Below are 288,358 nucleotides of genomic sequence, written 5' to 3' on the forward strand. Positions count from 1 at the left end.
AACAAACAAAAAAACCCATTAGGAGCTGGAATTCTTAAACAAAACAGAAGGATTTTGTAATAGTAATAACCTCGTGTAAATGCAGACTTGTGTGCAAGAAAGCCCATTTAGAGGCTGAGTGCTTAGAAGATTTGTGATCAACTCCATTTACTCTTGAAGGATAGATGATCCTCCACAGAATACATTGACCCCTTCTAGGCTCCAGAAGCTCATTCAGTGGTCTTATGTCTGTTTGGAAGTTCCTTCCCACCAATATAACTTAGGGGTTGAGAGGGAAAAGGCAAGGCATCTTTTTCTAAGGCTTCGATGCTCTTAGACTTACCACAATTATTTTCCCATTTAGTTTGTTCAGTTGTTGGATAGCTCAGTATGTAAAGCCAAGGATTAAAAAACAAGAAAGAAAATAAGAGGTGGTCTGAGATAGGCTGAGCTGTAATCTAAACAAGGAGAGAATGACTGCGCATTATCTTCATGTGAATGGGGATTCCTGGGATAATGCTTTTGGCTCTTAACTGCAAGAAACAGACTCTACCAATAGCCACCTATTGTCCTGCTTTTGTCAAGACTGAAATAAGAGAAGACAGGCTTTTCAGGTCCAGTCTGTGAGGATGGCAGGGTGGAATGCAGTTGGATTCCAGCTGAGTGTTTGATGTCTTCATTTTTGAGGCCTCTTCTGAAAAAGAGCTGGCAGGAAAGTGTGGCCTTACATAGAAAAAGGGCAAGTCCTGGAGCAAGTCGCTTCCCTAGTAATGAGTAGACATCCAATTCTATTATAATAATGTTCTTTCGTTGCCACAGTGGAGCTAATAGAGTTGTGGTGACTTCACACCTGCTGCAGCCTGGAAAAAAAAAGTCACCATGAAAACTCCCAGAAGGCTACTGCTATCTACAGGCAAGAGTGCAAGTGACAGATAAAGTGTCTGACAATGACATATTGCTTTAGGACTGCCATGAAATTACTAGAATGCTGTAGTATAATCTCCAAATTCCCTGCCTCTGAATAATATGAGAAAGGCAAAGAAATTATACGCACAATTGAACGCTACCATTTCTTTTCCTAAATGTCTGTGGAAGCACTAGTACTCCATCTGAGAAGTTTGAGATTTAAACTCCTCAAGACCATGTATGCCTATTCAATTCCATACTGCTTTTATTACTGTTAGAAAAGAACAGTTACCATCTTACTGTTTACATTCACTTTCAAATGACATTTTGTTTTAAAAAATGTCAAGATCAATGGAAATGTTTCCAATGGCACAAGACTGTGTTATTGCTTTTCTCCAGATTCCACTGATAAACACAACTTGGTTTTCTTAAACAGCAAGATGCCATCTTTTTGACAGATACAGTATGTAGTTATGTCACAGCATTATGATAAACCTTATAGGGAAGACACAGCAGGGTCAGAGAGTTTCTACATTCCCAGCACAGTTTCCATGAAAGGAATGTTTACATGACCTACAGCACAAGGTTTAAATATATGCAGCAGTTTTGCTGTTAACTCCCTGAACTCACTTGCTGAGCAGCCTGTGGCCAAAAAAATTCTACCGGACTTGTTACAGTCTTAGTGTTAACATTTTCTTGTCTTGTCAGCTGTTTTGGACATCTGTTGTGCTCTATAAAATGACTGCAGAAGGGTGGTTGGGAGGTTTTGTTTGGTCTGTTTGATCGTCTGAGGAACGTAAATATTAGTCTGTCCTTTTGTTTATATTGGTTGAGAGCAGATGAGAGAAGGAAATCTTGGATATCAAGCCAATGAAAATGAGTAAGAATCTTTCTTGACAAGTGCTGTATTTGCTTTATTTGCTTTTTGTGACTGCTTTTCTAAGCTGCAACATGTACGTAGAGAAAGCACAGGCTACATATGACGTCATGTCTTGTTAACATGTTTTTATAGGACCGATTCAGAGCTCATTGTAGTCATATAGGGTTTTCATAATCTTTGTTAATGTCTTTTGGTTGACATGGGATTGCTTTATACATCGGACACATTCTGTACACCAGAGAAATGAAACTGTCTCAAATGCCTTGAATACTTAGAGAGCATTATATGTTATTTTCAACAAGGCCTAATTAAAGCCAGAAGGCAGATCAGATAGGGTGCTAACCAGTGACTGGTTGAAATTGATGCACAGAACAAAGTCAAGACCCAGTTGTGTTTGTTCCTTGTGCTACAAAATCTTATACCCATAACATTTAAAGCAATTTTACAGTGGCTACTATTGGTTCTAGACTAGAAAAGCATGGAGATTCATGGAAAAAAACAGTTATTTCCCAAATCCTAGTGGTAGACCAAAGAGAGTAATTCAAGACAGTATCTGAAGTGTTAGCCGCAGTAAGATCAAGTCCATATTCACTTACTAATTTAAAACTGGTTAAAGCATTAGATGAGAGTGAGCTTCAAAACTGCCCACAAATCATGACTCTTAGCTCATGATAAGTTCTTTAATGCCATGGTTAAACTGTTAGAGATGCCTGTCCTACCCTGTTAAAAGCTAACTTGATTATGCTTATAACATAATACCCTTGCTTTTTGTGACTGACATTCCAATTACTATCCACAAAAGAATGATGCTTGCTCAGGAACTCTAATTAGTTTGCAAGTTTTGAAGGACTTTCTGAACAAAACTCAAAACTCTGGGGAACTGCTCATCACAGCTCTAATTTTGTGTCATTGTTCAAAACTTCCAAAAGTTCTTTAAAAGAAAGACTGATTAAGACTGCAAATAACTAGCAGTGCATACTTGAAGATTAAAACATTATGGCTTTGATTTATTAGAAGTTACTCAGTTGAAGCATTTGAGCTTGCTTAAAGTTTTTTTCTCTTTTTTTTTTTAACTTATTGGCCTGAAGTTAAGTCCAAATATGCTTCTTGCCTTTACAAAGAATATTGTTGGGGTTGTATTCATAATGGGATATCTAGTGTTTTAGATGTATTAAAGAAGTGTTACCTCTTTAAAATGTTTTGTTTTCAAATGTGAAGTAAATTCTGATTTATTTTTCCTTTGCATTAGCACATGGGACAACTATCTCAAAGAAGACAGGCTACATGTATTTTTTACATTTGCAATGAATGTAATTGAAATGTCTTCAGTAGTTGCAAAGAAACTTCAACTCAGCTATACAAGCAAATCTTGTGTTGATCTTTCCAAATTCAAGTTTAACTAGCATTGTATCTTTAGTTATTGGAATCTCTCTCTGTAGTATTATTGCTTCTTTGCAGACTTGAGATGATCAACAACTTAAAAAAAAGTTCTCTATGACTCACTTTTTAAAGCTTTCTGAAATAAATCAACCATATCTGAAGACAGGAAAATTAAACATTTTTCCATCTGAATGCAAATTCTTAATGAATGTCAATGTACACTTTCTTCCGCACAGTAAAAATTCTGAGATAGTGACTCAGTCAAGCTGAGATATTGACAAGAGGGGCTGAAAGCTCAGGAGTCAGATACGAGGGAAAGGAGGCAAAGGATGAGTCTTAGTCTTGATTGTCCTGTATGAATTTGCTTAGCAGTAGCAGGGAGGGACTGGGTATGCTTTATGACAAAAATGTCAGAGATGGTCAAAGGAGGGCTGCCAAGGAGCATTCCTACGGACGGACGGCACAACAGCACAACAGCAGTGACACCCAGACAACTGCCTGGCCAGTAGCTAAAGGTGAATGGAAAGCACAATTGGAAAATGAACATATTTGACACTCACTTTTGAGAGAAAAGCATAAATGTTCCTCTTGCCCTGAAATATTTCCTGCCATATGCCTATCTCAGACCTGCCAAATTACCTGGATTCACCCTGTGCTCACTTAGATTTGTTCATTTAGATCTCTGGTGCTTCAGGGACTGTTAATCCCAGAAACTCAGAGGGAATCTCAGGTTTTGATCTCTCCACCCTTTCAGCATGTCCCACAGATGGATATGACAGCTGTTTGCATCTGACAGATTAAATCTAGTAAGTGAACTTGCTGTGTGTGCACTCAGCCAGTCCTTGAACCAGAACCCTGGGGATGTATAGAGAGCAGGTTTACCAAGTGAATCAAAAGGGAGCCTGCCACTAATAGCTGTGCTAAGCTTCTCAGTTTGAAGTCAGTTATTTTCAAGTCTTGCAGCAGTTCTTTAGCAGGGGAGATTTCTTTCCTGTGATGAAACAAGAAAAAGAGCTGATGTTAATAAGAAGAGAGATGCTATACATTGCCACACTGAATGTGTGTCTGGTTTACTGCAGTAGGCTCGTGGCTGTGAATTATGTCATTAGTGCCTCACCATAGATTTGTAACAGGACTTGAGAGGGAGAGAAGAGCTTGAAGAGTTGCTTTTTTCCTTCAATTTAATGAAATAGATTCAGTCCTTATATAATTTTAAAACACGACAAAGAGCTTCTATTTTTGTCACCTGATAAAATTTGGTCAAGGCTGTGTGAAGCCCAAACTATTGGTGATAGAGGTGTCACATCTATGTACCTTGATAGTAGAAATGCTGAGATTTAATAATTTTTAAAAATAGATCCTAATGTTAATTTCTTGAAATTGTCCCTTCAGCAAGTTTCAGCATCTCTGTCAGAGCTTCAAAGGGAAATGTTTCCTCTGACCTCAAAATAAATGTCAGTGTTTTGTTTTAAGACCCTCAGTCATGAAATCTGTTGGGTTATCCATCCTATTCCCATATTTTAGGTATGCTGAAAAGCATCTAAATGTATGAATGTGTTGCTTAAATTATTCAAAAAAATATGTATACCCAATTCCCATCAAAGCCAAGTTCACTTTTTTTTTTTAATCTTTGTACTCACCTCTCTGACTAAGAAGCTACATTTTTGAGTAAAGCAGAGAACCCAAAAGATTTCTCTCTTTTTATTCTTCCGGCAGCTGATGGAAACTCAGAGCAGGCGTATCTGAACCAGGCAGTGGTGGCAGCCATGGAGTCATGAGCCTTGTCTCTCCTTAAAGGACTTGCTCTGCCTCACAAAATCTGCAGGAACTATACCATGCTTCTAAACACATTTCTGGCAAATAATAAGGTGGACTTTCATTGCTATTTTGATGTTTTTTACTTATTTGCTTAGGGGTTTTCTACTTATTTCATAGGGGTTTGAGTTTTGTGCCGTATAATGCCAAAACACTGAACTGCTGAATGGACTAACATTTTGTTTGCAGATGTTTTTTTACTGATATGAAAAAATTTAAATAGAAAATGTACCTCCCTAAGGATCAATAGTCAAATACAACTTTGGTAAACTGATATTAGAAAAATGTGTAAAGTTTTAGTATTCACAACCTTGAAAGGAGGTTAAGAGTTGGAGATGAGGTAGCTAAATCCATAGAAAATATTTGCAGGCTAGAAAAAAATTCTTAAAGTGAGAGATGTAAAGGTTTTCATGTGTTGACTTTTTTTTTTTTTTTCTGTAAATGGCTTTAAACTTATCATTGTCATCGTAGATGGAAGATAAAGGGTATTGAGGATTTTAAAATCTAGTAAAGAAAGCCATAACAAGATGTTGTGGTTTGTGTTTGGTTTGTTCCGTTCCCCCCTCTCCTAGCTTGGCAAGTTGGTCTGGCTCAAACCCCCAGTTATGTCAATCACGGTTTTCCCCTCCTCATTTTCCCTCATTATCCCTTATTTGTCCTTGTACCCCCTCCCCAGGCCTTCTGCCAATCACCGGCACCCCGCCCCAAGTTCCAGAATCTTCCAGCTAGGGTGTCGAGTGATTGGCTGGTAGGCCTGGGCTCCTCCCCTGACCTATCCCCATTGATCCACACCACCCATCAGTCTTCAATGTATGCAAATTTTCGTTCTGTGATTGGTTTCTTGTGTACCCACCCCTTCCCTGTAAAACCCGGTCCCCGGAGGGGCCCGGGGCTCCTCCTCCGCTCGCCACCTTTGGGTGGCCACCCTGCACTTCCCCTACCCTGGATTAAACCAAGTTAATTCACCCAGCAGAGGAGGGCCGTCTCTTTTCTTCACTCCTGCGGCGTGGTTGCTTCAATATCGGTGACTGTTTCCTCTCACCCCACCCACGGTCGGCACATGCTTCTGGCTTCGTGCCAGGGGAGTGCCGGTGTAGCTGAAGGTGGCTGGATTCTCTAAATCCCTTCAGCCGGGCCCCCCTTAAAAACAGCCACAGCTTCAGTTGCTGGCGCCCAACGTGGGGCCCCTCTGCATCGATTGCCTGCTCCTGGTCGGCCGGATTCGGGACCAGTAGAGCCTGGACTTACAATCTTCGCAAGGACCCTACGGATTTTGGACTCCGTCCTTTGGACGCAGCAGCACCCCGAGGTGAGCAGGCCCTCTGAGGCAGCGCTCCCCGGGGACCGGACGGGACCTCGAGCACCCCGAGCCGTCCGGCCGCAGGACCCGCTTCGCCGCGCTTTCCTTTGATAGCCCACCGGACACGTGAGTGTTTCGCCGCTCTCCCTGTCGTCCTCCCCAGTCCCCAGGGTGTTCTGCCGCCCTCCCTTGATTTTACAGGCAGGGGCCGGTGGGTGGTCACCTTTTAGTTTTCGTTTTCCCTTTTGCGTGGCAGATTGGGCTCGAAGTTCTTAGTAGTGGACATTTGACTTCGTGGGAAGTCTCTACTAGCTATGGGTGCTAAGCTGTCCACTGCCCAAAAGAGACTTATTATCCAAGTTGAGGGAATCCTTGTTGGGGGGGGAATTGTTTATGAAAAACCTGTTGTTGAAAAATTAATAAAATGGGTCTCTTCTGAGTTCCCGGAGGTTTCGCCTGACCTGATCAAAAATCCGGCCTTTTGGCGGAGGGTTAAAACTCGACTCTCGGAGTTGTTCAGGCCAGGCGACGCTTCCCTCATACAATTGGCCAGGCTTGTTGCCCAAATTAGAAAAATATTAAAAGAAGAAGGGAGCTCAGAACAGGCCACAGTTCGAGTTAAACGTTGCCCCAGTTCGGTTTCGCACCCCAGTTCGGTTTCCTCACCCTCTGTCCCGAATACCCCTTCCCGTACGCCCAAACTTAAAACCGGGATTCTGAAGGGGGCACCCCCCCAGACCAGCCAGGCGCAGGGAGTTCCATCATCCCCTGGCCCTCTCCAGAATACCCGGTCCCCCCGCCCCGAGAGTTCTGGCCAAACTCTCGGGGGCTCCTCGACTTGTCCTGCCTCCCCTGCTCCTGTCCCCAAACCCCAGAGTTATGTACCCCAGTTCGTTGAATCCCCAGTTTGCCCCGGGTCGCCTCTGGTTTCACAAGATGGCCGCGGCGTGGCCCAAAATGGAGGCGACCGCATGGTCGAGATGGCGGGAAAACCCCCATCCTCATCCCAGAATCCTTTTCTTCCAAGTTCCAACCCCTTCCTGCCTCTCGGCCACTCCCCTTTCCCCGCCCCTTCCCTCCCGACCTCCCCCCAGCTCCACCCTCTATCTGACCCCTCCCATCTCGTTTCCCCCCCTCCCTTTCCCATGATAGCTCCTCCCATCGTTCCTCCCACAATCCCGCCCCTTTCCCCGCCCACCGCTTGCCACTGTGCCCCGCCTCCTGCTCCCGCCTCCGGGGACGGCCCCTCGTCATCGGGCCGCCCAGTCTCCCGCCACGCCCCCTCCTCCCCTTCTTCCGGTTCCCACGCCCCTCCCTCCGGTTCCCACGGTTCGGGGCCCGGGGTGGGGGGGGCCAAAGGCCGGGAACCGGAGCCGGCCACTGTACCATCGGCGGCTCCGGTTGTTTACCAGCCAGAAGCGGGTGGGGGAGTGCGTCGCCAATGGGTCCCATTAAGTCATTCACAAATTAAGGAGCTGGTCAAAGCCCAAAAGGAGTACGGCCGGGAGAGTGAATACTTCCGGGGAGTTTTGGAAGCAACACTCTCCGAAGCAGAGATCACCCCCTTCGATGTCCGGCGGCTTTTCACTTGCCTGCTGAATCCATCCGAGCGGGTAATGTGGGAAGCCGCCTGGAGGAGGGGGGTGACTGAAGCCCTCCCGAGCCTGTGGAGTCGACCCCAATCGGGAGTTGATTTCACAGGTCGCCCTTTGGCCATCGACCAGCTCCTGGGGACCGGGGACTGGGAAGATGGGCACTCCCAGGCGAGTACCCTTCCCCGGGAGGCTCTTAAAGCGTCGGCAGCTGCCGCAGAAAAAGCCTTTTTGTTGCTGCCGGGGGGCGCGCCCCCAACTGCCTTTTCTAGAATCTTTCAGGGTCCAGACGAGGCCTTCCTTGACTTCGTGGAGAAGTTGAGGAAGGCCATTGAACATCAGGTGTCGGACGAAGGAGCTAGAAGCACCATCTTGCGGGAGGTGGCGTCCTCAAATGCCAACCAGGCATGCAGGGATGCCATCCTCAGCCTGCCCCTCCACCCGGCACCGCAGATGGCTGATATGTTGGAAGTGTGCGCGCGTAAGGTCCCGCTACTGACCACCAGGGACAGCGAAAAGAGGAGGATTCAACCTCCCCGGGTCGCCGCGGCAGAAGAGCCCTCCACCGAGCAGGGTGTTGCAGCAGCTGTTTCGTCGAAGTCCTCCGCACCCTGCCATTTGTGTGGGAGGACTGGACATTGGATGCCGGACTGCCCCCTACGGGCAGAATTTTACAAATTTAAAAGGGAGCAGGGACAGTTGGGGGCTAACCCCCCAAAAAACTAAAATCGGAGCGCAGTGCCCCCCTGCGCGCTGACAAAAATCAGGCGGGCCATTTATCATCATCGCGTAGGGGGAAGGGAGATCAGGGACCGCCGCCAACTAAATGTGACCAATACTTACCGGACTTGACTTCTGTTTTACCAATTCAAACAAGACCTGTGCTAACGACCGCTTCTGCTTTTGCACCCTATAGGTTGCGGCTCTCGGAGGCTCTCCACCTAAGGACCTCCGACTTTCAACTCGTTGCTGTCGACCCGGAGTGCCCAGGTAACTGGGGACGGATTCGCTGCAAGTATGTTGTGGTCGGTGATACTAAGCACACACCACCGACGGTGAACATTATCCCGGGCCTCTTACCATCGGACCCGGGGGTGTTCGCCGTCGGCCTGCACTGTGTCCAGCCCCCCATCTTTTTGCCTAAAGGGCAGATTGTAGCTCAGGCAATCCCAGTGCCTGAAATAACCTGGGATTTATATCAAACATCAGAAAACACCACGCTGACCATCGCATGGGCCCAGGTTTTGGGGCACGAAAGACCTTGCCTCGATTGTTATATTACAAAAGGGGGGGAAGGCAAACAGCTAAAAGGCCTTTTGGACACTGGGGCGGATGTCACGGTCATTCCTTCTCGGGAGTGGCCGTCGCATTGGGAGTTGCAAACCGCGCCTGGACACGTCCGTGGTGTTGGGGGTTTACAATTGGCCAGACAATCTAAGAGCATCGTGCAAATTACGGGGCCTGATGGGCAATTGGCTTCTATACGCCCATTCGTTTTAGATTATACGGAGCCCCTGTGGGGGAGAGACCTCCTAGCCCAGTGGGGAGCCCGAATTGACCTTCCAGCGGCTCCCCAGGTTTTTCGGGCGGCGGTCACTGATGAGCGCCCTACCTGGAAGCTCAATTGGAAATCAGATAAGCCAGTCCAGGTAGTGCAGTGGCCGCTTAATAAACAGAAATTGGCGGCGCTCAAGGAGCTCGTTGAGGAGCAACTACTTAAGGGCAATATCGTGGAGACCACGTCACCGTGGAATTCTCCCGTGTTTGTCATCAAAAAGCCCAATAAGGACAAGTGGCGGCTTCTCCACGACCTCCGCCAAATCAACAACATTATAGAAGATATGGGGCCTCTCCAACCAGGGATGCCCTCCCCAACGATGCTCCCACAAAATTGGGAATTGGCTGTGATTGATATAAAGGATTGCTTTTTTCAAATTCCCCTCCACCCGGACGATGCCCCGCGTTTTGCGTTCACGGTTCCTTCCATCAACCGTGAGTCCCCAAGCAAGCGCTACCATTGGCGGGTCCTTCCACAAGGCCTAAAGTGCAGCCCAGTGATCTGCCAATGGTACGTCGCTTCCTTGCTGTCCCCAATACGTGCAGTGGTAAATGATGCCATCATTTACCATTACATGGATGACATCCTGGTGTGTGCCCCGACCGCTGACATACTTGGCCACGCCCTTGACCTGACAGTCAATGCGCTGGTTGCTGCAGGGTTCGAGCTCCAACAGGAAAAAATTCAAAGGGTGCCACCTTGGAAGTATCTGGGCCTGGAAATTACTAAGAGGACCATTGTTCCTCAGAAATTGGCTATTGTAACAACTATCAAAACCTTGGCGGATGTTCACCAGCTGTGTGGATCTTTGAATTGGGTAAGACCTTGGCTGGGCATACCAACAGAAGACCTGGCCCCCCTTTTCAATTTATTGAAAGGGGGAGAGGAGCTAAGTTCTCCCAGGACCCTTACCCCAGAGGCGAGGATTGCACTAGAGAAAATCCAGAGACTCATTTCGGCTAGGCAGGCCCACCGCTGTCATCCGGGCCTGCCATTTAAATTCATTATTTGCGGCAAACTGCCACACCTCCACGGGGTGATTTTTCAGTGGGACAACGCCACCAAAGGCAGGGACCAGGGCTCGAGTGACCCCCTCTTAATCATTGAGTGGGTGTTCCTCAGCCACCATCGGTCCAAGAGAATGACACAGCCCGCTGAACTGGTGGCAGAGTTGATCCGGAAAGCTAGGCTGAGGATCAGAGAGCTGGCAGGCGTTGATCTTGCGTGCATATACATTCCTCTTTCAATTGGTCTCCCACCGAGAGCAACCCTTTTATGTCATGCACGTGAGATCACACACCGATTTGCCGGGGTTCATAGCGGAGGGCAACCGGCGTGCCGATGCCCTTGCCGCCCCTGTTCAAGTGGCCCCGCTCCCTGATCTCTTCAGTCAAGCCAAGATCAGCCACCAGTTGTTCCATCAGAATGCGCCTGGCCTGGTTCGGCAGTTCCATCTGACGCGCGAACAGGCCAAGGCCATTGTGGCTACATGTCCTCACTGCCAGTCCCACCAGCTCCCTTCTGTCCCTCTCGGAGCTAACCCCCGTGGTTTGTCCAGCTGCGAGGTGTGGCAGATGGACGTAACCCATTATCCATCATTCGGCCGCTTTAAGTTTGTACATGTCTCTGTGGACACTTTCTCTGGTGCTGTCTTTGCCTCTGCCCACACAGGTGAGAGGGCTGCAGATTGCAGGAAGCATATGCTTCAGGCATTCGCGGTCCTGGGCATCCCTAAGGTAATCAAAACAGATAACGGCCCAGCTTACAAATCCAAGGAACTGCGGAGCTTCCTACAGCAATGGGGAATAGAACACAAGACCGGCATCCCCTATTCCCCGACAGGCCAAGCCGTGGTGGAGAGGACCCACCAGAGCCTTAAAAGGGTTTTGGAGCAACAGCATTCGGCAGTGAAGGTGGAGTCCCCTCACATCCGTCTCGCACGGGCGTTGTATACTATCAACTTTCTAAATTGCTCCTTTGAAAATCTCAACCCGCCCATAGTGCGACACTTCGGGAAGCACGAGGAGCTGCGACCTAGGGCCAGGCCCCCGGTCCTCATTAAGGATCCGGAGACCTGGAAAACGGAAGGGCCATTTGATCTCGTGACCTGGGGTAGGGGTTACGCTTGCGTGTCCACTCCCTCAGGTCCGAGATGGATTCCATCAAAGTGGGTCAAGCCCTACCGCCCTAAGCGGGGTGCAAAACCGGAACCGGTCCCACAGGTAGCAGAGGCGTGCTGGCGGCGGAAACGGAGGAACTGGTGGGTGAGCCACCATTGACCACGGTCCTGACCCCCCCCCCCTCAAGCCAGACCTTCTTAATTTATATTTCTGTTTCTTTTTAGTTGATCTCCCGCCTACATGGACCCGATGACCATCATTACCCTCCTGACAGTCCTCCTTATCGAGACTCTACCACCACCTGCGAACCCCTGGATAGTTCCCCAGCCAAAGGCGAACGTGTGGAGGACCCTCGCTCAAGCCATGGGGCAGGAGCACATCTGCCTGGACCTTGGCTCTGCTGAAGACCCGATGTCGTCCTGCCTAGTGGGGATCCCTCTCCCTCCTTTTGAGTTTCCTTACCCCTTTAATGTTACTTACAATCCGCCCCTCATGGTAGACGCCCAGAACGCCTGGAGGGACGGGCTCAGGAAATTGACCCCCCTGCAGTCCGACCCCCCAGAGCTCCATCTAGTCGGCTCCGCTAGAGCATCGGCTTGTATCTGGTTTCAGTATTCCCCCCTTTTCGGTTCCTCGAGGTACTCCTTCATCGGGCCGCCTAGCCCGGAGTACCAAGCAGCGCAATGGTGCAATTTCACCATCCGGTTGCCCTTTGCATCTACCTCAGACACCAAACCGCTGGCGCTGCCCCGAGGAACATTTTTCATTTGCGGAGACCGGGCATGGGCTGGCATCCCCCCTCGTCTGGCCGGAGGCGTCTGTACATTTGGCAAGCTGACGCTGCTTAACCCCAATGTCACTCAAATTAGGGATTGGAAATATAAGAGATCGCAGTCTAAATTGGCAATATCCAAAAGAGATCTTCGTGATTTCGACCCGGACTGCGACTCCAAAATTGAACATTGGGCCAAACCAAAATCGGTCGCGCTCACTCTCTTTTTGCCGTGGGTGTCGATCGCGAAGTCTCTGGGTGAATTGGGCCGCCTGGAGTGTTGGGTGGCAAAGCAAGCAAATTTTACCTCGGCTGCCTTGACTGACCTCCTCGCAGACGAGGAAACAACTAGGAAGGCGACCTTGCAAAATCGGGCGGCCATCGACTTCCTCCTGCTACTCCACCACCACAGCTGTGAGGAATTCGAGGGCCTGTGCTGTTTAAATCTGTCATCCAAGGCAGAAGATGCGAGGGTCTCCATACGCAAGATGAAAGAGCTCGTCCACGAGGTTAAGAGTGAGACATCGGACTGGCTGGGGAACCTGTTCAAGGGCTGGGGACTGTCAGGATGGGCCGGGTCCATAGTTCGGTCTGTCTTATATTTTGTTTTAGTTATATTCGCAATTGTCATCGCCTGCTCCCTAATGTGGGGATTGGTTAAGAGACTTCTGCTGAATGCCTCAGCGGCCAACATAAACCATCTGGAGCTTTCAGATGTCGAGGAGGACCCTGCCTCGACTTCAGACTCTGAAAGCGTGAGCGGTGGAAGCCTGGACTTTAAAACAGCACAAGAGACAACTGCCGCCTGATTATAAGGGACTGTTTGTTTTCTCCCTTCCTTTTCTTTTTAAAACAAAAAAGGGGGAGATGTTGTGGTTTGTGTTTGGTTTGTTCCGTTCCCCCCTCTCCTAGCTTGGCAAGTTGGTCTGGCTCAAACCCCCAGTTATGTCAATCACGGTTTTCCCCTCCTCATTTTCCCTCATTATCCCTTATTTGTCCTTGTACCCCCTCCCCAGGCCTTCTGCCAATCACCGGCACCCCGCCCCAAGTTCCAGAATCTTCCAGCTAGGGTGTCGAGTGATTGGCTGGTAGGCCTGGGCTCCTCCCCTGACCTATCCCCATTGATCCACACCACCCATCAGTCTTCAATGTATGCAAATTTTCGTTCTGTGATTGGTTTCTTGTGTACCCACCCCTTCCCTGTAAAACCCGGTCCCCGGAGGGGCCCGGGGCTCCTCCTCCGCTCGCCACCTTTGGGTGGCCACCCTGCACTTCCCCTACCCTGGATTAAACCAAGTTAATTCACCCAGCAGAGGAGGGCCGTCTCTTTTCTTCACTCCTGCGGCGTGGTTGCTTCAATATCGGTGACTGTTTCCTCTCACCCCACCCACGGTCGGCACATGCTTCTGGCTTCGTGCCAGGGGAGTGCCGGTGTAGCTGAAGGTGGCTGGATTCTCTAAATCCCTTCAGCCGGGCCCCCCTTAAAAACAGCCACAGCTTCAACAAGATTTAGGGCTGCAAGAAGAAGCCAGATTTCAGATTAGCAATAGAGCACTTTTTTAAAACAAATGAGCCTGATTAATGGAAAAGCCCAGCAAAGAAATGAATTCTCTGTCTCTCAACATCTTCAAATCAAGACAGGATGCTTTTCTGAAAGCTCTGCTTTCCCTAAATACAAGGCCAGTTTTAGTTAAACAAGGACTGTTGGCTTTAGTACTCAGTGAAATTTTATGTCCTATAAGTAAGGCTAGGTAATCCGGTGTTCCCTCTGGCCTACTTTTTATTAACCTCTTATTAATTTAAATATGTGTTCAACAAGAAGAAAATAAAAAGACTGAGGTCTTCATATAGAAATCATTCAATATTTTCTTTATTGTGAGTATCATCTTGAACTAGATGAACACATTTTTCTTGGGTCTTTTTGAAAATACGCATGTGCACTTTATTTCAGTAGATGGAACAGAATAAAACTCAGTTTTTATTTCTTCAAACCAAAACCAAAATCAGAAAATCCTGCAACTCTTTGCTGACATATAGTGTCTTTTATCTAAAATTCATGGACAATTACTGTCTGCAACAATAAAGGCAAAAAAATACAAGCAAGGTTGGGGGGGATTTCTATATTTTGTGAAATGCTAGGTGCTTGCTCTCCTTATTATTGCACTAGTCTTCCAGTGCAGATGTGCATTCAATATCAGATTATATTTTGAGCTACAGCTGATTTTCCTGTACTTGTTTGAAGGTAAACTAGCAGAGGGAAATTACAAATCAATAGGAAAATTGCAATGAAGGCAATAGTACAGAAACATTGTCTTAAACTGACAAAGTCAGAGTACGACCTGGCCCCTGTTGGTCAGGGATGGTGGTCACAGTCCAATTAAGCAGTGGTTGCGGGGGGTGTTGAAGTGGTGGTTCTGGCCTTGTGGAAAGTTGTGGTCCCAAGAAAAACTGGGTTCCCCTCCGGTTGTCCAGTGGTGGTGGTTGTCCAAGTCCCCAAACCCTCAGGTTACATAGCTCCAAAGTCCAGGTAAGAATGTTCAGTCCCCCAGGACAGGGAGTTTCACAATGAAATGATGCAATCCTTTGAGTCATAGGATATTCTGGGGAGTCCTTGATGGCCCATTGACAGAAATCACCCCCCTTATTCTGGGTGTAGTTGCCAGGTGAAGACCAGAAGAACACTACACTGAGCTCACAGCTGTTACACGTGACCCACCATTAACAGCTCATCAGGAATAATATAGATGGGTGTGTAATACATGGTTTGGCTACACTCATACTGGTAGTCTTTCTCCGGTAACCACAACACTTGACACGTCATTACATTTGCAGAATCATGCAGAGGATTCAAAAAGATGAAGACAAGGTATGATGGCTCGGTTTTTAGGAAGCACATTTTGGCATTGGCCTAACCGTGGTTTGTTGGAAATCAGTTAAAATTGTGCTCTTTATTTCACAGGCAGTGTCTTCAGGCTGATGTTGAATGCTTGTAATAATCTTAAACTACAGCTCTGCAGTATTGTTCTTATTTTTGAACTCTAGAGTATTAAATGACAACAATGTATTAGAGGGAAACTATGAGTAATTGTAAATGAGAACATTTATTGGAAGGAACTAGAGACTATTGATATGTTGGCAAGCACATACGTAAACCTATAACTCCTCACTGAAACCTTATTTCAGAAGAGTGTAAAACAATGTTTCTCTTTCAGCTGAGTTTTAAATGGAGGGAGACTGAGAAATTTACACCATTAATTCAAAAACTCCTTACTTTTTTCTTTCCTCTCTGTTGTTTTAATATACAGTGAACAGGGGAGATAATAACATGGAAACTGATCATCATGACAAGAAATCCAAATTATTTTGAAGACAGTTAATATCTGATGATACAAGTCAAGAGATGGGCATTGCCTCATTCCTCTCAACTTGGTTATAGGTAACTATTATTAGAAATTTACCATACTGCACAGCTCTAACTTTCACCTTTTTTCTAGGTCAGACATTTTTTCCTGTGCTCCTCTATTAATTGTATTATGTCCCAGTAAAATTCAGTTGATTCATCACTCTTGCCAAATTAAATAAGAAGCAATTATTAGCAATGAGTAAAGTTTGTTTTGTGTTGGTGAACATGTTTTTTGCTGCCCTCATCTTGCTAAATGAGACTTTGCCTTTTATGCCAGTTCGGATCCCAGGAAATACCAATAAGAACAGTAATATAAAGGTGAGAAATTTAAGAAGAAAATATATACAAATTCTGAATCAACAATGACAAAAATGCAACAGCAAGAAGCAAAAAAAAAAAAAAAAAAAAAAAAACAAAAAACCTACTCAGATCTGCTTTTAAAGTGTAACGAAGGGTGAAATTTTTTAATGTTTTACAGTCCACTTACACAGCTGAAGATATTCTGATCAACTATGGTTCAATAGGGCATAGAAGCATAAAAAGAAATTAGTTTGTGGAAAAAAAGATAATGTGCAATCTATTTAGGAAGAGAAATTAGTTGGGTAAGGTGTTGATCATTGATTTTGATTCAGCTAAAATCTAATTCAAGTATTTCATTTGAAGGCCAAAATTTTTCTCTCATGATTTTCTGTGAAATTAAATATTTGGAAGTGCCAAAATCTGCTATGAACCTAAATCTCTTTGTGATATTACTAAACAACCTCCAGGACTCTGAAAGTTATCCAGGGATATCCAGAGACTTTTCTGTATTTCTTATGCATTTAAATTCAGCTTCTTTTTCTCTACTATGTCCATATTGACAGCCAAGTGCGGAATTCTATAAGCCTTCTGTGATTGTCAGGACAAATATAAGAGACATCTAATAGTACTTGAAAATCAATTTTTATATATCTGTGGCAGTATAAGAGAACATTTTTTTCAGAAAATGCATATTTAAAATAAAATGAAAATAATAAGAATATACTAGAATAAAATATCTGGAGGGAAAGAGGCTTTCTTTTGAGCAGTGTTTAGATAAGGCTAAGCTCTGAATCACAAATAAAAATATCTGAATTGTTATTCTGTGTTCCTTTTTCACTGAAATCATTGGAAAATTTAAATATTTCAATCTCTTGTCAGCACTTCAGCTCAACACTTCTCTTGCATCTGCAAACAGAAAGGATAATAATCATTTGCTTACATGCCCTATCAAGAGAAAAAAAAAAAACCAAGCATTTCCCTGCATCTGGGGTAAGGCACACAAGGGAGCTATGTATGCTACTTTCTGTTGATGATGTTGAGCTGGGATTAATGATAAATGATTAATGAACAGATTAGGTGAGCATCCATTGGGAATGGGGTAAATACATTTGGAGCAGAAAGGTAGTGTAGGTGACTCCTCAAGGATCTTTCCAGATCTATTTTCTATTGTTCTCTGATAACACATAGGTCCATCCTCTCTTGTTGTTTCAGGCTTTTCTCTGAGGAAATGTCTCCATTCAAGGTCACTTCTCTAGAATGATATGCAGCATAATTAATTGCCCTTAAATAGTGCTGAGGTGGCAAAATGAAAATATGAAGGCAAAAATTTCAACTGCTAAGGAAAGTGTTTCTGCTCACTACCCCAGAGCTGCTACAGCTCACCAGAGATGAGTATAAGGCTCCCTTTCTTCAACTTTCATGTCCAAAATGTAGTGAGCTCATTCTCAATATTTAAAGTACCACTGTGGATGAATTCCAGCACTGGAAGCACATTTGAACTGGCAAACAGTAAATGGCTGCCATCAGGCATAAGCACTTGTTATATCAAAGCTTTGGCACATTATTTATGGAAGACTTATTCTAACAAATTCCATCCACACCTACCAGATGTGCAATCCAGGATTATGCCAGCTGTTTACCAGAATGCTTGATGTCCAATAATATCATGAGTATATCATGACATTCAATTTTAATGTTGTTGAATAAGGAAACTTTGTCTTGATATCTTTATTGAAAATGAATAAGCAATGTTCTCACATATGCTGATTCAAAATGTTGGCAGTCCAGCTCCTCTGGAAACACGGGCACTTCTGTGAAAGTGGACAACCCCAACTGAATCTGCAAAGGCTCTCCAGTGTTCTTAACAAATTAACCTCATACATAAAATCTGTGGAACAATAAAATACCAAATGAACGATAAAGGAATCTAAATAGGCATTTACTATTGTCTGTTTTTTCAGAGGTATGTGCAGTAACAAAGGCATTCTTTCTAATAATACTCTCCTTCAGAAATCTCAGTAAAATTAGTGGTATCTTTGACAAATTCAGGTTTTACCAAACATATATGAGGACAGAAGAAATTAGTTCTGTTTTTTTATTGTGTTAGACTTACAGAAATATGATTGAAATGGTATTCCATCATGGAGCATTGAAATAATTTAATATTAATCATTCCGCTTCTTCGGTAGGAGCATTTAATCTTCAGATTTATATTTTTACAAGATTTATAACTTGTAATACATTGGCTTCATGGTAATTGTATTTAAAAATACAATAATTTACCAGTGTTAAGAATAACTCATACTTTTAAGCAAGGAAGGCAACAAAGACTTCTTCACAGCATTAGGTTTTACAGGATGATAAATGTCTGTGATAACCTGCTTGGTTTTATAACCCATACTTCCCACCACAGGTTCACAACCTCCTCTCAGGCATCTACCCGCTCCAGCATGAGTCTCTTCCACAAGCTGCAGGTGAACCTCTGCAACCCTGTGGATCTGCATGGCCTGCAGGGGCACAGCTGCCTCACCATGGTCTTCATCATGGCCTGCAGGGGAATCGCAGCTCCAGAACCTGTCACACCTCCTCCCCTTCCTCCACTGACCTTGGTGTCTGCATGATTGTTCCTCTCAAATGTTCTCACTCTTCTGTGGTTGCAGTTAGATCTGCATAACAATTTTTTTTTTAAACTTCTTCTGAAATATGGTATCAGAGAAGCATTACCACAATTTCTAAATGGCCCAGCCTTGGCCAGCAGTGGGTCCATCCTGGAGCCTCTGGCATTAGCTCTGCTGGACTTGGGGAAGCTTCTGGCAGCTTCTCACAGAAGCCACCCCTGTAGCTGCCCATGCCACCAAAACCTGTCCATGGAAACCCAGTACACTACATAAGCCACTGACATATCAAGTTAGGAAGAAATACAATGTGTTGATAGCAACCCAAATAAGTTAAAAAATCACAACCTTTTTTTAAAAAAACGTTGTTTATAGATCTTTATTTGGATAATGAAAGCTACAAACAATTCACACAATAACTGTTTCCACAGGGAAAAAAATATGGTGCTAGTTTACTGTACCTCTTTTATAAAAGAGATTTTATTTTTAAACAACTACGAGGTCGACCTTATAAAACATTCTTTTCCTCCAAATTGCTCATAAAATTAGGACTTACTAGGTCTTGATCTCAGAAAATTGTCACACAATTCTTTTTGGGTTTTTTTTTGTTCAAATACTGCTGTATGTGCAAACATTTCCCACACAGGTCTTTGATTTGTTAAATTACCTACTCCTCTGTACACATTTTTCTAATCAGAAAGAGTAACTCTGCTGCTGATGTGACTGCATTAAAAATTCTAGTTTCTGACATCCCAGCTTGCTATTCCTACAAGTAAAGCACCACAAAATGATGTAACAACATAGCCACATGCTGGGGATATGTGTACTGTGGTTGTTCAAAACAGGGCATGAAGACAGTTATAAAATATTACTTTGTTTATCTTTTCCTGTAGAATGGTAGTAATACTTGTAATCTATTTTTCAAGTCTTCTTTATTTCCCCTGTGGGCTAGATTCTATGTCAAACCCATAGGTTGCTATATTGAAAACAACTTCAGATTAACATTTCCATGTTGTAATACACCATTCCTAGGCTTTTATCTCTAAAAGCATTGTTAGAATTCCTGCATTTCAATGGTGTTTGATAGATGGACAATACTTGGGAATGTGTATAATCATCTTTTATTCTGCTTCTGCTTGCAAATATATATGTGGGAAAAAAGTGAGAGATCTTGGCATGAAAAATATCTTTCACTGTTAGAATTTCCTCACCTAATTCTGAATGTGCTTTATTCACTGGTCTTCTCTGATTGTTTCATTGACATCTCTGGCCTAAAACTTACTAAGGTCAGTAGGTTTTGAAATGATTCTTCATGTTCCAAAGTCATGGATGTATTTTCTGGTTTTGAATCTCACTAGAAAATGTATATTGCATATTAAAAACACCTTAAACAAAACAAAAAGTTTGGAGGTAAATGTCAATCCACTCATCAGAAAATTTAGTTAAATCAATACTTCATTCTTCTGTGTTATCAACCTAGAACAAGTAGTCACTTCTATCCCATAAGTGTACCTGCTTGTCAGACAAGATTAAATCATAAAATCACAGAATGTTTGGGGTTGGAAGGGACCTCTGGAGATAATCTAGTCCTATGCCCATGCTCAAGCAGGTTCACCCAGATTATGTTGCATCAGATTGTATCCAGGAGTATTTTGAATATCTCCTGAGAAGGGCAGCCTTTTCCAGTCCTCAATGACTCTTACACTAAAGTTGTTCTTCCTCATGATCAGCCTGAACTTGCTCTGTTCCCATTTCTGCCTGCTGCCTCTTGTCCTGTTGCTTGGCACTAACAAAAAAAGAGCCTGGCTCCATCCTCTTGGTGCCCTCACTTCAGATATTGGTAGACAGTGACAAAGTCCCCACTCAGTAATTTCTTCTTGAGACTGAGCAGGCCCAGCTCCCTCACCTTCTTCTCATAAGAGAGATGCTCTAGTCCCTTAATCACCTTTGCAGCCCTTTGCTGGACTCACTCTTGGAGATCCATGTCTCTTCTGTACTGGGGAGGCCAGAACTGGACACAGCACTCCATACATGGCCTCACCAGGTCTGAGTGGAGGGGTAGGATCCTTTCCCTTGATCTGCTGGCAGTGCTCTTCCTGATGCATCTTTGGGCACCATTGGCCTTCTTGGCCACAAGGACACACTGCTGGCTCATGGACAACTTGTTGTCCACCAGGACTTCCAGGTCCTACTCTGCAGAGGTCCTTTCCAGCAGGTCAGCCCCCAGCCTGATCTGGTACTTGGGATTATTCTTCTCCAGGTGTAGAACACTACATTTTTCTTTGCTGAACTACAGCAGCAAGTTGTTCAACTCTCCAGTCTGTTCAGGTCTCAATAAATGGCAGCACAGCCTTCATGGCAGCCACTCCTGCCCATTTTTTATCCTCAGCAAACCTGTTGAGGATACATTCTGTCTCTTCACCTAGGTCATTGATTAAACAAGACTTGATCCAGACCTGACCCATGGGGAACACTACTATCCAAAAGTCACCAACTAGACTCTGTACCACTGATCACAATCCACCTCACTGTTTCCTCATCTAACCCACAATTCCTGACCTTACCTATGAGGACATTATGGTAGACAGTGTCAAAAGCATCACAGATTTCAAGGTAGACAACATCCACCGCTCTTGTGTCATCTAACCACCAGTTATTTCATTGCAGAAGGCGATTGTACTGGTAAAATATGATTTCCCGTTGTTTAAATCAGTGTTGACTACTCCTGGTAACCTTTTACATGCTCGGTGATGACCTCCAGAATGATCTTACCAGGGATGAAGTTGGAGCTGACTGCCCTGTAGTTTCTTGGGCCCTACTTCTTGCCCTTTTTGAAGACTGGAATGACAGTCTTCTCCCAGTCCTAGGCATTTCTCCTGTTATACATGACCATTTTAGATATGGCATCAAAGCTTTCAGGCTATTGGAGAATGTGTTTTAATTGCTTGTTTTTTTGGTTAACATAACTGGCCTTTTAAGAACAAGATGAGGCCCAGGATAATTAAAAACTGAATAAAATCATGGGGGCAGGTTGCACATCATCTTCTGCAGATTTGGAGAATAGAAAATGAATGAATGAATGAATGAATGAATGAATGAATGAATGAATGAATGAATGAATGAATGAATGAATTCACAAAATTGATAGCAGGGTTGGAGCAACTCTCCTGTGAAGATGGGCTAAAAGAGTTGGGATTGCTCAGCCAGGAGAAAAGAAGACTCCAGGGAGACCATATAGCAACATTTCATTGCTGAAAGGGGGCCTAAAAGCAAGCCAGAGGAGGCATGTAGTGATAGCACATGGTGGAATGGCTTTAAACTGGAAGAAGGTAGACTTACATTAGATATTAGGAAGAAATTCTTTACTGGGAGGACAGTGAGGCATTGGAACAGGTTGTTCAGAGAATTTGTGGAAGCCCCATCCTTGAAGTGTTCAAGGCCTGGCAGGAACAACCAGAACATTGAAGGAAGATTAAAACTAAATGATCTTAAAGGTCCCCTCCTGCCCAAACTATTCTGTGATTCTGTGATTCTAATGATGATTAGGGGGAATGGGCAGAAGGGAGAGAATCTGGTTTGCAAAATATTTCCTATTACTATTACTAGTGTACTCCTCTAATGAGTTCCTGGTTGTTTCTATTCATTTCAGCATTTTGCCTGGAGAAAACTTAACCCACCCTAAAAACCTGTATATGATCTGTGTCCAAACACAAAAGCCTCAAACTCACTTCAAACTCTCCAGGAATGCTGGCAGACAGTCTTTTTTCACTAATCATACCATATGTAGGTAAAAAGGTGCCAAGAGTCAGACCAAACCTGAATAGTCTCCCACTCAATTATTTGTTTGCACATAACTTTTAGAAGCCAAATTTTAATAAACAAATTATTTTGCTATTAGTTCCCATCATCTTTGCTCAGTCTTTACAATGCAAAAGCTATCCCTTTCCTAAAACCTCTCTTTGGACACATGTCCAAACCTATGATATTTAATGGCAACTCATTACTCATTCTTGCTTCATTGGCAAGTACACCTGCTGACAATGGCCAGACAAAACTGGAGCTTCCTGTACTCATAAACTTTCCAAGAGTCTCCTAGAAAGACAACATACTCTCTCTTTTTGAGATATTACAAATCATATCCAAGAACATAATAAAAAATATTTAGCGTAACAACAACAAAAGAAAGAAAATGTTGAACCTTATGGGGCCATACTTAAAAATTATTTTGCTTTCTTTTTTAAGGTGAAAGCAATTTCATAGACTTGGAAATATTTTTTTTTGTCACTTCATGGTGAAGACAAAGTTGACTTAATCAGGGAGGTGTATCATGGTGCATTCAACCTGACACAAAGTTGTTGTGATCAATAGAAAAACATCTACCCTTTTGACAGTAAGATACATAGTGTAGACTTAAATTTAATGCCCTTGAAACCTGAAAGCAGGCTCACAGTTTTATGGCACATCTATATGGATACAAGCAGTGCTTCTTGGAATTGTTACCAGTACCCTGTTTACACATGCTTGTATCTTGCTTTTATCTCATGTTTATAAGATATTTATCTTTGTATATACATGTATGTGTGTGGTATGTGTATGGAAAGGAAGAGAGAGAGGAAGAACATGCTGTAAGCTTACACAGTTATGGTGAAGTCTCATAATCTTTTATTAATGTCATTTGCATCTTTTGCAAATGTAGTTGTATGCCAGATAAAACAGCATCAAAAAAAGGAAGCAAGCAGACACATGGTGACAATTTTAGAAAAAATAAGAGGAGAATTTTTCTTCTGTGAAAATGAAACAATAATTTTATAGAAAATGTGTGTCTGTTGACACTTAACATTCCCAGGGAAGTATTTATTGTACAGTTGCTGGGAAACAAACCCTTCATTGGTATATTCATTTGCTCTGTCATGAGACTGAGCTGCAGTTTACTATAGAAAAGAAACATTGTCTGGCCATTTATATAGATTGTAGTATGCCTCCTTTGTATGAAATGTTGTCACATAAATATCATAATGCTACAGTTAAAGTATTGCCAATAATTATGGATTGCATCACTTCTAATGAAGAAGGTTCATTTTTTTTTAGAAGAAGGAATGTACTCAGCCCTCCATGAAATCAATTTTAAACACAATAAGCAAAGTAATATACCTGAAAGTAGTCTCCCAAGCATGGGGATGGATCAGGGCTAAGTTGGGGCTCCTTCTAGAGTTAACCAACACCTACTCACAAGTGGGATATATGTGATTAAAAATTGATATTAACTATTTTCTTTACTATTTTTTTCCTTTTTTACTCACATGGGGAAAAGAGTTGTACACAATTTGTTCTGGTTTTTAAGTTCACAGGTGAGGAGAATTGCATATTTTTTACTACCATCTGAACCCTTTACTACCATCAACTTTTACTACCATCAACTCTTTCATTAAATGTGCAGCTGATTAGAGAAATGTGCAACTGATTTAGAAATGCATCAGTAAGAAAGTATTTATTTATTTTTAATTTTTGCTGTTACCAGAGACAAAGTTTTGAACAGAGAATCCTGAAAGTGATTCAAAAGGAAAAGTATTTCTCTTGTGTCATGAAATTTTTAGCTGTAAAAAATGTCCTTTATCATGCAGGTTGACACTCAGACTGCCTAATTCTCTGTAACCTGATACTCAGATAGAATTTAAATCATTTATGTCTCAGACTGATCCTTTTCACCTGAGACAGTAGCATGAAAATCTGGACACCTTTGGTGTGGCAGATAAAGTTCGTAATATGCTTAAATCTAAGCTGTAACATATGTTTGAAAGCAGCACCTGGTTCCCACCTAAACCATTTTATGATTCACAGATGGGCTGGGAAGCAACAACACATTTGGAATTCCCAATATGTAAAATATGATCTTAGAAAGACAATACACTCAGACAGTCTAGAATTTTAATTAAAATCTACAGCCAGATAAAGGATCTTACTGCAGTTAATTCTGACAATTCAAACGCTTATAATGAGGGATATGGATGCAGATACTAGAGCTTCAGCCCTGTAAGGGGTGTCAGAGCTAGGCATTCTGCCACCAGGAAGGGAATTTAAGCACCAAATAACAAACTGGACAGTAGCAGCTTGAGCTCCTCTGGGTTGAATTGGTGATTCAGAGAGCAAGAAAAAGTGTGGCTGAACTGTATAGAAACCTTAAGGCAATTTCTCCAGGTTAGGGATACCTGGACTACAATCCATTCTAAAAAAATTTTATTTATTTTGAAGAGTGAGCCATAATGCAAGAAAATAATGATTCTTTAAATAATTAATTCCTTAAATTCCTTAAATTTTAAGTCCTAACTTTCCTTTCATATCCCACTAATGTGGTCTCTTCAATGTTTTCACAGTCATGTCCAGATTTATACCTTGACTAGAGTGCAGATAAAGTTATTGTAAAAGGGTAACCTCCTTGGTTTTCTCCTCCTGTGGTTGTGTTTTAAAAGGAAATGACAGCCACTTCTGTGGTCTCTGTAGTGCTGGTTGCCTAACATAGGTGTAAAAGTGACTAAATTGGAGTAAAAATTGCTTCCCAGATTTTGATTGTGAGATTGAAAGTTGTGCTGGCACATAAAAATACAACCTGTACTGGGAATGCAGAGGCACCAGAGGAATGTTCATTTCAAGTGCCAACAAGTCTGTATGCTTTGGTACTCCTACAATCAGGTATCAGTTAAATATGTATTTTCAGGATCATAAATTTGAACCTAGACACATCATTTCCACTTTATAGCCCTTTGTATATCTCACCTTGTGAAAATGTTGCCCACAGCTGTAAGGAAAGAATATGTAACTTCCTTTACATTTATATCATTGTATTATTAGGAATGTTAATTAAAGTGATTTTTTATTCTGTATTTTAAACCATTTTTTAAATTAATTTAACACATTTACCTTTTTTATTTCAAATCATATAATTTTTTTATCCTAGCTAAATAGCATGCGATCTTACATATTTATTTACAAAAAGATATTGCTGACTATCTCTGGATTTGTTATTGATTTTACTATTGTAAACTATTTTACTAATAATTTTTACATTGTTATGTAGTAAAATCTCCAAATAGTTGAATTACTTCAAACCAATAGTCCAATTTTGTGTTTAATATCACATTGTGTTTAATTTCAATACTGTGAAAATGTCTTTGATGAAAAGCATTTTGTTTTCTGAAAGAAAAAATGCATAATCCCAAACCTTCAATCACTGAAAAGTAGTACAATTCCATTTAATGCACTTAGTTTCAAAGCTGAAAAAATTAAAGAGATTCCTTTTGGCACATTCTGTTAGAAGTTAAAAGACATTCCAATTTAGAAAGCATGAGCATACCTTCAGAAGGAAAAAAAGAATTCAGAGAAAAAGCCCAACATATGCCAGGCACCACTCTCTTAATACCATCGAAATAACATCAGAAGCCACTTGAGGATTCTCTGCACAGGCTTGTTCACCAATCACTAAACATTCAAATGGGAGTAAGAAATCCCCTGTAAGACCAGCTAAAAGGCTGTGAATTATTCCTCCTTTCATCTGACAGACTTGTCTTGACCACAGAATGCAGAAATTGATCTGCAAAATAACAGAAAGCTGCACCCTAACTTTGAAAGATACATGTGTACATATATATTATGTGTGTATAGTGTATATGGTTATATATATGGAACCTGGGTCAGGTATCACATTGAACTGCCCCTCTGCCTGCTGAGCTAGAACACATTTTGGTGAACTGCAGTAGTGCTACAGGCTTGCTTAGAGATCTTGTTTGTGCAAATAAAGAGAGAAAAGGATTTATCAAAAACATGATCTGAAAGCACACTGGCACTTCCAGTGCAGATAAAACCTGGTCTCTGCTGCCAACCAGGTGAGAAGATTTGAAGCCAATATTTCAAGCAAATCAGTCAGCTCACAGTGCCTCTCTCATCAGCTCACATGCCATCATCCTGCCCTTGGCTTTGTTTACCAGAGGCTGGGGGTTAGGGAAGCTGGAGATCTACAGCTTCTGCTTTCCAGCCTGGAAGCAGTCAGATGTGGGTAAGGCTGTGGGGAAAAGTGCTATGGTTTCTTATTTCTCTGCAAGACATGGTACAGCTATGCATTTTGGACTTTAGATGATAAGTGTGTCACAGGCATTTGTAAGGATGCCTTCACAACTCTCTTGACAAGTTAAAAGCTGCTTGATGCCTGTAGGTGGGATACCCTTTGTTCATTATTTGTGCCATTGGCCTTAATCCAGTTCCCTGCTGCTGACTTTCTTTTCCCTTCCTGCCTGTTAGACAGATATTTTCAGATAATGTCTTCTGATAACATACCATTCCAGCTCTTGCAGTTCATTCAAAGGCTGAGCTCATGAATCCCTGACCATACAAGCAGTAAAAACTGTGATAAGGGCAGAGAGTGGATACAGAACATGGAAATACTTATGCTTACAATGCCACCTGATTGGTTTTGTGTTATGAAATTGCTTTTTTACATTTTTTGCCCCAATAATTCTCTGTTGAACTTTTAAAGGAATAATATTCTGAAGTCACTTCAGACTTGCAAATATTTGTCAGCTGTAAGTTGTTTTAATGAAATTTACCCAGTCTAAAAGTCTATGTTATTAGTTGGGATTTTTTTTCCCACGATCACATTTTTATGGGAGCTAAGACTTAGGAGCAATGATAGAGAAAGCTTTTATTTTTTATGAGAAAGGGAAGAAATGAATAAATTGAATGAATTAGCTTTGCAAACAGATCTCTGATTACAGTTGTTGCTCTGGGACTATCACTAGTGTTACAACCAATAAACAATTTGCTAATACTAAGCCAAGTTCTAACTCTCCAGCTGCTAATTTAAGGTAGAAAAATTGTTTTCATTCTTAATATGCTTTTCTTTCACTTATGTATTTTTCATATCCTTTGCTAAATGAAAAGGTAGAACTGTGCTCCATTTAAGTCTAAATAGGTAGTTTTATTGTATTTTTTTCATACTTTGCTAAGTATTTAGCACCTAATTTTCACCTTAATTATCTTTTACTCATATTTGAATAAGAGAAGAAGTGAGAAAAAAATCTCACATTAAGACTTGAGTTACCTTATATGATCCTAAATTAAAAAGCTTTTTTTATATCTCTTTTTTTTTTTTACTATATGTCCATCTGCTTTTTAACTGGAGCTCAATAATTTTTTTTAATATATTTTCAGTTGGGTGGATTTGTACTTTGGGGAAAAAAGAGAAAAAGAAACACATTAACAACAGTCTTCCAATTTTGCTTCTTCAATTTTTCAATGCCTCTCATGAAATCTAAGTTATTTTCCAACATGCTGAACTTCCCAGTAACAAAGAAACAAATTTATAAAACTTTGTTGTCTTTCACCTTTAAAAATAGGAATAATGATATAAAAACTAAAAATAACAAAAAAAAATTAACTTGCAGTAACTAGAAGGTGTTGTTTATATTTAGAATAAGTAATACCCTTGTACCTAGGTTGTAAACTTTTCAATTATATCTCCACAGGGGTGTCAGGGAGATTGGTTAGAAGATAGTTGTGAAACTCAATGCAGTTGTAAGTTACTTAACTATTCCTGGTCATATAGATGAATTACTGGTTTTAAAAAAGTGCAGAGGATTTATTAATGAGTCAGCTTTCTATTCTAGCAGAGAGACTGGAAGGTAGACCTAGAGAACAAGGTAGACCTAGAGACTAGAAGGTAGACCTAGAGAACATCTTCTGATGTATTTTATGTGGACTGGGACGAACAACATACCTCTAAAAGAAAATGTGTAACCAGGGAAGGGTGTTGTAGTGGAAAAAGAAAAGACAAAATCACAGAACTGTTCTGCATTGCATTGCCTCCACCAGCCTGCGCTGCTGCCCCTATTTGTGGGAACATCATTATGCATGGTGACAGCTGCAAAATTGGAAAATGCAACAAGAGTCCAGGATATTTTCCTGCAGATAAGCATCCAGAACCGTTAGAAAATCCATATTTTTGCTTCTACCTGGCTTCCATTCATTGCTGCAGGAATGCACATCTTCCATAGAGCCTGTGTCAGACCTGTCAGTTTGTGCAAACTTCTCTGTTTTCAGAGAGTAACAATGTACTACATGCATAATGCATTTGCATGTGCTGACAATTGTGACATGAGACCTATGGATAACCATCTACCAGGATGGATACAAGGCATTCCAGTGCTCCTAAAGTGCCCCTGGACACCTGTGTTTGAACAACACCTATAAATTTCATCTAAACTTAGCAGAACTATCCATTTCCACCTGGTGTACTGACAAGATGTGCAATGAGTATCCTACTAGTGATAGAGAGACCTTAAGACAGACACCCAGACTTAGATGCCTTGGTCTCAAACTGAATCTCACCCACAGAGGATTTTCCTTGACTAAATGGTGGCATTGCATACCCAGCACACAATACTCACACAGATACAGATTATTTGTGTCATCCTCATTGCTGAATTGTGATGAAAGGTGTTATTAATAGAGCTTTCCCTGCTGGCTGCTGGCAGAGCTGTCCTGCACAGCATTTTCTGTTTAGCTGACCACCTAAGGTTTCTGTGCACTCTCCAAATTTGCTGGGTAATAGAGTTCTTGGCTGCCCTGTGTGAATCTTTTCTTGGTTGAACACCAGGACATGCATGAACTCAAAGGATCTCACAATGGGTTCCTGGGCACCAGCCATGCTAGCTTAATGGCTCAACATACTATTATGATTTTTTTAAATACTGTGTGAAAAATTATCAACTGTGGCAACCTTTAGTAAGAGTCAAATTGCTCTCAAAAATACTGTTCATATTCTTACAGTATTTTTTTACAATTATTAAAAGTATTTCCACAGGCTTAATTTTTCTCCTGTTATTTCATAATCTCTTCTGAGCTTTATCTTGTGTATTGGGACTGCTTTCAAGCTACCTTTATGCTTCTACTATTGAGATAATATTTTAAAGAAGTCTGGCTTCTACTTATTCTCAAGACATGCCAGAGCATGATGGCAATCTGGCTAATTCTAAAACTCTATATCTAAAACTGCTTGGGAGAATGCAGCTGACAGAAGGATGAAGTCCTATATTAATTATTCATGTCATATATTATAAGGGACTTTTCTGGCCATGCTTAATGTAAAAATAAAATGTAATATGGGCATAAAAATTTGTAAGCCAAGGAACTACATAAAAAAATTAGGCTAGAGTGAGATATAAAATGTGAGACAGGAGAGTGTGGATGTTTGAAAGAAGTTGAGTAGTTAGGAATACATCTTCACATATCTTAGAACAAATCAATTCATTCTGAGGTGCCCATGCCCCTACTCCAGTATATAAAGTCTTTAAAAAAAAAAAAAAAAACAAAGAAAAAACCTCAAAAAACATGTGTGCCATAAAAGATACCATCCAAAGAAAACTTAAACATTTTAAACAATAATCCTACCCATCCTACTTTTCTTTGCACAAATATAAAGTCTTCTCATATTTTTGCTGCCTGTAAATAAGAAGGAAAAAATCTCCTTTATTTTTGAATTTATATAAAAAGAAATTATCTTTTGTGTGCAGTAGAAGATATACAGGTGAGGAAGGTGAATCTACCAGAAACAGAAATACAGCTAAAGAATTATGTGTAGAAGAATTTAGAAATATTGGGAAAGTGAAAGAGCAGTGGAATTTTTTTTCTTCTCTTTTGCTAAGTAAAAAAAGCCCCAAACACCTCTAATTAACTGGAAGAGGGATACAGCACCTAATAGCCAAAATACCCCAAACTTCAAACCAGAAAACAACTTTGCTGTAGCAGTGAGCAATTCACTTTGCCAGAGTTTTCCCATATGTAATTTGTAGAAAAGCCTTTATTCACCTCATAGGAGTTGTATAAGGAAAATAAACAAATGTATGTGTGTAGCTTGCTTTTGAATAATATTTTGATTTTTAAACAGGATTTTTTAATTATGTTTTATGTATTTTGAAGGCTTTTACTGCCATTGGTGTACACCATTGGTTGTGGTGTCAGACATTCTGATCCAAAACCCTCCCACAAGAATATTTAAATGGATTTATAATAACCAAAGGGGATCAAATATTGTCCTCTGAATGTAATAATCTCTGCCTAGTAAAATTATGTAAAAGTAATTAAAAAGCTGAATAAAGGGATCCCACATCATGTTTCCCAGTTCATTCTTGCATGTAACATTTCATGCAAATCAGCTTATGTTGTTTAACTTAAAAATTGCCGGGCCAGATTCTCAGCTGAACTGGAATCAATGGAGTGGAGCTGATTCACACAAGCTGTGGGTCTGATCTATGACATTTGTTTAACTTATTAAAGTTGTTAAAAAAAAAAAAAAAACAACAACAGAACAACAAAAACCAGGAAAAAAAAGGATTTCTTTCTGTATTTTTTTTTCTTTTTGCCTTTAAGTGTAAAATATAGTTCTGCTTCATGGTAAGCAACACTAAACTTATGAGATCCATACAAAGGAACAGAGTCTGAATTTAGGCATGACTATGTAAGGGTGAAGATTGTGCCTACTCCCACCACAACCATTTGAGACAATACATGTTCACAGACTCAATTTCTTCTCTGTTTCCCTTTACATCCAAGGAGTTAAAACTTATTACTGGTGAGGCTCAACACTGCATACCTATGCTCCCACTGTGAGATGGCTCAGTTGTTTTGGCCAGGGAAAAGGAGAAGTGAATCACTGCTGTGATTGTTCTTCCATTTCACATAAAGCAACCTGGGCCCACACAAGACCTAGCCAGGTTCAGCAGGAGAAGAGCAATATAGATAACAATATATCATTATTCCTAACAATAACAATTCCGAAGCGGTCTATGTGCCTTGGAAGTGCAGCAGCAGTAAATGAATGAGGCATAGTAACCTCCTCAACTTCAACCTGCTCATGATACATTCATCATGTATCACTAACTAAGAACCAGAAACAGAAATCAGCTGGGAAAAGATAATTTGATCTTAACTTTTCTTCAGGTTTTGTGGGCTTTCTTGTTTCCAGATTCTGCTGAAATTGAAGGGTAAATTTCATAAATATTTTGGAGGGAAATAGCAAAACACAGTAAGTTCCTTTCCTGTTCCTAGAATTTTGATTCTATTTCCAATTTTGCTTTCATTGTTAATGTGTGTTTAATCATCATAATTCAATGGCAAAACCAGGGAAATATTAGGTGGGTTACAGAGATAGTGGAAAATCACACTTTGCTTTCTGGAAAATGAATACATTAATCATTGGATAGATGTATTTTTACCTCATTTGACTAACTCATCTCTGTGATATCATAAATATAAAAAATCACTTTTAATAAATACTTGCATCCTTGCATCCACTCATCCATTACTTTTTCTTCTGTTTTTTTTTCCTGTAATGAAAAGGAATGGCTTTTTCTACATTAGTCTACTTTGCAGTAGCTAATAGTTCCACACAAGCCCAAAAGTTGGTGTGAGCAAATTTTATTATGTGAAACATCATGTAAGTATTGTTTTTGCTTTGCTTCTGCCTAAAGGTTACATGACAATAACATCTTTATTAAATTGAGGTGAGAAGCTTGTACATTTGTTCATCAAATGGCAGTGAAATGCAGGGATGACTTAAAGTTCATTAACTGAAGAACTGAATGTATGAAATTTACTCACAAACTACTGACTGTTTTTGGATCCAATTAAAAGGAATTATTACAGAAGCAGATCCTTCTTGTTCTGGAACCAAAGCCAAATAAATATACATAAGATGCAGGGATTAATAAGGAATTAATAAAATGCAGGAATTAATAAATTCTAATCCATGTTTCCTTGAGACAAATTGAAGAAGATTAAATAGGTATCTGTCCAGACCTCATTTGAAAAATATATCTTTGAAGATTCTAGGGCTTCTTGTGTTCCACCTACTCATATTGAAATTAAGACAAACAGAAATCTGTTGTTTCAAATTAGTCAACATCTCCACATGATTGCACCACAAAATCTTAGCATTTCTTCAATTTACTATAGTGGTAAAACTTTGCTGGAAAGGGAACTTCACCAGACAAAGAATCAATACATATGGGTATGAGTTTTCACATATACCTGTTGGAATAGAGAACAATTTGCATGTAGAGAGCACATTGAGTGCCGTGGAGTTTACAGAGATAAATGAAATGCCTCTGTAATGCATTTGTAAACAAACCTACTTTTTATGACCTGTATGTCAAGTAGTGGTTTTAATGTAATTAAACTGATTGCAGCCTCATCTCCCTCAAATATAATTTTTATTGTGGTAGAGCATGAATAGGACAGATGTAGAACCCATAACCAATCACTTCTGGACTGTGTCTGGACTGGGAGATCCACAAGTTTGTCTGAGTTCATGGTGTAGGTTCTGGCCATGTCCACACCAACTTTCTGTAATCTGTCTTTTGCAGGAAAGAAACCTGGATATACAACACCTTGGTATGCTCTAAGCAGGTCCTCAGAGACAAACAGTCTGATCCATCAGGAATGTTTTCATGATTGTTCCTGTAATGTGGAGATCAATGAAAATCTCAAATCCACCAGATGGGCATAGTTCAAATTGTTCAGATTTCCTAGGGAACACCACTTAAGTAACAGTAACATCTTCATGTCTCTAAGTTCAATTCAGAAATACAGATAACAGTAAAAGCTTTCTCTCAGTTTCTTGTTTTCTCTGTATTTAAACTGTTAATATAAGGTTTTTGTATAGAGAAGAGTGTGTATGTGTTTGTGGGTGTACATCTGTTCTCTATAGGGATGCAGAAAAAAATGCTGCAATATACATTTTTAGAAACAAAAATAGAGACAAATATTTACTAGTGAAAGAAACAAATAATTTTTATCCAGTTGTAAAAAGTGCTTATGTACGGGCTGTTGCTACTCTGGCTACATTAGCTAGATCCATGTTAACAAGCTGAACAGGGCAGAGACTAGTGCAGTGGTGCTCAATCATGCATACAAATTTCTAAAAGGCCTTGTAAAGATTCATCTTTATGTGCCTGTGGAACCATGTACTCTTCTAATGGTGCTCATCTTTGCTTTAGACAAAAACAGTAGAAAAAATATATTTTGAAGATTCTTTATTGTCTTGTTTGTTTTCTAAAACATCTTTCCATACAGCCATCACACTTAAAAAATAGTAAATTCCTGTATTCATACCACCTTCTAGAGGTGTCAGATATAAACATTACAGATATTTTTGCACCCCAGGTCAAACCGAGAATGAGAATTTTGGATCATCTTGGCTAATATTTGCATACCTGGCAAGCTCTACTGTCAGCGAAAAGAAAAACACTCAAAACCTAAATTCCACAAACAGCAAACAGCTTACGTTGGGACTCTAAATTAAATACAACACTTGTTCTTTCCATTGACTCCAAAGTCAGTAGGTAAGCCAAGCTGAAAGATTTTTTTTCCTGGAAATCTCTCATCATGATGCTTAACTGGAGTACCTCTGGAAGACTAAATGCCTCCTATGACACTTTTTTCTTCCTGCATAAGGTCTTTTTTGAGTTTTGTTTGAACTTATCCTCACAAACAAAGCACCAATATGCACAAGAAATAACAGTACATTTATGTTTTTATTTTTAGTAAAGCAAGAATTTTATTCAGTACAGAATAATTTGCATTTAACTAGACATGTTTATAAATATGTAAATGCCACCAACATCTCTCTTCTTATTTTTGATCTAAGATCTTATTTTTAGGGGAATCATATTGTTCCGATGCCTTAATTTTTTAGAGTACACAATAGTGTTTGCTACTAAAAAATTGGCAACCTAAAAAGAGGTTGAATGGTTGATACAGCTGTTAAATCATGTCTACAATGCACATTAAAAAGCCAAAAGATATAAAGCAAGAATTTAATTGACCAGTTCTTGGGTAGTGTGTGACATTATGTAGCTGTTTTAGCTGGCTTTGTAACATCACACAAATCTATAACTTCATACTTCATGAGTCAGAATCAATAAACCTGCCATTACAGACTCCAAAATCAATCTTGCCTTACATGCTTCCCCGCCTTTACTTCTTCCTATTTTCCTTCTACTTCCCAGCAAAACAAAACAAACTGCTCTGAGAATTTATAATCTTTTGAGCTAAGTAAAACAGATGAATTAGGAACATGGATTCTATGGGAAAAATCACTTACCATACTCTTCAGGGTTGAGTGCATTCAAGCTGGTATTCCAATGTGGCCATAGCCCCTCGCTCCTCTCCCATTATTTTAGATTATTGTGACTTAAGTTTAACATAATCAGCCTCCATTAGGCAAATGAAGATCTTCAGTTAAATTCAGAAGCAAAGCCCTAATTTATCCTTCAATGCCTGCAGTTCCTCAATTCTTTCTGAGAATTCGTTTTACAATCCTGATCTCCAATATTGCGATTTATATCTTTTCCACCCTACTGTATTTTTTACCTCCCCAGTTGAGGACACCAACACTGTAGGTGCTAAACTTCATCTACTTATGTACTTAATCCCGCATTCAGATGTCTTAAAGCCTCTACCATGCAAATGTCATGGATGTCCCAGAAATTTCATAAGCTTAGTCATTGAAAAAGCAATGTAGCACACTCTTGTAATTCTAAAAATTTGACTACAGCAGTTGTGACACAAGAATAATTTATATAATGACTCTTTGACCTTTTAATACATGCTTGATCATTTGAAATCCTTATCCTGTCAAGAAGGAGGAACAAGATCCTTCAGATATCCTACAGAGAAAGTGGATGTTCATGGAATAAATATCCCTGTTTTTTGAAAGTATAAGAAATCACTTACTTTCATTTTAAAGTTAGTATTAGTTATCAGAGAACAACTGAAAGATAATGAATGTGAATATTATTAACATTTGAATGACTAAAATAATTGCACAAGCTGCCCCTACATTTCTTCTCTAGGGGGTTTGGTTCAGTAAAAAAAATATTCTGTAAAAATATATTTATTTTGATGACGAAGTCTTGTCTTGATATTTGAATGTCTGGAGGATTAATCTCCAAAGAAGCATATGAATCATATATGAAAAAATTTCAACAGGTTTAAGTTTGATAAAAAAAAAACACCTGCTTGAACAGGCTAGGCCAAATCTCAAAAGCAGAGAAGAAGGGATATGATCTTTGATTTGGTTCATTATTGGTCACCAAGGCAAGTCTGCTAAGAGATCTAAGATTTTATCTTGCAAAATGAATATATAAATACTATGTTTTGTGCATCATATACTCCTGGCAGTAATTGAACTCCAACAATCTGAATACTAATCTCTTCTGAGCACAGATTTCCTGTATTTTCCTCATTATTTATTAATATTTCCAAATAGCCCAGACACTGCTCAGGATGTGGTTTAATAACCCTGGCTCACACTGTTGAGCTATTAGGGCTCTTGTAGGGAGAGGCTTTTGGCACGAATTTTGCTGTGTCAACCCACTGGGGCACTTAACAAAGATTGGTAAATGAGAAGTTTGAGAAGTTAGCAGGTGTCATGCATTTGCTCGCAGAGCTGCACTTGTTACAATGAATGTGGAATCTGGCAAAGATGTTGGCTTGAAATGACAAAGAAGAATGAAAAACAAAGAATGTATAGCACAATTATTTTTCCTGGTATTTGTTTCATAGGTTCTGGCATTCTGGCACAATTTTTGCCATTTATAGGAAAGGCAGTGCAGTTCCTCCACACAAGATGCCATGTCATCCTTAATTAGCTTCTCTGATCTTTTGAAAAGGGGATGTGGATTCTTTCCAAAATTAATAACTGTGCATCTGTTAGTATAACAGTGAGGCAGATTTGTGATCAATAGACCTACACATGTATCTGAAGAGATCAGTGGCACTGAATGAATCTAATCATGTAATTAGGAAAATTAGGCCATTCTACAAGTCATCTGTGTCTCTTTATTTTGACGGTATTTGATTCTGCTATGATATTTCAAATGATCAAAGTATTACCCTTCCCTTCCCTTCCCTTCCCTTCCCTTCCCTTCCCTTCCCTTCCCTTCCCTTCCCTTCCCTTCCCTTCCCTTCCCTTCCCTTCCCTTCCCTTCCCTTCCTTTCTCAACAAGAGGAAGAATGACCCTAGTCAAATGAAATTAAAAATCCCTAATTAATTGCAATAGAACATGGAGGAGAATTTTCACCAACCAGTACTCAGTAGACCAAAACCACATTCTCCTTTAACCTCTTCAGCAGCTGTTCAAATTGTAAAACTTTTTGGTACAGATCAAGTTTATTCTATTTTTGGTTGTGCTATCAAATACTAGTAATACAAGCACCAAAAGGGACGAAAGAGTGAAAAAGTGTTTCTACATTTTAACAGCAGCATATGCACCAATACTAACTTTAAAAACTGACCAGAGGGTTTGTTCTCCTATATTTGTTACTATGGTCTCTATGTGGATAAAATTGTCACTGAAGTGCATGGCCTGAGAAAGAATTGCAGAGAATTTCACAGCCAACCCACATCATTTAGTATGAATCATTCCTTTCCTGCAGAGGAGAGGAAAGTGCTGTCAATAAAATGAAGTTTTGACCTAATTCTATAGGAATTAAATACTTGTTTCATTTGGCAAAGAAAATAAAGAAGCTTGTAGATTTCAGCATTTATTCTTCACACAAATGTGCAAATCACCAGTTATTATCACCAGACTTCAAAAAATTTAGATTTTTTTCCATTCTGTTAGGAATCTGAAAAATACTCTCCAATCTTACATCCATGTAGAGAAAGCAATGAACCAATATGGGCAACCAATAGACATTGAGTTTCTGAGACCTTCAGTTTTTGGGAAAAAATATTATCACAACCTCCTTTTGCACAGAGGTAATTATATTTTTCAGTCAATGAATGCAAGATAAACTGCATATGGATATGAATTCTGATGTTCCTTGTGATTTATTTTGGCCATGGAAAAGGATAAATTTAGTCTTAAATGAATGTGCCATGTCACTAACTGACTTACCTGCTTGCAAAAAACAGTAGTTATTCAAAGGAGGTGAAGAACAGGTCTACCTGGGGATTCTGAAGTTGTTATCACTAATTAAATAATAGTATTAAGCTTGAGATATTTGTCAAATTAGAAAACACCAGACAAACAACCAAAAGGAAAAGGGTCAATGAGATAACTAAAGCTGAATTATAGGGGAGTTATTTGGTTTATTTTGCAGTACTACACAGGAGGCTTCACAGTAAAGTGTAATCTTTATCATCTTTTCACAACATGAGAAACCTTTTGTTTTTATGCCAACCCTACTGATACCTTGTGCCTTGATAAAGCCATAACTACTTTCAGTAACAGCAAGCGTTTGGCCTCTGCACATTGGTTTTTTGACCCTTTGTGGTGGCCTGCTTTTAACTTTTAACCATGGTTCTTCAAAGCAGCATATCAGTTCTCCTGATATGCTTGGGGAAGAATCTTGTTTGGGGAAGAATCTTGATGAGAGTGAAGTTTCATCACTTTTCCCTGAGGATCTGGCTTCTTTTCGAAAATGTAAACTGTAATGCTTCACATGCTGTCCCTGGCAGGACCTTTTCTAGGTAAAATGTGAAGATTTGCAATATGAAAACTATTTCCTACCCATTGAGATTGCAGTGGCAAAGACATGAAAATTATTTCAGTTGTCACAGAAATCATACAGAGAGATTCTCTCTGCCAGCGGTAGATTCAGATTTGTAAGCAGGTGAGCAATTGCTGCTGACTTTTTCCAGTCTGCTCTGGAACTAAAGGTCAGCATGGGTTTATGTGCTACACGATACAGCTGACACCTACTAAGGCAACTATAGTGCCTTGTTTTTTTACTTAATACTTACAACTTGTAATTTCCATCTTTTTTTTTTTTTTTTTTTTTTTTTTTTTTTTTTTTTTTTTACCAAAACAGCATCCCTGAACAACATTATCAATTGAGGAATAATCTCTCTTTCTGATTCTTATCTGAGAGATATTAACTTTTTTGTGCTTCCCCCCACATCATTTTGTCAATGAGTCATTAAAATGACATGCAAGAGCTTGAAGTTAGAAGTGCTCTAAATTATGTATTTTAGTGCAGCGCAGCTGCTTGGGAGATGTGAGCTTGATTTCACATCCAAATCTCATAATCCTGCACATTTAAACAGAAACCCCATGAATAGTAACTGGTAATTAATAACCCTCTCCAAATTGTCATCTCCCTCAATCCCTGAGAGTGACACTGCTTCCCCCATCGGCACAATAGAAAATGCAAGGAAATAGCAATAGAAATGTGGATGCCACTACTTTTTATGCCATGTTCCTTAACAGCAAGTTACTGCTTGAAGTCCAAGAAACAGCTCTGATCATAAAATGAGTTAATATGTCCACTCCCTCACCTTGTTAGGACCCCCACTGGTTCTGAAGAATGATTACAGAACTTTACATATTTTTCCCCAAGGAAGCAGCTTTTACAGACCATAGATAAGAAGAAGAGACCAGGTCTTGATCTCATTGATCTGTGAGTCCTTGTGTTACAGTATTGGCACTAGCTCCAATGGCTGTGGTATTCTGCAGCCATGCAATTAGGCTATCACAGGAGAAACTGTATTCCAGAATTCAAAATAGGCCTGGAATAGACCCAATACTTCCTGCCACTCCAGAATGAAAAAACACGACTGAAAATATGTCAAGGCCTATCCTGCTTTTCTGAAGACAAAAAAATCCAAAGGAAGCTCAAATTGATATTTCTAGTTCACTACCAAACAATTTGTTATATTGAATAATTATTCTTTGTAAATAAATATATTTGCACATTGAAACCTGATTATTTCTCTTGTTTCAAGGAAAAGAAAAACTTTGTTTTCCATAGAGGGGTTGTTACATAGATTAGTTTTAAAAATATAAATATTTATTCTTGTGAATACAGATCACAAGATGCTGGTTTATGTTATTATCAGGCTCATTCTTACTGCATTGTCCCCTAACATCCAAATTTTGAACACATTTCTCTGCTGAACACTTTAAGCCATATACTGCTGGGTTTCCATATGTATACAGCAGTCTGCCATTGAGCAAGGAATTGCAGATTTTGGGATGTAATAAGAGCATAATGAAATTAAAGGAAATACTAAATGAAAAGTTAGTCTGTTCAGAACTGCATCATGCCCACTATATTTTATAGTTTTGGGAGAAAAATGGTGATTTGAGTAAGAAAATACATAATGATATAACATTTTTAAGAATTCTGACTATGAAAAGAGTATGAATAAAATAGATGATACTAAATTTAGCAATAAGACAAAGATTTTTTGGCAAAAACTAGAGAAAAGAAACCCTTTAGGAATATTTATCACTCCTGTTTTATTTTTCATTACAAGGTCTCAAAGAGCTTTATAAACATCAATTAGATCACACTTGTCTCCTCATCTACTTCAAATGAGTAAACTGAAGTTCAGAGAAATTAAAGGGCCTCTCTATTATAAAATAGTAAATCAGTGGAAGACCTGAAAACATAATTTGAGGCTTGGATGAGAAGACCATATAATGCAAAATTTTCATAATGCAATAAAAAATGTCTTAAATATCATGGAGATTGTTTGTTATAGAGATATAATTGGATCTAATCTAGTGAAAATTACATTTATTTTCTAGTGGAAACAAAATTTGGCTTTGTGATGGAAGTATTCAAATCACATTTGGGACTGTTTTCCAGTAATAACATGCCTGTTTGTGGGTGAAAATAGATTCTTGAAAATTGTTTGTACATCAAAGAATGAGTGAGAATTTATGGTTTCATATACCAGTATCTATGTATATGTATATCAATATGTTTATTTTTATATATACACATAGCAAATAAAATCACATTATTAAAGCTACAAATGCAGGAGGAATGGTGGGACTGAATATGTTACCAGACCATGATAATTTTCATGCAAAACTACACAAAATAAAACCAACAAATTTCATCAATTTCTAATCTTAACCATGAACACAGAGTCAGAAACTAATGTTACATTATAAACTGAAAACTTATTTCAGTTTCCAGACACATGAGCAGTTGTTTTGTAATATCAATGATTTTTTTTTTTTAGAATGAGCATAATTTCTGCAAGTAATGGCAAGTAATGGCCAAAGTTAAGGCAATGAGATATATTTAGGATATTTATTGTTTTCTATACTGACAACAGTAAGATCAACTGAAACTTCTGGTGAACTTAAAACAAAGGTTTCAGCACTTCAAATGGTTCATGATGTTTTTGTTCTTGGAGATTTATTTGACTATATTATGTCTGGCACTAGCTGGTGAGCAACTAACAACATAACACAGTGGTGACTGCATGATGCTGTCTCTGCTCTCACTGTGAGCTGGGCAAAGATTCCTATTTCATATATCCTTAACGATTCGTTCTAGTGGTGGAAAAAAATCTGAACTTGTCACATACTGGCAACAACAAAAGCAGTATTCATCCAGGAATGTTTCTGTCTTGTTAGTTTTGGAAAGTTATCTGTGAAGCTGGATGTGTAAAGCGCACGTCTCGGTCACTGTGTGAGTTTATCTCATCGAGGCCTCCCAGAGCCACCTCAGCACCCAAGTGTCACTGGCCTTAGCTGCAGATACCAGTTGAGGATTTTGGTGTGTGATATTGCAATCTCCTTTACACCTTGTCATTTCTATCTTTCACACATTTTGCTTGTTTCATAGCTCAGTAAAATTCCAGCTTCCCAGGCAACTGCCAGCTGCAGCTGCAATGTGGCTGGCACCTTCTCTCTGATCCCACTGCAGGCAGTGAAAAGTTTCTCACTGATTTCATCAAGAACTGGACTAAGAGTTCTGTGCGGAAAAAGCTCCTTCGAGACCGCAGTCTGTAATACTCCAAGTAAATTCCTCTGCCATACTCTTGGCCAGATAACAAGCTTAAAATCAAATTCCTGCTTGCCAAACCCAAACAGCTGAACACAGGCCATTTCTGATCCACCTGCAAAACTCAGCAAAAGTCAGTAAAATTGCATTAGTAGAGGAGAACTAACAGATGTGTTGTTTTTTCATTTTGCTTTTCTTTGGGGTTGGCTGCAAGTCTTTGCCTATTTAATCAATATTACTATAGTTTATTTGATGATATCCAGAGGAAAATGTTGGTTTATTCAGGATTCTCAGGTGAGCCTTTTTCTACACGAGGCAGAAAATACATTTATATAAACACATATACAATACATACAAATGGCAGTTCTTCCATTTGCAAAGAACAGGGAAGTAACATCATAAGAAGGTATTGGAAATTCTCATTCTGAAATTTACTCTTTTTGCTCATGTGGGTATAGTCTCATCTAACTCTAAAGCAGCTGCAAGCTTACGCATGTCACGTGGAGTTTATCTATAGCCAGGAGAAAGAAAAGCAATGAATCTGATTCTAAAACAAGCAAATCAGGTAAAAGGAATGACTCACTTTCTAATGAACCTTGTCTCTCTGCATTAATTATAGTATCTAAATAATTAATTTAGGTTAGACATATATATATTCTCTATCCCACTACTAATTTTTTCTTCAAAAATTAAATAAGGTGTATTTTAAAGACAGATTTTAATCAATCTTTGAATACATAAATTTATGTATATGACTAAAACATACATAACATGAAATACATAATACAAAACCACATATATAGATGTGTAAATTCACATAAATTCACACATGCATAAATTTATGCACATATTACTACCACAACTCTTGCCTTCATATACATGTGATCAGGTTCCTTAGATGTCTTTCCAAAGGCAGTCATTCTGTTCCCTTAAATATCACTACATAACCTAATCACATCTCCCTGTGGTCTCTAAGGTATTTAATTAAGGAAATTACATCAATAATTAAAAAATAGTGTGGCCAATTTGAAGCTGTTTCTTTTTTATTTGATCTCCCTTAAAAAAAAAAAACAAAAACAACCCAAATCACCACATTTAACACATTTGTTTGCCTGTCACTGTGTTGTCTTAAAAAATAAAACCGTAGAAAGATTTCCTTTCAAATATCCATTATTCAGTACAAAAATAATTAGTTGCTTCTTTTAATAGTGATTTTAATAGCTAAAATGTCATTTTGATGGCACCTGTGTTTTAAAACAGCCATAATAAGGTTTTAAAATTCATCTTTTGTTGGAAAAATTCTCATGAGAGTGGAAGAAACAGCTTATTATTAGGAAGATAGAGAGGGACAGTAAATGCACTGTAAGATTGGAGTTGTCTTTATTTTCAAATTGATGTTAATTTTGCACCAGAGAAATATGATTCAATTCAAAATTATTTTATTCAGTTATGTATTTGAGTTAGATTTGAATCTGACGAACCAAAGAGGTGATGAGACACTACAGTTATAATCTCCTATAAATGTATTTAGATTCAAAGTCTTGTATCCTTTTTGGCTTGCATTTCTCCTCCAGATAAATGCTAACCTTTTAAGAGATTGTTATCATTATCAGTAATTGTTAACAATAATGTTGTTAATACTAATTAGCAAAAATGCTGCTACACACAGAGAAAAAATAGGCATAGCTAAAAATACAGAGGAGGTGCTTGTTAGGAAACTGATCAAACAAACTTAATTATGACCCCCAGATAAAGGGACTGCCACTAAACCATTAAATTATCACAGATAAAACAGACGCTCAGGCACTGTCTGATGATAAATCACAGCTAAAAACAGCAAGGAAATCAGAGCTTGAACTGCTAATCCTTCTGAGGTTTGTGATGAGCACCAGTTCCCCTACTGTTTTGCATCTATTTATATTGCACTTCGAACCCCCAAATGGCCTCTGCTTATCTGCAGCTCTAGATAATTTATGTCTATTGGTGTGTCACCTCACAGCAGAGGCTGTTATCAGGAAAGAGGAGTTTAGGAAATCTGATCCCTTGAAATGCTAATCCTCTGGAGATTACTGAACATAAACGAGTTTTCTGCCATGATTTACTTTTGTTTATTAGTAGCAGAGATTAGTACTTGTGGCTTGCCATTTCAGACAACTGCTTAGTTTGGGAATAAAGTTATCACTTAATGTGCAAGATTTTCACATTTGAAGTTGTCCTGAGTATAGCATCCAAAGAAGAGATAGTAATTTTTCTTTATATGTTGTCTCTTAAAAAGATTTGTAAATGTTTTTTAGCACATGAAAGGCTCTTCTTAAATTCCTCGTTCCTTAGACCCTAATCCAGAAAAGCACCTACCTACAATTCTGTGCAATTTTAATCATGTGGGTCATCATATAGTAACTTTGATGGGATATTATTGTCCTTATATTCTAGCTGTACTTAAGCACTTTGCTGGATCACATCCCTGCAATGAGATTCTCTCTGGTTTCATTCAGCTATGAAGGCTACACTCCATGCTGAAATGGTTAATGATGAGAAAGGATATGGGAGTAGGAATTTTATTTAAATGTTTTTTTCCCTATCTTAATGCTGTTGAACTGCTAAGAAATCTTATCTTTCAGCATTTGATGGGGTTATTTGGTTGGTAGCTAAATGCCACGGGTTTTAGTTCTACAGACTATTCCTGTATGAATAACTCCCAAAACCATCAAATCCAAACATGCCTATTAATGTAGTATAATGAAAGCTTGAACTGCAGGCATATAATGCTGCTGAAAATACGTGGGCTAAACACATAGCTGCTAAGAGTTCTCAATTTCCTTTTTTGTTGTTGCACTCAGGTTCCGTAGTCATAGTGGATGAGATCACACCAAGTGACATGACTGATTACCAATTAGCCAAGCACACTGATGGTAGCTGTTGGTGGCAGCTACTGAGATACAGTACTATGTGTCAAAGAGATAAGGAGATGCAGGAAATTAAGTTGACCTTGAGATTTCATTACATTTAACGTCACCTAATGGCACTTGATATTTTTAAATCCTGGTTACATTCACCTCATCAACTCCATTCCATCTGGTAATTATTAAAAAAAAAAAAAAGTTTCAGAACTTGTGCATTGTTTATTTCCAAGGGAATACTTCACTATAAAAGGCATATGAGAGCAGTCTGGAGGGAAGGAAGTGGTGAAACTAGTCCCTGCTATTTTTGAGGGTGACAGAGGGACAATTTCATTACTTTAAAGCACACATTTTATAATTTTGAGGTTATTTCTTAGGTCCCTTGTGGGAATGCTGTTAGTCATTAGTTCTGCTAACCTTCTTCAAAAGCATGGAAGTGAAGAGGTGGAAAATAGTGCCATCACCAAAAATAAAAGCAAAGAATGGACACAAAAAGGCAAGTAAGAATGCAGATTACATCTCTGAGTGTTTGTTTTTGTTGGATTTCACATAATTACATCTTTATACACAGGAAGGTTTCTGCGAAATTTTGATTCAGATATTGTACAAAGGCAAAGGTTTGCCTAAATTATTTTATTCTCAACATATCTCTAGTTTCTGAGAAAAGAAACAAAGATAAGACCTTTTGACAGGCTTCTCTACATCTATTTATGAATGTGTGTTTGAAGATCTGTGTGCACTCATGGGTAGATAGATAATAATTCTGGTAAATTTAGAGACAGAGCTTTTAAGCATTCACCCAAGAATTTTGCCTAGTTATAGAGAATAAATTATGGACAGCTCTGGTGATAATTAAATTGTGATAACAAAAATATACAAATCTTTCATTTTTATTCACCATCAAAATGAATGTACAGTTTTCATGCCTGCACAGATAAAATATAATTCTGAATGGACTAATGTGACAATTTCTACATTTTTATTTGGCTGAGATGAATAATATTAATATGTTCATCTAGCTCTAAACTTAATTTGAATCATGTACAAAAGCCTGCACTTATCTTATTGAGTGAGCCTTGCCTACTTTTTCTATAAGATAGAAGCCAAAGCTATAAGTTGTGTTTTCAACATACATTAGAAAACATTAAAAGATGAAGTTTTCAGAAAGAACATGCTCCATATATTTTTACTAATTAATTGGCAAATTCTCGACAATATAAATAATAAGAAATTTATAATAAGAAAACTGTATATCTTGAACTGCCCAAAGAAATTTCTATTGACTCTAGCAACCAAGACCTACTATAGTAATGTTTGAAATATTCCTGTCCAAATTGGTATTAATTATGGTTGACAACAATGCATTTTCTAAGTTTCCCTTAGCTGAAATATTTAATGATGCATATAACCAACTCCTTGTATTTATTAGAAAAACCTGCCACCAAACTGACCATCTCGATTTGTTTTCCTTGATACTTCAGCTTTGATTAGAATGGCTGTCCACTGGTTAGAAGTTCATTTGTAATATTAAGGTTGAGAGACTTCCCTGGCTATTCATCTACACCAATGCATGCAGCAATGAGCAACAAACAGGAGCTGGAAGACATGGTGCAGCAGGAAAACTATGACATAATTGCTATCACAGAAATCTGGTGGGAAGACTCACACAGCTGGAGTGTTGCAATGGATGGTAAAAAAAACCCAAAACCTTCAGAAGGGGTAGGCAAGTATGGGAACATTTTGATTGCCTAGAATTTAATGATGGTGATATTAGGGTTAAGCCTTTACAAGTGAGGATTGGAAAAAAGGCCAACAAGGAATATGTCATAGGAATCTCTTAGAAACCACCCAGCTAGGATGGAGAGGTGGATGAAATAATTTGCAAGCAGAAGTCTGTAAGAGAAGTCTCACATGGCTGTTGTTCTCATGGGGGACTTCAATTTACCAGATATCTGCTGGAAATATCTGAACGTTACAAGAGAGAAAATGGTCCAGAAGTTCACTGGAATGTGTGGAAGATATTTTCTCGACACAATATCTGAATGACCCAAAAAGGGTCCTGTTGGACCTGTTTTTTGAGAACAGAGAAGGACTTTCGGGTGATATGATGGTCAGAAGGCTTCTTGGGCACAGCCATCATGAAATAATAGAGTTTTCAATCCTTGGAGAAATAAAGAGTGGGATCAGCAGAGCTTGGCCTTCTGGAGGGCAGACTTTGGCCTTCTTAGGAGCCTGGCTGACAAAGTCCCTTGGGATGCAGTCCTGAAGGAGAAAGAAATCCAGGAAAGCTGGATGTGCTTTAAGAGGGAAATCTGCTGCCACCTGCCATAAGTTTTGGAGGTGAGGAAGAAGACCACCCTGGCTTAACAGAGAACGTTGAGTGGGAGTCAGGGAAGAAAGAGAGTTTATAACCTTTAGAAGAAGGGCAGGCCATTCAGGAAGACTACAAGGATGTCATGAGATTATGCAGAAGGAAAACTTGAAGGGCTGAAGCCCAACTAGAACTTAATCTGGCTAATGTCATAAAAGATAATATAAAATGTTTCTATAAATGCATCAGCAACAAAAAGGAGGCTGTAGAGAATTTCTATCCTTTAAAGGATGCAAGGAGAAATATAGTAACAAAGGGTGAGGAAAAGTTAGATGTAGTGCCTCAGTCTTTAATAATAAGAGTAATTTTTAAGGCACTGGGGGGTAACTAGTCCTCTGAACTGAAAGAAAGGGATGGGGAGCAGAACGAAGCCCCCATAATACATGGGGAAATTTTCAGTGTCCTGCTACATCACTTGGTGAACACAAGGGTTACAAGGCCTTCATGGGATTCACCTGAGGGTACAGAGGAGATACTAGAAGAGTTCACTAAGCCATTTTCCATAGTTTTTCAACACTCCTGGCTTGGCAGGTGAGTCCCAAATGACTGCAGATTAACAAATGGGACACCCATCTACAAGAAGGCCTGACCTCAGCACTGGGGAAGGTCTTGGAGCAGATCAATTTGAGTGAGATCACGTGTCACATGCAAGACAACCATGTGTATCAGGCCTAGCCAGCAGGGGTTTAGGAAACACAGGTCTACCATGACCAGCTGATTGCCTTCTGTGACAGGGTGACCAGCTTAGTGGCTGAGGAAAAGGCTGTGGATGGTATCTACTGTGAATTTAGCAAGGCCTTTGACACATTTTTCCACAGGATTCTCTTGGGGCAACTGGTTGCTCCTGGTGTGGAAGGTGTTTGCAGTGTAAAACTTGCCTGGATGGCCGGCCCAGAAAGTGGTGGTGAATGGAGTCAAATTCTATTGGCAGATGGACTAGTGACATTCCCTGGGGCTCAGTGCTGGGGCCAGTTCTGTTTAATCTTTATCAATGATCTCCATGAGGAAATTGAGTGCACCATCAGTCACTTTGAAAATCACGCAAAGTTGGGCAGGACTGTTGATCTGATGGAGAGTAGGAAGGTTCTACAGAGGGATCTGGACAGAGGATCAATTGGGCAAGCCTAGCTGTATGAGGTTCAACAAGGCAAATTTCTTGGTCCTGCATTTCAGTCACCACAAACCCATGCAGCCCTACAGGCTGGGGCAGAGTGTCAGGCAAAGCGCCCAGCAGAAAAGGACAGGAGGGTGTTGGTCAACAGCCAGCTGATCATGAGCCAGACATGTGCCCAGGTGACCAAGAAGGCCAATGGCATCCTGGCTTTTATCAAAAGTAGTATGGCCAGCAGTGATTGTCCCCCTGCCCCTGTCACTTGTGAGGTGACACCTTGAGTACTGTGTCCAGTTCTGGGTGCCTGACCACAAGTACATTGAAGAGCTGAAGTGGACCCAGATAAGGCAACAAAGCTGGTCAAGAGTTGAGAGAACAATTCTAATGAGGAGCAGCTGAGGGAGCTGGGGTTGTTTAGCCTGGGGAAAAGGGGGATCAGGGGGACCTTATTGTTCTCTAAAAATACCTGAAGAAAAGTTGTAGTGACAGGAGGCTGGTCTCTACTCCTGGGTAACAACTGGTAGGACAAGATGAAATGCCTTCTAGTTGTAACAGAGGAGGTATACTTTGGGTATTGGGAAAAATTTCTTCATTAAAAAAGTTCTCAAGCATTTGAAAAAGGAAGTGGTGGAATCATTATCCCTGGAGGCATTAAAAGATGTGTTGATATGATGCTTAAGGACATAATCTAGTATTGGACTCGGTGATACTGGGTTAAGGGTTAGACTCAATCTAACCCTTTTCCAAACTAAATTATTCTTATTCTATGATTCTTTTATGTGAAAGTGCAAACATATGTGTATGCATTTATAAGAAAGAAAGAACTCAAGCATAATATAAATCAAGGTCCTAAAATGTCAAAGAAAATTCACTAACTAAGGCTTTTCCTTTTACTTTTAAAGATGCCTTTTTATATTTCTTTATTTTGTAATAAATTGAGAATTATGGTATTTCAGAGGTTTGGAAATCAGTACTTTCAAAAAAGTTAGAGTCCCATAAATGGCTTCAAATTGAGATCCCAAATGTTTGAAAACCTTAGGGAAAAGTATGTGTAGGAAATGTTTTTCCTTAAGAGAATTAGAAGAGGTTTATTTTTTTTTTTTTTTTCTGAAGAATCAATCTGTCATTTATCACTTCCTAAATCTGGGTTTTGGAATAGAAAAAAAAGATTGAAACAGGTCTTTCAATAATGTTAGTGTAGTTTACAGTCAAAACACAACTAAAAATATTTTTCATGAGTAAACCTGCAACCAACAACCAATGAAGTCTTCAGTCATGAACTACATAGAAAGAAAAGAGCTAGAAAGGGCTGGTGACATGGGCTGTGAACAAGGAAAGGGAAATTTTCTAGGATCTGGTGTGGACATAAAGTATCAGAACTGGCACAAAATCATTACTTAGATGTTTTTGGACAAGTTTAAAAACACAGGCTTCTGCAAGTTCCTTCATGTCTCTAAGTATGTGAGGCCTCGAAAGAGCTTTACTGTTATTTGATGTCAGTGCATAAAAACACACTTCTGTGCCATTTTGGCATTATCTACAAAAAGCATTGTGCCTGCCCAGTACACACCAGGAAGGACAGGCTGAACTGGGATTTGTTATGAATTTTTCCTTAATCCCAACTTTCTGTTCACTGTCTTTTATTGTATTGCTACCTGACATCCTTACTCAATTAATAACTATCAATTAAAAAGTAGAACCCATTAATGTTAATATCAGCAAAACAAAAAAAGCTGAAGCACTGGAGAGACTGTGCCAACAGATAAATCTAACTATCTGAGAAAGAAAATAATTACAAATGTGTGAACTAGCCTGTATTAATATTGATACATAGATATAGATGACAGAACGTTGTATTAATGTAGATGCATAGATATAGATGGCAGAGATAAAGATAGCAGTCATTCAGAGCTTGTTCTTTTTTAAAAAAATCACAGGGCAGATTGATTTGATAGTTTGCAGAGTCTTAATTTTTGGCTTATTAGTTCTCAAAGTTCTACTGTTTCAGACAAGGATTTACAGGCACCTAACATGTACTGGAACAGATGGAAATTCGTCATCCCAAACCTCCTCTGGTAGCTGGTTCACTTTTGTCACTGGCCAGATTAGTATAGCTATATGTTTTGATAGAATTACTTTTATAACTACAGAAAAATAAGCACAGTACCTAACTGTGGTGTTTGGGGTTTTTTGTTTGATTTTTGTTGTTGTTGTTGTTGTTGTTGTTTGGTTTGGGTTTTTTTGTAGTTTTCTTAATATTGGCAAGTGGAGATACTTCTAAAATATTAAATAAATAAATAAATAAATAAATATGCTCTCAGTTCTTTCTCTCAAATATTCAGCATGCAACTCAGCTTGAGAAACACTAAATGTCAGTCATGGTTCCTTTCTCCCACTATCTAAGATTTTTGGTTTGCTATGAATACTTATAATTCATAGGGTCTACTCACCTGTCTACATTTACATACTGTCAGTATTCACATGGTAACATGGGTCATGGCACAACACTTGTGCAGACCAAGCACAGGTTTTGGAGGATTGCAAGAATGCCATTTGAGCGAAGGTTATATATGGGTTATATAAAGCAAGTCCTTTCTCACAAGCAAGTTTAACAGGTCTGCAAAGCTGGGATTCAAATTCTTATCACTGCTTTCACTGGTGTTGTAACTTAGACCCCAGCTTAGACTTGCACTTAAACAGAAGTAGCTAAATACAGCTTTGAGTGCTCATGCTGACAGGGTAGTTCCCTAAAGTCTACTCACTTGTTGCCTAACCTTGAAAGTTCAACATTCACTGTGCTAGAGGAAAAGAAGGATTGTGACCTCAGCATTGTGGTTTGGTTCTAGAGCTCACTGCAGGAAATAGTGCGATCAACACCAGCTGCTGTGGGAGAGATGCTGAAAGTCTTACCTCACAGCACCTTACAGTCCCATGAGCAAGGCAGTATTGAAAAATATACCAATATCAGTACACCACTCTCTGGTTTAATTTAGCCCATCTGGATGTTTCTTCTGTTCACTCAGACTGTTCCCTGCTCAATATTAAAGAGTTGGTGGAGGTTGTTGCTTAACACCCAGGTTTTCTCTTTTAGTGTAGAGGGATATAACAATCTGGGCTTTTGCAAGGAGAAAGGAGATCTAAGAGGCTAAAGGCATTTCTAGATGCAGTTTATGGACCTAGCCCTTAGCAATTTTTTACTCTGAAGGTTGTATAACCACTCTGTCAGAACCAGGAGGCAATAAGAAGGTCTAAAATCTACTTTTAAGGTTTCTAGTTAATAAAACACAAATGACAATAGTTTGAAGTCCTCCCTCCCCCAACCTTAAAAACATAGAATTGAATTATAGCATAGAACATAGAAGTGAATTATAGCAATTGGGTACTTAAGTGTTTGCAAAGATTCCTGGACTGAAGCATGAAATAAAACAAAGGATTTAAGCAAAAGTACTTTTATTAGTAGTAAAGGGAAATGTGATATCTAAGAACTGTCAGATGAGAAAGTTTGATACAAAATGCTTTTTGTAAGTTAAATCAGTAAGGAACTGCCTGGAAAGAACTGCAAAATGATTTCACAATTTTCAATGCCCTTGGCCATGAAGGAGTGATGAAATCTGATAAAACAGAAAGAATTGAACAAGGGGTAAATAAGTCTAACTCTACACACACAGGCAGGAACTACGAATTAACTATTGCTTGAGAAGAAAAAAATAAGGAATTAACATCAGACATCTCTCTGAAAACATCAAGTCAAGCACCCAGTATCAAGTAAAAATGTGAAACAGGATATTTGGATGATTAAGAAAGAAACTGTAAACAAAATAGAAAACATATATATATATATATATCACAGTATAAATACATTGTATAGCTATATCACTGTATAAATACATCATACACTCTTATTTTGAATAATTCATGCAGCCCTGGTCATTCTACTTCAGGAGAAAGAAGGGCACGACAGAGAGAGAAGATTGACAGAAGAAAGAAGTAAATTCACAGAATATAGGACAAATTCAGACTACTCATCATAGTGCACTGCCCTGATTTGGGAAGTATTTGAACTGTACATAATGGATATAGAGCCCTGAAGATGTCTGGAAGTGAACAGCTGAAGGTTTCCCTGATCTGCAGGGATCAGTGGAGGCCTTATAACAAGACTGTACCCCCACCAAGGCACACAGCCAGGTACACAGGGCTGCGTGGGCTCGTGGCTTGAGTCAGTGCAGCTATTCCTACTTTATGCACAACCAAGTGTCTTCTTGAAAGAGCTGACAGACAATATCAGGGAAGGATTGTGAGGAGAAGTATAGGCAAGGTTAGAAATTAATATATAGGCAAAATAACCATGCTGTCCTTCAGTCTCAGGATACATTATAGTAGTTTGTTATTTTTTTTAATCTTTTTCCTGTAACACCTTGTGGCTACTGAGGTAGCTGGTATTAAATCCCTTCCCAAATCATGCATCCAGTTCAGTGTCTGAACCCAGAAGGTAGGTCAAACTGCATCAAACTGCATTCCCCAGAGGTTATGTCACATTTCCCAGTGGAATTCCCTTTTTTTTTTTTTTTTTTTTTTTTTTTTGTATCAGAGGGTGCCACACAGCTGAATCCTCTCTCAGCACCAAAAGTTAGGCAGGTATGGATAACCTCCATATCTGCTATCATGCCAGAAGCAGTGGCAAAATTATGCAAACTCTGGAGCTTGGCTAAATAAAATTAGTACAAATATTACCTGTGTTTTGGTATTGCTTTATGTTGTGCCTCTTATTGCAAAAAGTGGTATGCAACTGAGTAATGGAGTTCTTTCAAATATGTAAAAATGAAATGCAAAAAATCTATATTATGGGGTGATATTATGACACTACTTTGCAATCCCATTTTTTTTAATGATAGGTGGATTGTTATAAAACTTGAGCTACATTTAATTGAAGAATTATTTAGGCAGAGAAGATTTTGGTAAATTGACACCATGACTGTAGGATTTAAATCTGTAGTATTATTTCGATGACAGTGGAGAGAAATTACTGAGATGGGAATCACTCTTCAAGCACTGCTGAGCATTGAGTTTACTCTCTATACCTCATATGTTCTTAAGTAGCCAAAGTTTTTACACTGACAGAGAAGGTCTTGTAAACCTCATTGCTAAAATGGTACCCTGAGATGACAAAAGCTTAATTAACTTAAGCAAAGTCCAAATTGAAGAAAATTAAAAGAAAGTGCTTGGCCATTGTTGGCATTTGGGAACCCAATAAAGCACCATTTACCAAAATCTTCAAGCAAATGATAGACAAATCCAACCAGTTAAGGATTTTTGGTAATATTTCAGCTATGACTTTCAGTTGCCTCCTCCTCACTCAAACAAATTATTTTAATCTTATCCAGAGTCATCATTCTCAAACAAAGCCATTGTCTCCATGAGACAAGTCATTCCACTGCTAGAAGAAACTAAAAATGGGCGTCATATTGATAAGGTGTCACAACAACCAACTTGATATCACTCTGGTGTACATTCAACATGAATGACTCATGAAAAGCTGTGTTACCCTGAAGGAGAAGAAAAATTTACCCAGTTCTGTCCTCTAAAACGTACCGAAAAATATAATGCGCAAGTACTTATAATAGCCTAAACATCAATACTTTGCAGTCAGAAGTACCAAGTGAAAAGTGTCTATATATGCCAAGGTAATAGAATACTTCATTAACAGCAGTAATCTCTCAACTGTCATACCAGTACATCTGCTAAGCTATAACTACGTTCAGAAACAGTTTCACTGAAGACAGAAAGATCTAAGCCTTTCCAGCATGCTTTCTGATAAACCTTTCCAGGCAAAATGGAAGAGCTTTGAGGAGGATTTAAGTGGACACATAGTCTGCAGCAAAAAAGTGACTTCCTGTAAGTAGATCCAGATAAAAATTCTTAAAGTAGTTGGCAAAATGCCTTTTCTCAGGGAGACATAGAAACTGGCTTTGCTCTTTGCAGACTAATCATTAGACATGTCTGATCACAGAAGCAGAGGAGAAGGAAGTGAGGAAGAGATTAGACTGGCCACTTCTCAGCTTTCTTACTCCTGAAGAATTCTTATCTTGGAAATCAGGGTATTTTAAAATGTCTGACAGACCGAACATGGCAATTTTCCTGTTTCCTTCTAAAAATACCAATCTTCTAAAAAAAAAAAAACACAACAGAAAAAGCAGTCCTACATAATTAAAATAATTTCCAATTTTATCAGAAATTTCATGAAAAGATATAATATGTATTTTTTTTCCACAATGAGCAAAATCCCCTTATATTTTTCTGTAATACTGAAATTATTATTTTCAGCATTAAAAAAAAACACTGTTAAAATGTCCTTCTTTCCCGTTTCCATTTCACTGTGAGTGGTATAATTTCTTTCTGTTTTAGAATGAAAGGACACTTTAAAATGTCCAAGATTGGCTGGAGTATTATAATTTTGCTGAATATTTCTCAACAAGGCCTATTTGTAAGCAGAGGCAAAGACTCACATAGATTCATCTGCAGGAGTATGACTAACAGAATGCTCTCTGCTTCTTGCTACCATGAGGAGTATCAGCAGGGGTAAATCTGTATCATCACAGCTTAAACTTCTTCCCCAGCAGGATCTTTGGAAAAGATTATTTAGCTGCTTCTCCTTCTCCTTTGCTCTTCTATATACATATTTTATGTATAAGAGGGGAGCTAGAAAGAAGATGGGGAAGCAGGGTTATGTTAGCGTGAGGAGCTTCCAGGGCAGGATTCCAGGGCAGCTTTGCTGGCTCTTCTCTCCCTAGCAGCATCACCATGTCCTGCTTCGCCATCCTCCTGAAATCATCACGCTCTTCAGATGTGGTCTTTCATCCTTGTCATTAGTCATAATCCTCAGTTTGTCAGATGTGTGTTCTGGCCTCTCCCATACACCTCTGTTTACTCTTCCTCCTGTTGCCAGTCTGTTCCTCCCTTCTTCTCCATTCCTTTCCATGCTTCTTTTCTACATTTCCATTCTCTAATCCCAACTACAGTCCTTATGGGCTTTAAAAAAATGCCTCATAGCGTTCACTGTGCCTCCAAACCAATCTCATGATCTTATGGTTATAACTCTTGTTTTGCTTCCCCTTTCTGCTTCCTTTGTCTCCTGCCATTATGCCATTTCTATTCAGGCTGTCATCTCTTCTGGAAAGGGATTTTTCTTGTTCTCTGTTTTGCAAAGCACCTGGCATGTTTTTGATTCTGTCAAACAAATAATAACAACAGATATGAAATTTGCAGTGCAGCAGAATCCTGATATTAGGAAGTAATAGAGGCAAATTACACTATCATTTTCATTGCCATGTATACACCACTATTTGACAAAAATTCTCATTGACTGGATAAGTAAACATCAAAAATTCTCAAGCAAACACCTCTAACATGAAGGATATGTAGTTGTGTTTCACGTTGGATCTCAATGAGCCACAGGGTTATACTTGACAATTTCAGTATTGGAAACAAAGGAAATAAATGAATGAGGTGCAGGTTTTCAGATGGGTATTAGGGTATAAAATCAAGTACCAGGAGAAGATGTAAATAACTGTTTGAAACAAAGAAGCAGGACAAGGGTGGAATGGGTATGTTCAATTTAACTCTGCATAATTAAAAACATATACAAGGTAGATAGATTCTAGCATGTAAGCTAATAAAAGTAGACTCTCCCTTAGCCCAGTGTTATCAGAAGCTCTTGGTATGGCTGAAGAATCTTATAAAACATTTTAACTGACTCATCTCAGTCATTATATGATACTTGGCACTTGAAGACAATGCTTATGTTACTTGTGCTGCTTAAAAAGCCCCAACAAAAAAAACCCAGAGCTGGAAAAAAAAAAAGGAAATAATAAGATGTGGATTTTACTGAACATTCAGTGACAGACTAGTAATATGAAATCTCTAAACAATATAGCTTTAGCACTAATGGATGCAGGCCAGGACTGAATGTAAATTATTTTACATATGGCTAGAAATCTCTTAACTAAATTATTTGCAAATTCCTGGGAGAAAAGTGATTTGTTATAGACATTGAGACAAGCCAATGTAACACTAATACTAAAGAAAAATAAACTAGCAGAGGAATGTCCCCCTGCTATACCAACCAATATACTTATAGCTGCTTCCAAAGTAGTATCTGTCATTCCAGCACATGGATTATATTATATTACAGTGTGAATCAAAGGAAGAGACTCATTCAAGAGAAGAGTGGTATTAACACATCATTGCATGACATACATCTCTGTCACCAAAGTGGAAAAAGATGGGAGCAAGATGTTTTACGATAAACTGAGAAGAGGATCGGATATTATTAATAGCCATAATATCTGAGGCATAACAAACAAAAAGAAGAGCTAGAAAAAGCAATCTGATGGAGGGACAGAAAGTTTTCCTCTGTCTCTAGTGAAGTGTCCTAGGGACTAATTTTACATGAAGGGAAGGAATTAACTAAGCTAAACCTCATTTCTATTATACTTTTTTGCACCTGCCCTTTGAAGCCCTAGTAATGCATGGAATGCATGAGAAAAGAATTCATCAAAAAGGCACTCTGAGGAGAAATCTTTTCAAAATGGAAGAACTTTATTACTCTGATAGGTCTTTTTAGTATTTTGAAGACAAGTAAGCCTTTGAATTAGTAAAAATGATTGACATGTGAATTGATTCAAAGCTAAACGTAAATAGTAGTCAAAAATGTCACTTTGATGCATAGGTATTTAAAACCTCAAGTTATATTTTTATTGGCTCTCTCTCTCGCCTGATATTTTTTGGGCAGCACCAAAACAAAGGTCTCCAGATCCAGAGATTCATGAAATAGGGTACAGGGCCACCCTGGACTGTGGCACAGCTTTACTCTGGACTGCCAGTAGTTCTCGCTGCCCAAGTACCAGTTTCACCAGAGCAAAGCCGAGGTGCAATAATAGCATGAATGAAACAAGAATGAAACATCAACAAATGGGAGATGTGGATCCCTGTGCAACACATGGCAAATGAATGAAATAATTTCCTTGCATCACTAGGACCCAGCTACTCATTATCATAATGGCTCGTTTCTAGCTGCCATGCTGTCCCATATCATTCCAGATTTGAATTAGACGGTCTATCTCCCTGGAAAGAGATGGAAACCCAAAACAGTATGGAGAAACTAAAGGCCACTCAAAGACGGTAGATAAAGCCTCTAAAGTGAGGATAGGGCTTCAGTTCTTGGTTGCTCCATCTGTATGGCTGAATTCAGCACTTATTTATCCAGTCTCTGGGGCAAGCCAAGGCCACATCCAAAATTAATAATGAGAGAAAACGTGCAAAAGTTACTACCCACACTGTGACTTCCACAAAAAGGAAACCCCATGAGAGCTAACCCTCCGAGTGCCCTGGGTAAGCTATCATGTATCCCAACACTAAATCAGGATGTGTCAGGGATTCACAGCCCCTAACCTCTGAAATTAGATCTCTAAATTCATCCTTTCAACAGCAGATATGTGTAAAGAAGGATCAAAGAGATCACATGCACGTTATCTAATAGTTGAGCAGTCAGAATGATATGACAAAGTGTGGTGCCTGCAGACTGAGATACTAGCTCTTCTAGGAAAAGAAGGCCACTCAATGTCTTCTGAGAAAAATCTCCATTTTACTCAGAAAAACAGTCCACTCATTCCCACAGAAGTGTCATAAACAAGATTTTCTGAGGAAGAAGGAGGGGATTTCTGAAAAGGAAAGGCGCATCAGGAAGGGAAGGGATGGTACAGTACAGCAAGTAACTTCAGAGGCAATTTTTGACTAGGCTTATCCTAACCAACCTTTTCCCAGGCAAGCAGCTGCAGCTCAAAGTGTCTGGTAACATATGAATACTAATATACGAGTCTCTCCTTTCCCACAACAACACTTTTTAGAACTTGAAAATATCATGTTGGCCTTCTTGTAATACCTTCCCACAGCATAGTAGTGTAGAGTCAGTCTTAGTCTTTCTATGCCTTTCTCACCCAAGAGATATGCAACATTTCCATAAGTTCCAGAAAAGTAGGCCATTCATCAAATCACAGGAAAATAAGGTGAGCGTTATCCATAAGGATGCCAGACAGGTATTACATGTCTGTCCATCAACATCCTGAACCATGGATAGCCATGATTCAGCTATCAACAAGCATGGAGGGAGTCAGTCTGTTGTCTTGCTCTGGCATTTATGCTAAAAAAGGATAGAGAGTGAGCCCAGTAACAGCTGGATGTCATCTCTGTGAGATATCTTCCTACTTGCAGCAAACAGCTTCTACCAATTTACATCATATTCATCTGCTTACTAATGCTCACTGACTTTAGCTAAAAAGGACTTCTGTCACCAAAAGGTGCTTTAAATTAAAAATAATAGCAACAACACAATAGAGTTTAGGTTTAAGAACTGTCAAATATATTGTTTTGCAAAAGTATGCTGCAATGGTTCAATGACACATTTGCACATACATAAGTCTTTGCTAAGATATCTGGCTTCTTTGTATATATATATATATATATATGTATATATATATTCTGCATGTGTATGTATATATTATATATATATGCATTCTTAATATAAATTTAATATATTTTTGTAATCTTAAATTCAAACAACTTGACAGCATCTGATATTTAAAAAAAAGATAAATTCAGCTTTGCACAATCCTATTCAAAATATACAAGTGTAAAAATGGTATTAGCTACTTTAAAGGCTTACTTTATACAGATTTTTCTTCCCTTTTCAATAATTATTAAGATACTTTGCTGTACTGAAAGCAGGTAATATTTCTAAGGTATATCTTCTTTTCCAAGGCATATCCTCTTGCTTTTTCAGCAAATAATTCAGAAGCAGATGACACAGGTCAAGCATTAGTTTTCATACGATTTTCAACAATCCAGCTATATTAATGTCATAAAATCCATAAGAAATGTTTATAACAGTACAAATGAATGTGAAGAGACTTTCCCCCCATTCATTGTGAGGAGTGTAAAATCCCAAAAGGTAACTCTTTTCTCCTGTTTCCCTGACATAATCCCTTCATCAGGTTTTTTTTCTTTTTCTGCCATTCAGCTCCCCCTTAGATTGCACTGCCAACAGAAAGATTTTGACATTATCTTAAATAAACTCCATTAGCTTCTAACACTGGTGTTAACTGGGCATTCCACATAAGCCTGACATTCTGCTTTTCTGCATACAACAATTCCCCCCACTGTAAACACCCTTCTTTGTCTTGTGTGTTTTGATTTGTTTTGACCAACACTAATGACTTCTGCACTTAGGAGTGGTCTCCCTGACTCACTGTTGGTTGTAGACAGACATTGCTTTTGTTGGGTGCTGGGTAGTAAATATTCCTTCCTCAGGATCATCTTCTGCTTAGCCTGCAGGGAAGCATGGGTGCTGCTAGGTAAGTGTTAATGACTGATGCCAGCTGGGGAGAAATTGAAGTAGAGCACAGTGCTACAAATAACTTCCTACCTCATAGCTGAGAAAATATCCCTCAAAGGCAGCTCTGCACAAGGTAACAAACATGGACAACTGCAGAGGGAATTTGGTGTTGGGACACTCAAGTAACTACTGCAAAAAAGGTACTGCCTGGGAGTCATCCTGTTGTTAGGAAAGCAGTTTCATGGGATGGCAGGCAGCTTGTGGCTGAGACTTTCAACAAAGAGCACACAGCCTAATTGGGATGGTTTTGCCAGCAAGTAAAAGGCATAAAAAGGATTTGCCTCTTGCACATATTTAGGTAATGTAGGCATTGAGACAATTATTTCTCTTGAAAAGAGCACTACAAAGAAATGCCTGAAAGCTATTTTTTATTCTCTTTCCCTGCCTCCATTCCTGCTATTGGCAGTGGATGAACTGAAGTGTAGGGAACCTCTGTAGTAAAGAGCAGCTTTTCCCTCCACAACAGCAATGAATCATTTCTACACAGCACTAAGTGGTTAAGGCCCAGTAATATTAAAGGAGAATCCTCATTAGGAATACCTCTCAGTGCCTTGCTGGCCCAATTTCTTCAGCTAGGCATATTGGCTTGGATTTTAATCTAACCCTGTCTTTTTCTCCAGCAGCCTATGAGGGTACAAATATTGTCTAGTAGCAAAGGAGATGCTGCTATTTTGTATAGATTAATATAAGGGATGATTTATGGGCTCCTCCAGTAAACAAATCAGGAGAGAGACCTGGAATGAAATGGCCTGAGGGCAAGAGCTCTGCAACTCTTTCACTTTCTGAACAAAATCCTAATCACCCAATCTCTTAAAAATGCCATTTCTGAGTGGTCTTCAGGAGGTATTTGGGTGATTTTACTAAGTTTCTTCCAGGCAAATCAGATTTCTTATGCAATATACTATGCGAAACATCAGGGGAATAGCATATTTAATTTATGACTATGACTGAAAAGAACATGCTGGAGAGAACAAATCAGAGATTCCTGCACCTTCTTTCTGTTAAGCTACACGTGTGTTCTTGGCACAGGCTGTTTGTCCCTGAGAAAAGGAAACGAAAACATTTTACAGCAGACATGTCAAAATGGACGTGCAGCCCTTCAGGAAGCCAGTGGAAGTTGGCATAGTAACACAGGTTGAACAACAGTCAAGAAATTGCCTGAGTAATGTTTCTACAGACATGAAATGAGAGGGCTCAATGTGGATACATTCTATCCATCAATCTATCATCTATCTATCTATCTATCTATCTATCTATCTATCTATCTATCTATCTATCTAATCTATCATCTATCTATCTATCTATCATTAAGTCTAGACTCTTGCAAGCCAGGTTTGAATGTTTCAGTAAAAATAATGGATGATTTTTCTTCTCACTGAGACAGTATCTTTGGATCAGGAAGCTTGTTCCTTCATGTAAATTCATGGTTTTCTTCATAATTCTAAGGAAGTAATCATAGAATCACAGAATGGGTCAGGTTGGAAGGGACTACACTGGGTCATCTGGTGCAACCACACTGCTCAAGCAGAGTCATCCTAGAGCACACAAAACAGGATTGCATCCAGATGATTCTTGAATATCTCCAGTGAGAGAGACTCTACATCTCAGGGCAATATAATACAAGATAATTTCTATGGCACTTGCTACAGACTCTCATAATTCCTTCTGTTTTGTTTTGGTACAAAAGAGGAAGGCTTTAGTTATGGGCTTGGGGCTATAATGTCTCCAGTTTATAAATGACATACTCAGAGTCATGGAACTCTAATACCAGTAGCACACATAAGTCTTTGGGCACAGCTATGGCTCATAGCACTGTGTGTGTTTTTCAGTGGTAGCCATGTTATGATTCATCAGAGGACCTCTAAGTTGTAGTTTTTTATTATTAATTATTATTAGCAGCACAGCTCTACAATTGGTTATTTGGTTCAATTAAATGCAGAAGCTTTGGTCTATGGATGAATAGATTTTCTATTCCTGATTTAGCTCTTCTGGCACCAGGCATTATGTCTTGTTTTGTCCAAGATTCATTTGGCTGGCTACACAAGTTTCGCCTGGCTGTATCACATCTTTTTTCATAGTCTATCAAGACATCAGTTATTTTTTAACTTGTGGTTCTTTTTTGGTCACTTTAATTAGACATTAATTTCACCCAATTTATATGGTATAAGTGCTAAAATCTGCTATCATTATACAAGACTTAAAGATAGTTACTCTAAAATCATGTGAGAGTAAATACCATCACAGTTCATGTCCTATTTTCAGGCTTTTATTGTAAAAATCTCCTTTCATGTCTCGATTTCAAGTCTGCTTGAATGAGTTGTATATTACCAGTTGCTTTCCCATCTGTCTCAATTTAGTCTCTGATAAATTCCAATCTGGCCTGAGGAAAAATCAGAGTCCTGAAACCACTCCACACTACATTATTAGGTATATTATATTAACAGTGTCTCTTTACTTAAAAAATCTTCACACTCATTAACTCCCCTGCCAGGAATGCCTTGTGGAACCCTACAACTTAGACTGAGACACTGTGAATGACTTCACAGTTCTCTTTCCACTCCCTCCCATCTTCTGACTTCTCACCATGTACCAAACTGAGAGTTTTCATCCATAATTTCTAACCTTTCTAACCTTTCATAATCTTGTTGGATGTAACCTACAGGGCGTACACATCAGTCCTTTCACTTTCAAACTGCCTACCCCTTGCCCACCCTGAAAGTGCTCTGAGAATTCCATGGATATTATAGACATGCAAATTTTATCCATTTTGTTTTGTCCCAACAGATTTGGCTCTAAATGCGTGTGTCAATTATTGTAACTTAAAAGTCTCAAAAAAAAAAAATCCAGAGGAAAAACTCTCACAAAATTAGCTTGCATTCTGCCACAACTCTTTCATCAGGATATTGCAGTATGCCTGTGGTTTAATCCTTTATGTTTTTCAAATCCCTGTATCGAATGTGTTACAAAAATGGGGAGCCTGTTATATTTTGGGTTTCACAGTCCATTTGTTAGATGAGGTTTTTCCTTCTTTTTTCCCCTAAACCATTATATTCCCTCCCCAATCCATTTTTGCAGGAACTTTAATTGCAGAACTGCCTATTTCCTAGTAAATAGACAGCTGCACTAATCAAACAGTAAAGATCTCTGTTTAAAAGTAATTGTTGGCTACATTTGAAACCCTTAAGGGATTACAAGAAAAAACATAGGCTGCAGCCCAGGATTTCTTGTTTTACTAGAAACCTGTTTTTGGCTAAGGTTTTTAAGTAGTCTTGGAAATCTCAAATCTACCAAATGTAGGTCCACTACAAGTTAGTGGGGAAAAAATTCACCTGTTTCCATATATCAGTTAATTGATCAGAAGTACAATCCTAACAGGTCCTGAAGATGGAGAAAACCTGTTGTGATAGATGCTCAGCAAATCATAGCACCAACTCTCTGAATACCCCTGCAGCACCTGGTGCCAGAATGGCTCTTGGGCAAGAATTTGTATTACACTTTTCTAAAACAGCACTTGTCATTCTGTACGGGATTTGTTCTCTTCCATGAGAACCTCAAATGTCACTTGTTTAAAATAAAACAAATAAGAGAAACAGCCCAACCAACAAACAAAATCCACCAAAGATCAAATGCATATCATGAGCACATCCGTTTTAAACCACATGCAGGGAAGCAATGAATTAAGGATGTTTTAGCTCTAACATGTGACAAACATAGCTTTAAAAGGTGAAATGACCATTTTTTGGCTGAGTTGCCCTTCAATCCTTTCACACAGCCAGTGAACTGCTTCATGTCATTACTGGGCAAAAGAACGTTGGCTCAACCAGCCCTTGTGATGTTTCTGTACCACCTGGCATTATGGCTGTAGTGACATGACCACCCTTCCAGCGGTAACCCAAAAGTCACGGAATTTAAATCACTCTCAAAATTGCTAAATATGAATTACTTAGAAAGTTAAGGACAAATTATTATTTTTTTATTTCAACTACTAATCAATAAATGTAAAAAAATACCAACAACAAAACAAAAATAAACCCCGTTCATCCCCCACATTAAAGCAATAGATTTGTAACATTCAAAACAGTGGAAACTATTCATCGTATATTACTATTAGTGGAAAAAAGCAAATTTAATTTAAAATCACTTTTTCAAACTCCCTCAGTGGCTGCCAGATAATTCAAGCTTAAACAAATATAAAAAACCTCATTTTAAATTGAAAATAATACAGACAGAGCTCAATTATTGAGATATTAAGGGCAACATTCAATTTGAGATACATTTAAGCATCTTTGCCTCCTGGAGATTTTACATGACAAGGCTTTAGATAAACATGGTTTTGCAAACAGCAACTATCATATCTGATCACATAACCTCTGGACTAAAGCAGTATGTCAGCAAATATTTCTGATTATTTAAAATATTAAATAACTGTAATTTACTAGGCGGGTCTTCCTCAGAACAATCACAAAAATTTTCAAGAATTGATATCCACATACAAAAAGCATTTAGATGGCCTGTTACAAGTCTCTGAATAATAATAATTAGAATAAAAAATCACCTCTCTCTGTAATAAAGCCCAGTTTAAATACATTCTGGGATATACCAGTGGTGGAGGAGCTGCCTTTCTATGACACTCGGCTTACAAGGAAAACTGTAGCAGCCAAGGACAGATAGGGTAGGAATCACTTTACATAACTTTAGCTAGATAGATATTAGACGCCTAATTTAAGCTAATCATCTGGCTTCCCTCTACCTTCCCTCTAATGGAGATAAGCATTCCCAGAGGGAGATTCATCCTGCTTTTTTTTAGGCATCTCTCTTCTAGATGCTTGCAGATGAATAAAGTCAAGAAATATGAGTCTCACTGACAGCCTCATAATCTGTCATTAGCAATGCACAATGTCCAAATTCTTGGAAATAAAGCCGGAACTGAATTTGTCTTTTCTTTCATCATTTAGCCTTTCATTCTCCCCTCAACCCAACTTATTCTTCAGTTCCTTCCATGAGCATCAACTTTCTCTGGCACTTTTTTCCTTACCCTGGACTGTGTTTTCTGAAACCTGGGGAACTGCAACCGATGTCAATATTTTGCTGCTCTGCCAGTTACAAATCCATTTACATGCATGTGCTCTAAATTGCAGTAATGATCTGAACATGTAGGTAAGTTATCTTATTGATTGCAGTTGATCGCGATTGTGCTTTCTGGGTCTACTCTACCACTTTCAAATGTGTAAAAATCTGTGGCAACATTAAGGCAGTCAAGGTATATAGATGAATGCTAAAATATATTTACTATTCAAAGAAGATGGCTTAAATCAAACGAGGAAAATTAAGGAAGAAATACCATTAGGGCCCTCACTTGTACGTGCGTGAGCCCAAATCACCACACATGCTTTGAGGCCTCTGTGCTTCAGAATATTGAACAAGTCCTAAAGGTGAAGCCTGGCCTCAATTCTTTTGCATTTAGGGTTTGTAGATTCTCAGCAATACCAGCATTGCTGCATCACAACTTTGATGACCAAGCCCTTAGAAACAGTAGCCAAGATTTATAAGGAAGCAGGTGTCTGAACTTAAAGACTCCTGAATTCCTAGCTGGGTGCCTAAAGCAGCAACAAGACTGTCAAGCACCCTGCCCAGCTGCCCACAGATGCTCACCACAGTAGTGAGGCACTTAGCATTTGTTAAAACACAAAATGGATGTTTATAATTTGTGTATTTTTTAATTGTGTTCTAATGGCTACTTGAAGTGCCTTGGCCGAGTGCTTGCGTGCACTAATTCCAATGTTGGGCATGCAGTCTACTCTGCGTCTTATTCCTACAGATTTTTTAGAAAATTAATTTTAATAGTTAAAAAAACAGCTTGAGCTGCATACGTGAAAATAACTCCGTTACGACTGAATGACAATCTAATACGAAATAAGAATAGTCACCATTTTTTCTTACTCTGCCCAAATCCAGGCAATAAATTAGGCTTCTCAGCATGACTGTAAAGTGCTGTGAATTGTATAAACAATCATATATGGACACTGAAAAATAACCCTTATGCACATTGCATTATAGTTCCAAAAATATATTTACAGTCTATTACAAAGATTACAAATGGAAGTGTCTATGTATCGGGATTATGCTAGTTAAAAGCTTTTTACAGATTTTCTTCAACAAAGGTGGGTGGGGACAAAAAATTAGTAAAACCAAACTGATTTTTCTAGTGAAACAAATAAATAAAATGACAAATATAACACTGTACAGTGATCTAAAAAGGGGGAGAAAAAAGGAAGGGGGGAGAAAGGATGCATTTAAGTTTTTGATAACTATCTTTGGTCCTAAATGTGGGAAAACACATTATGTAGCACTGAATATACATGTTTGTTTGTGATGCTCTGCAAGTAAAATAGAAAAATATAGTGCATTTTCAATGTATTCAGAGCTCACTACACATAAATGTGTGTACAAAACAAGACAGTATAAATAAAATTTACAAGTTTTACAAAGGAACATTTACAAGGTTTTTCTTTTGTTTTTTATTTTTTGTGTGGATGCCCACATTATCAAACCAGACCAATTTATGACTGATCCCTGGGATCTTTCTCTATCAAAATCAATAGAAGCAGCCCAATTCTCTTTGGAAGTACAGCATTTCATTGCTGGGGTAGTTCACAATTTTCAGATTTTTTTTTCAAAGCATTTCTCTCTGGTTCATGTACATTCTTGCAATATCTGTAAAGACTCTGTTCATTATTGCTTATGGTAATTAAATATTTTAATCAAACAAAATTTATATATAAGTAAATGTAGTAAAAAGATATTCCATTGAGCAACTACCTTTGCATCTCTGTTCCTGATGAATGACCGTTGTGTCTGTGTGACCACGTACACGCATGTTCGTTCAGAGCAGCAAAAGCTTGTGAAAAAATTGAAAATTCTGAACTGCCCCTTGTCTCATGCTCTACAGTTCTCATATAAAAGCTATGTCCTTATTCTGACAGCTGGACTGCATACAGCTTAAACTCATAGAAAATATACACCAGCTATTTCTCTTAGATTTGCTAATGCAGAGTACTGAAAAAAAAATGTGATGTGCTCAGATTAAATGGTTTAGGTAACACTGGAGAACTGCACACATACTCTGAGACACTCCTACAATCACTTGTCCATTCAATGCTGTGTCTCAGCAGGTTTACAGCTGTAGATCTACATCTTAGAATATATCTCAGTTTAACTGTAGTCCATTAAAATCATCTTGCAAACAATTTGCTAAAAGTGCCTAGAACTACTTAGGGGTCATTATTGCTTTTCTTTTTCTTGCTTTTTTTTTTCTCTTTTATTTTCTTTTAAAAGATAGCATATGTATAACCTTAAAAAATTCTTTAAAAAATATCAGAGCTCTTGGCAACTTGCATTTTCCTGACTCCCTGCCAATTAGCTAGCCATGTCAATACGGTGTTGACTTAACAAAAGGAAATGGCACAAAGGGATACCAAAGTTCAGATAGATATACATTGCTTGGTCATGCTTCTTAAATCTCTAGGAACTCAAATTCAGAGGTACCCAGTGTAGTAATGTGTCATTGAATTAGCACTAAAAAGGTCCAAAGATATAAACATCATACTAAAAGAAAGTCTTTATGAAGAATAAACACAAATGATTAAAAAAAGATTCAGAAATCACAGATTTAAGGAAAATATTTTGTTGAATTCAACAATAATATCATGATTTTATCTGACAAATATATTCTTTTTTAAATTTTTATGTACATTTAAAAAGTCTATTAGATAAAAAGGAGGTTAGAGAGCTCAAGGTGTTTGTATGTTTATTCAGGTAGTACTTTGTTTATTGTCACTGCTGTTTTCCTTGCCACCACTGGTGGATCCTAATTCCCTTTTCATAAATTCTGGTGGCACTTAGGAGTTCAAGTCTGTAGGTGCTTCTTGTAGCTCTTCTATTCACTGCAGGAAGGACCCAGGAAATCAAGTGTCTTCTAGCAGCACTTCATATATACTGAAGGCCAGTGCTGTTCTCTCAGTCTGTCACCTCCCTCATAAGGGAGAAATGTCTATCACACTTGGATGCCAGTGCCGTGTAAATGTAGCATTTGTGCTCTCATAGTCTGAATGCTGCTCATGATTTTCTTTTGATGACCAACCAACGTGATCCCTAAACTCATCACATCCCTGGGGAAGATAAATGCGTACATTGTTAATTTTTCAACTTAGACTGCTATTGTATGGCATTCAACTGTGAGTCAAAGCTACGCAGTGGTTTGGACTACGGGGTTCTGAACTACATGGAATCTACGCTGTAACCTCAGCTCAGTACTGGGAATTTCATACAGGCACTGTTCAACCTCTCAGCCACGAGTGCAATTACATGACAGGTGTCGTGCAATTGCACTGTGTGGGTCTCCACATCTGAGAAGGAGGTCAGTATGTTTTGCATAATCTTATCTGATTATCTTATGGTGTGTCTGTTAAGGACACCCAAAGACAAAGACACTTCTCTTGTAAAGTACTTTGGGTAGTTTTCAGGACAAAGTTATGCATAAATACAAGATTTTGGGGATCATAGTCTGTTTCCTAAAGAGATGCCTAGATGCCTTTGCACATTGACACATACCCATCATGCAAATGAGTGAGGAGCAGCAGTTTGAACTCCGCCCCTACTAATGCTAGAAGCCTGTGGACTCTGACAACAGTTCCCAAGCTATAGGCTGAGACCCCTGGTGACACCAGGCAGATAAGAATAGGGTTGAACTCTTGAGAATATTGGATTAGAAACTTTTTTAGAAACCCACCGCTCTCTAAGAGGAATTACATGTGTTTGGCAACCACCAGGACAAGAAAGTTTTTTGCAGGGTGCCAAGAAGACCTGTTTTAAGATGACAGTACTGATACAGGCCGTGTTTGCCTTCAGAAAATTGTTTTGCTTCTACAGACTTATCCTGATGCAAAGTCCTGTCTTGCAGGACACAGACAGCCCCCAGCCAATTAGAAGAAAATTCCACATCTTCCCAGAGCACATTGGGAAAAGGTACCAATTAGGTGGTGGAGGCAAAGTGGTATTTTCCTATACATACATACTTTGGAAGGGGCCACATTCTCCCTCAAATTCTAGTCCCTTTGTGTTATTCAATTGGTCTGAAAGGCAGGGAAAAACGTGATGCCACACAGAGGTAGCAGGGTATTTGCCCTTTCATGAGATGCTCTAATACAACATCATCAGCTGCTAAAATGGCTGATTTGACCCCCAAGTACAACGTTTGTACTCAAGGTAAAGTTTTGGAGTTGAACAATGTGTATTGTTGTACCTAGAAATTCCCTAAATTCAAGTTAAACATGCCCAGTACTAACTTACTCAATAGTCATCCTGGCAACTGATTCAAGAGAGTTGTAGCCTGCTGCTGTGAAATTATCCTTATATCTTTCCATCTTAATAGCTTGTAACCATTCGCCTACGGAGCAGAAAGTGGTAAAATCGGGAGTGTTCTGGTCCAGAAGAGGGCTAATTGGTCTATGGAGAAGGAAAAAGGAAAGTAAGTTGTTTCCAAAGAGAGTAAAACATCAGGGAGTATTTAGCAAGGTGAGAGTCAAATAAGTTTTGGGTATTAAAAATGTCGAGATTAGAAAGTAATAGGCCTTTATACACAGTTTAGATTATTCTGTGAATAGCTCTTGACTGCTCTGTAGCTCACAATATGTACTCCTAAGCTTATTCACATAAAAGATGAAAGGTCAGAGTGAGCAAAATCAGCCTAATGGACTACTGTTACCAACAGAAAATCAACTTTATTACCTAGCATGACAGCAGCTGTCTCTATGTTGCTGAGTAAAATAAAGATGCTATTCTTTTACTCATCTTAGAAAATATAGTAGCAGCTACTCCCATTTTTCAATTGGATGGGACAAAACAAAGACAAAGGAAGAGCAGAGACACAAAGTCTTAAGGTCACACAGCAAATCAGTCATAGAAGAATCAGGAGCAGAACACAGGCCAGCTGATTCCCAGTACAGTGGGATAGCTAGCAGATCAAAGGATTACCATGATTAAATAATTCACCTGAAATTTATGAAGAAGCCATTAAAAACTACATCATGAAATACAATGAGATGCAATCACTGAAAGGAGTTAAAGCCAGAAAATGAAAGATAAAAATCTAGAGGGTAGCATGTCAAGGTACATTGGCCAAGCATGAGTATTGTTAATTACTATTTCTACTGTAGCAGTTCCTTGGGCAAGGGATGCATCATATAAACATACAGTAGGCAATGATCCTTGCCCTCCAGACTTTATAATTTTAAGAAACAAGGAAAACACAGACTAGTGGTGAGAGTACAGATAGATGAGCAGGCAGTAGTTTACTGAGAAATGTGTTAGTTCTGCGATATTTATTTTGGTTTGTTTTTTTCTAAGAAAGTCCTACTTGGCTTTGTTTAGCATGGTAAAAAAGAAGGGCAAATGAGGGAAGAGAACAACAGGGAACAGAAAGAAGGAAGAACTGAAAGACAGATGAAATAAATAAGTGTGAACTGGAACCAGCCACCAAGCAGAACATCCAGAGCCCAGCCATGTGCACTGTCATAAGAACACACACTAAAGCTTTTCTTACCTGCTACAGGTTCCCAGGGGGGTTTTCAAGCTGTTTGGATTTCTAATCATTTTGTCCAGAATGCCAACTATCTGCTCAAACTTTGGCCTTTCACCACGTTCCTTCTGCCAACAATCCAGCATCAGCTGGTGCAGTCCTGCTGGGCAATCCATGGGTGCTGGCAAACGATAGCCTTCTTCGATTGCTTTTATAACCTAGTAGCCAAAATAGTTAATCATTTTTCATCAACAGTAATTTAAAGAATAGGTATTGCTACCCAGTTCAAATATCTAAGAAAAAATAAAATAGAATAAAATAAAATAATCAATAAACAAAAATTTGCCATTGGTGTTGCAAAAATGTGAGTCTGTTGTTTTAACACTAGCCTTCAGTTTTTCAAATAATTTCCCCAGCTTTATCTTTGGGCTTATTTAGCATATTGTTCTATATGTGCAGAACATAGCTATATTACCTAGACAAGTGAGTAGCAGGGAACAACAATTAAATTCACTGAGGGAGCAGCAGATAGATTGATAAATTGAGTTATTTCAGAAAGCATTATTACTAGCCCCAAGGTTTTTATGAAAGAGTGTGTGGTAGAAGCAACTGACTTTTAAATGGATGGATATCTGTGCATGCACATATAAAATACAAAAAGCCTGAAGGTATTATAAAAGGATCCAAGAAAAATGTTTAGCAGATAGAAATTGCTAAGGAAAAAGGTTGTATTCTATGTCTAGCCATGTTATATGAATGATAAAGCAGCAGAACTGTATGAGAGAGAAAGACCTGGGTAAATGCTATTTTAATATATCACAGAAAGTTAGATTTAATAAGAGATGCTGCTAGATGATGATATGATCAAAGGACAGCATAAATGTCTGAACCAAGAATTACACCCACCCGTTGACTTCCTTAGCCGAGTCCATTTGGATTTAAGTAAAAATAAAAATGGATAAAGTAAAATCACAGCAAACTGCTGTAAACCTTGAGGGCAGAATAAAAAAAGCACATCAGGAAGCAAGGCAGATAAGAAAAGCTAGTGAAAAAGGGCTAAAACACTGTTCATGAGGGATTTCAAGTATACTGACATTGACTGACACAGCAGCATTAGAATTGCTAAGGAAGGGTGCTTGTTCCTGAAGGGGACTGTCTTCTCCCTCATTTTGTATAGAAAACAAGATCAGAAGCTGTTCTAGATGTAGTTCTGGGATGTAGATCTGGTATGATAAACAATGTTGGTAAATATCCAGGTTTTAGTAAAAATAATAACCTCAGAAAGAAAATATTTTGTAGGTTGTGTGAGAAAATGCAGAAGTAGTGGACTGCAAAGTAGACAGAACTGCCAACAATACAGAATGACCTTCAAAAAGCTGGCTGAAATCCAGCCAGGTTTTGTATCAAAACCTTTTGCATAAAAGAAATTTTGTGAAAAGAGGAGGTATAGCCTAGTGGTAAGGCACTGACTGCAGTTTTGTGTCACAGAATGTCCTTTTGACCTCAGGGAAGTTGCCTCATCTCCCAGGCCTCAGCTTTCTCTCTGAACATTTAGAATGACAGAACTGTCCTACAGCTCAAAAATGACTGAGAAATATTCAATTCCTGCAGAAACATTCACACCTTGAAGACTGAGTGCAGTGACCTTTTACAAACGTTGAAGTTGTCTGTCAGGGAGGGTGTGGAGAGAGGTTTTCTGCAGAAGAACAGGGAAATTGGAAGAACAGAGCTATAGTGAAGAAAACATTAAAAGTAAAATGTAAGATCCTTTAGAGCTATATTAAGAGGAAAAAGAAAAGAACAGCTCCTTATGCTTAGAAGTAGTAATGGAATGAAAGTGAAAAATAATCTACAGTGTGTATAGGACAATTGCTGTGCTGTGAAAAGTAATGCAGGGATTTCTGACCCTCTAAATGGCAAAAGGTATTAAACACTTTGAGCATGCTATATATGATTTACTACAAATGAAGTAGTTGCTTAAGAAGTCAGAAGACAGAGATCACCAATGAGAAACTAAAAAGTAGGTGCCAGCAACAACAGTTCAACCACTAAAATATCTAATACCCTTAAAACTGGCAAACTATCTACATAAGACTCTATCCAAGAATGTAAGGGAGAGTGAAAACATGAATGAAGTGATCAGAACAGGAGTTTTCCCCATTCACCATGAACTGCAGATAAACCTGAAGAAAACTGGGAATCAAGATGATGATGATGATGATCTTTTTGAAAGGTGTTACTTCAGAATCAGCTTCTCTGATGTGTATACTGAGCAAGAAGGGTGAAACTGGGAAATATGAAATAATGAATCAGCTAGAGATGGATGGAATTGCTGTGAACACCCAAAACACTGAAAAAATATTCTAAAATATTGATAAGTAAAGTACAAGTATCCACTCTGCTAAGAAAGGAGGAGGTGTGATTCAAAACATCAGTACTCAAAGAAATTAAATAGATGCAGGATTTTTTTTAAATAAGCAAACCTACAAAGAGAAAACAGCTGGAGTTCTCACTAATGGAATTGATTTATATTATCTACACTTCCCCCAATTCGTTTTTGAAATTCTGCTTTTGCTGCAAAAAGAGTAAAAGGGGATACTGTAAACACTATGCTTGTACCATAAGCAGGCTGAGTATGCAAAACAGAATAGAAAGGACTGGGTCTGGTTATTTTATATACTAAATGCCAACAAGGAAGTATTAAATAAGGGTAACTGGACAATGTGATGTTGTAACTCTACTATGGTCATAGAATATAATAATACAAATTATTGATTATAATAATGGTAAGAAATCCAGAAGTATAGCCTTGCCCTTTTCTGAAGAACAAATCTGCACTGAGGTTAGAAACAAATTGGGAGCAAGAACATCAGCAATCTAATAGGGGAATGGGGGTTTGAGGGCTCCTGGTACTAGCAAGGATTAAACTGAGGTGAGCCCACTGCTCAGGGAAGTTGGGACCTCTGTCTATCATCTGTGCTCAGCCTGCTGTGCCTCTGCAGGGACTTTGCAGGATGAGTGTTCTTCTCGTGCACTCTAGCCTCAGGTCATTGCAAAATGGAGGGTTTTGCTTGAGAAGAGTTCACAATGCAAATCTGTAGCTTCCATCAGTCTAAATCAATGACTTAAAGGAGGAAGGGCAGGATTAAAGAAATGCTAACTGAAGATCCAAAGTCAGGGAGGCCTATTATTTAGGAGATCTGGTCTGCTCTATGGCTACACCCACATCCACTTTTAGGCAAAATGATACACTTAAAATATAAAAACTGAGTGTAAAATTAGAAGAACACATTTAGAATTTTTCATTACCGTTAAATACTCCAACTGGTGACTTTGAAGGAGAATAAATAACAAATCATTAGGTGATTCTAAATATTTGCATCATAGATTATCTAGGGATTGGTAGGATGTGTATATGGTATGGAAGAACATACCTGAAGATCACAACATACAAGAATATTTGGAATTATTTTACCAAGCAATTGATGCATCTTTTAACTATGTGCTATTCCAGAGTATCATGAAAGATGCTAAAAAGGGATAAAACTGTAAGAAGTGGCAATTAGCTGTTTTTTGAAAGCTGTTTTTTTCATGTGTTTTACATGCAGTTTTCAACAGAGGAATACTTTTCAAAATCTAATAAGAAGCATAAAGATATCAAAATTTCTCCTCGGTTTCAAAGTTTTTCCTTATTGTTCCCTGAAAGATAGGTAAGGTTTGCCTTTGAGGCATCTTATATTCCTGTCAGACTTCTTTTATGTTTGAATCTAGTACAGAAGGAAGGTGTCAAAAGAAATGAAACTCTACTGGGTGTCTGGGGAATGTAAATATTTCTCTTTCTCTGCCCCAAGGACTTGTTTGCCCATATTTTGACAGTCCATGAAATCTTTGACACTGAGACCTGTCAAATATTAACAACTTTGCACTGTGCCAAAATGACTCATCATCTACATTCTTATCTTTTTTTTTTCCAACTTTGATGTTGATCATTCAATCAAAAATTAAAATAACAATTAAAAAAACCACTCAAGCTCCAACCTGAACAACTTTAAATGAGACTCTTTCTGACATTAATCACACCTGTATGGCTTTTTCCTGTGTAATTTCTATATTAATAGATACTCCTGTCAGAAGTCGAAATTAACACCCATCTGTTCTATTACTGCTGACCTGTTGCTCTGGATCATATTTTATGCAAACAAGGGTACTTTTAAATCAGCATAATTAACTTGAAAAAGCCAAAGTAGGTCATTAACTGCCACTCAGACTTTTAACAACTTTTTTCAAATGATTAATCATTGCTCTAAGGTCAAAAACCTCTGAATTATTTTTTATTGGAAAAAAAAAATTCTTTCCACACTTAAGCATAGTAAAGACCCCGTATTAGTATTTTGATGTTCCAGTTTTAATTGATACTTAGGACAGAAACCTACAGTATCCATGTGGTAAAAAAAAAAAAAAAATTTGATTTTGGTAAAAAGTGAAAGTGAAAACTTTCATTTTGTGACAACCACACAGTACTTTGATAAGTCTTATTTCTAAACCAACATTTTATGCATTTATAGTGAAATACATATGTATGTGTTTGCAAGATGTAATTTTGGTTTTATTAACACACACGCATGCTCGTGAACAGACAAACCTACATCTTGGTTTGACATGTCCCAGTAAGGCCGTTCTCCATAAGACATTACTTCCCACATAACTATTCCATAACTCCACACATCACTGGCTGATGTAAATTTGCGGTACTGAATGGCCTCTGGAGCTGTCCATCTCACTGGAATTTTTCCACCCTATGAAAAAAAGAAAAAAAAAAATAGGAGAAATTTTTCTTTGTCACCCACGGAATTTTCAGGTCACCTTCCACAGAATGCATTTACCATTATTTCCATCAACATCAAGAGCAGCACTTACATGATCTGCTATGGTGGACCGATTGCAGAATTTTCAAAGGTGCCTAAGGAAACTTAGTATCTTAAAACACTCAGAACATAGACACTTAGTTACTTGTATAAGCTACCTTGACTGAGTTTCTCTGGAAGTGCTTATCCCTCCACTGATTTTAAAGGGCTGCTTAGATGTCTGATTTACACTAGCCATTTAACTCCTGGCTAGCTGAAGCTGGGTGAGGGGAATCCCAACCTGTGCATATAAATCCCATTGACGTGTCATATGGCTCCTCCAAAATCTTGGTCTGACATTTTTAAACCAGGATCCCACTCAGAGCCCAACGGCAGGAATGACAGCCGTGAGCACCGGTGTGGTTTCCTGGATCCCTGTGCCTGTCGGAGCAGATTCCAGGGGCCCCTCCTTCCCTCAGCATGGGAAAATAGGTACAGGGAGGCCCCATGGGTGGGAAAGTGAAGCTGGCTCAACAAAAGAATAAAGAGCATAGTGTGTCTGATGAATGCATACTTAAGAAAAGTGTCCCATCCAAAAGCAAGGGAAAATACAGAAGTTGAGCTTTGTCACAGGCTAGCCTCCAGCTAGTCTCTCCCTTTGGTGAGATAAAATCTAGCCTGAAAAATAGTAACGGCCTACAAATATTTTAATTGACTCATAGTAAATTAGATGTTTAAAATGTTTGTGGGTAAAACTTCCTTATTTGTTCAATCAGAAAATCATGAGAAATGGAATAAAGAAGATACCATAAAAAATGCTTAGAACTTAGTCAATAAAAATTTTTGTTCTTATGAAAATATTATCCCCTAATTAGAGACAGATGTCTGCAGAGACTCTTCCTTTTGACTGGTTAAAACTCCCCATCAATTAATGTATTTGTCTTATCTATACTCTCCAGAAGATGCACTTCTTCTAAATAACCGTATCTCAAAACTATTAAAACCCATTGATTTATCTTACGGTTGTAGTGTAGACAGCCTCTGGATCATCTTCTATAACTCTGGAAAGGCCAAAGTCTGACACTTTACAAACAAGGTTGCTGTTGACAAGAATATTGCGTGCTGCGAGATCCCTGTGTACATATCCCATATCGGCCAAATATCTCATTCCAGCAGCAATTCCTCGCAACATTCCCACTAGCTGAATGACAGTAAATTGCCCATCATGTTTCTGGAGGGAAGAAAGGAGCAGCAATTCTTGTTAGTATAGCTGAGAAGAGAAATAAGGATTAGTTTTATGACTTCAGCTTTCCACTTATTTACTCCTTCTGTGGCAAAGAAACTCACCTCAAACACACTTTCTTCAGTGATAAAGCAGTGCATCCAGTTAAGAAATGTGTGAGTAATTAATGTACTGGTAGTAACAAAACTTGCTAACCACTGTATATTTCTCACTAACTCATGGCAAGTCACTTCCAGGAGAGATTATCTAATGAAGATTTCTAATGTTCTTATAGCTTGCTCTTCATCTCTCAGAATAATTATTTGTATCAAGAAAATAAGAACTATCTCCTTTTTGTAACCCTAGCTACTGATAATTTTCATTCACAGCTTGGAGTTTATTAAAAAAAATAAGTCTGTTCTCTATAGAGTGTTTACATATCATTTCACCCTGACATGCATACCTGGTAAGGAGTCAGAACTGGCAAGTTCAGAACACACTTAAACAACACTAAATTGTTTTGAATTCGCATTTATTTTTTCCTTGTTCATCTCTTAAATAGAATTGTAATTCACATAGAGATTCTTTTATGCTGATTTCCACCATGCTGACAGAGTAAAATTCTGCTCCCAAATGGGCGAAGATTTGACTTCAGGTATCAGTGGTTTTAACTTCAACTGGTGGCTATAACCATGTCTATGCTACACTAAATCACATAAATTCCAGAATGATTCTGTCTGATCTTCTAATTTCTGATCTGGTTTTGCTGAAACAACATAGAGAATCTGCTAGTATTGGTCAAAACTCCATTTCAACCTGAAAACCATTTTATTTATACGTAATTAAATATAATAAATATAATACAAACATAATTAATATTTTAATTATATTTAATTATATATGCATGTATACATATATATGCACAGGTATAAGAAATATTTTTTGAAGTGTCAATATACAATATATATGACTTTAAATATATTTGTTTAAGTTTTCATTTTGGTACTCACCCTAAGAAATGCATCTAAGGCCCCATTCTCCATGTATTCTATTACAATCATGACTGGTTTCCCTGAAAGAAAAGAGGACAGATATTTGAGAGCAGTAAAACAAATGGAGTGCCTTTTTTTGATAAAACACACACTATTCCTTTGAAGGATTGAATCATTCAGACACTGAACATTTCTGAGCCCTCCAGCACTGTTACAGAGCTCTAATTTCTTAAATATCTGCATGGAAAGTGGTCATGATTCATAAAATCGAACCATACAAATCAAAAAGTCAGTGTGTTCTCCTAACTCCTGCTGTGTGAACAGGACTCTGGAATAATGACACTTCAGATTATATGAAAGGACATGAGAAACCTTATCTCTCTGCATGGTCTTTGAGGCTAAATGAAACTAGAAAAATAATATGTTTCAAAGTACTTCATCTTTTAATCATGTGTGCATCTAAATTTTTTTCCTCAGGTTGTAGCATAAGGTAAGTATTGTTTTAGTTAGTTACGCATCAGGAGAAAATCCATTAGGAGTGTGCGGTCTGTTTATAATTTGAATCTTTGACCATGAATAAGGCAGAGTAAATGTCTGCCATTGTGTTGTTATTTGACTGACAGACCAAGCTGCTGCTTACCTCTGGTAACAACTCCTTCTAGGTGAACCACGTTGGGATGGTCAAACTGTCCCATGATGCTTGCTTCACACAGAAAATCTCTCCTCTGCTTTTCAGTGTAGCCAACTTTCAGAGTTTTTATGGCTACTGCAACGTCTCTCTTGCCAGGAAGCTTTAGACGCCCACTGCACACTTCACCAAACTCTCCTAAAATGAAGCAGATCAATGCTGAATTACTCTGAATACCAGTATTTTTTTTAGGCCTTGATTCAAAGAGCCACCTAAGCGTGTGTTTAAATTTAATGTGTTCATATTTGAAATGGATTACTTCGGCATGCACCTTAAATGAATTGCTGACCCTTATGGAATAAACACTTCAGTTAAGCCAACTGACAGGAGTATTATTTGAAAATTTTAAGAGACTTGTTAACAATTTCTTGCATTTTTCCAAAAACAGAAAATAAAGAATGAAGTGGCTTTCATAAGAAAACCCTATTATTGAAATAGTAATACCATTTGTAAGTAAAAATGTTATTCCGCTCTACATGGTTTCCTTGCTATCTTTGGTTTCAATGGGCTTTTTTCTTTCAGAAGGCAGGTCTTGCAGACCTGCTTTTAATTTAGCATCCTTATGGTGTTAAATGAAGCACTATATTATTACCTTCAAGCAGCATAATTTACTTTACAGATTATGAAATGAAAGGTGTGACTTAAATTCATTACATTAAACAAACACAAGTAAATACTGCAAGTTTGTAAAAGGTTCTAAACTAACAGACAATTGGAACTTGAAGAAGCCTGTGATAAAAAAGACCAAACAGCCAGCAAGAACACAAAAAGAGCCCCGACAACCAAATCTCAAGAGAAGTAATTGGATTCCATCGGACAGAAAAGAGGATGAAAACATGTGAGATGTGGAGCTGAATGGCAATATATCTACCTCACTATTAACGAGATTATCAAAGATTTAAGAATTGTCCCTTGCCTCACAGCTGTGTCAGCAGAGAGCAGAAGTGAGATCTCCAATTCTGCAGACAGGAAGAAAAATCTCCTTGTATACATAGAAGAAGAAGAAGGTAGTAACAGATGTTACTGAATAAAAGATTAACCACAAAGATATTTAATAATCTGGTACTTCACAAACACATCTGGAGTTTGAGAGATATGGTTCCAAGTCCCTCCCCTAAATCAAATCAAGTCAGAAATTTCTCTCCTCCATACCTGTGGGGTGCCTTAACATTAAGCTGTTACATGTACCCAAGTATGCAGACACACCTACATCTAAGACATGTAATTTAGGATGAGTGCTGAAACAAATGACTGAACTAGACAAGACCTACACAGAGAGTTTGATTAGAGAATCCTTTTGTGAGAAACCTTGTGGGATCAGGACTTAAGTGGACATGCAGACTGGCAAGGTGTCTGGCTGTCAGTGGACAGAAGTATGCTCGAAGTTGGGCTGAATGCCTGAAGAGATAGAAGTTGGGGTGTTTTAATGGAAGGGCTGCAAAAAATCTTGTTTATGACATCATCAGTATTTGAACACTTCTGTTCTCCTATGAGCCCCAAATCGAGCTTTGGGAAATAAAAAAGCAGTACCTGGGTCTTGGCTTCACAGTTCATCCACAAGGGTAGAATTTTGATCATGCCTTTGACCATTTTTAACTGACTTGTTTAAGCAAACCTCCACTCAGTATGGCTCTTTTCACGACCCTGATAGGAGATGACTGCACATAGAATAAAATTCCTGTCCCCTACATTCTATGCTAGCTGAATCAAGGCTAGCTCAAATTAATTCCATACACCTTGTGCTGTACCTATGCTAATTGACCACACAAGTGTTCCTGCCTGCATATTATCCTCAACCATCCTTGGGCACTGATCTAAGAATGCCACAAGGTACAGCTGTTACATACACAAAACTAGCTGCTCATGCCCCAAGCTTGGTGCCTTAACCTCCCTCCTGCACTTCATTAGCAACGTGGATGACTATTAATGAATTCACCACTCACCCCACTCACAGCTCCTAGCCGCAAGAACTTCCTAAAGGGTAACAATTTTCTCTAGCAGTACTTTCCAAAATTTTTTCATTCCATGCTGAAAACAAGACGTGAGTATAGGAGTGTGTCTGTGTGTCTGTGGTATTTCAGAGCCAGGTAATTAGGATACTTGGCACAGGAGACACTAAGGCTTAACTCCTTTCCAGCTCTCTGTGATCTGATTTTGATTGATTTCCAAAGGCAGATCACACACACTTGGGCAAACGAGAAATTTCACTTGTATGTTATGCATTTGAGGCCAGGATGCTAGCCAATTAACTACTTTTATTCCCAAGAAAATAGTACATTCAGCTGAAATGATGCCCAAAAATAAACTGGAAAATATGACAACAAGAGAGGGAATATTGCACAGCCGCACAGCCACCAGCTCAGCATGTCAACAAAGCAGAGGCTAAAACAAAGGATGTGTGGTATGAACAACTTAACATAGTGAACACCATATTCTGTATCTGACAGGTGGCCACAGCAGGATGGTAATGAAAATGTTGGCGAGGAAAGCACATATCCCTCATGCAAATTGAGTACAAGCATACTTGCACCCTGTTTGTGTCTGAGAGACGTGGCACTACTCAATAGTTGATGTGGTCAGCATTGCTGATGCATATTGAGATTGCTAAGTGGCTTTTCTGGTGCTGTCACTAGCAGAATTCCATATTCTTCTTTGATGTATGAGTTTCAACTGCTGCTTTGGGTCTGCTTGCTTCTGTTGTTCCTGGACTGCATTTCATTTCACTCCTGTTTGCTATTTACATCAACAGGTTAAAGCCATAGCTAAACATGATGCACAATATGCTTTCACCACTGCACTCCTAATTAATTTTCTTCAGATTGACTACTGACACACATTAGTTGTTTTTGCTATCAATTATACTCATTAAAATCAAAAATAAATTCATCTGCAGTCAAGAAAATTAACACTCTGGAATTTGTCATAACAGTGAAAATGCATTTTAAACAGTATACTCTGCATCTCAGCATTTTTCTCAGAAGGCATTAGCAAAATTCAACTGAGTATATCTTTGTGCTCTAAACTGTTGCTATGCTGGTAGCTTTTTAACTCAAAGCAAAAGATAAACTCAGCAAATTTTCCATGCTAATCTTGCATATTGTGTATCTATTAGAAGAGATGCTGCCATTCTGGCATCACAAAAATTACTAGTTAGCAAGGGCTGGATTCTTATGCTCTTACTCATAGAAGGAATAATTTGCTCAGCAGTCTGGTAAATTTCAATGGTACTACTCCTTGATTAAGACATGATTCAACATGACTGAGGTAACTTTTAAAAGGCGTTGTGAATTCTAAGTGTAAAGATTTTTTGACAGGTAAAACAACTTATTCTAAAGATTTTTCTTCTTCTGTTTTTAAATAATAATGCAACATGTAATTTACAGTACTAAACTACAGGTGATTTTAAAAGAATTCTACTAATACTTACATAAAACAACAGGAAAGCTAAAGAACATTTCCTCCAGGAATCCAAAGTATTTGATATTTTTCTTACTCATGGAAACTTAATTTCACTACATGGAGTAGTGCAATAAAAATGTCACGTATCTTATTAATGCAAACAAATGAAACTGCCTTTTTAGAGCATGAACACCATGGCTTAAGTAGGTGGTAGACAGTTCAAGAGAAAAAAAAGCAATGTAGTGCTGGTGCAATTACAATCAGTCATAAGAAGTTAAACAATAACTTTTTGTATTCATAAAATATCAAAAAGAAAAATGGTAGAAGGAAAAACAGCCTTAGGGAAGATTTTGTTATAAAGAAACAAGACCTTCCCACTCTCTATTTAAGATTGTGTGCTGCAGCCAGTTTTCCTTACTCACATGAACGAAGCTGCAGAGGTCAAAAAGCCCCTTTGCAAAAGGCAAGCAAGTAGAATTTGCACAAATGCCTAACGCCTTTACTCCGGCAGTAAATAATAGGCAGCACAACCGTCCCACTCCCCCCAGTTCCAATTTTAACAGCAGATACTCAATTAAAAACCCATAAGCTTTCAATGTCAAGCAAGACTTTTAATTTACTCATTTATTTGGGTTTTTTTAGTTGTAGTTGGGCTTTTCCCCTGTTTGTTTTACATTTTAGAAGCGAGTGCGGCTTCATTGCTCTTAACCACTCTGGCAAATTCAAAAAGTTCTTCTATACCTGAGGTATAATTATTTGCCTGTCATTATGATGAATGAGTTTCGATCCCAGCTAAATGGAACAGTTGAATCAGGAAGCCACGGCAGCCTTACCTGCGCCAATCACACGCTCAATTTTAATACAAGAGGCATCTAGCTCCTTGGCGAATTGATGGACAGCTCTATTTGGGTCCTCGTAGGTTTCAGGGTCAATGTAGGTTTTGGTGCCTGGAAATTTAACTGTAATGATGTAAGAAAGCATGACTGTGATGAAGCAAAAGCACTTATTGTGCAGTCAGCCCAGGAATTTCATTATGCAGAGTGCTCCTTGGAAGAGTGAACCTGTTTCCATGCCGCCTGAGCCAGAGCCACTCTGAGAGGCAACCTTAGCTTTAGGCATCATCTGCAAGCATGGTGACACAAGTATAAACAATCCCACCTCTAAAAAATGACTAACATTAGCATCTGCATCTCTTCTTGAACTGAAAGAAATAATAAATATTAAATAGTGCTTAATGGAATAAAATGCAAGGGTTGAGTGGGAGTAAAGCAGGGAAAGGGTATAACGCCAGCAGAGGAGGTGAAAGCTTCTTTTCCGTGTAAGGACATCTTATCCTCTTCACCCAGGATGCGTAAACAGCATTTCTTTATGTTATTTCTCTCCTCTAGTGGGATTTGAAAGCCTCCTCCACCCCCTTGAATTTGCTTAATCTACTGAATATAATATTGTTTGTAGACTGTGGCAATAGTCAAACTATTCACAGCACTCAGAAATTACAACCTTAGGTGTATTTCTTGCACTATAATATGAACATGAGAAACACCTGCAGCCAACTTGTAAAGGCACAGGAAGGCAAAGTGGCCTCTGTGGCACAATTATCCCCCTTCTCAAGCACCTAAGTGAATAATATGCAACAACTTGTTTTTTGCTCATTTTTTCTCCACGCTTAGTACAGCCCAGGCAGCATAGTGCTCTGGCCAGCATGCAGTTTTTTCTCTTAGTTTGATGATGGTTCAGGTAAATTATCTTTCACTATTCTGTCAAAGCACAAGCTCAGGGAAATCTATTAATCAGTCAATTTTTATGATATAAATTTGTTCAGAAGAATTATACTCTTGAGCTTTAATTAAATCAGTGAATTAAAACTCAATATGAAAATGCAAAAATGTTCTTCTGTTAATTGATATAAACAAGAACAGGATCAAAAGTCAATACAAAACATAAATAATTTTCAGTGGCTTTGTTTTCTTTGAATTTAACATAAAATATATTAAATTTGAGACTATATTGAAAAACAGCTTAGTAATCATGTGTATTTATGTTTTAGATGGTATTAATGACCTAAATCCACAAACCATAAGAAAAATAAAAACAAACCTAGAGAAATTGTTTCAGTAATATAATGAATTTACATCCAGGGAAATTATTTGAAATGTTGCCCAGATGTTGTTATCTGTCACATAATCTACTTAAATGGATGTTCTTTTAGCCGTATTGGAAATTTGAATGCTGATATTTTTTTAAAATTATAAATATTTATTTCTTAAAACCAAAAGAGACTGGACAAAATGAGAATTAAGCAGTAGGTTGACCTCTGGTAGTAGTGCTTTAAGGCAAGGAGATGGAGAAGGAGACATCCTCTTGTGTTTGTGATAAAGGGCCTGGACTGGAAGTAACCTTGTGAATCTCAAGTGGGCCTTTGACGGGTCTTTGTTCAAGCTGTCATAAAACATTTTGACAGGCCAAGGCTATCCTGGCATAGCAACGTGAAATAATGCTGGCCTGCATGTGCAGACATTGTTAGATGAAAAAGAGAGGAGGAAACCAAATATAAATCTGAATTGCTTGACTAAACTCCTCCATTGTACTTGTATTTTCAAGTGTAGCACTTGAGGTCAAATAGAGATGAAGGGAACTGAAATGAAATATATGATGGTCTATTAAATGCACTGCTTTAAAATCTGCTTTAAAAAATGTTTGCAAGTTGTTGTTCTAAGTAACTGCTTGTTGTAAGTTACATTTCTGAAAATCCAGTCTGGTACCTCAGTGCAGAAGAATGTTGTCTAGCTATTACAGAACAAAAGGCCACCAAACTGGTGTTCACAGCTCTGTGACCAAGCTGGTGACCACAGCATTGGGTTCCATCTCACTCTGTACATGGCTATCAAATGAAATTAAATGCTACACCTACAATCAACAGATGAAGGAAAGCTAGTTTGGCAAGAAGTGACTTTTATGTGGTGCCATGATTTAAGAAACACTATGTATGCTCAATAATCAGGCCAATTTGCTAGATAACAAGATTTCTTGAATGTAAAATGAAAGGAACACTTATAAAATTTCACAATTTCTGGATCAACTATCAATTACTAAGTAGCAGTTTTCAAATTAATTTACACTTTTACTGAAATAAAAAAGAAAAAATGTCACCAACAATGGAGATAAATTATTTAGTTAGTGTATCCCTCTTGCTTATAAACTGAAAAACAAGAATACACAGCGGATCTTTTCCTTCAAGGACATAATGGGGATTTTAAAAGTAAAAGTAGTAGCTCTTCTGGAGATGTGAAAAGCTTATAATGCACTATGAGAGGCAAATTTCAAATCCATCACTCCCAGAAGAGCAGCATTTAAGTAAAATGAGATTTTTGACAAATTCTTTAAAATCAGCTGCACTGCAAAATGCATGATACATAATTCTTATTAATATTTTCCACCTTTCTGGTGCAGTTTATGAATTGATTGACTAAAGCTGCAATGATGTCACTACTTAGACACTCACTGTATTTAAACAATTTAGGTAGCCACACACCCAAACTTAGGAACTGTGATCAATTTCCAGCTTTTTTTTTCAGGGAAGAAAGGTAAAACAGAACCTTGATCTGATTTTGAGTGGAGCTTTGGCTAGAACTATTCATTTAAAGAGGAATGCATTGAGAAAATGCTTAGAATTTATGACTAGTGGATACTTCATTTTGCATGTGGCATTATTTTTAGATAATAGCTCATGATTTTGACATACTTAAAACAATCCCTATAGCTTTCATAAAAAAATAATAATCTGATGGATTTAAGATACAACTGCAATTATTGGTAGACAACAAAGGCTAAATACAGCATAGCATGACTAAATAACATGTACTAATATGAGAGTCACCAGGTATGGGAGAAGACTGGAAAGACTGGCATTGTTCTGCATCAGAACTTATGTTCAGTTTAATTCTGTGATTTTTTTCAATTATGGTTGCTCAAAATAATTTTGCACCTTAGTTTAACACGCTTCCTGAGTTAATGACTAATTCTAAAACAGATTAAAACATTCCTCTCCCCTTACATTTTCAATTGTCAGGAATCCAAGAAGGATCTGTTTTATTGAGTTTTCCCAGGGTTCTAGTTTAAGTTGAAATGGTAGATGTGATTTTAACAAGAGAGGCTTTAGGTACTATTCTTAGCTAAGCAAGTGATTGTACATCACACAACAGTAATGAAGTGGCTGACCTTTCTTTTCATACTAAATATTCTATTTTTAAGGACATTATGTTTTGTAAATATTGATAGTGCTACTGTATTCGCAGTAGCAGAACACAGCTTTTGAGCAGAACAGCTTCATTTTAGGGTGATGCAGTGACTCACACTTTCTTCATCTGAAGTTTGCCTGAGGTAAAGATCAAAAAGTCACTTAGGCGAAGGTCTCTTGAATACTGCACCTCAGAGGGATCATTAGGACAACGTGAAACATGTATTCAAAGCAACCAAAAGAAAACAAAATATGCAGAATGAAACCAACACAATATCATAGACATTTATAGAAATAAAACCATCTGTGTGAGCAATGTTGACTTTAATCTGCGTTTTTTGTAGCTCACATTTTACAGTGTTGCAATTTGGAATTTTTGAAAGGCGGGAAAAAAAGCAAAACACTTACAATGAAAGTAAAGTTCTTCATCCCCTTCTTGATCCGCTTTGCTATAGCCACAATGCCTGAAAAGAAAAGAAAACACCAGTTTTACTAGTAAATAATGATTTACTTATCACATCTAAAGTCCTGACAAAATCAGTTCTGCAGGCTGGGATTTTCAGGCACTGAGCACCTAACTGCTGTAGGCCCTTTGAAACTTTCACCTATAATTCTATTGACAGCAGAGTTTTAAATAAATCATGAACAGTTGCAATCAAAAGGCTTTTGTATCAAATACCAGTCGGGACAGGTCTTGGAGAAAAAAATTCTAGTTCTAGTGAAAGGCTTCTGCAGATAAAACAGAGGATTAAAGAACTTGAAAGTAGAACACTGTTTTACATGAGGTTATTCTTAAACTTACTGCTGTGTCTCTTTTTTTTTAAATGTAAAGTCATTTAAAGGCTGATCAGATAAAGTGTCAGACTTCTCCATGTGAGAAAACTGAACAGAAAGAGAGACTTTGAGGAGTAGAGGTAAAGAACCTGCTAGGGGTTCCTTTTACAGCACATTTACGCAGGACAAAAAGAACATCTTGATACAAGTATCTTGTCAAAGTAAGAGGACAAACCATATAATTGATGACAGGATTTAAATGAAAACTGTCCTTACTAAGAATTTTTCGGTTTCAGTTTTGCAAATTACTATCACAGGTTCGACTATGTCTCAAGAGTTCACAAGAGCAGTGTCAGATGTGCTTATGTCCATCAAAGATGCAATACCTTCGTCCGATGATGAATCCAAACACCATGAAGACCAGGATGATTGTTCCTGCCACAGCAACCACAGCTATGATAATAACAGGATTCTGTTCACTGGAAACAGCTGTGGCTGCAAACAGAGCACAGAGTTGAGATTAGTAAAAAATTAATCCCTACTGAGGGACTTCAAAAATTTAAGTCAATCATCATGAATTGTAGACTGTCTACTGTTGTAGACTACCTTTGTCTGAAACATTTACATTGATGAAGTTAGTCTAAAGAAGGGCCTCTATTGGAAATTCAACTAAATGCTGTATGAGTTAATGATTGTCTACATTGAATAGAAAGAAGCCAAGCTGGAATTATCTTGGCCAAAGTGGTACAGCCATTACCTGAAAGCCAGCACCACCACATCAGTCACTTCCACTCTGCTTTGCTGCATCTGTTTTGACTCCCTCCTAAAAGGGGAGTCCTGGGTATCCCTGAAGGAGGGACAGTAGGAGAGTAATCCCCTAGCTCTGCTCCTAGCCTCCCCTCTAAAACTCATTGATATGACTTTGAAGGCTTCCTAGGAAATACTGTCTTTAAGAAAAATGTTTGTGCTGAAACACTATTAACACAGATTTCCTAGGTAGCACATTTCAATCTCTTACTGCTATTAATCATTGTAAATGGCTATTATTACTTACCATTTGTTTCTGTTAGCAACAAAAAGGTGCTTCCACATTAATACAAAATAGAATTATCCATGCTTCAGAGAATTTACATGCTAAAATATCCCCACATTATTGCTCTTTTTATTCAGATATGCCAATTCTATTAATATATGTAAATGTATACATGTCACATTAATGTAAACTGAGGATGTAATACTTAGCCTGAGAAACCTTGAAGCTTGTTAAAAATATTGCTTGCCTGACATCTAATAAGGGTGGCCATGTACTCAGATACATTAAGTAAGCACAGCTCTCCTGAGCTCTGGAGATGCACTGGTTTGTAACAGTAAGGATCTGAACCAGAAGATGAATAGAGGATGAGACATGAGGGACTGTGAAAGTGAGAGTCAGCAGGAATCACAGAATCATAGAATCATTTAGGTTGTAAATGACCTCAAAGATCATCAAGTCCAAACTTTGACCGAATACCACCATATCAACTAATCCACAGCAGTAAATGCTGCTTACAGTGGCACTTGGAACACCTCCCTGAGTGGCCCATTCCAATGACTAAACATCTGTTTAGAGACAAAATTCTTCCTGATATCTCCCGGTGCATCTTGAGGCTCTGTCTTGTCCTTGAGAATAAACCGACTCTCACCTTACAACAAGCTCCATTCAGGTACTTTTAGAGAGTGGCTCCTCCCTGAGCCTCCATTTCTCCAGGCTAAACAACCCCAGCTCCCTCAGTTTCTCCTCATCAGACTTGTGCTGCTGAAAATTCTGTTCCCTTCTCTGGACATGCTCCAGCAACTCAATGTATTTTCCAAAGTGAGGGGGCCAGAAGGATGCAGGACTGCAGGACTCACGGTGTGGCCTCACCAGTGCCAAATACAGAGCGATGATCACTATCCTAATCCCGCTGGTCACAATATTCCTGAAACAAGCCAGGATGCCCTTGGCCTTCTTTGCCACCTGGGCACACACTGGTTCATGTTCAGCCAGCTGTTGATCAGCATCTCCAGATCCTTTTTCACTGGGCCACTTTCCAGCTACTCTTCCTCTGACCTGTAGTGTTGCATGAGGTTGTTATGACCCAAGTGCAGGACTCAACACTTTGCCTTACAAACCTCATACAGTATTCTTTGGCCCATCCATTCAGACTGTCCAGATCCCTCTACAGAACTTTCCTATCCTCCAGCAGATCAACACTCTGGTCTGATTTAGTGTCGCCTGAGAGCTTACTGAGGGAGTCCAAATCATCAATTGTTATACTAAACAGGACTAGCCTCATTACTGAGTTTAGGGGAACCCCACTAGTGACCACCCACCTGCTGGATGTAGCACCATTCACTACCACCCTCTGGGCCTGGCCATCCAGCCACTTTTTAATCAGCAAAGAGTGCACCTGTCTAAGCCATGGGCTGCCAGTCTCTCCAGAAGAATGCTGTGGGAGTCAGTATTGAAGGCTTTACTAAAGTCCAGGTGGACTACATTCCCTAAGTAGGTAACTTGGTATTAAAAGGAGATCAGGTTGATCTAGCAAGACCTGCCTTTCCGAAGCCCAAGCTGGCTGTACCTGATCCATTTGTTGTCCTGTATGTGCCATGGGATCCCACTCAAAATTATTTGATCCATGACCTTCCCTGGCACCAAGGTCAGGCTTACCTTAGCCTGTAGTTCTCCAGACCCTCCTTCCAGCCCTTCTCATAGATGGGTGTCACACTGGCCAATCTGCAGTCCTCTGTGACCTCAGCCTTTTCCTCATCCTTGGCTACGCTCCTCCACATCAAGAAACCTCTTTTTGTGGTTAGTTTATTTATAAAAACACTTATTCTATTTCACAACAGTGGCCAGACTGAGTTCTAGCTGAACTCTCACCTTCCCAGTTTTCTCTCTACATGACCTAAGAACATCCTTATATGCTTCCTGAGTCGCCTGCCCCTTTCTTCCAAAGGTCATAAACTTTTTTTTCCCTGAGTTCCAGTGAAAGCTCACTATTCAGCCATGCCAGTTTTCTTCCCCACTGGCTCACCTTACAGCACACAGGGAGAGGCTGTTTCTGTGCCTATAAGATTTCCTTCCATTCCCTCACAGTTTGTTACCCATACAGTGCGCATTGGTGGAGATGCACTTCAGTTGGGTTGATTTCACCCCCAACACTGGCATGCCACCCTTAGACACCCAGGCTAGCAAGCCTGGTCTTACCCCCTTCCCCTTTCAAACCTAGTTTAAAGTCCTGTCAATCAGCCCTGCAAACTCACAGGTTAGAATCCTTTTCCCCTTTTAAGACAGGTGAATCCCATCTGTCTCCAGCAGGCCTGGGGCCGTGTAAACTGTCCCATGACTGAAATGCAGCCAACAGATGAAAGAGAAGGAAAAAAGGAAACCAAACTGATATCTGATTAACTAAATTAATAGTATGCTAAAATGGTTTACTGCTGGTACTGTAACTGAACTGGAATGTCTATACCAGGTTTTATGAACTCCACAGAATTGGGCTCTTGTTAGAGACTTCAGAGGTTCCCATAGAAACAAATAACCCAGAATTTTCTTGGGAGAAGTAAGCCAATCAACATAATTTATTTTTTCACTGACACTGACCTGTACCAACTGTTTCCCCCCAAAATAACAAACCCCTTGTTGCACTACACAGATTTAGAATACTCTGCACTGGAGGGAAATTACACACACATCATACACACCCCTCTAATTTTATTTCCTGAAGAAACTTGTAATTTTTCTATATTCTCTCTAATGTACATGAGGAAAATCACACTATTCCTCTTCAACTAAAAAAGAATGCTTATCTTTAAGTAACTATAACTTCTAGATACACAGATCAGTAGGATGCTACTGTATACTTGCCTATATTCCACTCATGCAGCTTTTAAGAAATCAGTGGTGACTGTCTTGTGCAAGAGCATAGGGGCATAAGTCATACAACTCAGTTCTGCAACTTATCTAGGTCATCAAAACAGACAATCCCAAGGAATGTAAATTTCTGTAAAATACAGCATTTCCCTAAACTATTCCCATCTCTCTTTGAACTTCACTGCAAACCTCACTTGGAAGTGAAGAAGAAGCAGCATCCTGGCCAGGGTGTGAAGCTTCATCCAAAAAAGTTTGGAAAAGTCCCCAGCCCTGCCTGTCACCTAGTCCAGTAGCCAAGATAAGTGCATAGAGGCTGACATATGTGAGTGGGTTGCTCTATGTAAGTGCCTCACAGATTTTGGGTACTGGCACATTCTGGAAGCAAGCAGACAATGTTTTTTGGGCTCTGGAAAATGTTGGGGATATGGTACACCAGCCAACTGGTAAGACAGGTGGGATGCAATGTATGATTTATTTTTATATCTTTAAAAAAAAGAGGGAGGGGGCTGATTGTGGGCATGGTCTGGTATACATTCAGTGACAGCAGTGTAAGACATCTGCCTATGTTCAGGTACTCTGCTGCTTCTCCTGTGTGATGAACTCAGTCTGTTGGTGTAAGGGTGAATCAGAGCACAGCTTCTAGAATGATCCCTGTGGCTTGGCAGAAACAAAGATGCTAGAATGTTCTTAGAAGAATGATTTTGGGATGCAGAAGGTCTTTTCAGAGGGTGCATGCACGGCTACCTGTCACAGGTGATGCCACAATAGCGATGACAGGGAATCAGCACCAGGACAGGAAAGTTCTTACCTCTGCTCAAGCTGTGCTCAGGCTGAGAGGCTGACACAGGGAGTTGGTACTTGGGCATTCAGCTACAGCTGACACCTGACCTGAGCTATCCAATGCACAATGCTTAATTTAAAGGAGTTAAATTCAAACCAGCTTTTAAATACATGCTTTGGGATTGGAATGCATCTCTAAACACCCTGGAGGATTTAAAAAAGGCTATCAGCTGAAATGCTGCGCTGATGCTCCAACAACCTTTTCTCATGCAAGCAATTTCAAATGCACAATTTCTGGAAAAGAATTCTTGGCCAAGTTTACCATGAAAACTTCAATGATAACTGGATCCATGTATGCCAAATACTACTTTCTTAAGTATTTCTTAAGTATGTGCTTTATGCCTTCTATAAAAATTTGTAGTATTTGTATTTCAGACTTTGGAGATCAATTTTACGTATGCATAATGCTTCAATCTTGTTTGATTTACTCTGATTCATGGAAAAAGGAAAAAGCAAAGTCTTCATGCCAGGTTTTGTCAAGTGCTTCTACTTTAACAGTAAGAGCCTTAAAGAAGTCAAAGATTGGACTCGATGACCTCAGAGGTCTTTTCCAACCTAATTGATTCTGTGATTCTGTAAGTGGAAAGATCAGCTTCATTTACAAAAAGCAGAGGATTGCCTTTAGGTCCACTGGCTACAAGCCACTTAACTTGACTTCTAAATATGTCAGTGAACCAGGAGATAGAATTGGCACTTCAGTGATATTTTATACATTTGTGTGTTTTTCCAGAGGGACTTCTGTTTCTAATAACCAGCCAACAAGAAAATACAACTAGAAGCCATTGATTGATCTGTGGCAAACACAGCGTAGAACAGAAATGGTCTGCCTTTATGAAGCATATTACTTTGTAATTTTGAAATTTTTCCATAAATATCTATGCAATACCCAACATGTATGATATGATCCAATACAGGTATAATATATGTATATTTCACATATCAGATTGTATTAATATAATGGATATAATAGTTCCTCAAATATTGAAAAGTGGCTATATGGTTTCTATCACGATTCAGAAAACAGCACACTATTCAAAAATCTACTTAATTAACAACACCAACCAAACAGTGCCAACCAGAGGAAGTGCCAGGATAAATCCACGTAGGCAACATGACTGAATGTGGTGGTCATTATATATATTCTTACACAAATGTATACACGTGTGTATTTTTTCTTAAAATACTTTGACATTTTTAAAAGCTGAATTCAGAAATCCATGTAATAATGAGAAGAAGCCAAAGCCTCTAAACTGTAGCATAACATGGTTTAGTGTTCACCTGCATGGTATGTCCCTTGAGATATATTTCCCAAAAACAATCCAATAAAGGTCTTCCTTTCAAATGCTAGCAATAGACAAATTTAATGAGTCTGTAAGTTCTGATAAAATTATAAATAAAATATAAGAAACTAATACTTTAATGTAAAACAATTTTAGAAAAGCTTAATGGAATTTGCTATATTTTACCAACATTTTAATTATTTCTGAAAACCCTATATGGGAAATCTTGTATGCTTTTCCTTGCTTGGAATTATATTTCATAATGTTGTCTCAAGATAATGGAAAATATGCTACTTTTAGAATCTTCTTAAATGAAAACACAGGACATTTTTCATGGCATCTCAAAGCATATAGCTGGCCTGTGACAAAAGAAACCTGCTGTGCATCCTGGCCAAGAATCTCTGTGGTTTATATGCATTTTTTCATCATCTGTGTCAGAAAAGGAGTACAGGAGAGTGGTCAGTGATGCATTTATTATAGGATTTTCTAATCTCCCATATGTTGACCAAACTCCAGTCAAAACTGTTTATCTTTGAAATCATCTTTGCTAATCTTAGCAGCTACCAGTCTGCTTACATTCAGTATGTAAAAAATACTCAGATAATTAAAAAAATGTTGGGGAAATATTTTGATGTAATAATTTTAAACCACTATGGACAATAAATTATCTCATTAGCAGAAACTTATTATGACAGACTTCTAATTTGTTTTCCAGAAAACTATTCAAAATAAGAAATTACTTCTGGCTGTACCTCAGGTTCCCTTTCCACAAAATGGGGATTCTGCTACTGACTCTTTCTACAGATGGGAAGTATGCTATTAGACACAGAGCTAATAATATTAGCAATAACAGCTTACTGCTGCTATTATGATAATTACTGTTTCAATTATGTCTATTAGATATGTGGTATTATTCATTATTTATAGTTTTTATATTCTGTGTGGAACTAAGGTGGAATCACTGTATATTAACCACTGTATATTAAGAATAACCACAAGTTGTTCAGGCAACACCTGGCTGCAATTAACAGGACACAATAATGTGTGTCTGAACACACTCTTAGATAGACTGCTGCATGGGGTGCAAAGAGGGTATGGCATCCATACCCTTTGAATTCACAGCCTATGTATCCCTGTATTTCCAGCTCCCAATGTGGCTGACCTGACGTCAAGGTCAATGTGAAGCAAATGCTCTAAACGAGGGTAACCAAATTTGGGTCTGTAACAGGGTGCTGGAGCTGCCAGGGATACAGCTCCTGTGAAGTGGCTCAAGGCTACCAGGTCTCACTGATGGAAGAAGTTTTTTGGTTACACAGCTGACAACTTTTTATATGAGCCTGAAAATAACTTAGTATCTTTGAGATTCCTATTTCTTTACTAAACTAAACTGCCAATGAATTCAAAATACACTAAAGATGGAATTACAGCTGAAGACACACACATAAACTAAACTACCAAGTTGGGTTTTTTTTCAGAAAGTCAAATGGGAAAAAAATAGCCTGGAGAAGTCTTTGTGGCTTGAAATCTCCTCCTTCCTTCTCTCCCCAGTTACAGAAGAATCTAGTTGAGTTATTCAGCTCACCACTACTCACTTCTTTTGTGGGGAAAAATAAGAGTGTATTTGAATTAAAAAAAAAAAGAAAAGTCTTTGTGTATTAGAAGGAGAGCAAAGGAGAAGAATCTAATATGTAACAAATCTCCTCCAGCCAATTATAAGGCTAGTTTTCATTTCTATGGTAAAATAAATTATGGAAGCTCATCCTTCAAAAGACAATGACAAAAATTCACCTTCATGTAGAACCAAATTCTTTCTAATTGTAATTATATTGCTTATGACACTTTCCTTTCTTGCTTTACTTACTATCTCTGCAGAAAGGGTTATTTTCCTGTAAACCTAATGCCTTACCTGTGGCTTCTTCCAATGTGGCAACATCCAGTCTGGGGCTGTAATTTCCATAACCAGCAGCAGTAAAAGCACGGATCTGGAAAACATACACTGTTCCTGGCTTTAGGTTATTAATAGAAGCTGAAGTGGACTTGGTTTTCACTGTTGAATAGGTCCTCTCCCTTTGATCCTGGAAACAATAGGACAAAAGATTAAATGACATTTACAGATCAGATTTTATCATGATTGCAACTGACAACAGCAACTGACAGCCAGCCTGGGTAGTTTATTTCAATTGTTGAATGCTCTCTTTCCCAACGACAAAAATAAAGCATACTCTGTGAAGTACTACAAAACATTGTCAATGCAATGATGAGCTCTAAGTGTAACATAAAATTCAAATGGGATGCTCATGTTGTTACTCAGAAAACAGAAAACATCCAAAAAAAAAAAAAGATTGCTTTTTTGGCTCTGATTAAATTTTGTGAAATTTTGATGAGAAAAAACTCAACCACAGATTTCCAGGGGAATTTGTGAGGTCTAAACAGTTCAAGGACAGGGAAATTTTTCTTTCTTTGTCAGAACATGACAAACATAGGGCTGCACAACCTGCCTTCATTCTGCATTAATTCAGTTTACAGCTGACAGAATTTTTTTATTTCTAGAGTACTTCAAAGTTATAATGAATGAAGTCATAGACATTGTGAAATGAATGGAAAAACTCTGACATCATTACTTTGACATCGTACCCTTCTGTCACCTCTAAAAATACAATATTGCCAATGTATAATTGGCTGGATTTTGCATAATTTCTGAGGTCCTTAACTCAGTTTTCATTCGGATTTTTATCTCTGGTTTTTAGTCTTTTCTCAGTTTTAGGCTCTAAGGCATAAAGAGGAACCCAGGGAAAGAAGCTCAGTATGACTCTCCACAAATTTGAAGCTGTAAGATTACAAACCCTGTGAGTAATAACTCACTTTCAAATAGTACAAAAGCTGTATCACAGATCATTAGAGTATTCAAAAAGCTATACTTATTCATCACATTTACTGACACAGATTATGTTTCAGCATAGATATGTGGAGCCCTGTTGATTTTTGGTGGCAGATGCAACCCTGATTTGAAGGGCAGAAGAGATGAATTAACCAACCATCTGAATGCACCACATGACCAGAGAAGCATGAGCTGAACGCAGCAGTGCTAATGAGATGGATACAGAGGGAAGGAATAAATCTGTAACTCATTTCAATAATATTTCACCAGCTAAAAGGGATGGAGAGCCTTCCCTGTCACAGTCAGTAAAGCTACAAAGGCTTTTGCTGAAATACGGGGTTATACAGAACATACATTACTTCTTTTCTCAGATTCAGTAAGGGCTTCTTCTGGTTCTTGCCCAGTCTGTCACTTGAGCAAGCCCACAGTCTTGGCTAGCAACAATTTTCCATATCTTTTCCTAGAGAGTTTAAATAATCTGTAAGTGAGGACTGTGGTAGAATGTATGTTGGTATGTGAGAAAGAACAGGAATGCTTTAGAGATGACACACAAGGGTAAGGAAACCATAAACAGTCAGGTTCAGGACTGTAAGCCACAGTGGAATTCCAGTTTGGGTTTTGATGCATAAATGAGGCTTATTTGAATTGCCAACAGTCCTTGTATTCAAAAATAAATAAATAACAAAAAATAAAAATAACCTGCACTAGAAATCTCACAGGACGGGCTTACTTTGGAGATTTCAGGTCGTTTCCATTCCAGCCCTAGCCAGAAGTGAGAGGTGAAAAAAACACTTATCAGAGTATTTCAGAATGACAAAAATTGTTTGATTTAATTTGGCTTTAAAATGAGCTGAAAGTTCAAATCCTTTTATTTTTCTTCTCTTCTAAACTGGTGGAACAAAACTTAAATGACCTCTCTCGTTCTGAGCAAGAAGACTGTGAATTAATTTTAAAGCTGAAATGCATTTATTTGGAAGGAAAACAACCATTTCAGTATTTGTGCAAAAATTGCTTCAGTCAAAGTTATATATTCCAGTTTATCTGTGACTGTTAGAATGAGCTTTTTATTCTCTTTTATTAATTTCACTGTACTAAGTATAATACTGGACGATGTTCTTCCACTAAAAAAAAAAACAAAAAAAACCCCAAAAAAACAAAACAAAACAAAAAAAAAATTAACATCAATTTTTATTTTTGCAAACACAGAGAAAATTGGCAATGAAATTCTGCTGGTTATTTAAAATGAGTATACAGGGAAAATAATAAAAGCCAGATTCCAAAAGCTATCATTATATAAAAAGCTGGGTATGTTGGTAATTTTTATTTCCTTTTACATTACCCATTTCAATTATTTATTTTACTTGAACAGATTAGAAACTGCTCTGCACATTAAAGAAATGCAAGCTTTTTGCTTCTCAATTTATTTATTTTTTGGTTGAGAGGACAGTTTTGCTTTTGTTAAATATGTAACATTTTAAAAATACTTGGACTTTATTTGCATGTGTATGTACACACACATGCTTGAGGGACAAAAATCATCTGCTAAAATTAGTAAAATTTCTTCCAAAGAATTATTTAGCTATCTGTACCTATCTGTCAGATTTTATTATAAGAATCATTAGAGTGAAGAACTTAACCTGGAAGTTAGCCTCAACAAATAAAAATTTTATACCTTTCCCAAATCATATAAAGATCTTTTGATAAGTATATTTCTGTAATTCAGCACTGAAAATGAAATATGACACTTGATATTACATCCAATCTGGGCTGAATTTACCTAACTCTGTGACCCAGCAAGCTGACATGCTCTTTTTGATATAGGGGTACTGTTACCTTGCCTGCAGAAATGTCTTCATGAGTGACCACAAAGGAGCCCCTTTATTAATTTTTTTTCCAATGTAATTCAATTTCTTTTTTTCCCCAGAATGTTTTATAAAAATTAGGAGTATGTTATGTTATGCAGACAATTTCCCAGGGAATCTGGAGGAGCCAAACTTAGTCTGGGTCCCATGACAAACATAGAGCTGCACAACCTGCCTTCACTCTGCTTTCATCCAGTTTACGGTTGTCAGAATTTTTTTATTCTGCAGTACTTCAAAGTTATCATGAATGAAGCCCTAGACATGATGAAATGAATGGCAAAACTCCGACTGACATCAGTAAGATTGCAATTTCACTCTACCAGAAACAGAGATCACTTCATCTACGACTGAAAAGCAGCCTTCCGTTCATTACTGTGTTGAGAGAACAACTGAAAGATAAATTTCACAGTCCCGGTCCTTTTTAGAAGGAAAAATAAAGAATATTTATTTCCTAAAAGTCTAGGAAGTGTTTTTAAAAATTTTCAGACATCAAGTAGAAGCTGCCCAGCTCATAAGGAAATACAGAATTCAGTCAGGAGTTGTATTTGATACATCATTTCAAGACTAGAATTACATTGGTACAGAAGGAAATGAAACAAGCTTCAAACACAATGTAGAATAGATGTAAAAACAGGAATTTAATGGTAAAAAATATCCAAGTACAACTTAACAATTAAAAAAAAGAAAGGCAGATTTCAAGTGTATATTTCATTTTTAGTATGCCACAATATAATATATGAGACATATGATAGCAATAATAATGGCAGGATTTAGCTAGTTATTAAAAACAAGCAAAATCACTGACTTTGGAGAGACGAGGTAGTTGATAGCTGATGATTTTAACACTGTTCCACAATGCAGCAAGCCAACATAAAGCAAACACCACATTCTTGCACATTACAGATAATCTTAGCACTTACTTTCTCATAATACTTGATTTCATATTCAGTAATGACTCCATTGGGATGTTCTGGTTCCTGCCAGGAAAGCTCCACGCTCCTCTGCAGCACTCTTTCTTTCATTACACCACTAACTTGCGAGGGAGCTGTTTGGACAAGATGTGTCAATAAATAAAAAGCAAATTCACTGGATGGCTAAAATCAAATGTCATTACTGATCCACCCCATGCTGAGCAACTTTCATTAAGGTAAAAGAAAGCACCTTTTCATAGCTCACAATTCAAAGCTAATGAATATTCTAGCAGATGCCTATTACTGTTCATAAACTTAGAACAGAAATCGAACTAAAGTGCAAACAGCAAAAGGTGTCATCGTTTGAGTTGGTACAAAACTGAGATTGATGGGATAGGAAAAACAATTAAGCAAATTAATTCTAATGACGAGAGCAAATCAAATTTTTAGACTGAAGTGTAGCAAATTAAGAGTCTAAATATTTATTGCATATGTTTCTGAAATGCACATAAAAAGAGAAATAATCTTTTAGAAACAAAATCACATTTTAGGCTGATTTGATATGACTAATTCCAGTTCTGCTTAGAAATAATCTCTCACATTATCTGATTACGACATGATGGTGATGAAAATGACTTTGTTGGGAGACTAAGCCTACTCTTTTTCATTAGTTCCAACCTTTCCAGGACATTTTCTCTTTAGAGCTGAGTTTCCATATTTGGTCTTAGCATTCTTGAAAGTGCCAGACAATTTAAGAAGTAGATCTTATGGAACAAAGGCAACTCTGTCTTCCTCTGCCTCACTCTACAGAGATATAAATAAATGTACACTTTGTGCACACACATGTACACACACTGAGTTTCCTAATAAATATCGCCCACAAACAAGGACCTTTTGAAATTAAAAAACCCCAAACCCAATATAAAAGAATTATAGAGACATTCACTCTCATATAAAAATGTTTAAGAGAGAATCTAATAAACTGTGAGAGACTGAAAAAATAACTCGCTTTCTCAACTTATTTTTAATGAGAAAGACAGCAGATACTTTTCTGATGTGCAGCATCAAAGGAGGCCAAACATCACAGTCTTCCTCAAACATACACACTGAATTTAGAACAGAAGTCCTATAAAACTATAGCACTTTGAAAAACAACTAAGGTATTGGAACCATGCAGAACTTGATCTTGTTCTCATTCAGTTTAATGGAAATCAATTTTGCTCATGCAAAAGATAAAGAACAGGAGGACTTGACCCTCAGCCCCCTACAGTTAAAAGCTAAATGCCATTTACATGGGTAAGGACTTGGTATTGGGGCAGACTCAAACACAGGAAAGGTGCCTGAGATAAATTTATTAGAAATAACATGCTAGAGCTAATAATGAAGATATTAGAGAAAAAATTATACAATTTTCTAACTCAGAATCTCATACTGATTCTTTATTGAAATTCTTCTTTAAAAGACTGATAATTTTAAATATTTTAGGTAAAAAAAAACCCACCCTATTTCAGAACTGTGTATAAAGCTTTTATTATGTAAAATTATGTAGTCTTCAGAAAAATGTAATTCTTATCCCAAGCAACAAGGTGATCTTCACTTTCTCTAGTTTTTTTAAATAACATAAAACATCTAGAATGAACAGTACTGTATCATTAAGTATAAAAACCTAATGATAAAATCAAAATACCTGCAGCACAATCAAGAAAATAATCCTCTGAATAATTAAATTGGATTGTTAACTTCTTACTGCAATTTTGAAGTTTCTAGGATTTTTTTAAAATTACAACATGTATGTTCATGTAGGCTAAATTTCATTGGAGGCTCCAAGAATACATGAAAATTAGGTTTTGAAGCCACGCATGATAATCTTCATTATGAACTATTATGCTGTACATAATCAATATAATCAAAGTTGAAGATCTCTTACTCTAGGCTGCCTAAATCATAAAATCATAAAATTGTATCAGACCAACAACCTGGGCTGCTACATGAAGCCAGGAACCGTCTCACTCTCCTTGCATTCTCTTTCTAAAAGCTGAGAGTATTTTCACTCTTTAATTAGTGAAATATATTCTTTTTCATAGCTAGGACTCCGGATTGCAGGAAACTAATTTACTGTCTAGTTTTCTTTGACATGATTAACTAGTTGTCTTCTTTGCCTAAATAAGTACCTCTGCATCCTGAATGAATTTCAGAGAGGTTATACATGTTTCATGTATAACTTTCTATCTCATCCAGATAAATGTTTCTCAAATTTCTAATCTTACATTTTTAGATGTCTGAAATTGTTAATGTTGGTACTTATCATTGAACAATTTTATGTTACCTAGGTCACTGGAATTTGTTTTCCACGTTTCCTGCTTTTTTTTTGTTTTTGCTTATCAATTTTTTTTTATTCCATTTGCCACAGCATTCATTTTTCTTAAAGCAGTGAAGCAAAATAAACTTGATATTAGTTAACTCTGTGTATGTGGGAAAGGAACAGGAATGTGAAGGAGGAGGAACCGAGAGAGGGGAAAGATTTTAATTGAGGAAATGAAATACACTGTGTGACATTCCTGCTTAACACCTGTACAAAGTACATAAAAACCAGGCATAATCCATTCCTAAAGAATTTCCATTCAAAATAAAACCCCACTGATTTATCAACATTGCAAGACAGCATTCAAATTGGTTTGGTTTGGGGTTTGTGTGTAGGGGTTTTGGTAATTTGTTTTTTTGGGGGGGTTTTTTGCACCCAAAACTAAAAAAGTTGTGCTACCTTTCATTGCTAGAAGAATCACATGAGGAAAAAGAGAAAGTCCAAATCTACAGTCCAACCTTGCATATGCTGGCAGCTCTGAAGACAATTATGTTGCATATAATTCCCAGACCACGTGAGATTCCTAAAATGCAGCATGCTATTTAACCTTATTTAAGTCCCCATGTTTTTCAGGGGAAGAAGGGAATCATCAAACTGACTGAAGCCAGAGTATCCTCCTCTGGCAATGAGCACCAGTTTGTTTTCACTGATTTCACAGAAATCTTTCAAACTAGAGCAGCCACATAAGCCAATCCATTGAGAGGGTAGGCTAACTTTATCCTGCCTTTTGGGCTGCATTTCTTGATCTCTACTTAATGAGAGTATACAGGTCAGAAGCATTTTGTTGTTTATTCTACAATAATAACTTCCTCTGGCTTCTCTCTGTGGCTTTCTTACAGATGGTTTTACAGTTTTATTCATTTATATTATTCATGTTTTATTTGTTATGCCTTCCTGACATCTCCTTTCAAACCTTTAGCCAACTTCTCATTGCCTATATATGCTAATTAATTAACAACTTTTTGTGGTTTTGCAACAACAATTTTGAGCAAGCCTGAAAATGAGTTAAAGAATACAATTCATCCTTAAATACAAGATAAATTAGGGAATTAAATTGCAAAAAAAAAAAAAAAGATAACTCCATAACAACAGGATTAAAATAACATATTTGTTCCCATTTCTAGCTAACCCAATTATGATAATAACAATAATAATAAACTACTTCAGGGTGTTTTTCTTCTAGTAATCTACTTCTTGCCACTGCATCTCTAATGAAGTCTTTCATGGCAAAGACACTTCTTACAGCATTTCTAGACAACTGTCTACCCAGTCCTGAATGACTTGAGCATGCATAATCCCTACTGTATCACCCCAGGTAACAAAGAAGCATCACTTGACAGAATCATTATTTCCATAATATATTACACGGGGGGATATGCACTGTTCAAAACACCATTTGCTATCAACTTTCTTTCTGATAGACCTCATCTCTTCTTTTTCTCCTTCCTGCTGACACAACATCCAATGCATCAAACACACACAGCCTCTCAGGGCTAATAGGCGGATGTACCTACACACGCAGCATAAGAAAGTACTTTGAGAATGACAGGTCCTCAGCACGCTCATTCACCTTTTTTAAATGCTTCAAATGTACCATTCAGCAAAAGAAAAAATTGATTTTCCCCAGGTTTCAACATCACAGCCACTGAGAAATATAACTGTGCTGGGTTTTACTGATAAAGCCTTCAAGTTATATAGATTTCAAGCTGGTCATCATTTTCAGATCAAGTTATAGAAAAAGTTAAAACTGAGGTGACAAAAAGAGCAGGATATTCCAAGGATATATTCTCTTCCAGAGAGAATATTGCATCTGGTAGACTGATGTGTTCCATCCATACTCCTAAGCCAATCATATGGTACATTATTAATATATGCAAATATTAAGGTATAGAAAACTGTAGCAATTGTTTTAGAAATCACTACTTTTAGTCCAGAGTCATTTGAAAATTTTAAATTATAATACTGCTCATGCCTTTAATCCCTATCCACATCACAACCAAAAAAACAAAGCAAAGCAACAAACTCCCAAACAAAAAAACCCAAAACCAACCAAGCAAAAATGCCAAGCAAATAACAACAACAACAACAACAAAAAACCCAATAGAAACTGAAAAATTAAAATACATGAAGCTGGACTTACTTTAACATATAAGAGGAATTAGGCATAATGTACCAATTGCTAGCACAGAATTTGCTGTAAACATCTTTTTTACTGAGGACAGATATGTCAGCAAAAGGAACATACATATCAATTTTTCAGTGATTTCCTAAAGTCCTGAATATTGAATATGTCTCAATTCCATCAACAGCAGCAGTCATGGAGGCTTTTAATTTGATAATTTTTAAATAGTGTCTCTAGAATCAGCATCTTGTGTAACAAAATACTGAAAATTCTTAGAAATAAGGGTTTACAATCCTGCAGTCACACTTCATACAGAAAATTTCATAAATGAACAAGAGTACATGCTCCAGGACTAAACTCAGTATTAACAAATTCTACCAAATCCATGCTTGCAACTCCAGTTTCATGACTTGTCATACAAATTCTAAAGAATGAATGGGCTATCAGACTTCCTTTTTTTAATTTATTATTTCCTATCTTACAACAGCAATAATGTGCTCAAGTCAATCTGAGCTTCCTCTTTTACTTGCTGAAGTCAAACAGCAACCCTGGCACTTTGATAGCACCCTTACTGCACTTCCTAAAGGACAACTTGGATTTTGGCATCTTTTATTTTCATACCATGAAGATAAGCAACAATCATTCGAAACTACCAGCTTTTCCTACAGCAGCAATGAGATCAATTTTACATCCCTGTAAACTGTATCTTAGGGCCCAATATAAGTTTTACATGACATAAACCATTTTTCTGCAACAGTGTTCTACAGCAGTGGAAGGGTGTTTTGAGTATTGAGCCGAAGGGGACATTGCTAACAGATGCAAAACATAGAAAAACAGGGATATTGACATCCCAATGGTTACAACCTACTCTGTTATTTCTTTTTAACATGTCTTTGCTCTGTCCTTTTTTAGCAGAAATCTTTGGATAACAAAGTTGTTTTTCCTCTATATCTATTTTAAGTGAGACTGTAATCTGGCATTTTATCAATAACAAATGTAAAATGAACATGTGTCTATATATATAAATATAAATATATATATACACATATGTGCTGATCGCTGATATATATACACTATATATATATATATATATATACATATATATGCATATGAAAATACTAGCAGAAAATTATACTGTTGTTAGCTCTTAAATGGTTGTTCAGGAAGAGAATACAAAAATCCCCATACTGCATTATAGTCCTGTACCCAGATTACCCAAAGGGCACCTTTCTTCACTGATTTGCTCCCGGGAGAAAGACTGAAAGTGAAGTCATAACCTGGCCTCCAACCATGTTCTGGTTTGCTCTCAAGGGAAACAGGCATCAGAATTGCCAAAATTACTAAATAAGAGTGGAAGGCAAACAGATTATACACCTTGAAGAATTGCAGCTGCTGCTGTCAGGGATCTGGGGGTCAGCATGTGGCACCACACTGGTTTTGTGCTGGTCTGAAACAGGATACCTCAGGATACATGCCCTCCCTTGCTTCAGGACACATGCCTTTGCTTACTTCTATGGAACTGATGCAAAAAGAGCCTTGATCAGATTTCTGGTACTGGACAAATTTTAACACTTTACTGTGTAGCTATTTCTCTTACTTCCATATTCTGTTTCTTAGAAAGATACAAAAGCTTTTTTACAATAAGTTAAAAAAATTATATTAATTATTAAACTATTAAAAATTTCAAAGCACTGTAATATAGCACTCACTTGAGTGCTACTAAAGCCATGATAGAAAACTGCCACAGCTTGTCCTTGAAATGTTTTGAAAAAAAATGCTTACATTTCACTTCATGTTTACACTAATATGCACAATAATTTTCATGTTATTCTATAGCATAATTCATGCAAAAAGATAACAGAAAAGATCATGATAGCTCTTATACTGAAAATTATTAGATGTATTGATAGACATTCACAAGATTTTCTGTTTTGTTATGGTGTATTTCTCTCCCCTCAGTTAAGCCTCCACATGACAAAGCAACCCATGATAAAAGGTTATTGAGTACCACTGTATTATGCCATTAGTACCCATTGCTTTGGATCAATGGCAGAGAAATTCCCCACTGTGTTTACAAGCTGCAGCATTCAAAAAAAGACACAAATAAATCAGATATTTTACACTAACAATATCCTACAGAGAAACCATTTTAACTTACTTGCTGACACACTTTACTTTCCAGCTCATAAATATAACACAGTGTGCTTACAGTGCTGGGAAAGCCATCAGCAGAGGCACACACAGTTGCTCTGAGCCACCTGGGGATGTCATGAGTGCACGGGAACAGGCAAGGTAGTCAAGTAATACTTGACTGCATTACTCCATCGCATGTTTTGCCATTATTTTTATGGCTGAGAAACTCTCAAAATACTTGCTGATTTACAGAGAGGAACAGAAGCAGTAGTTGCCCAAACTGTCAAATATCAATTAAAAAATAGAATGATAAAATATGCTGAGTGGGAAGGGACCCATGAGGAAAAAACCAATAAATACATTCTGATCTACCCTAATACCACTAGCAAATTTCTAAGAATGCTTATGCTCCAATAACATTATTACCATGTATGTAGTGATTTGCTAATTGTCCATACCTTTTAAATATCTGATGCATTTGAAATACATAATGGTTTGGTAATTCCTTCATCAAACTCAAAACTTAGCAGCCGGATCAGTTTTCTATGCTGTCTATTCTGGCAAAATTCTGGGGAGGGAAGCCCATAGAAAGAAAGAAAAAGAATCTACCAGAAAGAAATGAAACAGTTAGGAAAGATCGAGCTGACAGCTTGTCTATCATATTTTGATTGTTTTCCTGGTCACAGTCTACATCTAGACCCATTCTATGAACTCCCCTGTTTCTTCTGCCTGACATTTGGTACAAATATTACTGTTATGTCTGCATCTCATTTCTTTGAAAACTGGCAACTTGGGCATCAGTCAGTGCTGAACGGATGCTGAGTTGCGTAACAAGTGACAACGTTGTCTCCCAAGATATCCACAACTCTTGTTTTGTGAATAAGTTTTGACATGTCAGGCACAAACCTGATTCTTACAAATGTGTTAGAGTAACAAACCAGCCTTACAAATAACAGAGAGGTGCCTTTGTTCTCCTGAAGCATTTGTTTTCCTTCGCAGAAGAAATATTTCTATGTTAATTAGCTTTTTCTTTTGTCCTGTGTTTTTTTGTGATTCATCTTTCATAACTTTTTCTATGTGTTTTTTTTAGAGAAACATCTGCCACCAGCCTTGCAGTAAATCCTTGGCACACAGATATCATTCTTCATTAAAGAAAACAAAACACCACAAAACTCTCCAAAGATGAGGATACTCTTTTCCCTGGTGGGATACTCAGACACATAATATTCTCCTTCTGTCTCCAGTAATCTCTGCTGGCAAGTGTCAATTACAGACATAGGTTTTAGGGAACAGAAGGATAAAAACCAATTTACAAATACTTTTCTCTGGAAGCAGACAGGTGTAATGACTGAGACTGTTTGCTGTAATTGAATTTCATGCTGTCATCTATTCAGTCACAAATAAATGTCAGCTTCAAGGATGCTACACATGGAAAAAAACAAAAAAACCAAAAAAACAAAACCCCCTTAATACATTCTTATTGCTACTGGATAGCTAAGTTTGCCACTCCAGTTTGACTTCAGCAAAAGAAATTTTTACTTTTAGAGAAGAGTATGAGGTGACTTACAATAGTGGTTTTGGAGGCCTATGGAGTAGTTAGATTATGTTTATTTAGTGTGAGATGTCCTAGACACAACTGAGTGAATTCCAGCCCTATAATAAAGCATTTTGTTTCAGACACATCCAACCAAAATCTGGAAACAAAGTGGCATGCCAAAAAAATTAAAAACAGTTGATCAAATATTAACAAAAGCCATATAAATATTCTATAAAGATGTCAGCACAAAACAATAATTATGTGCCAGAGGTTTGATCAAATTGATGCTTCCAAAGATGTAATTGTTCTGTGGGGAAAAAAATATTACTCTACCAACATTCCTCAAATATGTAACAACTTCTGCTCCAGCCTTCCAAATTCCTGTGAAATGCATCATAATGGCACTGCTAAAAATGGGCATATTTCTGAAAGCAGCATGGGAAGTATTCACAGAGAATAAGGAAGAACTCCATGCAAGAACAGTTTTCATTTTCTCTCATGTTATGAGCTGTTTTTTCCCAAAGAGCAATAAATCTCTAGAATTTAAGATGGATAAATATCCGTCTGGGAATCTCTGCTACAGTGATAAATATCAGAAGCAGTAATGCTGAAGTTACTGACTATGCACAGGAGGGAAAGTCATGTCCATGAGGAGAAGGCCAGTCCCAGCAGACAGCCCCTGATTCTCTAGGGCAGGACTTGTAGAGGAAGCAGTTTCACTGGCCAGAGCCCGGTCACTGCTGTGGAGAACTGCCACTGACAGAAACACAATATCCAAAATTTCACCTGATGTACAAAAATTCACGTACGTCTGTCAGCTGAGAAAAAATCCATTTGATACAAAGTTGGTTGTCCCAAATGAAGTAACTTTGGATGTTTGCACAAGCTGTTTGAAAAATACTCTTGTGCAAAAGCAGAAGGAATACCCCTTATCTTCAGGGGAATGTATTTTGCAAAGCAAAGCTATTTGATTGGTTTGACTATACAACAAAAATTAACATCTCACTATTCAACAGCAAAAACTAATTTAGACATAATGTGCATATTTACTTAAAAATAAATCAAACAAATTTTGTATGAAAATATATTTAATATTTTTTATTTTCTTTTTTACACCAAAATATTAAAACTTGTAATATATTTATAGGGCTTATGCAACTACATATGATAAAAAGATGATTTTTAGAAAATTTATCACTACTATCTATTACAGAAAGAGTAAACTCTGTACATAATTTCAAAAAGATCTTGAATATTCTTCCCTTTGAGTAGACATTAGCTCCTAACATTCCCTACTGCTTATAGTAACTTTGGATTTGGGAGAATTTTTTGTTTTGTTGTTATTTGAGAACATGCTATAGTTTAATGCTTCTCCAGATTCTGCTCACCAGAAAACTTTGCTCAAAGACTTGTCTGCAGAAATGTATTAAGCTGGAAACACATCAATCATTTAATGAAAGAATTTACTATGTGGTTTGAAAAGCTGTACAGAATCATCTTTTCTTTTTTTTTTTACATGCTTTCTAGTGCCTTCACTTCCCTGAATACTATGAGACTCTAAAGGAAAGTAAAGTTCTGTATCCAAAGGTTAACTTCTTGGAGATTTAGAATATGAAAATGTCAATTGCACAAATTATAAACCCATTTAGCTTTCTGATTAGTTCCACTTTTAGCATACCATTTAGGGCTCAATTCTGACCTCTCATCAATTATATTTTAGTTCAGCTGCATTGATTTTATCTAAGTTATCCTTGCTTTATACCAATGGAAACAAGATCAGAATCAGGTCCTAAGGGTATAGTAATTAAAAATGTAATTACCACAACTGATTATGCAACATAGCTACATCAATAATTGGCTACACTTTAAAATATATTTTTTAATAGAAAGATTACAATTTCTTTGCCAGTTTCACAGGGATTGGTCTTTATTTCAGAGGTAATTCTATATGAGATACAGACAATCGAGCTTAGGCACCTGGGTGCACCTCTCCTTTAGGCAACTACAGCACACATAAATTAAGTGCTTAAGTTCACCCAAAAGGTTTGCTCCCTGTAACAGGAAGGTAAGTGCACTGAAAAGATCTAAAAAGAGAGACTGCCTGTTTAAACTGAGATCAATGAATTTTAAAACATCACTTTAAGACCTTTGAAAAACTTTTTCCACTGGCTACACAGTGAATTTAGGCATTGATTTCAGAAGAAGCAGATAACCTAGTAAAGCAAATAAAACTGACACATAACATTTATGTACTTTTTAGGTGAGGTAGACCCTATCTTTCTTACACACTATCTACAATTTTTTCCTTCCTCCTAAATTTTCCATTGCATTTAAGGAGTTATTCCATTATCCTTAAAGCTCTTGAAGGTAATTAGCCAGGAGTTTGCTCAGATTCACCTCTCATGCAAATCTTCTAGGATCCAGGTTTATACATACAATAGTATAAGTCTAATTCCTGGTGAGCCTAGAGGTATTTTAGCAAACTGCTATTTAATACTGTGACTACTTATATAACTCCAGCTTCACAACTGCAGAGAATCAATTTAATGATGAAAATACTCCTATGTAGTACTGAAGTCTGAACTAATATTTTATAAGGGAAAAAAAATGTGCAAAACAAGACCAGAATAGCTTCTGGGTTGGATTCTATTTCAATTTTTAATGGTGTGAATAAGTAGTGACTGCGTTGACTCCTTTCATCCTGAATGTTGAACTTCAATCAATATTCAGGATGATGGAGATGAAAACAGAGCTCTTTGCAGTAACCCAAAACCATGCAACAATACGTCAGAAAGGATATACTTAAAAAAAACCCAACCAAACAAAGCTGGCTCTTTTTTTATTGCACATTTACTAAATATATTAGAAAAGTAAGCAAAATTGAATAAATAACTTGAATAGTTTATTATGGTTCTATTTATCTCAAATAATAACCTTTAGATCTGATTCTCCATTCCCTCACTCAGTTAGGGTATTGGAAGAGAGTAGGGTTGGTCTGTCTTTCAGACTGCATCTAACATAAGCTGTTCTGCTAAATTAAAGTCTGGAAAATGGTGTCTACATATCTAACAAGTCCTTCCAGATTGTAAAGGAGACAGCAAAAAGGCCATAAAACTGGAATGTCACAAAAGCAATTAAACTTGAGTCTTAACAACTGCACAATCCTGTGTTTTACAAAACAATTACTGTTTTCCTATACAGACTGTGCAGATAATTTTTCAATTACTATTTCCCTCTGAGAGCCTTCAGGTCTACAGTAGAAATTATTGCTACCTACATGTATGTATAGCACAAACACTGCCCTTGTCACCAACAGCAAGAGACTCAAATGAAGTAATTCCAAGGCCCATCACTAGCACAGCAACTGAGCTGACATGAGTGAGCACAGTGTACAATATGGGTCATATTTAGATCAGCCAAACAATACAACATAACTTAGACCAACAATGTATTGATAACGGAATGTGCAAGGTTGCACAATACGTAAACAGAAACAGAAATAGAACTACATCCTCTGAACAACATTCCAATATCTTATTCATTTGAAAAAGCTCCAGTGTAATTATTTATACTCATGAATGCATTATAATACACATATTAAGATGGATGTACATCAGAATCATAAACATCAATAGCTTGTTTCCTTAATGAATATGGTCTCAGCACTGACACATAACATTATGTGCTTACTGTATGAAATGAAAAAAATAAATTATTGGTACTGGAATTTCCCATGATAATAAATATACTGAATGTTCATTACTCTCCCTTATATGTGCAAGTAAAAGCGCTGACTTAAAAAATGGCTGTGCTAAACCACTTAGAAACTCCTCTATAAACATTCAATGATAAAAGTAGTCAATCTACTCATTACCTAGCTATGAGTTTTGAAGATCTTCATGTGAGCACTGCTAGTAAAGGAAAAATAGTAGAGATTACTTAACGTACAGATTACTTAACTAATCAAAGCTGTACTGCACACATGCTCAAGCATAATAAAAACAGCAAAAAAAAATCCTCCTTTTTTCTGTCTAGCCAACAGTGGTTGAAATAGTCATAGAAAAAAAACCAACCAGCAATGATATGTGCAAGTTTTATTTTAATCTTTACTTGAAAGCTTTTTTCTTTTTTTAAACCTTGTCATTTCTCTAATCCAAATGAAAGGTTTATGAAATACACATATCAGATAATACAGAGACTCATGGAACTTTTTTTAATAACATCTGCATCCACAGGAACCAATCAGATCTTTATACATGCCGTATGTGTCCAGATTAAATAGAGTAACTATCTTCAAAAAGACATAACTGAAAATTTATTTTAAAAGTGAAACACACAACTGGCTTATCTTCATTAAAATAACTATTACTGCATATATTACAGTCTTTAAGGTAATGTACAATTCACCATTAAATATAATTCTCCTTATCTGGACTCAAAATTTCACACACCAGTGTGCAATACCCACCTGGACTGATCCCATCTAATTTTTTACAGACATATTAAAATACAAGTCCAGTGTCTTTAAGGGCCTTTGAGCTAGTGGTGAAGGAGATCCTTCTGGTCATTCAGATCCCAAGTAAGCAAGGCTTAGGTTTGCCTTTAAGCTAGATTGTTTCAGGTGTGTCCTAAGATGGAACCTACATCACTTGACTGGTAGGACTGTTTTCTCATTCTACATCTTCAATAAGGTTTGTGGTTTTTTTATAATTTCATTATCATTACTAAATTTTAAATCATTCATCTAATATTTGTTTTCTCTGATAGAAATACAGAGATGCTAATTTCTGGTATTTGTCTCAATTTATTACCCACAGCTGGGAACTAGACTTCCTAATTTAAACCTCTGAGTCTATTTAGTAAATGCCTAAAAACTTCTGAGTAAGAAACCTAATCAAGGAAAGGGGCTGCCCTAAAAGGCCTACAGAGAAGCATCCTCTCTGGTACAGCTCAGGCACCCAGCTAGGGAGGCTGGACTCCCCTCTGAGGGATGGTGGAAACATCTGCCACTCTTCAAGAGGTAAATGAGGCATATCTTGCAAAGAGTCTGGCTTACTCAGAGTTTAAAATTTGTGTCAATACACAACACACAACCAAGTTTGGCAGACGGAGTCTACCACCTACCCACCTTTCTGCTGCAGTCATTAACTTTTCTCCAGAGTGCCTAGAAACCATTACAACCTCTAGATACAAACAGACTTAACAGACTTTTGAGTTTTTGCAAGCAATTTCCACAAGATTGTAGTCTATGAAATATGCGTTAAAAAAGTACAAGATAATTTAGGATTGTGACTAATGCAGATTTGTGAGGTTTAACAGGTGAACAGCTGGCCAGCTGACCTAGAGCACAACAGCCATATGCATTTGTCTTAAGTGACTCAGCATGGCCTGAAGTTACAGGATCACCCCAAATTCTGTTTGAACTCTACACTTTACTGTACAGCCAGGCCACTCAGATTACATACTCTAGTGTTACGTATGTGCTTCTCCCCTTTTCAACACTGTGGTTAACTGCTTGCCAAAGAATTTAAAAGAATAAAAGAGATCATCACTTTGGTTTTTAAAATACTTAGAATGTGCTTTTATATTTGCATTTTGTTAATATATATATATTTCATACCAAGGTAGGTCTCAAACTACCCCACTCCCCCTCACTGCCTCCCCCCCAAAAAAATAAAGTGGGAAAAAAATTCCAAATCTACAATACTTTTGAAGAAGATGGATTAGATTATTTTGAAATTATCCCATTTGATCCTTTCCTTTAGTTTTCATACTAGTCCACAGATCAGGCCATATGGTTAGAGAAAGGAATAGGGTCCCAAGAAGGGAAAGGGAAAGGGAAAGGGAAAGGTGGCTTTTTCAATCAGTGTATTCTTTCTGAAAAATCAGATGCCTGCATCTCTTTCATTAAATTTAACATGAAGAAAGTAAAATCTGGAAAAAAAATTTGGCCCACTCCGGACTGTGTAACAGTAGGTGAGGTGCCGTGACTGATCTCAAATACTGGCTCAGAAGTTCCAGAAGGTCAGGAATGCAAGCAGCTGGCTAGAGTTTAAAGGAAGCTTAAGTGTTGTGGGAGAAAGCCATTTTAATGACTTACCAGAGGCTTACAGAAGGTTAAGCTGTCTGAATAGATACAAACAATGACAATAAAAACGTTAGAGAAAAGAAATTCTCCTTACCTATAGAATATCAATGTTTATCAGAGGAGCTTTATCTTGTTCTTAACAAGTTGAATCATGCAAAAAACAAGATCAATAAGGGAGGATGCCTTTAAAGCTCCACTGTTGCATAATGAAGATTACTTTGAAGAGCTGGCTGTGTATTCATGGAGAGTTAGCAAACTGTCCCTGCAGGCGCTGGTGACATTAGGCAGCTCAAAATACAGTATTTCACTTGAAGCACATCTGACTCATTCTATTGGCATAAACATCACATGTTTAGCATTAACTGCTTTTACAACCAGCTTTTTAAATATAGTTTGCTTCCCTTTCCAACGGCTGTCTTCTCCTTTCTTTTGTTGCAAATATTTTTGCTTGTTACTTTTGCCTCTGACAGTTTGACAGTTATTACCTTAAGACATTGCAGGTGTTCTTTAGTTCTTTCCAAAGAATAATCTAGGTATCCAAAGCCTTCAGAACATTAACTGGTGACTAATTTTCAATGGTAAACCTAAAAGAATAAAGCTCAAAGGCATAAAATACAAATAAATATAAAAGGATGACAGGAGTACCTCATGTTTTTCAAAAATCCAGTGGTGAAATGAAGAAGAATCTAATCAGTAGCACTTTTTAACATGGCACTGTAACACTCAGGTTATAACAAATGGAACACACTATGCTCTTTCTGAGGCTATTAATCAGCAGAGTGAAAGGTGGATCGACACTCTTGCCATTTCCTCAAGATACAGATTTCCAGATTGTCACTGGTTATCCAGAGTGGAAGTTTTGCTGGAATGGTTGTTTTGCTTAAACAGCACCCTTTGCCCCAGTCATTCTGGGACTGAAAGCAAATCTCCCTTATTTCTTTTGTTTCCACAGCAAAGTCTCTTTGTCAGGAATCAGGATGTAGGAAGACAATCCAGAAATGTCCTCTAGCCTGTACCAGCTTTTCCTGGACAGAGCCACACGCTTCTCTGAATAGATGCTGATATGGGCAAAACTGTTTCTCCTCCCAGAGTAAAGCAGACAAGAGAAGAAAGGTCAGCCTTCTTTCTATATATCTGTTACCCTATTATTTCCTTCTTATAAATGTATAATGAGATTGATTTGAACTTTTTTCCTCTACAGAATTCCTATATTCGACATTCTCATTTTGTTTGTACTGAAATGTAAAACCAAAGTCCTTCTCAATCTTGACTCAACTATGATTTATGTTGTTTCATGCATTTAAATGCACTCAGAGTTTTCAAATGAAGTTGTGATGTTTAAATAACAAAATGGTAAAGCCTAATGAAGACTTTAAGCATCTCTACGGTAGAAGAGCCAAAGAGAAAGGAAAAGACAAACTTCTTAAATATAGCAAAATATAGATATTGTAAGGAAGGCTATACCCAGTCATCAAAAGGATGGTAAGAGAGGTGACCCAAATTTACATATCATTTAGAGTAACCTCAGTGTTGCTTCAGGATACTTCTAGGTCTCTTCTAATATTATTACAGAAAACCTTAACTGTAATTGAATTGAAAGTTATATAACTTAAAGTTTTACTTAAAACAGGAAATCTCACTGCAGCAGACTGTGATGTTTACTGTGGTGTTTGCCTATGGCAGATGAAGAGGAGGATTAAAAGTTACATATGTAAATCAGGGATGTACTAGTGTTGAGTGGTTTGTTTAAGAGACAATTATGTTTGAACAGAGATTGTTAAAATTGGGCTCTTTTGTACATCCTACAATTATCTTCCAGCCTTTTAATTGGAAATGGCAAATTCTCTTCAAAATAATAAACAGGATATTGTACCCCTTTCCATCCCTCTTCGTTTTGGAACAATGATCTAAATCTAGTCAGTAGAAAGCATCCATACTACTAGCCTGCATCCCCCAAAGGACTGGAAGGGATATGATGCAGTGTGTACCACTTGAGAAAGAGGCCCCAAGAGTAAAATGCTGCTAAGGGCTGGAAAAACAAATTATGTCTTTGCGTCACTGGAATCATTCAGCCTTGTGTTAGATCACAGATACAATTAAAAAAAAAAAAGAAAATTACGTGAGCAGAATAAAGAAGCGATCTTAATGAAATTAATTTTTGTCTTCTTTCTTCCTGACTCTTTTGTCATGGTATTCAAATACAGTTTTCTTCTAAATAAAATTAATGTGTCCTTTTTCAAATTCTCAAAAGATTTATTTTTTCAAGGTAGCTATTTTGAAATTGCAGTCTTAAAAATGCTTTATTTAATGCACTTTATAAAACTACCTCTCTCTTAGACATATAATTTTATGTACTAACTTAGTGCTTCCATCTTTCTTTTTAACTTTCTAAGTTTATTTTATTACTTGCAATTTTTACAGCTTTGAGAGAAACAACGTTACCTGTGTACATCAGGATACAGCTCTTTAACTCAAACTCTCTGCACAATGGAGGCTGCACTATGATCTTTCAGTCAAGATGTATCGCCTGGCACTTTTTTTGTTTGGATGGTTTATGCATTTTCTGGTCTACCTGATCTGTTGGAGCACCAGCTGTGAAGAGACACTCATACACCTGCTTTGTTTTCACTGCTCACAAGTTAAGTTTGCTCACCAGAAACAATCAATACTACAAATGACTTGTGCACTAATGACATAAAATAAACAACAAAAAAAAGTGTTAAACTGATCAACCTCTAATTATCACATCTTTATTGTGGTATTGTCTGAGTATTTACAAATGCTGTTGGACTTTTGTATTGCCAGGACATTGATTTTTGCCAATTAATGAATCTCCGTATCCTGAAAGAATACTGTTCTTTCTTGTGCTAGATACGGATCTCTGATTACACAGAGATGTTCTTGGGAAAACACTGTAATTTTTCATTTTAATGTTCTTTTATTTGTGAGAAACAGCAAATTCAATTTGCTGGGATAATTATCATGCCCAAAACAACCAATAATATATATCATAAAATTAAAAAACCAAACCAAATCCACCAAAGTGGTGCTGATAATAAAATAAATCACACTATGTTTCCCTGATTACAAAAAAGAAGAAGAAAAAAAAAAGGTAGTATGCTCATGCAAATGCAATCCTGATTTTTGCAAGATAGATTTTATAGCAACCAGATACTACTATAGCAAGTATTTATTTATTTTTATTAGGTTCTCTCATTTCAACTGAAACATGGATTGTTTATTAGCATTTACAGAAACATTGGGGAAACCACTTTTAAAGGATGTTGATTTAAAAGCACAGAAAACAAGGAATTTCACTGCTAATAGAGATACAGCTTCCTTAGGTGTCGGAAATTTTCATCTAAAATGAAGTTGGGGAACTAAAGTACCTTAAGCATCAGCATCTGGTGCAGTGACTTGAGGGTGTCTGGATGGCTCATGCTCTAATGGTGATTTCAGACCAGAAAACGCAGGTTCACCATCATGCAGCTTTAGGCACTAAGTGGCACATCAAAGTTAAAAATAAAATCTCCAAGACTCAGAGCAAAGTCACCTTCTGATTTAACATCCCTATGTCTTGCTGCTGGATTCATGAGAGTCTTAAAAAAAACCCCCAACTTTATCACTATAATACAGTCTTCTGGCTAGGTGCTAAACTTGATAAGGATTAAAATTAGGCCTGTGTCCTTATCTTGGAAGTGTATGTGACTGAACTTACACAGATATATTGTCCCAGAGGAGTCTGGAAAAACAGTTTCTTTGTCAAAATATGATCCACTATGCAGATACAATCTCAGCTGGCCAAAGCTTGCCCAAAAGGTCAGCAAAGCTAGCACACAGCATGACAAAACACTAAACAACAGCCTAACAAAATGATGTTACAACTGAAATTAAAAGTGCTTACTACCTCATTATTTTTTAAAATTTTCTTCCACCTTTGTTCTTACTTGTGGAAAAGGTGGCATCACTTTCTAAAGCAAGGTTAGAGGAGAATTCAGGGCACTCAGTTCACAGTGAAATTCCTGCTTTAAAAGCAGTGTCTGTTCAAGTGAAAACATCAATTTAGTCATATATGCTAACAAAATGCAGGAAAACAAAATCATGAGCTCACTGTATCTCTCTTTCAAATAGGGTTTCTCTGTGTATATCTAGGACTTGGCCACAGCTCAAGGAGAAAACTTCGTGCCACTCAAAGGAAGTTGTCTCAGAAATGCCATTCAAACATTTGCTGCTTGTACCACTTAAGATTACACAATGCTGAATATTAAACACTCAACTTTTACTTATTAATCAATAAGTATTACACGTGTATTCTTGCTCTTTCTTTTTACAGGTTAAAGTCAATTTACAGAAAAGTCACTACAAGTCTTGCATTGCAAAGAAAATTTAGGACATATTTTTGCAACTACTCATACTGCCTGTGAGAACTACTCTGGAAAAGTACTGAGTGTAAGGAGCTGGAGTATCTCAGGAATGAGTGAGTGCATGGGCGAGATGTCCTGAAACATCTGTGTTATAGATATGTATGAAACACCTTCCCTTAACTACAGTTATTACAATCCTTCTTATTCACCCAAAATGAATTTTGCTCTTAATATCTGGCCACCTGAGAAGAGGCTTTCAAAGGCAGAAGAAAAAGCAGGTGTCATAATTTTATTTTAAGAATGATGGCTTAAGGGATACTTTTTGTGCTGCTCTTCTAAATTTTTTTTTAAAGTTTTAAAATATAGACATTTCATGGGGATATGAGGTTAGGTTTTTAGCTGAAACAAATCAGTAGAGCACCAGAGAATGTTATAATTTAACTTCTTATGTATTACATATGTAAATAGTATTTGTTTTGTGCATAGTGAACAAAATTAAACTCACTGTTATTCAACCTAACAAATCTGACCAAATTTAAGTTTTGATATCACACATAAGATTTTTCTCAATTACAACAGGATTATTTTATTTGGTTGGTTTGGATTTTGGTTTTTTTTTTTCCTTGTGTGTGTTTCTGTTATTAATAGTAATATAGCTTATACCTACCTAGAAGTAACTTAGTGTTTGGTTCATAAGACACATATCTGTGACATATGTACACATTGAAATATTAGGGTAATCATTGACAAGAAAATTCTGCACTAATGTAAGTCACATGGCTCATAATACTAAGATTAAAAAATCAGCACTTTAGAAAATGATTATACAGCAATGATTATCTATTCTGATATATAGTATTTTCTCAATGTAATACAATTTGTAATATATAATACATATATATGTAATGAATAAAAAATCATTAGAATAAAGGAATGAATAACCTAGTTACAAATACTTTGACAAAAATATCTATTAGATCTAATTAGATAAATAATGGTTTATTTACTTATTTATTTTGATTTAGCTCCCCTACCAAAATAACACCAAACAAGAATACAAACAAAAGCATCAATAAGATTCAATATTTTGTAATATCTGAATTCAGCAAAGTTCTCATTGTCAAAAGAATCTTCCCTGGTAATTATTTACATTCATTTAAAACAATTTCTAATATTAGAACTTTCTTTAAAAAACCTACAACAATCAAAAAAGACTAGCATAACTATTCATTTTAAAAAGCACAAATATAATTTTTTCTGGGCTTTACTGTGAGTTTTTTTAACCTGAAGTCAGGTTAAATGTGTATTTCACCAGTCTATAAGAGAAGTGATATTTTTAATACTCTGGAACACGAACTTTTCCAAGTCCCAGAATTTGCAGACTCTCACTAACTTCTGACTTAATGCAAATTCTCACTAACTTTTGACTTAATTTTCTAATCTGAGGTTCAAAAGCTATGCAATGTTCCTTCTGTCGTGTCTAATAAAAAAAAAAAAGTCCTTGTCAGAGAGTTAGGAAAGAAGACATGGGAAATGTTTGTCGAACTAGCAGATAAAGATTTTCATCTAAAATGGTGGAAAGAAATCTGAGGAATCTGCATTGTTATCTAGACAGAACCATTGTAAATTGGCATAATAAATGAACATGTCTTAATTACTCAGGAAGTTCCTGAAATTAGAATCATAAAGCTGTCCTTCAGAGTAAAGGACTTTTGTCTATTCCACCATGCAGACCGTTGGAAGGAGGTAAACAGGACATTAGCATTTCACCTTGTCCTTGGCATAGCATGCCATTGTTACTTAGAGTAAAAAGCTTTTATGGTTAGAGAATGCATTTTTATATGTGGATCTAATGACTAATGTAGTCAGCCTGAAGTCTGATGGGAGCTTTTTAATGCTATTCCAAAAGAAACGAAAAACAGTAGGAAAAAAAAAAGACAAAAAAACAACAAACCAACCCTGATAATGACACTGTCTTTCAGCTAGTTTGGTAGCAGAGTTTATACGGCTCTGCAGATGAGAGATAATTTTAAGTATACTTCAGAAAAAAAAGGCAAAAAAGTACAGTGATTTCATGGAATTAATAAGACATATTCATAGCAGAAAAGTAACTGAATTATGTCTATTTTCCCCTGCCTTAGACATAACTCACTGCCATCCTCTTCCTTTATCAGAAATACCTGCAAGAAACAAGATAGGGTACCTCTATTTCTATCTTGGTTAGCAGGGCTCAGTCCTGCAGAAAAACCATAAAGTTGATTTGTGACATCACAAATAATGTTCCCTATATCAGTTCTTATCAGATTTTGGAGTAAAGAGTCTTTGAACAATAAATCAGAAAAAGATAGGTCATCAGCAGAAAAAGCTTAAAAATATCTGGAAAAATATAGAAATGGAGCATCAAATGGGACAAAGAATTATTTAAAGCTAGTTTCAGTAAAAGCCTGTTTTCCCAAACTCTGTACCACAAATATGCAATGAGAATGCATATTCCATTTCTCTAAATATTTATAATGCACTGGCAGAATTCTCTTTCTTCTTCCACCATTAATAATCTATAATGCTAGTGGTATATCCAGACAGCAATAATACCAGTAGGGCATGGTAATGGCAATAGTGAAGGAATAAATCTTTTAATATTACAGTAATGATTGTTTCCAGTGGCTCCTAAAGTGTGTTTAGTATTATATAAAAATATAAAGAGAATGGTAACATATGTGCAAAATTTAAAACTTTCCATTATCCCATATTTGCCAGAATTCATCAAAATGAATGTTTATGAGCATCTCCATAACACTGAATAAGGCATAAGTCCACAAAAGGTGCATTCAAAATGTGTGCCGTTCAAAAATGGGCAATTATGTCAGATCAAAAAGGAATTCCATAAAAAAAATATTAAAAAGGTAAAGTAATAATCAATAATCACTATTTCCTTGCCAGAATTTCAACTAAGTTATTTTGCTGCAAGTGTGGCTCAAATGAATAAGTCATAAAATCCCCCACATTCCACCCCTTCTCACTAAACACGAAAGATGAGTATTTTATTTCAAAAGCCCAGTATTCTTTTTTCCTCAAACTACTAAGCAGAAAAAAACACAAAACCCATCAGTCTGAAAAATCTTAGCCAAAAATTAAGAGCTTGTTAAATTAAAATCTGTAACCACATTTAGGCTAGGATTATCAGAAAAGCAAATTCATTCAAGGAAGCTTTGACTTCATACAACCAGTTTTAGGAGATGTTTGGCATTGATCTTGCAGCGAGTAGTTTAAACTTTTGCCATTTGAGGACTATACATGTCTGGGGTCATACCTTATTGTAAATAAAGTATTGAGGTACAGAAAGAAAACTTTTATTCTTAGTACAGAGAAGATAGAAAAAACAAAACAAAACATTACCATAACTTACTTAAAGTTAAATATTAAAAGTAGGCAGCAATTTTCATAAGCCCTATCTACCTATACTTGACAATGAGTCAAGTGTATGTAAAATTACATAAAACCATGTAAATCTGAAGTAAAAGGGATAGCGTTTGTTAGCTAATGAGCTTTACTTTTTAATCTGCAGAGCTGTTGAAAGGAGAGGTATTTCAGAGCAAAGAAAAGTCCACCATATGGTGCAAGGAAAGACGCATAATAATTAACCCTTAACAAGGGAAGCGCTGCATGCAATCAGCTTATGAATTCTCTTCACATTAGCTAGATTTCAAATGGTGACATAGTTTTAAACAAAGAGAAATCTGGAGGCTCCCCAGCAGCCCTCCTCAGGAGTGCTGTGGCTCAGATATGTCTCTGTGCATCAACAGCTCACTTTCTCCTTCCAGGCTTTAAGGCTGGGGCAAAAGATTTTGATTTTTATACCTCCAAGACTTCTGTGTAAATATTTTTTCTTGATTCTGTAGCATTGATGGATGAAAAAGAGGAGCACAGTGTAGAAGCAGAATGCTTAATGGGCCTTTTGGAGCATGCTGCAGCTCAATGATCTGATTGCATCCACATGTAGACAGAGAGGCAAGAACAGGAGCCCAGATCCTGGGCTGCCAAGTGGGCCACACGTTCTTCTGCTAATGCTCTTATTGAAGATCTGCACCCTTAAAGCAATATACAGTTGTTTGCATGGAGCACAGAGGAGATTAAATGATAGCTCTACTCCTTATCTCAGGATGACATCTAGGGTAAAGCACAAAAGAGGGGAGGGGGAAAAAACCTGAAGAGCTTTTCACAATACAAAGGCAGTATTGCATCCTCGCTTCACTCAAACACTTCAAGTATGATGAATTATCAGGATTTATCTGAACTTTCAATAATGCAAGCAAGACGCTAAGAGAAGGAAATCTGTATGTGCCAAGGTATCAAAATTAAAAAAACTGCAGTAACATTGGATGTTTAAACTTCATTAAATTTTTCTAGGCATGTCTGGATTTTAAGTGCAAATAAAATGTCATGCTAGTCAGCTGTACCAAACACTGTAAAATTATTGCTATTAAGAGATAAGCATAGTTTCTTACTAGTTTTCTGGTCTCTACAATCAGGGATATGCTTTCTGGAAAGCAGGTTTATGTACTTTGACAGATGGGATGGATAAAAATTCTTTTTTTTTTTTTAAGAGGATAAAAATTCTTTGTATTCATATGAAAATGTTGAAAACCTGTTTGCAGCTCTTAAATTTCAGCATATTTCCTTATGAAAATTGAAAAGGATTTGTGGGAGAAGTAGGATCTCATTTCAGACAGCATAAATAGACAAAGTGTGAGAGAAGCTTTCTAAAGATATTTTTTTAAAACAGACAAAAAACCAGGATTGAAGCACAATGAAAGTGGAAGGGATGCAAGCATACAATATATTCTTTATCTTCCATGAAATGGTCACTGTTTTGAAGCCTTTGAGGATTAATCACTAACGAGTGATGTGCCATATGATAACTCAAAGCTCCATCTCAGGATCTACCCACACCAAACTTTATTACTGCTGAAAAATACAACCTATTTCTCAATGGCTCACTGAACTGAACTCCTGTACACTCTGCTCTGGCAAGTGGGAGAGCTTTGAATAAACCCAAAGAGAGAGCTATCCAAGCCCTGCCCTTCATTAGCAGAAAGCTTTATAAAGAAAAATGTGACTTCCATTACCCCTTCAAACCAAATCAGAATTAATCTAATTTGTTTAGAAGCTGAAGAGGAAAAAAAAACAAACACATATGGGAGGAAAGAGGAAGTGGAAAGGGGCAACGGAAGATGTGAAAGAGATGAAAGAAGAGAGAGGTGGAATCAACAAATTCCTAGCTGTGAAATCCTGGCCTGCAGATTAACACAGCCCAATCTGCAATAAATTCAGGACATGATTTGCTCCAGCCTCAACAATTAAATCAATCTGAATGCTACTTTATAAATCATTCAGTCATTTTTAATAAGATGAGCTCCTGGCAAGATCCTTTCCCTCACTGTCTCCTGGAAGAGATTACATTTTAAAAATCTTTAATTTCTGAAAGTCTTCAATATGCTAAAGGATGGGCTCCTCCAAAAAGCAGCTTTAGCTCTGTATTTCAACAAATGAATTGAGACTGAATACCCAAAGAGAAAGATGATTTACACTCACTCTATCACAGATTAGTGTGATAAAAAAAAAAAAACCAAAACCAAACAAATAAATAAACACGAGACCACTCTTTTTTTACCTAAGCCTTGTTACTTTGTTGAAAGGCTGATTCTAATACAAACTATCAGAGAGACTGTTTGTTGAATCAATGCTTTTTTACTCATGCTTCCAGGAATGGGTGATACTTTAAAGCCAAATTCACCCTGATACAACTGGGTCATACTAGATTAGATTCTGAGCTACCCTGAATCAATCATTTACCTGAAATGAGTCACAAAGCCACAGAAAGGGTTTTCTGCTTTTGATTTTTTTCCTTGTCATTTTCTTCCTGAAAGATAGCACTGATAGAAAATAAATCATATATTTAGAATTTATGCCATTCACCATTCTAAACAAGTAATTTCATTTTCTGATTCTGAAATTGTTTAATCTGATGCAAGAAAATTGCGGGGTAAACATATTTTTAATCTACTAGTAAATAAATTCAGCTCCGTAAATTCTGAAAACCTGTGCTTAAACTTTCAGTCAAATGAAGTCAATGATATTTAAGAATGTTCTGACTTTTGGTTACTTATTTTATTAAAAATGATTTATTTTTGGGATCAAGTCCAAATTAATTAACCCATCTGTAGCCAACTGCCTGCTTTAACTACTACATTCCCATACTCTAACTGTATTTAAGAAGGAGTATAAAGTAGATATTTTTGCCCTCTATATTTGAAACATTGCAGGCAAAGGATCAAAAACTCCACGTAACTAGTGGCAATAAATTTTAGGCAAATTTTGCTCAAGGAAATACTAAGCTAAGTTACTCTAGGTTTACACATGGATGCCAGTGCACTTGGTGGAAAGATCTCTGCCAAGAATTTCTATATTCTGCTTCATTCTTTCTTTCAGAGTCCCCTTCTTGCAGTTTGCTTCATGTCTCATCAATCTCATGCATGCTGCAGAGGGAACAGTATAGAGGGAATCCATCTAGAAATTAATACACCTGTTGCACATTAACTTCAAGGTGAATTTTATTATGGCTTGTCCTTCCCTTTCAAGCCTCTGGCTTTGGACAGAAAAAGAGTGAAGCCTTGAAGGCATGAGCCCTTGTATATTTAAATACAAACTCTTAGGAAGAAAGGATTAGGCCAAAGCAGAAATCCTACAAATAATGGTTATTAACTTTTCATTAAATAGTTTCACATTTATAAATCCTACCTAAAAAATAAGATACAATGTGTAACTTTTTATGTAGTCTGAGCATACTACTCTTCTTTTGGCAAGATCTTTTCTGTAGAGAAAAGCAGTCAATTCTACAAGACTTACATATATTATCAAGGATTCACAGATAAGACACACATTAAACTATTTCAGGTCCTAGTATCTGTCTGAGGTCCAAGATGCTTCAAATGATATATACCAAGTTAGTGGACTGTTCTTTTTTTCAGTTGGCTTTTAAATTATTTGGAAAACTTAATTTCTACGTGTTCTCAGGGTGTCTCAATAGATTTAAAGACACAAAATCAGCACCACCAGAAAAAAAAAAAAAGAAACCTACCTAAAACTGGTGCTATATTAATGACATTTACAAAGACCTGTTTCAATGTAAATTAAACCTGTTTGAATTCCATTCAGTTGAATTTACACTAAGAAAGCTTCTTTTGTAATACTCACAAAAGGATATAAAGGCAGATAAATACTCATCAGCAAAATGAAACCACCTCATGAAAATCTTAGGGGTTAGTGTTGTAACTTAAGCACACTTTTGGGATTTCCAGGTTTACACTCCAGAAATGTGTGGCCAAATGCTCTTCTTTATCTCTTTATCCTTCTCCTTTACTATGAGGACTTTTTTGATGTGAAACTGCATCAAGCACAATACTTGAAGAAAATGTGGAATACATTGTCTAAGTTCTCATGACGAACTCACAGAGGATATTGTCCACAAAAATTGGATTCATTACCCAGTGTGCAACAAGCCAAAAATTACACACTCAAGGGAGGCATCAATTACTTCAGACTTGCACAAGCCTGGCTGCTCAGTGGTATTCCCCAAATCAAGCACATCCACTATCAAAACTTTTTACTACTCATAACTTCAGCAAACAAAGGAATTAGTGTTCACTGGCTACAAGTTACATAGTTTCCTTATTAATTAGTATTCTATCTTCTATTGGTTAATGATTCTCTAGTTTCTCATGCGAATTAGTCCATATGTTCAGTCTTTCTCTCCTTTTGAGTCAGTGGGTTTCTTGGGTCAGTGGTCCATGACTCAGTGGTCATGATCTCCCCCTGCCAGAATTACCTTTACCCCAGCTGGAGCTGATTCCAGCACAGTTGCTGAGCTGGCCTTGTTAGTTTCTTTCTTATCTTGGGAGTTCTGCCAGATGTCCTTGTGGACTGTAAATTCTGCATACTTTGTGTCCACTATCAGTGGGCATCCTTCTTCCCAAGCTTTTTTAACCTCCCCCTAGGTCTGAGATCATTGAACACATCAAGTCCTAAACCTTAAGAAAGCAATTCTACCAACAAATAATTAGTTTTTCTAGCACCTGGACATCACTTGCAGCTTGTTAGCTATTATTCAACAGATTAAATCTCCCTTCTTGTTGATTAGGCTTGAAAGTATACAAAGGTCAAACACTAAAGAACATCTTTCTTGAGAAAATTTTACATATTCCACGTTTTGGAACAATATGGCTGAAATGTTTGAGGGTTTTGCTTTTTTTAAGCTCTAATAAAACCTGGAGAGGCTGACTTCTCTCCTGTCACACAGCCAGTAGACTCCAGCACTGCGACAGGAAGCCCCCCAACCAGATATGAAACAAAGTCCTGAGACCCTTAAAAGGCCCCCATGATTGTTACTGCCAGTAATATTTCAAGAATAATTCAACAGTTAGAATATTGTACCCAGATAGTTTTATTAAGTTGACATTTTATTAAATCAACATTCATAAAAATACAAATTTTTATAATGTGAAATTGCCCTTCAGGAGTCATCATCTTATGGGTTTTAAATTCTGAATAACCTGACCAAAAGTCATAACTGACATTCAGACTCAGAAGGGAGTAGGTATAGACACTAGAACATTCCTGAAGCAGCAGGCTATCATTTTATTAATTCATTATATGTGCCATACAATAAGACCTTGCCTAGAGATAGCAGGGCTACCACCCCTGAGAACTGCTTGACTGAATTCATTGGAAGATTCACACCAATCTTTAAACTCTCTCATCCTTCTTCTTGAGGGGAATAAAAGATATTCAAGAAGGAATTCAATTGTTAAAATCCTTTCTTCTGTGCTTTTCAAAGGAAAAAGCTCAACTATTAAAATACCAGGTTGCCTCTCACAAGATGAGTCTTCAGTTGTTTGCACACAGAAGAGATGAGTCATAAACTGATCTAGCTAAACACTTACACGTATTTGGTTATCAACCTCTAATTAACTGTTCTTCATCCCTCCTCCTCAATGTCCCCAGAATATTATGAAGAATGAAATAAAAATTTGCTAAAGTTATCTTGATTATCATTCCCTCTTTAGTTTCAGGAAAAAGAGACTGGTCATAGCTGCAATATCCTAGACAAAACTTCTGCATTACAAGAAGTGTAAATGGGACAAAGAAGAGACACAGGCACATTTAAAAACTCTTATTACTGCATAGGGAAAGTGACACTCATATGTCAGCACCCTGTGGTACTCCATGAAATGTACAACTCCTTTGCAGCTGAAACTGCATGTTCCTTGTCTTCTTCCACCAAGCTTTTCTACACTCAGCCTCCCTTCTCATTATGCAGGCCCAGACACTATACCAAACCCAAAACTGTTAAAAATTTCTACACTATTAGTTCAAAAAGCTGCATACAATGCAAACATTTTAAGAAGCTATCATGTTGTTCCATCCCTTAAATTGCTATATTTGTATAAGAAGAATGGATGGTTGCATATTAGAAAAACTATGTCATTACTATGACTGGAACCTTCTGATATCTGAGAATAATGTTCTCAGGATATTATTTGGAATGAAGTTATTTTGCTGTGATGGCCAATAAAAATTATCTGTGACTTTAAATGAAGACAATGAAGGCACAAAAATTACTATTAAATAATATACTCTGATGCCAGGAAGAGGGAAAAACCCACTAACAACAAGGAACATTTAGGATCCTCCTTGTAAAACATACAGATACTGAGCTTATTTTAGTCTGGGACTAGATGAAATAGAATCCTTTCACAGAGGTATTCCTTAAACTTGCATTTGCTATTAAGTCATACCCAATGTAAATTGATGGTGTTATTCAGAGCTTAAATCTGTGTGAAAGTGACCCTTGAGACACATGGCAACGAAGGACAATGAAGCTGGTAAAGGGTCTAGAGACTGGGTCATATAAGGAATGGCTGAGGGAGCTGGGGTTGTTTAGCCTGGAGGAATGCAGGCTCAGGGGAGAGCCAGTGACAGGATGAGAGGACACAGCCTCAAGTTGTGCCCAAGGGAGGTTCAGGTTGGACATCAGGAAGAATTTCTTCATGGAAAGGTTTGTTAAGCATTGTAATGGGCTGCCCAGGGTGGTGGTAGAGTGACCACCCTTGGAAGCATTCAAGAAACAACTGAACATGTCAGTTAGTGCTGGAGTTTAGTTTGTAAGGTGGAGATCAGTCAAAAAGGTTGGACTTGAGGAACTGGAAATCTTTTCCATCCTAAATGGTTCTGTGATGCCAGCTCAAAAAGATGATGAACCAGATACTGCTTCAAAACAGCCAAAACTGTATTGTGTCCTGATTGCTGCTACTATAAGACTTCAACATCCAGAGGCTTTGAGCTTCTCCACCCTCTCTTTACTTCTTGAGAAACCATCTTTTAGATCAGTGTTCAAAAAGAAGCTTCAGAAACTTCCCCTGTAACCATGTAATTTCTATGGAGTGAGTATTTAACTTTTTGACAGAAAGCATGAATTTGCATTCCTCGCTTTCAAGTTCACATAGCCTGACTAATAACATGAGTATCAATCTTTGCTTAGTTTTTAATCATAAGCTATTTCCTTTGCAATGCTGAAAATCTGATTTAAAATAAATTTATTTTAATCTTCTTTTGTATTTTGTTTGGTTTTAGTCTTCTAAAATCCAGGGAATATTGACACTTCTGAACGCAATGAATAAACATTTTAAGAAATGCCACTTCTATTAAGTGACAGCTTGATTCACATATTCTGATTTGGGAAATTCTCCATCACTAACAGAACAGGCTAAAATAATCTGGAGATGTGTTTGCTTGGCTGACACACTTTCTAGATACTTCCTCTATTTGGCAATACATTGTTTAATTTCTGAAATTTCTTGGAATCAGTATATAAATCCTGACAAATCATCATACTTCTATGACTGGAAAGAGATATCTGTGTCAGAAAATTTAATTCTCTGTTAACATTGCAGACATTATGTGGTCAGGATATGAAGATTAAAAATACTATGGGGCTGCTACTTTTTTGGCTGGAAGATTGTTCTAGAATAAGATGCATGCATTTTTAACTTAAGGACCATTTCCTATCTGCCTTTCTCTTGCTAAACAAGCTAGGCACTTTAATGTCCTCTCACTTAGGGGAGGTAAAATGCATACATCTAACTCTGCTAAAGTGTTTGGGAGGAGTCACTAAACAATCTTTGAGGTAGGAGAGAAATTTGAGTGGGAGACAACTGTTGCCTAGGAAGCCTGACGCCAAGAGTGCTGTGGTGAAGGGGTAGGAGGTAGAAGTGACAATAAGAAGGGAAGGAAGTGAATGAAGCCGTATAATGCAAGCTCCAATCTCTCTCCCTTACTAGACTCAAACCCCTGTGGTAAGTGATAAAACCCAAACAGAAGCGTTCTCATAAGGCTGCTTTCTGGACAGCCCACTGATAGATACAGTTCTGCTGAAAACAAGTTTAGAGTAGTACATCTCAAAGAAGTGAATTAGGTCTCACTCCTTTTGTCTTCTTACTGCTTTGGATTATTGCAGCCCAGGTTTTTCAAAGGGTGCAGAGAGGTGTAATATGTCCAGGCAAGTTACAATTCCCTTTTTCTGCACAACCTGCCAGCTGCAGAGCAGAAGGGCCAGGATGCTCCTGAAGTTTGTTCAAGCCCTGAGAGTTCCCCTTGGAGAATCTGACCTATGAGAAGAACTAACACCTGCCAACATCAATGCAGTGATAGAGGGGATAAATGCTGCTTTGGCTTTGCATGTAATTTTTTCCCTCTGGTTTTGACATGGTCTTGGCTGCTACGTGATTCTTTATGCACTTTTTGAAGGATAAAATATAGACTATCTAATCAGGTGATAAAAAGAGAGAGGAAAAATTAGAAGGGAAAATAAGAATTGAGATGGAGGGAATTTTGCTGCAAGATAATGTATGGCATTTCCACTTGTCTATCCAAAATATGAACCATATAGCAGCCAGATTTCTTCAATTTCTAATTCCTCAGGTGAATGCAGTCTACATATGTATCTTAAGCAGACCATTTTATAAGAAAAAATAATTACATTATAAATTACCAAAAAAGCTCACATCAAGTTATCAGTCTCCTTAAATGATTAAAGAGCAAACCTTGGACTTGAGATGCTTGGATTCTTTACTACACTCTGCCAATTATTTCCTTTCATATCTTCAGCAACACTTGATATCTCTCCATCAGAAGTTTCCAGCACAATATTGGATAATAATTCTTACCCTTATTTGCGATGGATATAGGGATTGGAAAATAATCAGTACATCACACTTTCCAAGGGATTTTCCTACACTTAGGACATGAACCCTACAAGGCATACCTCTGTAAAAACATAATGTAATTACTGCATTAAACAAAAAGGTCATTGACTGACCCTGCTGTATGTATTTAATGAGAACATTTCTGAAAGACAAGACCATTACTACTATTTGTATTTAGCAACAGTGTGTCAGGCAGTGAGATTCTCCTTGCTTCTTTACACCCACCAGCAAGTTTTCTTCTCCCAAAGATGGCAACCATGAAAAATATTTGCTTTGTTATACAAGGCATCTTCCTTATTTAAGTATTTATTATTATTATTATTATTATTATTATTATTATTATTACTACTACTACTACTATTATTACTGTCTTTGAAAAAAATGAATTAGCTATAGGTTCTACTATGACTAGTAGAGAATAAAAACATAAATCTGAAAACATGAGATTTATTAAGTTCATTATATCTTTACAGACTGATTTGCTAATTGCAGCAGCACATAGGAGCAGCGGGTTCTAGAATCTGAAAATGAATGAATCCATCAAGCCACAATTAGTAGGTTGTGAAAAGACTGTTTAGTACTATAAAAAATATTTGGTTATCAAAACAAAGCAAATTATGCTAATCAGGGTGAAGATGAAACTTCCTTCAATTTTTTCCCAACTTACTCAAACTATTAAGTTTTTATTTTATGTAAATAGTTATACTTTACAACTGAGTGTGCTGACACATAAAAGAAAAACAAAAACAGCAAAGGCTTTCCATTTTTAAGTTATTTATGCCTATTTCTTCGAAATACATAAAATGAGATAAACAAGTTGTTTTGATTTGGCAAGCAGAGAGAAAGATGAGGAATGAAAAAACCCCTTCTATTCTACAGAGTGGTAATATGAAAGATCAACTGTATACTTACTAAAACTATCCATTAGTTTGGCTTCCTGAAACACAAGGAAACACACAGTTTTGACTTTTTAAGTGAGTCAAAATGTGAAGCCAGCAGTACATAGCAAGTCTAAAGCAGCACTCTATCTCCTGCTTTCAAAAGAAGTACATTCAAACTCTTGTTGCCTTCAAGCAAACAATAAGGAGATAATCGTCTCAGGGGTCAAGCAACAGGAGAAAAATGTGCAATTTCTGTTTCAGTTGCAACATGTTCAAATATACATTAAGACTCTTATGCAGCAGACTGGTTTACTTTATCCACTGACTTCGACTGCTTTTTTCCAGGTATAGCCCACTGTTGTAGAATTCATGTCCCCATACCAAAGGTAAGTCAAATGTATCAGGATATGTTTGGAAAATCAAAATAAATTGGTGTCTTTGCTAGGGCTACAACACCCTGCCCAATAGTATTCTTTATGTAAAGCACTTTTTTGCTTAGAACATATCCATACTAATTTCCTTATGGATTTCTGTATTAAATTTTAATTTTCAGCTCCTAATGGTAACAAGCAGATTATGCAAGGACTTTTTTTCTTTCTCTGTTTATAGCAGCTGAACCATCATCCAATATTTCTGCCCCTTTATAGAACACAGCTTAAATATGACCATTTTCCTAATTCAGATAATTCCTATTGTCTCTGTTATCAACTATTTTGGAATACACTTCTGATTTCAATATCTTTCTGAAAAGCCTAAATCCCTCTGGCACACTTTATAGAAAAACTTGTGTGAAGAAAGATATGGTGTGAAGCCACATATATATACTATCTTATCTATTTATACTTTAATATTCACCACCAGTTGTTGGTAAGAACTGTACATGGATTTAGCACAAAGTCCACCCGCTAAATTTTAGTTTTACATATGCCATGAAAATAAAGAAATGCAGCTGAGATCAGACAATACTCTACTTTTCACACCTGCTCTTAAAACTACTCCTTTATTAAATGCTGGGTTTCACTAGAAATTAAGATACAGTGTGGTTTTAATATCATGAAATTTTAGTAAAATTATACATTAATTTTAAAGAAAATGTATGTATGTTATAATTTTCTCCACTGAAAAAGGAGCTCTAAAAGATGAGCTTTATATTTCTTTGTTATACCCCAAGGAAGAACAGTTATATTAGCTTTTTTAAAAGAAGTGCAGCCATTAGTGTACAAAGCATTTTTGTCAAAGTTCATTGCACAAAGTAAGAACATATCCTCTAAATTTTCATTCTAATTAGATGTCATGGAACATAATTTTCATAATTAGGTGATAAAATGGCTACATGTTCTTGAAAAATCAACATAGAGCTCAAATTGAAAAATAATAAAAAAGAAAAAAAAATATGGCATATTCTTTCAGGTTATCAGGTTTATCTATAATATACTAAACTACATAAATGCCAGTGTAAAAATATTTTTTGACCAAAAGTTCTAAATTAGTGGTAATAAAACTTAGTGCTCTGGAGGCAGTATGGTCCAGCACAATTAGTAAAGACCTGAGACAGCCCTAAAATATAAAAGGTAAGATGAGAATAAACTTACTGCCTCATAGGTCCCCAAAAGAATCTGGACACAGATAATCGGAGATAATCCCATTTGTAAGAGGTTCCCACGCCCCTCACACCTACTACAGAAACTGTGTCTTCTGTCCTGTGGAATTGGCATGATGGAAATATGTGTAACAAACCCACTGCCTTATAAAACATCATGGCTTTTTATCTCTCATGTTTCACCATGTTTCACCATCATTAAGTTTGCATAATTATGGCCCCTGAGAGGGAGTGCATTGGAGTGCATAAATGCACATGTGGTTTAAAAAATGGGCATGGCCGTGATATAAAAAGGCACATCAACAAGTTGAATGTTCATGTAATTTTTGTTTACAGGTACAGCCTATGATTGAAACATCTTTAAATGCTGCTACATAATAATTTTCTTATGCAACTTTCCTACAAGGAAGAAACATGGGACTAGAATTCTGTACAAGCTTATATTTTCAGGAAGCCTAGCTCAGTGAAATGCAGGATTAGGATGCCTTTCTGGCACTTTTTTATGTTTCCTAGGCTGGATTATGATGGAAATTGGAACAGTCCCCAGGAGATGACAGCTGAGGGGGGAGGTGGGGGGGTTCTGTATTATAGCAAACTCCAAGGATGCCCTAAGGTAAGCAGAATTGCTCAGAGTTTGCACAATGCCAAATGTTGTTATTCTGTTATTGAAGGCACCATTACAATTTGGTACACTGTACACTCAGAACCCACCGGCAAAGAGGTGACAGGCGTCACTGGTCATCTAGCAGAGGAGTTCTGTTCCCCTCAGACTGTCATTTATAATGCAGCCAGTTTATATGCCTGGAGAGATATTTTCTCTGCTACCTGTGCAATGACAACAAACAAAAGAGTCTGCTTCAGAATATCACATGCCAAAAATGAGGGAAAAATTCTTGGCTGTCTACAGGATGGTAATGTGCATGAATAAATCTCACCTGCCTCTGCGTTACCCCATTTGTATGGGAATGCCACTGGAACAGATCTCTGCCATGCCAGCATTATCAAATGTTGTGTATAATAGAAAAAAAAAAGACATGTTCCACTTTTCTTTACAGCTCAAAGTGCATCTACAACATTTGGGAAAAACTAGCACAGAAAGAACAATTGTTGTGGGAATAATAATAATATGGCAAAGAAAAAAATTATGAAAAATGAAAAAATTATGTTTATGCTTAAAAATCTAGTTCTAGAAATAACACTGAACTCAAATTAATCCCTAGTATAAATGTATGGCATACTATTAACCTAAAGAGAATAATATCCCACACTGTCATCAGACATCTGCATGGCCAGGACCATAGAAAGAGTGTACTTCTGTCCCTCTTTCATATTAAGCTTGTTCTAAGGAGATTTAATCTGAAATGCTTGTTTGAAATGAAGATTTTGGTCTCTGAATCCATATTCCTCCTTTAAGACTCTCTGGCAGTGGGATCCTCTCCCACTGTTTGCACAGTGCCTCACACAACAGGACATCAAACCTCATTGTGTGCATTAGACACAACTGTAAAATCATTACTGTCTACACATATCTGTTCCATCTTGGTTCCTCACAACCATTCATATGCCCTCTCCTCTCTCAAGCCTGCAGCTGAATGTTCTCATGTGTGAAACAAGAGACTACAGAGGTAAATATGAACTACACAGATTCTGAAATCTGCCAGCAAAGCATACATGGTAATTAAACATCAGCAGATGCGTGTTATTTGCTAACTAGGCCTTAAACATCAATACGTTCTGGGTTATGTTCTGCACTCCTCAGGCTATTTATTAAAGCATAGTAATAGCAAATGTTTACCTGTTTTGACATATTTATTTTTAGATTCATTTTTAAACCTTTAACTTCCTGCTGGATTGAATTTATTCTTACAAGGCCAAAGTAATAAAAATTAAAGAAATTTGCTGCTAGATGATCTGATAAAGCACCCTCTCCGCTTCCAGTCATTCCCGCTTTTTAGCATCTTCAAGCCTGACATCAGTTTTGGATTCAGCTAAATGCCAACTATCCCGATAAACATGTACACTACCAGCTGCGGCTCCATCTGCTCAACTAAACATTTTCACACCAAATCTGCCGGGGAAAAAAAATATTGTTTTTGGAGTTGGTTTGTAACAACTGAAATATTAAAATCTTAACTCCAGGTGGCCCCTCACTTTTCTATTTTCTCTGATGAATATACTTAGAAGAAAGACAACCATCTATTTATAGTCTGCCTCAAACCCACAAAATCCAATGGAACGAACTTGGTGCAAAAACACAGAAAAATAAAATGTAAATCCAGAGCTGATAAACCTTCACATTGCCTTTTGCAGAGCCCTTGCAAATGCCTCTGTGACTTCGTGACCTGACCAATGTGCAGCAGCAGCTATAAATAGCTCCTGGTCCCTCTGCCCCAGCCTGGGGGCAGGCAGGGCTGGTGTCTTTGTCGGGCTGCTCTCAAAGCACCGCTTTGCAAACCCAAAGCGGCAATTGTCACTTCAGTACTTCAGTACATTGGGATGACAGCTGTACTTTTTGAGAGCCCTTCACGAAAACAAAATATGCCTTTTTTTTTCTTTTTTTTTTTCTTGTAAGGAGGAATACCTGTAGGATACACCACCAGATCAGTCTGCACTGACTTCAGCTGTGTATATCCCTTTGTATTGGGAGATCTAGCTCCCAATCTGTTAAACTCTTCTTGCCTTTGAACAGTCAGATCTTCTTAAGCAAAGAAATAAAAGTCTTCAAGAAATGGCAGAAAAACACTGTGAATGTGGCTCTTGCTTGAACTGTCAAATTCATGTTAGAAAGTTCACGTGGTAATGAGAAGGCACTGGGAACAGCACCTGCCACTGTGCAATAAGCAATATAATGTACCAAGTCTGAAATAGGAACAAGGTTTGAAGTGCACAAAGCCAGTGCTTATCACTTTCCCCTCCTCCACTGGGAACATGACAGAAGGTGTGGGGCAGTCCAGTTCTGTCACCATGAAATCTTGAATGGCTGTTGTGAAACATGGGTAGCACAATGGCTGATCCAGAGGAGAAGAATAACCCTAGCCACAAGAAGTTCAAGTATGTGTTTCCTGCTAGACCTGCTAGGGCCTGTACACTGCTCCTTCTCAGAGTCCTCAACTGCACATGCCAGAGTCCTGAGGTAATCTTACACCTTCAGGAACAACAGTTTGAAAATAATGGTTTACAATGTAGTCTATTTAACTCGAAAGACCAGCTGATTCAGTCCATCAGCTGGTTTGTACACTGTCATCTTAAAGGCAAGACCAGAAAAACTCCCCACCCCAGTTAAGGCTTTTAAACAGTTGTAGTAATATAAGTCAGAAAACAGCAAAATAATCAATTAATAGAGTGTGGTTCCAAATTCGAAGAAATTCTAGTGGAAACTCAAGAAGGATGAAAAGGTATGATGCTTCTCTTAATTTTTGTTGAAATCCCAAGAGTAATTTTATTGAAGTGAATGGAGTAATGCAAAAATTTTCATACTAAAGAGACATCAGATCTATTTCGTTGCAAAGTACTCCTTGACAACTAAATATCTTTCTGTTCAAGAAAATTATATTTTATTTTTGATATTACACCTTCTTCTTTTCTGTTACATATACTCCGTACAGAAAGGAAAGAAAAAAATCCTGCTACATCTAATAATTCCTACTAATTAAAAAGAATGTCACCCAGGAATGTGGCAAGCAATTAACAGCTTAGACTCTACATCAGAGACTTCTGAGCTTTTTTGATACAGCTTTCTCATGATTTTGGTCTGAGTTGATTCTTACTATTATAACCTAGTACATAGGAAAGTCACAAAGTTTGTTCAGCTGGTGAAATTAAAAAACACAAATCAAAACAGTCATGAGAAAAATATCCAGATTCTGCAGAAAGATGTAGGTTTGTATATTTTATTTTTTCTGTTCCACTTAGCAATGATTTGTCTATCTGCAGGAATACAATCGTGTCAGTGGAAAATACATCTATCAACTAAATTAATCAACTCACATAATCACCTAACAGTTCTTACTAGAGATTACACACTGCAATCTAGTACTTATTGTTGCTGTATCTAACAAGTTACTACAATTAAACTGTGAAAAATAACTTTCTTTCCTTTCACATTTTTGATTGAAGAAGTATTACAAAAAATCTCAGTAATAAAACTAATTGTTTATTAGTGACACAGGAGTGCCAGAAATAAATCGAGTATTATGAAGTTCTGTGCAGAGGCACATATACATAAACCACTTTGCTACCTTCTGTGATTTCAGCTTCTCCAAAAGAAGTAACACCAGCATCAATCAAAGAATAATGAAGAAACATGTCTTTGTAAAACAAAACAAACAAAAAACAATTATGAAGAATTTTAAAACCAAGATCAATATCCAGCACTGTACACAAATAAATTGTGTTTTCTGTTGCTTAGTAGCCAGCATCTCTGCCTGCTGGCTAAAAGTAACGAATAATACTTTAAAAAAATTAATAATATTTGTTTTATAATATTAGTATTTAACTATGGTGTAGATATTGCACTATTATCTACATGACTTAGGAAAAAAAACTAATCTAGCAGCTTCTTTAGAAGTAAAGCCTATGATATATCATGTTCTCATAATAATGATTTCCCATGTACATATAATTTGTTATACTTTGGCCTATATTCACTGGAGTTCTTTGAGCTCTACTAGTTTATAAGCCAGGGATATTTACAAACACAGAAGCATATAAGTATAATATACATCCCTCATCCTTTCTTAAGGAGGAGGGAAATGAGTAACTGAACACCTAAGCTTCAACGTACTTTTTTTGTTCTGCTTATGGCTGTTTCTGTGCAACTATCAAGATAGAAGCAAGTCCAAGAAATTTGCATCACACAGAGAAATAAAGCAATATTTCGATAGTCATCAGATTCCTTGGGAATTAACTCAGAGACTTTGATGCAAACTGCACTGCTGTATGCTCTCTTCTACAGATAAGCCTTATATTTTCTGTGAAGAAATCTACTGAAGAACTTCCAGCAGTGAAACTATCAAGCACTGAGACTTCAGATAGCCTTTTAGATATCTGGGCCCAGGCCAGAGAGTCTTGAAGATAAGAGTGGAGACTGCAGTTAAGCCTAATTTTCTGAAAAGCCAATGTAAGCCAGGCTCATGTGTTCCTGGTGGTCTGAGCTGCTGCAACCTTTTGTACCAGATAACTGTCCCTAGCTGGAAAGAGCTTAATGCTCAGGTATACTGTGCTCCTGTCATCCAAGGGAGAAGAAGAAATGCAAGAATAACTACATACAGTGCCACATCCAGCAGGATGAGGTCAAATTCAGAGATGGAGTTTTATTTACCAGATGACACTCAGTAGCAGCTTTACTGTCAACAGAGAATACAGAAGTACTCCTAAATTATGGAATGTATTGATGAAAAAACAATATGTAACTTTCACCAGAAGGTCCTACTTCCAGAAGGCCTTGTCACTTTGCTCTGTCTGCCTCATTTAGGTTCAGTTTCAAAACAACTATTCTTTATTTCTGTGCTGGTTTTTGCAATCACTTGCCACTACAGTGAAACTGGAATGGTTACAGGCCTCAAAGGACAAAAGGATATGTATGTGATCTGCATATTTCTCAAGCATACCATCCGACCTGCTCACACAGTAGCTGAATATAGATGCCAAAAAGAGTTAGCAATAAAACTGATTCTTGAGAGACACTGGAATGAAGAACAGAAAGGCAGTCTGCCCTGACTGCTGGTTGGATGTGCTTGTCTGGGAATAATGCCAACCATTTTAGTGTATTACTTTGGATCCTGCTACCTCTCTCAAGCAAGAAAGTACTATCTCATGATCAACTGTGTTAAATGATTCAGATATGTCTAAAGTGATGAGAATAGATGTCTGTACTGTCTCCACTGACAGGAGCCGATTACATATGCCACTAAAACCATTTCAAGTCCTGCTTTAAATTCAGATTGTGCTGGATCTAGAATTTTATCTTAATTTAGTTAATGCAGTTGGCCTTTGGCTAGCTTCTCTATGAGCCTGCAAAGAGTTTCACAATTATTCTGTGTCTGTATGTGGGGACAGACAAAGAAAGACGATTACAGTTTGCTCTAGGGTGAAATGTGGAACCTCTTATAGAGCACATGGAAATGCTACACAAAGACTTGGGCCAGGAATGAATAGCTAATCCAACTGAAGCTACAGGGGGAGTGACATGGATGTGAGACATAATTATTCAAACTGGAATTTGCTTAGGACACTGAGGTTAACGCCTCTCCTCTAAAAAATTGTGTCAAGGCTACAGCTAACAGGACTTCAGTTCATTTGAAAAGCAACAAATCCAATTGCAAAATTCTTTTTTTCCCACAAGGGACAAAGGGTTTGGCATAATAGAGTGAGAAAGAGCTATCTTCTGAATCATCCTTAGCGCTTCTTTCAACATTTGGATTCACACTGCAGGTATCCATTTCCAGTAATAATACTCCCCATTATAACTCAGTTTGATAGGTGAAAAGAAACAGTATAAAGAAGTGTAGCTACAGTGACCATGAGTCAAACACTTGAGTAATTTAACATTGCCAACTAAATAACAAACAAAGTAACAACACATAGCAATCTAAACACTGGAGAATTTGTATACTGGAAAATTTTTAGGTCGTTACTTTCAATTTAAATAAGAGTAGGTGTACTAGGAAGTAGGTGAATGAAGGTTATTAAACCACATCTATATATGTGTGCACTCACACATATAAAAGAATCAATTTCATGATGTTCAAAGCTGTACAAAAACTACTACGTCTTTGTGGGATTTTGCTGATCTTTCAAGAATGACACATCAATTTGTTAAAAGGAAGAAAAATGGATTCAAAACCCACAATGTTTTAAAAGCAATTCCTTTCAGAGCTCTACTTTTTTGATAAATTAACTGTGATCAGCAATGAAGAAATCCATTTTCCTTTCTATCTAAGCTTCAAGTAATGATATATTATAATAATAAAAAATAATGCATATAAGCAGTTTATGACAACGCCTAAATTTTTAGAAGTAGCCTCTAATTTTCAATTACTTGGGTTTTGTAATTGATTTTCACATTAATGATTTTCAGAGATGTCAATTGCCTACAAGTCCAGTGGCATTTCAGTTATGCAATAAAATAATTTTGACAAGAAGTCTGGTAGGTGTCTGTTTCATTGTGTCCCTGAAGCCTGACTGAGCAACTTGGTGCAACGTGAACTTGTGTCCTATCACCACAACTTCTTTCCTGACCCATTGAAAGAAACAGCTCCTCACAATAATCACTGCTGAAAATCAGACCATGGGCATCAATCAGTGGGCATCCACCACCTGAAGCATTCCGAGAAAGCACATTTTAGAACCCTGATCATATTTCTACATAATCAGGCAATTATGCCATTACTTACAACCTGTAATCTTAAAGACCCTCCTCCAGGGGTTTCATTTCATAGAGCAAGTTAACGACCCATTGCAAAGCACCTCCTTATAATACAATTCCAAACTTCATTTTCACACCTTGATTATGACTGGCATTTTCTTGTTTCACCTCCAGGAAGGTGCTGAGTCATTAGGAGCACAGGATATGTGAGCAGAAGTTTTAATACTAATAAAGCCAGGATAAACACCATCTTCCAAAGAGTTCTTGAACTTCGACACTACATAAGAACATACTACCATTATCTGTAGCAGGAAAATCTTTGAGCAACTAGTTTTTGTGCAACACAAAGGCAAAACTTGTTTAAAATGCATTGTAAGACCAGTTACTACTGAGGATCATAAATTTGTCTTCTGCGTTTGAACCACTGATGGCATACTATCAAAAAAAAAAAAATCTACTTTGAACTCACTTAACTGTAGTACCAATGTAAAGTAGTATTTCCAAGTTCTCATTTTACTGACTACAACACGATTTGTCCTCCCCCAAATTGCAAAGAAGTGTTTTGATGAAAAAATTGTGAAGTCAGAATACAGTCAAATGGATTTCTAGCACCAATCATGCAGAACTTACAGATTCTAAAATGTTAACAAATGCAACATTCATTTAAAAGTAAACAAACCAGGGATAAGTCTTTGCTCACCTTCTAAATTTACACTGTCCAATGAAACAACACTTACTCTATGCTTTATCAGTCTTGACATCGATATTAAAACAGATATTACAAAGTGCCATAATTGTTTATACATCCCTTCCAGCAATTTCAATGTGAACAGTGTCCTCCTTGTTTCTCTACTCTACACACAGCGATTTCATCATCTCCAGTTCACGTATCAATTACCAGACTTGTGCAATCTAAACAAATTTTCTTCTTTTCTATGTCCAGCCTCTCTTAAGCAATAAAAAATACTACCATCAAATTACAGGTGAAATGTTTCTGAGAAACCAGAGAACATAAAAAAATATATTTTCCTAATTAAGAAGGTAGGAGTGGAAGGGTACTTTGGGATCACTGTGTCCAATCACCTGCCATCTAAGTCAACCATGTGATATCATTCCTTCCAAAAGAATATTCACACACTATCTTAAATCAGATTATGTCTCCCACTACTTCCATCAAAAGGCTGATTCAGAATCTCACTTGTCTGATGGATAGAAAAGTTAAAATTTCCAGCCTAAATATCTCGTGGTACAAAGCCAACCATTTGTCTTCACATCTGTACTAGTCACTTCATTAGGTTGGAATGTCACTCCTGATTATTACCCAACATTCAATCACAGTGTATTTCTGAACACTAGTGAAATATGAGGCAGTGTGGACTCTCTCTGTGATTCCTGTTGAATCTCTATCAGGTGAAGTAAAGGCAACAGAAGAAGAAAATTAGGCAGTATACATAAACATAGCTCTGGACTAAAGAAAAGGATATTCCTAAAGACATGGAAGGAGTACAGTAAACTCAACAGTTAAAGAAGGGACCTGACTCTCCTGTTTCACAGTTTATGGCATAGTGCTGGAACAGCATTTCTGAGTCACAGCACCCTATTTTAACAGAAGGCTTAGCCAAACAAAACCAAACAAACAAAAAAAAAACCAACCAAAAACATGAGCACTGGCACACTCACCTCAGGACAGGTTTTCTGGCTCTCAAACCCACGTAGCTAAGCAGTGCCAAATTAAATGCAGACAAAAGAAGCTATGTGTTCAGCTAAGCAGGTCCAACAGCTTTCCTTCCAGCATGTTTCTCCTCAAACCTTCTGAATCACCTGATTTTCTAGAAGCAGAGGGTGAAATTTCATACCCTTATTGATCCCCCCCTAATAAGGGGCTACTGATAAAATATTCTGGTTCTCCTTACTGCTTGAAACTATGCTACTCCATCATTTCCTTTACATGAGATCTTTGGAACAAGACCTGAGAGTAAGAGGAAACTGTTCTCTTGCCTCCTTCCCATTGAAGTCATGAGTTGTACTGCAGAACCCAGCACTGAGCACATAGGCATCTTCCAGCACTTTGTTTCTTTTTCAACTGTGAAACAAAGCTGATTATCACTCCTTAATGTAGTGTTAAACTACCTGTTTCTCCATGCTCAACAAGATGATCACAGTGCAGATGCAATAAAAAGAGGGTCAGGTCTGATGAAGTCCACGTTGAATTCATACTGAAGAATAAGTTATGTTTTACAAGTGGTCACTCTTGGACTTTTCAGAAGGAAATAAATTTGTCAAACCCCAAAATATAAAAATTACTTCACACTTGTTAGAAAGAAAAACAATTTTTTTAACTAAATCTAAACTATAGATGGTTTCATTTTTAAAAACTGATCTGAAGTTCATTGTCATTAATCATGCAGCCATCACCAAGCTTCTGCTTTCAAAGTGATTTTTTTTAAGATCAGTTTAAGACAAGAAAGCAATAACAACAATACAGCACCTAATGTCACAAAAGTGAAGAATTTGCTTTCAACTCTTACAGGAGTCTAAGCCTCATCTGTTTCATTTTTCATCACAGTTAATCTCTACAGATATTACACTATATTAAATCTGTACCACAGTCATATATATCTTCAGTTCTTCTGTTATGTGTATGTTCATGACAAAAACAAACAAAAAAGACCCCAAAACAAATTCCCCAAGATGTCTCATGTGAAGAGGATATGTGAAGAGCTTTCTTTTAATTCATAACTAGTTACCAAAACCTAACTATTCCTAGGTTTAGCAGTATTAGATCTACCTGGCTATATTTTAATTCATAAACTCCAACAAAAAAAAATTAATCATTTTACCCACTGTAACACTTGTTACAATATTACTTTCTTTTTTCCCTTCATATCCCTCCCAAAAATGGAATTAATAATACAATTAGTGTTGAACACCTAAAAGATTAATTTCCCAAAAGGTTAAAATGTATTTTAGAACTACATTTTCAGCTGTTCCTAGTATGAAATTACACTTGAGACAATTCAATGCAATAATCTATAAATCAGTGTAACAGTTCCGTGGCCATATTTTCCAACACTGGCTTGCATTTCAGTGAAATCTGGAGGCAACAGAAACTGAGAGCTATAGAATACAATAAAAAATTAGTATTCTAACTCAAAATGGATGCAAGCAACAAGCAAAAACAACAAAAAAATTAAAACAACAAAAACCAAAATCCTCAGAGAATTCCCTTAGGCAAAAGAGAAATAATAATGTGTAACACAAGCTTCTCTGAGATTTTTAATATTTTGTGTATGTGCAAATAATAATTACTGATGACTACGAAGTCATTAATAATATTGTCAAAGAAAAATATTGTTTGTAGTTGAACAGATTTTTCTTGAAAAAAATTAAAAAATTTTATCACCTACTCATTTCAAGGTTAACAGGATAATGCAAATTCATATGGATCCCTGATGATCAAGGTAGGATTAACATATTTTCACCTTCTCTAATAGAACTGCTTTGGTACAAAATACATTGTTCTGCACTGTCATGATGTATGGCTCATATTTAGAAATCTGACAGTTTAGGAGTGCATTATGGCATTCCATTAAACTGAATACATTTTTGTGCTGCACAGGAAAAGATAAAGAGGCCACAATTCCTGTCTTCTTTGTAAAGAATAATGGCTTTTCTCACTACTGTAGTGAAAATTTTAGAAAATGTGGTATTTAGTGGACTGCAAAATTCTCTGTGTCTCAAAAACCATGAGGATAACTCTTTATTTTGTATAAATACTAATTTTTTTACAAGAACACAAACCATATTAATTGACAGAGATGTCAGCTAAAACCCCCATTTACAACTGCTGTAACAGTAATTCTGAAAACCTTTGGAATTCACCCTGTAAATGGACTGTGATGTTTCATCTTCTGAGCGATATTCATGACTTCCTTAGTTCTGAAACTCCAGAAACACTGGTGATGCATGCTTATTTCACTAAACAATGCTGTCACTGTCATAAGAAAGAAGGGAAAGAAAAGAGGACTAGAAAATCATGTTAAACTTCAGGTTAAAACAGATTATGTGCAAGGACACCTTATTCCCATGGTGACAGGACAGTGCTAAGTTGTCTACAATACCCTGAAATGTAGACAAGGTGTTAAAGAGATTTATCTATCCTTCAGGTATTTGGGGTTGTACCACTGCAAATCCAGCTATATCATAAATGCTATTAGGCCACTGCTCAAATGCAAAACATTGCCTCAACAAGTATCTAGAGAATGCTTTAAAAACAATTTGTAAGTTGACTTTCTTCCTTCAGCAGTATGGACTTTACCTCCCCTTCAGCCTTTTACCTAAAGTTTTCAAAATCAAGATTAATAAAGAAACAACTTCCAGAAGATCCCTGTTATCCCTAGTGAGAATCATAATTTAGTTGATCATTAAGAAAAGCAAAATTTTTGCGCATGGCCAGAAGAGGGGAATATACCATTGGGTGGGAGTCCTTCCATCACAGAACTCAAAAAGGTAGAAGTCCCAAAGCTTCAGCTGAGTATTTGAGTTTCATTCTTCCCCTTATGGCTGAGTCAACAAAATGCAATTTGGAGCAAGAAGGTGGCAAAACAACCACAGCTTCACACAGCAAATGTGTGAGGAAGAATGGTGGCTTTGAGAACGTGTTGAAAGAGGAAACAGGAGGCTGAGGCTTAATGCTTCTGCCTTTGCTCACCCCTCAGCTGGAGATGTGGGAAACTGTCCTCTGTGTTTGTACCTAAAATTTACTCTGTGATTATCCCCTAATATTAGTGGTTTGGATTTGCTGACTATTCATGACTTTACCTATATTTCAAAAAAACCCCAAAAATAACAAAATTGATCCCCAAAGTTTAGTATCCTCTGCTGTTCTTTCCACCTACTTTTGTGTGATCATAGAGACAATCATGTTTAAAACTGCCTGTCCTGCAGCCATTGGAACAGAAGCTTATACCCATATGCTGAACAAATTCTTGAGCTTTAAGGGTGTTACAATGTGGCAGAAAGGTGACATCTAAGCTTTATAACACTTCCAATTTAAAACAAATCCAAGATCTTTCCACATGAAAGATACAAGAGCAATGGTGCTGTCTTCATAAAATTATTTCTCTCATTTGGAGTAGCGGGGTGAGAAAAAACATTAGCCATGAAAATGCAGTTTAACGCGACCAATCTTGTATTTTAGAGTACTGGGTGAACAGCTTATTAACTGCAACAAGGTCCAGATCTTCCCAGGTGCAATTAGGGAATGAAGGAATGCATCAGTGCTACAGTTTAAAAACTGCTGTATTAAAGACCTGGTTTTATCCAATGGAAGACTTTCCTTGAACACTGCAAAAAGATTCACAAGGGTCAGGTTGACAAGAAAAGTCACAATTATTAGTTATTAAAAGCAAAGTTCCAGAAATAAACTCTTTCAGAGAGCTTACAATCTCAGGACTTTTTTTTTTTTTAATAAGTAAATGTATTATTAAAATATCCTTAAGGGTTTACTCTGCTATCTGCTCTGTCTGTCTAAAAGCTTCAAGATTCCTGGTGAGATTTGTTTCTTTCTTTTGCACAACTCACAGCTACCCAGTCCATCCAACAGAGCTGCAGGAGATGCAAGCTTTCTGAAAAAGCTGGTGACACACTGGACTAGTCCTGTTTAAAATTTCTCTTTAAAATGTACAAGGATTTAGATATAGAGGCATGAAAAAGTCTGTTTAGGGAGGTTTAGAAGAATTCCAGCCAGAAAGAATTTGGCCATTACTGAACAAAAAACACCAGTACTTCCAGATTAACATGAAAACAAGGGTTTAATTCTATTTTTCATTTTAACAAGAAAAGGATAAAACCCCCAAAAAACCCAAATCATGGAAGATAGACAACTTTAACCTATCTTCGTATTTGTAAAGCCACTAGCAAAACAGTATCTGAACGCCTCACAGTCATTAATGGATTTTTCCTCACAATGCTTCTTTGATGCAAAGAAGTTCTATTATCCTTATTCTTCTCGTGAAGAACAGTGTCATGGCGAGATTAAGTCATTTATCCAAAGTAACACAAGATGCCTATGGGAATGACTATGTAATTTATCACGGATCTCAAGAGCCGCAGTCCACTGCCTGAACCAGTAGACCATTCTCTTCTTAACAGACAAGAGCTGTTGTACAGTACCTTAAATGACCTTTCAAAAAGGCTATTTGGTGCATGGCTTTTGCTCTACCACCATTCTGAAGAAAGCTTTTAAAACAACATACTTTGAGAGAGCTTAATTAAGAACCCTGTATCTTGTCTCAACACCAGCTGTGAAACTTGGGAACACATATACTTTCAGACCAAATATTACAGATCTCTTGGAAGTCAGCAGCAAAGTTAAAGCTCAGCATCTTGGCAGCTGGAAAAGATCCTTCATGCTCTGCAAATGACCATACTTTATTCAAGTCTTTTAAAGGTTTTTTCCAAGGCTTTTTATATTCCTGTGACTGAAAAGAACTACTTATACTCACAATATATGTCTGACTATATGGCAGGAGCCATTGGGTAACTACCAAAATATGTTCTTTCCCAGTGCACTGAAGAGCTCTGTTTATCATTTGGTAATGCTGCTTAAAACAAAAAGGCAGTCAATTGTTTTCTATTTATATTCAACAAATGGTTTCGGTTTGAATGTAATTCAAACTCCAGGAGCACCCATGAGACTGGTAGTCTAAAACTCTGGGTCACTATCTGCCTCTGATATTGAGACAGATACTGATACACAAATTAATTAAAATATGCTATTTAAAGAAAAAAACTACTTAAGTTTTGTCTTTATCCAAAGGGCAAGTACAATTCACATCAGCAACCTAAAATTCTCAAGCCACTATGTTCACCTGAAGGGATCATGACCAGGAGTGAAAAGTTTACTGGGTCATGCTCCTTTAATCTTACCGTCTCTTTTGAGTGACTGCCAAAACCTCTGCTTATGATGAAGTTTATGAAGAAGAAAATGAACTGAGATCATAATTTAAATTCCACACAGATCACAAACAACTTTCATATGGTAACAATTTTTGGTCACTGGTTTCCAGAATTTGAATTGGTGACCTAAAGGTGAAAAATTCTGCATTCCAATATCAATCTCCATGCTGTTTATTGTTCCAATTTTCTGAAGTTCAAAGTGGTAGAAGTGAGAGTTACGTGGTTAAACACCGTTGTCTCCACTTTAGAACCACTTCAATATTTTCAGATTTTTTCCCTTAAAATAATTCTAAGCATAAACCACAATTATACTAAATTTTCTAGTGTATGAAGAACTTTTGATTTAAAAAAAAAACCTCCATTAAATAAGAAAATAATCTGCCACATAATAAAATTATGATATTTAAGATGTCCTGTTATGAAAAAAAACTGTGTTACAAGTTCAATTGTGCCTTTATAAAGCTGTCTGCTTCTTTCAAGGGCTTTTAGTTATAAGCATCATACAGATTGCTTTGGCTAACTTAAAAATTATAAAAACAAAAAAAATCCTATGATTTCAAGATTTCATAATTTCCCTCACAAATCCTCATATTTTATTAATTCTTTTTTTATTTTTTTTCCTAATCCATCCATCCAGTTCTGTTCAGTACTTAAAACATGAAACTTAACTAACACATTACTTTATCAGCTTCAGTGATCAACTGAACAAATTTATTTCCAGGAAATGGACTTGTGAAAATTCTCAAGGAATTCTCAGCTGCCTCTGAAGTTTTTTCTGTCAAAACATTTGAAAAAAAAAAAAAAATTTTTTTTCATTAGGGAATGGGAAAAAAACTGAGAGGAAACAAGGAAAAAAACACTTTCAGAAAAATTAGACAGGAATTTCCAAAACACTCAGTGTGTCTAAACTGTAGGCAAAGAAATGAAAGATTTGCACCATGAAATTATTTATTTTTAACCAGTGAGGCATTTTTTTCTGTTTCCTAAATACCTTAGCTGTTCACCAGTTTTTTAATGAGACAGACATAAGAAAAAAGAACAGCCTCACCTATAAATTTATGGCCATGCTATTTAATCTTCTGTTTTAATAGTACATTTTTTTAAAGGTTTATCTTTTACCCACATAGCAATGAAACACAAATCTGAACACAATTTGAAATCCTTACTCTGATATTGGGAGGGGGACTTCTAATTTATCCTGCAAACGCACCAGTTCTACAAAGAAACTCCTTGGCATACAGAGCTCATACTGTGAGAGTTATACATTATTCAAGAGAAAAAAAAATTATTATTTTTGGTACCTAGTTTCACAACCTGGTAACTATTTCTTAGAGACTGATTGACTTTTATGATCTGTGTTTTTAATTATTTTTTTTATCAGCCACCATTTTCTACCATTGCCCTTTCCTACTTTACATTATGCAAATCTCAACTATGTCAACAAAAGCAACTAGACCACAACATCTGTACAAACCCATTAAGCTAAGAGGAAAAAAAAAAAAGACAAAAAAAAAGAAAGGACCCAAAATTTGTTTCATGGCCTATTTGGTTTAACAACAGACCCAATGCCCATTCAAGCACATATAATTCAGAAGGCCTGCCTGCCAGCAATAAAGACTGAAATTGGATACTTTGTGAGATTAATTACCTAGATAGGGCATGATAATGCTAGTCAAATGGGAAGGTAATTAAAGTGCACCTTCCATGAAAATTATTCATTGCTGATGGATCAGGTGACAGATAAATCAAAAGGCACTTAAAAAAGCTACAGGTTAACTTTGTGGAAGGCCGTTCCTCCCTGGAAGTCCCTGCAACCATGCTCCTATTGTAAGACAAAAGGAGGGTGAGGTGGCCTCCGAGAAAGAGGAGCCCAGGGAAAAGTTACCAGCATTGTGCCTGCACACAAAGGGGCAGCTAGAGTGGAACCAGCCGGCCGGCAGCCTTCAGATTCCTGGATCTCTCTGCTTGTACGCTGTAAAGGGCTATTGCACCATGAAAGGCAGCAAGTGATGAATTAATAAGTTGACTGGTCCCCCGGGTGCAATCCTTACAGGCGGAGGACATGCCGCGGTAATCAAACGGGGCTATAAATTGTGTACATTGAATGGCACAGAACGCATCTCACTTCATCACCGCTAAGTCAAGACTTCCTGAATTTGTCATTAACTCTTTGGCTTCAATATATTTATTTAAACAGTAAAAGTAAGAGAAAGAGCTTACAATAACAAAAGGGCAACTGATACTACCCAGCGGGATATACAGTCTAATGGAGATCACTGACTTTTACTTTCTACAGCTACATGGGTCAAAATCCACTCCTTTTACACCAAAGCTCCCCCTGAGATGCACCAATCTGAGTTCAAAACATTACACTACATGCACTTCTGAACACAGAAAAAATCCCCAAAACCACAGGACCGAGTTATTTTTTACAGCTAGTTTATGCAAATTCCTGAGTATTTATTCCATATTTGAAGAAAATGGAGTGTTTACAGGGGTAAGCATTTCCCAAATCCCACATTTTTACAGAAAATTTCTAAACAACCTTATATTATATGTAACATCTGAGATTATTAAAATATATCAAAAAGGACCAATGTATGAAAACAGTTCAATAATGACCACTTTCTCTTTATGTTGGTTTTTGGGGTTTTTTTGTTGTTTTTTTTTTTTAATGTGTGCTAGGCTGTGATACTGAATAATACTGGCTGTTCAGAGGTAGTTCAATAGAAAGCAATTTTGTGCCACCCTATTTGTCCTTAGTATTCATTTTAAATGGCTTAGATACCTATAAGAGTTAAAGAGAATCTTACCACTGACTCTGAATCAAAGCATAAATAGGTAAGAGAACCTATTTATGAATATTTTCTAGAAACTCTTTACTAAATTTCTTCTATCAAAAATATACTTGAGGTTTTCCCACATTTTCAAACAACAGTTCTGTGTGTTTTATCAATAGCTTCAAAACTATTTTACACATTCCCTGAATATTTTTACCTTCCCTAGGCTTCATAGTGAGTAGAGGAAAGGAAGATTTAAGTCAGTATTGAAACATAATGCAAATTTAAAAACAGGAACTACAAACTGAAGTACTTTCTGTGGGTCCAATAGAAAGCATAACCTTTTTCAAAAGAGAATTTATGAAACAAGCTATGATTGTTCCCAGGAGTGTTCTACATTCACAGAAATTTATATGACCGTGTGACCAAGACAGGCATAGTACCAGTTTACCTACCAACTTCACTGCAGTTGGCAGCTGTGGTACTTCCTCCAGAAAAGGAGCTGTGCTGATTTTATGAATAGGTTTATCACTTTGAGATTGTCTCATTACAATATTTTGCAAGAAGTCAAATTTTATAGACCTCCTGATCTATAAATTTACCTCAGGAGACTTGGTAAACTTAATCTAGTAAAGTAAATGGCACTAGAGTTGAGAATGGAGTATGAACACATGCTTTTTCATACTGTTACTTTGATAGCATGCTTAGCTAGTTGGGTATAATTCTGGCAATCTCAGCCTGGGAACACTGTTTTGAGAGACACAACAAGTGAATTTTGCAAGTATGAGCCCTGACATGCCAGGAAGAGAGGGTGAATCCTGATCTCTTTCGAGCAGGCTTAGCTTTGGTAAACAGGGAACACCCATTAGTTTCTTTAAGAGTCCCAATGCCTGTAGCTGGTATTCCAGAGGAGTTTGAGCAATCAGTTTAGATCTACAGACTGCTAAATGAGATGGGACATGTCTGCCTGAGAGATCACCACCAACCTCTCAGTATAGGTCTGAAAGGCAGTCTCTTTGGCGTACAGAATTAACTCTCCAAAGCTTTGTGAATGTGACAATACTCTGAGAACTTGGGGTACCTGCTAGGGAAAACATTGAGAAACAGCTCCTAAGAGTTCAGTGAAGGAGTTCACTTTCTCTACTTACTGCTCATTGAAGGTTATGTGACTGAAGCTGTTCTGTGCCACTGCATGGCCTGATCAAATTCATTTTTATAGGGAAGGTTGTAACACTGATGGGTGACCATCACTGCATTATTGTAGGCAAAATAAGCTGAAAGGCACCTGCTGCCATCCTAATGGGGACTCTTAAATAGCATTACAATAAAAATAAATCATAGAACAAGTATTTTACATTTTTAAAACATTTTTAACATTAAAGCTATAAACTGCAATTAAGTGAAATATCCCTATTTTCAGGACACACCTGTATATGAATATCCTCACTAAGCACCTTGGTTAATTCAGTCCTTGGTAAACAGCTTCAAAGAGTCATAATAACACGAATTACTAATAAGACAAGCAAATTATTTTCTAGAGTTTTAAAATCCCACAGACAAACTATTTTAAAATTTGCTTGCTTGCTTGCTTGCTTAGTATTCTCTTGAAAATAAATAAAATCATGTAAATATTTAATGCTAACATTGTGGCAGAAATTAACATTTGTGTATGTGGGGTGTGGGAGGAAGAGGGCATTGAAGTCATCAACTTTTGCCAGTTAATTTAGGTGGCTAAATAGGGAAGGTAATCTAACGCTTCCTCTGTAATTAAGGACAAGTCAATGCACAATTCCTAAACTTGGCTTCTGTTCCAAATCACTCCCTAAAGAAACCTATCAATCTCCACTGACTACAACAATGTAAATATCCACCAAAGATTTAAATGCTAATGTTTAATGCCAACATCAAAGAGGAGAATGCTTAGCCCTAAAATATTTCACGCGATTAACTCTACACAATATAAAGTGCAATGACACTTTTCCCTCTTCATTACCAGTTAAGCTGCAATAGAAAAAATTAGAACTAAGGGTGAAATTTTGATCTCAGCTACGCAAGGGAATATTTGGAATAATTCCACAGGAGGTCCACAGAGACACATCATTACTGTATTGGCTCTGAAATATTAGCACCCAATTCCTCATTTCACAGCCATGATTAGAGGCTGTATAACTTAAATAGATTCTTTAGAGAAATAAATGGCATTTCTCCACATAAGCATCAGGGTTTGCTAGCTTTGAATTTGCTTTGCTGACTCAGCCACTACTGCCTGATAGGAGTTTGGATATTATGGAAAACTATGAGCTCTCCATGATGCATTAGGAAATGGGATTCTCAAAAAAAAAGAAACGTTTACGTGACAGACAGAAAAGGTCAAAAGGAGAGATGGCAAATAGATCCATCAGCAGACATGAGATGGCAGATACAGAAACAGAAGGCCCATACACACATATGAGAGAGAACACCAGATTCAATGGTTAATATTGTACAAGCTGCTGAAACGCAGATACGAGTTTAGGAGGGCTCATGCAAAGCCAAAGCTAAGAACCACAGTGACAGGACCTCATCCCTAATCTTAAACCTACTTAAGAGGAAGCAAGATCTATCTAAAAAATTATGAAAAAATATACTAACAAGTTAGAAGAAAGAGTGATTAAAAGGAGATCGAGCTACATGTAGGTGTGTGTATGTTTGCATGTACACGTGTGTATCTGTCTCTCTTCTTATATAGCAGAAACAAGATGGAAGTAAGATATGAAACATCCCATTCTGCACTTCTAAGATTTCCTGCAATAACACTAGAAAAATTCAAGCAGTTCTGTGAATATTTTTTCTTAAGGTTTTCTGTGTTTTTGCACATGTGGATTCTCTTGTGTCTGACACCATTTACCTCACTCAGTAAGGAATGAGGTCTTTATTGGCCCATTGATGACAGGTAAGATCTGAAGACGTCTTCTCTGTCAAACATAGTTGAAAATGGTCAAAAACCATTGACAGAGGATAAAGGAGCTGAAGGAAAATTTTCCAAAGAGATGTGTACTTAGCATGCTCACAAAGCCTTAGATGTTTAGAAATCTGAGCTAGAAATGACCTCTTCTTAATTAGCATTAATATTAAAAATGGTCTGAGTCACACAGCTTTTGACACTTGCTGTGAAAATTTAAATGTACAAATGAAAAGCAGCAAGTCAGGGAGTTGAACTACAGCTATCACTACAGTCTTATTTATTTTGTAGGCTGCCAACAAATATAAACTACCTTATGGAAACATAAAAAGCAGCTTGTTATAAGCTCGAATTGAGGACATTTATATTGGTCCCACAGTAAGAAGATTTCTGTGTCATTACCATGAGCATGATTTAGTTGTATTATGTTCACATGTAGACACCATTATGTAACACTTAGCTCAGACAAATGGCTCTGTTCTTGATCTTTCTTATTCTACTGTAGTTAATGACCAAATATTGTTAAAAATTGGGACACTAATTATCTGATGTCGACATGTTATGGATAATTAAGAATTGCTCACTCTGAAGCCATGCTAATTGTTTTTCACATGTCTCCTTCTCTCGTCCTTGTGTCCTCAACAAGGCAAGCAGCTACAGGTTTATACGTACATCTCTGTCACGTACTTTGTCACAGAACATACATCATCCTTTCTGGCTCATCCCCGATTAATTTTGCTGGCTTGCAGCAATTACCTCTCCCTTTGTGACTGACCTCCTGGTAAATGGAGTGCATGATCACTGGGCAATTTTTTCCTGCGTATTTTACCACTGAATTGATCCTTGTTGGCTGACCACAATAGGATACACTAAATTTAAGTCATAAAATAGTTGAAGTTGAGAGGAAGTGGCAATTGTGTTTCAGCAATTGTAGCTGACAGCTGTAAAAATCAGATCTTGATAATGTTCTCTCATTTACCCTATTACTTGGATCAGTTGGTTAAAGCTGTTAATGATCCTCTTGGATCAATGTCGTTTGCTTGTAGCTATAATTTACTGCATTGTTGGATTAGTACAGATGTTTTCATAGATAGCTCTGCATCATTCCACCAGATTGCTGTCTGCATCAAATTTGCTTCCATTCATCACTAACGAAGCAAAGAAAAAGATAATCAGCATCTCCTATCTTAACAGTAACTATTGAACTTTGGATAACACTTTTATTGTTGTCAATTTCCAGCCTTCAACCATGGCTTCCTCAGTAAATTGCCCTGAGAGTTCTCTCTAGAAATAGAACCAATTAGATATTTTGACTGTCACAGGGAATGACTACAGAAATGCTTAACTGTACAAAACAATACATTCACTAAAGAGTAGAAGATAAAACTGTTCACTTAGGAACATGCCCTATGGAGTCAGGGCTGGTTCTATCACATACAAAGCAGAAGAAAATACATAGGGCAGCGACATGTTGAAGTTGGCAAAAATTGTCCAGGCTATTAATTACTGAGACTATTCCAGCACCTAAAAAATCTGCTGACACCCATGGGTTGTCATAGTGGGTAAGTCAGCAATGGTGTATTAAGGGAGATGTCTCCCTTTCCTATTACCCCACTACCATTAGAAAGATCATACCCATCTCTTAACAGAATTTGTCTCTCTTCAAGCTTTCCTGCCAGAGGTGAACCATTTATTCTTCGGCCATTAATACTCCCTAAACTGCCAGAAGGCCATGAGCCAGAAGAGGAAGACTTGTATTTTTCCACTGAGGGCCCATTTAGCCAAATCTGGTTTTCCTTCTAAAAAAAGAAGGCTTATTGGCACATGCAACAAATATAAAATACATAACTGAATAAAATATTATGTGCTCCAAAAGAGAAGCAGAACAGTCTCTGACTATATTTCTAAAGAGAATACACATGAAAAAAAGGAAACTGGAAATACACTGTTTTAAATTTCTGGACAATTCTATATGGCATCATTTAAGCTTAATGAAGAAACTTCTTTAGCTCTCCCTATACAAGCTACCTTCTCTCTTCTGAAGATTTCCACAGGAGTCATTACAGTAGGTTGGCTCCATGCCATGCTGTCATCAAATGCTTCACTATATAGAGATGTTACAGTCTAAGAATTTTTCAATTCACTACATTCAACCTTAATTAGGATTTCACATTTGGTAGCACTTATACACTTGCAATAGTGCCTTTCAACAGTGATGTTCATTTCTCATTGAAAAAGCATCTGAGCACTTAAAAGGTTTTTTTTGTTTTAATGACAATGGCACTTTAATTCTTCAAAAGGTCTGAAACAAATAAACAACACTGAGTTCAGAGTTCCTACTGATGATGTCCTGCACTTATTTATATCTTAATCCAGTTACCATAATACTGCTCACAAGAAGCAGTAAAAGGAAGATCTGGGGATGTTGTTCTGTTGTGAAAATCAAAGGTCTGTGAAGTTGCACATTCTTCACACATAAGTTAATTAGCTGCTCTGGAATGTGTATCACCAAGTATAAATATATCAAGCGATTTCTTGTCTTTGTAGTGCAGCTATCCTGGAAGTCTTTGACACTAGCTGGGTTGTCACAGAACTATGTATTAAAGTTCCCAAAAAGTATAAAAAAGTGCAAAGAGTGTCTACATTGTTAAAAAGAACTTGTTGACATGAGAAAAAAAACTAACTATGGATGAAGGGAAGAAGAAGGGATTTTGGAGGGTTTAAAAATTCACCCAGCAGGTGTCACAAGTAGAGCTCTTTAATCTTAAAAACCTTTCAAAGATTGGTCATAGACAGTGTGATATTAATACTTGCTTTTTTAGATCAGGGTTAATTTTTCATTACTGTTTTTATGAACACAATTGGTTGAACTCATAAATATTGAGGAGATAGCTGGTCCATGTTTTTAAAATAAAAAAGGGGGCTTCTAGTCCTTTGTGCAACATCAGTAAAGTAATCCCTCCTTTCCACAGAGAAATTGTACTTTATGTTGCTCATTTTCTTCCTCAAGTACATAGTTTTTTATTGTGCAGCTGGTGAAATTATTCTTGAGTAGTGTACATTAGACCATGGTGACATAACCTGCTTTTTCAATAGCTCAGTGCACAGGAAAGTCAATAGCCCTGCGGCTGTCATGCTTCTCTGAGCAGGTTGCCACCAAACATTCAACATACATAGCTTAATCAGACCATTTCTAATTTGGAGCTCTGTTCTGTGAAGCTGAAGCTTTACTTTATCTTTGTGTAGTTACACTACAGTGTAGCTTCCCATTCTTTTCACTTCTAACTATTGTAAAATTCATGTAAACCTTATAGAAAAAAATTAGTTTCTTAGCAAAAATTATTACATCTCTTCCAAAAAAGCTTTTATGATAGAGCTGGACAGGCAAGACTTCTGATATCCATTTAAAAAAAAAAACAACAAAAAAACCAAAAAAAACCCCAAAAAAAAACCCAAAAAAAAACCCAAAACAACAACAACATATTTTTAGTATGCTATACAAAAAATTCCAATTACATTCAGTCACAAACTGACGTGGAAAAACCTGACATAGTCAGACTCAAAATGTGATATGAAGTTAAAGTTTCCTTTCAGGATGACAGAGAGCCCATTGCTTTTGTTCCTGTGTGTTCTGATAGAGCATAAGGTTCAAATCCTGCTCCTATTGAAGTCAATGACAAAGCTTCCATTGACTTCAGTGGTGCAGGATCAGACCCTAAGCAACACAGCTAGCATCTGCTTGCTTTTTTATCTCTCTTATCTTTCAGTAAAAAATATTGGAACAAATTAGAACTAAATAGTAGAAAAAAAAATTAATATCAATTCATTTTCTTGTAAAATGCACTGCTTGTCATTGCAAATTTTTTGTGAATATACATGTTCTGTGTATGTATAGAAGGTATTTTCAAAACTCCCAAATATATGTGCCATATCATATTATATACTAGACAGATGTTTCCTTCTTTGTGAAACTCCTGAAGAAAAATCTAACTTTTAATAATCTAGTAATAATGCCCCAAACTTGCAATTCTGTAGTATCTCTGTAACCTTGTGGATGTCACAATATTAAATATGACCTGATATAATCAGGGAATGAACAAACTGCTTTCCTTGATCTGATGGTATTTGCTATACAGAGACTGGATTCTTATCAAGTTTTTATCCATCAGTTTAATTCAGGTATAAACTCAGTTATCGCCTCCTGTAAAAAAAATCTGTGATATTAGTTCAGGGTAATGTGATTGCAGATCAATAGGCAGCCTTAGCTCCACAGAAATAGCCTCATCCATTCTTTTAATGTACTGAAAAGACATCTAAAAAAGTAAAAGAATAATAACTATCATATGCAACTAATTTCTACTCTTTTTTTCCCTTTATAGTTGATGACCATGAAATGCAGAACACTTACACTGCTATGCTTTCTGCCTACTGGTCTAGGAAAAAAAAATTAAAATATTAAAATATATCTTAAATATTATTAAGAATAAGCACAGACATCCATACAGCTCCCATTAAAAAAATAAGCAAAAAAGGTAACCCAAATACAGTCATAATCACATATGTGTTTCTAAAAACCTCAGTTCAATGAAAGCACTTAGTGAATATTACATTCGAAAAGTGACTTTTTGTAAAATAATTCCCACAGCTCAACAAGTGAAACACTTTTGGTAAAAAGAAAACATTACTTTTTATAATCTGAATTCTTTTTACATGAGGAATTGCTTTTAAAAAATATATACTGATGATGTAGCCATATTAATGTGTGAAAACAGCTGGACATTAGGAGATGAAGCATAGCTCGAAAAGTAAAATCATTAGCAGGAAATAGCCAAGGGAACCTATAGCTAAATTAAGTCCACTGAAATGGGAAAACATTGAAGAAATGCTAAGTTGAACTCTGAAACTATTTGTAATAAGCTGTCATGTAGCACCAGAAGTGAACATTGGATGGAAGATGTAGATGAAGGTAGATTAAAACAACTTGATGGCACTATGGGAAGAAACCAAAATGGCCTGGTGAAAGGCGGGAAGTGAGAATAGGACTAGAACACTGAGGTCATAGTGACTGGGAAAGCTGCAGGCACCAATCTTCTTGATTGCTGCCTCTGCTGGGGGACAGTTCATTGCTGAAGAAAAGTCAGGCTTAAGTGAGACTGACAGGAACAGGAAACAAATAGATGGTCAGTAGTGCAGAGGCTATGAAAGAAGAGACTTTAAAAAATGAGTAGGGTTAATTGAGAGCTGGGAAAAAGAGTAACGAAACAAAGAAAAGAAAAATTATAAGCAGCAAGAATGAAAGGAGAATGTAACATGACAGAATGTGAAGTGTCTCTCTTACTTAGTGAGACTTCAGAATTACCTAAGAAAGGCAGAACCCATCCCATATATTTGCATTTATGCATTCAGCCATTTCTTCTTGTCATGTAAATCAAGGGTGCTGCTGATAATAGTCATGATTTTATACCATGCAATATTTTTTTTCAGTTCAAGTTGCTGGGTTAATGCCAATTTGACAAATTCAGCTTCCTTTTTTTTAAACTTTAACTGTGAAATTTGGAATGTGCTTCTTATGTAGGAAAAGGTCTTAAAACTGAACTCTAAGAAGTAAAAATGGAATAGCAGCAAATCAACATATACAAAGGACATTGTTACTAAAAAACAATGTTTTTCAAGAGTAAGCCTTGATTATGGAACTGGATCAGGGTTTTTTAACCACTTGAGGTTGTCAGCATTAAGTGCATCTGAAGGCACAGCATGACCTAAGAGTGCTGTGGGGCACCTTTCTCCTGCTGTGAAGAAGCAGCAAGCATTAGCAAGTGCGCCCTGCCCAAGAGCCATGAGTACATTTCGGGACAGGTATTGGCATTACATTTTAACTTCTGTTTGTCTTACTTAGTTACGGTAATGAGGCATGATGAGGGTCCCCTTGGATGTGATTTTTTCTTTTCAATTACTATAAAGACAATTTAAACTGGCTCAGGACACATACTTGAATTTTCTCAAACCCTGATAAATTTTGGTATTCATTCAAAATAACCTAAGTTTTATCAAGGCCAGGGTAGGTTGGGTGTATATAACTCTTCCAGACATGAGGCCATTGTTAATTCAGAAACATCCTAGGGGAAAGGATGCAGAAAGACAGTTTTAAAAACACACTACCTTTGCAAAAATGTCAACAGAAAAACTATAAAATTGTCATTGAAGCATATTTTGTAAAGTGAAAATGCATGAATGCCAAAATACAATGAATATTCATCTGCAGTGAAACCTACCCAATTTCCATTCTGGGTGTTGTATGGAAAAAAATGTAAAATTTGGTAAGGAATTTGATGGATCCAAAGGAACTACCAGTACAACTGAAAGGGGAATATCTTATCAGGGAAGTGGTCAATTTTATCTTTGTTAAAACCCATTCTTGCAAAGGTAGGGCTTGTCAGCTGTTTGCCAGGTGCAGCTCTTTGTTTGTTAATTGTAACTAGAGCTTAGCCACATTCAAATCTGAATTCTACAAGGATGCAGGCGTTCTCATAGATCAGCTTGCAGTACTGGGATGACATCCTGTATTCTTTAAATGATGCAGGATAGGCAAGATATGAAACAAAGATGGTTTACTCCTGGGGGACTTTGTGTACTTAATCTTGTCAAAAAAAAAGAAAACAAAGCAAAACCAAAAGCCTCATGGTTCTTGGCTGAAGCAGAAAAATAAACCACATGACAATTGATAGCCTAGTCACAAAGTCTTTTTAAAACAAGGAATGAACAGCAATGTGTCATACGTGTAAATATAAAAATATATATTTAAGTGATGTGAAATGATACCTACCCACTTGCAGTCATTTTATTGTATTTTTTTAAAACACAAATATAAATAGGTTTTTATCACCACCTGGCTCTTTTATGTGGCATGCTCTCTTTGTCTCATCAGAAGCTTGTTATATGTGGGCGAAGAAACGCTGAATGTATTCTATAACCCCATTCTTTTATCAATAATTTCCTGTTATCATTACACAATGATTTGAATTTTGGGACTATGGACACAAAGGAGCAATTCAATTAAACCAAAACTACAAAGGGAAAATCTCATTGCAATCCTCTGTGCAACTGGTGAACCCAGTAATTATATATAGCCACCTATTGTGTTAGCATAATAACATGTGAAGAAGGTTTAGTTAGACACATTTACACACATAAAAAGCAATATGGGCACAGAAAAAAGTCAGTTTTTCCAGAAGTACAGAACAGTCACACAGGAACAAATGAGAGCTGCATGAATCCTAGTTTACTTGGCTATAAATAAATCCAACATTTTCTTTCTCTCTATAGTAAAATAAAAGAGAAACACAGAAGCATAACAGTTTCCTTTGAGCAACCAGTCTCTTTCTGTTCAATTATAGTCATCAATCTGTTCCACCTAAAATATTTTCCTCCTTGAGAAACCAAAGAAATCAGTATTAGGATCCAAAACATGCTGTTGCAAAAATAATGTAGAAAAGGTCTTTTTCTAAATGCATTTGTTCTGAACGTCTGTATTTTCTTTAACACAAATTTTGTGATTCTGTGAAAAAAAAAAAAGCTGCATTTATGTGGCACTTCTAATCAGAAAATCTTGAAAAGCTTAGTAAGGAAAAATGAAGGTTACCTTCATTTTACAGAGAAAACTGCAACAAAAAAAGCTTAAAGCCATTTTTTCTTCCAAAATCTGTCCCCCACGTATATTCATTTTAGATGCCAAATTGGAAGCCTCTAAATCTTTATATTCAGAAGTGCTAAACAGGCAAAGCTTCAGTCATACCCTTTCTCTAAACAGTGTCAAATCCTGGGAAATGCTGGTCTGTGTGTAATCCCACAGGAAACTAGAGAGTAGGGAAGGAACAGAGTCATGGTCTTACATTGAAGAAATGCTATGTTTTGAAGAAATGCTAAGAATGCTTGTCTAGGATGTTGAAGATTTTTGATTACATCTTTAGTAAAGTCTAGATGCTGCCTCAAATATATATGCAAGCTATAGTTTCACTAACACCTCTGGGCTTGATTTGAGGATCATTTCATAAAATCACATGGCTTGTGTTACATTTAAGACAGAACAGGATAACCATATTATAGCTTCTGGCCTAATAAAAGCCTTCTAAATCCTTGACTATGACAACACAAAATGATGAACAATAATGAGCTGTCTAGGAGAAAATACAACAAACTTTTGATAAAGGCTTTTTCATCTTCTTGAGATGTGGTACTAGCCACTAAATTGCACTGGTTCTTCCTTTACCCTGTGTGCCACTGAACCATCAACGCACATAAAGTAAAGCCAATTTGATTCAGCTAAATAGGAAAAAGTCCAAATCCCCTTCTTCATGTGATAGTTCTGTACAGTCATCTACAGAGAGCAGAACACTGTCCACCTGTGCATGTTTGGAGAATTATTTTGAAGATGAAAAATCATGGTGCCAAAATAATATCATCTGTGGTACAAAAATAGTCTCAGAGTAAGTTTTCTATGCTGAAAATCTCATCATAAACTTCAAGAACTGAATGAACACAGAGACCAATCCTTTCAGCCACAGAGATGGCTCCAAAATAAGGTAAAATGTGCTCTTGGAATCCATAAAAGCACTACAGGGAGATTAAATACACCAGCCAAACTTCAACAAACATATCAACTATCCTAAATTTGGGGGGAAGGAAGGAAGGTTTTGAACTAAATCTCTTGTCCCTTTTTTTTTTTTTTTGAGATTATTATCTTTAAAGTACAAAATAATTACAGTTTTTATTGTTTGTTTACCCTGTTTGGTGAGTTTGTTCTCCATTGAACACATTACTTTAGGGGATCATTTCTACTGCACTAAAAAAAACAAATCCATGATTCACAGTCATTGAAATTTCCTCCAAGACATAAGTATGAAATATCCTTTAAAATATTAGTCAGCTGTTCTTACAGGAAGTAAGAACATTAGATATTCACTTTATATTTTCTTTTACTATTAAAAGTAATAGTAAAAATACTATTTAATATTCCTTTGAAAGCCACATCTTGCAAACAATATTTTGTTTAAGATTGTTAAAATTACAAAAAGTTAGCTTTACTATCCTCTCTTTAGGAACACAGCATACTATTGTCTGTAATTTTATCAAAAAGCAACTGGCCAGTTCAGAAACCTAAATCTGAAAATTCTTTTTTTTTTTTTTTTTGTTCAGCTGCAGAACTGAAGCCCTTTTTTTCCCTGGGGTGATATGCTGGTTTGATTTTATTTCCCCTGACATTTCACCTGTCAGATTATGATAAATAGAAGAAACAAAGAATAATCATCACATTCTCATTGCATCTCATAATCAAATATCTGGAAATATAAGATAAATCAGAAGTATTGTCCTGAGGGCAAACATTAACACCGAAAACACCATCAGAAATCCAAATCATCTTCCAGTGACCCAGGAGTCCCATACATGTTTTAAAAATTCAAAAAGGAAGTCTGCATAGATCTCTCACATACATTTTTTTTATCTTCAAATACTAGGGAATTAACCATAATGAAGTGAAAACAAAATAAAAGAAAAAGTTCCTAGGTTTAAAAACTCTATTTAATCACAAAGCTGCATGTCTTCTTTAAGTCTTCTGTGAATGCTTTCTGAAAGCAATCCTGAGGCCAAGAAACAGTACAGGTTATCCTGAAATAGTATAAGCTCAAATTAAATAGCTGGCAGGACGAAAAGATTAATGAGCCAAAGCACACTAAACATGCTCCTGATTTACTGCATCCATAGTTTGCATGTTCCAAATTTCTCTCAGTCTCACAGTGCTGAGATTCATAAGTGATGAAAACTTACCTGCTTGGCCGGTGGTAATACTGACAGCTGCAAAAAGCCTCTGGGAACGGCTCAAGTCAGAAACCCCATTCACAGCTTCAACTTCAAACGTGTAGTTAGCGTGAGCTAGCAGGTCCATGACAGTGACATAGTTATCTACTAATCCAGTTTGCTGGGGCATATATCCAATGTTACTCCCACAGGGAACACACTCGCCCTGCTCCCAGCTGCACCTCTTGCACAAAATGCGGTAGGTCACATCACTTCTTCCCCCGTTGTCAGCGGGAGGACTCCACTCCAAACTCACGGTAGTCTGGTTGATATTGAAAATTAGGTTCTGTGGTGCAGATGGAGGTCCTACATAATACACAAAGAAGTCCAGGGTAATTACACAAAACCACAGTGGGACACACAGGTAGCATTTTAATTACTGAGATAGAAAACACTTGAAGCATTTTTCTTCACATAAACATTTCATTATTTTTAGTACAGGCTGCATAAAAGCGTTCTTGAACTCATTTGGTAAGAGCTTTATTTATTTTCCATTAAGACATCAGAACAACAACTGTCAGTATATTTACTGCAACTGATTTTTAGCTGTTTCTCTTCTGCATAATTAAAAGGAATAGTTAATATACCTTAAAAGTTCTCTTTTACAGGTTTTCCACATATGGGGTTTGTTCGTTACTTCTAAACATGCTGCACAAGCTGCATCTAGTCTTTTGTTATCAGCTCTGATATGATTTACAGAGATATTTAGTGATATTTTGAATTTAAGAGGCTTCCACTATTTGAACCACCAATCTGTGTCAGCCAATCTATTTGCAGTTAGAAGTTTAAGTCAGATCCAATTACAGTTCAATCAAAGTGCAGCTCCACAGAGGCTACTTTCATTTTTCACATTACTAATTTTGGTATTATATCACATAACGCATATTATCTGCAACAATTTAGGGAGAACTGGGCCTGTATTATATCTATTACAGTGAGTTATGCACTTATGCAACATGCAATGTTTTCCAAAGCTGTACCAAGCAAACTTGAAAATTATATTTATGCTGATTCTGTATTCACTGTCAACCCTTTTTCTGCCTTTCAGTTTCTTTTACCATTGCAAATGTACTTTTCAAACCCAGGAAAAGCCAGACAAAACTACTCGCTGCAAGTGGCTGCACCTGGTTGGTTAAGCAACGTCCTTTACTATTAAATTCATGAGTCACTCACTTGTGCATGCGACATATGGTGGATCAGAAGGTGCTCTATAATAGCTATCTTCACAGTCGCATCTGGAAGATCCTTCCTTGTCAGAGAAGCTGTGAGTAGGGCAGCGGGAGCACTGCAGATCTTGTGAGGAGGATTTGTAGAACCCACGGCCACAAGCTAAAGCAGAACAAAACAAATTAAGATTTAGATTTGCAGGGACTTCTATCCTGTCGTTTTTTGTTTCTGTCACACAAGGTACACATTTCTGTAAACACCTAAACTGCCCACTCTGTTATGTTGGCTCAATCAAGATATGATCACAATTTCTTTTTCTTCAGATGATGCTGTTAATGATTTTGTGGCATTTTTATAAGTTCAAGTATATACTATATGTACCTCAACAGCTGGCAGTACAATATTTTAAAACAGAGGGCCACATAAATACAAGAAGCATCTGTTTTTCACCAAAGAAAAGTCCGATAATGGTGTGAAATATCTGGGTGCCTGCAATAGGCCTAAACAAAAGGAAAACACTCTAGAGATCTGCTGTAAGGCCACTGAAGTGTTTACAGTATCTGAACTAGTTCTTTTGGAGCAAAATTTATTCTTCCCTGATTTCAGAAATCCAAAGAATCTGTAACCCACCAGAAATCCCTGATCCTGAGGAAAGAACGAGGCATGAACATTTGCTTAAAAGATGACTGTGGTAAGAACATTAAGAAAGAGGAGGAGAGCAGACAGCACAAACTTCTCAATTGCTTTTCCCAGTTTCACAGAAAGACACAAGTAGGTTGAAATCAACTTATTAAAACTCTCAAGGAAAAGACAAAAGGTAGACAATAGGAAAGACAAAGCTAGACAATAGGAAATATAAGAGAACTTCTTGCTTTGGTCTGTTCACTGTGAACCCATGAAATTAAAAAATGTGTTGTGTTACAATGCTGATGTTTAGAAATACTTCTTGCAGCTACTGCCACAGTTCCCAAGGCAGAAACACACATGAAACACATCAACCATTAGACTTGCAAGCAGAGCACTGCAACCTAGACAGACAACTTAAGAATGTATAAACTATGAGAACTTTTAGGAATGAGGAAGAGAGAAGTGGGGATCCAACAACACTAAAACTGAACACAGATTAAGACTCAGTTTCAACACCAGGGTTACAGGCAAACTTACAAACACCGTCAACATGCAAAACAAAAGTCCTCCAGAACCTTCTCATAAAGCAGAAGTATTTTCAACCAAACTATATAACTATTTTCTTTTTTTCTTCCAACCCTAACAGACAGTATGACCTTCTAAAGCCATCACCTGAATGCAAAGGAAAGGGACAGAGGGTGAAACTTTGTACTGGGTATCAAAATATTAAATCTAGTTAAATAGTCATTCTGTATTCAGAGGGAGAGAATTTACTTTGGTTACATTCATATTTGCTTGGATATTTTCTCAGAACAGAAATGCAAAGTATCAAAAGACACTGGTATTAGGAACAGTTATTTCAGTTGTCTGGTACTGCAGAGATGGAAAGAGCATGAAAACAATGAACTTTATCCAAAGCTCACTAAGTCAATGAGGAGTACCTTTGACTTTAATAGCCTTTGGACTGGACCCATAATGTTGCTAAAGCAACATGAGTCATATTAGTCTGATTAATTTTATGCAACAGAGAAAAAAAATAAATGCAGCAATAATTAAGACAACAACAGATAAAAGCTGATGAATTATGTAAATCAACAATGATCACAACAGTAGGAAATTCGGACTATTACTCTATCAATATACTAAGTTTTTTAAGAAAAATATGCTTAAAATAGCCGTAACATTTAGAGTTTGTTGTGCTAAAAAAAAACCCAGTGGATGGAAGCTAAATTATTTGGCAGAGTTAATTAGCATGCAAAGATTTGATTTTGACAAAGGGGGACAAGTTTGCATTAGAAGAAAATCCAGTTCTGCTTGCAAAATGTGCCACAGCTTGATTTTGCCACAGGAGCTGTTACATATGCTCTTTAAAAAAGATAACAAAAAGAATTTTAGAGAAGCACTTTAGATAAACATGACCTGTGAATTCAACAGGCATGTGGCAAATTCAACTCAAAATTATCCTTTTATACCTTCATCCAAGGTTGTTTCAGAATTTTCTGACTGAAGCACACAAAAGCTGAACAGATTTGTATACAGGTACCTTAAAAAATGCATTAAAACTTCTGTCCACTTTTTTAGCACTTGCAATTGAAATGTAGCTAAAATTACCAAATAATAGTTTCCTGCCTTTCTTAAATTGTCATGTTCCTCTTATACCAAACAAAACACTGGACAAATACACCGGAACTGCCAACATGTAGTCCTCTGCAAAGCAAAGAGCAACTTAAAAGGTAAAGTTCCCTACTGTGTTTCCAGTCTGTCCTTCTCAGCAGGGAACATTACACGGCAAAGATGCAGAGAGTAAAATAAAGATTTCAGACGGAAATAACAAAATGTAAACAGAAGATTACTTTTCAGTTTGGGGTTTGGTTGTTTGTTTTGTTGGTTTTTTTTTTGTTTTTTTTTTTCTTTGCTGATGACTTGATCAAGACATTTATATGCTTAGTCACTCACCATTTAAAGTAAGTGTGCATTTCATTTCTTATTAGAGTTCAAAGGATCTGAGTGTCTGTAACTCGTTTACATGACTGAACGCCAATTATTCTCCTGCACGGCATAACACAGGCAGCAGGTTCAGGCATTCATATCATGCTACCATTCCATTAGCTTTTTGTCCACTAAGAGGCTTGTGACCACATTTAATAACCACCCCTTTAACTTATAGATCCTAGAGATATAAGGGGCGGAATATTCCAGAATTGAATTTTTAACAGTATGAAAACAGCACTTTTAAATTGGATTTTTAAAAACTTTGTAGTTCTTCAGAAAGGAGGGTATGCAGGGCTGTACACTATAATTAAAGGTACTCATTGGAGGAATACAACTAAATTATTCTCCCATCCTTCTTCATAAAATTAAATTTCTCACTTTTTTTTTTTTTCAGGCTAACAGTAGAATACTTCTATTGCTTAAAAACTGGGGCCTATGGCTCCTTATCTGTTCTTAACACATACCATCGTCCTTGCAAAGAAAATTACAACTGAAAACTCTACTAACATGGTGTTGCACAGACCACTTATGAAGGTGTGAGAACTTGCCAGTCAGCTACCCAGATAACAGATGGGAAAGAATAATTCAAAAATACTGGTTTCTTTTTTCCATTCCCTTTTGCCCTCCCTTGCCAAATTGCCATGGTGGTTTTTTGTTTTATTTTATGAGAAATTTCGTTAGATTGTTTTGCTCTACACTATTTTAGTTCTACATATTTTGATTCAATTTAGTTCTTCATGTAATATTTTTAAGATTACGGGGACAGGTGGCAGAAAATCCCCACTGCTGCTACCTCCATAAGGAACACTAAAAATGTTAATTGCAAAAAACCAAAAACAAACACAGTAGCCAAACAACACTCAGAGCTCTGTACAAGCAAATCTAAAGGTGATAAATACAGCTACTCTCACAAAAGTATCTCATGGCAAAGCTTCAGGCAACTCAAACGACATTTGATCACATCCATTTTAATATTTCATTTCATTAGTACAGAAAAGCACTCATTAGCTGCACTTCTTTCCTATAAAGGGAGCCTAAATTATAAGTCAAGGCACAGAACTCAAGCAATGACAGAAGATATGCAGGGGGATATAACTGGTCAGACGGCACTCTGATGCTGTAGCTCTAATCCTCATCATTGCTGATCTGTTTAAAATGTGCATTCATTTGGTGTTCCTCAAGCAAGTTAAGATCCAGCACTAGTTTTGCAACTGAAGGGCTTCTGGGGTATGACAAATGACAGTACAGGGGTGGGAAGAAAGGCAAGAAAGGCAGCAGAAAATACAACTCTCTTCCATTCATTCTGTTGTGTCATTTATGGCTGCTAATTTATTAGAACAGCTCTTCCCACATGAAGCTCCCATTTTGTTCCAACAGCTGCTCCAAAGTCTCACATATTACTGACAGCACAAAGACACAGAATAGCACCTACCTGCATGACCTCAAACAGCTTAAAACAACACAATTAGTTTTTAATTCTTTCCCCATATACTACAAAATCAACAATAAATACAGAAAAAAATGTTTCAGTCAAGGCATAATTCTTGGCTTAGTATCTTAGCCTCAAAACTTTTAGGGACTGTCCATCACTGAGCCCCCCAGACCTGACCAGCTCCATGGACTTGTTCACTTATCTGCAATAGCCATGGCTGCTCCTTCGAGCAAATCTTCTCAACTCCTCCATGAAACTGAGATTTTTCTTGTTGGGAAGCTGGCAGAATTTCAGTGTGAACTACAAAGACAATGTCAACAAAATCTCTCACACAACAGAGCTTGCCTGAGTAGGGGCTTGAGACTGAGGAAGCCCTAGATAAAGCAGTACACTATACTATGAAAGACCCTCCAGAAAATCATACCAGCAGTCTTTCTGGGCTTGGACTAAGTTGCTTTCTTCTGGCACATCCAGTAGCACTCAGCCATAACAAGGATGTATGGTGACAGTGGGGGCTGGCACGGCTGTGGCATCAGGGCGCAGTGCCCACTTGGAAATGTGCTAAGCATATGCTGAAGTCAGGGCATTTGCAAACATTTTTAGCCAGTATGTTTGGGATCCCTTAAGAGGCTACACAAATACTGTAAAGAATGGAATTTTGCAAAGCCAAAAGTAAATACTGAAGAATTAACACACTCTAACAAGAACTATGATACCACATCTGCAGCATAAGCTGCTGACTGCACCTAATGGAGAAAAATAGCAGCTTCTCTGCTGTGAGCTCATCACATGCTTTAGTAGCCTGCTAGAGATCAACTAATGTATATGTTTCTTTTCACATTTATAAAAAAAAGTCCAAGGACCTCTGGAGAAGGGAATGAAAGCAGATGTAGATGGCAACAAATAGCAGTCTGGAGTCCCACTTGTGCGACAGAAGAAAAGAAAACAAGGATGTGTTAAGTACTATTCATTTTTATGTAGCCTTTTCACTATAAAACACTGAGATTCATTTTCTGTCTAGGATAGCTAGGGAACTTAAATTGGGAGCAATGATGGAAATATAGTGAGGGCTATGAGTGACATGTAACAATTACTGCTTATATAAGCAAAGAGAAAGAATAAACAGTTATAGGGCACTGACACATTAATCAAGAAAATTATTTGCCACTACAATAAACAATTTTTTAAAAAACTCCATTTTTCAAAGTGTAAGGCTTCCAGGTGGCATATCAGCTTAAGACTTAAAGGCCCCACAATTGTTTCAGCATGTCAGACACTTGATTGAACATGGCTTTTGATAATTAACTTTTGAGTTTATATGAAAATAATTAAAGAGGTGAATGCACTAATTACTGTTTAATCCCATTATAAAAAAGTAGACTGGTGTAAGAGGATAAGAATAAAGATGACATACTGTGCTAGCAGAGCAAGAGAGCTTGTCTATTTACTCCGGTTTGCACACCATTCCCTGAGTTTGCCATCACTAGTAAGCCTTGGTGGTGTGACAGTTTTGTGCAAGCTAAGATGAAACTAATGTTTAAAAAACAACACTTGTCAGAGCCAGTGTCAAAGGATGACAAAGGAGTAATCGCAGATTTTCAACACCATCAGTACTAACTATGAACTTGGGGTACTGGGCTGGTCCCACTGAGAACCATGGGAAATTGACTGCCCATCTTGGAAGGGCTCAGGTTTTCCCCTGAGTCCTTTTCTCTCCTCACTTGAATAAGTTGACTATAACTGATCCTATGCATTGTATTTTTTCCTACAAGCAGTGAGTAGAATTAGTTTCATATCTGTGTGGGCATGACTTGCCATTTTTATGATTTGTTTCCATTATCTTAATCAACTCCCTACCTTTCTACCTTCTCCAAGCCTGAGAAAATTAAAGAGAATTCAGCTAACCCTCTTTTCACAGAAATGATGTATACACAAAGAGTGTATGCAGATGTTTCCTGGATGAAGTTATGCAGCTGCAAAGATTTTATTAATTATAAAATGCGAAATGGATTGTTCTGTAATTGAAACTCTCTGGGGCTCAGATACATTTGAAAATTAACATACATATATGTATGGCCAGGACATAGATGGATGCTGTTAGATTATTTATTACAGATGGATATTTTAGCTAATGCAGAAAAAAAAAAAAAAGAGCTGGTCTTTCTCCACTGGAGCTTTCAAATATTTGCTTCATAATAATGTCTTTGGTTCCATAACTCAGGACTAAAAGCACAGCTTGCAGAAACAGTACTCCCACTGCTAGTGTTGCTGACCTCATCTACGATGGACAGGTCTAGAATCTTTATTTTAATCCTATTGACAGTGCCTCAGTGGGAGTAATTATAACAGTAAGCCACAAATCCAGACCTCCTGTCACTGATATATTAGGGTTTTTCACAACCAAAATGAGCAGCAGACAAGGATAAAAAGCAACATGGGGTAGTGATTATAGAAAGATTTGTCAACCCCCTTCTGTATTAACCTGATACAAACACATGACAATTTGGCATGGGAGACATTAGAAATGCAAAAGGTTTAACCTTTCACAGTGTCAAGAAAAAAAAATTAAAATATTTGGGGGGGCCATTGTTCTCATATGGGATACTTGGCTGTAGATCACATTGGCCAAAGGCACTTTGTAGCTGAGGTCTCTAAAAAGTTTAGATAAACTGGAAGCAAACCATTATAAAACAATTCCCAACTGCAGATTTCAATGTGAAATACTAGACACAAGAAATCTAGTAACAAAAAGAGACTTCATAACCTCTGATCCCCTTTTCTAATAATTTGTGTATGTTCCAGTCATTGCTATGTTTGAAACTGTAAATTACTTTTATGGTGAGAGATGGCATCTGTTATGCCTTCTCTGGCACCTAATATATATTGTTTTATAAGGAGCTTAAACTACAGTATTTTGTCTAACTACTATGCAATGCTAAATGTCTAACTGAAAAAGAAGTTTATTTTAGCTTGATTTTTAAACTGCAATAACATCTAAAGATTATTCATGTTTCAACTAAGGAACTATGTGGTATGTTTTATTCAGAGTAAACTCAGGACTTTTAATGGTGCCTAAGCTATAGTGTGAATAACATATCTGAAGAGGGTTGTCCCATGGCTGCATACCATCATTCACTGAATGTTTGTTGTTGCCTGTCAGGAATCTCTTAGAACTCATATTCATTTTCCGAGCCTACAATGCTCTTGTCTTCAAAATCCTGCTAATGTCTTTTGAGAGATGTTCACATACTGCTGGTCGCAAACACAGAGATCCAGAAAGAGAATGCTTGCTAGGTAATAGTAACTTTTTCTGATTTTTCCACTGAATGAAGTGAAAGCTTCACCTCTCTATAAATCTGCTTTAAAAAAACAAAACCAAACAAAACAGAGCCCCAAAAGTAAGCCTGACAGCATACGTGCCTTTTTAATTTATCTAGCTGAAAAGAAACATAGGCACCAAGCAGTACTCTGCTGTTTTCCTGGCTAATTTATAGACAAGGACAAGGTAATCAGATTGAAGAACATATCCTACAAATCAAAGAATACCCAGTGTCACTATACTGTAACAGCAAAATTACTTTGAATCTAATCATTCCGAATCAGCACATAAAAGACTACATCTAAATGGCAATTAAAGACATGCTATAATATTCTGAGGAGAATTAATTAACTGGGTGAGTTAAAAGTTGTGCATTCAGGCTATGGCATAATGTTTCTCTAAATTTTCACTATACAAGGATAAGGCATGCGCCTCTCATTAACTTTCCTGGAAATGACAAATATAAAGCCACCATGAAAATTGGGGGAAATGAACATGTGAGAGATACAAACACACTAAAAAAGCAGAGTTATGTAACTCTCACTCTGCTATAGAGTTCAAAACTGAAAGGTGAGTTAGAAAATTAAAGGAGAAGAGATATTCTGGGTTTCCTGTTCATTCTTTTCCTATTTCTCCCCCTTTGTGCAACCATGCTCTTCCCTCAAGATTAGGTTTGCAAGGTGCTTGAGTAGCTTCTGCTCAGAGTTGAGTGACAGCTCAACTCATTAGCCAGTTTGGCAGCAAATGCTCCACACTTTGCAGGACATGATACAGATTCATCACAAAGAAAAAGAATACATGCTTGAAGTATTGTCAGCAGTATAAATTTTATCTATCTTCCACAGAAGGTTCTCAACCAGTCAGAAAATTAATGATAAAGATGCAGATAGCTTCTGCATCTTAGGTTTTGGTTACTGTTCCTTCCTCTTTTATTAAAATGGTAATATTCAGTTAAAAAATTTTTGAAATTTTTACTAAAAAAAGAATCTGTTAAAACTATAGTGACTAAGAATTCAGCAAATCTAAAACTACAAACCAACTTATGTTGTGAAAGCTATGATGGTCTGATAGGAAATTTGTATGATTATCTAACTGAGCAGAATAACACATCTCTGGATGCATCAGCAGACAACAGAGAAATGCTGTAACCAAAAGAAATTGGCTGTGCAAACTTGGATGTAAGTGGTGCTTTTTTTTCTATACAGATATATGAAAAACTCATGTGAAATTTGTCACATTCCTGTAATGATTTTTTGGTTGGGTTTTTGTTTTGGTTTTGGTTCTTGCTTTTTGGGGTTTTTTTTTGTTTTTTTGTTTTTTATTAATATAAAATTCAACTCGAACAGATGAAATAAAATAAAATAAAACCAAAACCAACCAAACAAAAAAAACTACCCACCCCAACCCAGTGGTGATGATGAAATGAATACAATAGATTGTTTTCATGAGATTTTTCTTTAACTTTTTTGCTTCCCTATTCTAGGGCATAGCTCAAACAATGAAGCTCGTACAATATTGCCACCTAAATAATAAAAAACTCACTGAGTTCAGCAGGGACTTTGGACAGGGGAGATTCTGTGACTAAACTCCTCTGATTTCACACAGGTTCTGTACAGCTACACCTTGTCTTCCCATACACAAATTAACATTTCGAGGTGTCTAATGCACACTTGGATTTGGCATTGCCAGTGTGACTTAGGTAAGGTTTCCTGTTGTTTTGTAAAGAGAATGAAAACATCAAAACAGTAATGAAAATAATTGATTTTTGGAATGGGAGGGGCAAGTATTTTGAGTTTGCTTGTTTTCTAAATAAAAATACAGTAAAATCTGATCACTGACAAATAATTTGGAAAATAATTTTTAAATAATTTTAAAACAAGTCTTTGAATTTCAAGCCAAGAAGATTTCCATGTTATTCTGGGTCTTCTTACCTGACTTTCCAATGTAGCAAAGACCTTTGGATTTAACAAGAAAATCTTTAACCTCTATTACAGTGTTCAATCCTGGGGCCCTCACTACAAGAACATTGAGGTGCTGCAGCAAACCCAGAGAAAAGCAACAGAGTCGGTGAAGGGTCAGGAGCACAAGTCTTATAAGAAGCAGCTGAGAGAACCACAGTTGTTTACCCTGGAGAAAAGGAGGTTCAGGGAAGACCTTATCACTCTCTGCAACTGCCTAAAAGGAGGTTATATGGAGGTGTGGGTCAGCCTCTTCTCCTAAATAATAATCAACAGAACAAGAAGAAGTGTGCTAGAGGAGGTTTAATTTGGCTGTAAGAAAAAATTTCTTCTCTGGGCTGCAAGTATTGGAATAGACAGCCCAGGAAAGAGTTGAGTCATCGTCCCCAGAGGTATTTAAAAGATGTGTAGATGTGGCACTCATGAACATGGTTAAGTGGTAGATTTGGCTGTGTTGCGGTACCAGTTAGAGATGATGATATCAAGGGTCTTTTCCAACCTAAATAATTATATGATTCCTAGATATTAAAGGTAAAAATGTAAAGTGGGATGCAAAAGTACTGAGTATTAGGTAGGACTGGTTTTTTTTTTCATTCTCTTATTGATTTTTTTAAGAAACTCCATTATTTTAGAATCTTTTAGCCTCATTACCTCAAATCAAACAAACAAAGAGCGACGGTCACACTCTAAATAGCAACCTTATTACACAGCACCACTCCACCACAACTACGATATGACAACCTTTTATACAGAGCAGTGAACACGTCCCCTGACATGAGCATTTCTAATGCCTAGTGAGCCCCCCAAAGGCTCTCATTTCCCTTGCCAAATAAACACCCATAGTCTTGCCAGCACAGCTGTCAGAATCTTCTAATCAGAGTCTCACTGTGTTTTTTTCACCAAACCTTACAAAAATAGTTTGCAAACATCTGAAAATCCCTCTCACTCCCTGCCTACCCCTATTCTTCATTCCTGTGAGCAGCACTGAGAAACCTCTAGAAGAAGAAACATGAACTGGTGAAGGGAAGACATGATAAAAGCTCTCCTGACAGTTATTCTAAATTACCACCAGAAGCATAACAGAAAGAGGGGTAAGTTTTGGTCTATCATTGAAATATGTCATCTACATCTGCCTACATCTACATCTATCATTGAAATATGTCATCTACATCTGCCACTCAAGGAGATCTAGGTGTAGAGTATCAAGGTTTACAACTCGCCTGTCATCTTTTGGAGCTGTTCCTCAATGGACAAGTGTGGTGGCTGCAGAGGACAGATGGCTTATGCTGTCCCAGGAACCGCAGATGCCTGCAGGTAGGTCTTTCTCAGGCTGTCTCAGACTGGATCTGGCCCTCTGTGACCTTCCAGGAGAACCCATACCTTGACCTGCCAGCCTGACCCCATCCATGGACAGGTATGGGTGGGATAGTGTTGGCTCAAGCCAGGTGGAGGATACTGGGCCAAGTTTTCTTTACCAGGATGCCATGAAGTTCACCTAACACTTGCCTCTAAAAGCCTAAACACTCAGACAGTCTGTTTTGCTCAAATGATCAACACTGATGTCCAAAACACAATGCAGACACACCTAGGCTGACAAAGGAGTTCCCCAACAGCAACCTACTTCTGCAAAACATAAAAATTTATTATATGGGCAAGATAATTAATATGTCACTAAAGCCTTATGTATAAAGCCTTGTGACATTCTACTGTAAAACTAACTTTTGTGCTGTTTTATTGGTTCCTCAATCCAGTTTACTCTACAGCCATTAACTGTCTGTGAAGTCACTAACACAGGGCAAAGGGTAGCAAAATGGAGCAAAAAGTGGAAAAGTTGTAGAAACACTCCTTACAGCAACAATGATAAATCAATGCATTAATAAAATGTAAAGGTAGTAAAAATATAACCTGAGTAGCTTCTTGTACTTCTGTGGAGACAACAGCAATAAGCTTAATCATTCTATCTTTATGCCAGACTCCCTCTACACACAGATGATTCCCTCCAAAAACCCCAAAAATCCTGCCCTACAGCTCTCCAGATACAAATAAAATCTAAGAGTTTCCTATGAAAGCCTCAGATAATCTGAAATCTTTTCATGAAATCATTTTGGGATTAATGAAATAATGAAGGTCTTTTTGTGGAGTCTCAGATCTCTCTCAGATCCCGTGGTTCAAGATAAAGTTCTCTGTAAAGCAAGTGGTGCAAACGAATCTGTTCTGTTTCTTCCTGAAGCTTTGAGACAGTCAACTTGTTGTGGATGTTTAATTTAATTTAGCTGTAATGGGCTTAATAATTGGCTGGCAAGAAATAAATCTGGAGCGCTTTCTTGTGAAATAGAATAGAAGCAGGCATCTCTATAAGCTTTCCAATTGAATTGAAGTTAAAATAACTTAATAACACATTTTTGTTTCCTTTGGACAATGACCTACTATTACCATTCCAGGCCTCAATCCAGAAAAATTTTTTCATAGGTTTCTGTAACACATTCCTCAAGGCCATCATTATACAGCAGTCAAATCCAACCAAACAAAAGACCAACTTCTAAGAACCCACAAGAGAGAAATTACTCCACTTCAGCACAACAGTGCTATAGAATCTAAAAATAACTTTACTTGCATATCCTGGTCTCAGATATTTCTACATCTAATGCTGATTGTCCTACTTACTCAGAAAAAGTATGCTCATGCCCTTGAATCCATTGTAGTTCTTTTGAAGGAACTTTAATGCAAAAAAGAAACTGTTCTCCACAGTTACATTTGGTTTGGAAAGGGAAAAAACATAAATGCTGCCAGAAAGGAAACAAAAAATACGCTCTGATTTCTTTAAGAAAGAATTCCCATCCAGGTTCACAGAAGACAGTAAGAAAATTATCAGTGCATAGACTGGAAATTTAACTGTCTTTGTAAGAATTTAACTATAATCCTTTAAAATAAAAATTGATTTAACCTCTTTATCTAAAGATTAGAGTGTCAGTTTATTAAGGGATTACAAACACGCAACTCCCCTTTAATGAAAAAAATATAAAGGGAAAGCATTACTATAGTAATTCACTGACATGAAACTGAACTGGAACAAAACAAGAAGAAACTTCTGCGTTTCAGCAAGCATGTGGTAAGAAAAGCATTGCTAATTCTGACAGATTTATCTGTACTAGTTTTTATGATAAAACTCCTTGGATTCACACAATGCTTTAATTCCAAATAGTACAGCATGAGTTGTGATACTGTGAAATGAAGTTGTCTTTACTAATTGCATACTCTGAACAGAAGTGTGTCTTATAGCAGAGAGCATATCAAATCTGCCTGGCTGATCCTTATGATTTGAAAATGTCACTTTCTACTAAGCACAGAGAAAATAGGGAGGGGCAATAAAGTCGCTCAAAGATAGCAGCCATCCAGAAAGATAAAGAACACGCTGAGGAAAAGCAGACAACAGATTGCAGAGACAGAACAATCACAGATGGAGGCCAGGTGGGTGGGTCAAACAATTTTTTTTATAAAAGGTTTATTTTCATATTTAAACAGTACCCCGTTGTGTAAATGTTCAGCAAAGAACTGATAAGAAAATGGATTTGTAAGTGCATTTGAACAAACAACATGTCTTACAGTCAAGAGGGGCTTAGTCGTATATAATTAAGGGATAATGTGCATGGCTGAAGAGTGTATGATACTGCAAGTGATTAAACACCACTGCAAAACAAAGGAGTTAGATATTCAAGGAAGCTTTATGGAACCAGCACGATGCAATCTCAAAACATGAACTTTATTTTTGTTAAAGAACAAGAGGATATTTATCTAACCAGACAAGAGATTTTTTCACTGAAAATGCTCTGCACTTCCAAGCTGCCCAGTAAGCAAGCTAACTAAGATTATCACACTTTCTGTTTCAGTCTATGCTACTTTTACATTTAATCCTTTAAAACCCCTAACAGAACAGCTCTGTGTACATGTAAGGCCCAGGTTCTCTGGAATTGTGCAATCATAGTTCTCTGCAAATTTCCAAAAACTTACTGGCATTAGTCAGCTGAGTAATTATATAACCTGAGGGCTTGAAACAAGCCCACTGAAGTAATAGGTGTCTTGGACAATGGATGACCTGAATCATGCAATAATGACAAGGCAAACAAGGACGATCATAGGTCCACTGAGACCACTGGTATTTCATAGCAAAGACTGCAGTATAGACACATGAACAATCTCCATTGCATCTGTCCAGCTGTCATGTATATTTTCAAGGATACCAATATTCTAAAACATTTACTAAACTGTTAAGGGTTTAGAAACACAGAATTTCTATTTTTGGGATTTTGTTATTATATTTTTTTATACTTGTGTCTTGGGTTTCAACCTGTGAAAACCAAAAAGGAATAGAAAGAATGCCAATATAACACTAATGCATCCACATTTACATTTTTGTCTGGATGCAGAGTGCACTTTTGAAGGGATTTCCCAGTCATCCATGTTTACTGTGTTTTGGTTCCCACCACGTAATCTCAGAGCAAGTGAACAGGTTTGTTTTCAAGGAAATTGACCAGAAGTTGTGCTCCAAGAATGAAACTTATGTGTTCCAACTGCAATAGACCTGCACAGACCTACTACAAATAACACCGTCCTGAAAATGATTTAGTGTGAACATCAAGTCCTCAGGACAAACGGTTTTGCTCTATGTTCACTCCTATTGCTCTATTCTCCTTGCTAGTGACACCATCATGAGGGGTAAACATGAATTCTTTATTTAGATAAGCTTTAGTTGTCGGCTGTGATTGACAAATCACTACTTAAAATATCTAATAGATGTAGAGGTGACTCAGCATCCTAATTGTGAACAATTTGTATCTCAAATGATTTTTTTGTGCAAGTAATTCTTCAAATATCTCTGACATTTGTTAGAAAGACAAATGTCTAGAAGTTGGTTCTTCAGTGCTCAAGAAACTGTACAATTCCTTGAAAAAAGAGCAAGACACCAAAAGAAAAATAATGAAGGAAGCAAGTTGTTATAGTCATGAACAGAAAGAAAACAGAAAAAGAAAACAAAAGCTGGTTTATGTAATTGGGGGGGAGAAAAAGCAAATTTTTATAAAGTTCAATAACAGGCAAGGAGGCCCAGTTCATCCTCGCCTAACGTATTTACAGCTCCCAGTAGAAACTGTCCATGTTACAGAAGTTCCATCACAGCCCATGGCAAAACTCAGTTTTCCATTAAAGGTGGAATTTAGGGCTTTTAATTAGGCATCTCTATTCAAAAATCATTCATTCATTTGTTCTCAAAAGTATGGACTGCCAAGTAAGAAATAAAACACATCCCACAAAGGCGTGAAAGTCATGGCAATGGCCCAGGGGACAGCAGATACTGTCACTGATAAAAAGCATTCCCTGGTATCTCCCTGACCTCTAATGCATTTCCATCTTCATTTATGCTACACTACCCCTAAAACATACTGGGTCCCTAGTGTTGCTCTCCTTCTTCCTAGTCTTGCAATTTTCTGCATTAAATAACTAAATAGTGTTTTTTTTCTGAATGATAAAAGATACAAGTAAACTTTAAGTTAATTTAATAAGAATAACAAAGATGGAACAAATTCAGAGAATAGAGTGGGTGTAGAGGTCCACTAGAAACCAAGGAACAGGGCTGAGCAAGGGGAAACAAAACAGGCATGCAGCCCTCATGCGGGGTGCTCAGTTCCTCCCCTTCCTAACTTTTTCTAATCACACAGCCAGACACATTTCCATTACACAACCCACCTCCTTATCACCAGCAAGCACACCAGTCCAGCAGACCCACTGATCTCAAATGGGTCTCCTCTGAGACAGTGACAGGAAAGCTACACAAAGGAAAAAGGTTGGCCAATTCTGACACTGGATTTAAATACAAAGTCAGACTGGGACCTGGGTATCCTGAGTCTGCCCTGAGGGCTTCTGCAGGAAAAAAGGGGCTGTTGGGAGGGAAACATCAACAGAAACTGCAGTAATGTGATAGAGTGTGAATACTTTTAGAGAAGTTGTCCCTTGATCTCTACTGCTCTACTGCCCAGCTGACAACAGGCCACAGATTAAACCTCTGGGATGTGATTTCTCCCAAGATTTTACAACACCTAAATTTCAGTTAGTGCTTACACATGTGATGTGCAGCTCAGTCCTCACTATAGTCTGTGGAGACCCAGGACTCAGTGCCCAGTTGCCAAAGGCTATCCTGACAGGTTCTCAAGCTAATGGTCCAAAAGAATATGGGTCTTCTGTGACTCCTGTATCACATCTGTCAACCTACATACTGCACACTGTACCCCACTTCAAACAAGACCAGACAAACAATGTTACAAACCTAAGCCAAGCCTCTTGCAAATGGTCAGTGGAACTGCTCTCCAGGCAGCAGCTTCAAATAAATCCTTCTCTTGCTTACCTGTCCTGGCATGCCAACATAAAGTATCCAGTCACTGGAATTACCAGTAATCCTCAAATGGCACCCAGCTTCATAGCCTCATAAAGTATCTCTTGTTTTCATATGCATCTAGCCTCCTATGAGGCTGGGTAGTGATGAGAAATTAGAACAGCGGATTGTCCAAAATTCTTTAATAATAGCTGGATCCACCTAGATCCATACACATAGCATCGTAGAGCTTTTTATAGCTTGTCACACAAAATCTTGGTGACTGAGCCAAAATGAGTAATGTATGCCTACAGGGAATGAGATATCAAGCTGAGGTTGGCATATTTGAGCTTTTGAGCAAAGAACTGGTGTACTGTAACTAGTACTCTAAATTCAAAATAAAATACTGGTGCAGTCAAGTTGTTTATGACTGTATTAGGCTATTACGACATTTATGTGGATGGTGATGAAAACTAATTTGCTATGAATACAAACGCTAGCTGGCAATTTCCTGTACTCTAGCAGCAGTACAGACAGGACACACATTTGAAGAATCTTAATTTGTGGGCATGTGTGTACACATGTGCATGCTTCATGATCATTCATATTTCAGTGATACAACCCTCTCTACTGGCCTATCATTCAGCCAAAGATGAATGGCATGAGTAGCAAATAGTTGGGGTGAACCAAAGAACAAGTAAACATACTCAGTTATTAGTGACTTCAGAAGGTTGCACTGTTAGACTTTATCAAGTACACATTTGTTATGAAGAAAAATGAAAAAAAACCCTCTATTTTTCTTTATATGTCTCATCATTCTTCTTTCTTTGGAACTAACCTATGACATCACTGAAATAGCAGATGCAGAAGCCCTTTATTAGGCTTTTTGCCAATATATGCATAAAGCTACAATTATTAATTATGGACTTTTCTGAGGGATCTGGGAATCCCTGAAAACATGCTACTTCCTGCACTACAAAGTGTGCCAACCCCTTTGCCTAGCCACTAACTCTCATGTTGAATTAATAAAGGACCTCTGTGCACTTTTGTGCACTTTTGGTTTCCAGGTCCTATAAGGCCTGTAAGTGCTTGAAACTCTAGTCTGCATTTAAGTCACAGCTTTTAAGACATGTTATAATTTCTGGGAATCTTGTGAAAACAAAATGTCATTCAGAATAAGGAGTTATAAGATGCAAAAGGGAATGCAAAGCTTGCTGGAATCTGTTTCAAATGCAGTAAGAGGTTTTAACTGTGTATGCCAACACATTTGATGTAAGAGCGGCTTTACTGGACATATTTGCAAGAATGAGCCCAAATGTACATCAGCACTGCAGGAATACTGGTTTTCAACCAGTAACATTCCCAACAAGAACCTTTGGATGCCCTTAAGCCAATATATCCACCAATCTGTGCTCTCCACTTACATTTTTCCAGTAGCGCCAGAGATTTCAAACAGCCCCTACTTTGTGCTGGATTTTCACTCATCCTCCTTCAGTCCTGAACATAGCACGTATTGTGGATTAGCAGTCAAAAAAACCTGTTTCATCAAAGTCTGATAATGGAAGTTTGTGAAAAAGAAATGGAATTTAATGTGAAAATAGGTATTGCTAGGGTTGCTGTACTGATTGCTTTTCTTCGTTGTTTTTTTTTTTAACTGCATTCACTTACAGCATCTGCTTTGTGTTTGCAGTGAAGCTGCTATAAAATTTTCCATCAGCTGTAACTGGTCTGCAGAACTAAGGGTTTCTGCTGTACAGTTTAGAAACACAGATACTTGACCTTTTCCGTGATTATGTTTCTACAACATCTTTTGGCAGCAAGGCTCACAGTCTAATCAATCATACAGTAATTGTCCTAAAAATTAATATAAATTATTCCTGACACTGCGTAAGCACATAGCACTTTTATTTATGTCCACTGGCATATCAAAATAAAATACTCCTTTTTTCTTTTAGTATTTGTAACAGGTTGGCAGACTTAAGATTTTACATAGAAATAAAAGAATTTCTGTGCACTGACCTGCTTAAAAAAATCCAAATAAACAAAGCCCAAAAAAAAATCCAGAAAAAAAATTACAATCTTACAAATGAAGAGAACAAATGCCAAGTTATACTGGTAGATGAGTAGTTTCCACATAAAGCAGCTCTTTCAGATAAGAAAGTCATAAGAGAACAGGGGACAAAGCAAAACCTCAGACAGACCCAGAATTCAAGAAGATTAGGTGGGGTTTATGTGGTTTTACTAGTAAATCAAATCAAATAACACAAAATTTGAGGAAGAGATTGACTTGTGGTATTATCTCAGTCTATATTGTCCAGCTAAAGATTCGACAGGTATATAGCCCATTTACATGCAGCTTTTTGCATACGCAGCAAAATTTATGTCTCCTCCTCAAATTTTATACCACTTCTGTTAAACTTAAAAGATTGATAGCACTGCTGTTCTCATGAAGGTCAAACAGGCAATGCAAACTTCTGCTCCTTTTAGTTCCTAATTTTCTGTAGAGTTACCTTAATTGTGTAAGGCTTAGGTTTACTTTATTAAGGCTGTAGCTATGCTTAAATACATCAGTGGAGTAGGAAAAGGGAATTTTTCTGTATAAAATAATAATATAACATTTGCATATATCTGCATTATCTCCTTAATTTTCTTTTTGCATCAAAAGCATTTTAAAACTGCAGTCATTTTCTCTATTCTAAATTTCTTTAAATAAAATTATTTTACATTTCAAGAACTTGGGCAAATATTCCCTTGAAGTATCTATTTCTTGAAGGAATAATGGAATTATAGAATGGTTTGGGTTGGAAGGGACCTTAAAGATCATCTAGCTCCAAACTCCCATCCCCACTCCCCGCCATGGGCAGGGACACCTTCCACTAGACTAGGTTGCTCAGGGCCCCATCCAGATTGGTCTTGAACACTTCCAGGGATGGGGAATCCCCATCTTCTCTGGGCAATAGATATGTTGTCTAGAAGATGAGCCCAGTAACTCATCATCATGGCAACTCAGCTCTTCTAGTTTGCCATTTTTATATCAGAGAACGCGTATACTATTCTTCCAAGCATGCTTTGTCTTTATTGCCTTGTCTTCTTCAGCTTGAACTCCTGACACTGAGTACACCAAACCTGTCTGTCAATTTTGAATTCCTATTCCCTCATTATGGAACTTAACCTACTTTTTCACTGGGTCTGTTTTCATAGGTCGTCATTCTGAAGTGACCAAGTCAACAACAATATATGCACAATGTCCTTTTGTCACATCATTAAAGAGTTTAAAATTAGAAGTTTAGTCATTGTTTTAGCCATTGTTCCAATTGGTTTCAGTAGAGAAAAATGCAAAGCACTGTTTTTTCTTCAAAATTATGTTATTCAAGTACCTCTAAGCCTAATGTACATTTTTATACCCTTCTCTTTGTGGTAATAGCCACTAAACTAGATTTCATATGAAGAGCTTCAGAAAGATGGCTACCCTGCTCTGTTTCAAATTTCATTAGTCATGATAAGCTACAGTACAGCCTGAAAATTTAGAGTTTATGGCCTCTATTCTGTTTTAAGCAGAAGTATAAAGTAGAAGTGGAACAAACCCACACCTGGTTTTATTTTGAGATTTCATCCTACTTCTCTGTTACCTACAATAGGTATTTGTCCAGTTTTTCAGGCTAAGCAGTCTTCTTCATTGGAGAAAATTATGTAGAAGGATGCTCAGTAACAAGAGTACCAAGTCAAAATTTGTGGTTGGGATTCATTCCCCACACTGGCACTTTACAATTTTGTGACCAGACCCATCTCAACTTCTCTATCTTCTCTGGTTATATAATGAAAACTAGGAGCAAAGAAGGGATACATTCCCATTAAATACATGGAAATGAGTACCCCAGAATCAACTGATTCCTCTTCTTGAGTCTGGCTGAAACACATAGGCATTAACACAGTAAACAGCAACAACAGCCTTCAGTAAAATCTGTGCCATTTCAGAAGAATTTAAACTGCTCAAAAGAAAATATCACTAGAATAGAGAGTACTTTATAACAGCTGATAGAATTAAATAGAATAACTGACTCTCTTCTCCACCAAAACAAGCATGAAATGATAAAGTGGAAAAGAGCCTTGCTGTCAGCCATAGGATGTGCCTAACAGACAGGCACATTGAAGATAAATGCTTTATTCCTGCATCTTTTTTTCTTGTGGGTTTCAGGAAAGGGCTGTGGAGGTAAGAAGGTAGACAAGGGGCTTTTATTGATTTTCTTTGCTATACTTGCTCTTGCTACTTATTAAGAGCTGTGGAAATTGCCCATAGCTATCTTTTCCCATGTTTTTTCTAGCTGCAATACTGTCACTCCTCTCTTTGTTCATGTCCTGGAAAAGTAGTTCCTCTAAGGACCACTGCTACAAAAGCAGCAAACACCTAAGTCATATAAATGAAGACAGTAAGAGATGTGCAAACACCTCAAAATATTCCAAATTCTCCTATTAATACCACAGTCATGTAAAGAGGTGAAGACCCTCAACCCACTATCTACAGTTAAGACAATCCAAAAGCACTCGATGGCAAGAGAGACCCCAGAGGGTCAGGCTGTAAAAAGCTACCTTTTTTTTAACTATGGGTCTTATTTTTCAACTAGACTAAGAGTCTTTGCAACTTTCCTTTAAGGATTTGCAATGGTGTCAACAACGGCGGCAGTAGGGACAGCAGCTTTCCAAGCATCTGTCACGTCGGTGCTAGGGCCATCAGCAGAAACAGATTGTGTTAGAGACAGTTGTCCCATGTGAACCAGCAAGACTCAGCCAAGTCCCTCCATTCTATACTGATCACTGATGAAAAAGATTTTCTATGAACTGAAGGATAAGTTCCTTGCAAAAGAAAAACAAACAAAAATCCAAACAAACAACAAAAAGCCCAAAAACAAACAAAAACAAACAAAAAAACCCACACACCAAAAAAAAAAAGGAACTCACAAAAAAACACCAAACCAAAAACCCCTGAGCATGTTTTATGACTTACTTTCCCTGAATTTCTTCCAATAAATGCATACTCCAATCTCATAAATATCCCCTGAGGAGCACCATGCATTCTGCTGTCCAGACACTGGGGGGAAGGGTAGAATTAAAAAAAATCAACCTATGGATGACTAAATATTGATGAATATGGCATGAATTCTGAGGCGGGTTGTCCCCTCCTCTGTCTCCCACTTCCTAATTTACAGAATCTGCAGTATTTAGAGTCACAATGTCAACCAAAGTCAGAAGAAATAGAATTCTAGAAAGCATTACAACCATCATTAGCACTCTCTATCCTGACTACTTATCAGACACATATAAATCTTGATGCCTATGTGACTCACTATGATGAAATTAAATGAGAGCAAGCAGAGCAAATGCATGTCTACTGCTTTTATCTCTAACCCAGTCAGACAGTCATCAATATATTTGAGCTACTGCAATATATTCTGTAATATTTCCAAATATTGTTATCATTTTATTAACCCAAGTATCTTTAGCATTTTCTTCTATATCTCCAGCGTTTTACAACAGATAACCCCTCTCCAGCCCTGACTGCATTATCCAGCATTTTCTACAATGTGCTCCTTGTTCTAAAAAAAAAAGAAAATATTTTCGAATATACATTTAATTTATGCCTAATATAGTGAAAGATGAACCAAAATCGGCATGCACAAAGGCAAGGGAAGAAAGCAGCTAAGAATCTGTAAGGACATTAAAGCATGTGTATCCCTGTTCATAACTGCATGTATTGTAAAAGCACAGAAGCTGTACATTCACACCAAATCAATCCTCTGTTTACCCCTAGACATTTTAATCTGTTTCCTTAAAAGGACAGGTGCTGATAAAGATTTGAAACAGAGACCAAATTAAGAAAATGACAGGAAAAAAGAATCCCTGCTGCTTCAAAACAGCATTCTCACCGGGATCACATTTCTTGAATATTCTCCTTCAAGGAGAAGAGCATATAATTTTTTATATTTAGCCAGGGAAGGTGACAGACTGAAATCAGAGTTGCTAAAACCAAAGCAGGTAGTGTGAAATCTAAGGAAGTACAGAACTGGGAACCTAATATGAGGAAAGGGCTTATTTATATATTTTTTTTTCATCTTTAGGAAACCAGCACATTATTCCAACTGAACTAACACGCTCAACTGTACTGCAGGATTACAAGGAAGCTGAAGACAAAGGTTTCATTCACAACTCTACTCTTTTACAAGGGATAACCTCTTGCGCAGATGTAAAGTCAAGTCACGTCTGATGAAGTTCGCTTCTCCTGGGACAGTGGACAACACTTTCGGAATTAAAATAGAAAGAGAAACCTTGATCCTGTATTGTTCAGTGTCCTGTACATTGTTCAGATCAAAATTTAGTATAGGAAGCAGTGCATATAGATAGTTATTACAACTATGCTAAAAATCAGAAGTTTTAACCTTCCTTTTCATTTTCACCACTACACAATAAAAACATTAACTCTTCCTAACAGCAAGGTGTGAGATATCTTTAAACATCACTGATTTTACACCCCTTACTTTCTCTTACTACACGTAACTTAAAATAAATCATTGTCTGTGAGGCTTAGAAATGTACCTCCTCTAGATGTTTGTTTTACCCATGATGTCTCTGCTTCGTGACATCACAACTAGCTGTCATGAAAATTAATATAAGATAACAAGCAGAATACTTTGGTAATTCCCGGTCCAATTAAATTAACACTCACACCATCCACATCACCAAGGACAAAATTACACCTTCTAACTTCCACCAGTGAAACCCCAGTGGGAGCAGCTAAACAGAAAATGGCATCCAGTTTTTATGCAATGCTTGATAAATAAATTCAGCAGGACATTTACCATTTCTTTTCATGAAAAAGTGGATGAACCTATGTCATGTTAATAAGATGTCGTGGCAGAAAAACATGCATAAATTGGAGTATTTTGTAGAAAGTGATATTTTCCACACAAAGCTTATGATTTTAGGAACTTATTAGTTGCTCCAGTGGCCAAATTAAAAGAGATCATTTTACAAATAGGAAGAAAATTATTTTGCTTGTCCATGATGTACACATAATTTTGTTTTGTTCTGAATTTCTACCAGTGTACTGTGAGATTCTATTAACTCTTTGTGTTTACTGAGGCAGCAAGGGAGAGTATGAGACTCCTGGTCATATTAGAGAATTATCTTTTACTACATCATTTTGTAAGTTTCTCAAACTATGTTTAACCATCATTTCAAATTGAAAACGATAATGTAAAATTATCCATATGATACACTAATTACCTACCTCAGTACTGTTGAACATGAAAAAAAAAGTGAAATATAAGACAGAAAGCTGATAGTAGAAATATTTTAATTCTGTTTCTAGCCTAATATGTTAATATTCTTCATTTATCATAGAAAAGAAGGATGTGTGCTGACCTGACACTGTAACTTTCTGCAAATGCACAGTAGCCAGACACTAAAGCCTTTGAATGTTATTAGCACACTGTGTTGAAAATAAATGTATCAATAAGTTCTTAATGACCTTAAATGAGATACCTCTGTGAAAGCAGCCAAGACAGGCATAAACATAATACATGGTGTTTTATTAATAAAAGAACAACCATTTTTAACTCCTTTGAGATGATCCCCTTCGGGCCTCAGGTGCACCACAGGTGAGAGCTTTGTGACAAAAATAGAAAGGCATTCTCTTCGTCCTAAAATAATACTGCCTAGAAGGCATTACTTTCTTCCTTTGAAGCAAACAGATTATTTTGGACTTTAACACAGCCCTAAATAGCCCATAACTGGAAAACACATGTGAACAAAAAACTTTAAACTCCCTGGCTAATGAATGATATGCATACAGAAGGGCTAACTGTAGGAGGGTCACCTCTACTTATTTGCATTGGAGACTTTAAAATATGAATATTTCCATTTTTCTTTTTTGATTATCCCTTATCACTTATTATCTACTTTTGATATCCTTAACTACAAAACATTTGTCAAACATCAGAAATGCCTGACAGCTGACCCTTAAAAAATTAAGGAATAGAAACTGAAATATATTTCTGCAGGAGCTGAAACTGTACAGCAGCAAATTGCCATAAAGCTCATGACAACACTACAAGAGCTGGCAAGAGGCACTTCATGCAATGAGGCAAATTCAAACTTATTTTATTGTCCAGCATAACTTTACCAAATTCCTGCACTTTATTTTTAGCATAGGATTAAGTGTTACCTCTCAGTGCTGCAAAGAAACTCAGTGAATGATGGGGTATTTCAGTTAATTCAGCAGAGCAGGAGTTGATCCTTCCAGGAATGCAGATGTCATAACATAAATGGGCAGCAGCAAGGCTGTAAACTTCTAGGGGTGCATACCAAGAGAACTGTGCATTACTTCAGTGGAAGTAAAAAACACATGCAAAGTAGAAAAATGCAGAGGAATACAGTTCTGAAATAATCAGACTGGTATTGCATATCCAGTAGTTTATCTCCATTTAGCATTCAGTGTTAAAGAAACGAGACACTGGAACTCATGGCTAAACATCTGATTTGCAAGCTGAGGTTCACTGCAGTCTTCACAGCCAGTTGTTCCTGGCTGTAACCATGCAAACAGATTAAGACTTGCTCCTGTTTAGTTTAAACCACTTTGAAACCTGGATTCCCCTTGACATGCCTGTTCTGCACCAACAATTCCTGTTTTATCCTGCGCTCTTCAGCACAGAGGAACAAGTGTGCCCTGATTAGAAACCTTCTACTGCTCAGTGTAGAAGGATATTTCCTCACTTTTAACCTAAATTTTACCCATAGGGACACTCTAATTACACAGACATTGGAGTGTAATCCTGTGCTCCCTGATGTGCTGCATGGGAGAGTCTGTGAAAGGGCCAGATCTCGTGTGCTCCAAGTCCTCTGCAGTCTGGCTGTAGAGAGTATTTTTCACATGCAGGCTGCAGCAAAGATTTCACTCCACAAGGGCCTCCACAGTCATATGGGAGAGAGACAACCATGCATGTTTATGGTCTGCTTGGTGAATTCTGCAAGAAATATGCTGATTTTGCAAGAAAAAGGATGATTTTGCTATTCATCAGCCATACAAATCCAGTTTTTACTTTGGATCTTTCAAAGCCCCCAAGGGGTTTCTCTCCCCCCCATTCCTCATCAGTGGTAACAGTGTTTCCACAAGTTAAATCCTATCCTCCTTTACCTATGCAACAAATAAATGTTCTCCCACACTTGGAGACACTTTGCCCATGATGATTTTATACAGGTAAAAGCTGCTCAAATTTATTATGATTAGACTGTCACTTCCTAAGCAGTCCTGTCACTGGTGTATGACATGAATTAAGATCCCAGGTTCAGTCCTTCAAGATACACTGGTTCATCATAAATAAAAGAATATTTAAAAAAAAAAAAAACAGAAAAAGAATCTCAAACCAACCAAAAAAAAAAAAAAAAAACAAACAACTTTGCAGTTATTTTAAATGAGGGTTTTAAAATGGGCTTCAAAATCTAAGTATGCTTGAGCATATGAAGTTTCTAATTTCTACTTTTTTTAAAAATTCATAATTCTAAAGCAATTGGTTATCTATTTTATATTCCAGTGCCAAGAATCACATGGCTTTGTTATTGTTATTGTTTCTCAATGACCATCTAAACTCTATCTTGAAGAAAAAAATGGCTTCTCCTCCTTCCAGTTGTAGAAAATACTTTGAAAAGATGACCCAATTACATTCAGAGACTGAACAGATGCATACAGAGGGATTAAAGAATAATTTTTATTTCAGACATTCCTGATATTGTGGGAACCCAATTAATTTCAGCTACATGAGCTATGTGTGTCTGTCTAAAGCTAAAGAAGTTAAAAAAAAAAAACCAAACAATAAATTCTCAGCTTCAGAACCATTCTTCTTTTACTCAGCTCATCTTTAATTTCCAATTTTGCAGGCACTTGGTGATGGTGCATAAAGAAAAGAGACATTCCAACTTGCTTAATGAAAAGCACAGAGCCCAATCACCTTAGGCTGAGATCACAAATTCAAATTGCATCTTTTTTTTTTTTTTTTTAGTGGTATTTTTCCTTTCTTTTTTGCCATGTGGATAAAACACAGTGAGGTCTTTTGCATGGGTAATACAAAAACCTAACTTTTGTCACACCCTCTGCCATTTGAGGAGAAAGAGGAGCAGCAGGGAAGAGGAAGAATGTACCTTACTCTCCACTAAGTAAGAATATGGCTGTGCTTACAAATGAACCCTTCTTTTTTTATTACTTATGAAAGGTATTTCCACAGTATTTACCATTGATATTTCATCTATTTAAAAATTATCTTTTCTCTATGTGTGAAAACTGTTGCCATAAAAAAAAAAAACGAAAAAAAAAAAAAAAAAAAACACGAGAGGCAGCAAATAGACCTTAGCGCTTCTGAAAGGTAAAGACAATCTCACAGTCATTTCAAAGGGGCAAGGTCAGGCCTCACCTTTATTCTTTTACATTTGCATTATTGACGTTACGAAACCAAGGCAGAGCTCTAAGCGAAGACCTGGTGGAGCAGAGCAAGGGTGGCTGTGTGGTGCTGTGACATCAGTGACAGCGGCTCCCCCGTGCACCGCATGCTGGTTGAGGTGTTGGTTATGTGCAAATAATGAATGCTGTGCACAGCATTCAGACACCACTTTGCCGTGCTACGCCAGCCCTCAGATGGAATGCCTTCGATGGCAAGGAGAGCTCCTGCTTTTCATTTGTGCTCACCCACATCTTGACACTCTGAAGTATAGGGTAGAAGCTGAGAAATACCACCATCCTCCTCAAGCTCAGCCCCTGCCCAAAATCTTATCTTTAGATTGCATCTCCTCACTGTCCACAGTTCCTCATAACTGAGTTACCCTCTCCTTCCCTCTCCCCAGTGATATATTCCCAGGCTTCAATCTGACAGCAGGTGCTTTACGCAATTCATTTGATCTTTTTTTCCCCATATGGCATATGTTCTTTGTTGTAAAATCATGTATTTCATTATTGGTAGGTTATTTACAGTATTTTTGATCTGTTCAACAAAATGGTACATGGTTTAACTGTTCTCTTTGAGGTGATTCTTTATTAGTCACACAATCCATTTTTCTACTGATTAGGGAAGATGAGTCAGTACTAAATATTCTATCTCCTCATGCAATTGATTTTACTGTGGTTTTTTTTTTTCCAATATTATTTTCTCCAACAGAGTTTTGCTGGCTATTTTTTATTAGTACAAATCATCTGCAGACGTGCTAGAGATTTCATAGCACAGCTTCAAAGATGTTTTCTAGAAACTTTGGAGAACAAAGCAATTTTTCATATCTAATTCCATTCTTCTCTTCCCAGCTGATGTAACTGTCAAAGAAAATCACAGCCATGCTAACAATGCAATACAAATGAACTCGGATCCATACAGACTGTTTCTGAGGAGACCCAGAGTCCAGAAAATTATATATTATCCTAAACAATAGAAACAGCCAAAAAAATCTGCTGTTGAAGACCTCACCTCTTACAGATGAAATTAACCAGGAGAAAAAACAACCTAGTTCCAAGCAAGAATTTCAGATTTGCAGTCTCTGACAGGTTTCCTACATCAGAACCCCAGACACAGCACCAATGTCAGCAGCAAACCCACAGCTGGCAGCACCTCCCATCAGCAGGAGAAACCCCAACAACCTCCCCACACCCCCAGCTACCTGTGTCCCTATCCCCTAATGAATCTTCTGCTGACATTTACTCCAAAGCATCTCTTGTTTTGTTCTGTTTTGTTTAAGGAAAAAAAAAAAAAAACACAAAAAACCAAAACCACAAACAAACAGAAAAGTACATTAAACCAAACACTTTCAATTTATATTATTTTTGGATCACTTCCTCAGTGACCTGCCCATGGAAAGCTAGCATTTTGCAAACTTTCAACTAAAATAAGAACAATATTCAATACCAACAGGATGAAATGAATCAATCTGTCCATGGGTTAATTCACAAAGGCAAATTTCTCTTTCACAGTCTCCTTCCAGAAATAGGAAATAAACTTCTGTAGTTCAGTATCCATTTCTGCCGGAGAAGAGGGCAGAATTGGGTCAGTTTGATGTTTCTTTTGGCATTCTACACTTTTCATAGGACAAAGCCTGACAAAGGGACAGACTAACAAAACTGAGCCAGAAATAAACCAATTTACAGGAGAGTAGTAAAATGAAAATGTGACTCAATCTGGTTATTACTCAATATAACTTACAGAAGAAATGGGTCTTTGTAAAGTCTTAAACAAATTAATTTGCTTGCTTAGCAGACTTAGGGCTTGTTAAAGGCCCACTAAGGTGCCTCATTGCTTTCAGTGCTCTCTGGCTCATTGCTCTTTCCACACTGTTCAGTAGCTGGCTGTAATTCTATATTTCAGAAATTTTCAGCTAACTTCATGTATTTTCAGAATAATTGTAGAATAAACTGAATATAAGATTGGGGCAGGCAGGGAGGGGGAATCTGATTTAATCTATCTGGACAAATTAGTCCTATCAGACACCCCATTAAAATCAGTTCTAAACTAAAATTAGCCTTTTAATCATCTGAGCTATATGACTGAGCCGTCATATGTCACAGACATCACACAAATAACCAGAAGCTAATGAAATACAGTGTTGTACTTCAAACAAAATCAATCACCAATTCCTTGAAATTTCATCCAGGAACCTAGTGAATTTATTTATCTTTTTTTTTTTTTTTGTTAAATCCCATCTGATGTGAGTTAATATCGAGCAAAGACAGAAAGAAATCTCTAGCTGATGAGTTTCTAAGGAAATCTGTTACTACAGGAAACATGTTCACTTCTCTAACAGGTACAAACAAACATAACTGATGGGAAGAACACAATCAATAACACAGTTTCCAAAAATACTAGGACTGTTTATCTTAAGATCAGATTTGAGTGATTTCAATTAGATGCAGATCTGTTCTGTTATTTCTCATCTTTGCCAGCTTGTCAGATAATTGCCTCCCAAGCAACTGTGATTATCAGGTTTTCTCAGTTCAACTATTAACTCATTCTTTGACCAAACAAAAAAAAAAGAGTCATGATATTTTGAGTTCTACTTCAAAAGGACAGAAACGCATCGCAGCCTAAAAGGTGCTAACTGTACTATCATTATTCAAACATTTTTAACACCAATACCATGGCATAATAGAGAATTTTCTAGGTTTCTGTTACCTGCTGCTGCATTTTTTACACAGAGGGGAAAAACATGGTTGTGCCAAGTTCATTGGTTGATACAGCTGAATATTTTTATTAATAATGACTACTCATCCTGCATCTGCACTTTATTACCATATGTTATTATGCTCATCTCACATAAGATAAGCACACATGAGCCAGAATTATAGCTAATTTTCAAGAAAAATAAACCAAATCAAATACTTTTCACCTCCCATGTGTGGTACATGTTTACAACTTTCCTCGAATCAGAACCACAGGCTGCTGAGAAATAGCACTGTGCTTGAAAAAGAACCATAATGTTTCACCCTAGAGTTACAACATATGTTTGACACTGGCTTTTACAGAAGAGGATGTGTTCTGTTTCTAGAAGTCTGCAGAAGGTTTGAGGATCTGTCTGGATGACATGCACTGTACAAATACGCAGATATCACCAGTATGCTTCTGTCTTAGACAAATTTCTGGCAAAGTGGAACCTGTAAGAATTATTTGACTTTCTGTAATTAAAACATTAAAATAATCATGTTTCACCATGACAAAATATTACTGGAGACAAAGGAAGGCATTAACAATTGCTTGCAATAGGCCTTTCAAAATAAAAGCTGTCTGTACCTCTGAAAGTGGTTTTTTTTTTTTCTTTTTACTTCTGTTAAATATTTCCTTTCAGGGAGGTATGTTGCAAAATAAAATGCTATTCTTCATTTTGCTCTAAAAATGTCTGCTTTGAATTATTTAAACTATTTTAATAACTCACTGTTTAATCAGCATAAATAAATTTTGCTCACTGACCCATATATTTCTTATCTAAGTGAACCAAGCTACTTTCCCCTGACCACTTAGTGCAAGTTAGCCAGGCTTTGTGAGCAGCATATAATGATATGCAAACTAAAACCATAACTATGTCAATTTAAGGTCAAAAAGGCCTATTTGTGGTTATTATGGAAATCAGTTTAAATGCGAGGTGCCTAAACAATGCATCTTTGCATACTGGCTCAGCAAAAAACCACAAACAACCTGCCAACATCTGCTTTTTGAAGTGTCAGATAACATTATTTTCAGGATGACATCAAGGGCCTTCATTGGCTATGCATAAGGTCAGTGAATATTAACTTCATTTACACTTGGCTGAGAATTGGCTGGTGCCAACAATAGGGGTTTAGATCCTCTGCTGAGCAGGGTTAAAAACTGACAGAAAGCTGCCATTGAGGAAGATGGATGATCGTACTGGCTGACCCTATTCCTCCCCAAGTGTCACAGCTTCGGCCTCTTTTCTATCTTCGCAACAAAAGACCCTTCCCGAGCTTCCCAGTGGCCTTCAGCTTTATTGGTGCTAACAGGCCCAGACATTTTCATCGATTGGATTCTCTACCTCTTAAACACAAGAGCTTGCCCTCCCTGGCTAGCCAAACCTTGGCACAGATGTCTTTTTTTGTAATTGCTTCTCTGCTGTCTGTTGGGAAGGATGCAATCGGACAGGCGAACATCATGTCAACACAGAAAATGCTTCACCATTTATCTCAGTTTCCCAATGGCATTTTAAGGAAAGTGATACCCTGTTTGCCTGGGGGGTGGGGGTTAACCCTTCAATAGCCCAAAGTGTCCATAAATACAGAAAAAGAAGTTTCTGTAATGTTCCTGTAATAAAATTCTACTGTATTTGTCCTACATGCCATTTACAAATTATGAATTTACTTTTCCCAATCAAACTGTTAAAAATCTACATCCTTAAATGCACAGAAATAAATGGAGTGTTGTTACTGTGTATCCTTCTACATCAGATCCTCAAGGGCCTTTTCAGTCAAGTTCAAAGTATAAATTTAAGGCTTGAATAGTTAGTAATGCAAACATCTGTAGAATTTCCAGTCTATTTCAATCTGAGGGCACAAACTTAAGAAATATCACAAAAATATACTAGGAGCTTATATGGAACATATCCATTACGTGAAATGAAAACAATTATTCTAACATTTGAATGACAAAATAACTGGAGAAAGGACATAAAGGAGACATAACAGAGCTGTAGAGAATGATTTTGGGTTGAAGAAAAGCAAAACTGATGTTCCTTCATATTTTTTTTTCCAAACATCTGCTACTGGACATTTGCTGGCAAAAGAGTAATGGATTTGACAAGCCACTTGTTTGATCCAATACAGCAATTCCTGTCTTTCTGCATACACCATGGAAACACGCAGCCTCCTATCATAATTGATATATTTTCCCAGATTCTGGGCTGTGCTGCTTGTGCTCTGTGCCAGACTGATTGTTCAAAGGCACCCTTAAAGGCACCACAGCCTGCCAGGGGACTGGCCTGCCACTGAGGTGCAATCAACAGGATTACAGCAACCCGTGTTCTGCCTAACAGATTTATAGCCAGAAGTGAAGGAGCATGGATTAAATGCTCCTATTAACACTCATGGCTCAAGTTACCTTGCAAGGACTGGGCATAATTCTCAGGACTAGTAATGAACTGATGGAAAAAAAAATGGGCAGGAAGACATCAAGCTGATCCTTTACAGAGATATGGGGTTAATATTAAATAGTATGGAATAATCCTCTTAAATATGAAGACAGAAATACAAAATACAGAGGAGGGTACAAAGTTGGGGGAAAAAAATGCAATCCAACCTAGCAGTTCATCCTACAGGTGAATGGAAGTAACAGCCACCAAAACTACCTCTCTGCCATAGCATGGCATGGCAAGATGGATCAAATTATTTCAGTTCTCCAGTAACACTTGTTTTTATAAATTAAGGGTGGGGATTGGAGAGTGTGTGGGATCTATCAAGTAAAAAAATCAAACATTTTCTTCTGGAGGAGAGGGAAAAATGGCATCATTTTCAAACTAGCTGCTATAAAAATAAAAAAAATATATATATGTTTACCTCAGTCATAAAAACAGTAGAAAAGAAAACCCAGTCATAATTCAGCAATAAAATAAAAAAGATGTACTATGTAAAAAAATATGCATGAAAGTAGGTGAAGTGATTTTTGAAAATACTGCAATACATATATTTCTTGGAAAGAGATGTTTATTGCATACAGCCTACTGCAATATAAAATAATGTAATTGTGTGATTGTACACCAAGATTCATGATGACTTTTTTTTCACTACTGGAAGGGAATATTCTCACAGTAATGAGGAAAACACACATTTTTCATATTTGTAGTAATTCCTATTAAACAAACTGCTTTTAGCAAGGACTGCAAGACTGGGCCCTTGCTCTTTGTGTTAATAACAGATGGTTATGACATGGGGCCAACTCCTGTTTTTCTTACTTTCACAAGCAGTCCCAAGGGACTCATTATTTTTATTTTTTTTTTATGAATAAAGCAAGCAAGATTTTACCCAAGGGAAAATAAGCAGTTTTGCAACAGAAACATTTGTGGTGTCCTTTTCCACTGGGTAAAAGCAGGGAGCTCTGCCTCATTGCAGGAATACCCTGCCAGCCCCAAAGAAGCATAAAGGAACCCCAGTAGCAGATACTTGGAAGAAACAGAGAAAGAAAACTGGCACACAAGTATGGAATTATAACAGCTCTCAACAGATTTCCCCAATATGCTTCAGAAACTGTTATCAGGGACAGAGATTGGCAAGGGATTCCCAGCAGCACGCTTCTTCCATCTGGAGTGGGTGGAACTGCGATGTCTCCCAAAGCTCAAAGTTATGGGGATTTTAAAGAACACAAGACAGATCCAATTTTTAACCGACAGAGTCATGTAATAGAGCACAGGAGCTTTGCCCCCATGGATAATCACAGGAAAAGGGCTCCATTCATAAGCTCTCCTTTTCAACCACCTTAATGAGCCGCCCTCTGTCTTAGTTAATAACTGTGATATATTTGGAAGCATATTCAAAAAATTAAAATTGAGAAAAATGACGAAAATTAGGAATCTGTGATGCAGGTGCTTATCATATGTTGATGACCAGGCTGTTCACTTACACAGGAAAGTGTCATCTCCCTGAAAGTCTCTACAGCCCATGAACCACCATACTCTGTTTCTTTAGCTACGTACCACCACCATTGTACCAGCAGGTGCCCACCACAAGAAGCAGGAGGAGTTCAGACACACAGGCTACTCAGCTTAGGGTATGTGGAATTGGTATGTGACACACTTAAGAGCTTGCTTATACCCTCCTTTAAAAGGAGGTGTGAGGGCGCCGTAAGGGCGGCTCCACTTCACTGAATCTAAATACACTACTGATCCCAGGAGATGCACACAACTGGTATCACTGCAGGTATTTAAAACTCACTTCTGAAGAGATCACAGAGATAGCAAGAATGAAACGCCTCTTCCATCTCTGTATTTCAAAATAATATAAATTAGGAGTTGAGGATTTTTCTTCTCCCCATAGAAAAAAATGCATTACTATATATCCATTAGGTAAGTACATATAGCACTCCAAAAAGCAACATAAAAAATATTGCTTCAAGCTGAATGCTGAAGCACCTCAATCACAAACAGCTAGAAACAGAGCAGTGACCTTTTTTATCTATATTTACCAGACTAAAATGAACTTTTCTTAACTGTGCAGGACCCACAGTGCAGGAAAGTGAAGGCTTAACTTAAAAATCAAATGAGTCTAGGACACCTGGAAGGATATCCTCCCTTCAGAAAGGACAGCCCGAGCTTTTTGTGTATGGGGAGCTGATCTGTAATGTTTCTATGTATTCAGATGACCTGAGCAGGTTGTTTGTGCATAGTCCCAGAATAATGTCCATCAATCAATGTCAACATTCTTCCAAGCTCCACTCTGACTGGCAACTGACAGTCAGTTATCTCCTGAATGTTAATTAATAATGAATACCCTTGTCACTGCTTAAACACACAGAATGTCTTTAAATGGCAGAATTATAAAAGTGGGGTTTGTTTTGTGAGAACAGGTATTGCATTTTCATTTAGTCCTTGTACTAAGGAGAGAAATAAAATCCCTTACTCAGACACTGCACATCATTTGTGCTATCAGCCTGTGCTTTATTTTCTAAAAACCATTCATCTCTACTTGTCATGGAATTTTGAATCTTATCTTCTTGGATACATGATTTTTTACAACAATAATACACAATACACAATGACTGTGGCTCTAAATATGACAGAAAATCTTTAAGATAAAAGATCAAAAGTAGGTATGTCATTGTCTCCTCCTATGTCACATTTGCCCAGGGAAAAGAAAAACTGTTTTAAAAAGATGTCATTTCTCTCCCTTGTTTACCAGTATTATTCACTAGCGATTCCACTGACAAGATTTTTTCAATAACAGGACAAGTAGAGACTTATTTTAACTGACAAACAAAAGCAGACAGACAAGCATATACATGATAAAGACAAAAAAATTATGCCTTTTAATGAGAAAATTTGGTGGTATGCAACTAATGATAAGTGTTAAGTAAAGAGAAGAGACAGTCAGAGATCAGAGATTGAGAATTCTATTCCATCTGCACAAGGGGACATGATTTTCAGCCCTGATTATGATTTTAAGCACAATACTTTCACACTTCCCAGCATCAGACTGCAGATGAAATCCAGCTGAGATGTCCATAGGTGAGATAATTAGGTGAAAATGTGAAGCTTTGGGATTTGCTAACAGTTAAAACAATATCCATTTCCTGTAGTTATCATTTGGAAGGACTTTATCACTACTCTTTTCTTCTAGTTAGTGCCAATAAAACTGACCACACTTTGAAAGATGTCAATTTCTCTGTATAACAGACAAATGTGCTCTTGCATAACCAGCACAGAACAATGTCACAATTACAATATACTCAGAAAATAATATAATGAATGTTATTTTTTCCTGAAGAGCTACTGATATGGAACAAACCTTTTCAATAAATTGAGCAAAAAAATAAAATGGAGAGTTAATTCATTTCTTTACTGTGCAAATAAATCGATCAAGAAAAAATACGTTGACATTTTGAAACATGAGAAATCAAATATCTAAGATTCAATGGTTGATATCAGCTAAGAAGATGTATCATGGGCCTGATCCAAAAAAATAAAATCAAGTAAGAATACCATCTCTTTGAAAGTATTCCAGCCACATCCCAAAACTATCTCGATGCAGAAATTAAAAACAAAATACCAAATATTATCTTAAAAAAAAAAAATCTGTTCCATACAACCTTTTTCTTTCTAGTTACATTTTATTTCTTGATATTTTAAGACTTCAAACAAAGCTACACATTCTAACAGAAACAAGGGAAAAGATCAATACATGTCCATTTCCTTTGACATACAAACACATCACTCTTATAAGCAAAAAAAAAAAAAACAGTAGAACTTTTTCTCCAGTTCTACCATTCACCTAATAAATACATACATATATACACAATGCAAGTAATTAATCAAAACAAATTTATGTCAACATTGGAAACACTAGAGCACAAATAGTAAAGATTAAATGGTTTATATTTTATATGCATGTCTGTGTGATATATATATATATATAAGTAAATATATGAAAAAGAAAGCTCATAACCTAAGGCATTGGAATATCACTCCATATGAATGGTTCTAACTGCTACACTATGAGCAGAACAAGTTTCAGCAGTAGTTAATAAAACCTTCTAACAGTGACTGCATGTTGGCCTAAGAGACATGCCCTATTTGAAGCAAGAGATGCAAGCTCAAATTGTCCTCAGCAAGAAAAATAATTGACCTAAGCCTGGATAACATGAGTTGAGTGAGGTCATGTAAATATGGCCAGTGACCACAGACACATGTTGCCCACTCAGACCATGTCCCACAGACAAATTTTTGAACATGCAATTTGTTCCAGCATTAACAAAGCTGAGCCGTTTGGCACACAAACTGCCAAACTTTTAGGAATACCATAAACTTCACTTACAAAGCCTCAGTTGCCAACATTCTTTAAGAATTTTCATGGTAGCTAAGCAAGGGCTCCAATATTTTATATTAGAGATTTAATGGGTTTCTCAACACCATCTATATCCCTCTGTGGACACAAATTGATTGATTCAAATATGCACCACACACATTTTCATTAAATGTATCATTTTTTCTCAAAATCTAACCATATAATAGTTTAAATAGTTTAGTGAAAAAAATTAAAAAAAAACAAACCTGGTACAGTCAGGAAGTTAAAAAAATACTATGTTTACTACCCACAAATTAACATTAGCTGGTAAACTGAGGGATTTGGAGGATTGGAGGCCCCATGTTATTTTAACTTTTCAGGTCAAGTGGATCAGGTCATTAATACAAGTTCCATACAACTCCTAAGTTTTGTTTTGATGATCCATCAGAAGTGGACGAAGGACATCCTGCCCTCTCCTACAAATGGCTTTAGATTTCCATAGGAAAATATGCACAATATGTGCATAATATGTTGTGTACAATATGTTATAAGACTGGAAATAAAGCATATACATGGTCATTTGAGAAAAAATTAGCTCTAGCAACTCTCAGGGGACACCTGCAGCTCAGTCACATTCTGAGGACACCTGCAGTGAGACAAAGAAAGGGAATGTACAGCAGGTCACATGCATATAGCCATATGAGGCCACACGAGGACACCCCTTTAGTCACCTGCCAGAAGACTTCCAAACACCACCTGACCCCCTCACATGAGTTTATTCCACTGTGTTCCATCCACTGCAAAATGAACATCAGTCATCTGGTGCTCACACTCCATGACATATCATACTCACTACATGCAAGGAAAGAATAACAACAAGTTATAGCCACTAATTATGCTAGAGATTGTAAATTTCACCAGTGGGAAATGTATCATCAGTGGAATTTTAGGGTCCTGTTTATATTCACTTCTCTGCATACATTTATAGCAGCACAATATTGCAATTCTTAAAATTCTAATAAAGCATTCATTTAAATATGTTTCATCAACGTAGAAGTTTCAAGTTTAAGTATATGCTTACACTTACCTAAAACTTTAGCACTTTCCTCAGTAGGAAAACATCAACATATGATGTTACTCTCATTAAGTAATAGGATTCTTTCCATTAAATTCTGGGGATGGTGCCTCAGTCTGCAATTCTTCAGATAGTTTCCTGCATTAGGCATTACCTCCTTAAAACACTTACAACTTGTTTAGTGAAAAGTAGAAACCTCATTTTTACACTTTCTCAGTATGTTTATTTATGGTAATACATAGTATCGAATTTTTTTTGATAAAAAAAAAAAATAGCAGCAGACAGCCAGCTGTAGACTTAGTCCAGTCTCTCTAAAGCCTTAGTGTACTGCACAATTACAACAAGAAAATAACTTTTGCATTTATGTATACTAAATGCATTGCAAAATATTAACAGTAATTATGTTTCTCAATCATGTACTTCCTTCTTTTTCCCATCAATTGCACACATTTGAGGTATGCACTGGTATCAGACGATATTAACAATTGTAGTTAATTAGACTTTTACTGGAAAAATGCTTAGCACTATTATTGCAGGAGAGCCATGTATTGCCAAGAGACAAATGTAACTAACCCAAACCACAAAAATTAAGAGATTAAAGTATCAAATTACCCTGGGTAAAAAACCCTGATGTTTGTTAGAGATCTGAGCAACTTTATCCTCCTTAAGACAAGCAGTGGGGCCACCCAGCTAAATAAAAATGTACAAATACATGCCCTGACAGGATATAAACTCAAGAAATACAGTATTTGAACCCAATTCTTACTGCATGCAAGTTTTATACTTGGTTGCCTTTGCTACTCTGAATTAGACTTATAAATTAGCTTGATATTAAGCAAAATTTTCCAAAGAGCATATACAGTCATTGAGATAATTTTTCCTAAATAGAAAATCTCTTCTTAATGAAGAAAAATAGAAGGAAAAAAGTGTTAAATATTTAACAAACGCTCTCCTTTTTGTTGGTGTGTTGTGTTTTTTAGGGAGACTGTAAAGTCAGAAGCAGTCATGAGAGGAAATGTATACAGAAATACTTTCACCAGAGCCACCAGGCACACATTGCTGATGTGTCTGAGAGCAAGAAATGAAACACAAGATTACCACAGTTTCTGCTGTGAACTATTAACCAGATACTATTCACTTCCACATATAACATGTATTTTTCATTAATATTAGGAACAAGAGAACTCACTGTGACAGACAGCAGCAGCACAAAGATTAGGAAGTGCTCAGGGATAAAAGCTTTTCTAAGGAATGTCTTAAATAAAAATGTCTTAAATGCATTTGCTACTGCTGCTGTTTGCACAACAATGCTATGTTATAGAAGAAATTAGACACACCATTCTGTAAAGAGGTGTTTCTTTTTATGAAGTTAAAGTCAGGTAATGCTGACCTAAATAGTGAACCTGCCCTTTTTTGGATTCTCTTTGATGCCACAACACTCTGTGAAGGATTACAGTAGAAATCATCTACATTTTTTTCCTTTCAAGTGCTTGGCTTTTAATAAGCTCCCTGAATATACTTTCCTAATTCTTCGAAAAGGAAACTCCTACAAACTGTTTAACTCTCAATTTGGTTGCAGTCTTAAGTTTTTTTACAGAAGTAATACTTACAGTACCTCTAGGAGAGGCAAAAAACAACACAATTAAGTTATATACATGTAACTTATATAGCTTATTATAAAACTTTAAAAAATCCATTTTGACTTTCAAGATATTAATTTGAATATGTTTTATTTGTTTTCAATCTAAAAAGTGTCAATACACATAGGTTATTGTGATAAACTCTGTACAACTTATTGTCTTTAATAACTAAATTAGCATTGCAGACAGAGCTTGCACAGCATAAGGCAAGCCAGCTGAGAAGTCAAGAAGCAAGAATTAACTTTTACTCTACAGTACAAGCATATTAACTGAAAACCAACACTAAAACTATCTCCACAGTTTCTCAAGTAAAAACAGAAAGATATTGTTAAGGATTTAATACTGCTTAATATATAGGAACTGTTGCTGAGGAGCAAATATTTTCACAATAACAGAGGAAGTTTGGGATGCATCAAAATTCAAAACCTAATCTAGTTAACCAAACATTTTGCCCACATAATTTCCTTTTTTTTTTTTCAGCTTCTATACCAAACATAGATCTTGCCATATGGTTGTCTCACTTCTTAAATAAAAACCGCAAATTCAGCCCTTAGTTTCCTTATTTTCAAAGAAAAATTTATACTTTGAACTACAGCTTTCTTGAACAACTTTCAACAGCATTTCACCACAGACATAATAGATGTTTTACAGATACATGAAGTAATTAGGTAAGTAGTTATTAACATGTTCTTCTCTTTTCTGTGATCAGTTCTTCCATTAATTGATCTTTACTTTCAGTTTCTCTGTAACCTACTAATTCTCTTTTCTCAGTTCCTGAATCCTTGTTTTCTGGATGGGTTTTGCTTCACTTTTTCTTAAAAAGCTAATAGTCATATTTAATGGAATGCATGTACACTTATGATACTCCTAATGAGGATTATATGTGACTTCTCCCATTTGCACTCAGAAATTAAAAAATACTTAGATTTATTTTTAGTGGCTAATTCTGAAAGGTTAACAGAAACCCTGGACAAAGCCAAAAAAACCCACACCAAAACAAACAAATCAAAAAACCCTCTCAGAATTTCCAAGCAAGCAGCTTCTTTTTCATGTAGGAAAATTTGTTTATACTTAGAAACATAGCAAACTTAGAAAAGAATAGCAAAGCCATTAGACACCTATTGCACCCTTCACAAAAGATTTCTGGGCAGAAAAGTTTGTTTCAGAAGCAAAATGTATGGTTTTGGGCAACAGACTTGACAGTATGAGATTCCACTTCTAAATACCAACTAAAGCTTCATTTAGAACAAACAGCAGACACACTTTATGGCTAAGGAGTTAATGGCCCAGCTGTTGAGCAACCGTAGCTAATTCAGTAGTGGCATCCCAGACCCGTAAAACAGACAGTTTTAGTGCTTCTCCTGTAACTAAAGGAGATATTACTAAAATTCTCTTAGATTTCATTGCTGGTTTTGTTTTCATTTCAAAATCTGTGCACAGCAGTTGATCTGACCAAAAAAACACCCAAGCAACAACCACACAGCAAATTAAGTTGAAGAAATTCTTATTCATCAAACCTCAAGTAAAATGCAAAACTAAAATTAATTCCTGGACACAGCTGAAGCTGGGAAGAGGGACAGGCCAGAGGGCAGAGGAGAAGAGACTGGAGAGAGAAAGAGCTCTACATTCAATTGCATTATCCAACAACCCCACTTCTAGGATGTGGGCTCCTGATTGCCCATGTGCATCTGCAATTTCACCTCTTTCAGCTCTTCTGGAGCAAAACTACTAGTTTATTGTGAACTAAACCTGTCAGTAGCTCTGCAGTTAATTCGTTTTAAGGATCACTCAGATGGCATTATCAATGAAAACTAGATGGTTTTGACTGCCTTCATTACTTATCACTTTGACTTCTCATCATTTTACTTCTCCCATCTCTTTGTCACATTTGGGAGAGAATGCTGTATCACCAAAACTATGACATCCTAAAATCAGACTTATCAAACTAATTGAGATACTTCAGGCAAAGCAATGCTACAAAAAATCAATTGTATCTTAGGGCCAAAAGACAACACAGAAGAGACCTGAAACAGATGTTATGAAGCATAAAGGCATCAGTTTGTTTCAGTGAATGGCCAGCCCTGACCAGAAAGAACACCAGCCATTTTGTGTTACTTCATTTGGAAAATACTTCCAAAGAGATCATCTTTAACAGTGGACATGGCTCCTTTCCCTTTCTATCCCCTGTGCTTTCACATCCAGAAAGCTGAAGAACATGAACAAAGTAGGTCAAAGAAATCCAAATTACTTAAGAGAGACAAATAAATTTGAAAAAATCATCCTCTTTATGAACACTAGACTGTTTTGAAAGGAAGATATAGCAAGAAAATATATATTTGTACCACATCTCCCTGACAAGAAGGGAAGTCAGAAGACTACAGGCATGAATGATAGCCAAAACATTCAACTTTCTACAAATTATAAAAGGGGGCTTGAAGCAGAAATTAAAGCTCTCTATTTCATGCTAGAAATACCTTCAGTAATTCTTGACCATCTAGCTAAAAGGTCTTACTTTCACTTTAAAGTATCTAGTTTATTTTCCTGAACCCTGCTAGGATCCTTTGCAAAGATACCTACCTTTTAAACTTTTTTTTTTTAATCAAATAGTTAATATTCAGTATGCGGTGCCTGATATCAGATCCCACTGGTCTGTCTTTAAAAAGAACAGAAAAGTTATTTAATATGTTAGGGAATAAAAAGAGAAGGAGATAGATGCTCTGCTGTTGAACTTCTACGGGCTTCTGAGAAAACGACAAGACTCAGTGACACAGAGATACCCTCATTCTCTGCTCAGGTTCAATTAGCTGAAACTAATTACATTCTCTTCCCTAGAGTAATTTTGGAAGCAAATGGAAGACAGGTAACTCTTCTTCAAAAGAGGAAACATTTAAAGTCCTGATGATATAAATGCCATTGAAAAGTTTTTCACCATGTTCCTCATCTTCACAAAGCAAAAAATTTTCAACTTGAAAATGCAGGAATGTCAGCATAGGTTACTTAAGTTGCAGGTCACCCGCATCTGTGACACACACCCTGAGCTGAACTCTACACCCAATTCACAATATGTGCAACCTGGGCTTTTGGGAAGCATAGTAATATTTGTTTTAATTACAACTTATTCACATTCCCATCTTAATTCATTGTCCTCTATTAATAAACATGTGGCACGTAAGCTCCTAAATGGAAAAATGGAGTAACATTAAAAAAGAAAACAATCAAGAAATTAAAAAAAAAAAAAAAAAAAAAAAAAAACACACCACAACCACACATACTTTACCACAAATATGTTGCACATAAGGTAAATTCAGTTTCTGGATCTGTTATCAAGTAATATCTCACAAAGTGAAGAGATAAAATGTTTGTCCCAAGAAGAAAAAAGAGAAGGAACAGATGCAGCTTGCTCTTTGGCACAGTGTATAGCACTTGACAAAGTTTGGAAAGAAAAGCCTGTAGCTCCCTTTTTACCTCACCAAGACAAAATGTGCAAATAGCTATAATCCCCTCCTCATTTGGAGGCCAATAAAACAACTGTTAATGCATACAGTATTATAATAGGTTTAACAGTAAAATGCATCCATTTGGCTTTCCCTAGGAATTTGGTTTTTTGGACTTATTGCCCAGTGATCTATGCAATTTCACAGTTCAGTAATATTTAAGAAAAGCTTCATACCTTCTGAAATATCACTCTACTGCTCTGATTAAATAAATTTAAATCTCTCCCTCTCCACCCTCAACTATCATGAAACAGATGGAAAATACATTATAGTAGAAGCTCTCATAGAATTATTTTCACCTTCAAATATCAATCACTGATCACAGTGTATTCCTTTACATGCATAACATATCAAATGAACTCCACTGTGAGAAAAGTCCAAGTTAGACCTACTGGGAGTCCACTACAGTTACCGAGAAGTCCATTGGGTTTTTGTGGTTGGGGTTTTTTTAGTTGGTTGGATGACAGTTTTTTGGTTGATTAGATGGGGATTTTTTCCATAATAGATGCAATACATAGTGTTAGGAGAACTAAATATGTCTAAGTACCTTTCTGGTACTGCTGCTAGGTACCCTTCAAGATGATCCTTTAAAATGTACGATTTCCACACCTAAGTCTAGCGCTACACACCATCAGATCTAAGATCAACACTCAGGAAAGAGTCTCCTTGTACATAAGCAAAACAATCTGCAGCTGAAAGTTCAGAGGCTCACCTGCTTTCCTCATGCTTGTTTCACACAGCTTTAAGATTTTGCTTTAAATTGCATTTGTGAGCTCTCTGAAATTTGGCTCTCTTATGTATGTTTTAGACCACTGAGGTCACAAGGATTCTTTGGCACTTGTACAGTGAGAAGTAATCGGTGTACATCCAAAAGGAAAAAAAAACCAAACAAAAACTCACTTTGAAAGATCAAGCAATGAAGAGGGAACGCAGGGGACCTTATTTTCCAGATTACGTGTTTCACCACCCATGATTGTTTTCTTCCTTATCCTTCCCAGCACTACAAGTTACTTACATTCATTAAAAAAAAAAAAAAAAATGCATCCAGTGCAGAGTTGTGTATAAATCAAAATTCAATTGTTTGAGTATCTGAACTCAATAAATTTCACAAACAGGAGAGGAGCTGTATGCAAAAGAACACATTATTCAATCACAGACAGCCAATCAAGCTAGCAAAACACAAATGAAAATCCCTGCTGAGTTACAGGCTGAAGAGATATCTGGAACAACAATGTGGCCATCTACTTCTACCTTTGCTACAACAGATAAGGTATTATTCTGTATCTTTAAAAGACAATCCTACTGTGCTAATTCAGCAGAGCTTTAGCAAGTGTGAGAGAAGAATCACAGACGTCTGCCCATCCTGACAGAGCACAATACTTTCTGCCCTGAGTAGTCCCAAAGAAGTCACACAGCATGCCAGGTACAAAGTATTTGCAGAAGTGAGCCCTCAGACAGGGCTACAAAAGCTCTGGGTTAAGGAAGCACACACCAACTTGCTTCCTCTTGATCTGTTACACAGCTTGACAGTAACAGATAGCCAGTTGCATTAGTGTCAATGTACAGATAAGTTTCTCTCAGTATCTGTCACAAAAAACAGACGCAGTATCAGTGTGCCAGCTGCATTATCGGTCACTCCATAGCTGATCATAGTTAATAACATCCTCGAGCCCAGACAGGACACGCAGAGAGCAATTACAAGCCTGTGCCACCGTCACCCAGATCGGTCTGACTCGGAGCTGCCGACTCGGCGCGCACTCGACGAGTGCCTGCCCACCACCTTTTCCCTCTCCAACACATTAGGCTGCCTCAATATGGGGCCAGAGTTTGTTTTGAAACTCTTAACAGGATCACTGAAAGAAAAGAGGAAAAATACCATAAATGATCCTCTGGACTGCTTCCAGAGTAGCGTGTTCTCCTAGCGATTGCTTTGGAAGCAAGCCAAAAATGGGAAATGTTCTTGCAAATGAGCACGCCACCAGGCTCAAGTACAAGTTATCATTTAATTCTTTTGTCAACATCAGCGCAGTTAGAAATTAAGAAGCCTGTTCAAAAAAATAGGTTACTTGAATTCCAGTCACCAAACATCAATTTCTTCTCTATCCATCCCTGCCATGCTCACTCAGCTCATGTCCCCCACCCCCTTCCTAACATACACTGAGGGTTTTTTGGGATATTTTCTCTCCCTTATTGAAAGTCAAATAAAATTAGTATATTAATTACATCAAAGATAACTAGGTCTGTAATCAAGAGCAAGTTAACTAAAAAAAGGAAAAAAAATCAGTCACTCAGAAAAAAAAAAATCTAAAACCTCAACACAGACTTCTACGGGACACAGCACTTAATATTTTTAACAGAACTCTAATACAGTCTACTGAACAGTTTTGCCGGGGCAGTTTTTCACATTACAATTACTCCTAATGAGATCACCCTCTGCAGTGTTTAAGACTTCATCCTTTCCCAACAGAACAATGAAAGATTTGTGTGGAGCTACGAAGACCTCAGATCAACTCCACTCACTTCACCTTCTCCTGAATTTCCTCATAGAAACTCGTCAAAAACAGAACTGTGTTTTTTCATGTGGACAAACTATTAATAAAGAGACTCATTTACTTATCCTCTACAGTTTTTGAAGTCCTCATCAGACTGAGGCACCTCAGACTCAGTGAGCACTGCCAGCTTTGTTTTTGAGATGATGTAAATTTCTCCTCTGCATAGATTTGTGGGGGCTCTTCCACTCTTTCACTTACAATATTTCTCATCAACAAACATCTGCCTATCTTGCAATAAACATATGGTGATAGAACTCCTTGCATTATCTTGTGATAAAAATTATAGACCTTGTATTAAATGTACATGAAAATACCCGTCTCCAAACAAACTGCAGATTCTCTTGTTCTTACTGGAAGCAAAGACAATAAAATATTTTTTCTCGTGCTAAACAGAAATATCTTATGCCTGTAGCCCCAGTAACAGCAAGGCTAAGGGTAAGTATAATTCTAGGAACATGGTTAACTGAATTAGTCTTGAATCAGGAAGTACAACTCAATAGTCTCTGATCAGCTAGTATTTTAAAATAATCACAATGATTCAACTGAATGCCAAAAATTTAGAGTTAGTTTTGTGCAAAAAAAAATTATAGAAAGCATATCATACTTTATTCTCAAAATTTGATATTCTATTTGAAATATCCGTCTTGCATTTAGTTTTTACACACTTGAAACAAATCTTTAGCTTGGTTTTGATTTTGGGTGTATTCTTCCCCTTACTAACCACACCCATTCTGTCTACTACATACATTTTAGCTTCCTTATAATTATGTCAGGGATCATGTGAAAGAACAAACTGTTTACCTACTCATACCTGACATGATTGCTACAATGTTCTGTGATAGGTATGATTTACTCAGCCTTACCAAAAGGTACAAGCAACACATTAATCAGTTAATAATTTTAGTCCTAAACCTGTCTTTATACTTACGACTTCAATCTTTTTCTTTAAATTTAAAACTGCATTGCACAACCACTGGTTTTCATAATTGGACTGACTGATTTAGATTAACCAGTGTGAACTTCATAGATTGAGGATCTGAAAACCTTAAAAGCAGACTGATGATGAATTTCTCTTTTAAAAAAGCGAAAAAAATAATAATAATAATTAAAAAAAAAACAAACAGAAAAATCTGGTAGAACATGACCTACAATTTACAGGAAGTTGTGTGTTTACTTACGTTCACACGTGTCTCCTTTCTGCTGGTATCCTGCTTTGCAGATACATTTTCCAATAGGCACTAACCATTCTCCCTCCGCGCTACAGTGCATCTTCGGCGAGTTCTCCGCCTCCTCCTCCGCGCTGCTGACACAAGTTCCTCGCACTTCAACTAAAGAGGAAAACTCTGAGCCAGTCACTGTGTCAGGAAAAATAGCTAAGTTCTCAATGATGGACCAGCACTTCTTGTAGTAGACTTTGACAGAGACCAAAGCAATGCAGGCCCCTACGTCCTGAAACGCAAGATAGAATCCTTTTTTGGACAAAGGTCCAATTTCTCTCACCTCTGTGTTAAGTTTCATTTTTCTCTCCCCAAGATCACCCTGGGTAAAACTTTCATCTGCTGCAATAGTGTCTATTTTTACATATTGGTTTTCTCGGATACTCCTGCCAGTGTCGTAGTCTGTTTCATAATAATACAAGTTAAAAGTTTCTTTACAAGTCCCCAGAACTCCAGGAAGACTGTTACAATCCCTCAGAGTGAATTTCAGTTCTACAAAAATCCTTTGTGCATTGCTTTTTGCAATCCAGTTAGTCCGAAGCCAGTTGTTTTGGTTTGATTCCATCACCTGGCATACCTGGTATGTTCGTATAGGAGTGTAGTTTTCATCCAGTCCACTAATTTCTTCCCACTAAAATGATAACAAACAGTTAGTAATAAACAAGAAGTATGTCACCAGTTGTAACTACTGAGTATTTAAAGAAGTTTTGCACAACTCACATTTCCCTTCTTTTTAACAGTAAGTTGTTAAAAATACTGTTAAGCACCTAAATGAAGAAAATATATATTAATACAGGAGTAGGCTCTCTCTCCCTTCATGTCTTTCCCACATACAACTTCTAAAAATCATTGTCATATCATGGGCACAGTTGAAATGGGGCAGCTTCAGAAAAGGCTGTTTAGCATACCACGTTCTGATTTCACCCTGAGCTCACACACACTTCTTTAATGTCACAATGGGTTTTGAGCGAGCAAAGACCAAAAGGAGTGAGGCAGCTTCTCTTTCAAAGAAACCTAATGTCAGTGAAATCTTAGAAACTGAAATTGCTTAGCATTAGAGTACACAAAACTCGTGCATATAAAGCTTCCAGTGAAACTTGCAGTTGTATATAGAAAGCATGGGATCAGGTCCTGAAACTCATGAGTCAGATGATTCCCACCCCTATGTGATCGAAATGGCATAGAGAGAGGGCAAGAGAAAATTGACAGAATTAAAAATCTGAAAGAAAGAAGAAAACATTTTAATTGTCTCCCTTTCTTTCAGTGTACCTTCTGTTTTATTTACAAACTGAAAACATAAGTAGCCACTGTTTGTCCAGTGGCTGCACCCCTATTAGAAGGGGCAAACTTCATTTAGCTGGCAGTTCAAATGAACCATGAGACTACACACAGAATTAAAAACAACCTGTATGACTGAAAGCTCTCTGGTTCAAAGCCTGAGTTTTGTTGATTCTCTTTCTTTAGGTTACCAACTGAATAACGAGCTGGTAAGCCTTTAACAATCCCAGAGTCTTTAACAGCCTTTGGTAGCGTGGGAATTTGCACCTCCAGCAATGGCAAACCTTCCACTGAAATCAACCAGGCAGATCTGCCCAGGTGTAACCAAAACAATCCTCATCTCTCACCTTTTTTCACATTTCTTGTAACATTTCAGTGCCTGCAGAAACTGCAGCTGTAGTAAATTAGAGGAGGGGGGTGAGCTATCGTCACCCCAGGATACAGGCAACCATGACTTCTCTGGATGGCACTCAGCCCTCTGGCCCTGTGTCAATAATGCACTTAAGCTCACGCTTAAGATCAGTGACTGTACTTATGAGCTTAATGGTAAGCACATGCTTAAGTGCTTTGTGGGACTTGTATAGTCGGCACCTCTGCAGGAGAGAGCATCCACTGACATTCCTCATGCCGGCAACCAAGCATGGAAGGCATTGGCTTCCCAGATCAGGAGCCACACAGTGTACATTTCTCTGCAAGCCTATTTGACAGCAAATGAGACCATTTTAATGTTGTTGTCTGTTTCAGGAAAAAACAGATGTGGCTGAATTGATGCTGGAAGTTATCACCACAAAATATATCACAGCTGCAGATGCTGAAATGCACAGAAGTTGGAAATATCAAAGTGCATTTCAAGGACCTACAGTTAATACAGATGAGATATATACAGTATTATATATTATATGCATATGGAATTAAATGATTGAAATAGATTATTAAATGCTCATGGAGTTAACTGAAGTGATTGCATATGGAACAGTATTAACCTCTGAACAAAAGAATGTCTATCTTCATAACAGATTTATTAGAGCTGAATGAGTAATTTTTTTCACCTCTATAAGAGCTAGAAAAAATGGAGCCCTGGACTGAGAGGGCTTGGGCTATACTATGATAATAAAAAACATCTCCCCATTAAAAAAAAAAAATCCCATCAAGATGACAAAAAAGGCATAAAGCCTAAAATTTTGCCAGGTAATGCTATGTCCTTTGAAGTTTCTTTGAGATGGTTTCGGGGGGTTTTTTTGTTTTATATTTTATCTTGTGCAAGCATTCTTCCCTTAAAACACCAAGCCAGATTCTGCAAGGAGATATTCAGTAAGACAATGCATTCCATCTTTAACATGAAAGTGACTCTCATGCACCACACAACAGAATCTGTCTCCTTGAGTTCTGATGTGGATTGCTCCACCAAAACAAATCCTCATTCCTCCTCAAAAAAACCAACAAACTGAAATAAACAAAAAAGAAAGCAACAAACAAAATACATTTTACAAAATCAACCTACTCTTCGTAATACAACACAAATGTGTTTTCTCAGAGTCAAAATCCTACTACATGAGACTAGCTGGCATCAAAGAGATTCTTATGTTACAATCAAGAAAAATAATAAATTCACACAAGAACCACTGCTTTTTGTGATCCCTAGCATTAAGCACTGGAACTATCTTTCCATATTTTGCCAAAGCAAAAAAATTAGGGAAATGTGATTTATGATGCAATTATGCAATCAGAGTGTCTGCAGCAAAAAAAATATGTATCAGTACTTCAAGATGTTTTCACCTACGGCAGGTAAGACCACCATCCATTGAAGTTTTCTTATAGTGAACAATTTCACAGAAAGAAAACTCCGCTTTTCTTTGTCTTGCTGCAAAATATGGTGCTATACATGCAAATCTGTTTGAATATGCCCTGTTCTATTGGTTTCAATTTATGGTATTTTAACTTCTTCGTTATCCTAACAGCATTAAATGTAGCATTTGCAGTTGAATGAGGCATTTAACGAGTGTCTGACTGATATATTCTCTACTGTGATTATGCAGTAGTTTCTCTCAAAATTTTCTGTGCTCATTCCCATGAAGTCTTTATTGCATAGTAAATAATTCAGTAATTAAAATTATAAAAACATTTATTTTCAAAATTACATTATTAAAACGGTAGTTTTATGTTAATTTACAGACAACTTTTTCTGAACACTTCCACACATGCAAATCTAGCCATTAGTTTTGATTCACTTTTAATTTGTGATTGAAATTCACTTCTACCTCTGAAACTTGCTTTTTACTATTTATTGAATTGGACCCTACTTTCATCTTTCAGTATGTTGATGTGGAACACGTGCTGACATGTCTTTAATTATCTACAGGTTAGCTTAATATAAGTGCCACCAAGGTAATCTTCCAAACTCCTCTGGCAAAGGCTTCAATCAGCGCAAGCAACTAATGCTGAGGTTATTGGCCATCACACACATTGAGCCTGGGTTACATTCCCTCCGAAGTCCTTAGATTAGTTCCCAGTTTATGCTTGTATTGATACTACAATCTTGCTTTTAAAGAAAGACACTTCCACATTTTCATTCTTATTTAAAGGATTTGTTACACTTTTATATCCCTACTCACACTTCACGCTCTTCTGGCTTCAGATTTCTTAATGAACTGAAGATTAAGGGACTGATCCCCCAGGTTCCTGTTCGTGCAAGGCGTCACAATAGATTCAGCAAGACTGTTTCCATGAGCAAGAACTGTCCATGTAATTTATGATTTGTCAGACTAAGTTCATATAGGACTGAGTTAAGACAGGACAATATATCCATTATATCTTTCTGAAAATGTTCTTCCTCAAGGCTTGAGGAATAAGAGGTTTTATAACACTTTTAATTCAGACTGAAAGCAGCATTTCCCAACTTTACATATATAATAAATAAGACAATAAAACTGATGTTTCTAAACATCTAATTTTTATAATGGTGTAATTTACAATGGTACATTTCATAGAATGCCATAAGATTAATTTGTACGCAAGCTGGAGGTGGCCTTAACCACATAATTCGTGCCTAGTTCCAGATATCAAGCTCCTCAAGGCTTGGGGATGTTTCAAGTTTGGAATGTCATTTCAAACACATCTGCAGTAAAAATGTTTTTATTTTAGAGCACTTCAATCTGTGCTATTCAATTACAAAGAAAACATCATAAACAAATTTATGATCACCCATTCTACAGAAAATGAAAAACATATTTTTAGAAAGTTTCCACACAGAAGCAGATCTGTTGTTACTAAGGGGAGAAAAAAAAGTGATTTAAAATACTGTGTTATAAACATACAGTGTAATCCTTTTACAGCACAAAAAAAATACACTACAAAACAAAAAAGTAATAAAAGTTTACAAAGAGCCACTTGCTTTTAATTGGCTTGTACATTTGTACAGTGTAACCTGAAGTTTCATTCTAAAAATGAAGAAGCCATAAATACTTGGTATGATTACTGAGAGAAATATGAGGGGGAACTAGTTTAAAGCAAGTCTTCAGCTGCTTTGATAAACTGACTACTCATCTTTAGGAACTTAAGTTTTGCCTGCAGTACTTACCCCATTGGGAGGAGAGGAAATCCATTCCAACTCTGTCTGTTGTGCTTTAGAGTCCAGCAGTATTACTAAAAAAAAGGAAAAAAAAATGAAATTCCACAGCTTGTTAAACATAACAAGGGTGGATTTAAAACTAAGGAACAAAAGACAAATTTTAAAAAGTGATAGAATGAACATAATTTTTGTACGGATTAATAGTTCTCTTCCTATTGTTAAAAAAAATTATCTGCAACCCCAACTAGCTATTTATTTGTAAACAGACAAATCATTCTCTGCCATTCACATATAAGCAGACACACATATCTGCTTATACGTGAGAGTAAATACATAAATCTTTACAATTTCATTGCTTAAAACAGAGTGAGGGATTTTTAGTGCTCTGAAGTACTATTAATCAGTCATTAAGATGCATGCTCCCTCCCTCTCCGTTTTCATAAGGACATTTTCCATATGCTGGTCATTACAATCAGCTTAAAGCACACAGACATTTCAACGCATTTCCAAACTGATTTATACAGGACTGGTCTATACCTCGCCAAAAGTCACATTGAAAAAGCAATGATCTTTTTTGAGTGTCAAAATGAAAAATACTTTCACAAGTATTTTTATTTCACAAGTAGCAGCAATAATTCTGCAAATAAATGACAACCAGGAATATAGAAAATAAAAGACTCTGCAATTACCTCACACCTCGCATACACAAAATCAGCCTAATTCACTTTATGGTAATAGCTTCCTAAAATCTTCACATCATGGTGACATTTATATACAGAAAGACATCAGTTCTAGCAGTACCACAACTATTTTCAGCTAAATGTAACCCTACCTCCAAAAGTGGTTAATCACAGCCTAATAAACCAGCTCTTTAGTAGCATTCCTAATTTGAAGCTATTCCATATACCTTTAGCTATAAAGCTATTTATAACTTTATACACAGCACTTCTGTGCTGTCTAAGATATTTAGATGTGTGACTTAAGGCTGTAACTTGAAGCAACTTTTGCAGGTCTAACAAAACAGTTTTAATTCTAGCTTTGGCCCTTTCTCCAAGAAGAATTTAACACAAAATAACACTGAATTACTAAAAAGATGCCTAAAAATTCATTCAGCAATACACATGGCATGTTAGCTGAACACAAAAAGGTAGCTTCCAGGCCTCTATTTCAGTAATGAAGTGGAACTACTCATTAAGGAAGTTTGATAGTCTCCCTCTAGAAAGATTACCTGCTTATGTCATTAAGGTTGGATTCAAGGGGCTTTACTTTGTAACACTTTCTATAGAAAAGCAGGTGGTGTATGCGGCGGCTTGTTAAACAAGAACATTTATAATGGTCCTGGAAAAAAAAGGTACCACCAAAAATTTAACCGTTTCAGCACCAGCACGCTACGGCTGCAATTCATTATACTTTTTATTTGGCAGTAATTCTCCACCACGTAGCAACGGGTGAGCACATCAGAGAAAGAAAAGATAACAAGCAAACAAAACAAACAAAAAGAAAACCCACAAAGAAACAAACAAAAAGAAACCCCAACACAGAAACCCCTGCTCTGCAAACACCCCTTGTAAAGAAATCGTGGCGTTCCTTCTGGCATCCAAAGTTACCGAGGAAGAGCTTTCCAAGCCAGCGGCTGCTGCCCTGCTCCCAGCGCGGGGAGACCCGCGGCTGTCCCGGCTCGTTCAGCAGCGCGGGGAAGTGATGCGGGGGACGGCGCCGCGCCCCGCGCCCCCCGCCGGCAGCCGCAGGGGCTCCGCAGCCTCCCGCACCGGGAGCGCACCAGGGCTGCTGCGCGCTCCCTCCGCGGGGAGCTGCGGAGCGCCAAGGGAGGCGGAGAGGCGGCGGGCGAAGCGCGGGGGCGCGGCCGCGGGCAATGGGCTCAGCGGGGCTCCGCGCAGGCGGGGAGCAGCGGCCTCTCGCCTCCGCGGGGAGCCGCAGCCGCGCTCCCGGCGCTGCGCGGAGCTGCGCGCAGGCGGCCGCGCCCCCGCGCCGAAGAGCGGGGCTTGGCGGCCGAGCCGCAGCGGAGCGCCGGTCCCGCGGCCGCCCCCGCCACACCCCCGACAGCCGCGGCTTTGGAGGAAGCGCCCGGGACAGCGGCCCCAGAAGGGAGCCCGGAGCTCCCGCAGCCACGGAGCGGACAGACAGCCCGCTCCCCGTGTCCGCGCTGGACCCGAGCGTCCTGGCAGCTGGCAGAGAGCTCCGCAGGTAACGCGGTCACTTTCTCGCTTAGAGAGACAGACGGACCCTGCCCCGTTCCTCTCTGGGATCTCACCGCGCCTTCTATTGAGCTACAGAAAGGAAACTCGGAAAACTTTTCAGCCTTTACCCCTCCCATCGCTTTCCCGTACCCAGCAGGGAGGGGTAGGAAACCACGCGGGGCTACTGCCACCATCGGCGAGGCCGGCGGTGAAGCTGCAAAGTTACTTTTTTTGTTGTTATTTTGTTTTGGGTTTGTTTTGTTGTTTTTGGTTTTTGTTTTTTAACTCGCTCTTTCTTCCGCGAGAGTTTTCTGCGCTTGCAGCAGGTAGCCGCTATCAATCCCTGTCTGCCGCTCGCCCCCTCCTGACCCTCCTTTGGCTAGGTGATTTTCCCCGAATATACAGACATTATACACGCACACTCATAGGTATAGATGCATATATAACCACCCACACACGCGTAACACAGGAAAAGCCGGGATAGGCTACCAGTGGGAAGCACCGGCGTAGCTCCGAGGACGGAGCAAGCCGAAGGGCAGAGCGGCACAGGCAGCCCGCACCGTCCCCGCCTGCCTCCCCGTCCGACTGCCCAGCCCTTCTCCTCTCCCCACCCCATGGCTACTGGTTAGTGCTCCCCGCGGGAGGGTTTCTGTGCTTTACAGCCCCTCCAAATAAACTTTCGAAATGCTGCTACGGAAAGGCTCCTTCTTCTTTCCCTCTCTAATCTCGCCATCGACTTCGTCTTTTAAGGGCAGAGTACATTTTAACTGAGGCGTTTTTTAAAGCTCCAAATGATATTTTATTGCATGCCAGAAATTTAATGAAAAATACTGACGCATCCAGCTGAGGCGGGGGGGTGGGGGGGAGGAACCCCAAACGCATACATATGCAGAGGCACCGAAAATGCCCTGCCTTCCCTTCCCATGTCATGTCGTGTGTGTCTTCATCCCCCCCCCCCCCGAAGATGGAGACGGACCTTCGCCTTCGGCTGTCAAGCGCGAGCAGGGCGCTCCTTTAAATCATTTCGGATTTTCTCAGCGTGAAAAAAGAGACTCCCAGATGGGCTTTGTGAATTGATTTTAAACACCTCCATCAGTCTCTGATACAAAACTGACTGATTTGTCTCCGTGCGCGGGGGAAACAAATGTGCGGGGTGCGCCTTACACAGATACCAATATAGGACTGACGAGAACGGGGAAGCTCCGTTGTGCTACGCAGATGGTGTAAGAACCCTAAACCTCTCTCCAGCGATGCCGGGGGAGAGCACACACACTGCAGGCACAGTAAGCCGGGCTGTATGTATCCTCTAAATACATGTCCAGCCTGCACGGCTGGGACGTGCCAAACTGCACCCCGATGCTCCTTCCCGCGGTCTGTGCCCAGCCCCGCTGAGCCGGAGGAGCGCTGCAGGCCCCCGGCGGGGAGCGCCCCGCAGCCCCAGCGCCGCGCTCCGCCTTGCCTCCCACCAAGCGTCCCGAGCCCTAAAACTCGGCCCTCAGCCCCTGCCCAGGGAGCAGCGAGGAAAGCCGCCCTCCCCTCACCTCCTCGGGAGGAGCAGGGCTGGCACGGGAAAGCGACATTCCCCGGCACGGATACCCGGGCCGGGGGCTCTCCCAGCCCCATTCCTCCCCATCACGTGCGAATGCTTCGCAAACCTCATTCCTGGGAGCAAAAGGCAGTTGTCCCGGTCCCTCACACATACACAGGCACAGCCCCCAGTGAATGCCGTGTTTTTTCCACCCTCCCACCTCAACTAAAAAGTCTTTTTTTTTTTTTTTTTTTTTTTTTTTTCCTGAGAGGGGGGCTGATAAGCAGCTAGCAGGGGCAGGAAGGTCCCCTACTGAGCCACCAAACAGACTTCATGAGCAAAAGCAATAAATAAGCTCAAACTTTTTGTTTTCCGCATCACCTTACCTTCTTTTGCAGCCTGTGCCTCCCCCGTGTGTGCAAAGCGGAACAGCCAGACGGAGCACAAAATAATCCAAGAAGGGAGCCTACTTTGGAAAGCCATAGTGCAGGAGCGGGGTGATTTTATATTTCTAGCTCTCTATTCCTAGACACTGCCACTGCCGCCGCTTGGTGGGTGCTAGAGGACGGTGGAGAATTTGCTGTGCTAGTCTGTGGCTCGGCGCTCCCTCCCTCCAGGCTGCCTTTCTCTCCTTCGCCTCCTTCTCCTCCGCCTCCGCGCCGCTGCCCGGCTCCCGCACCGGGCCGGCCGCCCGCCAGCCCCGACTGCAGCCCGGCCGCCCGCGCCGCGCGCCGATAATATCAATGAGGGCAAGGGGGCGGGGCCTCGCCCGTGGAGCGGCCCGTCCCTCAACGTGACTGACAGCGCCTTTTGCCCAATCAGCAGCGGCTATCGGCGGCCGGCGGGCCGAGCCGCCCCCTGAGTCGCCGCGGCCAGGGGGGCGGGGCCGGCGGCGCTGGCCAATGAGCGCGCGGCGGTGTCGGGTGTCTGCCGGTGCCGGGGAGCCGCGGGCTGCAGCGCCGGGACGGAGGGGCTGAGGCGCGAGCGGGGCGCCGAGCCTGGGCGGCTCCTGGTGCTGTCCCGCACGCCTGGGAGCGACTGCCCGGATCGTCCTGCGAGCGAGGGGACATCCGTGCATCTCCCCCCCCCCCCCCCCAGGGTTCCCTGTGCTCTCTCCGCGTCGCAGCCGCCGGGGTAGCGAGGGAGAAGGGTCCCTGCCAGGTCCGGCCTCTGTCCGAAGCCGAGCAGCCGCCGGCGGGTCCCCGCACTGCTCCTGCGCGGTGCCCGCCTGTGGCCGGGCTGAGCGCGCACCTGGGTCGCTGCCACAGAAAGGGAAACTTGGGCAGAAGCTGCGGGATGGTTCCCTGAGACAGCCCTGCCACAACAGCCAAGTTCCTCGGGGCTGACATCACTGGGGATCCCTTCCCTCTTTGCGTTCGTGTTTTCCGCCCCGCGTCTCCCGTTTGCCCCAGATGTGAAGAACAGTTTAATGGCAATATAGATATTGTGTGGGAAAGGAGAGGCTGCCTCCCCCCTGCCCTCTCCGGGTGTAACCTGAAGCGCGTGTAATCCTCTAACAATGAGACAAATAGGAGGGGGAGGGAAAAAAAAAAAGTGAAACCCGAGGGGGAGAGGAACTTGCCAAATTTCTCTTGTCAGCGCTCATCCTGCGGACCGGGAGAGCTTTTGCCGGGGATCCATCACGCCCCCACCCCTCCGCTTTCCTTTCTCCAAACCTACGCCTCGCTCCTTCGGAGTGAAACAACTGCGGGACAGACACAAAAACTCACCGCTCCCCCCGAAGGAGGCCGCGGAGCGGAGCGCGGTGCGCGGGGCACGGCGCCTCGGTGCGAGCGCTCCTCTCCCGGGCCGCGCCGGGGCCGGGGCCGCGCAGCCCCCGCGGCGAGAGGCGGCGGCCCCAGCTGCGGTCCCCGCTCTACGCCCCCTGCTCGGCCCCTGCCTCCTCCACCTCTGTCCCGCGCAACCTTCCCGGGGCCGGTGCCGAGCGGCATGGACCGGGTTTTGTACTGCTCCGCTAAAGGTCCATGGTCGTGTCCTTTCGAAGGATAGACACTGCGATATAAACAGAATTAGTGACTGTCGTCTCGGAAGCAAGCGAAGGCAGCGAAGAGACAGGGGTGTAACTGCAATTCGGTGGCAAGATTGTGCGAGAATCTGAAACACGCCTTGCGTAGATGCGGAGCCTCATATAGAAAATGTTATGCCATAAATGGGAATTTAGGTTGGGGGGAGGTTTGTTTGTGGAACCTTTAGGTAGATAAGACAAAATTAGAATTACTACTACAAATAATAACAATATTGCAATGCTCAGCATTGACGGATTAACAGCCACCATACTCCGGGTTTTGAGCACTTTCCCTGCGGGCTCCTTGTGACTTCCGAGAAGAGTGTAGAGAGAGGCTCCAAAATATGCTGTATGTCTTTCACTTGCTGAATAATTAATATGGCTTAGAATATGACAGTTTTTGTGTTTCATTCAGAATGCTCTGTTGATACTTTGGATACCATGATAAGTGTAGGCATAGTGCAGACTCTTGGTTTTCTCATCCTCTGCCGTCTGTCATACCCATCCTCATGCATGTGTACTTAGAAAGGGGAGCTGTGCAGAACAGTGAGTAGGCTTATCTTCTTTTTAAAAGGCTGTTTTAAATACACGCAAGGATTTTGTGACTTCTTGGCAAATTTTCACGGGTGAAGTTAGTTTTCACATTGCATATATTGTAACAGTGATTAACGAAGATGTAGGAAGTCTTCAACCTAGTTAGTTCTCCACAATTTCCTAGCATGAAGTACTAGCATTTATTATGTCACTAAGCCAAAAAGACAATTTTCACCCCAAAGAATTTACTAAAAAAATTGCACTGAGGTTTTGAATGACTATGTTTATAAAAATGTAGAAACTTGCTAAATGGAAATATTTACAGGAGAAAGGCTTAAATGGTAACGAGGTGTCTTCCTGTCCTGCATATAGTATTAGGCCAGACAATTATTTTTTACATCACCTGCATTTATACAGATTATACTGTACTATTTTATACAATCTAATATTGTATGTGTATGATATATGATGTATCAGATCATACACATATACAAGGATTCTCAAAGTTATGTAAATGTATTAACCACACAAAGGATGTGTGTGTACATGAGTGAGCATAAAATGAAACTAAATAAAAGATTAAAAAAAAAGTCTATATTCTTCTTTCTGATCAACCCATTTTAAATGTCCTGTCTTCCTGATAACTGTAAATAAAGATAAAGATGATATATTATATGTACTGCTTTTTTAAAGCAGTTATGGATGTATTGACTATTACACCAAAGCATTCCATATGCACCGAGAGTGTCTATTAGTGTTGGGGGTGTTGTTTTGTGTTTCTCTCACATTAAATCTTTGTGAAATTGATGAAGAATTTGAAATCTTTTTTAGTGAATTTGATTATTCCATTTTCTCTGTTTATTTGTAGTGTTTTCTAATACTTCATTGTATTCTGTAGGATGCACATCCTGTATCGCATCTCATCCAGCTGTGTTAGATCTTCTGCAAAGAAAAACAGAAAAGAGATATAATACTACTGAACAAAAATATTCAGGCTAAATTGACTACAATCTTCAGATTTGGTAACAAAACCTCTGAGAGAAGGAGAAAAAAGGACCTGGGAATTTAATTCAATTCAATGTGTTACTATTCAGGTACCACCAAAATAAATAGTTAATGGGAAAAGAACAATGTAATCCAAGATTGTCTCTTTATTCTGTTTTGTCCTTTTTCTCCTGTATATAAAATAAAAAACAGGCCATATTCTGTTTTTTATTTTTGCTTGTAGTTAGAATGATTTTCTTGACATTACCAAGCTTCCCTATGCTGGTACTAACTTCGTGCTAGCTGAGCTTCTCTATGCTGAATTGCAAAGCTCTAACCAGACTTTGGAAAAATACTTAAATAATTTCCTCCTCCTTAAAATTGACTAACTCTATCTCCACCAAAACTCGGTCTGAAATTGTGGCACAAGAAATATGGGATTAAAGTGCTACACAAGTGTATGTAAGGAAATGGGCATAATTTGAAAGTTGTTACAAAGTTCTGTTTTCACTAATTTTCTTCTTGCAGGATTCATTAATTCTTTCTTTCCGGCTTTGTGCAGCATTGAAGTGAAATTTCAATAGTTTCAAAAAGCTGTTGAAGGTTAGCCTCAGACACTGTTTCTGTATATCAGGTTGAGTCTTGGTTCAGTCCACAGTACAGTGATCCTTAAGACTGGTTTTGAAAAAAAAGAAAACAACCCTTGAACTCTGTTTTACAGTAGCAAAAGAAGAAATTAGTTTTAAGTAGTAAAAGAAGACTTTCTAAACCCTGAATTTTTGGTCTTAATCTAAGTAATCCCTAAGCTGTGTTTATCCATGCACAAGGTTTTCTATGAAATACACAGTACACTTTTTTGTGCAATTTTTGTCAATTTTTTGTATATTTTTTAATATAAAATTCTGTGTCTTTGTGACATTTCACTTGTAAGTTGTGTATGCATAATAAATCATTGTATCAGACTATGCATTTAGTTTTACAGATGTAATGGCACTTACATTCCAGATCTAGACCAGAGATGGATTTTCCATACACTGTCAATTTCAGATAATCTGGTGGATTTATAAGTCAGAGTAACTATTATAGTAAAGAAGACAATGTATTAAATAAATATTATTGTTCATAAAGAAATTTTAGAGAATAGGGACTGGCTTGTTTGAAAAGCATGCTCATATAAAATGTTCTTTTTCTAGTTAAAATGCCAGTTTGGTTTTGGGTTTTTAAAAACTATTTTAGTTAACACTAATCAAAAATAGTGCTGTTAAGCTTCACACTTTAAAATCTTTACTTATATCAGAATGGTAATAAAAATTCACTGTCAAATTTTCTTTTGGGAGATTTAAAGTTGTACTGTGCTAAATAGATACATAGATCATGTTTTCCAAATCTATGAATTTTCAATACACTTTGAGAAACAGTACAGAAATAGAGGTAGGATGGTGTGTCATCTTGCCATTTAATGGAAATGAAATACATTCTATAGAACAGCAAAAATTAAATTCAAATTAAACATACAGTGAACAAAAAAAGCTTTTGCCTTTCCTGAGGAACGAGAGCAGAGTTGTAGAGGGTCCAAAAGCATGCTGCATTTGAGTGCTGTGAGACTGCCTCCCCTGATAAACCTGAATTTGGAAACTGCTTTACTGAGCAACAAGAGCCTTTGGAGAACATACTGTCTCTTTGTTGATCATTCTTCAGAGTCTTTTAGTATATCACATTGTGCTGCAGACCTTCCCCTGGGAAGCTTGAGCAGGACAAGCCAGTGCCATCATCCTGTGATAGCATCTGGAGATATTCTGAAAGGAGATAATTTGCCTTTCTCCCCTATGAATTAAAAGAGTGTCTTTGTGTTTGGAGGCAACAATGAGTATCTGCACATATAAGCTCCTTGTTGACTTCAATTCTTTGTAAGATTTAAAGCTTCAATTTTTCCTAGGATGTTTGTCATACTAAAAATTGTGCACAGAAGAGCCTGACCATAAGGGCAGCTAATTTGTATTTTAGTTAATTAGTTGTAAGTGACAGATAAACTCTAACAATATGCTCCAGTGAGGTTAGTATCTTCCTGTTCTTATTCAGCACAAGTGACATCTGATCATTTCCATCTGTGACAGCCCTAGATCCTTCTTTCAGCCCAGCTGAGGTGAAAAATCAGACCCAGTAGATTTCCTGTTTCCATATATTACCTCCTCTTACAGTCAGTCTCAATCTCTCAATTTCCTTCTGTGAAAGAGTATGAAAGCATCTCTTCCCTCAATCCTCCTTCTGTGTTAGGAGGTAGGAGGGGAAAGGATAAAAGAACAGATGCAATAACCCTTATTTAGTTCTGAAAGAGAAACTACAGATTGCAATGGCAGGAGTTCCAGTGCTTTCACCTCTAGATCCAGGAAGTGTAGTGATGTGGAGCAGCACTACTGACAGGAAAGCTGCCAAAGTGTATGGGAGAAGGTGTTCCTTGAAGTAGAATAATTTAAGAATTGCATCTCTCAGGAGTACAACCCTCTGCAGATTTCCCTCTTTGTCATCTTTCACGTATTCTCATACTCTTGTCAAGTTCCCATGCAGATGTACTGCCACTTCTGTTTTGGTCTGTGGATTTACCTCTCCTCAAAACTGATCTTTCATTATCCACTGCAAGTAAACCAGATTTCTGGCAAGTAATACACATACTAATTTGTTGAAGCTTGTTTTGTCCTCAGATACTTGATGCTTGCCAGATACATTTAATCACAAGACCTTGCATATTTTATCCCCTTTAAATATGAAAGTGCACATGGTAGTGTGTTTCATGGGTAAGTAATGCTTTATTCAGAATGCATTTCCTTTTGGCTTGAATTTGCCAAGTGTAGTTTCAGGATGTGATTTCTTTAGTATTTACTGTAGTGTGACGAAGGTTAATAGAAGTACCTAACAAACTCCTTCTGCAGCCAATTCTGGTTTGTGTAAAATAATCATCTTCTCATACAAATGCAGGCATGATGCAAATCCCCTATAAAATTAAGCTACATGGCTGTATAAGGAAGAAAAGAGGGTTTGCTGTAGTAGACCCTAAAGGGCAAGCTAACCCCTGCCTGGCTGAGTAAATATGACAAATATAAATCACAGTATTGCAATATTGCCTCTGGTCCCCTTCTTTCCTTCATTAGCTATCTCTATCCCCATGAAAACATGCACCACAAACTGATAATCTCACCCCCTACACCACTGAATAGTTTATTTTTCTTTTAATTAATATAATTTCACATGCATATGCCAAGCAAGCTCTTAGTTGTTTCCCATCTAAGGCCTCAGTTCAGATAATGTTTTCCTGATGTAAGTGCTTCCATTGATCTAGATGAGAGCTAGGTGATACTCCATCTGAATGAGACTGACACTCTTAACACTAAGTATTTTTCATGCTGTTTCAGGTGAAAAGCACTTATTTTCAAGAAATACTTTATTTGTCCTTTTGCACATTTTTTCTTGAGAAGGTTATTTGAGCTGTAGTGATTAAAAGAGCTAAATGGTGCAGTGGGGTGTGCAATCTTACACATCAATTTTTTTTTGTGTTCCTTCTTTCTCATGAATAATATGGCAGCTGTCTACAGTAATTCATCTGTCATTGTGTTGCCCAGTTGCTTAGAGTTAGTGTTTCTAATCCAATGCATAACTTTTCTTAATTCTGGCTACCCTGAATAATCTTTTGCTACATTGTTGTCTACAATTTATCTGATAGGTAAAAAATATATTTTCTACTCATAGTACATATCTTGGAGCATCCTATAATTTGCTTGGGTTTATGATTAAATTAACCATTTCTTTTTTAATACACTTTTTTTTTTCTATCTCGAAGCTACACTGCAATTTTAGACAGGTGTCTGCCTTGCACTCTGTAATTATTTTGGTCTTAACAGTCTTCTTTGGGTAGACTAAAGAAACTATCTAGTACCAATTTATTTGAAACTTTATTTTTTTCCCTTCTAATAGTACAATTCAAAACATTCATGTATCTTCTGTGATACATGAATTAACAACATCTTCTGTTGTGATACATGAATTAGCATGTTCTATTTCCCTTCACTTCTAAACTTTTTATTTATTACATTTTACATCTTAATCTTACACATTTTCAAATATAACCAAATATATAAATAATGTTATGGAAATGGAAATGAATAAATATATCTGGCAGATTGAACCTTAAAACCAAAGAATTCAGATTTATGCTCTCTGTGAGGTAATATGATTTTGTATTTCTTTCACTTATTTCATTTGTACACTACCAGAAAAATTTCTATACCTGCTGTATTACTGTAGTAAGCCCCACAGTAAAAAACCCACTTACCTAAGTGAATTTCCAGTGTTAAGATTAAAAGATTAAAAAAAAAAAAAAAAAAAAAGGTAGTCTACCAGACCCAGGGCATCTGCCAAGGATATTTTAGAAGAAATCTACCTCCTGAATTCCAGGAGAAAAGATCTACTCTTCTTTTCCCTTCTTCATTGTTAACATATATACATATATCGTTCTAATCATCCCATACGGGTAGTGGGAGTTTGTTTTTTCCCCAAATGGTCACAGGCTTGTCAATGAATGTTGCTACACAACAAGCAAACAAACAAACAAACAAACAGAAATACCAAAACAAAACCACCCAAAACTTTGCCATTGTGTGCCTCTTAAAATTTACTCTCAAAGGACATGGCAGGCTGAAAGAGAATTAGGTAACCTTCTCATTTGGTAAGCTGAAAATGCCCTCATTGTATTCTGAAATGCTCAGAGGTCCTGTAAAATTATGGCACATTTCAAAAGCTGGCTGGTGCACTGCAGGACCAGTTTCAGCCTTTGCTGTCTGGAGCCCTGCCCCAATCCACTCTTCTTTCCCCCAACCTGGCCTTAGCTTTCTTTGCCCCTCGCTGTGATTTGCAAGTCAGTGCTCTGAAGGTTTTCTCATGGCATGCCTATGCAAAGGCTTTCCTCTCTCAGAGAGAAACAGGGAGGCTTTACTGGTATTCCTACCTCTTTGTCCTGCCATATAATGTGCCTTGCAGATAGCCAGCTGTAGTATAATTAAGCTAGATTTTAGGTGCTTAATCAGGCTCAGCAAAATACCCTAGTGTGTCACATTCCTTCCTGCTGAAATCAGAACATAGCTTTAAGTCTGCACTGCCTCTACTGTACCTGTTAGTAACTGCTGGCAGCTGGCAAGAGCTTCATCTGAATTTGGATTCACTAGGAGGTTATTTAAGATACTTTTCTTTCAAAACAAGTACTGTACCGTATCTGTTCATACTGAGACTTTTCAGTACATTTATTTGTCAAATATGCATATGTATGTGTCTACATACATAATTTCCTCATAAATTCAGTAGTCTTAGATAAATGGAATGTAGAGATAATACAGCTTCATGCACGAAACACTGTTTACAGAGGGCTAGTCTCTTATCTCCTGTGAATTGACATAATTGCAACAATATTATGCTAGTTGGGGCTTTTTGGCAAGAATTCATGACAGTTACATAATTCATTACAGCCTATTCTAACCTACTGAAATCTATGCATATTTTTAGGCATAGTTTGTACATTCTTACTGATTTCTGCTCTGAATTCCCTATTGATGTGCCCTCAGGTTCCCCCTGGGTATGCTTCTGTCACTGTGTCACTTTGAGAGTCACTGTTGCAATTCCTCCACCTATACAATCCTCATAAAAGTCAGTGCAGTGTTTAGATGCACATATGTAATAGGGCTGGATGTTGGTCAAAGCACAGTAGGTCCTGAGCTCTCTTAACAGTCCTTCACACACGCTTCCAATTACCAAGTGCTGTGAGCCTGAGCCTTACCTGATGTGAACCCCTGGAGTTGGTGTTTTTATGCACCTGCTAAGATATCAGACTTATGATGAGGTACACCACTTAAAGCTTTCAAAATTTGTTTATCTGGATATTAAAAAAAAAAAAATCAAGTATCTGGATAATATTAGTTTTTTAAAGGAACAAAAATTCTGCATTCTTTTGTGAGAATGGACAGGTCTTTCTCCACCTCTTCCCCCATTAGCTTTCCCCCTGACTTTTCTAGGGGGCTGAGAGTTGTTCCTGAGGAAGTTTGACTTATAGTTGAGACAGTAACCTACAGTCAGGGATGAGATGTTTGAACTGCCTTCTTCTGCCCATCCTCACTGAGCTATGCCTGTCCTGGGAAGCATCCTCACTCTCCTGAGGGCACAGCAGATCTTCATGAATGCTCTCTCACTATTTTGGTTCTGTTTCAAGAGTGTGTTGGAGGAACGAGAGGAGCGAGGGAAGATTGAGTGTACAGCCTGCCTCCTCCTCTGCCCTGCTGAACCAGGGAGAGGGGCAGCTCAGGGAAGAGGAGTAGCTTCTAGGAGAAAAGACACAAAAAGGGGAGGCTGCTGTGCTGTGCTGTGCAGGGGGTGTACTGGATTATCACTGTGGGTACTGTCATAGTCACTTTACAGTTTAGTTGCTGTTTGGTGCAATTACTAATGATGCCATCAGGTGCTCTGTTATCTATACCTTACCTTTTTTCTCACCTTCGGTTTTGCTGTTCATAGGGAATTATAGAATCCTCAGAAAGGTGTAGCTTTGATTTCAAAAGGTGTTTGTCTGTATACAAATGGTGCAAAGCGAGAAGAGTTGATAAGGAGGCCAAAATAATAAGATTGTTTTAAAATTACATTTGCTTATGCTTTTTGCTGCAACATCTGCCTAGCATGCAGATATGTGTGATAACCCCACTTTGCTGACAGTTAGGTCACATTAATCAGGCTGCTTCAATAACTGCTTCTTTTCACCTGCAGCTGCATATTGTTGTCCAAAGGAATTGCATATACTTCTGACCAGTGAGGAGACAGCTTTCCTTGGCTACATTTTGTTTTGAAATTAGTTAGTTCACATCAAAGTTACACTAACTTCAGTGACAGGTAAGATTGGTGTGTAGCAGTGTGAGCTGATATAAAACTCTGGAACCTGGCTTTCAATGGACATCTTAACACAGATCAGAAAAGCAAATCCCAGCACAGTATAGCTCACAGAATTGCTACAAAGGAAATAAATGAATGAAAACTGCATGATTAAATGCTTTCATCTGGAAATTTTGGTGCAATAGTCAGAAACTCTACAAATTCTTCTAATTCATCATACTCTTTGTTTATTACTAATAAATTATTGTGGTGATGGAAGGAATTCATTACCCTTTCTACACACTTCACTAGTTGCAGGTCATTTATTAATCTGTGTTATCTGGTAAGACTAAAACCAGCTGTAATTACATTGTTAAACATTGATTAATAAGCAGCCCACATCACTAATATAAGCAAGAAGCAAGATAAAAATCTTTTTAAAGATTTAGAGTAAAATTTGAGCATTCCTTTGGGAATAAGGAAATCTGGATCTTCATAAATATTCATTTTTGTAAAATTCCATTTGCTTTGCACAGCTGTATTTTTGAACACCTTTTGGAAACAGATTAACAAGCAAATTCAATTACACTAGAGTAAACGAACTGCATTCACAAAGTGGTATTAATGTACTAAATGAAACATTTAGAATGAAACATTTTTTTAGATAGTCTTCAGCTAACCATACTTTTTTTTTCATTCTTAATTTAATCATATCATTAGGCATACATTTGTTTTAAATCCATTTCTGTTTCACAGATTTTAAAACAATATTGCAATTAGAAATACATCATTAAAAACACTGCAGATTCCTAAGCCTTGCTTTTGTAGGTTTTCAGTAAAGTCAGTTTGATTGAAGTGACGTAGATAAAATTATTAGTTGTCAGAAACTTGGATTATTATTAAGGGTAAATAAGCAGAATGTCTCTGGCACTTGACAAAATTGGGGAACTGATTTTTATGATATAGCTTTATGGGGAATAAATTCGATGAAAAGAAGATGCTTTTAGAAAAGATGTTTTAAGACTATCCTCAATTAATCATAAATGACAAATCTCATTATAGCAGCACTATTGTTAAGGGTCTGTCAGTATTTCCATTACAAACCTGTATTTCAAAGATTTATAAATGGGCTACAGAAATTAACTCTGGGATGAAATTTGCTGTTCACACTCTTCGCTATCGGATTATACTTTCCTCACAAAACTTTAAGAAAATCTGTTTTACCTTTTTCAGTTGGTAGGCTTCAAAAGAAACAGAAGTGAGAAGTTCTGTTGATTACTTTTTTGTATGTATAATTTTTTAAAAGGACACAATTTAATAGATCAGGGGAACTGTGATTCTATGGCATAAAGGATCAAACTTGCCTTTTTTCCTTTCTGTCCTGTAAGGATGACCTATTCTAGTGTGAGTTCAGCTTGCAATAGGGTTGCAATAGGACTGCAGAAATTCTTTACTCAGTCTTCTAATCCTTTTAGGTTATGTCTTTCAATTTCATTACTAATCAAGGATTTGAGACCTGTTTTCCAGCTCATCCAAATATGTGCTAATCCAAAACACATTGGACCACGGGGATCTTATAGGACTTTGAAGCAGAGCCTACTATTTCTGTAGAACTGATTCTCTAGGGTGCAAAAATAAGTATTGCTAGAAAGTCCAACCAGTGTAATGGTCAGTAGTGCTGTGGCTCTTCAGTATTATGACTCAGGAAGGTAGATGTCCTGTCAGGCTTTTGAAGCCTCTGACAGAAATGGGGAGAATTCCTTAAGGGCATTTTGAAGAGGACCAGAACCATATTTTGATATTTCTAAGTACATTCTCTCTACTCAAGGATATTAGAGGTGATGCAGTTGTCCTTTCATGTTGTTCTGTACTTGGAAGACAGGACTACCCACATACATATGTCCCGAAAGGTGATAAATGCCCCATTCCTAGAAACGTTCAATTCCTTGTTGGATAAGGCTCTGAGCAACCTGGTTTAGTTACAGATGTTTCTGCTTATAGCATGGGGTTGGGCTAGATGACCTTTAAATGTCCCTTCCAACCCAAATTCTTGTACAATTGTATGATATTGAGAGGATGATAAGGACATCCTGTTTCCTGGCATCTGGCCATGGTTTTTTTTTTACCTTCTTTAGCTAAATCTGTCTTGGTAAGCCATGTCTGTGCATGTTGTCTCACACTGGTGGCCTGGTGGAGGAGTTTCTGTACCCCACTCCTCAACTGTTTGAGCCACCAAATCAGTTACCCAGTTGCAGGCTCCCCATGGGGAACTTCATCTTCCCATGCCCAGGAATAATTTAGGAAAGTACTAGCTGATCTGGCCACATTCTGATCTAACAGCACAAATAGTTGATGTTTGGCAGCATTCCACACTGTTCTTTTATTCACTAGTGCAGATAGAGATTTTGAGGTTATTCAAACTGACAAGACAGCTAGAGGTTGGTTTGGCCACAACTGAAATATGTAATCAAGATGAAGTTTGCCAGTTCCAAATGGGGAAATCCAGCTTGAGAGGGCCAGACCCTCAAGCTGACAAAGACTATTATACCTCTAGAGCTGCTAGCCTTGGATGACCAGTGTATAGATGTACACTGATACCTGCACATCACATACCTAAAAAAATTCCTGGTTTATAAGGGGGCATAGGCTGTGTTCCTGAAGAGACACAGTATTTGGCTGGCTGTCCTAGATGAGCTCTTTAGTAAGAGAAAAATAAGATACTCTTTTGTCCACTATTGCTGAAAAGTTATTTTCCTAATAGTAGCCTTGGAATAAGCCCGCACTAGATCACAGCCTGCGACCTGGCAAGTCAACCTGCAGATGAACCTACCAATTACCAGAAGTGAACCTTGCAGTGACTGAATGAGAGGCTGGCATGTGTGATCCACGTGTACAACCAGACAGCATCTCCATTAACCACATCTCTCACTTCATCTTAGATGGCAAACTTGACTGGCTGAGGAGAGGAAGTACCCTAGAGCCAAAACTCAAGCTGAATTACCAAGACACTATAGATTTGAATAAGTAGATTGAAAAAAGGGAACAAAGTTCATGGAGGGAAGATATTCAATGTACAATGGCAAGTTTATTGATGACATGGTTATTGTGTTGAAAATAAACCTGTTGTTTGTGTAGAAGACAGAATTTATGAAGAACAAAATGCATGATCTTGAAGACAGAATTTATGAAGAACAAAATGCATGATCTTGAAGACAGAATTTATGAAGAACAAAATGCATGATCTTGTGGTTTACTCTATTTAGAAAACAGTATTTATGATAGTTAAAATCTAGGCTGATAGGTTGACTAATTTAGACAGTTGATGCTTAAGGTATTGTGGAGAAAAAATCTTTCTACTTTATTTGAGAATAAGTTACCTAATATTTCAGGTGGAGAGTAGTTATGGTGTGTCACTTTTTTACCCATTTCTTGTTTGTCTTTATACAATGTTGGCCATGCTGAGGACAGTAGAAACTTTACAAAATATGATGTTATCTTCTAAGAATATAAAAACAAATTCTAAAAGGGGTGAAACCAAAGCAAATGGTAATAAAGGGAGGTGAGTTGAGTGAACAGACAAATAAGTATTTAATGAAATTTTCTTTCAAAAACATTCTCTTTTCCAGGTATTTAAACAGTGGTGTTATATTTTAAACTTACTGAACACCTGTAAAAAGTTAAAATGTGGTACAGACCTCTCTGCAGTATGCAGTGAGTCTCTTCTGCATTTTAGTGTGGTATAACCAGAATTAATGTGGCCAAGCAGTAAATTTTCATAGACATTCATAAATAAGTGTATGTTAATTTGTGATTGCTGATTATTTTTGAGACTGAAAGATGTGATATGTAAAAAATGTAAAGGTTATTTGTGAAGATAATTACTGTTTTAAAAAGTTCCATGTCTTGCAGCACATATAAGTATTTCTAAAAAAGAGGATTATTTTCCTTTATTCCATTGTATCTGTATCTGTTATGAACTAGAATCTCCATTCTAGAACTTAAAAAATCAGCCACTTACTGGCAATAGCCACAACTGGAACTTCATAGCATGGATGAGGATGAAACACATCACTTCTGGCCTAAAAATTATTGATCTATCCAAACTTTAACAAAAGCAGTCAGTGATTCATTACTCAAAACATATCTAAATGTTTGCGGACTATTGTTAACTAATAGCCTAATCAACAAAAAATGAAGAGGAGTTACTGAGCAATGTTCATTCTAAGCATTGCATCTGCTTAATGACTCACATGCAAATGTTATCAAAAAGGTCCTTTAGCTCTCTCTTTCACTGCAGAGTTCATTTGAATATGCTGCATTTGAATTATTCTCTTTTGATTAGCCTAGCTTGGCTGAAGGTGTGTATTACACAGTGGTAGTGTGTGAGTGGTCAGGGCTGGCCCAGAGTGCTTGGTGTACATAATAGGAAGTCTTTGGGGTCAGGAGCATGAGCACAAAAAAAAACCACTGATGGAGAAACTCCTTCTTTCTTATGGACATACAGAAGAAATTACAAGACCCTGGAGGCTGAGGGATTGTGTTGTCCCTAGCCTGCTTGTATGAGTAGCTGCTGGGTTTTGTTTAAATCTTTACCTGTATTATTTCTCATGCTCACAGGCTAAAACTCAAAGCCTCCATGTATGCATGTTAAAGGATTTCTTACTATGAATAGGACTGAAGTTAGGAGAAGAACTGGAATGGAAACAGCCCTATAGGATACTTTGGGATGACTGGAAAGCATATCAGCTTATGAGAATGTGTGTCAGCTGATTTTGATGCACAGCCAGCAGGCAGTGTGTGACTTGCCACCCTTCTGCCATATGCACACTTGTGCCTTCTGTGGGTACAGTGCTGTACCAGGCAGGCTGAAGTTTAGTGAAGAGAGAAGCTCTGGTGTCCCTTTGAGGAAAATACAGAAGAGTCTCCAGTTGTGCCTTCTCTTGCACATTTTTAATGAGCATGTTGAAATTGCTACAGCTTTTAGGTGAATTTCACCAGCCAAGTGATGCACCTGGAAATGTTATGGTATAAATTCTGCCTGTTTGGTTGTCTCACACAATCTGTTCCTTTCTACTAAAATTATAGCCTCTCCTCTGTAACAGATCATGGGACCTAGGCACAAACATGTACTTGGCATCTTATGGTGGTATATTTGTAGAGAACATGGTAGTCTGCAGGATTTTCTGTGTCCTAAGGAACCTGACTGATATTTTTGCATAAAAATGAAGCTGTAGATTGTGCTGAAAAATCTGTATTTTTTGTTTTCCTGTAGGAAATCCCAAAATAAAATGAAAATATTTTTCTTTTTGAAGGTTTTTGTCGTGGTGGAATTTTGTTTGCTTTCAAAGAGAAATCAGAAAAATTAAATCAGATTTTTCTTTTCAGAGAAATACCTTAGGTAGAAACTGTTTATTCACTTATTCATTAATTTTAATAAAGAGGGTTTGTTAAAAAAAAATCTCCCTAACCAACTGTAATTATATATTGAGCATTATTATGAGGAATATATTGCAAAATCTGCTAAATACCTATAAAGGTGATTTAAAAAGTGAAACAACATCACGAAATATAAACTAAGCTTTTAGATGTGACAGAAAGCACGCAAAACTATATGCACATAAATAAATAAGAGACCATGTTCTGTTCTTTACTCCTGTTTGCATCTCCTCCCTCCTAAAGGAGGTACTGCTCCTGCAGCCACTCCTGCTGCCTTGTCCCTCACCTGAGCCCGTGCTGGCCACTCCAGGCAGTTCCAGCTCTGAGCCTCTGCTTGCAATTACAAGTGTGGGTGGGATAAACCATAGATGGTCACAGGTCCCTGTTTAGAGCCGTACCCTGCTCCTGCTTAGTTTCTTAGTGAAAATTTAACAAAGAGAGTAATTTTCTGCAAAAATTTTGGCAGCAGTTTGGTTTACCTGCTGCACTTGATCCTCTGGGTCTACAGAGCTTTTCTCACGTGGGAGAGCCTCACCACAGATGAGCAGAGCACAAGGAGAAGCTTTTGGCCTGAATTAAGATGATAATTTTTAATAGAATGTGAATCACTACCATTTCATCAAGAACATAGCGGAAATGCGTAGAAAATTCTGTCAATAGAATGCTATTTCCATGGTATATTTTGTATGATTACAGATTGCATTTGCTGTAATAAGTTACAAATGTAATTTATTACAAGTTGAAATCAGGACTGAGACAAGTCATTAAAAATGTATAATATACAAAATTTTGTTTCTCCTGATGAATGTGAAGTTTCTGAGCTCAACTTGCCTCATTAGTATGTGACAGTGTCAGAACACACTTTGATCCAGAAGGCTAGATATACATGCTGTATGCCATAAACACATTTTAGTTGTAATAACAATCCAAGAGGTTCAGCATATTGCTTAATAAAAGATCAATGCAGTAATATGATTAACCACTCTGTGTTGCATTCTTTCCATTTGTGAGAAAAGATAGTTCAGGAGCTGCAATGCAGTGAATAGCAAAATGACTAATTGACAGACAAGATGAAGGTTTTCCTAAGGGTTTTTTTTCTTCCTCCCCGCCCTCAAGGCTTTCTTTGTTGTTAGAATGCTGTTAACTCTTTTGTTTAGGGCCTCTTACCTTTAAACAGGCTTGTGGAAGAGCTTTTCATATTTTTTAGCAGTAGATTTACTTGCTGAGTAAATATAGCTGATGAAAGAAAAGCTGGTGATCCATAAAAGACCAGGCTGCAGGGATCCTCATTAATCTTCCAATAGTTTTTGCTGTCATTCCTCTTTAAAGTTCCTTCTTGCCTTGTAAAGTGTTTGTGGAAAACGTAGGAGCACTTTTGCCTTCCACTAAGCAGTGATTTTCAGCCAGATCCCAACAAAAGCTCTCTCTCTCTTTCAACTAATTTTAACTTCAACTGTGTCATTGGGCAGGGTTCTCAGCTGTGAAAGGGGAAACATTGTTTAACTGAGTTTTACAAAAGGAAGACAAAGAAAAAGCCAATTTTCTTGTTATCTGATGATGGTAATGTGACTACATCACTAAATGCCTAAGATAAGTAGGATACAATGATAAAATAAATTGAAAAAAATATAATATATTCAAATTTAAAGAAGAGACTGTCCTTTGGAAATCTTGACTTTGCTTCCAGAGATAATGAAGCATATGGCATGAAATTGAGAAAGTTAATATAATTAGCTGTGATGGATTATACTAAGATCATGAGAATATTAGGATGGAGGCCTGTAGTTTAGAAGTTATTTCAGCTTTGGGATTGCTGAGCTGATAGCCTCAGCAGGACTCAAAGCATGATCTGCTTCTTCCAAGGATTGTTAAACTCATATTCAGATTACATCTCCTGTCCTGTCCAGGGTTTTAGTGCATCCATCAGATATGCTACCAGTAAGTCTTTAGCCTAAGGAGTCACTGAACCATGGTTTGGGGTGGAGAGGACCTTAAAGATCACCTAGTTACAACCCTCTTCCCAAGAACAGGGGAAACTTCATTTGGACCATTTTGCTCAAAGCCCCTTCAAACCTGGATTGGAACACTTCCACAACTTCCCTGAGAAACCTGTTCAAGTGTTTCTTCATCCTGTTTCTTCACAGTGAAGAATTTCTTTCTTCTATTTTTTAGATATCTAATCTAAATATACCCTCTTTCAATTTAAAGCCATTCCCTCCTTGCCCCATCACTATTTAAAAGACATTATTTAAAAAGTGCCTCTCCATCTTGCTTGAAGGTCCCCTTTACTTACTGGAAGGCTACTATAAGGTCTCTCTCTGTGTCATTCACATTTTCTGGAAAAATCCCTTCACCCAGGATTTTTCTCCTGGGAAGCTGAGAAGCCTTAGAGAAAAAAGAAAGCAAATTCTTAACTCATTTGCTTCTCCTGTGTTGTGCTCACATATGGAATGTGTTTGGAGATTGTTTATCCAACAGGGTGATTGTTTCATTGGTTTCTGCTGTGGGTTGTTTTTACTCATTGGCCAATTGGCGCCAAGCTGTGTTGGGATTCTGGAGACAGAGTCATGAGTTTTCATTATTATCTTTGTAGCCTTCTGTAAGTGTCCTTTCTGTATTCTTTAGTATAGTTTAGTATAGTATTCTTTAATATAATGTAGTACCATGAAATAATAAATTAGTCTTCTGAGACTATGGAGTCAGATTCATAATTCCTTCCTTCATCAGGGCACCCCACAAATACAATATCTCTGAAGTCTTTTTTCCATCTCCAAACCAGCTTTTTCCCTTGGTCTTCACAGGAGAGAGAGGTATTTCAGCCCTCTGATCATCTTTGTAGCCTTCCTCTGGACTCACCCCAGCAGGTCTGTGTCCTTCTTGTATTGTGGATCCCAGAGCTGGTCACAGCACTGTGGGTGGACTCTCACAAGAGCAGAGCAGAGGGGCAGGATCCCTTCCTCACCCTGCTGGCCACGCTGCTTTTGATGCAGCCCAGGACACATTTGGCTTTCTGGGCTGCAAAATGCAGACTGCTGGGTCATGTCCATCCCCTCATCCACCAACACCCCTAGTCATACTCAGCAGGACTGTCCTCAGAAGAAGTCATATAGAATAATTCAAGATCTTTCATGGACAAGAGGGAAGGGAATAAAATGGTTTAAAATCTTCTTTGGTTCAAAAGGTAAGAAAAAATACAAACCACCAAAATTCAACTGTTTTGCATCAGACCAAGGGGAAATAATTTTTGCTCAAGGTAGGGAAAGAGAGATACAATCTTAGATAGTATCTCTACACTTTCACTAGGACAGTGCAAAGACTTTGAGACAGAACATATTCTTGGTCCTCTTTCAGCTGTACTTGGCACACTTATTTTCAGAGCTGTGTGAAAGTATTTTAGTGGATCAATTTTTCTAACAAAATGTAAAGCCTCAGGGAACTGGAAAATATTTGATCTTGGATTAAGTTTATTAAATATTTTTTGGTAAAGCAAAAAAAAATTAAAAGAAAAGAGAGAATAAGAAATACAGTACTATTCTGGTTCAGCATCCCTGACAATCTATTCTTTTGATGTGAACATCACTGAGAAAATCAAGGAAGTTCCCTTACAGTAGAAGTAAGGATACTTGCTTCTGGAAACTCCACTGCTGAAGCCTTCTCTGGGACTGTGGACACCAAAGTTTTTACTTATTTTCTTTTTGAATTGAAACAGAAACACAATTTTGTGAATATTGGCAGTCAATTGCTCTTTCTCCAATCTCCCACATTACAGCTTTTCTGATTTTTGTATAGTGCTGAGATTATCATTGGCGTACAATCTAAAATTTTAGAGGCAGTTTTATCTGGCTTAGATTTATACCACTAAATGATAGTAATTTTGTTTAAACCATCATCTAGAATCCATCTATAGTTAATTTCAGGTCAGCAAAACAGTTTTAAGACCTATCTAAGGATTAGTTTGAGCTCTGAATCTTTCTCTGCTTTTGGTAAAGGGAATTAAGATTGTTACCTAAAACTTTGTGTCTTTATGGAAGTGGGCCAGGTTGGTTGATATGAAAGCCTGATGGGGCATCTGCTCTTCTAGTAATTCCTAGACTTACTTTCATTTTTATTCTGTGACCTAGTGAATAGTTATTTATTTATAAAATTTGCAATAACTTTTAAAAAGCCATAGAAAAACATAGCTCTAAATTAAGAACTTGCATAGGAGAATGAACTTACAGAGCTTACTAGGAAAATGAAGATGTTAAGAAGAAAAGACTACCAAATACCCTGAAGGAAAGATTTGTTTTTCTAGAAAAAACTAAGTGTTAATTTGTCTCTGAAATTTGATTTTATTTTCATTGAATTACCTGTACAAGCTATCTATCATTATCCCCAATGCCATAAAATTAGGTTATATACTAAACATACCAAGATAATAATGCGTTCAAGGAATGCTTAATAGATGTATCTCTCTCTGGTAACATAAAATAATGAAGGTAATTTCTATTATTTGGCCTCACAGTGATCAAGAAACTAAAATTTCTCCTATAGAAAAGAAGTCAGATCAGTTAGATGCAGCAAATATTTGGATTTTACAAGCAAGCCCTCAACAGCTACAGAAATGGCTTATTCCGTGTATAGGTCAGCCTTAGACAGATGGCTAGTCCCTGAGAAAGCCTACTACAGTGAGTTACAGGACTGCCTGGGGCAAGCTCTCTTCATGGAAATGAGCTCACCTCTTCTTCCATTCCCAGATTCCTAATTTTTGGAAACACCTGTTCCTTAACCTGGGGCCTCTTAGCTCGAGAGAGTTACTTCAGCTGGTTCCTTTGTAGTCTTGGCTTTGTATATATACCTTTGCCTGCTGGGTGGGGATGGAGGGACCTTTCCATCAGGGAGGAAGGCATTCACTCTCTGCGGTGATGTTTGGGGCTGTTTGTGAAGAACAAAACACACAGGTCCTGGTTGTAATTGAAACTTGTTCCCAGTGCCAGCAGGATATAAAAGACTAGATACATTAACTGTTATTTGCAACAGCCATCAGTACAGTGGTGCAGGACCTCCATGGTAAGGCAATTATGATCATAAGTGAAAAGCTGTGCCTCAAAGACCTGTAATCTATAGACTAGGACCATGGAATGGCAAATAATACCCACTGGTACACCTTAAAGGAATGGATGGGTTCAGAAAATCAGGAATGTTAACATAATCCAGTCACTAGTGAGCAGGTAATGTTTAGGAAAGACCTAAAACCATCTTGATTCACATTTTAGGAATCATCAGCTCAATAAGGCCTTTTTATCTTCTGGCTCTCTGAGGCAGAAAATAACACAAAACAAAACCAAAACATTCTTATAATGAAAAGTAACCCGACCCCACAAAAAAACAAAAGAAGAATATAATTGCCTTTTTCACTGCTTAGTTCCAAGGTATAATGAATAAGACCTACAGGAAATTCAGGCTGTGTTTTGTTCTGTGAACAAGACCAGTCCACTCTAGAGGAAGCTGCCTTTGAGCTGGTGGACATGAGGCACACGGCATGAATTGGCTTGCAGGTCACCAGTTGCTCTCTGAGGTATCTTCAGCAAGTTCGCTGTAGCCTCATTCTCTCAGGGTACAAAACACAGCGCTACCTCTGCTGGGGAATGTTGAGATAATCAGTGTGCTAAGTCCTGTTTTCCTGTTTTAAAAATACACAAGTGAAAACAGAAATGGGAGGGTGAAAGCTGGGTGAAGTAGATCTACTAGAGGTTTTCAGGAGAACCACTCAGTTCTGATACCACAGTTTCTGTTCTGTGTTCTCACTACATACTCCGGGATGTTGTGTGACTGATCTGACCAGGTCCATCTCTTCACTGCTCTTGCTGAGGCTAGGCTGAAACATCTGGGCTGTTCTGTTTTTTGTTGCCATTCTCATTGCTCTCAGGGTTGAAAAACAGAAAGGAAGAGAGCAAGAAAAGGAGTGACAACTACAAGAATCTGAGGGAAACACAGAAATGTGCTGAAGGAATGAAAGAGGATAAAGATCTCTTTTTCTGTGTTTGTGACTCTGTGAGCTAATTATCAGGTGTCTGTTGTGGGTAAATCTTGCTGATCATGAGTCCTTAATGGAAGTGTTTTGATGACAGTAGTGATAATAACATAAACAGTAACAGCACCTTTTTGGGTTTTTTTTTCCTTTTTTCCTCAGACTCACTACTGAGGCCATTTGAGAGGAAAAGATTTTCTTTTAAAGCTTTGAGAAGTAAGGTTACAGATGGAATATAATATCTAAGACTATTTCATTCAAAATTTAGCTCCTTTTCTGTAATATTGATTTTGGTTATTTTTTTTTTCAGTCTAGCCCAGTCTTCACATAGGTGTTGAGCTTTATTAAGATTCTTGTCGTGTGAATGAGTTATTTTTTTCCCATTTTCATACTGCTTTCTTTAAACAGTGGGTGTATTGTTTTATGAATTTTTGACTACTTTGAACAACTGAATTCAGCATTAGGCAAAATTTTCAAGGGCAGAGTTTTACTATAGGAAAATAAGGAAACAATAAGGCACGTTGGTCAGCATCTCAGGCAGTTGGCTCAGCACTTGCAGCCAGACAGTTGGGAAGTATTTTGAAGGCATCAGTAAAAAGGTTGAAAGGAAGACAATGAGTTAGGATTGCAGATGTTTACCAGGATACTTTTCCAAATGTGAGTAAAAAAAAAAGAAAACCACAAAGAGAAAGAGAACATAAGAGCTTGACATAAAAATTGAAAAACTGCATTTAACAGAATGAAATTGGCTAAGATAAGCCATGAAAGGCTCTTCCTTGAATGTGAAAGCAGGAGTCAGAGTTCAGTGCAAGAAAGAGGGAAAGAAAATTCAAGAGAAAACAGAGAGGGATGGATTGAATTGGTCAAAGTGACAAACTATAAAAAAGATCTTTACAGAACCATTTTGAATATATTGAAGGAGAAAAATTAACTGTCTCAAGTCCTGTGAGAGGGATGCTACGCTAACTGAAATGACCAATGACAGGAACCAGGCTGAAATAGACAGAAAAGATAGAAAAAGTTTCAACCAAGAGATATTTCACAATATTTAGACGCATTCTGGAAATAAAGATCTAGGGAAAAGTCTAAAAAGGCCTAAAACTATTAATCTTCATTAACCATTAAGCAAGTCCAAATGACTATTTAGCTTTAATTGTTCATACTTATTTCTGTGATGGCTAGGTGATAGATGTGATTGACAGATAGGTCTTTGCTTTTTTCAGCAAAAAGGAAAAAAATGGAGGACGTCTTTAAGAAAAAGATTCTATTTTAGCTGCATGGAATCTGAGCCAACAACTAGATATATTCAGGAATGTATGAGAGATGAAACACTATTTTGATTTGTACAGGAGAAAACAGATTTGGACGAAGTAGAAGTATGATTAGTCATACCAGAGGAGGAATAAAATCAGTTTGCATTTGAAGATAAAATTACCTGTAGAGAAAGAAAAAGAAGACAGTAATCTAGAACACAGTTTGTAGTTCCACCACTCTGAGGTTTCTCTTTTGATGAATGCCCTGAAAGGTCAGATGTTAGAAGCAAGAGATGATCCAGGAAAGTATCACAGAAACTTACTGAGACAAGAGGTAAGGAGAGGTCAGTAATATCAAACACAGCTGATAGATGAAGATGAAATAGTGTCTGGCAAAAAGAGCAATTAGAAACTGTATTAAGAGTAGTTTCATTGTACATACGAAAATATGTTGGAAAATAGCTCAGATTAGAGAAAAAAATAAGGAAGATTTTATAAACAATGATCAATTAGCTCTAAAGTAGAAAGATGAGAGGTTTTTTTTCAGTGGCAAGGTTAATGTTTGTGTCATTGGGAGGAAAAGAGCAGACATTGAGAGCTTGTGGATAATAGAAATAGAAATGAACAATAGGTTTATGGGATTAAAGGGTACCTAAGATTCCAAAGGAGAAAGAAGAAAAGGGTTTCTTCTGAGACAGATAGTAGAATGAAGGGTAGTGTAGAAAATCATGTTTATTATCAAATGATATTTTGTATGAATATTGGTTCAAAATTATATATACGTTTTCTTCAAACTCAGATTATCTTAAAATACTCTAGTGGATTGTAACAATTTTCTTGTATGGTGCCATGAATTATTCTTGAGAAATTCTACAAAAGTTAAAAAGCCTAAACAAACCAGGTTTTACTTCCCACTCATTATATATAACACATAACAATGTATTTCTTAAGAAAAAGATCTATTAATAGCAAAGGGCTTAAACATTTCTCAGCATGCTGTGATGGCACCGAGAATGTAGTGACACAGAAGTAGTTAGAAATATTAGAGTACACAGCATTTCTTTAAATCATCTCTTTAATTTTCAACCATGACTTCACCAAGTTTAGATTTACATAACAGAAAACAGTCAGGTAATGGTTCAAGGGATTTTTACCAACCAGGCATTCCCCATGACAAGCAATCTGTACACCTATATTTCTGGGCTGCATTCTCAATCACTTTTGGAGTAAGGCAAGTAAGGCAAAGTGCTCCTCAGGACTGGGAATGAATCCTGCCTCACCATCTGTTACTAATTTTGGAGCTAAAGACCCCATGCATTCTTAAATCACTGAGTTTAAAAAGTTGAGTATAACTGGTGTTAACCCTCTACAGTTAGAAATGTTAGTGTTAATGCCTAGATTTGGGGCAGAATGCCACTGATGACTAGATTCCTAACCATATATACCACCTGACTTGGATTTCTTTGGGGCAGAAGATGATATATTTTGTAAAGAATTATTTCACACTGTGGTGACTGAGTACTGACATGGTCTTGAATAGTAATATATGGTAATCAGTCTTTGCTGTAATACCATGAAGCAGCTAAACACTGAATCACCAGTTAAGGGTATGCTCTCAGCTGTGTCTGATATATGGTGCTATCTGATCTGTGTCCTCACGATGTGATGGCTTTAAAAGGCCATCCATTGCTTTACAAAGGTCAGCTTTTTTGGCCCAGCACTACTCTCTTCATCTTTTTGTAAGCAGCTCAACAGGACTGCTGAGACAACAGAGACAAAAGAGTAGGAGATGACAATTTCAATTTCATTTGGTGCAGAGTTCCGTAGTATGGCAACAGTACAGAGCATTGCTGTACTGAGTCCTTCATTCTAAAGTTCTCTAACTTAGTAAAAATGGAGGTATGCTTTTGGTCTGAGTAATTTCTAGGATTACCTTCGTTTTCTGCAGGATTTCCCAGGAGAAATACATCCACAAAACACTGGGCTTGCTGCACCTGAGCTGTACAGATGGTCTGCATGTACACATAAAATCAGATGGATTGACCTGCCCATATGTAGCCTACATGTCTCTGCTACTCCTCCAACTGAGCTGCCAGGCATCTGGAATTCTCAAAAAAAAAAAAAAATCTCCAAAATACTCAAATTCCACCTGGACACCTATTTCTGGGAGGAAAAAGAGGACATATAAGGAAAAACCTGGACATATGGCAGCTCTAGTACAATCAGAATTGTTAACTAAGAAAGCAGTCAAATAAAATAAATTATGTATTCTGTATTCTCTGCCTTGTGCTGAAAATGTTGCATACCTATCAATGTGATTTTAGGGTGATTCTTTATTTTTTATCTCTTTTATCATGGAAAATAGAAAAAAAAAGGACACAGATCTTCTCTAGTGCATTGGGTTTGCAGTCTTATTCAATGTATATATTTTCTATAACATGAAGCTGTATTTTTCCTGTTCTTCTCAAGAATCACTATCACATGTAGTATGAATGTGTATCCACAATAATTTAAAATAGCTACAGGGGATCTGCAGCTCCTACTGCAGTCACAAAGCAAGCTCACTGAACACTTTTTCAACATCTTTATATGTGTAAAACACAGTCACTACTTTTGTTACTTTGCAGCATTAAGGTAATGACTGCTTTAAACATGGAAACACTGTGTTGTAACAGTAGTACAGATTGCATATTATGAACATGCAGTACTCAGTGCAAAGCAAATATCCCAATGGCAAGTAACTCCTGAGGGTGTGCAATAGTTGCTTTTAAACTACAACATATTGCCCAATTTAAATTACTTAAACTGATTATTCTACATTCCAGGCTAATTGCCTGCAAAATTTCATTATAAAAATCACAGCTGTTTCCTTGTGCATGTGTGCATGGGATTTTGTTCGTTTGGTTTGGTTTATTCATTTGAGAAAAGAGAAATATGTGTCTGAAACAAATCTTTTTTTCTGTGTTCAGGGCAACATTTATTATAAATGTTTAACACAGAATCAGTTTAAGCCTATTAGGCCTTGGTGCCTAAGCTTCCATGCACACCATCTCTGTGTATGGGTACTCACCAACATGTTGCTAAGGAGGATGCACCAGTGCATCAATGCCTAAAGATACATATGGCTTCAAAGCATATTGACTTAATCTGGGCATAATTTATATTAAAAAATGGACAATGCTAATCCTTATTTGCATATAAAAAGCCACAGACATCTTCAGATATGAATCAGAAAATCCACTTGGCATCAGTGGAAGTACATGATCTAAAACTAGCATATGGTCAACAGTTTGTGGAAAACAAGTGTTCTGGTTTCACACCTTTCTTAAAACACACACATAAAGATCATGTGTTGTACTTTCACTGAGTGCAAAATGGAATACATATCATTATGAAGTAATTTTTTATATTCTTTATTTTGGTCTGTATCTCTATTCAGAAAGATTGTGTTTTAACTGAGCATTTAGCGAGATTAATAAGTAATGTTTTGCATAGAATAAACCACTGATAAAGAGATAAGGAGCTAAATTTACCAGATCAAAATATGACTGATGCCTTAAAAAGTCTACCTCTTTTACCTTTATAGGCAAGAGTAAAAGCTGCTGCCTTACAAGAATACCATGATCTGCAATAGTAACAATAGTGATTGTGGTACGTGAGCAAGATAAGACTAGGAGTTGTGCCTTATATAGAAATTACATCCAATCAATTAATTGCTGACTTCTGTGCCATCTCTCCAACTGCAGGCAGTGTCAGCTCTCTCCATAAAAGGCTGAGAGTATTCCCACTGTAACTACAACTACTACTCTCACCCACTGACTGGAGAGGGTTTTCTGGTAGACACTATTTAGTGACTTTTCAAAAACACCTGCGTGACTCAGAAGTTCGAAAGTGGCTTAGACACTTAGGAAAGTCAATAGAAATTATGCACCTCAGGGCCAGATTTTTAAAGGCTACTATCTTCCATTGATTACAGGAATTAGGAACCTAAATACCTTTACAAATCTGGCACAAGAGGCTAAATCACATTTGAAAGTCAATAGGAATTAGACTTCTAAGTGCCTAAATCAAATGAAAAAAAGACGTGTTTTAGGAGTGAGACTCTTTATAATTGTATTCCCGCTAGTGTAACTGCAAATTATGGGTTCAATTATTCCACTTAGGCACAGCTCAGAGGAAGAAAGTGGTATGAAGTTGCAATACCCCAGAGGAAAGCAACCGTTCCTAAACTCTTTCAGGAGATGCAGAATACTGCTTCATGAATTTTAGGCTTGTGAGAAAAAGAAATGATGGTTTTAGTTTAGGCTGTTTTCCTTAAACAATCAAGATAAGGACTAATGATACTACAGGTCTTTATTTCTATTCATATTATGTTGTAATTTTAAATTATATTGTCTATTGTTTCCTACAGTTCTGAAAACTGATATGATACTTAACAAAAATAAAACAAGACCCAAACAAGGTTTGTTTGAGTCCAAAAGCTTACAGTATAGGGACCAAATTACATCATTATTTGAATGCTCACATGTGTGCTCCAGTGATGTAAATCAGTAGGATTAAGAAGTAAAATTTTACTTAAGTACTCATTGTGAACAAATGTAGCAAAATATTACTGTGAGTAAATAGAGACAAATAATATATAAAACAAGAGAACAGAGAAGTGATCCAAAGAAAGGGAAATAGCAATAAGAAGATAAAAATATGTTTTCTAATGCCTTGAAAGACAAATAACTGTATAATGGTGACACGGAATTATTTTGTTTATAATTTTATCATAATTGCATAGGAGAGATAACCTACCACTGCCAATAGGGCAGCGATTATATGCAAAGGTCATCTCTCTTCACATTAATCAAGGAGTTAACATTGATTGAGATGACTCAAGAAAATCCTAGAATGAGAAGGGGGTAATTGTTCAGAGAAAGGAAGAAAATAAATAGGAAATATCATGTATTTAAAAAATTAATAATGAGACTCCAAAATGAAAACTACAAAAATTTTTAACATTACCTCATTTGGGAAAAAAAAAGGACCATTTGTGCTATCAGTGTCAGATGCAATAATGTAAATATTTTTGAATTCCTCATTTGGAAGACTAATAATGGGAACTGAGGATGACATATGAAGAAAATTATGTAAAGGAGGACTATAAAATCACATACCGTATAGCAAAAGCAAAATAGGGACTGTTATACACCAAGTCTCACCATGCACAAGTTAGGAGCAACACAATGAAATGAACAATTAGCAAGTATAAAGCAAAGTAAATGAAGATAAACTGTTTTTCACACAAAATATTTTTACATTCCATTAATTTTGATGCATGCAGTTGTAGAGCTGAAGTATAAGGTTGGTCAAAATGAAGAAGACAACTGGGAATTTTAATGCTGTTAGCACAGAGGTTAAGTCTGAAAATTTCTAACTTCAGTGACCTCTAGAATCCGGGTAACAGATAAAGGAGGAATCCTATTATTACATTCTTCCCTTAACATATATTAGCTTCTGGTGCTCCTCTTGTTTTTTTTCTTGTGAACAAATTCATACTTTGCTAAAATGTCTTTTCCTGAAACCTGAGCTGGGGAAGACGAATAGGGAGAGAAAACCCACTCTGGAGCAAGCAGAAGGATTGTGGGAGAAATAATAAACAGGTAAGGGAGGAAGGTAACAATTTAATGGCCACAAACATAAGAGCAGGGAAACAGCAGGAGACACCAAGCCGAGTGCCCCAAAAGCACTCATCTTTTCTTGAAAGTGTCATCCAAGGACAGGTGGGCACTGCCTGCTGCTGTGATGTATGGAAATGTGATAGGACAAGTTAGAGTGTCTGCAGTTGCCCCTTGTTCCTGTGCATATTTTCCTCATTCCAGGAATGACCAGGGCCAACAGGAACGTAATGAGTTGCTAAGGCATGGTGGATCCTCAAGAATCACAGATATAAAGAAAAAGAAATGGAGAAAAGAATCATCAAATAAAGGGGTTCTTGAGGAAGTGGAAGAGCAACTGCAGGTGGTGTTCATGATATACCTGCTTGCCTGGGTGTGCCTCTTGCTCCAAGAATCACTAAGAATTGCTCCATGTCCATGAACACAGCCACATGTGGACAAACTTCCAATAACTCACCAGTCAAATGTGGACTGTGCTGCTCCACAGTCATAGTTTATCAACTTGATAATTACAGAACCTATTGATTAGTCTAGATGGAGCGCAAATGCAAGGAAAAAGAATGAAAGAAGTGCCGGTGTGTGAGGAGTTGTTTTCACAGGGCGGTTAAGGCCTGGGGTCGTAGGGGCCCACACATATCCATGGTCTATAGTCCAGTTGGTCGCCCACCTTGCTGACACCCTTCCTCCATACACCAAGAGGAACTCTACCACCTACATACCTGTAGTGAAGGGCTCAGCAAGATTCTCCTTTTTGACAGCAACAGACAGTAGAGTTACTACATAGAACCTAGGGGTCCTATTTGCATATTTTTTTTGGAAATTATAATGTTGGTTAGACAAAGGTTTAGTCTAAGCCTGGAAATCCTTAGTTTTGCTTGAGTTTCTCATCCTTTTATACAATAAGTCCTACTCCCTTTGTAGCCAGTGTAGAGAGAGACACCTCCAAATAGTGATTTATTTAATTCTGGAAATGGCTTTCTCTCATGCTAGGGTGATTAACCTAGATGTCTGGAAAATATTGTATAGCAGGAAGCAATTCATATATATTGGCTATTGAGGGAAAAAATTTCTTTTTGCCTGACTTGGTGCTGATCTGATATAAGGGTGGATAGCTTTCATAATATCAGATCTAGCTGTTAGATTGTAATCATAAAAATAAGTTTTCTCCAGCATTTGGTATAAAGAAACATTTAGAACCCTTTCAGGCTCATTTTTTGTAGGGTATGGAACAATAAACAATTTAAATTTTATTTGTACTGCTCTATTAATAAAATAAAGCCACCCTCTGAGAATTTCCAGTATTGAAACACTTCCACAGCAAGTGCTTCATTTCCCATACAAAATAAATCAGAAGTCATATAATGCTGCAACAGAGCCCTGTCAATACCAGTTAAGAATACAAGGGGATTTATGAGGTGACAGCCTTCTGATTCCTCAACACAAGGTAACTCAAATTGCTCCAACGTTTCATTTAAAATCAGTGACCCTTGAAGTTTACTCCTTAAATATTATAAAAAACTTGCTGCTAATTATCAGGGCCATTACTGTCAACAAATCATGACTTAGAAAACTGAACCTCTGGCTGTCTACTATCCTATTCATATATAGAAGATTTATTGTTGCAATTCAGATCCTGTCAAACCCTTTCATCTGTAAAATGACAGGTGTGATTTACGCATGTCACTTATCTATTAAGTTCAGTGAAATTCCAGGGCTGAATTCTTCATATTTTTTTAACAAGAAAAAGTAATTTCAAATATTTTTTTCCAGTGAAATGAGCTCTCCATATTAATTGAGAAAACATTGCTTGTGGATCACACAGTTCTAAATAGAAAAGTAATTAGTGTTTGAAAATCATATGGCTTTAGTTCTTGTCATTTTGAATACTTAATTGAGTGTTGATCTTGCAAATATTTGTGTATATGAGTACTACAGCTAAGGTTAACAATGCATCTACAGCTTGGTAGATTGTATCTTTTTGTGATTTATCCCAGCATTTCCTTCTGTTGATTAGGGGATACATAAAATAAGAAAAAGGATAGTTTGTAAAATCAATTGCTTTTAGTTGCTGCTCATTAAATGATCTCAAGTTATAATCAGTGATGAGAGGACTTTTTCCTTTCATAAAGCTTTAAGAGAAGATTTGTAAATTTCTAAATGGTCATGTATCACTGAAGAGCTAAACTGCTCCTTACAATTAATCTCTTATGTTGCTTGTAATTATATTTTTCTTTCCATTATTATTTTGCTTTTCTACATAAGGTAAACTAGATTTCAAATGGTGTGGTAGAACTAATTACTCCTATCTGTTAGTCTATGTTATGCAAGACTGCCATTGTATTCAGTTTATGCTAATATTTCTGTCAACTTGCTTTTATCTCCTTCTCCTATATCATGGCCTTTAAATACTATAAGCTATTGATGGTTTCTGATTACAATAAACAAGAGTCATAAAAAATTCTAATGGAGTACAAGGATTTTTCATGTACATGTTTATTCACTTAGTAAATTGAGCTTTTCCATGGCTTTGGAAAATGGATCTAAAAAAACAATCATTCTTTATTTTCTAAGAAATTCAAAAATAAAACCTGTCTTGAAAGAAATGGAATCCCTTTCCTCCTCATAGAATCACTACATTACCACATTGGATTAGGGACTATATCCAAGAGGTAAAATTTGCTAACCTTAAAGGAAAACATCCCTTCCTTTTGTTCTTGAAATAGTTCATTTGTTTTAATAGAAGTTCAATAACCTTCCTACCTTGCATGAAACAGACTTCCAAAAGTATGTAGTATTTATACATGCAATTCCCTTTAGTACTAATTAAAACACATAATTATGTGTGCAGGATTTTCCCATGTGCCACCTGGTGAATGGTCTCTGATAGCAAGTTTCCAGTCTAGGGAGAATGTTGTATGCAGAGGACAGCATGGAAAAAAACCCAAAATAACAGAGAAAATGTAATGAAGCTATTAGGAAAAAAAAAGTGAATGAGCTTTTCTGGTTAAAGAGGAGAAAGTATAGTGGGGTATGTCGTGGTTTTGGGAAGTATTCACTAAGCATTTAAAGACAACAATAATGACTCTTGATTCACAGTGTCATTAGTTTCTGCTGGGTAACTATCAGTGAACCCTTGACAGCTCCACGCTACTGACAGATAAATACCCATTTCTTTTCACTTCTCACTCAGCAACTGCACCCAGCTATGGCATTCACCAGATTCTTCTAGAGCCAGATCTAGTACACAAAGTCTGCAGAAAATGATCTCAAATAAGCAATGCAGAAAGGTACAATCAAAGAAAGAAAACAAACAAACACAGAGAAAAGCAGTAAAGGAAGAAGGAAAAGAGAAAGAAAAAAACAGAATGAGAAAGGGAAGGAACGGGTACTGAGAATATAATTTCCTTTGCTGACTAGAGAGAGATCTAAGCAATTGATTAGTAGTAGATAACTAATTGGTAGACAGCTAAAAAAACCAAGAGACAAATTTCAGTCTTAGTCAAATAGTCTTCAAACAGATGTAAGATAAAAGAAGTGAGCTTATGTCAATTTTTTTGTATTGCAATAGACTACATGACCATTTGTTCTTGAACTGCTTGTTCTGTATAGCAAGATAAAGAGATGTGTATTTGCAATGGGCCACATAGCCCTGTAGAAAGATAAGACACAGGCACACTGTTTGAATCCTTCTGCACATCCTGACTCAAAGTATCTTTGTCAGCTGACAACATTGGACTCAGCTTTCTTATGGAAAAATATTTTTGCACGCTAGGCATTGTCGGCACTCCTCCTCTGCTACATTGTGTCTTCCCTTCCCCATAGCTCCCCTTCCCAAAACTCACCTCTGTGGGGCTCTCCCAGGACTTGGTGAACTCAGGCACTTCTCTCAAACTGCCTCTTATCCCTATTTATCATCTACCCTTTCTACTGATCCTACACGAAACACTAATTTACTAATTTGCTTCAATACTGTGGATTACATTTCCTGAAAAGACTTCTCCTTCTTCTTCTTCTTCTTCTTCTTCTTCTTCTTCTTCTTCTTCTTCTTCTTCTTCTTCTTCTTCTTCTTCTTCTTCTTCTTCTTCTTCTACTTCTTCTTCTTCTTCTTCTACTCCTTCTTTGATGATGATGATGATGATTATTATCATTATTATTTTGCAATGCTCTAGATTGCTCTGCTCTGTTACACCTTTTACCCTGTTGATGTAAAGCCTTTCTCTACACCTTGTGGCTCAAAAGCACTTACAGAACACCAGTTAATGCACTTCCTCCAGAGATACTTCCAGTAGCAATGAGATTCACAGTTAGTTCTGTTTCTGGCCTTTCTGCCAGGAACGGCTGTGGCTTCTTCACAAAAGACAGATATCTGGCTTATGGTCCCAGGATTTCCGAACTATGTAGAAAAGGAATAATCTTCCTATTAACCCAACATAATGTGCCTATTTTGTTACACTGATTGGTGTTTCCTTGATTCAACTGAAAGTTATTTTCATTGCCAACTTGAAGTCAAAGCTTTACAAAATATCCATGATCAAGTTTCTATTTTAATCCTCAAATTTAATCCTATAACATTATGTTTATTTCTGGTTAATATGCAAGGATAGTTGAGTCATGTAGTATTTACAGAATTAATTTATTTAATGTTTATTAAATCTGCATATTTTACTGTTTTTAAAACTCATCCACTTGAGAGTTTCTTGCAAATTTGATTAAATTGTTGCTTAGGAAAAGGGCTTCAATTATTCTCCTTTTTCTCTGCACTTTTTTGAGGAGTCACTGGAACTGAAAATAGTACTCTAAAGTGCACTGATGTACTGCTAAGCAGTGCAGCATAATTGCCTAGCTTGTTTAACATGACATTCCTAATAGTGCAACCCAGATAGCATTTATGGTATTTGAAATATGTCATGTTGTTGACTCATTTAATTCATCATCTCCTAAAGTACCTAGATCTTTTTCTCTATCTGCAAAGTTACTGATTTATATATTTTATATGTATACGTTTAGTGTTTTTTTCTTATCAGAGACGGTTGGCCTAATCTCATTGGATTCTGTATTCCTTTTCAGGAACTATATCTTATTTATCATTGTTACAGTTGTTTTTTATTATTGGCAGGACAAACATATAATCCCTGGTCATGGTTACCAGAGTTCTGCAATTTAAAAAAAAAAAGATGAGGTAGACACAGGCTCAGCCTTTTACATCTATCTTGTACCACCATGATATTTTAAATACTTTCAGCCTTGTATTCATCTGCAAATGCAATTAACATATTCCCAACTTTAGTCTCCAAGTCTCCATTATTGAAAATATTGAATGATACTGAAGCCAGAATGGATCCCTGAGAGACCCAACTTAATATCTTCCGCCAAACTGATGTTGAGTCATTAATATTAGAATGGAAGAATAATTCATCCCGACTAATTTATTGGATGAGCCTTATTTTTTCATCTTCTTCTTGCTAGCAAACAGTAAACATTAATTGAAATGAAAAATCTAGTTTTCATTAAAAACCTACTGTAGAATTCTGTGATTACCACTTTTCTCTTGAAGTAGAAGAAATTGCACAGTAATGTATGCTTTAAACTGTGTACAGTGATATCACTATTTAGGATCTCTATACACAGAAGAGTCACAGAGCAAGAATCAAGCCTGGAAATAATATTTGCTCTTCATTAATTCCTATTATGGATGTACACAATGATTTCTCTGCCAGGAACCAGCTACTCCCTGTTCAAGATGGTATGGCTACTACAGACAATGTTTTTCAAAGTTCTCACTAATACTGTCTGTACTAGTGGATTATACGTGCATTAGAGCACTTTTTAGGTGCTGATGCCAACTGGCATGATGCTGCTCACCTCTCTGGTAGCCAACTCTCCTAGCTCCACTTCAGGGTATAGCATATAAGATGTTTATTGGGAATGAGCTAGCCTGTGTAAGCTCTATCTCCAGGCATGGTCTGGGCTGTGCTAGTTGGCATGAGCCAGGTTAGTGCCAAGGAACATTCAAGTATTTATTCACATAGACAGTTGTGTTCCAGCATCTGGAAATGTTCCCAGACATGACTGAATTTAATGTGAGAGGTACAGTTTAAAAGTCTATACTGAATGTTTGTGTGGCAGGTTGATCTGTTTTAAATTCATATCCCATTGTGCTGTTAATTATTTCTCTTATATTCTCTGTCTCTGTGCAGATACATGTAGTAACTACTTGGAACTGTTTCCCAGCACAGCTTTCAACATTGGTTTTGTCTTGAATCTTTTTCCTTGAGGAAAATCAGATCATTCAGTAGCGAATGACTCTCTGCTTTTCAGCACATTTTGTTGCCTTTTCTGTTGAGGTCTTTTACTGGGACTGGAGGTGAAAGCAGTCAGCTACTGTTAAAAGCATAGAAAAACCTAGTAAATAACCAATATTTTCTGCTGAATCTTGAAAGCAATTACATATCTCTTGCACTAAAGAAGCAGAGTGCTGTTAGTGATTCATGGGAGTGTCCAAACCTGTAACACCTTCAGTGTTTATCTTCACAATACTGAAAAGGCTGGTTCCTTCTTAATTTTCATGGTATTTCATATTTTAACTTGGTCAACCTGTGTTTTCATCCTACAAACTATGACAGATTCAAGCATATTAAAATCATGTTTCAGTATCTCCATCCATGCATGTCATCTTGAACTTCAGTTTAGTTTGCATCTTTAATACTGTGCAATTTAATGTTTTAAGAACTTTCCATAACTCATAGCAATAAGTTATGGAAATGCAAAGATGCAAATGAAGCAAAATTTAGCAAATGAAACAAAATGAAGCAAAATTCACACACACACACACACACACACACACACACACACACACACAAAAAAAAGCTCCTTATCTTGCATATCTTATTTGATGATTGTTCTTTAGTAGCAGACTCCTCCTTACAAAAAAAAAAAAAAAGAAAAAAAAAGAGATGAAAGATGAAGATGGGATTTAAAAAAAAGAGTTTTGAAGGAAAAGGATATTCAACAAATAATGGAAACAGTATAGCTTTATTTCATTTCAGCTTTGTTCCATAACTTTTATCCTTTCTTCTTGCCACAGACACTGTTTCCCTCCTCCTCAACATAATTTAGATGTTTTATTAATACTTGCTCTAGGTAGTTTTATGGTGTTTTTGTGAGGATTTCTTGCCAATATACAATTGCTGAATGACCAGATGTCTGATTCCTCTCAAAGGAGGTAAAGGGATAAATTGTGTTTGCTTTTCTCTCAGGAGAGTCAATAATTTTGAGGTCTTTTCTGTATCCTGATTCCAATTATCATATGAACTTTGAAAAAGTTAAATTCTTTATTAAATTGGTTGAAACTGGGAAGTGACTTCAGAAGTTATTTGTAAGATAGACAGCATAGTAGCTCAAGCCTTACTGCAGAAGAAGAAGAAACCAGACTAAAATAATACATCTGGAATAGATATCAGAACTTCTGCTTATATATTCTTCTTGTATTTTTATAGATTTCAGCAAAATTCAGTTCATACAGTTCAATAATTTCCAATTATTCAACCTTAAATTTCTCAGTTTTATGTGATGTGACATACAAATCTTATTATATGATTCTTTTAATGTTTTTCAGGATGTTTTACATTATTGGATCTTGACCACGAAATATTTATGTCAAATGGCTCTAAGCCAAAAATGTGCCTTTTGTTTAATAAAAATGCACTATGAATGGTTTAAAAGATGTCTGTGTTAAATGATGAATAAAACACTGAATGTTCCTTTCTACGGCCAAGTTGCTGTCTAGCTTGAGGTGCTAACAAAGAGTAAATTTTGTGGTCTCTGCTAAGCTTGGAACTGGAAACACTAGAGAAATTGCATGTTCAAGGGGTTTCAGAGCAGGACATAGAAAATGGCTTAGTATGTAAATGAAGTAATAAGAGGAAAAGGTCCAAAGAATATTCAGGGTGACCAAGGATATTGACCCTCAGGATGATTAAATTAAGGTTACTGTGCTGTCCTGGTGCTCTGTGCCTTACCCTTTTTCCTGAGGGTGTATTCCCCATGGATAGGACAGCTGGCTCTGTGTGAGGCAGCTCATGGATGGCATCATTTTAGAGCTGGCCTTTTGCCTTACTATGGCAGTGGTAAGCTGTTCAAGAAATAGCCTTCAAGTTGGTCCAGTCTTCCCAGCTGCAAGTGGCCACGTCAGCAAGAAGCAAGGTGAATAATGGCAGGAAATAGCTGCTTCAGCCAAACAAGTTCAATCTACTTGTGCTCATATGTCAGTGTCAAGATGGAGTGAGGTGAGAGTCAAGGTAAAATTTAAGGTGAAATGTTAAGCAGCTTTTACTCTAGGTTTTACCTCACATGAATTTTGGGAGTGCAAGCCACTTAACCACAAAAAAATTCTTTTTTTAAGCTCCCCTGCTTAAATTTTCCTATTAAAAAATTACAAAGTGCTAGGTCCTGCCAGCTGTAGGGACAAACCTCTTCACATCTCAGAGTTCTTCTATCACAGAAGTAATTTCTGAGGCAGTGGGACTTCTTCAGCAAGCGATGAATATTCATTTACACAATTCTTTCTGAGATAAGACGTTTATATGTATTTGTCTAGCAGTGATATTTGTTTACTTGGCAAAGTTTTGGTAGTAGGGGTCTACAGGAGTGGCTTCTCTGAGAAGATGACAGAAGCTTTCCTTATGTCTGACAGAGCCAATGACATCTGGCTCCAAGATGGACCAGCTGTCAGGTAAGGCTGAGCCCTCAGAGATGGCGGTAGCACCACTGGGATAACCTATTTAAGAAGGGGAAAAAGTTACTGTGGCAGAGCAAATCTCAGCCAAAGAGAGGAGTGAGACCATGTGAGAGAAACAGCTCTGCAGACACCAAGGTCAGTGAAAAAGGAGGAGGAGGAGGAGGTGCTCAAGAAACCCAAGTTTATAGATTTCAGGCTAGTATTACACTCTTAAAACTGTATGAGTCCAAACAGAAAGGGAAGAAGATTCTAGCTTGATTTCTTCTTGACTCCTACACATGCATTGTAAACTTTCTATACATAAAACATGATAGATCATGAAAATAAGATCCAACCAGAAGATCCATAGCTTAAGGTTTTAAAATCTGGAACTCTACAGATTTGGGTTAAACACACACACACACACACACACACACACACACACACACACATACATATTATAACACCACACTTAAACAACTGACCAATGTTTTCTCAGCTGGGAACTGTCCAGTGCATGTGAGACAGATATTCAGCCAGCAGGAGAAGGCAGGGGGTAAGAAGAATGAAACACATGTCATTCCTTTTTGTCTTGAAGCATGCTTCCTCTCCAAAGTCTGCTTCAGCTGGAGGCCAGGGCAAAAAGCTGGGTGGCAACCAGGGTGTAGCTGGGAAAACCATCTCTCTGTGCTCCTACTAGGTGAGAGGGAAAAGACAAATCTTTTCAGAGTGGGACAAAAGAAATGAGAGACATGCAAGCTCAGACATGGAATATATAGGAAACTCTTTCCAGAGCAGGAAATACAGAGATATTTGAAGGGATAAGGTTGATAGGAGAGAAAGAGACAACTAAAGAGTACCTGAGCTTTAACAAGTTGGCTACTGACATCAGTCTTTCCAGCAGAGATTCATAGTCTTCACTGTCCACCTTATTTTTCTGTTGGGATCTTTTCACAACAGTGTCCAAATCTCGTTGGAGTTACCTATTCTCACCTGATTTCTTTGTAACTATTTGTAGCTAAGGTGTTCTGATAAGAGCTGTTTCTGAAGGACTTGTAGCTTGGCCAGCTGTCCTCTATTTCGTGCCAGAGAAGAACTGATTGCCTCAAATCTTTCCAGATCTCATTTCTGAAGCTGTAGTTGAAATGCAAAAGGAACTAGAGTGAGGCTTGAAGCTCCTGGATACCTTTTCATATTATATGTAAACAGGAAAAGTTGTTTTCTGTCAAAAACTCAGATAAAGATGATTGCATGATCCACATCCTACTAAACCCTCCAGTGTTATCTTTCTGAAAACTTATTTATCACAGGAACAGTAGGGAGCTCTGGCTCAATGTAAGATTTTATAGCACTTGAAAGGACACTTAATCAGAGACTCATTTGTAATTTAATTTTATTATACCTAAAGATACTATAAATACAAATTTAGGGACTGAGACTGCAAGTCTTTATTCATGCAAATAGCCCCATTGCACTCAGAAAGACTATTTCTGTGATTACAGAATGAGCTCTTAGGTTATTGGGAAGCTACACAGCTGTTAATCAGACAATATAATTTTCATAATAGTTATTCAGAAAAGGATCTATAGCCGTGTCAAGAGGGAATGAAAGAATGTTGAAATGGAAGGTATGTATGAGAAAAATTGCAATCACATAATAAAAACATTTATTATATTACAGTCTATAAATAAACTCTGGTGTATGCCATTTGTCCTTCACATGCAAATCTACCTTAGAATTCATTTTTATTTTTTAAAAAAGAATTCATATTCAGATTCAAACAGTCTACTTCTGTTTAATCATCTATGAGAGGAATTCTCTTAATTTTGTCCAGGATGTAGAAATTATTTTCAGTTCTTGCCTGTCAGTAAAACTAGGTCTGTGTTAAAAAGTTACTGTTGCACCAGTGACAATCTTTGTATCTGGCATGATTGCACAGCCAGATTTGATAACTGGCACAATTACAGTAGCAGAGGCTGTTCTGGTATAGACAGTACTCAGATATGTAGCTTGTAGATAAATGTTCTGTAAGTGGTGTCTTTAGCACAGTGGGTGAATTGGTTGTGATGTTTCAATAATTCCTTTTTCTACACATTAAAAAGAATTGTTTCCTTTACCACAATTTGATCTTTTAATATGGAATACATTCAAGACTAGAATGTATATTAATTTGATTTATTTTTAGCTGTACAGAACCTAGATACATGTACCAAACCACTTATACTGGGAAACTACAGAAGATGGAAGGTGGGTCTTACCACTGGCATGCACTTGCAGGATCTCAGAAGGGTTTGGGTTGGAAGGAAACCCACAAGGATCATCCAGTCCAGCTCATAAATGAACAGCACATACAGGGATCAAACTCACAACCTAGGTGTTGTTAGCATCATGCTCCAACCAACTGAGCTAATCTCAGGCTTATGTGTCCAGCTCCCAGACAATATCTGTGCGCTGCTGGGGGACAGCCTAAGGCAGGTATCATTCCAATAAAGTTTTAGGTGCAGCTCCCCTGCTTTGGCAGACAAATGGTTGTATGTTATTGAATGGAGGACTCAAACCCATGCCCTGCTGATTTGGCTCAGGCCACAAAAAAGTCCTTGTCTTTTTTTACTAATATGCATGTCGTCTTAGCCTCCTCACCCAGTGCCTCTCTCATCTCAATAGAAAGACATAGGCATTGCCAGTAGGTTCAAGCTGACTTAATATCTTAATTAGAATGATTACATTACCCATGGACTTCAGAAGGATCTGTATTGATTAAGTTAGAGCAGATGTTACCTTAGTCAAAGCTCAGTGAGCTAAATCTTAGGCTGAATCCCTCATGGAGGCAACTGTGAAGGAAGAGCATTTTCCAGCTGAAATCACAGTAGCAGCAGCCTGGAAACTGCAGAATGAATGTGAAAAAAGGGCCAAAGGCATTCATGCTACAGTGTGCTGCAGAGACACTGAAAGGTTTCATGGGAAGCTGTGAGGTATTTGAAATTTGAGAGATAATAAAGAGGCTTGGAGGAAATAAAAATAAGTAGCTATATATGTGTAGATAATTGTATATTATTAGGACACTCTCTTAAAGAGTAAGTAGTCTAGTTAAAATATGATTTGGGAATATTTTTATGAGCTTTTACCAGCAACTCACTTGCACTGTTTTTAGACATGAATGTGCTAGCTGAGGTATAGCTTTTTAAAAAGTAAAATCATTTCAGTCTCTTGTCATTCTGCAGTGTTTGAAGTGGACAGTTGTGTGACTGTAAAAGGTGGAAATGTTAATTTTTCTGATGGGATTTTGAACTTACTTCTTACTTCTAAATGCCCCAAATATGAGAAAACTGAGAATAGAACCCAACAGATCAAATTCATCTGCACTGTGTTGTCTTTAATATATCCATGACTCCAACACCACAAGCCCTCATCCAGAGGACTCCCACAACATGTGATTCCTGTTCTTTATATGCTCTCTCTAGGGCTATTCCTTTCTGTATCCATATTTCATATGTCAGACTTAAAGGACAGACTTCTCAAATCACCTGACAACAGTGAATGACTGCTATGTAAGCATACAGCTTGTAATTCATGCAAAAGCGTCTTTGTGGTGACAGCAAATCTTTATGTGTCCTTCCTGAAGGAGCGTTGTTGACATGGAACCATCAAGATTTGTGGATGAGTCTGTGTGCAGTGATTGACAAAGTGCTTGTGCTGCTATTAGTAAATGTAGCTCCTCAATGGCTGCACAGGTACTATCAGAAATGCATTAATTCCCTGACATATTGCTGTCCTCTCTTAAAGCTATGACGTGCCTGACAGGATGGCAACTGAGCTCTTTCCTCCCTAAACAATACAGTTAAGAGTTGTTCCTCACAAACATTACTCAACCATGAGCTAAGGGCAGCAAGAGGGCATCTTGCACAATGTGGAAAGTGATCATAGTGTCTTGGATTCACCACAGAACTTGTGCACCTTGGATAGGAGTCCAAAGATGTACAGTGCTTGATATCCATGTATTTAACTGAGAAAAGGAGCCTTCAGCCTGCTCTGAAGGCTGTGAACCCACAGGGCACCCTATTAATCCAAGAGGCAACTTCTTCCACAAGATACTTATCTGAAGGAGTCTGTAGCAGTCAGAGTACTGTATCTTCATAGAAGCTGAAAAGAATCTGCCATCCTTTAACAATGTTTCATAGTAAGAAAAATTAGGAAGTGTAAGAGTTCTACACAAACTATCCATGTACTCAGCAGAAATTAAGATGGCAGATACTCTGTTGGAACACCTGAATTAACTCCTTCGAGCTAAAAGGACTTGTTCATAGCTGATTGATGCATTTAACATAATTATGAATTACTAGGGCTTTTAACCAATGGTTGGAAGCAAATGCACACCATGTGCATTTACACTAGAAAGTAGACAGTATTTAAACAGTGGCAGTGGCAGAATAATAAATCAATGGAGTTACTGCTGGATGAACTTCTCAATTTTCTAGTAGATGCTGCATGACTGAATTTTCAAAGCAAGGCCTTTTTTTTTTTAACTATGATTCAGAAGTTACTGAGCTTTTATAGCCAAATAGCAGGTTTCTTGTATTTTTCTGTAGGTTGCTATATATAGATTTATGTTTCTGCAAATACTATATATGGTCTGAAAATCATCTTTAAACTGCCTGATTTAGCCTTGCTGACTGCTAGCACTTTTTAAACTACAGTTACTACCTGCTGTTTTAGTTCTAAAATTAATTCATAGAAGATGCCTGTCTTAAGGCCAGTTTGCAAAATCTCAATTATTCTTTATGGTATCATAATCTGGGAATATCAGTGCTGAGGACAGGAAGATTAAAATAAAGTTCAAGAGCATATTCAGAGAGCAGTTTTCAAATAGCCTTCTTTCCAAGAAAACTCGATCCTAATTAATGATACCTTTGTATAAATATTAACAAAATTTCTTATCCCTGAGCTGATGGGTTTGATCCACTTGAAAGATAGATGGACAACTATGAAAAGGATGTCTGAACATACAGAACATAAAAGGCTTTCTAGAGACTTTGAAAATGGATCAGCTGGAAAGCAAATTAATTTGGACAAGTGAATGGAGGATCCTGATGGTCACAATGTATGGAAAATTAGATGGACATTCTTTAGGGTGAAGGAGCTACTTTCATTCTTGAAGAGTTCACATGCAGAATCAGTGCAAAGTAGCCATGTTGTAAACAGGAATAAAAATTCTCTCTTTTTTTTCAGTCTGCAGCTCAAACTCTGTTTACTTCCTAAGGAATATTTTAAATGTAATTACTTTTTGTTCTCAGAGATCTTGTGGGTTTTTTAAAGAATGCTGTGGTAGGAATAATTTCATGTAAATATTCTCAAAAAAATATAGAGAAAAATAAATCTTAGGAGAAGTAATGAAATTTTAAAAAATATTGTTAGTTTCTTATTTTTGGCTTCAGGTCAGGGCTATAAGTGAAGGTGTGAATTACATCGTTGACAGATGAGAACCTAAAAGACAAATGTGGGTGGTTACAAGACCAAGCTCATGATGGCAAAAATAGTTTCATGACTAGTATCTTGAGTGCCTGTACAACAGTGGGTGGACAGACACACACCATTCCAGATCCACCATTACATCATGCAGATCAGCTAACTATGTTTTCCATTTGTTTGGGTTTGAGATCTAAGCATTTCTTTCTGAAATATGAAGCCTCCTTCTAAAAATCTGTACATATGTTTATCAGCTTCAAGCTGAAGAGTCTAAATCCTGCCATCATTTAATGTTCTGAACACCCACTATAATTTATATTTTAAAAAGATTATTATACTTTATTTGTGGTTTTCTATGAATTTTATGCCAGAACTGTAAGAAAATATTCCCATACATAAATAAAAGAAACTTCACTGATATAATAACACATAGGGTATGCATATGAATCTTTCTATAAATTATAGTAACTCAAAGCACTTTACAAATGCCAATTAAGCCTTGTAGAGCATATCAGAAATTTGTAACTTACCACCTCATTTTACAGATATGAAGATGGGCAGTTGTGACTCATGAGCTATGAGCATTTAAATGCAGTAGCTCAGGATGCTCACCAGTGATTTGTCCTGGTACACAATCAGCAGTGAATACAAACAAGGAGTGCTGTGACCATGGGATCGATGCCTCTGCTTCTGCCTGATGCCTGCAGGAAATGGCAGCAGCAGAAACACACGGGTGCACGTGGGTGAGGGCTGGGGGAAGCTAGAGGAACCTCCAGTAGATCAACTCTAATGGGTAATTGAAGTACTGGGACTGTTTTTCATATCACGTAAGATACCCACCCCACTTAATTGTGCCCCAGGCTGTCAATACAAATAATTCTATCTCTTTCTCCCAATTCAGGGTGAAATCCAGATTTTATGAAGATCATTTTCTCATTCCTTGATCACACCATCTTCCTGAGGACAATACAAATTTCAGTTGTATTGACCTGAAACAGACAAAAGTAGCATATTAATAATTAACTTAGATTCTAGGACAATGATGACCACAACTGCTAGGTTTTCAGATCAGGAGTTTCATCATAACACTCAGTAGCAAGTGTGTTGTCATATACTTTGGCACTATTGATTTTGTACTCTGAAGCATATTTTAATTTACTTGTTTTAGGGAATTGTATGTCATGCATTACTAGTGAGCATTAAGAAATGGTAGGAAAAGACATATAGTCTTTTAATTTTATGTTTTTGTTGTTGTTTTGTTTTGTTTTTCTGAAAAGGAAAACAATTTTTGAAGCACAAAGGTTCTCTGAAGATTATTCCAGCATGACAAATATTTATACTGGTGGTATAATTTCTATGTACTGAGAAAACAGGTTCACCAAAGCAGTTAATCTCTAACTATTTTGTTAGTGACATTGGGCAAGTAACTAAGAAAATTCAGACATTAAAGCAAAACCCCTTTTAAAGAATCACATAAAGTGATTGTACAGTGCTAGAACTGCCTAAGTGAAGAAGCAACAGGAAAACAAAATCCGAGAAAGAGTTTTGTATTAGAAATCAGAGATTACTTTCTTTAGAACAAAGTAGTTCAGGTTTAAATCAAAATTATGGTTTTGTCAGTACTTTATCATTTTGTTTATGGTCATTTTCTGACCATTTCTCCTAATTTTGTATTCTGTTTACATATTTAGATAGGTGAAAAATATTTCTTGTCCTAAACTTCTGAGCAGCATTGTTTTTTGACAGAGAACAGATGGGTTCTTCAGTTTTCACTTCCTTCTTTCACTGAGGTATTATGACCTAAGTTAACTAATATTTCTAAGGCAGTATAGGATAATTTCAGCAGAGTTATTTAGCTAGCACAGAAATAACACTGGATCTGGATCCATCACATTTGCTGAAGTTCAGAACAATGTGGTGGGTGTGATGAGCACAGTTTGTGACTAGCAACAGTGCTGAGCATTTCCAAAGGACAATTTATCCTCCATATCTCAGAGACCAAATTTAGGACAGCATGTGTCATAAGATTACCTCCTCATTTCAACCTACTTCTTATCATTTATTGTAGGAGTAATACATGAAAATATCTTAGAGTAGCCTGAATTTCTCAATAGCTAATGTTAGATGAGAGAATATGATGCTATGGTCTAAATCTGCATCTTTAGAGTGATTTTAATGGAGCATCACAGAACTGTAGAATCCAAGGTCTTCATATAAGAGGAGAAAAAGTTTAAATGAAAAATTTAAATTCACTTGGAAATTGCCAGTTACAGCTAAACAGAAACTTAAAGGAAGATAAAAATGCTTTGAATCAGTACATTAGCATAAGAGGAATTGATCAGTTAGCCATCAGGTTAGAAAGCTACTAGGAAAAACACCACTGAGAACACCAGAAATGTCATTGTCATTTGTACTCTCTACTCTCATTTAAGTTAAACTGTTGGACATGACTTATAATTGGCACCAATCAGATAAGGGTCAAAATTCAATTTATATTAGGAAAAATTTAAAATCTTTAATATCTTAGAAAAACTAGAGATTTAATTGACTTTGCCTTTAGGGAATTAGCTGAAATAATTTCAGACTTGTAAATAGCTATGTTCAGTAAAGGAAGGACAACTGAATCATCATGAAACTGGATTGTGTAATAGTGACTACATGATTAGTAGTGACTAATCTCAGGTAGTAAGATGAAATGTATACACCAAACTTCAGGCTTTAGAATAAAAATCAAAGAATCTATTTGTAATTATTTAGAAGGCAATAAGGCAGTAAGTAACAGCCAACACAGATTTGTTAAGAACAATCATGTTGAATCAATACAATTTCCAGCTATTCCTTGGGGAAGAAACGTAAGTGGAAGATGTAGTTTTTCTTGGTTGTTGAACAGTTTTGAGTGACATCATAATCATAATCAAAGTAGCTTAAATATGGTATAGATAAAACTATTTACATTGGATGGACAGAATACTAGAAAAGAAAGTATAGTTTTGTGCAGTTTCCTATCAAATAATTCAAGGAAATAGGTTGGGTAGGTATCTGTTCCGAGTCTGATACCACTTCTTTTTTAACAATATATCTATATTGAGAGTATCTCTATTTAATGATAACAAGCTGAAAAAGATATAAGTACTTTGGAGAGCAGGGATATAATTCAAAATGACCAAGACAAGCTTCATAAATGTTTGAAAAATAGGAAAAAACTTATTAAGAAAGAGAACAAGGTACTACATTTAATAACAATAATCTGCACCTGCAACATGTGGAATGATTGTCCACATAGTTCTACAGAATACAGTCTGGGAGATAATTTAATTCTTTAACAGATCATCTGTCAATAGTGTCACATATTTGTAAACCCCAGTATTTTTCTCACAGAAAAATGTTGGGATTTAGAAAACAGAAACATTTCTTTTTATTTCTCTACAGAAATGGGCAACTCAGGTATATAAAATAAAATAATCCTTTCCATGTCCCAAATGGTCTTAATTAGGCATGATCCAGAAAACCCTGAAAATGATCAGAAGCTTAGAAAAGACTTGATACAGTAAGGAATAATCATAAATCTTGCAACAGACAAATAAGCATAAAATTGCCTAAGAAAATCTCCAGTTGTCTGTACCCATAGGGATTGAAAGGTGAAAAACGTATTTAAGTAGCAAGAGGATTTTAGTCACATCTTCCCATTTAAAGTCATTGAACCCAATAAACTTTCACTTACCAAATTTATTCTTTAATATTAGTTTTATTTGTGTGTATGAAAACTTTTTAATACCTCCAACTGAAAGTTTAGTTATATTTTTTACATGAAGAAATAATGTCTATCTTATTGTCAGATAAAGAGTCCTGTAATGGGCATTAGTTACCCCTTGATAACAAAGTTTATATTTTCTTCTTCTTAAATAAGGTTCAACCAAAAATTCCATTAAGAAGACTTGCTTTTTAGACTTAAATAAAAGGTGAGCATATGCAAAAATGTTAATTCCTGTTATCATTCTCATTCTTCCTTTAAAATGAGTCAAAATTTAGAAGTGTAAAACTTCATATATACAACAATTTGATTAAAAATTGAATAAATATTGCAACTTGTTTTTAATGAATGAATGGTCTTTAAAGTTTATACATTTTAGAATATATTGATTACCTTAATTGTTTTAAATACTGAAAATTTTACAACACAGTTTTACTATAGGCCCAGTAAAATAAAAAAAAAACATTCAATCTATTAATTTTTAATGCTAAAGAGTGTCTGATTTGAATCAAACTGAAACTGAAATATTAAATATCTGAATTTGTATTCTATTCCCAAGCTAAGTGATAAAGTAATGTAACTTCAACTTTAGGGCAAGACCACATGACTGAATTATCTTCCTTGTAAATTGAAAACAATTCAGGTCCTTTATACACCTCTTTTATTACTTGTTCCTCAAGATGCAACCTTTCAGATATCCCTCTTCTCATTGAAAAGTAGATTCCCTCTTTTTCTTTTAAAAAACCTATTCAATAAACAGAAGGATTTGATTCTTAGAGGGACCTTGGCAATAAATTCCTTGTTAGTTTGCTTACAGTTTACTTTTCTGATTAAATCTCCTTGAACAAACTGCAAGCACACTCTTAACATGGGCTGTTAATTCAGAATGCAAATCATTTCCACATTTGTAATCTTTGCCTCATACTTCTACCTCCTTCAGAAAAATTTCCATTCATTTCTGTATGGGGGATTTTTTTACAATTATTAAGCTAAATGATGGTTTCTGTCACAACTAGTTGTAACACCTTGCCTATTTAAACACATTTTTCTTCATTTTATGAAGAGGGGCCAATTAGGCAAGATTTTGTGCCTCAGAGCTTTTCTGGATCTAATCCCATGTGAATGTTAATGATTTATAAAATATTATATTGTCTTGCACACAGAAGGCCTGCAGAAGGCTTAAGCTGTCCAAAGATTTAGACAGGTTTAAGTGGTTTAGGTACTGCTTTTTTTACAGGAGTCCTTTGCCTCACTTGGATGTATAGAGATGTACTTTAAGTCATGATGTTTAAGATGTGAGTCACAGATCGACTCTTACCTTTGAAGTATGGAGTTATTAGACTGTGAGCTCCTCAAAAAGAGGAAAAGAACAAAATTTATAGAACACTTGTACCTGAAATTAGATCTGTTCATCTAATGCATCCTTCAATAATTTATTTTGCAAAAAATGGTGAAGTTCATCAGATAATCTAATCTGCAATGAATAACTCAATTACCTTGACATGACATTACATGCAGCTCCTTTCTATAGTAAGGCTACAGGAGAAAAAAATGCATAACTACCCACTTGCCTGATCTGCAGGAAAGAATGAATTTTGAATTTTGCCTTCAGGAAAGGCGGTTACATGTCTGGAACAATTGCTCTGCACATCAGAGTAATAAAGTTTTCAGATGATTTCATCCCATTTGACTTCTGCATACTACTACAGTAAAGACAACTTCTCTGATGAGAAAGCTGACACCTCTCATCACTAGTGGGCGTCTAACTCAGCAGCAGAAACAGATGGAGTCAGGGAAATCACAGCATCTGTCACATAGACAGCTATGAAATGCATAAACACTTACTGTGAAGGTGAAAATTGGCAGATTAGTCTTCTGGTTGTAGTATAAAACCATGAGGTCTGAGCTCCAAAACTAGCTCCTGGGTGGCTCATCCTCACAGGTAAAAGTCACCAGTTTTCACACCTACACGTGAATTCATCCTGCTTCTGGCTGGGACAAGCACAAGACAGCCAATTAGCTGTGCTGAGAGTAGGGAGCTGCTGGAGAGGTGGGCAGATAATGCTGACAAGTCTAAAGAACAGCAGGGGAGGTGGTCTGGTGAGTTGGAAGATGGAGACAGTTCAGAAAGCACATTTTTTGGAAATTGCCAACACTAAGGGCTTTTGGTCATGCCATTGTTCATGACATTTCTAGGCTTTTCCAGGAGCAAGAGATGTTGGGAAGGGAGCAGACACTGTAGGATTCATATCACAGTGGACCACATGGCAGGAAAAAATGATGCCTGCATCTGGCTTGAAGTGCACAAACATTCTGCCAAGACCTGTGAATGAGATATCTGTCAAACAAGATATGAGTCTGTTTGTAAAAGGCTCCTGATGCATACTATTTCATAAGCTGACAAAACTCATGAATTTCAGTGTTTTGATGCACTGGGATATAATACTTTCTACTGAACATGGGCAGGTAATAGTGGAAAAAAAAAACAATTAAAAGGTGACAGAATTGATAGAACTCCCCAAATTCAGTGAGAGGAATTGTGAGATGAGAAAAAAATAAAAAATCCCAAAACCACACCCAAACCAACAAAGCAACAATAACAGAAATAAAACCAAAAAAACCCAAAACACCCAGCTGCCCTTTTCCCCCAAAAAAAGAAATATATTACAAGGATGTTTGAAATCACAACCACTTCAAGGCCTTGTCTGCAAATAAGCCGAGCTCTACAGGAAAAAGTCACTCAGTTTGGCTGAGGTGAGAGAATTAACTTTCAGGTGTCCCCACTAGTAAGCCAGATATAAAAACTGGAGAATGACTAGGGATTCAGCTGAATCATTTCACTTAGGTAATGGGCAACCTAGTTGCTTGAGAAGTCAAAGGAAACTGGGAACTTGATGATAAGTTAAAACAAAATTTAACTGTCATGTGCTATACATAATCAAAATTTCTTTATAATTTTTGATATTTGTACATCATTCACTGTCTTTGAAAAGTAGTACCTTTCTTGTAAAGAGCAAGGGTAGTGAAACCAGTGTGGTTTTTGTTATGGCAGAAACTACAATGCCCATTTTTACAGCCAGCTGTCATGTTGTGAGGTTTTGAGTGTGGTATGATAAAAACTGTAAGTATTTAATAGCCCTTTGTCACTCCATCCCACAAGTCAAAAATGGCTTTCAGCTGTGTGTACAGCAGCATAAACCTTGGACTCAAACAGCTTTCTGCCTATTTGTTACATTGCAAAAAAAAAAAAGGAAAATAAAATACTTCAAAAAGAAAAATCAGGAAGAACTTGGTGAATTTTTGAATTTTCTTTTCTCTGCTTTAAACTCTTGGAAAAATTGGAACTGTAGTATTTATAGAAAATTCAGGGTAAAAAAGTGAGGAATGAAATAGTTGACAGTCACTACCACACTCTCTAGTTATTCCTCACGGAATTATCTGAGGTATTAACTCCATGTAAAATGGCAAATGGGAATCACTGGCCTTCTCCTAAGATTCCATAATGATGGAACTGTGAAATAATTGAGTTTACAGCTTGTCGGCATCCAATCTTGCACTCTATCAATCACTATTTAGTCTCTTTTTAAGTAATATTTCTGTATTTCTCATATTTTTATTTCTGTAAGCTGTGACTGAGGGTAGGTGTACACCAGTGAAGTAACCCAAATTAGGGAATCTCAAGGAAGAAGATTGGAGAAAAAGCCTCAAGGCAGCAATGCACAAATGAAGGACTATTCTGCAAGGAGATTACCTTGCCTCTGAATTGAATCCCCTTGCAGAGGAATGAAACAAAGTTTCTTGTTTTAAGGCAGATTTATCTCAGCTCCTTAGTCTTCATTATGTAACTGGAACTGCTTCTTTAAATTATCTGCGATTTCTCCATACCTTCCTATTTGTATGCTTATGCCCTTATTTTACAAATTACATTTCTCTTCCCAAAGATATCCTGTTATTTAATTAGTAATTTTGTATCCACTTCTAAAATGTCAGTCTGAAGCTACATAAAAGGTAATTCTCTGTACTTAGTATTAAACTATGCTTGTACAAAATATGTTATCAATATTTATTGTGAATGTTATTTCTGAATTAATGATAGTATGAAAATCATCACTTTTTGCTTCTAGAAAATTAGACTTTTACTCAAAATACATATATTCTGTATTTTTCTGTATACATATATATCTGTATATATATTCATTCTCCACTCACAAATATAATGGGATACAGAGGTGAAGCCTCCATTACATGAAATCAGAATTATGCTTTGTTTAGATGATCTTTCTAGACTGAAAGATCATTACATTTAAGTAATACTTATTGTCCTTTACAGCATTTTGATAATTAACTGTTGATGAAAAATTGTGTGAAACCTGAACCACCCGAAATATTGACTGCTAAAAGAGCTGATACAGTTTTCTTGGAACAAGTATCCTCTGCTTGTAAGCCTGCCAGAACCTGAAATAATTAAGTAGAAATATAGTGCCTTCACTAAAAGATGAACTATAATTGAGTAAAGATCTGTTAGGAGATGCTAAAAATATTGATATAGCTTTACATTTAAACTTGACAATTTCTTTCCTGATGTCTAAAAATTGTGAAAGCTGCGTAAGACCTGTCACATATAAGAACTGTTACTGAGCATTGTGGCTGTCCTACAGCAACTCTTACCCAATGAGTTCTGCTTTCTACTAGGTAGAATCACTTAGTGTACCTTGCAATGCACTCGGTGGAAATATGGCAGGTTAAATCCAGCAGAAGGGGGGTTAAGAGAGGATATTTTCTGTTAATGAACTGTATGATCTTCCTTCTGATCCAGCATGTCTTCTGATTTTGCAATTGAGTGCTAAAAGCACCTTGTCCGGTTTTTGACTGAAATAAAATTTTTCTTCTTCCTAATAGCTGATGCAGTGCCATGTTTGGATTTAATATGAAAATAAGGTTATGATAATTCTCTGATATTTTAGTGGTTGCTAAGTATTGCTTACTCTAAATCAAGGACTTTCCAGCATCTCATGCTTTGCCAGTGAGGAACTGCACAAGAAGCTGAAGAGAACATGGCCAGGACAGCTGACCCAAACTGGCCAAAGGGATATTCTGTACCACAGAAAGTCTTGCCCAGTATAAACTGTGTAGAGGTGGCTGGGAGGGACCAATTGCTGCTCAGGGAAGGGCAGGGTATTGGTCAGTGGTTGGTGAATAATTGTGTCATCATCATTTTCCTGACTTGGGTTAATACTTCATCATCATCATCATCATCATCATCATCATCCTCATCCTCATCCTCATCCTCATCATCATCATTGTCATGATGATGATGATGATGTTATAATTAGTAGTTTATATTTGACTTAGTTTCAACATTTCAACTATTCTCATCTAAACCCATGAGTTCAACTTTTCTTCTGATTCTCCCCCCACGAGGTGGGGAAAAGGGAAAGTGTGAGTAAGTGGTTGCATGGAATGCAATTGCTGGCTGGTGCTAAACCACAAAACATTGTAATTATCTAGAGACTCTTGTGCCTTCACATTCCTCTTTTGAACTTCTGTATTAGTTGTTAAGTCCAGTTCTCTTTTTGTAACAGCATACTCAAGGGTAACAGAATGTGGAAAAGTTCCCCAGGCTAGTCAAGCTAAGAATGTGTAGCCAGGTATCTGCAATAAAATTTGACTCTGAGTCATTTGGCACACTGAAAACAAGTTAACTTCTAAAATACCCCCAAGTCCTTAATTGTTGCCCCCAGTCCCTTTGGCAGAAACACAGAATGGCTGAGTCAGTAAGGGAGATTTGGAGAACACTGGAGACCATCTTCTTTCCTGGGCAAAGGAATCCTTTCCTAACCATTCAATAATCTCTCTAAACTCATGGTGCCTCCTCATATGATCTGAGATTTTTGGCATTAGTTTTTTTGGATATAGTGGAAGCTTCATTCCTGTAAATGCATACTTATTGTTGCTTATGCCTCATTGAGGCCAGAGACTAAAAAGAGTGATGAAATGTGTATCAGAGCCCATTTGAGAAGACCAGGTCCTTTAGAACAATTTATGGTTTTTTGGGAGTGGTTGGCATCTTCTGTATAATGTGCTGGAAAGGAAACTAAACATTTAAGATGTATGCTCTTTTATTCATTAGCAAATTTATTACAATAGTTAAAATACTTAAATTATCAGAAACAACTTAAAATTATTAGCAATTTTCTCAAGTTTTAATCTGACTGGTAAGATTTTATATTTACATTAGAAATATCACCTCTTCCTCTTTCCTTGTTCTAGCCCAATTTGAGATTTTTCTCTGAGTTGGAGAGCATTGCTGGGTTGCATACATTTTCCCAGTTGAATGACAGTAAGCAGAGCACAGTGAATAACACTCTTCCATTTCATTGTCAATATGTCTGTGTCAGAATGATTTGAAAATGAAACAGAATTTCGAAAGATAAAAATTTTTCCACTTCCATTGAGAGCAAATGTAAAACTTTTATAATTAGTTAATTCTATATTCTGGTAATATACTTTATTTAAAAAAAATGAAACCCAAAAAAACAACAAAGCAAAACCAAATAAAAAAGAAACCCCTAACCCTAAAAAGGAAAATATTTCCCTATTCTTATTTTTAATTAGGACTACTGGTTTTGTATTTGAACAAACAAAATAGACTATTTTGTGTCTAGGTAGGAGCTAAAATGCTATATCAGGAAATTGCCACTGTCAGTCTGCCTAATTCTCATGCTCTTTCCCAGAACACTGATTACTGCACATTACTTGAAACAGCTTTCTGAGTTACATACCTTTCCCATTTGACCAGCTTAGCAATTATTGATTCCTATTTATTTTCTGTTAATATGAGATTTTTGCGCCTACCTAGAATGCTATGCAGCCTTCAGACTATTTGCTGAAGGAAATTATATTATTGCAAATGTGTTTAGGATGACAATATATGTATTTTAAGCTGGTGATACTTTTCACATATAGCTCTTGCTAACAGAGCAGAAATTAACAGAGAGAAGATAAGCCAATTTGTAAACCTCACCCTCATGCATGTGAGCCATTACTCACATGAATGATCACAGAGTTTTCACTCTCACTGCATCAGAGAATTGCTTGTGAAAACTCATTAGTTTGCAATCAGAAGACAGGGGCACAGGGTAAACTTGTGCTATAAGCATACCCTTGGTGTGAGATTCATCATATGCCAATATATGGAAATCCTCGTGCAATCTTACCTCAGTACAGAATTATTTTCAGATGGCATTTAACACAATGAAGAGTCTGTTTGACGTACTTGAGGCATTAAGGATCATATTGTAATTCCAGCTGAGTATTTCTGTGAATCTCTAAACATATGGCTCTGTGGTTGTGTTGGAAATTTTCAAGAAATGTGGAGGTGTGTATTTGAAGTTGGAAGCTGACCCATAACACTGTGTAGTACAGTAAAACAGTTCTCTGTGTTTTTCAGTAATGTGCTTTCAGATGAAAATTTCAGATGAATACCTTTTTCTTTCTGCACTGGCTAACTGATTAGAAAATGTGTCTCAGAAAAAAATTTTTCAGCTGGATATCTGTTTACCCCCTCTCCCTTCAAATCCTCTTTTAATGACACCCACAAGGACATTTGTTGAAGAAAATGTAGCACACGTTTTTCCTTTTTGAGGGTTGGGGGTGGGAAATACAGTTCATTTCAACAAATATATTTTTCCTCCTCTAAATCTCAGGAAGTGTGATCTCAAATGGCTCCAAAACAGACATTTTGTGCTGGGGTGAAGGTCAAAAGAATGCAAGTGAGCAGGGGAAATAAGGAGGGACAGGATATTTCTGGATAAGCCAAGAGAACAGTGCCTGCTAAATGTGATAGATCTATGGGAAATCAAGTCTGATTGTAGGATATCTGTGAAAGGATTAGTTCCCATCCTTCCTTTACTCCTGGCAGGAGAAACTCAAGAGCTTTGCTGCTAATGGCTTCTCCAGCATTTAACTTGAGTGACTCTCCCTCGGCTCACTCCTCCTTCAAGCTGACAGCCTCTCAACCTGCTCAGTACCAGCCATGCTGCATTCATGAGGAAACACTCCTGGGGCCTTGTAACCTGCTATGTAAGCTCCCTTCCTATTCCTGCTGTTCTCAGGGCCTCACTGCTTCCTTCTCTGTTCCTACATTTCCCTCCAAGCAACACAGCAGAAAGAGCTTTTGACTAATATCATTAAAGCTATTGAAATAACAAAGAGAAATTCAAATAGAAGTAGGCAAATCACAGTGAAAATGGCTCTCCTCCCTTCAAGACCGTGTGCTATTTTTATTAATAGGCATAGCATATTTTGTCTAGAAACAGTGATGATATTCAAATAGAAAAAAATAAGCTTACTCAGATAAAAAGAAAAGGACATACATTTATTAATAAGAAATCATTGGTTACTTTAAATTAGTGCTGTCTCAGAGGAGGTCAACTTAGAGTCACACAACAGCTACTTTAGTCTCTGTCCTGGAAACAGCTTGGTACCCCTCATACTGCACTGTAATGCCAGAACTTCTTTTCTTCCAGTATGCTAAAAAAGGACTTTTTAACTTCATGAATCATTCACGTTACAGAGCAATTATTAATGTAAATCAGTTCATAATCTTCTGTACTTACACTAAGTCAGAAAGGTATATTTAATTTTTCCTCTGACCTCTTCAGTTCTCTCCTCTTGCAGAGTTCAGTCTTAAAGCACATCCTGCTCATTTGGATCTTCTTTCTGTTTCTTGGCCTTTAGCATTCAAATAGTTTTCCCCTGAGCTTTCCCCTTTCAGGGTGCCCTAGGAATGCCCTGCATTTTAGTTGTAAGCTCACTTAACATTCTTATTATAGCTGTTGTCTTAAAATATTTTTTGCCAAATTGATCTGGACTACTTCCAAATTAGTTCCTGTCATTTTCATGCACTGATTCTGCTGTCTGAAATGCCTCTAACGGCATCTTGCAACTCATACTCCTTTTTTCACTTTGTCCTCCCTGCTGGTTTTCAACATTCTTGCTTAGTCTTTTCTTACACTGGATGTCCTGTCCGTATTTTAACTCATTTGTCTTTTGGCTGAATGTCTATAAAAATTTCTTTATTATTTGTTTCTGCAGACTATGTTCTTCATTATGCATTACATTCTCCAAACATCCTACACATTGCCAGTTTTTTTGGGGTTTTTTGGGGATGGGGGCAGGGTAATCTCAAGTAATGCTAATGTTAAGAAAGGACTTCCCATTTTTATCCCAATATTTGTAGTTCACATTTTTGGCTTATCGTGTCTCATCTGCTGTTCAAGATTGCATCGATTTAATTGTATGGATTTAATTTCTAAATCTATGTTCTTCTGCTGTAGCAGTTTCCTGTTCTTATTGACATCCACACTATCACTCTGCAGCTGGTACCTACAACAGCAGGACTGTTTGGTCTCCTGTCTCTCTCTTATCCATGATCCATGCTTGTAGGTTTTGCCAGCCAAATTATCACAAAATATGTGGAAAAAAATTGCACACCTTGCAAAACTGTACAATTCATATATTCATAAGATGAGTAAAATAGCCAAAATGACTATGAAGTGAAGCAAAGTTCTGGTCTGTGTTTTCTGGATATGCTTGTCAGAATAGTAGTACTGTTATGTATTTACTAGCAAATTTGGTATTGACATGCATTTTGTGTTAGTATTCCTAAGTCTGATATTTTGTTTTATGTTCCCCCAGTCCAGAAGTTCTTGTTCAGGCTATCATCTCCCATGTAGAGCTCTCTTATTGGTTCCTGCAAAATTATAGTTTTCCATGGTTGTTCTGTTTTCAATGTTATTCTTCAGATTTTGCTTCTGTTGAACCAAAATTCAATAATGTTATTGAAAGTTTTTATTTAGTGGACTGGTGTACTGAAAACTGTGACAGATAAAAGAGTCAATTCAACTCAAAGCAGTAATGCAACACAGAATTGCTATTGTTCCATCCTCCCATGCTTTATGTGGTCTCTATCTTGTCTCCCTTGCCAACCACCACGTATAAAATTAGTCTAAGAAAAAACATACAAACTCAACAACACACACAGGAAAAGGACATTACAAGGCAGAAGAATCACAAAAACAAAAAAGATTAATGGGGCAAATGCTGTGGAGGAGATCAAGCTGTTTTTACAAGCTCATCAACCAACCTCAAGTTCAAAGGCCGCTGCTTCTGTAACTATCCTCATAGGGGTGTTGGTCACCAAACAAACACTCCAGTAAGACTTCTTTAGTGTAAATAGCAAAAGTCTGAGAAAATCTGAGGATGAATAGTTCCTCTGCTCAGTAAGTGGCACATTCTTCTTCCTGAGAAATTTGCTCAAAGAATTAAGTTGTCTTAAAAGATGCTAGAAAATGTCCTTCACAATCTGATTTGGGGGATTTTTTCATGATTTCTGCAATTGAACTAACACAAATAAAAATCAAATTTAACAGTAATTATTGTGAACCAGATTTACTAGATATTGAAAAAAATCGCAATAAAGTTGCATTGTTGTGCATTTATTTGTTACTTTCTTTTATCAGAGGTAATAAATAACATTATTTCTATAAAAAAAAAGCAATCCTGACACATTGCTACTTTTGATTTGTAGGAATAGAATGCATATGTCACATAAGAAACATCCAGTGAAAAACATCCAGTGAAAAGATTCCCAACTATTTCATTATGTCCAAAATAAAAGTCAGGTTCAAAGAAACTTTCTTGAGATGGAGAAATATCTAAATTCAGGTAATACTTGTATAACTGTAAATTCTATTTGCAGAGTAGAACTCTGATGTATGAACTAGGTATTTATATTACTTCATAGGTTTACTTTTGAGATGAGGTAACCTAATGTCAAATGCTTCACCACAGGATGCAAGGGCTACGACTATGTCAATAAATTAACAGATCCAGGCACTTCAGTGCTATCCTGGGAACATCAGTTCTGCCTAAAAACATGGCATGCTCCTTGGATCACTTTATGCTACACACCAACAAACACTGGCAATGCTTGACCACTTTCAGAAAATGACTAAAGAAAAGCATTTTATGATAGTGAAAAAAATTAGTGACAGTGCTTCCACTGTATTTACGTGTTGTAAATTTTAGAGCTTCATCTGCTGGTGGTATCTGGGAGAAGAACCTTTATCCCAAATAAATGGCAAAATGCTTTGCTTCTGGAGTGAGATCATCTCCTTAAGATCTACACAGCCAGTGGGAATTCAAAAGAATCACAGATGTAGCATTTAGGTGATGTAAAATGTCCCTAGTTAGGGAAACAAAAGTCAGATGAATGCACCCATGCAACCTTCCCTTTGCTCTCCTCTGGAGAAGACATCTAAAAGAAAATGCCTAATCTCTACTAACTCACATGAATCCATCCATGAAAAAAATGTAAACCTGTGCTAAGCCTCATCGGATGACTGAGACACCAGACTACAGAGGGAAGAAGAATATCTTCTTAATCAGGGCTAAGGATTGCATGAAAAACAACGTGGTATGCACAAACATCTTTTACTGAAAAGGTTCATTAAACTTGATATATCCAAAAGCTGATGTATTCTATAGTCACCCTTTAAATAAATATAAGTTATTGCATTCTAATTTTGTGACTGTCTGAATTTCATGCTATTAACTATTTTATGTCACAAAGTAATATAGGTAGAATATAAAAATTTCTTCAATTGAAATCTTGAGAGGCCAGATGTGTTTTTAGCTGGCCTTTTTAGTGGAAGGACACCTCAGGAACCTGTTCCACTGTGTGTATCTTTTTGTCTCTTTCCAGAAATATTTAATGAAAAGTCCAGCTGTCAGTTGGAAATCATAGTATCAGTTGAAATGGTAACTGAATTTGAGATGAGACTAAAGTCTCAGAAACATTAAATTTACAGCTAAAAGTAAGAAGCAGAAAGGAGAAAAAATATGTTGGGGATGAAGCAAAATATGGAAAAATTCAAGCTTTGAGGAAAAAGGAAAAAAACTCCTGATTTTATTGACTGGTGAAGGATCAGATGACAACCAGAATTCTGCAGCTTTCCAACTTGAAGTATCTAAACTTTAAACCTACATAATCATACTTGTAGAAATGTAATATCCTTGCACCTTGTTCTCATTCCCTCTTTTGTAGTGTGTATAGTGTATTAAAAATTTGTTAACTTACTTACCTTTATAATTTGTATTGAACCCTTTTTTAAGGCTCAAAACTTAACTTTAGATTTGATAAACTGAATTGCATTTTTACACAGAATTTCTTTTATTTCTGAACTTGTTAATTTTTCTATTCCAAATAATTTTTAAAATATTTTTGATTGAGAGATGTACAGGACACTCTAACAATACATATTTTGTTGTGTTTCTTTTGTTAATTTTCAGATAACAGCAAACCGATAATTTTTCATTTCTGAAATGAAAATGTAATCCTAATAAGTGATTATTATTGCTACAGAAAAGAAATTGCATAGGAACAGCCACACATCTGGTAGCAATAGACAAATAGAGGGCACATCTAACTGCAGGCGTAAGGAGGTTTCTATGCTCAATAGAAGTGGGAGCCTTAAGAAACTCTATTTAATTTCCTCCCCAAGACTTAAATGATTAAGCCTATGTCAATCTGGCATACGTTTGCCCTACTTTTTTTTTTTAAATGGCCACTAATGGAGACTTAATAATATCACCAGACAGTCTATTTTTTATATTAACAGCATGAGAATTTTTTTACTTTACTTATTACTTCATTTTTTTCCTGCTGCATGACTTTTGGTCCTTTGGGCTGTGAAGACAGAAGATGTATTTTTCATTTCTCTTTGCAGTGTCCTGTATCTGCACAAATATACACAAGTATGCTCATATATAAAGAAATAAATATAAGTGTATGTAAATATGCATATATGTTTCCCTCCTCCCTTCTTCATTCACCTCATAAGCCTTCCTCTTGGCTTAGATAAGCCAGGTCATTCAATATTTCCTTTCAAAATAGTTCTGATTTTTAGTTTATGATTGTTTTTGTTTGTCTGCCTTGTCCAATATTTTGCTTGACATAAATACCCAATACTCTGCTCAGCATTCCATCTGGAGTTTGCAAACTCTAAACAAGTCTGTTTTGTACTTTTACTAGCTTGTCACATTCTCAAATGATGTCTGCATTTTTTGCCACAAATTAATACTTTTGGCACATGTTCCAGTCAGGATTCCCTATAGCCTTCTATTCTTTCCTATTATCTATTCTATTTATATTAATAACTATTATTAACTGTTCAGTTACTAACAATTTTGTTTTACTCTTTATTTCCACAGCTGATTACCACTGCCCTATTTGTGGTGTTATGCACCTGTTCATACAGTTCCTCCCCAATGCTCCTTATTTTTTCCTCTACTTGTCATCAACATTTTGAAACCTAATCCTTCCCTCCAAAGCACTATCATGTTAACATCACCTGAAAATATGATCAAATATGAAGGAAATCATTGATTGGCATTAGACTCTCACATTTATGAGGGACAAAACCTGCACAGCCTCACTCAATATATTATTCTTTTTCAAGTGAATTTATAGCTGCTCTTCAAGCAGGATAACCTGGATATTTTGGTACAAATTTTAATTTCATTCCATACAGTGCACGTGCCTCTATTTTGCTAATGAGAAGGTAACATGGAGAGTATCAAATAAAACTGCTTCTCTCTTGTTATGAAGGAGCTCCTGGCAGTTTTTCAATTTCTTCTAGTGCCCTGTGCCAGTGGTCTCACACTCATGCAGATATCTCACTTTTCTCAGCAAACTGTAATCTCTCTTCTTTGTATCCTAGGATATGATCCTTCCTCCTAATTACCCACATTAGTTACCCTACTGCCAGCTCATTGTTGGCCTTAACTCATTAAGAACCTCAGCCCACTGAGAATTGTGTCTTGACCATTGCCGGGATATGGGTGGGCCAGTGGCAGGAATCACATGAAGTCATTGAACAACAGGGAATTGTATGTGGCAAGGCTGAAAATGCTTAATTCCTCAGCCTTCAGTTTAAGAAAAGATAAACCATCTTGAAAATGTGTGTTTTCATAGACTGATAACAAGGTAATGTGGCTGGAGTGGCATTTTTAAATAGTGGTGGATGCAGAAATATTTACCTGACTGTTCATGCACCCTGAAGTAATTAATGAGATGTGAAATTCCCTGTTTCTATTTATCTGATTGGAATATCAGCTTTGAAGCCCAGTGATGGCATGTTGCTGTTGGCATTTACTATTTAGACACTGTTCAGGGAATGAGGGCCAAAAATGGGATTTAAACCTCTTTGGGTTGGAAATGAAGGACTTGAAGTGGGAAAAAGAGCAAAGAAAATTATAAAAAAAGGTTAGAGACAAAAAAGAAGCAAAGATTTAAAACAGCAGTGGGCAGAGGAGATTTTTTTTTTTCAGAGAGTAACAAATGTGACAAGAAAACATTAGGAAAATTAAATAAAATCTGTCTGGTGTCACTACAACAGCTCTCTACTGACGTCAGTGGGTGTTGTGGCCCCTGCATTGCGGACCTGAATTTATACCTCCTGCAAATAATCATATTTTGATACTGCCAAAGCCAGTAAGTGTGTAAAACTTGTAAACCAGTCATGTAACAGAAGCAGGGAGACTGATTTTTAAGTAAAGATGATCAAAAACAAATGGCATTCTCCTCATCTGGTGCTTTTAAGCCTTTAAGGTCAGCCTGGGTCGCGCTCTCAGACTGTGCTCGGAGTGGCTTTTGGTTGAAGCTGAAATTCCCGCATGGACACTTGATTCCAGAAGAGGGAGCTTCAGCAGGCACAATTACAGTAAAGTCAATTTGCAATGAAATATTTAAATAGTTGCTTTCTTACAAATAGATTTGAGAGTTTTGTTCAGGATAACAGCAGAATTCAATTTGGTCAGAACATGATTAAAGGCTTCAAACGTTTTCTGTCCCCAGGCTCTTTTAATAACAATGTTATTATTATTTTTCTTTAAATTGAAACAATGGCAAATAAATAAAAAACTTAAATTTTATTGAAAACAAATACCTTTAAAAGTAGTCACATATCTATGTAAATTATATCTAAAACTGTGATTCCTTACATTCTAATAGCTTTCAGTGAGTGTCTGAAAATAAACAAACTGGCAGCTTTCCATTCACACCAGGTAAGGGAAAAATACACACATTTTCTTTTATTGATAGCTTAAATAATGAACAGGGACTAGGAGTTGGGATGGCTGCTAGGTCATTTTATTAATTTGGGTTTCTTGGAAAGCTGGTGTAAATGCAAAATTGTTAGGAATAAACTAATAATACATCTGCAGGGGTATTTATGTGTTTTTATGTGGAGAAGTGCCCTAAATCTGAAAGAAAAGAGTCTGAAGACAGAAGAGAGAAAAGTTACACTTATAATTAAGCCCTTGGTGAAATCCAGTAACAGGTTTCTGAGGGCAGAGTGCTGATTAAGAATACAGGAGTCAAGAAAACAAATAGCAAATAACTTGTGCCAAGACCAAAACATTTTGAGTTTCTACATGTTTGCCTTAGGGTATGGATTGTCCAATAGCTTTCAGAGCAACAAGACTACTCAAATGTAAGGAACTCTTTCTTAGATATTTTGCACAGGTCCTCTAACCTCCTTGGAGAGCTTGAAAAGCTGGCAATGAATACATGCACACCTATCTTCCTCTGAAGCCATGACAACGACGGAGTATGTTCTGAATGTGTCCCTCTCCGTTCGGATGGTTTTAATATTTATTACCTCAGTTAAAAGAATTTTGAAAATTTTATCCTAGAAAGACTTAAAAAGCAGAAAGTCCAGACATTTATCAGAAGTTTCATCTGTCCTGGCCACTAGTTCAGAACAGTTTAATAGGTAGTACTTCAGTTATCAATTACAGTTGAGTATTTTCTAGGGTTGACCATTTAGGCTGCAGCTTTCTTTTTCATGCCAAGTAAATAAAGCAAAAAAGAATATAAAAATATTGATAGAGTATATTTTGGAGAAGATTTTAGTATCATACACACAGTAATCTGTTTCAAGGTTCTCAGTCTTTTAAACTTGTGATGGACTGTAACACCCAGAAAGTTACAAACTCAGGCACTGATACAATTTCCCCCATAAACAATGGTTCAATTTACAATTCTTTCAATTCCATTTTTTATAGGTATTGAAAATTGGCAATAAGTAAGAGTGTCACTTTCCTAGGTATTACTTCGAATTATATTGGTTCATATTAGAAAATTGTAAAAAAATGTGAAAAATTAGAAAATTGTAACTACATACAGTAGAATTTAATAAAGAAATCACTGCTTGAGGGACTAAAAAACTCCTTTATAAACTAGACAGGGTACAGTTACAACTCTGGAAAAGATAATTCTTATCAGAGTGAAATATGAAATTGTTTTGGTTTTAGATCTCTTTCTATCCTCATTGTATCCATCCATTATATAACCAACATAAAGGCCATCAAAGTTGGTGTTATTGTTTTGTGTTGGTCTGAATTGACTTTAGAACACATTTTTCTTTCCACTTCCAATGTATAACTACATCTGTATTTTATTTGCTGTTATAAAACATACCCTTAACTTTCTGTTTCAGTTTCCAGATTTTTCACACTTTTTGCATAATCAATTTAAGTCTCTGGGAAATAAACTTTTTTTTCTTAGTTATTTTTTCATGGACTACTTTGATATATTCATTGTCACTTGGTGCTCCCAGTTTGCACATTTTATATTCACCTGCATATTAGGAGGCCATTTATATTATCTATTTGCTCCAAGAGAAATGAGTAGCTCATGTTTGGCTTTCAGTAAATGATCCATTCAACAGTGAAGTTGTGACTTTGCCTTCTAGTTTGTTGTGTTAGTGCAACATAGATACTGTAAAAATGTGCCCACCTTCATGCCTCTGAGTGAAATTTCATAAAGTATCTAAATAAGTACTTTCCAGCTTTAGGAAAAAAAAATTATTCTGGGAATAGAAGATGGGAAATTGAGCGAGTATTGCAAAGGTCAACCTAAGAATCATGGCTCAGGCATGTATCACAATTTCAGATTCTCTGTAGTATATCCCCAGGTTTCACACACTAACAATGCCAGTACTTAAAAGAATGTAGCAATATAAGAATTTTCTCAATCATCCCCCATTAAAGGTATAATTTTTCATAGAGTTGCACCTCTTTTAAAATGTGTGATAATTTTAAAAATCTAAGTTAGGCATTTTACTTCTTTGAGGACGTTAATGGAAATATAGATTCAAAGTGGAAAAAAGGATCATACTGATTTAAGCACCTAAACTCCATCACTTTAGTATGATTCAGAACCCAAACTTACACACAACTGTGTGTTCTTTTCCTAGTATTTTTTTTATTGCAAAATATCACATTTATTGTCAATGTGAAACAAATCGGCCTATTTTTTTAGGACTTTTAGATTTGTTAATTTGGAAAATCATCTTTGAAAATGATCAAAAATATAAAAAATAAATTTGGATGACACTTCTTTCCTGTCACTGATGCATTCCACCTACCATTTCAAGTTGTCAAATTGAAAATAAAGTCACAAAGAAAGGATAGTATTTGGAAGAGAGAGGGCAGAAGTGTTTATCAGGCTTAGAATATAAATTTGATTGCCTGTTATGTCAAAGACTGCAAAATTATTCTGCGATACATGCATCAGAAGCATGTGACAAATATACTTTCATCGATCTTAAAATCACACCAAAAATCAGTAATCATCAAGTATTCTTCCAAACTCATTTTCTAAAATCAAAAAGCTGATATTTTAAGCACAACTCACGCAGGCACAATGTGCAGGCTCACGCACACTGCCTTGCTCTCCTCCTTTTGACTTGAAGAGTTATTTGGTTTTCAAATTACTTTTTGTCTACTTTATTTTTTGCACAGTGGTGAAGTTAAATTAGGTGCTTCAGAAACATGTATGAAATACACCTTTTCCCAGAATAGATATTTCTGGAAACCTAAAAAAAATCGCAAACTTTATTCCCATTTCTTACTTTGTCCACACTCTGGCCTGTCACACACTCACAGTTTGTGATGACAAGACCCTGCTCAGCACCCAAGTAACTTAAAATGCAGGATCATTGTACTCCATCAGTCCATGTGAGATCAGAAATCTGGGAATAATCCTGTGCTGGGTTTGTTTGCCTGATTTGGTCATATGACATTACCACAGGGAAACAAGATTTTGAACATAGTCAATTATTCCCACCCTACTAGGAATAATAATCTTTGACCTGTGTTAATGGATAGATTTTTTCCCAAAGGGTGCGTAGACTGAGCATACATCCAAAATCCCGAATATGCTGGCAGTTTTGTCCCAGGAAAAGGACTGATCCCTCTCCCTGATACAAGAGGACTCGATGAAACAATGAAAAAAAAGAGGCCTGGGTGGTTTAAAGATTTTTATGATGACCAACTAGCAAATAATGAATGTCTGCATGTGAAATCCTGCTCCCTATAATTAATCTGAAATAGCTATCTTAAAATCACCTTAATATCCTGAAAAGTATAGTATCCTGTATCATGAGTGTTTAGCCAAGGAATCTATAAAAAAAAAAGCCTGCTGAAAGCATGCAGAGCTATGCATTATTACAAGTTTTCTAATGAACAGCTCCCAGAACTGCTCTTGCTCTTTGTATCAATTCCACACAGGATAATTCAGGTAACCCTCACTCAAAATTTTTGGACAAACTGCTTTGCAGAAAATAGGTTAAAAAAAACAACAGAAATTTTTCAGTATACGACATAATTTTCTCTTCCAACATATCCTACATCTCAGAATCTTGCAGCAATTGCCTTAAATTGAACATGATTTCTGCTGCCTGAAAACTGCTCATAAAGACTTTGAAATGGAAATTAAGTATTCTTGAAGGACAGTTTAGGTTAAAAGACACAAAACTGTGTTAATAAATAACAGAAAGCAGAAAGTTGGATAAAGGTGGAACACCAAGGGTCTTAAACTTACTTAAAGACAGTAGAAAGTGAGCATAAAAGGCATGAAAATGTCAGCCTTTTACAGCCACTTTACATTTTCTGAAAATGTCAGCCTTTTACAGCCACTTTACATTTTCTTTGCACTCTTGCAAAATAACTGATTTATTACAGGGCAACAGTAAGCTGAACTTATAAAAAAATATGGAAACCAACCCTGAAAATTGGTTGGACTTAATTCACTTTTCCTAAGTCTGATTTTTTTATATTTGCTGTAACAGTTAAAAATCCTTTAGAGAAGGACTTAACTCTCAGGGGTTTAGAAACATTTAGACAACATATGCTTCAATATTTCTGGAGCAGAACATTTTTGATCTTTTTATTGAGAAATAAAATGTTAAGCTTACTTGATGTAAAAAAGACCCTAGTTGTAACTAAAGGCTGATTTTATAAAAATGAAACTTTCAATAAATCTGAAATGAATTCAAATAATATGATACAAACATGTTATGCAGATCCACAGCTGATCAAGAGACAGCAATTTTCTTATAATTTTATTTTCACTAGACAATTCACACTGATCAGACACTTTATATGTTAAACATGCAGACGTGCACAGAGTTAGATTTACCATATCTTTGATTTATGCTTCATAATTTTGTCAAGGACAGTTTATGGAGTGTGACTGATCAGTGTGCAATTGCACTCCCAAAAAAGTTACTGTGAAGATATTTAACATGAAGGAAGAGAAGAGAAGAGAAGAGAAGAGAAGAGAAGAGAAGAGAAGAGAAGAGAAGAGAAGAGAAGAGAAGAGAAGAGAAGAGAAGAGAAGAGAAGAGAAGAGAAGAGAAGAGAAGAGAAGAGAAGAGACAAGAGAAGGAAAAAGGTCTTGGTTCTGCTGGATGACAGGAAATGGTCTTGAACACCCTTTCTTTGTTATTGCTGAGCTTCACTGGAAGTACAACAGTTACAGCAATGTTACTCAGTCCCACAAGAGCCAAGGGTATCAATTTACTGTTTCCACAGCTGCAGGGTATTAAGTGCTGACTGCACCAGTTCTGTGGTCATTGCACTGTGTTTAGCCATACACCAAGTCAAGTGTCAGATCTACCACTGACAAAGGGCTTGTTTTTCCTCTAGATTGTTGGATGCTGATGAGTACATATCCTCTTGCTCTGCTATCTGCCCATCAGCCATCAGTTCCTCTTATTGACCATCACTAGCCCCTCTTAGGCTTCCTTCTCTCACGCCTAAACACAGTCACACACACATGAAAGGTAATTTCCTATTGGGAGATCTTGCTAAGCTTTCCTTTTCTAATTTTTTTTTCCTGAAGGCTCTTTCCTCTGAAACCTTCCAAATTTTGATCAGCAGTGAGGACAAAGGAAAATGTTTAAGGAGAAATGCTGAGCTCTAAATAGACATTAATGAATAATGGAGGAAGGGATTGATATACATTCTTAACCATTCTGTCTGACTGAGAAATTGCTGAAAAGTTATTCTGAGTTTTAGGTTTCTTCTTCCTTCATTACAAATTGCTGGAAGGGCCAAAAGCTATCCTTTCAGTTATTAGCAACAATTAAGGTTGTTCATTTGATACCCAATTACTTTGGTACTCAGGAAACCCTATTCATTGTGGGCAGTTAAGTGTGAAAACCTGACAAAAATAAAAAGAAAAGTTGAGATTGTCATTATCCAGAAGTTTTTCAGACTTTGTAACACCATGTGAATATATCTTCTGCACTAGGATTAGAGCTCAATATCCACAGTTTGCTTTCTTCTCTGTTCGTTAAGGTATTAATAAGAAAGCATAAAGTCAGCATATAGCATGTAGTTAACTTTTTTCAGTTAATGGTTTGCCTTACATGATTTCATCAATTCCCGTGATCCTTCCCTGTAAGAATTTCTGGGAAATAGCATGGAGGATATTGGGGCACTTTTGTGGCTTGCTGTTAGCATGCCACCAGACTAGTGGAACTACAGAGTAAATTGACCACACTGAAATTATTACACAAGATGGACAATTTCAGTTACTCTTTAAAAACCCGAGTCCATGGAGAAGTATTTGTTTTCCACTTAATTTTCTATTTCATTATCAACCGTGTGTTTTAATCTATAAAAATAAAAGGCAGTCTTTAGAACAGAAACATAGCAAGAGTTACCCACAAAAGGAATTCCTGACAGTCTTTTTATTTGGGAGTTCTCATTCACATTTTATGGTCCTGAGAGAAAGTATTTTTCCAAATGAAGAAATATATTCTAGTATGAGAATAGAACTGAAATGAGGGGCACCTGTATTTGACAGTTTGGTGCACAAAATTCCTAAATTTTTTGGGGGAATACTCATATCACAAAATATTAATGCATATTGAAGCTGCTGCACCTGTCAGTATTGTGACACCTGCATCACAGATGAAGGATGGTAACAGAGTGGTTTATCATAGCCCTCATCCAACTGTGTGAGCAATATTTGCACTCGGAAAAATTACCATTTTGAACAAATTTGTTGGCAGAAAATAAATTTTTCTGGGGTAAGATGGGCATCAAAGAATGTACCTAAATGAAATAATGGCAAGTTTTGACAGAAGTGAAGATGATAGAACCATACAGTGCTTTCAGAAGAACAGCCTGACTTGACTGCAAGAACAGTCAACTAAAACATATTAGTCTTGTAAAGGTGCATAGCGGTGTCAGTGACATGTTGTGAAGATGAGTCAACCTATGTAACAATGGAGGTAATAAGTTATGACTACCTGACTCTCTACACTAAACAAATCAGCTTAGAATTTAAGGAAAGAGTTGGTGAAAATTTTATATGTAAATTAGTGTTTTACCTATGCATTATTTTTTGGTTTAGGCAAAATCACATTGGTTGAGACTTTTGTATGGTGCGTGTTTATGAGGGATTTTGGCTGTCATATGCCCTTGAGCACTCAGATGGAATACTTATAAGGGTCCTGGGAAAGGACCCTTGCACTTATATCTTATAAATAACTTATAATTTCTGGGAAAGTTTTCTTTAGCTTATTTGGAGGCCTGGGTAAAGAAGAAAATGCTGTGCTGGGCAGGGATGTCTCAGAATGTAAGGTTACAGCTCCTTTTCTACACAAGTCTCATAAACAAGCTCTCCACAGAATGGGTGCTGTGGATCACCTGAGACACAGTAAAGGGACAACCATACATGCAATCTTGATGGCCACAGATTTTATCCTGGCTGTGTCCTGAAAAGTGTGTCTTACTTATAGTTCACTAAAAAAGAAGGGCAGAGAAATTGCATAAAAAAGGAATAGAAACTGGGGAAAGAGACAAGTAAAATTTTGATGGCTCTTGAGGGGGCTGGGATGATAATATATGGTATCAGACATAGAGATTTAAATGGCATGGACGGTTTAGAAAAAATCCCTATTCAAGTCACAGAATGGCTGTCAGGGGCCTTCTGGGATTGCTTTCCTGTGGATCTCTGGATACTCCATAAAAGGCTCTCTAGGCTGATATTCTAGATATCAAATGTTCCAGTATTCCCAGTTTCATCAATCAGGACTTCATAATCTGAATGACTAACCAGGCAAGGCAACGAGCTTTTCCTCAAGCAGAATTTAAGAAATAAATCCTCACAATGCCCTTTGAATAACTCAAAATGATGTCTTGTCTTCCTGGATGAGGAAGAACTCATGGGGAGATCTTTGCAACTTTGTAGGAGTCTCTGTAAAGTGAGTTCAATTCATCTGCCAGTGGGATTAGATTTCCACTCATTTGAAACCCATTGAAGGGCCAGGATCAATTCTCAACCGTGTTGATTCAGATTTCCCTGGGAAAAGGGAAGAAAGGAGCATTTGAATCAATAGCTATGTCTGCATTCTTGTTAATGGAAGAGCTGTTTATTAGTTCATGCCAGGAAGCCATCTCTGCCATTCAATTTTGACCATTTACAGAGGTAGATAGCCAGAACTGTCCCCAGCAACCCTTTGGCCCACATCACTTCTCCAGGCAGTGTTTGGGCACAGTACAGGAGTTAGGACAGCCCACTGGCTGCTCCTAGAAGGGAGTTTGGAAGCAGCTGCAGTGTTCTAGAAGACAGGAAAATTTAACAGTTAGGACATAGGGCATTTCAAGTCAGCTAACATCAGTGCTAAAGGCAGTTCCTGGCCTTGTTAGACTTCTTACCCTGTTACATAATTTCTCTAAATTCACCCCCTTTTTTTTGGGTTTTTTTTTGGGGGGGGAAATAATAAGACCCCCTAACAAAATGTCACCAACCAATGAAACCATGCCTGACTGACTGATGCAGGATTTTTCAAATTAGCATTGTTTAGCAAATTTTGCTTCAGCTGTCTTTTCACAGCTCTCCCAAGAGGAAAAGAAAATAAGACTGGCCTTTGCCACACTTGTGAAATTGTTATTCCATATAGAGGGATGATCAGAACAGAGCTGATCAAATCAGCACTTCTGGTTTCTCTCAGAATGTAACTGCAATGATGCTTATTTTATAATGGGCCTCTCATCCATTTCCTCTTACAAAATTCAGAGTATCTGAGCCCTGCAATGACATGCATTTTACATCAGATACACCATCTAAACAGTATCTGGAGCAGAGAGAGATCTCATCCCTTCCAGTCCTAATTAACCTGTGGGTTTTCTCTTGTGACATGACTCCAGTCTATTAAATCTTGCATTTCTTGCTGCAAAGTAGCACAAGTTCAATGGGAAACATAGAAAGTGTCTTTCTCTTCCAGAATACTGTATCTCAGCAACTAGGGAAATCTTCTGGGAGGTGGATGAAGTAGATTTGAATTACCTCCATCTGAAGTAAGAACTGAATCCAGTCCATTTCCCAAAGAAAAAAAGGTTGTAACACAGCCACATCCTTTGGTGATCTAGTAAAAAAATGTAGATTTTTAGAAACCTCTATCTTGCTAATATCCATGCAGATGGCTTTCATAAGGAAATCCCTAATTCCTGGATTTCAGTGGATGGAGGCAGGAGAGATGGACTGTATTTTATATGCATTCCAGAGATTTAACAACTTAAATGTCAAACATGAACATATGGCAACTTTAGATGCTAGCAGTTACAGGGATGTTTGGGAAGAAGGGGATGGGGGGAACAGGAGAACATTTGTGAGATAAGATTGAAGATCAATAACTCAAATCCACTTTTGCCCAGTTATTAAATGCCTGTGAGCCTTTTATTTATGCTGGTAGATTCATGTCAGAGCATAGGCAGAGACACTGAAAAAATGATCATTCATATTCTTAAAATGATACTACAGTCTCTGACACAATATCACTCTCTTCCAACTAGTGTGCTTGAAAATAATTCTCAGGCATGCATTGGAAATTAGCACAGAGTGGGAATCATTCCCAACAGGCAGTTTGAATGTTGTTAGCTTGTTTTTGATGGCAAGAGAGCTTAATAGTAAGGATGTGCCAGTTGGCTTCAGTGTCAAAGAAAGCCCTAGGCTCTGTTTAGTTTGCTAGTGTAGATATAATCCTATTGGTTCTAACATCGAAATCTAACCTGAATCCTTTTCTATTTTGCAGAGAGGGTGGAAGATATTTTGGGATGCTACCCCTTGTGATTTGGAATTGACCTTGCAAACACCTATTCATATAAATTATTGTAACTCAAATAGTTCCACTGATCTTAAAAAGCTGCCTATAAAATCAGAACAAACATTTGTGAGTGAGGTTTTGCAGAATCAGCATGTGGTGGGACAGGTGCAAAATAGAAACTTAGAATCTGATTCCTGTGTGGTAGTGCATTCCGCTTCCAGAGAAACTGAAATCATAAACAACACAGCAATGTGTCTCACCTTTGAGTTGTTTGTCTATGCATAACTTGATTCTGTGGCCTTTCCCCAAATCAGTAGTGGTAGGATCTTCATTTTATTTGTATCCCATTGTACCAAGTATGTGGTGAAGAACTAGTCCCCTAAAAATTCTACCTTTGTAAGAATAAATGCATTATTTTTCACTGCGCAGTATTGTACCATATGCTCAGTATAGTTTCTTCTTTTCATCCTTTCATCCTCAGTGAGGAAATTGAATGAAATCTCAGACTGTTGTCTATTTCCCCATCAAGGAGTTTCTTCCTTGGAGTAAAGGAAACATTATGTACTATCTGCACTTGTCTTTAATATTAAAAACTAAGAAACAAAGTGTTATTAATTATTTAGAAATTACTGGCTGTGATCATTATACTAAATGACAATTATGGTTATTGTTTACATCAAGTAAGTTCCAGTGAGGAAACAGAAGAACAAATTCCCCATGTTGTTTGAGCTGCACAATCATAAAGGAAAAAGATAGACTGCACTTCATTTTGGAAAGAAAGAAGCAATA

At 37.4% G+C, this 288,358-nt stretch overlaps 2 protein-coding genes across 8 annotated transcripts; one reads left to right on the forward strand and one right to left on the reverse strand.

The window, feature by feature from the left end:
• Positions 1-7,616: 7,616 nt before the first annotated feature.
• LOC118685565 (uncharacterized) lies at positions 7,617-13,611 on the forward strand. Of its 2 annotated transcripts, XM_054514408.1 has the most exons (3): positions 7,617-7,873; positions 8,769-8,842; positions 11,755-13,611. In XM_054514408.1, exon 3 carries the CDS (start codon positions 11,771-11,773, stop codon positions 13,109-13,111), a length of 1,341 nt encoding a protein of 446 aa, XP_054370383.1. In that variant the 5' UTR covers positions 7,617-7,873; positions 8,769-8,842; positions 11,755-11,770; the 3' UTR covers positions 13,112-13,611. The 2 variants fall into 2 exon arrangements, with proteins under 2 accessions (XP_054370383.1, XP_036237047.1); XM_036381154.2 differs by lacking the exons at positions 7,617-7,873; positions 8,769-8,842 and adding an exon at positions 11,582-11,670.
• Positions 13,612-38,466: 24,855 nt separating this feature from the next.
• Positions 38,467-217,058, reverse strand: EPHA7 (EPH receptor A7). Of its 6 annotated transcripts, none has more exons than XM_036380212.2 (17): positions 216,753-217,058; positions 212,650-212,714; positions 207,756-208,425; positions 162,123-162,278; positions 160,920-161,255; positions 97,653-97,777; positions 93,899-94,067; positions 86,364-86,472; positions 85,612-85,667; positions 81,800-81,913; positions 77,520-77,705; positions 76,898-76,959; positions 75,687-75,896; positions 74,468-74,617; positions 69,846-70,039; positions 68,594-68,749; positions 51,233-55,023 (listed from the first exon to the last, which is right to left on the reverse strand). In XM_036380212.2, exons 1-17 carry the CDS (start codon positions 216,847-216,849, stop codon positions 54,828-54,830), a joined length of 3,051 nt encoding a protein of 1,016 aa, XP_036236105.1. In that variant the 5' UTR covers positions 216,850-217,058; the 3' UTR covers positions 51,233-54,827. The 6 variants fall into 6 exon arrangements, with proteins under 6 accessions (XP_036236110.1, XP_036236105.1, XP_036236104.1 ...); XM_036380211.2 differs by having other exon boundaries at positions 81,800-81,925; XM_036380215.1 differs by lacking the exon at positions 51,233-55,023 and adding an exon at positions 63,197-67,413.
• Between the last annotated feature and the right edge of the window lie 71,300 nt (positions 217,059-288,358).

This window comes from Molothrus ater, chromosome 3 (assembly GCF_012460135.2).
Source record: "Molothrus ater isolate BHLD 08-10-18 breed brown headed cowbird chromosome 3, BPBGC_Mater_1.1, whole genome shotgun sequence".
Taxonomy (NCBI): Eukaryota; Metazoa; Chordata; class Aves; order Passeriformes; family Icteridae; genus Molothrus; species Molothrus ater.

Coding starts and splice junctions, on each gene's coding strand:
- LOC118685565 (XM_054514408.1), top strand. CDS start 11,771: ATGGACCCGATGACCATCATTACCCTCCTGACAGTCCTCCTTATCGAG.
- EPHA7 (XM_036380211.2), bottom strand. CDS start 216,849: ATGGCTTTCCAAAGTAGGCTCCCTTCTTGGATTATTTTGTGCTCCGTC. Junction 81,926..85,611: donor TGAAGAACTTTACTTTCATT/GTAAGTGTTTTG, acceptor ACATCATTACAG/TTAAATTTCCAGGCACCAAA. Junction 77,706..81,799: donor TGAGCGTGTGATTGGCGCAG/GTAAGGCTGCCG, acceptor GCTTCATTTTAG/GAGAGTTTGGTGAAGTGTGC.